General features: G+C 36.5%; 1 protein-coding gene and 1 pseudogene across 3 annotated transcripts; both read left to right on the forward strand.

Annotated features, from left to right (window-relative positions):
- Positions 1 to 13,403: 13,403 nt before the first annotated feature.
- LOC149576520 (replication protein A 70 kDa DNA-binding subunit A pseudogene) lies at positions 13,404 to 14,765 on the forward strand (annotated as a pseudogene).
- Positions 14,766 to 15,159: 394 nt separating this feature from the next.
- LOC149576521 (S-adenosyl-L-methionine-dependent methyltransferases superfamily protein) lies at positions 15,160 to 215,561 on the forward strand. 3 transcript variants are annotated; one of them, XR_016361708.1, is made up of 13 exons: positions 15,240 to 15,606; positions 15,709 to 15,770; positions 15,869 to 15,919; positions 64,617 to 64,691; positions 148,842 to 148,946; positions 149,221 to 149,328; positions 149,449 to 149,520; positions 149,675 to 149,725; positions 150,232 to 150,294; positions 150,526 to 150,650; positions 150,805 to 151,033; positions 151,279 to 151,355; positions 213,580 to 213,714. XR_016361708.1 is itself a non-coding variant. In XM_089817627.1 (12 exons), exons 1-12 carry the CDS (start codon positions 15,528 to 15,530, stop codon positions 214,279 to 214,281), a joined length of 1,722 nt encoding a protein of 573 aa, XP_089673753.1. In that variant the 5' UTR covers positions 15,160 to 15,527; the 3' UTR covers positions 214,282 to 214,551. The 3 variants fall into 3 exon arrangements, 2 of the variants coding, with proteins under 2 accessions (XP_089673753.1, XP_089673762.1); XM_089817627.1 differs by lacking the exon at positions 151,279 to 151,355 and having other exon boundaries at positions 15,160 to 15,606; positions 213,580 to 214,551; XM_089817636.1 differs by lacking the exons at positions 151,279 to 151,355; positions 213,580 to 213,714 and adding an exon at positions 215,238 to 215,561.
- The last annotated feature ends 72,797 nt before the right edge of the window (positions 215,562 to 288,358 follow it).

Raw genomic sequence — 288,358 nt, forward strand, 5'->3', positions numbered from 1 at the left:
TCTACAATCGAGAAACCCAAATTATTGTTGCCCCACCAATAGTAAATATTTAACCTATAGTACTCCACCTAGTATTAATATCTCCTACCAAATCTAAGTCAACATAGCCCTATACTTCAGTAGTAGAGCCCCCAAAGTGTAAAAACTTACTGGATGTACCTCTCAAATATTTGAGAATTCATTTAACTGCATTCCAATGCTCAATTCCTAGATAACTTGTATACCTGCTAACAACTCTCACTACATGTGCAATATCTGGCCTTGTACATACCATAACATACATCAAGCTTCCTACAACTAAAGCATAAGGTACCTTGGACATCTTATCCTCCTCTTCTTGTGTCTTTGGACACATCTCCTTAGTCAACTTCAAATGACTAGGTAAAGGTGTGCTAATAACTTTAGCGTTCTCCATAGAGAAATGTTGCAACACCTTCACAATATAATCAGCTTGATATAATGTCAATTTCTTGTTCTTCCTATCTCTGCAAATCTTCATACCAAGGATTTGTTTTGCTGCTTCCAAATCCTTCATAGCAAATGCATGTGCTAACTGACGTTTTAGCCCCTTAATGCGATCCATGTTCGACCCAGCCACACACATATCATCAACATATAAATATAAAATAATGTAGCTATCATCATCCAACCTCTTAAAATAAAAACAATGATTTGAATGACACCTACTAGATCCATGTTCATGCATAAAACTATCAAATTTCAAATACCATTGCCAAGGTGCTTGCTTCAAGCCATATAAACTTTTCTTCAATCTACACAATAAATTCTCCTTACCTTTGACCTCAAATCCCTGTGGTTGTGCCATATATATCTCATCATCCAAATCACCATGAAGAAAGGTTGTTTTAACATCAAGCTACTCCAAATTCAAATCTTTAGTAGCCACAATACTTAAAATAGTGCGAATAGAAGTCATTTTAACAACATGACATAATATCTCATCAAAATTAATGCCCTTTTTTTGTGCAAATCCTTTTACGACTAATCTGACTTTAAATCTTTTCTTACCTCCATCCTCTTCTTTTAACCTGTAAACCTATTTATTCTATAAAACCCTTTTACCTACAAGCAACTTGCATAAATCCCATGTCTTATTTTTCAGCAAAGAGTCCATTTCTTCTTTCATTGCAAACTCCCACTGAATCTTTGTATCCACTTGCACAACTTCATCGTAACATTTAGGTTCACCAGCATCGGTAAGTAAAATAGAATACAAAGAAGGATAAAATCTTTTTGGAGGTCTACTTAGCCTTGTTGATCATCTAGCATTCATTGATGTGTGTGGTATGAGCATCATCCAACATTACATAATCATCTTCTTTCTTCTCATGTTGCTGCAATAGATCTTTGTAGAACACTTTCTCATTGAATATGACATCCTTGCTTCTTAAAATTTTATGATTTTCAAAGTCCCAAAGCCTATAACCAAATTCATTAATGCCATACCCAAAAAATACATGTATTTGACTTAACTTCTAGCTTGGTTCTATTTTCAGAATCTATATAAGGAAATGCTTCACAACTGAAGGTTTTGAGAAAATAATAACTCACATTCTTACTAGTCCATGCTTCCTCTAGAATACCACAACCCAAAGGAGTAGAGGGACCTCTATTAATCAAATATGCAGCAATATTGACAACCTCAAGCCACATGTTTAAGGAAAACTCTACATGCATCCTCATGCTTCTTGCATGCTCTATTATAGTGTTATTCATGCATTCAACCACTCCATTTTCCTGTGAAGTCCTTGGAATAGTTTTTTGTCTATGAATACCATTAGTGGAGCAATAATCTTCAAATTCATGATTACAATACTCACCACCATTATCAGATCTAAGAAATTTTAATTTCGTACCAGTCTCATTTTCAACCAAGCATTTTCATTTCTTAAAAGCTTAAAATAGATTCGATTTTTGTCTAAGGAAATAAACCCACACTTTTCTAGTTGCATCATCAATAAATGTACATAATAATGAGAGCCACCAAGGGAAGATACTTGAGCTAGTCCCCATATATTTGTATGCAAGAGCTCTAATCTCTCACTTTTTTTTCCTTCCCCATCCACAAAGCTCACTCTCTTTTGTTTTCCATACACAACTTTCATAGAAATCCATATTAACACATTTCAAACTTGGTAAAACTTTCATTGAATGACATAATTTCATACCTTTCTCACTCATGTGCCCAAGTCTGTGGTACCATAGTGTTGTATCAGAATCTACAACAACTGTTTGTTCTCCTTGCTCAACTACAACAAGTGTTCCTAAACATTCATTTTTCTCTGAAACAATCAAAGTAGAAGGAACAATATGACTTGTAAAAAGATATAAGGTGCCTACTTTCACACCTTTTGCTACTACAAGGGAACCTTTTGAAACCTTCCAAATTTTATCATTAAAAGTAACTACACAACCCTCATCACCGAGTTGCCTTGCTAAAATTAAATTCCTACTCAGCCTTGGAACATGTCTTACCTCATGTAGTAGCCAATGATTCCCATTCTACAACTTAATCTTAACTTTTCCCTTTCCAACAACCTGATAAGGTTCATTATCCCCCAAATAAACAAGTCCAAAATCCCCTTGGACATAATCAATAAAATAACCTCTATGAGGTGTAGCATGAAATGAAGCACCAAAATCTAAAACCCATGAATCATCAATACTTTCTAAAGATAGAAGTAAAGCATCCTCTTTGGATTTGTTACTTACTAGGTTTGCCTCCTTGTTCCCTTCTGGTTTATCTCCTTCATTGTTCTTTCGAGTCCAACAATATTTCCTCTTATGCCCTGGTTTACCACAGTACCATCAATCTCTTGGTCCTTTGGATTGAGATCTCTTCCCCTTTGACTTTCCTCTTGATTTCCCACGATTTCCAAAATTATTTCCTTTCTCAGTTGTTTTGCCTTTGCTTTGTGCGTTCAAAGCACTTTTTAACGTAGATCCACCTAAGGTTTTCCTATGAGTTTCCTCACTTAGAATAACACCAATCACATCATCAAATTTTAGGGTATTAGATCCAACAACAGAATTACTCACAACCATTACCAAGCCATTCCAACTTTCAAGAAAAGAACACAAAATCAAGAGAGCCCTAATTTCTTCATCAAAATTAATAGCCACAAAAGATAATTGACTAGTAATAGTATTAAACTCATTTAAACAATCTATAATAGATCCACCTTCTATCATCTTCATATTAAATAAACGCTTCATGAGAAATACCTTGTTTCAAGCAAAGGGATTTTCATTTAGTTTCACTAGGTTTGCATCAACTCTTCCGTCATCTTCGCTTTTGTAATGTTAAATGTCACTAATGGTGCTAAGCATAATCAAATGCTTCCAAGTATCTTTGTGTTTAAAATCTCCCACTCCTCATTTGTCATAGTTCCCTGTTTCTTTGTTTTTCCTTCCAATGGCTTCCATAAATCCTTCTGATAAAGATAGTCCTCCATTTGCATCTTCCATAACTAAAATTTTTGCCCATTAAAATTCACCACCTTTAGTTTACCCCCATCTGCCATTGCTCCCACTCAATTATGAGACCTTCCTACAGAGGATCGCTAAAAAAAAATGACGATGGTCTAGCTAAAAAAAATGACAACAGTCTAGCCCTGTTACCACTTTTTAGGATTAACCTTAGACATAAATAATAGTTACATGTAAATATAACCAATATCAAAAAATAATAGATTGCATAAAAGAGAACACAAGACACCAAGATTTTACGTGGTTCACCCAATCCTTGGGCTACCTCCATCAACAACAAGTCCAATATTATTATTATCCAGTGATTACAATCTGCAATCCCTTATAGCTGAATATTGCCGCAAGAAGCTACAATATCACCATTACATTATAAAATCCCTAACCATAAGTCCTTTTTATACAAGCTTTTGCCACTTACAAAATTAGGGCTAGAATAAGTCATCCAATAGGAAAAATAGCAGTCGACGCCTTTTACAATACAAGAGCATTCAATACAATGATATTCCTCATTTTTCTGCTCCTCTTCCTTGTTGTGCCCTCTCCACTTATCTAAAGAATGCACCCTTCTTTAACTTCTATTTCAAACTCCTCTTTCTTCACTCCTACAAAAAATAAAATAAATTGGAATTCAATAACCTTTCAACTAAAGACAAATTTCGACAAGAAAACAAAACTAATGATGTGATTTTTTTAAATAAAAAATATCAAAAATGTCTATCTTGAAAATGTTAGCCTTGAGGGTTTTCATCCAATCTATATGTGTATTTTCTACAACCACTGCATCCCTTCCAAAATATTTTGAAGGTCTTACTATGTCTGTGAAAATTGAGGAATCCAAAACTTGAAAAAGATCCCACACACCCAATGATCCACTGAGACCTTTAAGGCTAAAACAAATAAAATAAGTTAGAGCACCAACTACACCAATAGAAGACATTATTGAGTTAGGAAATAGTGGTAGAGCTTAAATACCTTGCAAAAGCTCTCACTTCCATTTTGATTGCTAGGTTCTCATATAGAGTCAAAGATTTGGAATAAGTTATTATTAAATTAGTAGCTTTGACTCTAACCTTAAAGTTGGATGGGTCTTCATTAATTAGAAGAAGATTTGTCCACCACCATGTCAAAACATGCATTGAGTAGAAAATAACATTTTATTATGACAACAAAGAAGTGTAGATTTATGTCACATTACAAATTATGGTTGAAAAAAGATTATTTTATAAATTAAAAGTTATCTTTTGGTATTGACTATTTAGAATGCGAGCCAATACAAAAAGAGAAAACAAAAGTTTATCAAATTATGAAAAAGTGTGAAAAATGAAACTATAGACTTTTTATTTATTATATTAAATTCAATACTATGATTGGTTAAATAAGTAGCTTGAAAATAATCTATGAATGCATAAGTATCTTTAGTAGAAAAAGATTTGTCCAACACCATGTTGAAAATATGTATTGAATGAAAAATAACATTTAATTATGACAATTTAAAAAAAATTTATGTCACATTTCAAACTATGCTTAAAAAAAAATTATTTTATAAATTAAAATTCATCTTAAGGCTATTTTGTTTAGAATGTGAAGAAATAAGAGGGGAGAAAACAAAAGCTTGAAAAATTATAAAAAGATGTGAAAAAATTGAAATTATAGATTTTTATTAATTTTTAAGCCAATAGGCTTTTTTTGAACTTAAAAATAATAATTGACAACCGTATGACATTGACGTGGTAGTAACTATAAATCATATAATGTGGTTGTTTTAAATTATTTATTTCAAAAAAAATTGTATTCCTCTCGCATATGCATGCTGAATTTATATTGTTTTATACCTATTTAATATACTCGACTAATATGAGACTACAAGCAGTGAATAACGTGGACAAGATACACATGAGCACCAATCAATATCAGTTACAAATTATAAGGGGGAAATTAGTGAGATTTAAAAAAAAAATGAATGGAAGTTGTCACTAAATATATCTGTTAAAGCAAATGAATCGACCACAAAAGGTAATGAAACGTATCTAACTGAAATAGCTCGATCATATAAGAGTTTACGAATATATTGAAAATAACATATATCACTTTTATCTTTTATCATTGTTCTTCTACTGTAGTTTTAGTAGAGGTTTGATTTTTTGGGTCTATTATTGCATTTTAGTATGCATTTAAAATATTCAACAACTTGTGTTTGCAAGCAAACTTCAATTTATATTTACATATTTGTAGTTGGCATAGTGTGAATCAGGTATGATATTTGTGACAAAGATCCAATATTTATATTGACATTCTTTTGCACACTCTGATAAAATTTAATAAATTAATAATATGATGAGACAGATGATTTAAGTTTTAGCCATAGGTATATTTAGCTAGAAAAAAAAATTTCTACACTCCTTGGTGATTACTTTTACTTTTAGGTTCTTGGATATATCAAGAGAAATGACACCTAATATGCAGATATCGTTATCACCCTTCTTCCTCCACCAATTTCTGAAAAATGGGTTCCATGTTCTTAAATGGGAATTTAGTCAAACGGGAAAAGGTATAGTGAAATTCTTATGCCTGCACTTACAACTATTAGATGTGATATTGTGAAGCTAGAACACTAGATCCCTCATTCCCTTCTCAAATGATGTTTTTTTCTTTTTTGGATACCAATATAGTTCAAAATTTTTTCAACACTCAAGTATTTGAGCTCTCTTTCTATCAAGCATTTTCAGCTATGAAGATTAAATATGATGAAGAGCACCATCTACAAGGTTGCATCCACAAATTCACATCCTCCTTATTGCAGATTCATAGTTCACAACAAGAAGAAGATATGCCCAGACCCACCTGCTATGAGAAATTTGTAACTGCTCTAGATGACATGATTGCTACCGTTTTAGCTCTCTTATTTCCTTAGCCAGCTAGATGTCATAATGATTTCATTAATTACATGATCTCATGAAGGGGGTCTTATTTTTGTACTAATAAAAAATCCATTTACATCACAATACAAATTTTGGAGTTCGAAAAAGTTTCCTTCCCAAATTTAGGGATTTTGTTTCTAAACCTCTTGCTTTTTATTTCTAAGTTTGAAAATCTTTTAAATGAGTGAACATAATATAATAGAGATACAAAAAATTGAGTTATTTTTTTATTAAATTTGTGGATTCTTGCTTTCACAAATAACAACTTTTATAGTAGCATTTCTTTTTAGTTTTTAAAAAATTATTTATAAGTAGAAGAATTATCTATCTATCCTTTAGTCACATTGTGGATAATGTTAGGAATAAGGTGTCTCAACCTTGGATAATTCTTATTCTTATTATTTGTTTTGTAAATTTATTTTTTCCAAATAATGTAATTAAGTGTGAGTGTACATGTCTAGTTGGCATGTTGATGTGTCACTTCACTTGCATGTGTTGGAATCTTGAATACGATGGATTTCTATGACATGTAAGAGCTATCTTTGGAATATTTAATTGTGTGTAAGGAGATCATGACTAAAACGGTTATGACGGATTCCTATGACATGTAAGAACTATTTTTGGAAGATTTAATTGTAAGGAAATCTTAACTGAAACGGTTATGACAAATTCCTATGATGTGTAAGAGCTATCTTTGGAAGATGCCCTAAGCGCATTATATAAGCACTTTGAGGGCCATAGATAGTTGTGTGTGAGAGTGTGGGTAGTGTATTATTGATTGCTACTAGATAAGTCTTCCATAACCTGAAAGAGCTTGCACTTCAAGTGTGTTGTAACCTTTGAGTTGAAGATAATACATTGTGCAGGTTTTGGAGGGGTGGGGTTGTTTTACCGAAAGGTTTTTCCCCATTGGCATATATTTGTTTATGTGTTATTATTTCTCTATATGTTTTCTGTATTCATGGTTTGTTGCAATATTGTTGTTTACATAATATTGAATCTGAAATTGTAAGGATTTAAATAGAATTTGCACAATACTTTCCTTAAGAGATTAGTGTAGGAAGCTATTTCTGCACCTAAGTTTCCTTACAAGTGGTATCAGAGCTTGATCAACTTTTGATCCTAGTTGTTGGGTAGGGTTTTTTGATTTAATCTTAAGTTGAGTGGGAGTTTTGTACAGAGCATTCTAAATCTTATTTTCATATTGAGATGGCTAGTTCATCGTATAGAAAAATGGAGGTGGAGAAATTTAATGGCAGTAATTTTGAGTTGTGGAAACTCAATATGGAAGATTTGCTTGAAGATCGTGATCTATGAGAGGTGATATCACTTGATGTGAGACCTGCAACAATATCTCAACTAGATTGGGATCTCAAGGATCAGAAAGCTAAGGGTCTCATTAGACTTTGTCTAATTGATTCAATTCTCCTAAATGTTCTTGATGAGAAGACTACAAACAGTTTGTGGACATGGCTTGGGTCTGTGTATCAAGCCAAATCTTTTGTGAACAAGTTGTTCTTGAGGAAGAAGTTGTATTCTCTAAGAATGGAGCAAGGAGGATCTGTAACAGATCATCTAAATACTTTTAATTTATTGATTGCATAGTTGACATCATCTGGTGTCAAGATAGAGGAGGAGGATCAATGTATGACCTTGTTATGTTCCTTGCAAGATTCATGGGACCATCTTGTGGTGGCTCTTGAAAGTACTTTAGTCACTTTTAGAATGGATGATGGGGTGTCTTCATTGTTATCTAAGGAGATGAGGAGAAAGTCATCAAATTTGGCTAAGGAAGCTCTTGTTGTTCGCAATAGATCCAATGACAAAGGAAAGAAAAATAACAATGAGTCTGGAAAGGGTAGATCCAAATCCTATAGAAAATTAAAGACTCTTGTAATGTCCAAGGTGAAATGCTAGAACTATGATAAGATTGGGCACTTTTGTAAAGACTATAAAGAGCCAAAGAAGAAGAAGAAGGCCTCAGATTCAAGTTCAAAAAAATCTCAAGAAGATGGCAATGCTTTCATTGCAATCTTGGCAGTGCGTGCATCTGATAATGTGTGGTTGATAGACTCGGGTGCTTCTTTCCACATGATCTCTCATCGAAGCTGGTTATCAAAGTATGAAGTTTTCAATGGTGGAAAGGTGTACTTGGGCGATGATTCTCACCTAAAGATAGTTGGACAAGGATGGGTCACTATCAGATTCCCTGATGGACGAGTAAAGGGGATCAATGGGGTAATTCACATCCCTAGTTTGGCACGAAACCTATTATCTGTAAGTATGTTGAATGATGTAGGTGTGCAAGTTTTTTTTTCTAAAGATGGATGTAAGATGATGAGAGGAGCTATGGTGCTTGCTAAGGGTACTAGGAGAGGTACTCTATTTCAGCTTGATGCATGCATTTCTCAGTGCAATAGCTCTTTTATTTCAAAGAAGAGAGTAACTATCATTTCATCTCCACCATCTGAACAAGTAGTAAAGAAGACTGTGGTTATTGGTTCTAATGGTAGTGCAACATGTGTACGTAAGGGTGCAAACACATTGGATGAAAAGCTTCCTACAAAAAAGACAATGTTGTGGCATATGAGATTCGGCCACATTGGTGAGAAGGGTTTGAGAACCCTAAAGAACAAGAACCTTGTTGAGGGGTTAAATGATTGTAATCTTGAGTTCAACTTCTGTGAACATTATGTCTACGGTAAACAAAATCATGTTCAGTTTTACTCTAGTTCTCACAAATCTTCTGATGTTTTGGATCTTATTCATTCCGATGTATTTGGTCCTATAAAAGTTCCTTCAATCTCCAAGTTTGTATTTTTTGTATCTTTCATAGATGATTATAGTAGAAGGGCATGGATTTATTTCTTGAAAAGTAAGACACAAGTCTTTAGTCAATTCAAGGAATTTAAAGCCCTTGTAGAGAATTAGACTAGTAAGAAGATTAAGTGTGTGATAACTGACAATGGTGGTGAGTTTAGCTTGGTAAAGTTCAAATAGTTCTATAAAGAATAAGGTATCGAGAGGCATAAGATAACTCCTTATACCCCACAACAAAATGGAGTTGCAGAAAGAATGAATAGGACACTAATGGAGAAGGCTAGGAGTATGCTTAGCGGAGCTAGTCTTGAACAAAAGTTTTGGGCTGAAGCTATGGCCATTGCTTGCTATCTAGTTAACAGATCTCCTACATTAGCTCTTGTTGGTAAGACACCCATGGAGGTGTGGTCTGGTAAGAAGCCTTCAATTAGACACCTTTGTGTTTTTGGTTGTGAAACTTATGCACATGTTCCAAAGGAGAAAAGATCTAAATTGGAAAACAAAGTTGTCAAATGTATTTTCATCGGATATAGTGTTGGTATGAAAGGATACAAGCTTTGGGACCCTATGACTAGTAAGGTGTTGTATAACAAAAATGTCATTTTTAGAGAGCTAACATCTTCTCCTATTGCGATCCAACCAGATGAAAAAGAAAAGAAGGAAGATATTGTTCAGTTGCCTCCTACCCTTAGAAGACTAAACAGAAAGACCATGTTGGGTCTAATGATGAGGAGAGCTCTAGTAGCTTTGATAGTTCAAAAGAAGAGGAAGAACAACCTCAACCTCAACACTTGAGGAGATCCACAAGAGTAAGGAAGCAGCCATAAAGGTTTGGTTATTCTATGTTAGATTTCAATTGTGCCTTTGCTTTGATTACTAACACTGATGATCCTAGATTTGTGAAAGAGGCTTTGGATATGGAAGATGCAGGTTCCCGAATTGAGGCCATGGATGATGAGATGGCTTCATTGGATAAAAACAAAAATTGGGACCTTGTACCTTTGGCTAAAGGATGAAAACCTATTGGTAGCAAATGGGTGTTCAAGAAGAAATTCTGTGCAGATGGCAATGTTGAAAGGTACAAAGCTAGATTGGTTGCGAAGGGGTATTCACAGGTAGAGGGAATAGATTATGGTGAAATATTCTCTCCTATTGCAAAGTTGACATCCATTAGATTTTTGCTATCTCTCGCTGCATCATATGATTTAGAGATAGAATAGATGGATGTGAAGACAACTTTCCTTCATGGTGATTTGGAGGAAGAGATTTATATGTCACAACCTAAGCACTACATTGTTAAAGGTAAAGAATCTTTGATTTGCAGATTAAAGAAGTCTCTGTATGGTTTGAAACAATCTCCTAGGATGTGGTACCTTAAGTTTGATGCCTTTGTGTTGTCAATTGGATTTGTAAGATCAAAATCAGATCATTGTATTTACTTCAGAGTTGAAAATGATAACATTCTTATTGTTGCATTATATATTGATGATATGTTGTTGTTTGGGAAGGGTAAGGGTATGATTTCTAATTTTAAATCTCAGTTGTTAGCACAGTTTGAGATGAAAGATCTTGGGGTAGCAAGGTACATCTTGGGTATAGAAATTAGTAGAGATAGGTCTAACAGAAAACTTTGGTTGAGGCAGAGTAAGTATGTGAAGTTTGTATTGGAAAGGTTTAGCATGGAAAATTGTAGACCATTGTGTGTTCTTGTTTCTATAAGAACAAAGTTATCTATAGATGATTGTCCAAAATCTCCTAGTGAGGTGGAGGACATGAGTAGAGTACATTATGCTAGTGCAATTGGCAGTCTTATGTATGCTATGGTCTATACTAGACCAAACATTACCCAAGCAGTGGGAGTTCTAAGCCAGTTTATGGCTAATCCTGGACGGGTACATTGGGATGCAATTAAACGAGTATTCAGATATTTGAGGGGTACATCAGATTACTCTATTTGTTATCACGACAACTCCTCTGGAGCTCCACATTCAGTTTGTATTCGTGAGTTTGTGGATTCAGATTGTGCAGGTGATATTGAGAGCAGGAGATCCACCAGTGCTTATGTGTTCACTATGTTTGGTGGTGCCATCAGTTGGATGAGTAAGCGACAACCTATGGTTGCTTTTCCACTATGGAAGTTGAGTACATGGCTATTACTCATGCTTGTAAGGAAGCCATTTGGCTTAGGATATTGTGTTTTGATATTGGTGTTGATATAGGACAAATTACTATTTGTTGCGATAGTCAGAGTGTTATTTGCCTTGTAAAGAATCCAACTTTACATGCTAGAACAAAGCACATTGATGTGCAGTTTCACTTTGTGAGAGATATGGTGGAAGATGGAAAGGTAAATTTGGAGAAGGTAGATACTATAAAGAATGTTGCAGATGCATTGACAAAACTAGTAGGCACAGAAAAATTTAGATGGTGTTCAAAGTTTATGGGCCTTTTGGTCTATAGCAGTTAGTTTTTGTTATGTTCCTGTTGCTCTTACAAGGTGTTCAACAAGTGGGAGAATGTTAGGAATAAGGTGTCTCAACCTTGGATAATTCCTATTCTTATTATTTGTTTTGTAAATGTAATTTTTGCAAATAATGTACTTAAGTGTGAGTTTACATGTCTAGTTGGCATGTTGATGTGTCAGTCCACTTGCATGTGTCGACATCTTGAATTATGACGGATTCCTATGACACATAAGAGCTATCTTTGGAATATTTAATTGTGTCTAAGGAGATCATGACTAAAATAGTTATGGCAGATTCTTATGAGGCGTAAGAACATTTTTGGAAGATTTAATTATGTGTAAGGAAATCATAGCCGAAATGGTTATGATGGATTCCTATGACGCGTAAGAGTTATCTTTGGAAGATGCCCTATGCACATTATGTAAGAACTTTGAGGGCCATAGATAGTTGTGTGTGAGAGTGTGAGTAGTGTATTGTTGATTACTACTGGATAAGTCTTCCATGTCCTAAAAGAGCTTGCAGTGCAAGTGTGTTGTAACCTTTGAGTTGAAGATAATACATTGTGTAGGTTTTGGAGGGGTGGGGTTGTTTTATCAAAAGGTTTTTCCCCATCGACATATATTTGTTTATGTGTTATTATTTCTCTATTTGTTTTCTGTATTCATGGTTGGCTGCAATATTGTTGTTTGCATAATATCGAATCTGAAATTGTAAGGATTTAAATAGAATTTGCACAATACTTTCCTTAAGAGATTAGTGCAGGAAGCCGTTTTCGCACCTGAGTTTCCTTACAGATAAATAATGAAAGTCGATAAAGCACATGTTCTAATTAGTTTTTCGAAGAATATTTGCTTTATTTGTTTCATTAATAATAGTTCATGTTTCACAAATCTTTTTAAATATTTACAGTTTTAAAATTTCTATTTATACTTGTATCTTTTTAGTTTTATAAATTTCTAATTTTTTAAATGTTTGTTTTCTAAATTTTTATAATATATGAAAATACAAAATTTTAAAATATGTGAATTCAAGTTTAAGGGTCCATTTGGCTGCGAGAATATAACTATGGGAATATGAATACTTATTCTCGAATAGAAAATAGGGGCACATATTCCTATTCTTGTTTGGTTCACCTAGAATTTGATGGGAAATTCATGGACCCAAAAATTTATGTTTTCTAAAAATAAATAAAATTGGAATAGGAATACGTATTCCAATTCTACCTATTTAGGTGGAATAGAAAATGCTAATTTTTGGGCCAAAATTGGAATACATATTCTTATTTTATTCCTATTCCAATTCTGATTTGGGACATCCAAACAGAGTTCAAAATTTCAAGAATTTACATATGCCTATTCCACTTGTATTCTTGCTGCCAAACAAACCCTTATATATACGAAAGTTTAACATTTAATATTAGATTTTCATTTGAAAATATATGTTTGGATATTTAAAATTATTTGCTTTTTTGATCGGTAATATTTAAAATTATTTGTTAATAATGTGTATTTATTTTAATAAAAATTAGTTATTTATTATTATTATCTTTTGAGCTATTTTCTATGATTTTCAATCTAATAATTTTTAATTACTAAAAATATTTTTTTAAATATATAAATGTTATTGTATTTAATATTTCTTAATGTTACTACATTGATTATTATTTCATTTATGGTATGATAATGCACACATGGATTCTACCAACAATTCATATGATCAACTAAATGTTGCAAGAAATAAGGTTGTTGGAAAAATAATTCCTATTGCAGCATTGCATCCATATAGGAGTGTATGGACAATCAAAGCTAGAGCTACTATAAAGGCTCATCTTCGTCAGTTCAATAATGCAAGAGGAGATGGAATTTTTTAAAGTTTTGATTTGGTTGATTTTGATGGTGGAGAAATAAGAGTTACATGTTTCAATGAAGTTGTAGATAAATTTTATGATTGCATAGAGATTGAAAAAATGTTTACAATCTCAAAAGGGAGCCTTAAACCTGCACAAAAAATATATAATCATTTGAATAATGATTGGGAAATCTTATTGCAAAGTAATTCTATAGTTGAGTTGTGTTTGGAGAAAGACAATTTTATGCCAAAACAAAATTTCAATTTTATATCAATAAGTGATATTGATGTCATGGAAAGCAATTCTATAGTTGATATAATTGGTGTTGTTTTAGTAGTTGCTCCATCAAATTTTATATTAAAAAAGAACGTCACACAAATTCAAAAAAGAAATCTTTAATTGAAAGATAGACCAGGGTTCATAGTGGAGTTAACAATGTGGGGTGGCTTTTGCAATAAGGAAGATGAACAACTCCAAAACTTGTGTGAATTAGAAAGTTTTCCCATTCTTGCTATAAAGGCTGAACGCATAAGTGATTTTGGAGGAAAATCTATAGGGACAATTAACACAACACAACTTTTAATAAATCCAGATCTTCCAGAGGCACATCAATTGAGATCTTGGTTTGATACTGAATTGAAAGGTCTTGCTTCACCTTCTATTACAAAGGAAATCACATCTTTTGGACAAGCTAAAATGTTAAAAACTGTGACACAAGTTAATGATTGGGGACTTATATCTAATGCACCTTGTTGGGTTGTGATAAAAGCTACCCTATGTTTTGTACAGGTGGACAATTTTTATTATGCAGCTTGCCCCCTTAAAATTTGAAGATAGACAATGCAAAAAGAAGGTGAGCAATGATGGAAATGGTAATTGTCAAAGATGTGATAAAAGTTTTTCCTAATGTATAGTGCAAGATCACACAAGTTTCACTTGGGTTACTATTTTTGGAAAAGTAGGAGAAGAGATTATGGGTATTACAACAAAGGAATTTAAGATATTGAAGGATGAAGAACAAGATGATGTCAAACTAGGAGAAATCATACACAAGGTCATTTTCAATAAGTTCATATTTAAAGTTCACATGAAAGAAGAGACTTACAATGATGAACAAAGATTAAGTGTCATGTCATAGAAGTATAAAAGTTTGACTATGCATCTGAAAGCAAAGTATTATTAGATTCAATTAATGATTTTTAGGTTCTACTATGCTTATTTACTTCTATGTATTTGCTTCTTGCTAAAATTATTTTCAAATATTTCAAATAAACTACTTGGATATGTGTAAGTTAAGCACATCCAAATTTTGAGCAATGGAGCCTTTATATGAGAAACAAACTGTTGGATCTTATGAATTTGAAATATATTGTATATATAAAATTGTAGAATTGTTAATTTTAGTAATCTTATTATTTTTTGTTTATTTGCAACCTTCTTACTTTCTTAATATGTAGTTTGATAAATTATTTATATTTATAAATTTTAAAGGTCTTGAAATTAGATATCTCTCCCCTTAATTTAGAAAAAAAAAAAACAAAAAAACAAAAAATTATAAATTCAATACTATAAAAACAATGAGTTTCATGTATGATAGGAACTCCTCTCGTAATACATCGAAGAATCCAAGTCCCTCTCATAATAAATCCACTAAAAAATACATATATATACTCAATTTCACATATGCAAATCCCTCTTCGCGCACGCTCTCTGGTTGAGCGGTCACGGTAACACATAAGTGATATGAGCAGGTGTCCTCTTGACTAGAAAATTTGCAGTTCTGATATACTCAATTTGAACTTCTGAAACGGTTCCATACTGATTCAGAACTTCATCTTTGTTTAATTTTGAACTAGAAAAACTAAAAAAGCGAATAATAAACAAAGGAAAACTGTGATCTTGAATATTTGATTTGTTGAAGTCTAAATGCGACCGCATCAGGGTTTGTTTAAAATTTAGTCGACCATGGCCTCCACCGAGGGTGAGAAAAATAAAATACAGATTTATTCCACTCCCACGGATGTTATTTCCACCTTCTGGAAAGGTTCGTATTCATTTTCATCTTGGTGTTATTAATAATTAGACAGATGGTCTCGCGGATCCATTCATTTATTATTTTTTCAATTATTTATTTATTATTATGCAGAAAAATATGAGAAGGATGCGAAAAAATACTGGGATATATTCTATAAACGCCACGAAAATAAAGTAAGTTTTGCTTGCATTTTTTTCTAAGCTAATGATGCAACCTAGGCAGTAACATAAGCGCAGCTTTTAATGCAAGTGGAGTTCTGTGTTAATTGCAGTTCTTCAAGGATCGGCATTATTTAGACAAAGAATGGGGACACTACTTTTTTGTAAGTAGCGATTATTCTTATTTTAGGTTTTATATGATTATTTATTCATTTCCCAATATTTCATCCATATTTGAGTACTCTTCAATCTCACTCATCGTATACCATCACAACACCTCATTCATCCATAATAAAGCACTCTACAACTTCATCTATATCTGAACATTCCCCAACATAACTCGTTATACACACACACAGAGACACTTTTCCCATCCGCACTTACCCATATTTTTATATGCAAAATTTTTCTTCGCACATTTAAATGTTTCCAATCTCATTTATCATATTTCAATTTTCTGCAAGTTTGCTTAACTCAGCCTTATTAATCATATGTTAATGCTTCACATCTTGACGCATCCATATTCAATACTCTGCAATGTCGGTTACCTATGTATTAGCGTTCCATAGGGTCATCATATTTCAGTACCGTGCAACCTCATTCATCCATAACTCAGTACTCCACAACCTCATTCTTATTTACACAATCACCAACCTTGCTCCTCATATTTCAAAATGAATATTTTCTATACACAATTGTATTTCTCTATGCATAACCTTGCTTATCATATTTTAAATATGATCATCCCTTAACTTCACTTACCCATGTTTCATCTGCACAATCACACTCATCATATTTTAGTATTCCACAACCTCATTTATCACATTCAATTATGTTGTTGACTCTTGTATCAATATTGGTTCAAGTTCGTGGATCCGACTAAATTTTTTGGCCTTTTCATTTGTTTTGGGTTTGTCCATACAAAATCATGTTTGCAAGCATAATTTTTAAAATTACAATCAGAGTACCATATAGCATGAATTAAGATTAGAACAGTGCATAGTATTGTATAACCCATAGTTCAAAATCTCGCTCTTTGCTTGGCAAGGCAAATTTTTTTTCTCATCAAATATTGGAAAGAAATCGGCAACTTCTTAAGAAAATATGAGGAATTTTAAAAATGACTTAATTTAATAAAAAATGCAATAAGTAACAAGTTGATCTAGATATATATAAATGCAATAAGTAACAAAATCGCATCCTTATGTGGAATGTCGATGTAGTCAGAGACTCTGAACTTTGAAGCAAACTTCAAATGCTGAAATGTCTTTGTAAAAATATAAGCAAATACAAATGTCAAGTTAAATATGCAACTAGTCTACATCTTCCTCTTTCCCTTCCCGGTAGTTCTAGTAAAAACTATGGGAGAGGGAGGGGGTCTAGCGGCTCTAGCCATAGCACTCGTCTATTGTGGTGCTGGCCCTAGCCCTGGCAATGACTCCTCATCCTCCTCATCCTCCTCGTCCTCACTCTCATTGCCCTCCTCCTGAATGTCATCCAGTCCCGTTGCAAAACCTCCCTCCTTCGTAGCCTGCCTCTCCAACTCATATAGGTCATCCCCGGTGAACAATGAAGGCTGTAACACTGTGCTGTCCAATCACCAAAAAGATCTACGTCATCTAGATCAAGTGGCTTAGCTGCTGATGACATTACCTTTCTTATGCGCAACTTGAGGTTATAATGCACAAAGACAAGGTCATTTAGGCGTTTCTGTGCCAACTTGCTCCTCTTCTTTGTGTGAATGGATTCGAACAAGCTCCAGTTATGCTCACAATTAGATGAGCTACATGGCTGACATAAGATGCGAAGAGCAAGTTTTTTCAGATTTGGGACATTTCCACCCCAATTTCACCACCAAGCATCTGCAAGATAAATATTAAAGAGTTAGAAAGCAAGGTGAGGACAAGTTTTGTAGCTTAGTATTTATCTACTTATCATGTATGTGGAAGACTCCAAATTCCAAATATTGTACTTGGGGTTTGAGTGTGTCTGCTCCTCTTTGCCAAGGTTGAGGAGAATAGTTTGCCCGTTGCATTTTGATACACTTCCATCTCGACCACGATGAGGTCTCTCATTGTAATGTTAGGTACTGTCCTTTGCATGCATTCACTGAAGCCCTCCATGTCCTCTCCATTGGGATCCATGTATGATGAAGAGAAGTGGTAACAAGGGTTGAGGAAATATGCCACTACATGAATGGGTTGGTAGAGCTGATTGCTCCACCTCCTATCAATAATATCCCATATGGGTTGAAATTTTAGGCTCTCCCCTCTATACTTATTTCTTACAGCCTCTTTGGCCCCATCCATGGCCTCATAAGGGGACCCTATTGGGGTTTTTTCCCCATCTACCAAGTGGAGAACTCTAACCAAGGGCTTCACCACCTACAATTGAAATGTAGAAAACAATTATTCATTAGAGAGTAGGGTTATAAATTAATAATTAAAGACTTGATTAATAAGTACAAAAAAAAACACATATTCAACTTTGGAAGTTTCCAAGTTACCTCCACAATTTCTGTAGCTTGATTAAAAAACTGGATGTCAAATACAATGCGTGCAACACTCTGTCCATCAGCCTTCTTTGAATAACTTGACTGTAGCCATTTTGGACACACAAACATCTTCCTCAAAGGATTCATATGAAGAGCACTTTGCAATGTTAAAAAAATCACTGTAAATGTTGTGACTGTAGGTCTAACCAACTCCTTGTCTTTGGTGAAGTCTCTCATCAAGCAAAGGACCCAAGGGTGATTGTAGATGTATTTTGTTATCTTCCTTGCTTCCTCTACAACCAATTTCACCCAATCCAATTTCCCTATATCCTCCAAAAGAAGTTCAATAACATGTGCCACACAAGGAGACCAAAAGAGTGTGTTATTCTTTTTTTGTAAGACCCTACGAGCTGCCACATATGCCGTTGCATTGTCGGTAATGATTTGCACCACATTTTCAGCCCCAACCTCCATCACAACATTCTCTAGCATTAGAGCCAAAGTCTCAATCGCCTTTATCTTGTCCGAGGCATCCAATGTTTTAAGAAAGACTACTTGATCCTTGCAAGAAACCAAAAAGTTGATGATGGTATGGTTTTTTTCCATCCATGCATTCATCTAAAAGTATGGTGCAACCATACTATTTCCATTGTAACTTTTGCTCTTCAATGACATTTTCATCCTTACAAACAACATCTTTCAACAATCTACAAGCACAAAATAAAAAATGAGATTAAGTACACAACTTTGATTAAAAAAAATTAATTTAAACAAAAATAAGTAAATTGTAAAATTGTAAAAGTATTAAAGTTTGAAACAAGTAAACTAACTTTCCACTCAAGGCTATAGGAGTAGGTGGCTTGTAGCCCTTTCCCGCTACCCTACAACCAATTACAAAATTCAAAAAATATGGATTTGTTACAACATTGAAGGAGAGGTTGTTAAAAAACCAAAAATCAACACATTGAATGTCAAGTTGCTCATGCACATCATGGTTCCACCCAGTACCCTCCAATGATGGTTGTGCTCTAGGTGTGTTTCTACGCATAAAGTAACCATTAATAGAAGAGTTTTGTGGTCTACTAGAACTGACGGATGTGGAAGCGAAGCCTCAGGGCCTGCCACGGGTAGGTGTGGCCCGTGCGCAGATTTGTGGGCCACGAAAAGAGCTCACTATCCCCTCAAGTGCATCTTCTTCTTCATCAAGGGTGACTGGGATACTTGGTCGCAACTCACACCATCTCATTATGATTATGATAATTGTTTTAGCACAATCATTAGTCGTAATTAGAAAATAATAAATGATTCTTAAAAGGAAATATGCCTTGTGATTCGTAAATGGATGCCCTTATGGCCAATTTTGCCCTTTCCCTTTTCAACTTCTTTTCTTGGGCATTGAGCAAAGCATCATCTCTCTTTTTATTTCCTCCGTAGTCGCATCACAAATCCTTGTGTCACCCTTTTCTATACCAGCAAGGTGGTTCTTCCAATGAGATATGCCTCCCCAAATTTGTTTCTCACATTTCATGCATATGACACTACTATACTCCGTTCCTTCAAAGACATTTCCATGCAAAGTCTCTAACCCCTTTAGGGCATGTGCCTGTGAATCCAAATGGACATGCTATGGGACTGCTGGGAGATGTTGCAACTGACTCAATTGTAGAGGGAGCTAGATTTGCCATTTAATATAAAATCAACCTACGCATACAAAATAAGCCACAAATTTAGAAATTTAATAAACATATTTAGGAACAAACTATATTAGATTAAAACTTCAAATAAGTTTAAACACAAGCTGAAAAATCATAGAATAAATCAAAAAATGTATTAAGTTATGAAATTATTGAGAATTTTTTTTTTTTTGGAAATATTGCAAAAACATGGTGTTAGATCTTTGTCATTACACTCTAAAATATATTAGAGAACATTACAAGTGGTCTTCCGAGAGTCTTAATTAAGTTAGATGCAAGATATGCAAGAATGGGAAGTGTAGTCCTGCATTTTGTCACCACAAAATGTCGGTAACAACACAACTTTTTCAAGCTGGTTTTGCGTATCTCTAAGCTTGAATTTGGTATTCAATTGTTTAATGTTGATTGATCAATTGACTTCAATTCATATATCAAATTGTTTTACTGAAGGCTTTTGTCAAGTCTTTTTCGTTTTGCTTTTTGTTGAGTCTTTGCTTGATTTTTGAGGTCTTCATTGTCCTTTTCTTTGTTTTTGAGTTTGCATTTGTTGGTTTTTAATTTTTTGGTTTTGCTCATGTCATGGTTTTTAGTTTCCCTTTCGTTTTGGTCTAACTTAGAGCTCAATCGGAGTTGTCAGTCAAGAGTTATGGTCGTTTTAGTGCCTCAAAAGTGGACCTTTTTGATGCAACAACACGAATTAAAAATATCATGTTATATTTTCAATTTTACATTCACTTTTTGAAAAATAGAACTTAAATTCACTTTATGTTATGTTTTAAAGTTACTTTATCATTTTCATTTTCACTTAAAGTAACTATAGTGCACTTTATGTTATAATTTTAAGTTGAGTTACTTTTTGATTTTTCACTTAAAGTGACTATATAAACTGTATAGTTTCAGTTTAATTTTTGATTTTTAAATCAAATGCCTTTTTATATTTAATTACATGTAAAGTCTATCAAAAGTGGACATTTTACATGTCACTGCATATAAAGTTCAACTTGGAAACATAAGTGGACCTTTTTGATGTCATTACATCAAAAGGTAAGTTTTTGTGTCATTGCATCCAAAATGTGAGATATAACTTAAAATGTGCATTGCCCTCCAAAAGGTGCGATTTTGATCACTTGCATATTTTAAAACATTTCATTCACTCCAAAAGGTCCTATTTGCCTTGTTGCAAGTTTTTAAATGTGCTTGTGACCCCAAAAGTTGTGATTTTTACTAAAAGTATGTTTTAAAATGTGTTGTACCCTCCAAAGGGTTCGATTTTGAAGGAATGCATGCATTTGCTCTCCAAAAATCCGATTTTGCTCATTGTGAGAGCTCTTCTTGGTGCATTTGCATGAGATTAGTGCGATTTTAACTAAAAGTATGTTTTAAAATGTGTTGTGCCCTCCAAAAGGTCCGATTTTGAAGGAATGCATGCATTTGCTCTCCAAGAATCCGATTTTGCTCATTGTGAGAGATTTTCTTGGTGGATTTGCATGAGATCTTCTCCATTGAAGGCGTTCTTGCTTGGCAATGAGTTTTCTTGCATCAAGAATGGATTTATCATGTTGAAAATCGTTTTTGGAAGCTCTATCATAGGGCACGTTTTTGGAGATAACTCCAAATAAATCCATTTTTGATCAATGCTTTTGCACAAGGATGAATCGATTTGGTGTTTTATGGTGATTGCATTGCATTATGATACACATTTTGACTTTTAAACTCCAAATCGATTTGATCATGCTCCTTGGTGAAACACGTTTTTCGCCAAAATGTCCCATGAGCATGCATATGGAAAACGTTGGATCTTGGAGTATTAGTAGGGCACGTTTTGACATCTTTTAACAAATACTCCGTGATTGCTGCCTTCTCCTATTCAAATTGGCAAGAGCTTGAAAGATTCAAGCATTTTTGAAGACATTTTCAACATTAGAGCATCTTTTTCCTTCATTTTTGACATTTAATCTTCATGTAAGTGGACTTATTCTTTCTTGCTATTTAATTTGTGCTTATTTTGCTAATTTTATGCACATTATTGCTTAATGATTGCCACTTATTGAAATCAATGCCATGGAAAGTGCATTTTTTCTTTAAAAATGAAGAAATTGTTCATTTTTCTGTTTTTAGTTTTTTCCCTAATTTCCAAATTCGAATTTGTGCGTTGAAGTGCATTGCATCTTGACATGTTTGGGTCACTTTCCAAAGATACGTTTTTCTTTTTGAGTTTTTGTGCTTTGTGCTTACTTGCTAGTTTTCTCTACTTTGGATAAGTCACAAGTTCTTTCCCAAGAATTTGTTGTTGTGTCACTTCATGCGTAAGCATCATCACGTTTCACTTCCATCTTCCATGTCACAACACTTCGCATTTCGTCCGATAAATGCGATTACATGTTTTCCATCTCATTCACCATCTACACATGCATGTAATCTCATTTTCCGTTTCTATTTTCACTCATCTCACTTTTCGTATCCATTCGCATGACGCTATTACACGAAAAACTTTACGGGTAATTACATCCAAAATGTTCGATTTTGCTTAAAAGTCACTTTTTGAAAAGTAAAAAAGATTTCATTTTTATCTTCCATGTACTTTGACTTCACTTTTTCAACAAAGATGCTATAAAACTCATTATCCTTTTTCCATTTTCCATTTCCATCTCTCCATATACATTTGCGTCTTCATGAGCAAATATATGTTTCCGCATCTTTCCATGCTTTTCACCTCATCCTCCATTCACACTTGCATGTAAAGTGCATTTACCATCCGCATTCACATCTTATCTCACCTTTCATTTCCCATTACATGTTGCACTTACATGTTCATGTAATAATGCCTTGAAAACACTAAGTCATGTTCAAAATCAGCAATCTTCATTCGCACGCATTCCCACGCATTCCACCTTCACACATTCTCATTTCATTCCACCTTCCACTTTCCACCTCCATTTTCCATCTTAATAACATTTCATTCTGCTTTTCGTTCATTTCATCTTCATTTATTGCATATGCATGATGATTTATTTTTGATATCATTTCATCAGATCTACAAAGTGTTCAATTCGTTTCCGAACGTTTGTTGCTGATCGCAAATCAACTTGTATTGCGATTCCTTCTGATGACATGTTTATGTTTTGGGATTTTTGTGTTGTAGTGCAAACACAAGAGATGCCCTCATCATCAAAATCTAAAGAAAAGATGAAATACTAATATGATAAAGAGTTGTCTCATGCAACTCCATGATCAGTTGCATTTGTTCTTAACAATGTAATGGACATTATGATCGGTCATGTGGACATGACTGATTTTCTGCGTAGAGTGGAAAATCTTTTTGGTCATGAGATGAAGTGCATCAAAAGCAGTAATATTCATTTAGTGTCTACATTTCCTATGGCAGTCATGGAACTTGATTTTGTTCTTGGATGTGCACGATGTTTTACTCCAAAAACAAAGACTATCAAGGACGCTGACGACAAGGTTATCATTAACCTTGATCCAAAAGTCATTGAACAAATCTTCAAACTGCCACATAAAGTAGAGTGCGCAGATCTAACCAAGGATTCATCTTTGGCATGCTGGAATTGGCAGAAAGGTGATTATTAGAAGTATGTCAACCTATACTGGTTAGAGAATATAAGGAACAACTTCTCCAGATGGCCAAAGACCATTCATCAGTCTAACTTTAAACAAGAATATAAGGATCTCATCATCCTTCTCAGTGGAATTTCGGTCTCAAAGATTCTACTGATTTCGAGCCATGGATGTACAAGTTTATCTTTGAAATCATGGAAAACAAAGAACACATCTTTTGGGGAGAGTTGATCAACACTACACTTTATCAGTAGATACTCAATGTGGGAACTTCAATGCTCTTCTACATGAACTCTTACCTTGTTTACATTGCTGCTGCCATGGGATCTTTCTTTGGTCTCTCAACCAAGGGAGATTGTCTTTAGGTTCTTATTTGAGATTACTATGATCAAATCACTTTGGCAAATAGTAAATTTCATTACAGAAGAGTCCGAGATGCCTTCTTTGGGCATTTCTAGTGCTTATTCAATAAACATTTATCTGTCAAAAGAATATCTGATGCAGCATGGGAAAAGGTGAGTCAATACGGCTGTATTTTCATGTAGTTTCCAACTTTTACATACTTAAGAGTTGGGTATTTCAAAGGTGAGCCGTATACCTTAGCTAGGTATGCTGCAGATCGAATCATCTTATGGATCTAGCTAGATAGCTCATGGATGTGGAGAATGATCAGGATGCTATGCATAGGCCTGGTTTCGGCATTACCTCAGCTAAACCCTTGGCTATTGGCAACTATTCAATCAATTCTGTGCCCAAAGCAAAAAATATGGAAGTAGAGTTGCAGTTGATCACCTGGAAGAAGTTCAAGGCCAAATTCGACTTTGATTTTCGAGAGATGAATTCTCAAATGAAAAGAGCTTACACATATGTTCATCGCATCGAGGACATCTGGATTGAAATATCCCAAATGGATATTTGCTCTGCTGCTGCTATAATGTTTAATTATATAAATTATATTTTTTTGTAGATTTTTTTTTGATCTTATAAAGCTAGACAAAAGTTGTAGAAGAATGTTTCTTTTTTGTATTTTTTAGAATATAGGAATTACAATGAATAAATAACATAACTGATTAAATAGAAGTGATAAAAATCATATGTAGCAATACATACTAATCTGGAAATGATTCTAAAACCATACTAGCAAAATCTGATTTATTTCACAATAGTACCAATGCATATGTGCTTCAAACAAGTTGATGCCAGCTGGAAATCGGATCCAGGTGAGTTGCTATAAAGAAATGCTAGGCTGAACCAAAGTGGCCGCCTTCCCTAAAAATCCACTGCCTGCAAAGTATGACTGCAATACTAAAAATCGATCCCTTGCCTTGATCAAACTGTATGCATAAGAATTTTTGAATCCGATCTTGTTGAGGGCTACGTCCCAACAAATTTGCTCTCAGCACTAAGGTTTGCGTCTTAGGTGAGTAATGCTCTTCTAGAGCAATGGCGTCCAAAATAGGTCAACAAAATGATAAAAGATACTCTCTTTTAGGTTACCATCTCCTTATATTCCCTCTCCAAGGCAAATCGAACCCTAAAGTGGATTTTATTTGAACTTTATAATATAGCATTATTTCCTCGATAAAGGCATCCAAATAGAGGGAAATCATTACTTTATTAATGACAAATAGCTCCAAGCATCAAATAAGTCTTGGCAAGTGATAATCAAATAGTAGAGATTGAGCTCTTTCCAACGAGCTATCACACATAGGCAAATTGATCTAAATGGAGCCAGAAAACTCCTTATTACTCCAAAGTGGCTAAACACTTAGCCTTATTTAAATTATTAAAATGCTAACTTAGGAGAATATTTAAATATATTAAAATATTTCCTAAATAGCCAAGGAACAACTCAAACACCTCCAAAACATGAAACTAAGTTTGTCACTTGCCTGTGACTGATGCCGGACAACCTGGGCCAATTGGTAGTCTCACCCTCAAATCTAGGGATACTCCTAAAAAATAGGGAACACACCCAAATCTTCTGAAATTGAGATTAGGGGTGATCTCATAGAACCTCAACTTTGGAAAACGTCACAACTTCCTAAAAGGTAGGAATCTCCTAAAATCAAGGAACTGCCTCCTAAAATCAAGAAATTGCTCTCAATTGATCTACTATTGATTGAAATACCAAATCCAGACGTTGAAAACCCTGACTGAGTCCTTGATCACCATTGCCAGCGTACAAGACTCCATAATAGGCTAACTCTCATGTCACTACTAGACAGAGCTAAAGAGGGGACATGACATGGATTGATATGAGAACAGAGCTTGACGTCATGGAGATGGATTACTGTAGATTAACCCTACAGTAGATAATCGATCTCAACATGTTGGAGATCCCTTTAGATTTCCAAGTTGAAGATGATGACAACATCCTTGATCCAGAGTTTCATCAAGCCGACTTTGATAAGAAGTGCCCTTTCCCTTTTCAGTGGCAACAAAATGAAGGTACATCTATCATGGATAGATTTCAATCCATCTTGGTAAACACTAACAAATGGCTGAAAAATGAAGGCCTTAAAAGAGTTAATCCTAAGATGGGATTGGATTGTGGAAGTTTTGACCTCCTGGAAGGAAGTCACAGCTAGAGATTACAGGGAAAGATGGTGCCTCATCTTCTGATGCTAAGGGTTCCCTCAAATTCAAATTGAATGCTGGAATAGGTTCTAAGTCTTCTTAGATCTCTGAACCAGTTCAAGAGTCAGAGGAAGAATCAGAAGAGGAACTGGAGATAGAATCGGATAAGGAAGATACAAATGAAGAAGGGGAAGTTATGATCCCATCCCTCCCAAAGCTTGCACAAACTCGTGCACCTTCTATACATGAAACACCTTTTCTGGATGAGGTAGATGACGATGTGGATTCATTCTCCACGGTTTTCACTCCTATTCCAGTCTTATAAGTTAATACAATGGCCCTTCCTATTTCTTCTGCTACTCCTCTCATTCCTGCAAATCAACCATATGAGCATTTGGCAAATGTGTTTGAGGATTTTCCAACTCTCACAAGTGGTCAAGTTTCCCAACTTGATACATCTTTGACATGTTTTGAGCTTTTGATGACAGAATCTTCTCAGCATGTTCCTATGCCTTCAGCTGTGCAGACTAATTCTTGTTTTGTTACAACGGAAATACTTGTATTTGGATCAATGGTCTCCAGTGTATCTGCTTCTACGGATGAAGGTTTCAACTTGCTTGCATGGTTGAGCAAAATCACAACAAAGAGAAGAAAAGTGGTCATACCGCCAGATAATCTCCCTGTTAAAAAGACCAAATCCAAATCTTTGAAAGATAAAGATTGTTTCAAGGATTTTGGTTGATTCAGATAAGACCAAGTTTGTTGAAGTTGTTGAGCCCTTGGTGGACAAACCTGCGGAGGAGCTTACTCGTTCTGATTACAAGTTCACTAAGGTAGAAATCGGAAAACAGTCACGTTTGAGTTGTTTGCAAGAAGCTCAAGATGCATTGGCTAATGTATTAAAGAGTAATCATGAGCTATGGGAGAAGGAAAATCATTAAAACAGGAAGTTTTATGCCTGAATGAGGTCATTCGGCAACAATCTTCTCAAAGTGTTGTTGCTATGTCCCAGACATCCAAGGAGAGAGCTGATTGAAGCCGCCAAGTCTTGGATAGGAGAGATCATCTATTTAGGAGTCCGAGCCATCACAGAGACATTTGTAGTTCTTAGACGCGTCAAAGAAATGAATGGAATGGAGCGAAATTTGATATCTTCTTTGACTCAAGAAACGGATAATTAATCCTCAATGATTGGGATGAAATGACAAGTTTTGATCTAGATGCCTTGGTCTCATGTGACATTCTTCCGTCATGTGAAATGTTCTTCAGATTTCAAGGACTTATTAGTTACAAAGAGGAAACATTGAGGAAGCTGATCACAAAGTTGTAGGCGACACTTGGAGATTGTCAAGTAGTTGAAACAGGTGTTACTTGTGACTTGGAATGGATGGGATGCCATGTTATTAATGAATCTGGTAATCTCATTGTAGTTGAAAGGGTAAGCTCGAAATATACAATCAAGATCAATGCTGATGTAGATTGTGAAGATTTTGGTTCGCACACAATGAACAAGTTTGTCCTGTATAAATCCTCGAGAAAACACTAGTTAGATTCTATGGCAGCAAATTCCAAAGTTGTGCAACCAGCATATGCAGATGCAGTGAGGATCGAAGCCATATCGAAGACCATGGGAATTGCTGATCTTCCCATAGTGCGTGATATCATAGTCAAATTCAAGGCACTGAGAAACAATCTTTAAGATTTTTGTTTTTGTTTCTATTTCATGTTTGTAGATTTAAGAGGATACATTACATGAAAAGTGTAATTACATGTAATGCGAGTTACATGTATGTAAAAGGATGTAATGCGAGTTGCATTTGAAATTGCATGTAACCTTATAATTTCTCTTGTAGTTAGACTAGGTCAAAGTTGGTTGAGTTGCTCCCACTTTTTCCTCCACCTTTTTCTCAACTCTTGTGCCTATATAAAGGAGTGCCCCCTCATTGTAAAATCATCTTTATCTTTATGCAAGAGAGCTCTGGAGAAATTGTGCCAGTAGAACTTTGTTTGTGTAGCACTCTTTCAAGAGAAAGTGAATACAAAGGAGCATTTGAGACTTAACTTTGATTAAGTGAGATTGTTACTTATATGAGTTGTAAGCTTTGTCTATAATTCATCTAAGTTCTCTTTGATTCATGTTATCTTGTGTTCTTGGTAATTGTATCTTGTGAATTGAATATAAAAAGAGTTAAGAAGCAATTAGAGCCAAAGCTTTGACCAGGAGCAATTGTAGAAGTGTATAGCTATGAGACTGTGGTTGGCAGATTCCGGACTCTTGAGGGCTTCTCGATCCGATCCATAGCACCATTAGGTTTAAGCAGGGTTGTCCTCTCTCTCCTGCTTTATTTGGGTTATATATTGATGAGCTTGAGGACTTCCTCTTGAAGTCTTCACTTCTAGGGGATGGTTGTTATCTTCATCAGGTTCTGATCTCTATCCTTCTTTTTGCGGATGATGTGGTTCTCCTTGCTTCCTCTCCAGATAGGTTAGAGAGACTTCTTGATGGCTTGGCTTTATTTTGTGATCAGCGACAACTTGTGGTTAACTTGGGTAAGACTCCGGTCATGGTCTTTAATTGTTTAAAGACTTCTCATCTTCACTTCAATTTTTAGGGTGAGGAGATTGAGATCACTTCATCCTACACTTACTTGGGGGTTATGTTTTTCGGTCCGTGGTTCAGTATGAGAGCAGCTATTCAGCCTAGAGTTAATAAGGGTATGGGTTCTCTTGCTTTGCTTGAGAAACAATGTTTCAGACATCACTTCCAGGATACCTCGTTTAAGCTATCTCTCTTAGATGCTCTTGTGCGGCCGACTGTTCTTTATGGATCTGTGGTTTGAGGCCCTTCTCTTCTTAGCTTAGATTGGGTCTCGATAGAGCAGGTTCAGACTTTGTTCTTGAGGCGCATCATCAGATGTCATAGGTTCACTCCTCATAGTGTCATTTTTATTGAGTTTGGTGTTCATCCTTTTAGACTCGCATCCATTTTTGATTTGGTTTGGTTCCTTCATCGTCTTCGTGGTTTTGTGGATATTGTCGGGGATTGGGACCGCTACTCCTATATAGCTTATTCTTCTTCTATTTCTACTGCGGATGCTGAGTCTGGTTCTTGCGTGCGATGTTGGTATGCACAGGTTTCTTCTTTGCTAAGTTCGATTGCGATTGACATTGATCGTCTCCCCCCTTTTCGGTTCTCATTGGATTCCCCTGCTCATCTTCTCCCCTCTCGCTAGGAGTTGGATGAGTATGTTTGTCTTGATATCTATAGACGTTACATTACCACTACCTAGTTAACCCTCCTTGCAGGTTACGCTCGTGGATATCCTTTTATGCGAAACAATTTTTGGAGATTTTTGATGGGATTATTGTTCGTCCTAGCTACCTTTCACGGTGGTGGTCTCATGTTTTGCAGATCTCTTTAGGTTCTTTCAGAGTTGGTTCTCACCGTCTTTGGGCTCAGACTGATCATCATATTGCTAGTAGGGAGCGGATCTGTATGCTCTATACTTTAGGGGAGGTGGAGAATGAGACTCATTTCCTTTTTCGATGCCCTATTTACTATGAGATCAAAAGGAGATTCTTTTGTCTGTTCTGGGAGTGCTTCTCTCTTTATGACTTTTTCAGTTATTATGATCAGAGATGTCTTGCACTTTATCTTCGTGAGGCCACCACGCTCCGTAATAGCACGATCCAGGCATTGCTTCCACACCAACACTCGTCTACTTAGCTCATTACTGCCTTTTTTACACCATTATCCCCTTTGCGTGGTGTGAAAAGGCCTTTTAGCTCTATTCGATCTAACAGGCTTTCCAGATGTGTCAGATCCCATTCCGGTTATTTGCACCAGCAGCCACACTCCTCTGTGAGTGGCTAGAGACAGTGCAGTGCATCTACACATCGGCATGTGTATCATTCAGTGATTGATTTCTTTTTGCCCAAGAAAGACTCCTAGTGCTTTCTTTGCCTCTATTCTTTGTTGTTATTACTTTGGTTGTTTTCGTTTATTTTCGGACACCTTTCTGTGTTCCTGCTGGTGTTAGCCTCACTATTGTAATCTTTCAGTCCCATAGACCTCTCTTTGGTCTTTTGTTGGATATTAATATCATTATCTTATCTTATCTTCATCTACTTATTATAATAATTATTTTTATTTATTATTCTTTTATATATATTTTACAATTATTTATTATATTTTTATACTGCCTTTGAGTTATTCATTCGGAGAAGTCTCCTTTTCTCTCGAAACCTTTCTTTCATGGTAGATTTTTTATTTCAACCCATTTACTACATCTATCACCTCCTTTCTGTTGAGCGTTCATAGCTTTATTACACCTCTTCAAGCCTCTTCAGTGATTTTCTCCTTCCTGTGTAGTGTTCTCTTTCGTCCTGCTCTCTTCTTCATCTACTTGTTATAATTATTATTTTTATTTATTATTCTTATATATATATTTTACAATTATTTATTATATTTTTATACTGCTTTTGAGTTATTCATTTAGAGAAGTCTCCTTTTCTCCTGGAACCTTTCTTTCATGGTAGATTTTTAATTTTGACATATTTACTACATCTGTCACCTCCTTTCTGTCAAGCGTCCGTAGCTTTATTGTGCCGTTATCACCCACTTCATGAATTTTATATGGCCTGACCCACTTCACTTTAAATTTGCTTGGCCTGATCTCGTTGCCCCCATTATACTTTAAAACTAATTGACCTGGCTGGAATCTATTTAGCTTCAGATGCTTGTCGTGCCACACCTTGTGTCTGCATTGTGAAACTTTGGTGGCGCATTAGGCTTGTAATCGTCATTCGTCAAGTTTGTTCAGGTTGTGCAGTCTCTCCCTAAGACTTTCTATATCTCCCAACTTGTTTTTGATCGCTATTCACAAACTGCGACTTCTTGACCATACATCAGCTGGAACAGAGTGTGTCTTGTAGTGACATTGTACGAGGTACGATATGCCTATAATGCGGATGACAACTTTTCCTCCCAATCTTCACCTTCGATTGCACAGGACTTGTAGATTACTGCAACCAAGATTTTGTTTGTGGCTTCTGTTTGTCCGTTTTCTCTATGATAGTACGGGCTCGATAGAGAATGGTATATTTTGAATTCTGTGGTTAGTAGCTAGATGATGTGTTTGACGAAATGCCCCCTTATGGTCACTTATTAACTGTAGCGGGATTTCGTACCTTGTGATGATTTGCTGGTAGATGAATCTCGCCATGCTTACTGTAGAATTGTCTGGTAGGGCCCGCCCCTCTACCCACTTGGTAAGGCACTCTGTTGCTACCACAATATACCTGCATCTTCAGGTTTTACTCACCTTGAGGGGTCCAACAAAGTCCAACCCCCAACGTTCAAATAATTCCTGTGCATGTGAAGGGTTCAGAGGCATGAAATGCCTCTTTAGTGGTTTCCCGACCCTCTGACATGTATCACATGCAATGACCCACTCCTTGGCTTCATTGTGCACGTGTGGCCACCATAACCCTGCAAGGAGTATCTTCCGTGCAGTTGTGTCTGGCCCCAAATGTCCTCCCACTGGTCCTACATGTGCTTCCTACCTTAGGGATTTCTTCCTCTAGAACACATCGTTGTAGGATTTGGTCAGGTCCCATCTTATATAGTAACCCTTTAATCAATTGGAACGTTCGACTCCTCAGCACAAATTTCCTCCTCTCATTTGGCAACATTTCCCTCAGGAATTGCCCTGTTGAAAGATATTCTCGGATACTCGCATACCAGGATGGTAGTACGACGATCTGGAATAGTTGTGTGTCGGGAAAATCGTTGTTGACTCCCTCCAGTGGTTCTCCTGATTTGATCCTTGATAAATGATTTGCGATTACATGGCTTTTCCCAGGCCGTACTATGATTTTAAATGTAAACTTTTGCAACAATAGTAACCATCTGCTTATCCGTCCTTGGATCGGTTTGTTCACGAGATTTAACAATGCTTGATGATCTACGAAAAATATGGAGTCACCAAGTGATAATGTCTAGACTTCTGCACCGCGTTCACCATTCTGAGAGCCTCCTGCTCTATTGTACTATAATTCTTCTCTGGTTTAGACAATAGTCTACTTGCAAAGTATACCAGATGGTCCAATCCGTGATTGCCTGTTTGTGCCAATGTTGCTCCAATTGCATAGTTCGATACGTCGACATGTTCATGGAACTCCTTATCCCAGTTCAGATAAGCCAGAATCAGTGATGTGGCTAAGCGTGTTTTCAATCCTTCAAGGGCTTCGTTTTGATCAGTTTTCCATTTGTAGAGTTCTCCTTTGCATGTTAGTTCGTCAAGCGGGTAAGATATTCTCGCAAAGTTCTTAATGAACATTCAGTAGTATCCTATGTGTCCCAGGATGATTTTGCCTCAGTCACATCTGTTGAAGGTGGCATTTCCAGGATCACCCGGACTTTGTCAGGATCCCTCTTTAATTCTGCTTTGCATATGATATGCCTTAATAGTTTCCCCTGTGGTACCATGAATCTATATTTCTTTAGGTTTAATGCCAATCTTGCTCGTCTACATCTTTTCATGCATTCTCTGAGTGCGGTCAGATGCTTGTCCTCCGCACTGAAAATTGACCAATCGTCCAAAAACGCTTTGAAGTTTTTGACTGACATCTTATCGAAGATGTGCAAGATAATTCTTTGAAACGTTGCCAGAGCATTGTATAGGCTAAACGACATTCTGTTGTAGGCATATAACCATCTACTATGAAAGTTGTTTTGAGCCTATCTTCTTCTGCGATGGATATCTGGTTGTATCCTGAAAATCCATCCATGAATGAATAGATTTCATGCCTCGCAACTTCTAAAATATTGTCGGTGAATGGTATCGGGAACGGGTCCTTAATCGTTATTGCATTCAAGCATTGAAAGTCTACACATTGTTATCTGCGTGGTATCTTTTTTTAAAGATATCACAATTGGGAATACCCACTCGCTTATCTGTACCCTGAAAATAATGCTTGCTTCAATCCTCCGATTAATTTCATTTGTAACCCATGCAGCATAATTTTTGTTCATTCGGTACGGTCTCTTCCGTATGGGTATTGCTCCTTCCATCAGTGGGATATGGTGGACGCATAATTCTGGTGGTACCCTTTTCAGGTCTTTATATGTCCACGCGAAAACATCCTTATATTCCATAAATATTTTAAACACTGCAGCTTTCAGAACTAGATTCCAGTCATCTCCCACAAATATATTTTTTGGGTTAGCCTTGTCCCCTAAGTTCATCGTCTTGATTGTGGGTTCTTTGTATTTAATAGGCTTATCTTCACTAATGTATGTGTCAGTGTTTCTTCTATTTGCGCCTCTCCCTCCTTCACTTCTCTATATTCCTTTGGGAATTCATTTTCCTCTCCTTTATTTTCTTCCTCGAACCCTAACATGTGACAACTCGGGAAGAGCTCATAGTCCTCCATTTGCCAATGGAGTAAGCCGTTCATCGAATCAAGGTCATCATCGTTGGAACCTCCTTCCAATCTCAGGATTCCTTCTTCATTAGGCTCCATTTGTTTCTTCCCTTTGTCGTCTCCTTCACCTTCACCTTTGGAATTCAACGATGTTGCCTCCTCTCCTACCATCTGTGTATGTAGGTCAATTATAAATCTACGACCTCCTCCTTCCATAGACAAAGCGTTCTTTTTTCAGTCGTGTTTAACTTTTGCCTGTACTAACCAACCCCGTCCGAGGATGGTGTCGTACCCTTTTCTTTGCAACGGTATGACCACGAAGTTCAGTTAGAATGGTTGTGTCCCGATCATTATAGGTTGTGCAATTAGAGTCCCTAGGGGTTTGACCTCGTGTTGATCGGCGGTGAGTAGTTGGAATGTAGGTGGCCATAACTTAGGTTGCCCCAACTTCTTCCATGTTTCTTCCGACAGTACATTCACTCTTGACCCTCCATATACGATGGTGTCCTTGAGGATGGTTCCGAGAATACCCATCTCCACTACTGCAGGGTGTCTTCCTGTGGTGAGTGCAAGTAGCATTGGGTCCGTTGTGGTTGATCGGCTTCCACCTTGTGTGTCTTTTCTTGGCTCTTCCATCGCCTTTGGGGATGGTGTCATGTTTAGGATTACAGTCTGTAACTGAGGCATTGTAAGAAGGTCATTCAGCTTCATGGGAACCTCAACTTGTATTACCTGCCATATGATATTTTGTTTTGCCAGGTTCCTCCTTGAGGTGTCGGCAGTCCTTTATTTGCGATTTTTCAGCCTCCATTTCTTTTTGTAATTCTGCTCGTGCTTGCTGCAACCTTTCTTTTCCTCTTCCGGATCTGGATATGTTTTCGCTTGCGCGCAAGTGATGGCTAATGTCTCCTCATCATCACATGTTTCTATACTTAATAGGTTCACCCTGAGCTTAGGGTATTTTGAATCCTCATGGTCTCTAGGGCCACACCATCTGCACAACAGTTGCGGTGTTCCCTTTGTAGTATAGTCTCTGGCGAAGTGTCCCTAGAGGTTGCATGCACAACATTGTATCATTGGTCGTCCACTCAAATTGTATTGTATCTGGCTTCGGCCCCCATTATTGTTATTATTATTATTGTTGTTACCACCTTGTCCGCGTTGGTTGTTACGGTACCCTTTTGAGGTTGCCCCATCATTGTTCGTATTCGTTCCTGCTCCTGAGGTGGACACTTCTTGCGTTAGTAATACTTGTTCATGTCCTTTCATTTTCATATTGAATGGGCATTCCTTGGTGGAATGTCTCGCAATTTGGCAGATATCACAAAATTGTTTTTCTCGTGCAGGAGCCCTTTGTGTGGCCCTCCTCCTTACAATCTGTACACCACAATTCCCCTTCTCTTGCTTAGCTAGGATTCTTTTTCATGTTTTTGAACTCCATCATATGTAACATGTCCTTTTGTAGTGCCCGAACCTTCTTACTTAACTCTTCGTTGCTCCTGCTTTTGAAGGATGAATCTTTTGAGTCTGATGATTTGTTTTTCTTCTTTTTACCCATTTTCTGTTCACGGTCCAAGTCCATCGCGCGGTTATATGCATCCACGTATGATGCTAAAGGTACAATTTTCATCTTTTTTTGCAGTGGTGGTTGTAACCCTTCGACAAACTGCCTTTTCTTCAACCCATCTACTAGTTGGTTTTCCATCTTTCCTATGAGTTCCTTCAGCCTCCTAGCACACATGCAGACAGTTTCATTTTTGCCCTACTTGGTACTGTAGATTTCTGCTACTATCTCATTATCATCTCTCAGCAGTCAGAACTCTGCTATGAATTCTTTCTTGACGTCTGGCCATGTAGTTAACTTCTTCGGATTGGTGTCTGAAAACCAATCGATCGCTACACCCCATAGGGTAGCCAAAAACTGTGGAACCCAGTCATCCTAATTTGTTACATCGTTCGCAGTCTAGATTGTTTCACATGTTTTACAATGTTTGACTGGATCGACCATCCCATCGCCATTAAATTTCAGCAATTTTTCTTTTGGTCTTGCCATTGTTAATTTCTTTTGAATATGTGGTACTTGTTGCGCACTTGCGTTGCTTTGAGTACCTGCGTTGTTCTACACAACTGCACTACTTTGAACAACCGTCTTACTATTGACAATCGCGTTATTTGGTGTGAAGAGATCTTCAAGCGAAGTTGTTCGATTCTCTACTTGTATCCGTTTGTCAGGTGTGTCGGGAACGAAAGGTTCACCCCACGCTTGTGCTCCTTCGACAGTTCGAGCCATGCGGATTCCTTCCCTTTCGTTCGAATTCTCTACCCTTGGCTTATACAAGTTTAGGAACTCCTCCCTTGTCTCTTCTACCAAATTCAATCTCTGGCGCGTTTCTTAAAGCAAGTCCTTGGCACTCCTCGGTCTGCTAGGTGAATGCACTCCCTCTGTTCATACTCCTTCACCACTTCGGTGCCTGTCAGTGAGCTGCTGAAACTTCTGTCTGCGCTCCGCTTGTTGTGTGAGTATTAATGCTTCCCATGCTGTGCGTATCTCATCCTTGTCTTTTATTTTATTCCTATCCTTATTGAGCAAATTCAACATTAATCTTCATAACACCTCTTTTGTACCAAGTTTGACTGCCAATGACACCAAATGTCTACAATACAGGGTAAACAAATACTTATGACATTAATAGATTAGAATGCAACACATAATAGATACTTTATTCATATAAGCACATATGTAACTCCAATTACAATGATGATCCATAAACCCATTTAGACAATGTACATATACTTTTCAAAGGGGTGACTCAACCGTCACACGATCTTTCAGATACCAACTCAACCCATCGACTACAATATGTTTTTTACCGACAACATATCCTACTGAAGCTACAAAAACATAACCATTAAAGATGATTGCTCTAGGAAGACTTGAATTTATTTCTTAATTTCTAAAGAGTTAGATGAAGTCCTAGGAATATTTAAAGAGTTAGCACAAGTAGAGAATTTGTATGGAAAGAGAATTAATGTTCTAAGGTTTGATAATGGTGGTGAATACACTTCTGGTAACTTTTGTGATTTCTGTGTTGAGGCAGGAATTAAGAGGGAGTTCTGTGTTCCCTACAACCCACAACAAAATGGGGTTGTAGAAAGAAAGAACAGATTCATTATTGAAGCTGCAAAAGCCATGATCCATAATCGAGACCTTTGCAGAAGCCTCCAAACTTCATTCTATGTCCACAATATATGTCCTCGTCTAATACTGTAGAATAATTCTCTTGAAGAAGCCTTTTTAGGTGTTAAGCTTGGTGTGAGTCATTTGAGAATCTTTGGTTGTCTAGTTTATGTCCATGTACCTAAAGGCAAAAGAGCCAAATTGGAACCTTCTAGCAACAAAGGGATATTTGTGGGTTACAGTGAAAATTTTAAAGCATACAAGGTTTGTATTTCTAGTTAGAAATAGATAGAAGTAAGAAGAGATGTCACTTTTGAGGAAGATATTGCCTTCAGAAAATCTAAAGGTTCATGCATGGAAATAAATGAAGATCAAGAGTCTTCCCAAGACATCAATGTTGATCACTCTTGAGATTCAGAGCGGGTCCACTAAACCAGAAAATACAGATGATCCAGTTGAGCCTTTGGATCCTATTGATGGGCCTAGAGATATCATTATGAATAAAAAGAGACCTCTTTCGGCAAGGAAAACCATGTAGGAGGTAGAATAGTTTGCATCTCCTAGAGGCTCTTTCTTTTAGAGAAAGTAGAAGACCACAAATTCTCTAGCTATGTTGCATTAATGTGTAATATCATTGAGACTAAACCTTCTAGTATTGAGGAATCCTCAAAAGAACAAGTCCGAAAAGATCTTATGGATGAATAATGTCAATCCATCATTAAGAATGATGTTTGGGATATTGTACCTAGACTTAAGGGAAATCAATTGTATCTTCCAAATGGCTATTCAAGGTTAAGCATGTAGCTAATGGAAGCATTGAGAAATACAAAGCTAGATTTATTGCACCTGGTTTCTCTCAGAAAGGAGTAGGCTATGAAGAAACTTTTTCTCCAGTTGCTTGATACACTTCCGTTAGGACCATCATTGCCATTGCAACAGCTAAGGGATGGAAGCTACATCAAATGAATGCGAAGACAACTTTCTTCAATGGTGTTATTGACAAAGAAGTCTATAGTGAGCAACTTGAAGACTTCTTGATTCACAAAAAGGAGTCTCATGTGTGTACATTAAAGAAAGGTTTATATGGTCTTAGACAAGCTTCTCAAGCATGGTATGAAAGAATAGACAGGTGCTTGATAAGTTTGGGATTTTGTAAGAGTGATGTGGATCCAAACATTTACTTTAAGGTAGTCAATGGTGAAGCCTTGTTATTGGTTTTGTTTGTTGATGGCTTATTTCTTACAGGGAAGAACATCTCATCTCGAGATGCAAGGAGTTGACTTCAAAATTTTAGATCGATCTAGAACCCATGCACTTCTTTCTAGGATTGGAAGTATGGAAGATGCATGATGATATCATCCTAAGTCAAGGAAAATACACCAATGACATCTTAACGAGATTTGGGATGTTAGATTGCAAATCCATGCCTACACTGATGGAAACCAACTTGAAGTTCAGTAATTTAGCAACTAGTTCAGACCTTGCAGATCGTACTATGTACAAATAGTTGATTGGGTCCTAGATGTATCTAGTTAATACTAGACCATATATTTTCTATGTAGTGAGTGCACTTAGCTAGTTCATGTGTGAACCCAAACAAATACATCTAGTCGTAGCCAAACATATCTTGAGATACTTACATGTCACAGTTGGATATGGTTTGAAGTATTCTTCCACTGCAGACTTACACTTGCAAGACCATATTGATTCTAACTGGGGAGGAAGTGTTATTGATCGGAAGGGCAACTTTGGTTGTTTAAGTTTTGGATCTGCCATGATTTCCTAGTACAACACAAAATAGTCATGTATTCCCCGAAGTACAATAGAAGCTGAATAAATTGCAGCCAGTCTAGTAACATGAGAAGCAGCGTGGTTTCAGAAACTTCTTGTAGGATTGTTGGACAATCGTTGGATCCTACAATTATTCATAGTGATAACCAAAGCTATGTGAATTTTTCTGTCAATTTCATGTGTCATGATAGAACAAAGCATGTAGAGATCAAATGTCACTATATTAGAGATATGGTGCAAAGGAATGTTGTCTAGTTGAAGTACATTAGCACCAATGATCAAATGATTGATATACTCACCAATCCACTTGCCAGAGTGGACTTTGAGCATTTTTGAGATGGGCTTGGAATTGTGGAGAACAAAGTTAGTGAGATAGATTAAAGATCCACTCCGTGTAAACTGCAGAACCTCTGCATGCAGGATAGACACAGGATCTCGAAGATGCATAAAAAAGTGGTTTGCCTGAGTTGGCACTTGCCCTTGGATTCCTGCTTTCTCTGTCCTGGAATAATGCTTGTTTGAGCAGTGAATGAGAGCAGGAGCGATGGCTCGAACCAATGACTGAAAGGATCCATTCCAGCAATAGGGTAGGGTCCCTCAATCCAATTTTGGGCACTGAGTGAGAGGGAGTCAACATAGTGATTCTTTTGAGATGTAGTATAATGCATTCTTCTTTGTGATAGAGAAGTTTGAGGTGCGAGCCCTTAATGCATTCTTCTCAGTGAGGGAGGAGTTTGAGATGAAAGCCCTTGTTTTTGCCATTGGGAGTAGCTTGTTAAAAATAGGAAATACTGAGAGGTGGGGGGTGCGGGGAGAATTAGTATTTCACAAACTTTAGCCCAAAATTGGATATTATTAACAATCTTATAACATGCATAAGAAAGTAAACTAACTATGCTGAACACTAAACATAACCATGCAATAAGAGAACTCATAACACCATATTTTGTTAACTAGGGAAAGCTTGGCCAAGGGAAAACCCCAATGGGGATGGTACCCACAAAATGATCCACTAATCAAAAGTATCTTGTGAAAGATATTGACTTTGTTAGGAGTCTATTTCATCTATAGAGTGTCTCAGTCCTTGTTAGAGGACTAGGCCTTGTAGAAGCCTCAACCTTGTTAGGAGTTGTTATATACAAATACAAAATGTATGCAAGATGAGCCCACTGCCCAAACATGTAATACACAATATGGTTCCTTCAATACAAAGAGATAGATACAAAAACCTCTTTACTGCTGCTGATATCTTGTATATCTGATATTGTCTTTGTTGCTCATCACAAAATTTGCATTCCTTTGATCATTCATCAGAATTCGCATCATAGATCATTACATCAATATCGCATTATGTCACATTCACTTCCACTTAACTTTGTAAAGTTTCTGCAAATTCTATAGGTTCAGATCTGAGATAATACTTTTATATTTGTTGATGCTCTGATCTTCTTCTTCTTTAAGAATGTAGAATGTAATATTCAGAATATTAAATGTTATTCTGAAACTTGTTTGTCTCTGCAGTAATTCGTATAGGGCAGTATAGTTTTGAGGAGCAGAGTTCAATGTGTTGTGTGTCCTTAAACTACAATAACATCCACCCCTTATACCAAGACCAAAGGGCATGTCTCTTAAAGGGACATGACCCTCTCTAGGTTGACACATACATCACTTGTAGAAATTAGTGCCCATGAAGGAGATAACACAAATGTTAACATAACAATTAGTTATAGTTAGTACATAACATGGTTATTGCCAAGGATCGCCGCCCATCCTATTTGCCAAGTGTAGTGTATATAATGCTTTCGAGTGGTACAAGGGGAGAAGTGTAAGGTGCGGTCTGCACTTCTCAGATCAGTATGAATATCACTGTTAATATTTAACACTCCCTCTTAACTTGATAATTATACTGAGAGACAACATATCTAGTGTCATCAATTACGATGAAAAAGCATAGATTGATACTCTATATCTATCTAAATCTTTTGAGCAAATGGTATCATGGAACACATGATACTGAGTCATATAACCATCTTGTGATATGACTTATCACTTATACTAGTGATGTCAGTATTGCATGTAATGCAATACACACAGGATAAAATCCAAAGAACGATTAAATTCTTCATTTATCCAGGTTGTGACTCATTGGAACTGGCAATCCTATATCATAACTTGATCTTGAGTTAAGATCTACTAGAACACAAGATAAAGTTTGAAGAATAAATTCTTCCTTTATCCAAGTTGTGATTCATAGGCATAGAAATGCTTATGTCACAAATGATCTTGAACTCACCTAGATCTAACAGTAGTTCTATACTATTCAAGACATTATTTGAGAAATCGTCATCTCTCAAAAAGTCTTTTGTACAAGAATTCATTACCTCAGAGATCGTCACCTCTTAAATAATGAATACAAATGGTGGAGCCCATAACAGTCAATAGCCTAGCAATAAAATTATTTTATTAATAATTTAAAGAATACAAATAAATTACAATTCAACCATACCAAGTGTTTTCCTGAAGTGATCTATCTTCACTCTAGAGAGAGGTTTGGTGAGAATATTTGCTGTTTGATCTGTAGTGCAAATGTATTCTAATTTTATAGTATTCTTGTCTACCATATCTCTTACATAATGGTAAGGAATTTCGATATGCTTGGACCTGTCATTAAAAAATTGGATTCACCGAAAGCTTGACGAAACTTTGATTATCACAATGAATAATCGTAGGATTCATGGCTTGGCCAAATAATCCCATAAGTAATTTTTTAAGCCAAACTGCTTCCTGAGAGGCCATCACTGCTGCAATGTATTTGGCTTTTGTGGAACTTTGTACTACTAAAGACTGTTTTCTGCATATCCAAGATATCATTGCTGATCCTAAACTGAAACAACATCCTGAAGTATTTTTTCTGTCTGTAACACTTCCACCTCGATCTGAGTAAGTGGATCCATGTAAATCTAAGTCAACTTTCTCATATTTGAGCCCAAGATTAAGAGTGCCTTGTAAGTATCTCATAATGTGTTTGACTGCAACTAGGTGAATCTCCTTTGGCTCACACATAAACTGACTTAAGGCATTATCATCATAGCAAATATCAGGTCTTGTATTTACCAAGTACATAAGGGACCCAATCATCTTTCTGTAGAGAGTAGAATCTATAGAAGGTGATTCTGTTGCTACTTTTTTAAGTTTATGTAGATTAGTCTCCATTGGAGAAGACATAGACTTGCAATTCCACATTCCAAATCTCTTCAAAATATCTAATGTATACTTCTCTTGATTAAGTATAATGCTGTTAGAATTCTGCCGTACTTCCAGTCCTAGGAAGTAATGAAGGAGTCCCAAGTCTTTCATCTCGAATTCTCTAATTAGATCTTTCTTGCATTGATTTATGAGATGATCATCACCGGTTATTAGTAAATCATCAACATATAGTATTAGAATTACCATATCATCTTTATCCTTTTTATAATATAGATTTGGATTGGCTTCATTTTTGGAGAATCTTAAGCCAGTGAGATACTTATCAATTCTTTCATACCAAGCCCTTAGAGCCTGTTTAAGCCCATAGAGAGCTTTTTTGAACCTGCAAACAAAACTGTTAGGATCATGAGTTTCAAATCCTTCAGCTTGCTTCAAATATACTTCTTTTGTAAGCTTTCCATTCAGGGATGTTGCTTTACATCCATCTGATGTACTTTCCATCCCTTCGATGCTGCAATGGCTAGGACTGCTCTTACAAAGGTGTATCTAGTAACCGGGGCAAAGATTTCTTCATAAACAATCATTTCTTTCTGAGAGAATCCCCTGGCTACAAATCTAGCTTTATATTTTTCAATGCTACTGTTAGCAACATGCTTTATTTAAAATATCCATTTGGAAGAAACAACAGATTTTCTTTTAGGTCTTGGAACAATTTTTCAAACATCATTTTTTATAATAGATTGATATTCTTCTGTCATAGCATCTTTCCAAGCTGTGTGTTTAATAGCATTTGAAACATTGGTTGATTTTGATTTAGACAAATCATTCATGTTTGCTGTATAACTAGAAAATCTTTTGCATTTTTTGCTTTCTTTGATTGTTCTGGATGGTGTAGTGAAGTCTTGTGCTTCCTCTACTGTCTTAATGGCCCAAAGTGGTCTTTTTTTACAATTTTGAGTTTCTTCAAGATTAAGATTTTGAATTTCATCTTCAATTTCTTCAATGTTCTCCCTTTGAGACTCAGTTTCAGTATTTCTTTTAGAACTGGGTAAAAGAGAGGGTTCTTCAAAACTTAGGGCTCTTTTGAATGCTAAATCTTCTTCAAAAGTTACATGCCTACTAAGTTCAGTATTTTTCTGTCTAGGTATGAAAATTCTAAATGCTTTAGATGTTTCATTATACCCTACAAAAGGCCCGTGTCTATACAGCCACGAAAATGCACTTGCTTTACGTTGCTTTTTTTAACTTTTTGAAAAATTGACTAAGTGCTCTCCTTCGTAAGGAAGTGCATTTTCGTGGCTGTATAGACATTGCCCTACAAAAGTACCTTTCCTCCCAGAGGGTTCTAACTTAGTTATCTTTTTTTTGGAACATGGATATATACAGGGCACCCAAAAATTCTAAGATATTATATTGGGTTTAACTTTAGTAAAAACTTCTTCAGGAGTTTTATCTCAAAGGTAGGAGTGAGGGCTTTTGTTTTGAATATAGACAATAGTACAAGAGGCTTCTACCCAAAGATAATATTCTAGATTTTGATCAAATATCATAGCCCTAGTAACTTCAATAATTGTTCTATTCTTCCTTTCTGCTACCTTGTTTTGTAGTGGGTTATAAGGAACGGTATACTCCCACTTAATTCCTGTTTCTTTACAAAACCTTTTAAACAAATTTGAGATGTATTCCCCTCCATTATCGGTTCTAAGAGTTTTAATTTAATGTCCTGATAAGTTTTCAGTTAAAGTTTTAAATTCTTTAAATCTCTTTAGGGTTTCTTTTGATTCTTTGCATTTTAAGAGGTAAATCCAAGTTTTCCTAGAGAATTCATCTATGAACAGAATATAGTACCAGAATCCTAAGAGAAGGAATAGACGTAGATCTACATAAATATGAGTGGATTAATTCCAAAACATTGTTAGTTTTTCTAGTGCTATCATGAAATGGAATTTTGGTGTTCTTACCCAGAGCGCATCCTTTGCATATGCTCGAGTGATCTTTAGTCAGTTTAGGTAAACCAGTAACCATCTTCTCCATGGTTGATAGGATTTTGAAATTTAGATGGCCTAACCTTTTGTACCATATTTCATTTATGTCCGTAGCTTCATGAATTAAGGCTTGAATAGGTCAACTAGGTTTTGAATTTAATTCATACAAATATCCTTTTCTCTGATCAATCAATTTTGCTTTCTTAATTGAGGAGTTTTTAGCCCAGGTTATGACTTTACTGCCCATGAATACAAGATTATGTCCATCATCTTCAAGTGCCGTAACCGAGATTAGATTCTTTTTTATTCCTGATACATAGAATACTCTTTTGAGAAGTAGAGAACTACCTGATTTTAGTTTCAAGGTGCAATTTCCAATTCCTTTGACGGAATGTGTTGAATTATCACCGATGGTGACTTCGCCATTAACTTTTTTTGACATAGAGTCTAGTGCTTCTTTGTATCTTGTCCTATGTCGAGAAGATCCACTATTAATCACTCATGCTTTACTTGAGACTTCATTTGATAATGCCAAATATAATATGCAATTCTCAAGATCATAGTTAACTTATTCCCTAGTGATGTTTGTACAACTCACTTGTTTAGAATTCTCAGGGCAATTAGATCTGTAGTGTCCAAACTTTTCACATCTGAAGCATTTCATTTTGGATAGATCTTTCTTAGGTTTGTCATTCTTTTGATTACCCCTTTTCTTCTTGAAATGCTTCTTCTTGCCTTTATAGGAATTTTTATTAAGAACATGAAGTTTTTCATCTTCCACTTTCAATTTTCCTCCTTTCTTTAGTTTTCTGGATTCTTCTTGAAGACAATTTCCCTTAAGTCTATTGAAGTTAGGAAGATTATCTCTGACATTTACTCCTTGTGCGAATGTTTCCCATGAATATGGTAATCCATCTATAGCCATCTGTGTTAGTTTCGTGTCATTAATGATGGTTCTTATACTTGCAAGTTCATCTCTTATGCTGGCAACCCTTAGGAAGTAAGAATTCATTGATTCTCTCTTATTTATTTGTATGTGATTTAGTTGCCTTTTTAGTGCGAGAACTCTAGTTGCATTGTTAACCTCATATGCATTTAGTAGTGTGCATTCATCATAGCAAATGCTGTTTGATGTTTTGTTAGCATAGGTACTATATCATTTTTTACTCCATTTAATATGATCTAAATGACTTTCCTATTTCCTTTACTCTAGATAGATTTATGAAGTGCAACAATAGGTTGTCTGGATATTGAATCAACAAATTGTTTTACATCATTTTCTTCAAGAATCATCATGATTCTGAATTTCTAGGCATCAAAGTGTTCTTTCCCATCAAACCTGTCCTCAGGTCTGATTGTGTATGCCATTGAAGATAAGAGAATGATGCTAGATATATATCAAGTCTGATTATTTAATTTGCAGAGCCGAGGTTCGACTACCAAAGCTCTGATACCATGTAAAGTCTCTACAAATTCTATAGGTTTAGATTTGCGATAATACCTTTATATTTGTTGATGTTCTAATTTTCTTCTTTTTTAAGAATGTAGAACGTAATTTTCAGAATATTAAATGATATTCTGAAACTTGTTTGTCTCTGAAGTAATTTGTATAGGGCAGTATAGTTTTAAGGAGCAAATTTTAATGTGTTGTGTGTCCTTAAACTACAATAACACCCACCCCTTATACCAAGACCAAAGGGACATGACCCTCTCTAGGTTGGCCCATACATCACTTGTAGAAATCGGCACCCACGAAAGAGATAACACAAATGTTAACTAACATAACAATTAGTTATAGTTAATACGTATCATGGTTATTGCCAAGGATCTCTGCCCATCCTATTTGCCAAGTGTAGTGTATATAATGCTTTCAAATGGTATGAGGGGAGAAGATAAAGGTGCGGTCTGCATTTCTTAGACCAGTATGAATATCACTGTTAATATTTAACAAACTTCGCATGTACAATCTTTCTTTATACCTTGCTAATTACAAATTATTTGCCAAGTTGGCCTTCATGTCTTTATACACCTTACAAAATATAAAATTAACTTTCATTGATTTAGGGTAAACATCTAGGATGTCGTCCCAAATTAGTTATGTAATCATTTCATAAACAAAATAATTTTTTACCCAAAATGCCCATTAGTCTGTTTTGCCTATATACTGCTATGATTGGTAATTTGTCCATAACTTTATCCGTACTGTCTATACTGACCTGCACACTTGCATACGTCATCATGATGATGTCAGTTATCCATACCTAAATTCACACGTGTCAATGTTGCCTCTATAAACCGTGTTGATCAAAACTCTATTTGTTCTCTCTAGATATATTGAGTGATACTTAAATAATTTTCTAAGTACAACTTCTTGTCCTACATTATGCCACCACAAAATGTAGGTAATAGTACGAAACTTTTTCAAATTAGTTTCACATTTCTCTAAGCCTAGTCTATTATTTAATTGGTTAGTATTGATCAACCAATCGGTACCAATTGATATGATGGATTCTTTTATTGAAGGATTTTGTCAAGTCTTTTTCGTTTTTCTGTTTGTTAGGCCTATGCTTGATTTTTGAAGCTTTCAACTTCCTTTTTTCTATTTTTGAGTGTGTGTTTGTTGGTTTTGCTGAAGTCATTGCTTTCGGTTTTCCCTTCGATTCGGTATATCTTAGGTCTTAATCGGAGTTGGCAATTAAAAGATATGACCATTTTAGTGTCCAAAACGTGGACTCTCCAGGAATTAAAAATATCATGTTATGTTTTTAAGTTGACGTTAACTTTTTGAAAAATATACCATAAATTCACTTTATGTTATGTTTTTAAGTTACTTCATCATTTTAATTTTTCACTTAAAGTAACTATAGTGAACTTTATGTTTTAATTTTTAAGTTGAGTTGCTTTTTGATTTTTCACTTAAGTGACTATATTAACTATATAGTTTGATTTAATTTTTGATTTTTAAATCAAATGCTCTAGCAAATATTACTTTTAAAGTGATATTTGTACATTATATTTTTAATATGGTAGTGTAAATATTATTTATGATCCATTTAAGTAATATTTCATTAAAAATTAAATTGACATGTGCTTATTTAAATCACTTAAGTTGTGCAACTCATCCTTTAGACTCATTTGCATATTTTCAAAATATGCAATATGCAAATGCATCTACAGAGTGAGTTTTGAACTTAAAGCATGTAAATGCTTTTTATTCAAAATATGCAATGGCCTCCCAAGAATGAGCTAAGCATATTGCATATTTTCAAAACATGCATATGCACTCTAAAAGTGCATTCAACAAAGGAAAGCACATAAAGCATATTTTAAAATATGCACATGCCTCTTGAGAACCCATTTTTGCTCAAGATGCATGTTTTAAAACATTTTAATGCAATCTAAGAGTGCGTTTGGGCTTGGAGAAGCCAAAGACATGTTTTTAAAACATGTAATAGCACTCCAATAGTGCATTTGGACTTTGAATGCATGTAATGCCCTCTTGAGAACCTGTTTTTGCTTCTAAGGGCAAAAATGCCCATGTCTATGGCCTCCAAGAACACTTTTTTGATGATTTTGCTTGGATTCTTCCATGAAAATGTCTTGAAATCTCTTGCTCAAGAGGCGTTTTTGCATCCTTATGCATTTCCATGCATTTGGCATCCCTATTTATGTGAAAAATGATTCATTTCAACCTCCTTCGGATCCAAGTTTTGGACAAAAACGCCCAAATTTGCGCTATTAGAATCCACGCTTTTGCCTAAGGGTGGGTCATTTTGGAGTTTTGATAATTGTTTATGACATTGAAAGCCACGTTTTTGCATTCTAAGATGAAAAATGTTGCATGTAATGCCCTCATGAGACCACGTTTTTGCCAAAAACGGGCTCTTTTCATGCATTTTGCCAAAAACAATTTGTGCTTTGGTGTTTGTTGACCATGTTTTTGGGCATATACATGAAAAATGCCTCATCTCCTACTCATTAATGAGTCATCATTGCAAGGTTGAAGAAGTCCAAGTTTGTTTGAAGATTTTCAAAGTTGGAGTTTTTTTCTCCTTCATTTTTGGCACATAATCATCAAGTAAGTGGACATTTTTCTTCTTGCTAATTAATTCATGCTTATCTTGCTGATTTTATGCATGTTTTAACTTGATGCTTCACACTCGTTGATATGTATGCCATAAAAAGTGCATTGTCCCTTTAAAAATGATGAAGAGTCTCATTTCCATGTTTTTGGTTTTTTTCCAAATTCCAAATTCGAGTTTGCATATTGAAGTAGCTTGCTTGTTGACATGTTTGAGTCTTATGCCAAAGGTATGTTTTTCTTTTGTGTTTGTCTTTATGTTTTGTTTGTTTGCGTTTTTCATTTTTCTTCATTTTGAAGAAGTTTCAAGTTCTTTCCCAAGAACTTGAGCATGTTTCACTTCATTTCACCTTTTACTTCTTCATGCAAGCGCATAATTTCATTCCATATCCACCATTTCATGCTAATGAGCATTGCATCCTTTTCTTCATATGCAATTACACTTCATGAACAAATTACATGTAGTTCCGCTTTTCATGTCATAACGCATTTCATCTCATCTTTCACATGCAAGTACATATAAGCTCATCTTCCATTCACACTCACATGTCATCTCACTTTCCATTCCTCATTGCATGTCACATATACATGTAATTCACTATTCGTGCATTGACATCTCGAAAACCCGTTTTTGACTTAGTCATTTTTTTAAAGTCAAGAGTTTTCATTTATATGCATTCCCATGTATTCCACTTTCATGTCTCAAAGCATATCCATCACTTCTCATTCCCACTTCATGGTTTCTCTCTCTTCACTAACTATTTTACATCTTCTGCATACGCGTGATGTCTCTTATTGAGATCATCTCATTGGATCCTCAAAGTGTCCAATCCATACTCTGAACCTTTGTTGCTAATCAAGAATCAACCTTTGATGGCAATATCCTCTGATGATGTGTTCACATATTGGAATTTTTATGTTGTAGCACAAGCACAAGAGATGCCCTCATTGTCAAAATCTAAAGGCAAAATGAAATACCAATATGATAAAGAATTGGTTCATACAATTCCATCTCAAGTCACGTCCATTCTTGACAATGTGTTAGATACATAGATCAGACATGTGGACATGACAGATTTCCAGCGAAGGATAGAAGGTCTAGTTAGTCATGAAATGAAACACATCAAAAGGAGTAATGTTCACTTGATATCCACATTTCCCATGGCTGCCCTGGAACAAAAGTTTTTTCTTGGATGTATGAAACATTTCAGTCCAAAGTCAAAGACGATCAAGGATGTTGATGGTAATATTATTATTAGCCTTGAGCCTGAAGTCATTGAGCAGATATTCAAAGTACCCCAGAATGCAAAATGTGTGGATCGAATGAAAGAAGCCTCTCTGGAACTCTAGAAAGAAAACAAAGGAAACTGTCAAAAATATGTTAATTCATATTGGTTGGATTCTAAGAGAAGCAACTTCTCAAGATGGCCCAAGACTATTCATAGATCCAATTTTAAGCCAAAGTACAAAGACTTAATTACTCTTCTTAGCAGAGTATGTGGTCTTAAAGTATCTAGTGATTTTGAACCATGGATGTATAAATTCATTTTTCAAATCATGAATAACAAAGAATACATCTTTTAGGGAGAACTAATCAACACTGCAATCTGTGAGCAATTACTTAATGTGGGAACTTCAACATCTTTCTACAGGAATTCTTACCTTGTTCATATTGCTGCTACTATGGGATCTTTTTTTGGACTCTCCACCAAAGGATATCGTCTTCAAATTCTATTATGGGAATACTATGATCAGATTACTCTGACTAATAGTGAGTACCATTATAGAAGAGTTCAGGATGCATTCTTTGGACATTTTCAATGTCTGTTTGATAGACAGTTGTCTGTTAAAAGGGTATGTGATGAAGCTTGGGAGAAAGTAAATCAATATGGTTGTATCTTTATTCTGTTTCTAACCTTTACCTATTTGAGGGTTGGATACTTTAGAGGAGAGCCATATACCTTCTCTAGGTATGCCACTGACAAGATCATTCTTATGGGATTGACCAGACAACTCATGGAAGTTCAATCCAATCAGCATGCTCTGCATAGACCAGGTTTTCGTATTTCTTTTGCCAAACCCCTAATAATTGGTAATTATATGATCAATTTTGTATACAAAGCAAAAGCCATAGAAGCAGAACTTCAATTGATCACATTGAAGAGATTCAAAGCCAAATTTGACTTTGATTATAGAGAAAATGAATTCTCAAATTAAAAGGGCCTTTACTTATGTTCATCGTATAGAAGATGTTTGGATTGATATGTAGTTAGAGTTGGATATAATGAAAATGGATTACTGTAGATTGACTTTGTAGTAGATCATTAATCTTAACATGCTCGAGATCCCATCTGATTTTCAAATTGAAGATGATGGCAATATTCTTGATCCAGAATATCATCAGGCTAGTTTTGATAGACGATGCCCTTTTTTACTTCAATGGCAATAGAAAAAAAGTACTTCTATCATGGATTGTTTTCAATCTATCTTGGCAAATACAAACAAGCGGTTGAAAATTAAAGATCTAAAAAGGGTTAATCTGAAATTGGGATTGGATTGTGGAAGTTTTGGACCTCCTAGAAGGAAGTCACAATTGGAAATCACAGGTAAAGATGGTGCTTCTTCCGATGTTAAGAAATCTCTCAAATTCAAGTTGAAAGGTGGAAAGGGATTTAAATCATCTCAAACCCCTGAACCAGTTCAAGAGTCAGAGGAAGAATCTGAGGAGGAAATAGACAAAGAAGATGAAGAAGAGGAGGGCGAAGTCATGATTATCTCTCCTCCACAACCTTCGTAGTCTCAGAGACCATCCATGCAAGAAACACCTTTCTTAGGTGTGATAAAAGATGACGTGGATTCCTTCTGTACTGTTTTCACACCTTCCATCCCAGTCTCAGAAGTAAACACATCGACTCTTCCTATATCTTCAACAACTCCTCCCATCTTAACAACTGAGCAATATGAACATTTGGGGAATGTGTTCGAGGATTTTCTACTCTCATAGAAGGTTAAGTTTCTCAACTTGATACATCCCTAATAGGTTTTGAGGTGTTCATGAAAAAATCCTCTCATCATGCACCTATGAATTCAGCTGTGCAAATTGAATCAAAGAAAACCAAGTTTGTAAAAGTTGTTGAAACATTGGTGGATAACCTTGTTGAAGAACTTACCCATTTTGATTGCAAGTTCACCAAGGTAGAGATCAGAAAGCAATCATGACTAAGTTGCTTATAGGATGCTCAAGATGCACTTGCCAATGTATCTAAGAGCAATCTTGAATTTTTGGAATAGAAAAATCAGCTCAAACAGGAGGTTGCTTGCTTAAATGAAGTTATTCGGCAACAATCTTCGCAAAATACTATTGTTGTGTTTGAGACATCCAGGGAGAAAGGAATAGTTGAAGTTGCGAAGTCTTGCGTAGGAGAAGTCATTTCTGAAGGAGTCCAAGCTATTATAGATACGGTTAAAGTCCTTAGGCGTATCAAAAATATGGATGAAATGGAACAAGACTTGATTTCCTCTTTGACTGAAGAAGCTGATACTTTGAAAGGAATTCTTAATGATTGGGATGAAATTGTTAAGTTTGATCTGGATGTTATGGTTACATGTGACATTCTCCCATCTTGTGAAATGTTTTACAAATGTCATGGGCTCATAGGTTACACGGAGGAGACGCTAAGAAAACTTGTGACAAATTTGCAAGCAAATCTAGAAGATTGCAAGGTAATAGAAACAGGAATCACGTGTGACTTAGAGAAAATGGAATGTCAGATTCTTGATGAACATGGTAGTCTTGTTACAGTTGAAAGGATGACATCAGAATATACAATCAGGGTCAATGCTTATTAGATTCTGACAATTTCAGTTCTAATACAATGAATAAATTTGTTTTATACAAGTCTTTGGCAAAGCATCTACGGGATTCTTGGTCATCAAATTCCAAAATCGTGCAATCAGCATATGCATATGCAGTAAGAATAGAGGCAATATCAAAGACAATGGAGATTTCAGATCTTCCTACAGTGCATGATGTTATCATCAAATTCAAGGCACTAAAGAACAATCTTTAAGATTGTTATTTTGTTTTTATTTTTCTGTTTGTAGATCAAGGAGGATGCGTTGCATGGAATTATGTAATTACATGTAATGCAAATTGCATGTAATCCAATAATTTCTCTTTTAGTTAGACTAGGTCAAAATTGGTTGAGTTGTTCCCACTTTTTCCTCCATTTTTTTCTCAACTCCTGTGCCTATATAAAGGATTGTTTTCTTATTTTAAAATCATCTTTTTTTTGTATGCAAGAGAGCTTTGGAGAAATTGTGTTAGCACAACTTTGATTGTGTAGCACTGTTTTGATAAAAAAGTGAATACAAAGGAGCAATTGAAACTGAAGTTTGATTGAGTGCAATTGTTACTCGTGCGAATTGGAAGCTTTGTTTGTGATTTGCATATGTTGTTTTTGATTCATGTGATTTGTGTTCTTGATAATTGAGTGTAAAACGAGTTAAGAAGCAACTGGAGCCGGAGCTTTGACTGGGAGCAATTGTAGAAATATTAAGACTAGAAGCTTTGTCTGTAGCTAATTTCTTTCTCGATTCACAAAATAGTTAGAATACTTTACTTCTGGAAGTCTTTGAGCCCCAATAGTAAAGATTGCTTTTATAAATTAAGATAGGACTTAGAGCCAAATCGATACAATTTTGACTATCCTTTGAGTTAGTATTAGTTTATCGATATCACCATTTTTTAGCTTTTAGATAGAAGTGTAGTTAGAGATTTCATTGTGCCCATTACTTGCTTCACGGGTAAGTGGATTATTTCTTGAAGTTAAGAGGAAAGAATATTAGTAATATCTTTTACAAAATCTCTCAACTTCTTTCTTATTTTGAGTTGATCCAAGGAACGGTGAGAAGGGGGAGCTTTCCCTTTAAGGTAGGAGAGACTCTGTCTCACACGTTGTGGCTGGTCATCTTATTTTGTGACTGAATTTTACCAAAAATGTCGGTTGTAAAATATCCACCCAACACAACTGTCATGCCTTCATCTTCATGACCTGCCCTCTTCACACAGTTGATATGTTGCCATAAATGACAACATCAAATAATCTGACCTAGCCAAATTGTCAACATGGATATGGTGGATGTCATGTGAGAAAATCCAGGATTTAGCACTTGCCTTTATTCACCCTTTGGGAGTAACGATGGTGAACATTGTGTGACAACATCACATTGAGTAATTCTTTGATGGGCACTTTTATTTATATTGTCATTCATGCGAGTAGCCATGATGGACCCACACTCTGGGAGTAGCCATGGTGGAGTTTATGTGAGTGACTCCATTACTAAATACTTAGATTGAGACACACCCTAGGAGTAGCTATATTGATCATCATCATGAGATGACGACATTGTGTGAGTGATTCCATGATGAACACACTTGTTTATTTGCATTTCCATTCATGGTAGTAGCCATGATGGAGCCACCTTTTGGGAGTAGTGTAACAACCCTTTTTTCTGGGTCTTAACTAACAACTAACCTATCAAAGAAATACAATTATTACTTCATTTTCATAGGAAGATAGTTATATCAGTTATGTTCATGGGAATGAGATTAACGATTACAATCAGTTAAACGAAAATGTCATAACTAATAATTGAAAACACCATCAGTGAATTTACTATGGAAATTAAAATCTACATACCATGAGATTCAAACCGAAATCAATCTAGGGATGCTTCTGCAAATACCCAGGTTAGTCCACAATTGCTACTTAGGATCAAATGACGATTACCATCCAATACCACTATTTCAAAATCAAATGACAATTACCATTAAATACTACTTATATCAATTAGGGCATCGATTACCATTGTATCAATTAGGGCATCTATTATCCTTGGATCATTTAGGGCATCACATACCACTATGTTAATTAGGGCATCAATTACCATTGGATCATTTAGGGCATCAGATATCACTGTACCGTTAAGGACATCATATACCACTGTATCATTTGGGGCGTCAGATACCTCTGTATCATTCATTTTCTTCCTATTGCTAACTGTGGCAATAACGTAAGATGAGAAGATATATTCATAATCATTATTCTTATAAATGAAAGATTAAAATAACAATCTTATAGATATATTCCATATTCAGTTGGAAAGTCAACCGATCTAAATGTTTACCAATTACATTGACGAGAAAGGTTGCTTTCATCAAAGGAAAATGACTGAATTCAATGATATAAATTAATCCATCATATCTTCTACTTGTATAAATATCATAAGAGAAAAAATACTTGTTACCAATAAATGTTTGAATGCTCAACTTATCTTTATCTGATGCATGTCCTGACATCTCGTGGAGAGGAGAAACATTGTCAAGGGCATAACCTCCCAACCTCGGACCATAATGTATCCCCACGCAATCTCTAACAAGAAAGGTCCTCCCTACCTAGAAATAGACATGGAGCAACTTAACCAGCTACTGAGCATCCTGGTACTTGTTTCCACCACTTGATTAGACAACAAGATCTAAACAATGGATTATCATGAGCTGTCTCAAATATTTATATGTGATTATTTGTTTCTGATTTATGTTCACGTTATCATGCAAGAGTATTTTCATTTTCACCTTTCATCTTGACCATGCTGGTCCTTACGGATGAATTCCTGGGTGATTCCATAAAGAAATTTGATTATTGTTTATAAGGTACTGATATCTCATTAATGCTCAAATCTGCTCTACGACATTATAGATGAAAGGTTATAATCCTTTCCAATATTAAACATTTCAAGAGGGATCATGAAGATCATACACAACAAATAGATGATATGCAAATACCACAAGGATACGTAACTCACGGTATCAATACCAATCTAAATGCATATGAATGTTGCATGTAAAGTAACCACCAACAAAAGTGAAAAGTATTCAGGACAGCCATTCATGTCCACAAATGATCGTATAGATAGCAATCCAGCACATGATCGATGACAATAAATATGGAGAAGTGGTAGATATTGAGGCCCGATAAAATCATGAACAAATAAGTAAATGGTTATACCATGGAAGCCATAAAAGAAGTCGTCAGGGGTTGAACTAGTATCGTGGATCAAGCTTGGCCGAAAGATAGGTGCTTGGGCAGTTGTCCAAACTTGGTACAAAATGTATATGCATTGATACTATCCAATCGTGAGAGAGGATTAAAACTCCGTTCAAAGAGAAATACCAAATAACTATCACAGGACTGCGATTGGGTTTCACGCATAACAAACGCAAGGATCTTTTTTTTAATGATTCGCAATAGGGAGCAGGTTGAGGTATACCTCTCCCTGTTGGCGGTAGGAGTCTCAATGTATATATGGAAATCCATGCTCGGTTAGAAGAAAGAAAAGGTGGCGGTGGAGGAGTTACAATACCAACAAGAAGTCACCGGCCCCAAATATTTAAATGGCCATCTCAAAAATATAAGGCCCGATGGAGAATAAAATAAAATAAGAAAGGTGGCCACACATGAAACAATAATAATAGACCACTGCCAAGGTGAAATACGTAATAATGTCTTAGTATATAGCATCATGGTATCTATAGATACCTATATATGTATGTATGCATATATATGTACATGTGTAAACCCCAACCATATATTTCTTACGTATACGCCAAATATCAAGTATGTGTATACATCCTTATATATATAAAGTTGGCTTACTTATGTACACATATACATGTATAACTATGTAGGTATCATGATGTCGACATGATAAGACATAATTATACATTAGAAGGCTCCTATCAACAACACAATTACAAAGGTACATACTTATTCAATTTCCAATTCATGCTTAGAAATCTCTTTTACTATTAAATGATATGTAATTTAACAAGGTAGCTCATGGTTGTCCAACGTACACTCTTGCCTACCTAGTTGTTATCCTTAGCCCTGGTGGTTCAAGGCTTGTACCTATTTGCTCAGTGATGGTGGTGCCTCTCCATTCCTAATTCCTTTCTGGTAATGCTCCCCCCTTTGACGTGCTCTTGCAAGGGAATTCTCCACAATTATATTATATTCCTCAATATAATAACAATTTACCATAGCAAATTATTATTCATAAACCACCATAATGGCAAACCACCATCCCACTTCCCATGATGAATAATCAATTTTCTAAGATTTCAAGATAACAATATAATAGCATCATAATGATTCACTAGCATGTGATCTTCATATGAAGTTATAACTATTAACCATTTTACCATTTCGCAAGATTATAACAAATCTAGCTGTCAACTGACTTCATGTGAACTTCAACAGCTATATGAACATTTTAAATTGGGTCGAAAATTGGGATGTAACATACCATTCCCCTTGTGTTTCATCGTCCTCGATGAACTTGAAATTGTAACGAACATTACAAAGGAGCATTTAAAATTGGAATGTAACATGCCATTCCCCTTTGCATTTCATCGTCCTCGATGATCTCTGCAATTTTAGACACTAAAATAATATTCTAAATACAAGGTGTATATATAGTATCATGATATCATTTCTTTTCAAAATTGGATCAAAATCTAAATCATGATCAAAACTCAAGGTCTATTAATCCTTTTTCTCAATGCTTCCAAAAAAATGCCTGCATGATATCATAAAATCTAAAATGGAACACACTCACTTGAGTTTACCGTACTTGTAGTCATATCAGTATTACTTGAGTTGATCATGTTTTAGGATATTCTCTCTCATATTCTTGTCTTACTCATGTAGACTCTCACCATATCGTTAGTTCAATTCTCATAGTGATATCTTCATATAAAGGATTTTTCAGTGTTCAATAACTAAGAGTAAGATAAGTATTCAAAATTTGCAATTCTTCAACTAACATGTTCTAGATCATAACTTGATCATATAATTTAAATCACTCATACATACCATCTGGCATATGGTACTCATTAATGAATAAATCATCCTTCACAGATCACCTGAAAAAGGTTAAGGGATCTATGTGTTTCCATTTCTATAACCTTGGCCTTCATGCCCATCTTATCACAATAACATTTCATTAGAATAATCATCTCATGATAGAACCTACACTTCATCTCTAAACAATATAAACGACTCAATATGTCTTGTTATTTCATTATTATATAAAGTCAATATCGCATGTGTATTATACATGTATAGCAGTGCGTCAAAGGGTAAAAACATGGTATACTATGAAAGATCATCATACATCTAATCAAGATCATAGAGGTTATGTTTAACACGGTACCATACTATATGTATCCCAATCGTTTGGCACTTGGACTATATGCCCACATGCAATTCCTAAGATGGGGTGCAGCTTGAATGTTTGTATGTTTTGTCTACCATCTTCTGATTGTGGCTTAGACTCTGAGTCCACAAAACTCTTACATTTCTATGGAACTCTACCTTTCATGCTGAAAAATATATATATTTTGTTCTTGCTCAACCCATCTTTGGGTCATGGATTGATCATAAGCATCAAAAACAAATTTATATAGGGTTCTTATTGAGTAGCTCATTTGAGCATGCTCATCATTCGCCTGTAAATATTTGGAAGTTTATCTTTTCCATTTGTGTGACTTAGGCTTTCATGCCCATCTTGTTAGTGTAATGTTGCAAGGAAAAATTTAAGCTAAACAAAAATTACATCTATAAATAGGCATTGATAGTTTCAGTTATGCAAGTGTGTTTACTCCATACTGGAGCACAAAATGGCTTTCTTGTCATTTAATACATCAGAAAGGATTAACATTGTTAAAAAAAAGTTCTCATATTCATTGTTCACAATTTTTATTTTTATTTTTCCTTCAGTTCAAGTACAAAATAGATAGCAAAATATTACTATCATTTCATATGAATAGGAATATAATTGCATAAAGTATATTGCTGGAAACATGCAACTGAAAAGAAACATCTAGCCATCATTAGGGTTTAGATAACATCGCATCCGGGTTATAGCAGCTGGTTTGTATTGTGCAAGCCTCGACATTTGGACCTGGTTTAATCATCTCATTCTCTACTGAGAATGGCCCTCCCTCTTGGGATAAGGCACATGTACCATTCTGGACCTGCCACTTGAGCATACTGGTGTTTAGAATGTCCGCTTAGTAATAGGCGGGCATGCTTGATTAATTGGCACTACCAATATCTTGTGATCAAATTAGGCAAGCATGTCTCTAAACGAACTTGGCCAAGGATTTAGATGGGCAAATGAACAACCCTGATCACCATCGCTTGACTTGCCAATCATGTCATTTTCTTTAGTTCTGTTTCATCTTTATGATTTTGCAGTTTATACATTTTTCCATTTCATATGGACCACACCATCATCTCAGCCCTTCCCCGGCTATTCTGGATGATTTCTTGAGGTATTGAATTTTCACTTTTTCATATTATAAACTTCATCCTTGGTTCACATGTTTAGACAAGAATTTTCTTTGTCAATTTCATTCTTCGACTCACTCCTAAACTTGACCAATGAAATCCTCCCTATATTAAACCTAGAGATTGCAAAATTATTGCCAAAACTACAAAGTCTAAACCAAACTAAACCTAGCTAGTGGCAAAAAAAATGAGGGTCTTTGTCTCGTGTGTTCACAACATAATTCAAATATGTATTTAGATTGATAAAGATTCTGTATATAGGATATGCTATTAGTGCTTAGGGGCTGGAAGAAGATCAACAAAAGATATAAGCTATTTTAGATTGGTCTCCATCGACCTATTTAATATGGTTGAGAGGATTCTTGAGCTATGTAGCTGCTATAGAAGATTTATTAAAGCATTCTATTAATTATCTATTCCATTGACATATTCGTTTAAGAAAGGACCATTTTCTTGGACAAAGACAACTCAACAGGTTTTTGATAAACTCAAGAGAGTAGTTCGTCCATGTCTTATAGTAGTTATTCTAGACTTTGCACTATAGTCGTTCTAAAATTTGACACCTCGGGTGGGGAGTTTGAGTATTGTTAGTGCAGAAGAACATCCAATAGCTTTTGGAAGCAAAAAGGTAGAAACCATTTAACTATTCTAGACTTCTAACTTCCTTGTGTTCTAAAATGTGATTCCTCAGCTGAGGGAATTGTAGCAGTGTTAATGCAAGACATCCAAAGCTTTTGAATGTAGAAGAAATCTCAAAGACATTTAAAATAGCCATGAAATCTATAATAAAGGGATGCTATCCATAATGTGTTCTCTCAACCAAAGAGATTTGAATAAAAAATAAAAAAAATGGGTAAGGTTTAAGTGTAAGACTTTGACATTGAATATGTTGAAAGGCAAGACTAATGTAGTAGTATTAGTTGGTTCTTTATCAAAGAAGATTTACTTATTCATTATTGGCGATTTCTTTTGATTGGAAGGCTTATATAATAGTAGAATATGAGGAGGCCTTTTCTATCAATATTGTTTAAGGAAAAATCTAAGATGATAGGTATAATGCCATAGTTGTTCCTATTATATGGAAAGACATAATCTTACACTAGAATTGAAGGTGAAGGATAAAGTTTTGAAGAATGCACATGAGACACCATTAATAGGGCATCAAGGTCGATTTCAGACATCAACAAATTAGGGAGAGATTTTCATGGAAGGATCTCAAGGAAAACGTTCTTAGGTACATATAGGAATGACTTACTTGCCAATAGAACAAACATGTTTTTCTTGTAGGGTTATTGCAGCCTTTACTAGTTTTGAATAAAAAATGGGAAAGTATCTCAATAGATAATTAGATTCTTGCTTTTGGGTAAGATTGTGTGAGAATTTTTGCATCAACGTTTCGAATCATACTCAATGATCCATCATCAGGATGAGAGTGCTAAGAATGTGGATCATTGAGTATGATCCAAAACGTTGATGTAAAAATTCTCACACAATCTTACCTAGAAGCATAAATCTAATTATCATGGATTGTGGAAATCTGTTATCTTTAATCTCAATAGATTTTGTTAATTGACTCCCCGAGGCACTAGGTCAAAATTGTATATATGTTGTGGTTGATAAACACTAAATATGGTCAATTCTTTTCCATATTTAGCACCTCCAATGACTGATTTATATTTTAGAGAGGTTTTCTGATTGCATGGGTTGCCTAAAAACATGGCAAGTATTAGAAGTAGGTTCTTGGATTTTTTTTATAACAAAGACTAAATCATCTCCAATTCCTAGTTTATCACATCCACAAATTGATTAACAAGGAAAAAAAAATTAAAATGAATGGAGGGCTTTTTAAGAAATTATGTTCTGGGGTATCAAAAAGCTTGTATAAAATGGCTTTGTTTGGAGGAGCATCATTGCAGCACATATATCGTATGCCCATTGGAATGACACTGTTCAAGGCCTTATATGGTTATGATGCTTTAAATTTTGCGGATTCCGTCATGTTAGCTAGTCTAGTACTAGGGGCAAAAGATCTCGTCAAGCAAAGTGACGAAATTTCAGAGTCACTTAAGGAGAAGCTACAAAAAACACAAATCAAGAAAGTTACATGTTGATCAACATGGAACTTAGAGAATTTTTAATGTAGGATATATGGTCTTCCAAGACTGCAACCTTATATATAATCTTCCTTCAAAAAGAGTGGAGAAAATAAGTTAAAAGTAAAGGTTCTATGACCCTTATAGAATTAAGAAAATAATTTAGGAGGTTTCTTATGAATTATAATTGCTTGAGAATAGTAAGATCCATAATATATTTCATGTCTCTTGTCTAAAAAGAGCATTAGGAAGTCAAATTATTCTTATAGTAGAGCTATCCCACTAGATCATCTAGGGGAACTAATTTTGATTCCTAAGACTATTATAAATTTCAGAGAAAGAAACCTATGGAACAAAACAATGATAAAATATTTGATCAGATGGAAAAATCCTTTTGAAGAGGATGCTACATGGGAGGATGCGGAAATTCTTTAACATCCCAATTTGTGATTGCTTGAGAACAAACAATCTTGGTTACGATAGATTGTAATGTCCCCTCTTTAAATTTAAACTATGTCTAAACAAGATATATGGCAGGGCGCTACTCATAACATAAGATCGACTACCTTTGAGCTTAATGAAATTTGTAAAATATGCTTTAAACCTAACATAGTATATCATTATCTTGGAAAATGTGATTTCTAGCATTAAGTAAAGACAAAGAAAGAATTAAGAATCAAGTTTAATTATAGGAGTATGTCCAATACTTTGAAGAAAATGATTTAAAGTAACAATTATATGAGGGTCTTGGCTATATAATCAGTGGATCCTCTATAGAAAGAGAGAGTTTCATTTCAAAAAGGACGAAATACCACTAGTTACAATTAAAGAAAAGGTTAATTTATTAGTGTCCAACAAAAGAGCACAAAGGTTCAAAGGGACTGTCAAGTACAACAAAAGGGGCCGACCCACAACAAGGACAACAAACAATGTCCAAAGAAGAAAGCAACAACAAAAACAAAAGAAGAGAGAGGGAATCGAAGGAAAAAAAATAATCATCCCAAACCCACTTAAGGGTTTTGAACTACGGTGAATAACTTTTGAACAAAAAGATAATAAACAAAACTAGTCAGAGCCCTAGGTTGTGTTAGGGTGATCCTAGAAGAGGAAGATTGTTGTTAAGAGGAGCCTATCTTGGACCTCACAGATCTGGAAAAGGGGGTGGTGCCAAGGGGACACTTGTTGTTGTGTGTTGAATGAAGCCTTGTGAAGAGGTGTCATGGGATGCCGGTGTTAGAGTGTGTGGTCTTGAAGCCTATTGAAAATAAAGGGCAAGACATCTTTGGTCCATTTATTTGAAGGTGGAGAGTGACCATGTCTCACCAAAGAGGCAATACCTCCCTTTGATCTCACAACATAGAGGACAATGAAATATGAAGTGCTCCTTAGACTCAACCTCCCTAATGCTGCAAAGTTGTCAAGCCTTGTGCACTTTTCCTATATGGTGTTTAGTCTTGCAGCAAAGCCAATGTGAACCCACCCTAAAGGAGCTTGGGGGATCTTGAGAGAATGAGATTAGTGGAAGAGTTCATCCTTCGTCTCTTGAAAATGTTCTATTTAGAAGGTCATCTTAGGGCAAAGGCCCCCATGGGGGTTAAGCCAAATAATGTGAATGAATTGCTTGTAAATGTCATATTTGATACATCTATGTAGCTCTGGATAAGGAGGAAGAAGATGGTTTGGGCAGGGATGGGGGGGTGGGGGTGGTGCGTCAAGAGAGTATTTGGAAGGGAAGGATGTGATCCATCTCAATTCCGATAGACTCGAGAAGGGCCAAAGTCTCAGCAAATCAGCTGTGAGCCTGAGCAAAGGAGAAAGCAAAAGCAACAATAACTTTGAAGAACAATAGGCCAGGTAGGGATATTTGTGATGCCCCTCACACAAATCAACAAAGCCTAGAGGTGGGTGAAGGTACCAAACAAGATCAAAGATGGCCTCAAGCTTGGTGGGATGTGCTCCAAACTTTGTGAGAAAAATGTCGTGCAAGTTGGATTGCTTGCACCAAATAATGCGTTGAAGGAGGAGAATTTGAAAATGCTTGACAAAGGCCCAGTTAGAATCCAACAAAGGACCCCCCATGACTGAACCATAGAGAACAATAGGTCTGATAAGTGTATCCATAAGAGTCATCTTGGGCAAAGCGTCTTAAAAATGGTGCCAAAACACTGTCGCTTGAGGAGAGCCAATGAATCATAACCTAACCATAATCCTTACTGATCCATGGCTGAAGGGCAAGCCTCCTAGTAAAGCAGGGGCTTGAGAACATAACACCCAAATATGTGTAAGAGGATGAGATCTCCTCCTCCACACACTTGAAGAAGAAATGTAGGTGAGATGTCTTAAGAGCACTTAAGACCATCACCTTGGTCTACCCAAATTAATTGTAGGTGTCCCTCTAAACTCTCCGAAGAGGAAGCTAAAAGAACGACACCATCTGCAAAGAGCAGAATAGAGATCAGAACTTGGTGAAGAAGACAACCATCCTCGGGAAGAGTATGGTCTTGAAGACACTTCTCCAACTCATCAATGTAGATACCAAAAAGGGTTGGCGACAAGGGGCCTTGGTTAACCTTGATAGTGCTTCTAACGAAGTCTGAAATCCTAGAAGGGGTATTGAGATGCCCAAAACCATCTCATAGAGTCTCATGATAGCTGCCATAAGAGTCTCCAAAGTGCTGATACCCCAAACCATTTGAAAGAGGTCTCAGGGGCAGAGTCAAAGGTTTTGCAGAAGTCCACAAAGCAACAATACACCTTCAAAGAGTGATGATGTGCATCCTCAATAATGCCCTGAAGAGTCTAGATGTGGCCCATAGCCTAAAAATCCAGTTTGAAACCGACCTGCCCCTTGGCATTAATGTGACAATGATCCAATTCCCTCAACAAAGGAATATGAAGAGTTGTGGCGTACAACTTGGAGTAGGTGTGCCGAACCATGGCGATCCTGAAATTATTGGGGTCCTAGAGTGCAAACGACATGGTTGAAAAGATCGTCTAGATAGGATCCCAAAGGTTAATTTAATAATTTCAAGGGGCACATAAAGAGTTCTGGCCATTGGAGGAAAAAGGTATCTAAGAGAGACCAAGCAAGAAGGAGCATATTGAGATGACATTTTATTATTTGATGTCTACTCCTTGTGGAGCATAAAACTATGGTTTAATTAATCTGATGATGAAATCCCTCCAGGTATAGAATTGGAGGATGAAAACTTATAATTCCTTTAGAGTGTTTTCACATTGAAATTGCTATTCTGTGAATTAGATAAATTTCAATCCAAATTAAAATATCTTTTTAACCAGCAGCAGGCCATGGTATCTTAATGGCAAATTTCAGACATAGTTTGGTGCAGTCCAAGGACAGAAAAAGACATTTTCACCACGTAATAGCTCACTGCAAAATATTAACTCTGATGAGCTTAAGGTCTTTCAAAGTTATATTCAAAGCATCACATCTGATGGGAGAATAAACTGTTGACTAATAATTTTCAGTTGATTTTGTATTTATTTTAATTCCTCAAAGCTTGCTCATTGTGAACTAGAGCTTGTTATATTTATATATTGAAATCACTATTCTGTGAATTAGATAAATTTCAATCCAAATTAAAATATCTTTTTAACCAGCAGCCGGCCATGGTATCTTAATGGCAAATTTCAGACATAGTTTGGTGCAGTCCAAGGACAGAAAAAGACATTTTCACCACGTAATAGCTCACTGCAAAATATTAACTCTGATGAGCTTAAGGTCTTTCAAAGTTATATTCAAAGCATCACATCTGATGGGAGAATAAACTGTTGACTAATAATTTTCAGTTGATTTTGTATTTATTTTAATTCCTCAAAGCTTGCTCATTGTGAACTAGAGCTTGTTATATTTATATACCTTTTTAGCGAGATAATAGTAAATACAGTCCTCCTGAGCTATAGATGCTTCACTGTGAGTTGCATTCAACCATTTTTCGGAGTTACTAGGTGTCATAACTCCAAAATCTCTATGACATTTTGTCTAAGTTATAGGTGCTTTATTGTCACATGGGGATTTGAATCTGGGTCACTCTTGTTTTAATTCTGCAACCCTTTGAATGGTTGTTTCTGTTTTTCACAGCAAATTTCAAAAGATTGGGATTTTGAACCCTTGACTGTATCTTGATTACTATATTGTTTGAAGTAGTTGGAGTAGGTTGCTTCAGTCCTCCATTTTTTCGTTTTTTACTCTAAATGAGTACAAATTGGGATTGGTTATGTCACTGTGAGCTAATCAGGTATCCCAATAAAATAGTTATTAGTACATTTTAATGATTTATGATGTTGTAAAAATTATGAATTGTCTTTCTTCCAGGAACTTTGTAGGTCACCAAATCCCACTGAATCTGTGGCTGTGGAGGCCACATGTAGGAACAAGATTGTATTGGAGGTAAGATTCGTCTTGTGCTATTCTAATGCTCAATATTTAGTTGGCGTTTTCAACACATAATTTAAGTGCTTCCATATTTATGTCAATGAAAATTTAAGTGCCTAGCTTGTAAATAAATGCCTGTTTAAGTAATCCTTTAATGAGGTATAAGGTTATTCCTGCAAACATTAAATTGAGGTAATTTTTTTTGTGATACAGAAATATCTTCGCGATGTCATGTTAAGAGAAACAAAACCAAAAATGAGTTAATTTTGTACATTAAAAATATATTAATCTTAAACGACTTGACAATATAATTAAAAAAATCAGGTAAATTCTCCTATTTGAGCAATGCAAAACTTCATTGAAAAAGCTATTAGAGATATTTCGTGTACACGTGTTTTTCCCTTCAGAATTGTAAGGCAAAATGCTTTAACTTATGATTAAGAAATATGTAAAGGAAAAAGATCCAAAGCACAAAACAAAGGAAAGATAAACCAAGAAATATACCAAAAGTTTGTCCTCTATCTAGCCACCCACCAAATTTGTGAAAACATGATTCTTTGGTTGTATAAATAAAACATTTTCTCTTTCAGAGGCTAGGTCAGTGATCTGAAATTGGATCAGTTAAGTTACAGCTGACTTGGTAACCTAAATGCTCTTATTGGAGCTAACACCCTATGATAAACCATATTTGAAGGTTCATTCCTGCAAATGGACACCTAAAATGAGTGGTCGAAGATGACCACCAAAGAAAAATAGAGGAAGAGATGTATTGAAACACGACTGTTCAAAGTGATTAGACCTGATTAAGAAAGAGGCCAACAGTGCTGGGTTTGACCAGGGTTGAACATGTGTCACTTATTTGGCTATGTTCAAACCCATCTTTGATAAATTTGGGTATCCAAGATGGTTCTATCTTCAGCCAAATGTGTTGCAGAAAACAACAAAGACAGACTTGTTTGAGTCTTAAGGACTTGGGGACATGTCTAATTTTTTAAAGATTTTTTTCGGGGACAAGGGTATTTGTGTTTATGCTCAACCCATCTTGTAACTCTTTTTGGTAAAACCTCCAAGAATGGGTGAGGTTTTCACACCACTGACCCATCGCAAATGTGGATGCCCTTTTTTGCTGATATGTTTAGATGGTAGAGCAGATCAGTCTGAGATTTAGAAGGCCTTTTTGAATAATTTTTTTTTGAGCTAGGGATGTTTAAGCTCTCCCAAGTATGAGTGAGAGGTAGCACCTCTTTGTCTCAAGTTGTGGGTAGAGGAAGCACTTCTTCGTCTCAAGTGGATTGTAGGGAAGCACCCCTTCCTCTCAAATAGGTGGTAGAGGAAGCATCAGTCTTAAATGGAGAGTAGAGAAAGCACCTCTTCGTCTCAGTTGGATAAGGGAGAGAAGAGATAATCCATTGACTTAGATCTTAATAAGATAGGCCTAAAAATGAAACTTGAAGGCTCAAAACTGTAGAGGATAAGGTCGTATAGCTGAAATGTATGGACTTGAGTCCATGAGCTACGCTCTAAAGCAATAAATGCAGCCCCTAGATAAAACATGCCAGCCTGGTCTAAGTAGGCCAGGCCATAATTTGATAAGATGCACTTGAATTGGGCCCTTGTAGCTGTAATGTCGAGGTCTAAAAGGTGTTAAATCAAGTCTATAGGCCACGAAACTTCTAGCTGGGCTGTGAACTCCAGGTCTAGGCCCTTAAAATTGGTGAAAGGCATCTATTAGCATGTAGCACATGGCTTTAAGATCAGCACCCAGGCCAAAGATATATTCATTGGGGCCTATTAAGTAATGTGTGACATTAATGCCTTAACATAAAGCTCAAGCATGTAGTGTGTGGGAGATCTAAGCACAAAATTGAGGTAAATAGGACCTAAATCAGACTTAAATACATCAAATCAGGCCAATAAGCTGGCATGTAGCCTCAAATAACAAATGCGTGGCCCTAAATGTAGTTATAGAAGCCTTAAAATGGATAAAGAAGCCCCTATCATGCAATGTGTAGGCTTTCGGATTCAATTAGCTTAAGGTGTGATCCTAAAATCTTAAATCTAGGAAAATGTGTGAGCTAATAAAATTGATAGGCCAGGCTTTATATGTGGCGTGTAGGTCCATGTCAGACTTTAATCGAAATTCAACATGCCGGAACTGATAATGAAACGACGCGTGTATGCCTAATGTGTAAGGATAGGACTTAAATGCAAAGCATCTTTAATTAACGTGTGAGCCAAAATTGTAAAGGTGTGGCCTTAAATTGGCGATGTGTGGGCCTGTGGCCTTAAATCTGGGCAGCTTGATTCCAACCTTGAAGTATGTGGGCATGATTGGACCTAAATCTGAGAAGACCAAAGAAGCGTGTTGAGGTTAGCCCCAAATCTGGGCTTAAATTCAAATACATGAGGCTCAGATCTGAAACATGCAGGCCTATAATTAATAGTTTAGGTAACTAAAATAATGTGGGCATGATTGGACTTAAATCTGAGAAGACCAAAGAAGCGTGTTGAGGTGAGCCCCAAATCTGGGCTTAAATTCAAATACATGAGGCTCAGATCTGAAACACGCAGGCCTATAATTAATAGTTTAGGTAACTAAATTAATGCAAGGCCTTATAAAATTGAATGAGAAGCCTCAACTTGATCCAACCAACCTCGAAGTAAGCTTCAGGAGGTTCAATTGTAATTTGAAACTGCCTTCATACTTGTATAAAAAGGGAAATTCAACTCACTAAAGGGGACTCATTTTGAAAATCTAATTAGCAAAGCGTTGAATTTAATAGGGAAGCCAGGTCAGCCAGGCAGATTAGTGGATCGGGTCCTATAAATGAGAGGGTGAAATCGCTTAATTCATATCATTTCTTGTTCATCCATATTCAAGCCATGTCGAGCCTGATTAGAGATGCCATTTCAAGCAAAAAAAATCAGAAAGTGATTATTTGCAGCATTTTATTTATAATGCTGATTTAATGCATTTTCTCTTTCATATGACAGACAGTGACTACATGGAATTGTCTGGTAGAGTGAAGGATGCAAGAGGCTAATGAAGGACAAGGAGCGGCCAAGAAATGGATGGTTCAAGTGCAAGTGAAATGTTTCCAAGACGACTTCCAGCAGCAGGTACAAGGCCGAGATCAAAGGACATCAAAACAAGGAGATCATAAATGGTTCCCAAATGCCGAAAAGAGGGTAATATGAAGTCAAGGACAAGATGATGTTCAAAATCAAGGAAGACCATAAGGGCATCTTTAAGATAACAAGACATAGGAGAAAGACAAAACAAGTTCAAAAAAGAAGACAAGGCTTCCAGCTAGGAAGGAATGATATCTTGGATATCCCTTGGAAATCCAAGATCAACATGAAAAACCTAGTTATTGCTAAAAGGAAAGACTCTTAAGACATCCAAGGGGAAGAGCAAGAAACTCAAAGGAAGAGAAGTCATGAAGATGAAGCAATTGAAAATATGAGCCATCTGACTTGAATGCTTAACAATGATTCACATCAGCAAATAAGTGGTGTTTATCAAGTTTCTAGATGAGCATGCTGAGGTGGCAGCCATGTCTTCAACCAAGTGTCCTAATGGAAAAACTTCATCATATAGTGTTTGGATTGATTCAGTCTACAAAGGAGGGGAAAATGACAAAGAAAAAGAATATTCTCAAGGGTGGCTTGGTATAAATACAAGTGGCGTCATCATATTAGTTCATTAAATGATGGCTTTGTCTACAAGTTTTCTTCTTCTACAAGCTTCTACGTAACCTCTCTTCTCAGGCCCACAAAATATTGTAATTTTTGTAGCGATTAAGCCGAATCTATTTTCTTATTGGCCAATGAAGGCGATGTAATTTTCTAATTGATCCACATGGTGGTGCTTAATTGTAATTGGGTGGGTTTTTTAATATTTTTATTTATAACTATGGAAACCCTAATTAGGGCTTATGCAGTTTCATCTTGGCCCTTGATTTCAAATTTATCTTGGTCATTCCTTATAATTGAGCCCCTATATAAGGGCTTGCTCACATTATTTGTAAGAGAGTAATGTTGAACCGTTGTTGCCAAAGTACCACCAAAATTGTTCTCTATTCATTGTTGTTCTTGGATGCTGGATATATATGATCATTTTGGAGTATTGCATGGTTCTTTGCATCTCTCACTTAGATCAGGATTTCATTTCATGTTAAGTAGAACTACAAGTAGATGAATGGAAGATATTGTTTAATGGTGATTAATGGTAGAGCTAGTGCCCAGAGCTTTTGTACTTGCTGATTTTAAGAAACAGTATAATGTTAGTTTGGGCATCAATTGCAAATGTTTAACCTCTATTGAAGATGTTCATTTAGATTGCACCTTCATAGGGTATTTGGATGAACATTGATAGTATTCCCACATCTGTAGAAGATAGCACCCTATGCCTAGTTGACATTGCGATGCAAGGATTGGGTAGAGGCTCACCCCATCGTCAACATTGTCTTACATTATGATAGTAGAATAACTTTTGAAACCCTTATATTCTTTGTAAGTCATTTTGTTTGAAGAAGCTAAAGTCAAGTTGATATCCATTGAATGAATAACACAAGTCCCTTTGTGATAACCATTATATAATATCATTAAAATTTGGTGAAAGTCCACAACTAAGAAGAAATGTTGAGGTTGTTTCATGTGATCCCGCAATCCATATATATTGTTTAGCACATGAGGCTCCTTATTCAAGAGAGAGTTGAAATTGTGGTATTTCATCTTGGAATATTGAGTCCTCAATTCTGCATCTAGTAGTGGGACAAATTCACATCAACAGAAATTGGCACCAGAAGAAGGGTATAAACAAAGTTTGTTCATGAGGATGTCAACAAGAATGAGCTTTCAAAGTTATATTTCAGATATAAGATCTCTCTAAAAGTGAAAAATCCAAATAAAAATAGTGATAAACTTGAAAAATCCGAAAAAGAGTGAAAAACTTTAAAAATCCAAGAGTGAAAAATTAGAAAATTTAGAAAGTAACAGCAGGTTGATGTTCTTTCTATTTGGTCTGATTTGAACAAGCAGTTACATCCATATGGATTATCTCAACTTGCAGCTTCAGGGCATTGTAGAATACGTGGCACCACTGAGCATGAGGAGATGCATTATTTGGTATTCCTTTTGAGGGTGGAGAAGCATTGCAAAAAAGAATTCGAGATGTTCATAAACTGGTGGCATCTGCGAGATCAGAATGATAGTTTCATGAATTTAAAGAGAAAATTCAGGGGAAATTAAGAAATAAATATGGAAGAAATACTTGGCACCATTGTTGGTGTAGTATACATAACCTATTCCATTCGGACTCTGCTTGTCCATCATGCCAAGATACCATCAACCTAGTCAGGTTTCAAATGGGAACAAGGATGGCATTCATCACTCAAATCGGAAACCAAATGATGAAGAAGAAAATAAGTTAAGACAATGGCATGTCTAAGCTTAATGACCAAGATAATTTAGTGGAAGATGAGCTTTCATGCATTACATTACAGGGGGGAAGTGTTGAAAAGACAATCAAGGAATCTATATATCTCATTCGAGGAAGAGAAAAGATAGCAAACAAAGATCAACATTTAGAAACAAAAAATGAACTACAAGAAGATAATTACAAATTTGAAGAAGAAAAGATCCTTGGCATCTATAAGTCAAGAAGAGGTTTTCCAAAATGAGTTGCATGAAGTTTCAAGTATTTTTGGATAAGAAAGTAACCAATGGAACAAGTTGAACAAGTAATCAAAAAATATCTCTAATGATTCAAAATACAAAGAAGAATTTGACAAGGCTCTATGAAAAGTTACCACCACCATATTCTTTGGGGGTGCTTAGAGATCTCATAAAGGAAGAAATACAAATGGAATTCTTGCCAAAAACATCTTAGGATAAACAAGTAATTGCAAGTGTGTAAGAACCCCAATGGTTCTATCTCCGATTCAACTATCATTGGAATGTATTGTATTTGCAATGTTTTAAGTTTTTATTGAGTTTTTTTCAGAATTTATGCCTTTTTTGGATTTTTCTAACAATATTGGAAATAACAAGCATGAGTTGGAAAATAATTTCTCAAGCTATGCACAAGGAATTTTTTTTTGCAGATGCTTACAATATCCAAGACATGCATCAGTGAATTTATTGAATGTAAACAAAGAACTCGGCTTCCAAACAGAAGATGCTGAATATATTAATCTGAAACAGAGCCCTCTACACGTCATGCAAATCTGGACACCTAAGCTTGCAAATACAAATTAGAGGAAAACTCTACTCAAAATGTGCATCCCTAAACTCCAATTCACCTTCCTAATGAATGTTGTAGCCTCAAAGTACTCAGTCGCTGCCATTAATCCCAAATGCAGGTTTCATTGCTTGCGTCGATCTGCATTAATTCAGTCCCAAAGTCTTCTGCAAACAATTTTGAAAAATAATATAGCTTCCTCTCTAGATAATATAGCATCCGCAATATTTATTTGCAGACGCTTACAATATCCAAGACATGCATCAGTGAATTTATTGAATGTAAACAAAGAACTGGGCTTCCATACAGAAGATTCTGAATATATCAATCTGAAACACAGGCCTCTACACTTCATACAATTCTGGATGCCTAAGCTCGCAAATTCAAGTTAGAGGCAAACTCTACTCAAAATGCGCCTCCTTAAACTCCAATGTCACCTTCCTAATGAATGTCGTAGCCCCAAAGAACTCAGTCACTGCCATTAATCCCAAATGCAGCTTTCATTGCTTGCATCGACCTGCATTAATTCAGTCCCAAAGTCTTCTGCAAACAATTTTGAAAAATAATATAGCTTCCTCTTTAAATTCTACAACCATCTATATAAATCTTGGCCTCTGGATGAAACCAATGCCTGACACAATTTAATGGACGTTTAACCTCCTCAAAGTGCTTAAACTCAGAAGAATTTGTCTCCAAGCTTGAATTTTCAAACCCTCGTCCAGCTCTCAACCAAATCAACAAAAGAAAATGCACAAGTATGAATGAATCCCATTTCTCTCCTCTACTGGCTTTTTATAATCCTCCAAGAGAATTGACAAATACACTTCTCATAACTTACTTAGCTTTCAAACATTTGCCTTTTTTTATCGATAAAGGGCTGAGGCCAGAATTTTATTATTAATAAAATTAAAAATAATTACAACTCCATTCATGTGGGCACTGGTAGGAAAAAATAGAGTTAAGAAAACCTCCAGCCTTGCTCGAGGCTAGTAACTCCTGTACATTAATAATTTTACAAAGTTTGTGTTACTAATGCGAGATAAATCAATTTAAGGACATCCCTCATAAGTTCAATCACAATATTCAGACTACCCTGATCTGTAATGTTCCGTTCGTCATGGTTGGTAGATGACTAGTTACACACCCTGAATGACCATACGACAAGGCTGTAGGAAAGCCATACAAAGCCTAGGAAGATGGTACGGTGAGTAGGAGTAGACAACAGGTCCGTACAGTAGAGTATGTGGCAGCCGTACGGTGGAGGTGTAGCAACTAAGCACTGAAGGCCATATGGTGACTGCAAGACATCCGTATGGTAGGAATATGAAGGGCCGTATGAAATATTTGTGCAGGTCATACGGTAGGCTATGTAGGCCGTACGGTAGGCTATGGATGCAGTACGGTGAACAATGAATGCAATACGATCACTACAAAGGGAGTATAGTGAACAAGGAGGCCGTACGGTAGGCTATGGATGCAGTACGACAAATAATGAATGCAATACAGTCACTATGAAGGTAGTATGGTGAACAAGGAGGCCGTACGGTGGTAGAGTTGCAGTATAGAATTACAATGAAGGTTGCCAGATGAGGATGAAGTATGGATGGAAGATAGTTATGCACCCTAAACTACTAATCCCAAATTTATTATACAAAAAATAAACAAGAATGAAGATTTGAACATGAATATCCTTCAATAAATATTTGTCGAAAGATCGTGCTCCAATTTGCCAGATCTGAGGGAAGTGTTACAGGTGACAGAATAGGGTGAGGGTTGAATCCCACTGAATTCGGACAAACCAAATAGGTAAGGTATTTTACTTCCGAAATGGCAAACAACAGAGAATTTCAACAGGAATTCACAGTATAGAGAAAATAATCCAGATTGCATACTTGCAACTATTTACAAGCCGTGCTTAAATACCTGTCGGGAAATTTTTCCAAGGGTGTACAAAGATAGCCGATGGCTACACTCACCTACAGAAACAAAACTAAAATGGGTCCGAGATATTTTACATCAATTGGCCCATTAACAAAGTTTACATTAATAATCTATTTTATGACGGGGATATTATAGTCCTTCTGTCCCAAAATTTGCTTGTCCTCAAGCAAACGCAATGCCAGATGCTATAAAATGTGTTCGCCTTCCCAAGTTGCATTGTCCTCCACATGTGGCCGCATGGTGTTTGCTTTTCAATGCCTTCCCTATTTATGTCCTCCGTACGGACCGTACACTGCTTTTCTATATTGTCAACCTACTGTACGGTGTCTAATTTCCCCCTCCTTATTGTCGTATGATCGTACAGTCAAGCATTCTCTTTACACATGTCCGTATGGAGGCTTTGTTCCCTCGTACATGCCATACGCCTGCTTTCTTATGCTCCTTGGGCCGTACGGTTCTCACTCTGTTCCTTTTTTATGCTAATGTAAAGATCTCCAAGGCCGTATGATCCTTTTATACTCCTTTATTTTATTAATCCAGTTCTTTATTACTTTATTATTTCCACTCCCGTACTCAGAAATTAAACTCAACTTTATATTTCATCTACATTTACTTAGCTTACATATATACATTATTTATTTGTTATTTTTATATTTTTCCCAAATTGTTCAGATGCGGAGGCGCGTTATTTCTTTCATAGTAAATTTTCAACTTCGACTTGTTCATTGCATCCGCTACTTCCTTCCCATTTAGCATCCATAGTTTGATTGCCCTAGTATTGCCAACTTCGCATATCTTGTATGGCCCGACTCATTTAACTTCGAACTTTCCTAGCTTGATCTCATTCTACCCCTTATACTTCAAAACTAACTTGCTCGGTTGAAATTTATTTAATTTTAAATGCTTATTATGCCATGCCTTCCGCCTGTTTTGTGTAACTTTTGCGGACCATTGTGCTTGCAATCATCACTCATCAAGTTTATTTAAGTTACACAATCTCTCCCTTAGGTTTTCCATATCACCCATTTTGTTCTTGAAACTTGGTACCATGAATTCCGTCCGCTGCCACTCTTTGTCGTCAATATCTATATTCTTGATTTTAGAACCTTCACTTCGTATTGCTGAAGTTTTTATTAAGCCCTTCCTCTTTGTTTCTTGTGTAGACCGTACGATGTGTTTTCCCTTCTGCCGGCACCTTTTTACTAAATTCGTGGTGCATTGTAACCTTTTCTTTTTGCGTGGTCCATTCACTGTGTACCGTATGGTGGAATCTTTCCTTTTGTTGCCTTCAGCTTTAGCCGGAATCGCCTTTCCTTCTTCCACTTCTCTGTATTCCTTCGGACATTTATTTCCCTCCCTTCTCACTTTCATCGACCCTTAACATATTATAGCTCGGAAAGAGCTCATAATCCTCCATCTGCCAGTGGAAAAGGCCATTCACCATGTCTAGGTTGTCATCATTCGACCCTCCTAATCTCAATACTCTTTCGTCCGGTTCCATTCTCTTCTTTCCTTCATCGTCACTCTCGCCTCCACCTTCTGAGTCTGACGACGTTGCCTCCTCACCTACCATCTGTGTGCAGGTCAATTATATATCTTCAGCCTCCGCATTCCATGGATAGTGTATTTCGTTTTGTAAAGTGCCTTGACAATTTTTGAAGTTTTATCCCTATTTTTCTGCCTTAGGAATTTTGTCAAACACTTCCCTTGCAGCCTTAGTTTGCTGATGTTTGTTGTTTTGCTATGATTTTTGAATGGCAATGATATTGATGAATACAAATGATTGCAAAATAACTTATTGGAAATCAAAGTGATATGCAACTTCTTTTTATTATTTTCCAAATGGAAGTACATGAAATTCCGATGTAAAATGCACACCTACAGCCAAGAGGTATTTTCATAAACACTTGGCATGCATCCTATGAATGACTATGCAATGAGACGTTTTTACAAACATTTGGCATACAAACTGAACAGCTGAATTAAGTTGATTTCCCTTCAATACTTCAATGTTTACAATGACTGAATAGTTTGGTAACAAAAAGACATATATTACTTGTCAAATGTATCCATCTACAATTGCCAAATGTAAATATCGAAAGAACCTGGAATAAGTAGCTGAGATGACATGCTTTTTGGCTTTTCTTTTTTCGGATTTGCTTTTTTGGACTGCTTTTTCGGATTTGCTTTTTCGGACTGCTTTTTCGGCTCTGCTTTTTCGCTTTGCTTTTTCAGATCCGCTACGAAAACTGAAACCTTTCTCCTTGCCAACTGATGTCAAAAATTAGATGCACGGGTTGAACAAAAATCACTGAATATTATCTCCCAATTAATCACAAATGAATTGGTTGAATACCAATTCCTCCACTCCCAACTAGGGTTGATATCTCACAACCGAAATTGGCACCTTAGAGTCTTCAAACCCTCAGGCAAGTATGCAAGCACTAAGGCTCTTAGCACAATAGATGAATATGCAACTCAAGATGTGTAAAATGACCCCCCAAAGGCTCCTTATAAAGGTTTCACAAGCAACTCCAAGAAGCTTCTAGAGGAATCCAACACTTTATTCTTTTAAGTGACTTTTTGATATTTTATTATGTGAGTCACTTTAATATTAAATCAATTAAATATAAAGTTACTTTTTAATATTTCATTGTTTAGTAACCTTATAAGTAATTAATTTAATATATCTTTTCCCTCTTATTTCTTCCTTTTTAGCCTTCGAGGAAAATAAAGGCTAAAATAAAATAAGTAGCTGGTGCCTGTCAAAAAGGGGACATTACATGTTTCTAGTCATGTTTCACTTTTTCTTGCACCAACCCACCTCGTCCAAGGATAGTGTCATACCCTCTTCTTTTCAGTGGAATGACCACAAAATCCAATAAAAATGGTTGCATTCCAATAGTTACTGGCTGTGCCATCAAGGTTCCCAATGGTTTGATTTCGTGCTGATCCGCTGTGAGCAACTGGAATGTAGGTGGCCACAGCGTGGGTTGTCCCAACTTTTCCCATATATCTTCTAGTAACACATTCACGCTTGACCCTGTGTCCACAATTGTGTCTGTCAGTACCGTTCCTAGAATGCCCATCTCGACTACTGCCGGATGCCTGCCTGTCATAAGTGCGAGTAGCATTGGGTCTGTTGTTGTCGTTCCACTACCGTCCCTTCCTATTTCCTCTGTTTCTTTCGAAAGCAGTGTCATTCAGAATGGCCCTCCGTAATTGAGGCATTGTGAGGAGGAGGTCATTTAATTTAATAGGGACTTCCATTTGCATCACCCGCCTTATCATGTTTTGTTCAGCTAAGGTCCTTTTTGAGGTATCGATAGTGTCTCTTACTTGCAACTTTCCTATTTTCATCTGTCTTTCCAACTCTGTTCGTGTTTGCTGTAACCTCTTCTTTTCTTCTTCTGCATCAGGGTATTTCGCCTTCTTAGCTTGGTCACATGTAATGGCTACTACCTACTCATCACATGCTTCGATACTTAGCAAATTTATACCCTGCTTTGAGCATTTTGAATCATCGTGATCTCCCGACCACACCATCTGCATAAGAGCTGCGATGTCTCCTTCCTGGTACAATCTCTGGCGAACTGCCCCGAGAGGTTGCATGCACGACACTGTATCATTGGCCGTCCACTTGCGTTGTACTGTATCCAACTCTGGCCTCCATTGCTATTATTGTTATTATTGTCACCCCTCCGCATCGATTATTGATGCGATATCCTCCTGAAGTTGCATCGTTGTTCGTGTTTGTTCCAGTGGACACTTCTTGCATCAGCAATACTTGCTGGTGTCCTTTTGACTTCATATCAAACGAGCACTTTTATGAAATGTCCCGCAACATGGCAGATATCATAGAATTGTTTCTTCGGGCATGAACCCTTTGTGTGGCCTTCCTCTTTACAATTCGTACACCACAATTCTCCCTTCACCAAGTCCGGATTCTTTTTCAAAATTTTAAATTCTTTCATCATTGGTAGCATATCTTTCTGTAACGTTCAAACTTTCTTGCTTGATTCTTCATCGCTGCTACTACTTTCGGACGATGAATCGTTTGAGTCCAACAATATTTGTGCTTCTTTTTCTTGCTTGCTTTTTGTTCACTCTCTAGGTCCATTGCCCGATTATATGCATCTGTGTATGATGCTGGAGGTACAAACTTCATTTTCTTCTTTAGAGCCGGTCGTAGCCCCTCAACAAACCATCATTTTTTCAATCCGTTAGCCAGTTGGCTCTCCATCTTCCCCACCAGCTCTTTCAGCCATCTTGCATAGGCATAGATTGTTTCGTTCTTTCCTTGCTTTGTGTTGTATATCTTTGCTACAATTTCATTATTGTCCTGTACTAGTCGAAACTGTGCTATGAACTCTTTTTTGACATCTGCCCATGTAGTCAATTTCTGAGGAATTGCATTTGCAAACCAATCAATTGCCACACCTCGCAGGGTCGCTGGAAACTGCCGGACCCAATCATCTTCATCTGTTACACCGTTTGCCGTCCATATTGTTTCACACGTCTTGTTGTGTGGATCTGCTGTCCTGTCCCCATTAAACTTTGGCAATTTTTCCTTTGGTCCTGCCATTGTTACTTTCCTCTGATTCTGAGGTACCTGCGCTGTTCTGCACATCCGCACTGCTTCAGACAGCCATCCTACTTCCAACAATTGCGTTACTTGGTGAAAGAAAATCTTTGTCAAGCGAAGTTGTTCGATTCTCCGCCTATATCTGTTCGTTGGGTGTATCAGGAACGAAGAGTTCACTCCACGCTCGTGCTCCCTTGGCACTTCGAGCCATGCGAGTTGCTTCCCTTTCATTTGGATGCTCTACCCTCGGCGTATACAGGTTAAGGAACTCCTCCCTTGTTTCTTCCACCAAATTCAATTGCTGTCGAGTCTCTTCCAGCAATTCCTTGACACTCCTCGACTTGCTAGGTGAATGCACTCTCTCTATCTGTGCCCCTTCACCCCCTCAATGTTCGTCGGCAATCTGTTGAAGTTTTTGTCTACGCTTCGCCTGTTGTGCGAGAATTAAAACTTTTTGTGCTGTGCATATTTCATTCTTATCTTTTATCTTATTTCTATCCTTGTTAAGCAAATTAGGCATTAATCTTTATAACATTTCCTTCGTTCCAAGTTTGTCTGACAATGACACCAAATGTTTACCATATAGGGTAAAAGAATACTTAACACATGTAGTATAATAAGATATAATGCAGAACAAATACTTTATTCATATACGCAATATGCTTATTACAATAATTCCAATGATGATGATTACAAAGTCCATTCTAGACAGTGTACATATACCTTCCCAAAGGGGTGACTCAACCATCACGTGCCCGTTTGGATATTATTCTACTTGTCGGCTACAATATAGATTTTACTGACAACAGTGTGTGTCGGCGTACATATTTTGTTGATTCTATGCTTGTTGTAAGTTTTCCTTCAGGTATCTTAGGATGTCCTGTCCTTCCCGAAGCGAGTCCCTCGCCTTTGGTGCACAACTGCCTCCTAGAATTGTGTCGATGAAGGAAAGGGGTTTGTATCTGTATAGAGCTTTGAATGGTGCCATCCCGATGACCATGTGGTATGTGGTATTGTAACAATAATCCCCTAGGTATATCCATTTGACCCACGCCTATTGTTGTGCCGAAATGTAGTTTTGAAGGTAACATTTGAGCCACTTGTACACAATTTCTGTTGGTCCGTCTGTTTGAGGTTGGTAACTAGTACTTGGTGACAATTCTGTCCCTGCCAACTCAAATAGTTTTGTCCAAAAGATATCGATAAATCGCCCATCCCGATCATTGATAATGTTTCGAGGTAACCCGTGTAGACGAATGACTTCTCTAAAAAATAGATCGACAACTTGTGCGGCTTGAAAATCTGAGGGGATGGCAAAGAAATGAGCGTACTTTGTCAGTTTGTCGACCACTACGAAGATACAATCCTTTCTGTTCACCTTGGGAAGTCCAGTTATGAAATCCATTGAGATACTTTCCTACTTCTGTTCTGGAATTGGCAGAGGTTGCAGTAACCCGACACGTAGAGTATGTTCGGATTTGTTCTACTAGCAAACCGCACACTCTTACATACTGCAATACGTGTCTTTTAAGGCCTTTCCATGAAAACTTCTCCCTGAGATGTCGGTAGGTTTTAAGGAAGCCCGAGTGTTTGACCAAGGGTGAGTCGTGTACCTCCTTCAAGATTTTTTGCTTCAATTTGGATCTGCCACTAAATATATTCAATTCTTATAGTAAATGATATCATCCACCATTTTGTACCGATCATCCTGGGTGTTGCCATTCATTAACTCAGAGGCAAATGTGTTTTTGGAGTATTCTACCAATAAATGTGTTTTCCAGTCAGTTGAAATCTGGGTCAGTAAGCAGATGCGGGTTTTCTAGATAAAGCATTTGCAACCACATTGTTTTTTCTTTTCACATATTCAATGTCAAAGTCAAAAGCCTAAACCTTGCTTACCCATTTTTGTTGTCTCTCGTTCAAGTCGTGTTGCTCTAGAAAATATCTCAAACTATTGTGATCCGTACAAATGATAAACTTGGCACCCACCAGATATTGCTCTAACTTGGTTAGTGCATGTTCAATGGCCAACATCTCATTGTCGTAGATGGAATATAAGTGTTTTGTTTGCATAAGCTTCCCGCTCTCATAGGCTATGGGGTTTCTATCTTACATCAGTACTACGCTAATGCCTTCTCCGGATGCGTCGCACTCCATAATGAACGGTCGAGTGAAATGAGGTAAAACAAGCACAAGACAAGTGCTCATTGCTTCCTTAAGCTTATCAAAAGTGAGTTGCGCCTTTTCATTCCACTAAAAGGACCCTTTTTTTGTCAGATCTATTAATGGTGCACTGAGTTGAGAAAACCCTTTTACAAATCTCCAGTAATAACTGCACAGTCTAAAAAAATCCTTGCAACTCCATGAGTGATTTTGGGGGAGGCCAATCAAGGATAGCCTGAATCTTCACTTGATGAACTTGAACTCCATATTTACTGACATGTACCTGGTACAATATTTCTGTCATACCAAATTCACACTTGGATTGCTTGGCAAACAACGACTGATCCTTCATGATCCTTGGGACCTCATCCAAATGCTTTAGGTGCTCTTCCCATGTCCTGCTATAAATAAGAATATTATCAAGTAATACCAGTAAGTACTTGTGCAATTGTTTCTTGAAGATGCGATTCATGCATGATTGGAATGTCACAGGTGCATTTGTTAATCCAAATGACATGACCAGAAACTCATAATGCTCGTAGTGACAACGAAAACTCGTCTTTTCCACGTTTTCCTTCCTCATGCGGATTTGATGGTATCTAGAATAGAGATCTATTTTCGACAAATAGACTGCGCGATGTAATTCATCCAGCAACTCATCTATCCTTGAAATGGGATATTTATTCTTTATTGTTTTTTTGTTCAATGCACGGTAGTCGACACACGTGCATCGTCCTATCCTTTTTGACCAATACCATAGATGACGCGAAGGGGCTAGAATTGGGACGGATCCATCCTTTCTCTAGTAGTTCCTGAATCGTCTTTTTGATCTCATCTTTGAATTTCTTGGGATGGCGGTAGGGTGTGGTTATGATCGACTTGGTTCTTGCTTCCAATTTGATAGTATGTTCAAACCCTCGATGAGGCGGTATGCGAGGAGGAATGTCTATAAAAACTTTATCGTGTTCACTCAAAATATTTTGGAGATCATCATCCTGGGGAGGTGTTCGTTGCCCTTATATAGGTTCTGCCAAGACAAAACAATGTGTAGCTCAAGCAACATCATCACGCTGAAAACTTGCCTCCATCTGATGTGCAGGAACTTCCTTCGAACCATCATTTGCCGTTCCGTGGAGAACAACCTTCTTCCCATCGACAACAAAAGTGAAGTCCATCTGTTTGAAGCTCTGAGTGTATTCATCAAGTGTCTCCATCCACTGTATGCCTAGAATAACCTCCATATCATCAAAGTCCACTATGAAGAAATCCTTGGTCACTGTGTGATTCGCCATTGTGATACTTAGAGGAGGAACAAGGTGTGTGCAGGGCAGAAGAGTTCCTCCGGCAACCTTGACTTGGAATCCTGTGTGCGTCTCCGTAGGTAGACCTCTTTGCCTTACCAGAGATGAGTTTATGAAGTTTAGAGTGGCTCCGCTATTGAGCATCACCATAACCCTTTGTCCTTGAAGGGTTCCCTGTACATGAAAAATCGTGCACCTCGGGCTACCGGCTAGGGCAATAGTTCCTCTACACCACACCAATGTTGCAATTCTTTCTATACAGTTCAAACTAACCATTTTCGTGTGTTCGTGGGGTTGGTTGTCTTCGGAGGTTATATCTTCCTGTTCGTCCTCATCATTGGAGACGACCTCAATGTAGTGGATTTTTCCTTTCCTGAGGCATTTGTGCCCAAGTTTCCATGGTCCTTTGCAGTTTAAACATAGTTTCTTCCTTTGGAACTTCTGTTTGGTAGTTTTGTCCAACGACGACTTTCTTGGTGGAGGTTTGTCCCTTGGAAACACTGGCAGTTTAGAATGTGAGTAACTTGGTGAGGATAATGCCATACTCCTTGCCTTCTTAATGGCTTGTAACAGGTTGGCAAGATTGAACCCTTATATCCAACCCTTTAGTGGTTCTGTCAGTCCGTCCATGAAGAGCACTATTCGTCTTCTTTCAGAAATGTTTGTGACCAAAACAAAGAGTTTCTGAAATTTTGCAATGTACTGGTCAACCGATCCAGTTTGCCTCAGTTGTGCCGAATCTTTGAAATTGAGTTCCGGATCTTTATCGTCAAATTGATTTATCAATCTCTCAGTGAATTCTGCACATTTATTTATTTGATAATGCCTCAGTGTGATGGTGTCGTGATGCCACCATTCATGTGCAACCCCCTCCAAGTGTAAGGCTGCAAATTTAATTGCTGCTTCTTTTGGCATGGGATTAAGCTAGAAGTAAGTATCTGCCTTCATTACCCACACTTGCGCAGATATGGATCCAGATCCGTCAAATGGTGACAGATTTACTTTACTCAACTTTATTCAAAAATCGTCATTAAAATATCCTCTGTTTCCGCCTCCCGAATATCTCATTCTTAGATCTGCGTAATCTTTGTAGGATATATCTTCCTCCAAATTTGCATTTTTTCAGTCTTCTCTCAGCTATTCTTGCATTTCTTCAAAGGTTGGTTGCTTCCCTCCAAGTGGTCCTTTCGTCCGTGGGGGAAAAGACGACATGGAAGGTTGAGAGCGTGTTGGATGAGGGTTTTCTTTACCCAATACCAAGTCCGCATCGTGACCATTTTGTTCTCCGGATATTTTATTGTCTCCCAACTTCTTGAGAGTCTCTTCCATGAGTCGTTGAGTATAATTGATCTGTGCCTGATTCCTCGCAAGTTCGCTCAGTAGTGCCACAAGTTCGACAACTGTAGGTTCCGATTCGGTAGCCATTCTATCAACGGAATGGGTTCTTCTCTTAGGGCTATAAACTCTCATTCACTGTCCACAGGCTGGCAGGATCAAAGCTCTGATACAACTGTAATGTTTCGTTTGTCGTAGTTGCTAGATGACCAGTTACACACCCTGAATGACCATATGACAAGGTTGTAGGAAAGCCGTACAAAGCTTGGGAAGATGGTACAGTGAGCAGGAGTAGACAACAGGTTTGTACGGTAGGGTATGTGGTAGCCGTATGGTAGGCCAAGATGGCTATACGGTGGAGGTGTAGCAACTAAGCATTGAAGGTCGTACGATGACTGTAGGACACCCGTACAGTAGAAATATGAAGGGCTGTATTGAATATTTGTGCAGGCCATACGGTAGGCATAGAAGCGGTACGGTGAACAATGAATGCAATACAGTCTCTACGAAGGCAATATGGTGAACAAGGAAGCCGTATGGTAGGCTAAGGATCCAGTACGATGAACAATGAATGCATTACGGTCACTACGAAGGCAGTACAGTGAACAAGGAAGTTGTACGGTGGTAGAGTTGCAGTATGGAGTTACAATGAAGGTTGCTAGATGCAGATAAAGTATGGATGGAAGATAGTTATGCACCCTAAACTACTAATCCTGAATTTATCATACGAAAACCAAACAAGAATGAAGATTTGAACATGAATATTCGTGAATAAATATTTGTCGAAAGATGGTGCTCTAATTTGCCAGATCCGAGCGAAGTGTTACAGGTGATGGAATAGGGTGAGGGTTGAATCCCACTGAAACTGGACAAACCAAATAGGGAAGGTCTTTCACTTCCAAAATGGCGAACAACAGAGAACTCCAACTGGAATTTGTAGTACATAGAAAATAATCCAAATTGCATACCTATGACTACCTACAAGCCGTGCTAAAATACCTTTCGGAAAATTTCTCCGAGGGTGTACAAAGATAGCTGACGGCTACACTTACCTACGGAAACAAAACTAAAACGGGTCTGAGATATTTTACACCAATTGGCCCATTAACAAAGATTTAATTAATAATCTAATTTATGATGGGGATATTACATGATCTACTTTTGAGCCTTACTTTTTCATGGCTTTGTATAAATTTAGTGGTCCAACATTATTGTGGATCTTTACAACTGATTTTATTATCATTTGCTTTTGTTTTTAATTCATTAAAAGCATTTCCTTTTTTTCCACTTGCTCATATTGATTTAGGAAAACATTTAAATAATAGACCGCCTCTAAAAATGTTATTTTAAAAGCCTAGAGTCATTTGACCCCTTTCATTAAATTAACTCTATAAATAACCTTTATAAATGCTCAACCATAGGTTATAATGTTTTAAAGGGGTGACTTTTAATAATATATAATAGACCACACTTAAAAATCACTTTATAAATGTTACTTAATTTTAACTCATGTTAAAATTCAGTTCTGAAAATTCAAATTTTGTATTTAAATTTGTTGAAAAACACTTTTCATTTGATATTTACAAAGGAATATAAATGTCCTTGTATTATTCATTTTTAGAATATACAACTGATATTTAGAAAAGAATGAACTGAATTGAAATGCTGAAAGTGAAACATCTCACATACGACGTGAGTTTAACTACTACTTTTCATACATATTCAAAATATGAAAAAATAAGACATATGAAGGTAGGGTTAGAGGTAACCAGTCATTGCCTTTTCAGCTTTTGACTGGTTAGGTGATCCATGATGCTGCTCCTGGTCCAGCTCCTGATCCGCCAAGCTCTGGTTTTCTTCTTCCTGCATGAAGGAAAAAAGTGGGGTTAGATCTCGAAAGATCTAAGCAATGACTGAATACCTATAACTAGTCATCCACACATGTACTATCTCTCTCGATTTTGAATACATATCAAAAATAGTGAAGCGTATTCTTAGTGCTCAAGTGAGGAAAAAGTAGAAAATATAATGTTAAAGGGACATTATTTTTGATATGAAACTTTTCATTGTAATCAAATATAAGCGTTTCACAAGAAACAGGTACTAAAGAATTATAAACACAAAGTCACAAAAAGTGGTTTATGAGTGTCATGAGCCCATGCTCGAACCTCATAAAATACCATTTATTTGCTGGGGTTGCATCTATGCCATCAAAATAAAGTTTGTGCATATGCTGATTAAGTGAATAAGAAACAACTCAATGACAGTTCATCACAGAAAGAGGAAAGATATACTTCAATTTTCAGTAAAGTCAGAAATAACTAGCAGTAGGTTGAGGGTTGGAACATTTCTGGTCGTGAAGAAGTAGAGAAAATAGGTTGGGATGCTGGTTCAAATATTGAACATATTAAGAAAAATAATGATAGCTTCTCACAAGCTTTTGCAAAATCTGGTGGGAAACACTTTAAAGAAGCAGAAACAGATGGTTGATGAAATGGTATGAAAGAAGTTTCTAGGTGATATAAAATTAATCTACCTGTAAATGATTTGGAACTAAAAGGATACAACTTGGAACCCTATAAAGATTCTCAATTTGCAATAAACTGTGGTGGCTCACAAAAGATTTCCCAGCTTGGAATTAATTATGAATGTAAGAACGAAATGCTTGATGTTGTTTCCTTTTATGTGAGTGATACACGAAAGTGGGGAGTCAGCAATATTGGGAATTTTCTGGACAATTCCGCAAGTAATTTTACACAATCCAGTCAATCTCAATTTAGAAATTCATTAGATACAGAATTCTACTAAACAGTGCGCTTATCTCCTAGTTCATTGAGGTACTACAGTTTAGGGCTTGAAAAATGGACCATACACAGTAAAACTACAATTTGCAGAAATAGATATTCTAGACGTAGGAAGTTGGAAGAGTCTTGGAAAACAAATTTTGATATTTTTGTTCAGGGGAATAAAGTATGAAAAAAAAGAGGAAGCAGGAAGTTCATTTATAGCAATTAATCGATCTTTCAAGACAAGTTAGAAACAAAAAATTTCCTTGAAATTGATTTTTTCTGAACTGGAAGTAACCGGTTTGGGATTTTATCCAAGAACAGAGTCATGAAGGAAGTGTTAGACATTTCTCAGAGCTACCAAGCATAGAGAAATTTCATGTGTAAAAACTAGATTCATGAAATTTAAAGGCAAACCCAAAAAATGCTGTGAACAAAATGTTGAATCGTGCCTATAGTTATAGATTAAGACCCTCAACGTGTCCAGATTTGCTATATAGCAGCCAGATAGCAGGTTAATCCAAATGAAGTTTGCAGCTACAGCATACCTGTAGAAATCAGGAAGAAGAAGAAATAAATATACTTCAGATGCTTAGATTTCTCCATATTTGGCTACCAACATTAAGCAACAAGAAAAATAAAATTAGAAAGATTTTTAAATATGCCCAGTAGATCATAAAATCATGGCGGCTAAGAAGAAATGTAGCAAAATGGACTCCAGTCACGATGATAGCAAAATAACCAGAGATAAAACTTACCCCAGCAACAGATGAAAACGTGGAACTCTTCTAAAAACACCAACAACAGGTGAGTAAAGATGGAAAAAAAAAAAAAAAAAAAAAACAGTGATACCTTTCAAATATGGCGATTTCCAATCAATGCAGCTTCCAAACCCTAGCCACGGTTTTTCGCAAGCTCTCCAGAACAAATTCAATACGCAAAATGAATAAATTTTAGGGTTGCAGTGTCGAATTATATTGTCCCAAATTAGGATTCATAAATTTTGAAGTCCGGGAGATTTAGGATAGGGTTTTTATTTGCCAAGTTCAAATTAAAAGTGTGCTGTCGGGTTTTTGAAGTAATGAACTTAAGTGTTGTCACTTTATTTATAGAGTAATAAACTATGTTCCCCCAAGTTTTCGGTATGGGGACGGTGGGGGACGGTGAGATAGGTTTTCAGGACAGCAAATTTTTTTGGCGATTATATATATATATATATATACAGGGAAATTTTAAAATATACATTGAAATTTGTAAATATACATGTCATTCATATGAAACTAAGCACAAAGCATGTCATTTAAACATTATAGAACCATAACATACAACATTTGAATGCCATCTACGAAATAATATCCGATTTTACTATTTTAGTACCCAATTGTCAAAATGCATATCAATACAATATCAGAGAACATTGAACAATGAACATTAAGTTATTAACAATTGTCACTATCATAAGACTTATAATGATAAGCATGATAAATTTGAAAATCAAAATCAAAATATGCCCAAAGCTATAGGCCCAAAGGGTAGAGGGCTGCCATAAAGTAATAAGTATCATATTATCAATGTATCATAATCATGTTTATGTTCAACATAAAAAGTAAAACATAGAAAATGAAGCAGACTGCTGCTCCTATTTTGCCTCTACTGCCACGGCATCAAAATCAGAGTCCTCCTCACTGTCATCCTCCACAGGAAGCGTAGTCTCATCTAATGGAACCCCAATCAGTCTTGGTGCTATGTCATCCTCATCTATCTGGGCCACACCCTCAGGCTCAACATCCCATCGCAAAGCTGGTGTCTGCCTATACTCTAGAGTCTGACAATTGGCAAGTTGAAGAGCATGATGCACTTTCACTAGCTTCTCCGCTCTTTTAGAGGTAAGTCTATATCTCTTGATAGAATGGATATATGAATATGTGGACCAATTCCTCTCTGCAGCTGAGGAACTAGCAACCTGTGAAAGGAGGTGACTGACAAGTATCTTTAACTCAGGTGTATCTCTCCCATGCCAGGTCCACCATCCAATAGGATCCCTCTGTGCCAAAACAACTCTATCCAACCTTGCTTGTGGCTTACCCAAGTTTGGGCCACGAAGGTTGGTGAAGTCAAAGAACTGTGCACGAAGAGTAGAGGCGTCTTGAGCTGAATACATCTTATCAATTGCTCTTGTGAAGCCATCCAAAACCTCGGGATCATCACATGGGAGGCCCCTTCCACCCAACTGTGCATACCATTTGGGATTTAGAGCAAAGGCTGCCATATGAAGCAGGGTATTCATCATGTTCCACCTCCGCGTCACAATAGGATATGCTCTTCATAAAAGCCCAATGTAGGATACTTTGCCGCAACAATTCTCTTCATCTTACCCAACATGCTATCAATAGTCTCATAGATCTCTCCCAAACTAAGAGCATCAGTATCAGCATATCTAATGACATTAACAATGGGTGCTATGACAGAGCAAATATATATGCAAGATCAAGATGCCAACAAAAATAAAAATCAGAATTAGAATTTTAAGAATTTTAAGATTATTAGTAGGAAAATCAGTAAGCAAAAGACTAACAGTAAATTTAAAAATCAACAACTTACTTCATTGTGGACCACCAACTCTCATCAAGGATCTTTTGCCTCACCCCTTTTCCTTCAGAGGACTTAGAATGAGACCATCGTCCCCACTCTGGATTCACCACTATCAATTGAAGAGCCTCATACACTTCAATCATCCTCTCCATCAAGATGAAATATGTGCAATACCTATGGCAACAATTAAAAATTAAAAGTTTAAACTTAAACATTAATGTTTAAAATTTAAAGCTAAAAGCATCACATCTGATGTAAGTAAACTTATAAATAATTTTTTTAAATAACTTAAAGTTAAAACAAACTAAAAGTAAACTATAATTATAATTGACATACCTTGTCTCGGCTGGTTTGAGGAACTCCTTCTTAGAGAAGGACCTGAATAGAGCAAGTGAAGTGTGGTGGTTGCAAATAAACATTTGCACTTCTCTAGCTTCTAGCATCGCTTGTTTCACCCATTCAATCTTCCTTATGTCCTTCAATGCATTGTTCAAGGAATGAACACAACAAGGGGTCCAAAATATGTGCCTATAAGCACCCTCTATCATCAAACTAGCTGATTTGCACACAGGTGCAGAATCTGCGATAACTTGTACAACATTAGAGGGCCCAATCTCCTCTATGGCATCTTGCAAAATGGTGAACTGGAATTCTGCATCCTTCTTCTTTCCTGAGCAATCTATGGCTCTCAAAAAATAAGAACCAGTAGGGGATGTGACAATGATATTGATAAGTGGCCGATGTCTATGTCTAACATCGGTCCACCCATCCATCACAATAGAGTAGCCTATCCTAACCCAAGTGTGTCTCATATCCTCAAATAACAAAGCAACCTTTGAGTACTCTTCATCTAGGATAGTGGTTCGTAGCTTATGCTCACCAGGGGGTACAAATGAGGAATTCATGCTCAAAATATCTTTCACCATTTGTTTATAATAAGTGGAACGGGCTGCATTATATGGGATACCATTAGCAACAAAGAATCTACCAATGGATGCCTCGCACTTCTCCTTTGCCTGTGCATTAAACATACTTTCCATCGAGCCCTTCTCACCACTACTCATCTTTCTCTTCCCTCTAGACCCAATAGGGCTGCCACTAGTACCAATGGCGGATGAAATATGCCTAGATGATTGTGAAGGAATGGATGGTGATGTTACTGTCAAATTTTGCCCCTCCATTTCAGCATCTAAGTGCAATCTTTGGCATTCTAATTTTTGTTCATCAGTTAGGTTAGGACAAGCTTTGACTCCTTGGCATGAAACACCTAAAAAATGTGACTTCACTTTTGTATAGCTGCTCCTAAAATCATCAAGACAAATTTGACAATCCCACACCCTAGTCCCTCCCGAATTCTTTTTATCTTTTGGCTGCGGTGTGATATATTGGAGAAGAGGTTTTTTCTTATTGAAAGGACCCTTTGCAAAATTCTTCATAATGGCGGAAGGGCATATAAACAAATCAGCTTTAGGATTGGGTTTTTGCCTAGTGTTACTACTAGCAACATCAACCTCTACATTTTCTTCTTCACTACTACTATTTGTACTCCTATTGCTGCTCATTATGTTTAAATATGCAATTGAATAGATATATGAGCTGAAACAATGAAAAATAAAAATAAAAATCAGACTTTGCAAGCTGCAAATTTATTAAAAAAATGATAAGATGGAAGCACAAAGAGTTTTATACTTACTTGGTGGACAAAATAGATGATCAAACCCTTGTTCAAGCTCTTGGAAGCAAAAAGATTACCTCCTCTACTTGCAAATTGAAAACTCCAGCCGGTTGCAACATAAAATGAAAATGAAACAATTGTTAAAACAACTTAAATGTGTGGAGTTATATACATTTTAGGGTTTTTGGAGGAGTGGGGCCCACTAGCCGACCAAGGAGGAGGCTTTAAAAGTTTTTTAAAAAAAGTAATGTGCATACAAAAAAGGGGGACGGCCGGCCGTACTCGGTACGACGGGCCGTCCCCTTTTTGTCCCCCTTGTGTCCCCGAGTTTCCGAAACGTCCCCTGAAAAAAAGGTCATTTGGGGACGGCTGGGGGACGTCCCATACTCGTCCCCCCGTCCCTGGGACGTCCCCATCCTTGAAATGTCAGGTTTTAGGCCGGGTACGCGTCCCCGGGGAACATAGGTAATAAACCATGTTGATATATCTTTTTATTATCTTGTATAAGTCTTCTTTGTAAAAGCAAATATTAATGGTACCATTATAAACAATTTAATATTTTGCTATTTTTCATGCCAAACAGAGTGATGGACTTATTCATAGATATGAGTGACGTGTTTAAAATACTAACTCTTAGGAGTTATTATTTTCAAAGACTTGGTACTATAATTTAAAGTCATGGAGAGAATATCTAGGAGATTTTTGAGTCATTTTAGGACTGTGGGTCAAATTTTGACCTTATCCTAGTAGTTTGAGTGTCTTTATGACCTTTTTGAGTGTTTTTAGGGCAGGTAAGCATGAGTCATTGGTTTCATTATGACTTAGTGGAGTTCATGGGGCAGTGAATCATCATTTTCAGTGATTATGACTCCTATTTTAGAGGCACTTTTCATGGATTTGACCCTAAGTAGTTTGTATTTAGTATTTTGAACTCTGATTTTGGAGGGAGTTCTGATTGTGCAAAGGAGGCTTATGTGACCTTTGTTTTGTCCTTAGCATTTTTGTGTAGAAATTTGTAACTCATTTTGGAAAGATCAAATACAAGTGACAGTGGCTGAGTTTATGTTATTTGAACCTATTTTGGAGCCTTCTCTTCTTTTTGTAATTCTGTGTGTATTTTCAGGTGATTTGATAAAGACAACTATTGAATCATCATTTTTCCATGTTTTGTCTTACCTAAACACCTAGTTGCAGAAAAGTATGTTTGTTTGCAGGTTGTAGTTCATGTTTTAAAAGGTGAAGCTCATAAGAGAGGCATCTGTTGTAGTCAGAATAAATAAATGTTATGTTAGTACTTGTTATTGTTAGTCAGGTTGGGTAGTTAGGCAGTAAGGAAATATGTCGGTTGGTTTCCAACTAACTGACTATTTATAAATATGTGGAACATTGGTATTGTACATGTATGATTTTGGGTATCAATAAAATAAACTATTTCCTTGCCTCTTGGTACGCCTTCTGGTGGCATAGTATGAATGGTATGTTCAATATTTCAATTCTGTATATCATTCAGAGTAAACTGTATAATTATAAGAACGGTTGATATTCCTGTTTACATTTTTGGCGCCGTTGCCTAGGTTCGGATCTGGAGGTACCATAGTGGTAGAATGGACTAATGGGAAGACCGTTTACACTTGGTATCCAAATTGTTAATAGCGACAGAGAGGAGGAAGAAATAACTAGGGAGGATTAGTTGACACACGACCTGGTGACAGTGTGGGAAGTTGCGGTTGGGCAGTACGTGCAAAAGGAAGCTCGTGAGAGGACGGTTCTTGAGAACACGGTACGCGACAAACTCTCCGTGCCACCAGCGGTGTACAATCTCCCAGGACAGATTCCTCGGCTGTTGGCAAGGAACCTCCTAAATATTGAGGAGGAAAGCGCACAAATTGAGTGGGAAAGGAGGCAACAAGTACTGCAACGGTTTAGAGAGGAGGCGCGGTATTCTGGAACTAAGGAACCCAACAAGAAGCCAAGAGAGGGAGATAGGCCCTGAATTACTTCATGCCCTTAATTCCAAATATATATTGGAGGACAGTACCAGAGGACTAAATTGAGGAGGAAGTTGCTCTAAGAACCCTACGTCTCTGGCAACAACAAGAAAGGCGTCGTAACTGTAGAACGCAAGAAGATTCCCATCAAAATCAGGAAGGGTGTATTGAGCATACTATTGAGGAACTAGCCAATTTGGTTATTTCAGATACACTGGAAAGGTAGTTCACGTGCGGGAAACCCGAAACTCCTGAACGACAAGAAGGCATAAGGAGTCAGGAGTCTAGTCCATCGGGAAGTAGTATTCCATCTGGCAGGGGTGTTCCTATTCCATCTGGCGGGGGTGTTCCATCTAGCATGGGTATTCTATCTGGAGGGGGAGTTCCATTAGGAAGTAGTGTTCCATCTGGGGCTTCACCTAGTGGTGGTGGTTCCTCGGGAAGAAGGGTTCTCTTGGGAAGGTGGCAACAAGCAAAGAAAATGGCTGTTGATAAACAAAAGTTGCCCAAATTTATAGGAGATGGGTCAGAGGATCTGGCTCGCCATTGTAAAACTTGTATAACTATATGGCAAGCCAACGGGGAGAATGACAGAAACGAATGGCTAAAGGCTTTCCCTGCTACATTAAGATGGATCGCCATAGATTGGTATGCAGACTTGGAGACTGGTAAGAAAAACACGTGGGATAACTTGCGTACAGCATTTGAAGAAGAATTCAAACTATTAAGAGATGATGATGAAATCGTCACCGAAATCTATAATACTAGGCAAGACAAGAAAGAATCAGTAAAGGCCTATACCAGGCGATTGAAGGAACTCATTAGCAAATTGGACAATAAGCCTGCGGATGGGCTAAAGAAAAGATGGTTTATCGAAGGACTCACCCCATCCTTAAGAAAAAAAATGAAGATAGTGCCACCATCCACATTTGGGGATGCCTGTATGCGGGCTATGGATATTGAAAGTGAAACCAAAACATCGAAGAGGAGACGGCATGGAAGCTCTAGTGAGAGCTCCGAGGAAAGTGAGGAAGAGTCCAAAACAATCCAAGCCTTGAGGAAGGACCTCAAACAGCTAATCAAGGAGGTAGCCGACAATAAGGATGAAAGGAAGGAAGGTAAAGACCTTTGGTGTACAGACTGTCAAAAGGAAGGCTATACTAAAGGAAAATGTCCTAGGAAGATGTTTTGTGAGATTTTCCAGGTAGGGGGTCATGCTATCAAGGATTGCCTGTATAACCTAAAAACCAAGAATGCCCAGGTATTGTTTGCAGGAGAATAATCCACACCACCAGCAACTCCCCCGAAGAACAACAATACAGAAGCATCCCTAGGAGGGTACAGGGGTAACCAGAGGGGAAGTGCCAATAACAGTAATAACAATAGTAACACCAACACACCCCGAAGGGCAATCCAATACGATTCTAGAGGATGACCTATGATCCAATGTTGGAGATGTAATGAATGGGGCCATTTTGCCCGAGAATGTCAAAATGGAGGGGGGCAGAATGGAGGGATGCTCTGCAAATGGTGTGGATCGGGTAACCGTGAAGATATAAATTGCCCAAGGCAAAAAGGTGTAAACATGTTGGATATTGAAGGATTAGAAGGGGAGATACTTGCAATAACAAGGATGTAAGCCAAGAAAGCCATATACTCGGAGGCCATGGTGGAAAAAGTAAGGTTTGAGGAGGCAAAACAAAACATCCAAAATGAGTTGAGGGGAGAAACAACAGCTAAGCCAGCTAACAGCCCCAATGAAAAAGGGGTATTGAACATTATAAAGAAAGTGTTAGAAACTACCATTCCGGTCTCCATTGGGGAATTACTGGATACACTACCCTAGTTGCAAGTTGCCTTGACACAAGGAATGCGGCCAACAGAGCAAGAGGATTCAGAGAAGGAACCAGAAACAATAGAGCGGGTGGAACCAGGAGAAGTAAAGCGGGTAAAGGAAGAAGAAACTTTAGTAGGAAAGGAAGAAAATACCTTATTTACAACAGGCTTGGGGAGAACGCCAGCAGTGGTGGAGATGGAAATAATGGGGTACAAACTTTCAAACACAATAATTGACGGAGGATCCAGGGTAAATGTTTTACCCGAAGATACTTGGAAAGCAATTAGAAAACCTACCCTGTGGCCGCCCAAATTCCAACTTGTGGGAGCAGATCAGTAGTGCATCAAACGGATCAGCACCTTGATAGGACAAAAGGTAATAATAGGAACCCAACAGTTTATTTTGGATTTTGTGGTTATTACCTTGGTAAAGAAGGGATATGATGCTTTATTGGGGAGGGGATGGTTGGTGGCAGCAAAAGCTAATCACAACTGGAAGAGAAACACTCTCTCTATTGAATCAGAAGGAAGGAAATACATTATTGATCTCAAAAACCAGTCGGCGAGTCAGGACTTGGTATCTGACTCTGAAGAAGAAGAATATGAAGGAATGGAACCCGACGAGGAAGGAGTACTTAGGTTGGGGGAATACTGGGAGGATGACACAGACTCCTTGAAAGGCTTGTTTCACTGGCAAATGGGCGATTATGAAGTCTTCCAAGCAGACTGCAACATTTTAGAAGAGGCAGAGGAACAATATCCAGAGGCGTACACGGAGTACAAAGAAGGTGGAACCATGTTGGATACCACGCCGGCCCACATTTTTGACCTAAAAGTGGAATACAAAGAGGCTAATCTTCAGGCCTTGAACCTAGGAGAAGAAGGGCAAACCAAAGAAATCTTCATAGGTGAGGATTGGGATCCTGTGCTCAAAACCGCAGCCCTTAGAATCTTTATGGAATATAGAGACATTTTTGCATGGACATACAAAGATTTGAAAGGGGTACCACCGGAAGTGTGTGTCCACCGAATCCCACTCATACCTGGAGCAAGGCCAGTATGGAAATGACCCTATAGGATGAACAAAAATTATGCCGAGCAGGTGAGAGAAGAAATCACAAAGATGCTCGAGGCAGGGATAATATTTAAAGTTCAGAATAGCGAATGGGTTTCTCCTATTGTGATGTCACTCAAGAAGGATGGTATGCAGATTCGAATATGTGTAGATTTCGGAAGCCTAAATGCTGTAACCATAAAAGACCCATTTCCCATTCCCTTCATAGATAGCATTTTAGAAGTAGTCGGCCATGAGATGTACTCTTTTATGGATGGATTCTTCGGGTATAACCAAATTAGCATTGCAGAAGAGGATAAGTTAAAAACTACATTTGTTGTGGAAGATGGTGTGTACGCTTACAATAGGATGCCCTTCGGACTATGCAATGCACCAGCTACCTTTCAGTGAATTATACTACACATTTTTCATGGTATGTCAGTAGGAAACTTTAAAGCATTTCTTGATGATTGGTTAGTTTTTAGCGGTAAAGAACACCACCTTAGAATTATTGGAGAATGTCTGGAGAAATGTCGGAGAGTGAGACTTGCACTCAATCCTAAGAAATGCCGGTTCATGGTCCCACACGGCAGACTCTTAGGACATATAGTATGTAAAGAAGGCTTAAAGACAGATCCAGACAAAATAAAGGTAATTTTGGAACTAGAAGCTCCTAAGAGTTTGACGGGTATTAAATCCTTTCTAGGCCATGGTGGGTATTATCGGCGGTTCATCAAAGGATTCGCTGAAGTATCACTTCCATTAGAGAAGTTAACTAGGAAGGGGGAATGGTTTGAATGGAAGGAAGAGGAGGAAGACGCCTTTCAAGAACTCAAAAGAAGACTTGTGGAAGCACCTATCCTCATCTATCCCGCTTGGGACAAAGAGTTCCGGGTCCATGTAGATGCTTCCAATTATGCTATAGGAACCACCTTGGCTCAAACAGGGAAGGAAGGGTTGGACCACCCTATCTACTTCGCTAGCAAACTTCAATCAAAGGCGGAACGGAACAATAGCACCACAGAGAGAGAAGCACTGGGTATGGTCTATGCGGTACAAAAATTCAGACACTATCTCCTTGCTACACCCTTTAAATTTTTTGTTGATTATCAAGCATTAATGTATTTGGTGAATAAACCAGTAATTCAAGGAAGAGTAAGTCGGTGGTTGATTTTGTTACAAGAATTTACATTCAAAATTGTAGTGAAACCTGGCAAGAATCATGTGATTGCTGATCAATTGTCTCGCATCAAGTCGGGTGAAACAGCTGGAAATGGGATAAATGAGGATTTTTCAGATACTCACCTTTTCCAGATCGTGGTATTACTTGGATGGTACTAACAGATTGGCCAGTACCTATCCACAACTACATTTCCTCACGACATGCCTCAAGCAGAATGGAGAAAAATTGCCTGAAAAGGTCGTACATTTCAATTAATTGAAGGGTTGTTATACAAATTGGGAGCTGATGGAATCCTTCGACGATGTGTGATGGAGGAAGAAATCCCTGGCATTTTGAGAGAGTCCCACTAAGAAGTGGCAGGAGGCCATATGAGACCAGATACCACTGCACGAGAAGTGCTCTTGGCAGGATTATGGTGGCCCACATTGTATGTGGATACCAAGGAATGGGTAGCAAGTTGTGATACATGCCAGCGAGTAGGAAAGCCGCTCAAAAGGGATTTTATATCGTTGTTTCCATCTCAACCATAGGAGTTATTTGAAAGGTGGGGACTAGACTTTGTGGGTCCTTTACCGGCTAGCAAAAATCATAGGTACAAATATATAGTGGTGGCCACAGAATACCTTACAAAATGGATAGAGGTACGGGCCTTGCCAGATAATACAGCTAGCAGTACCGCCAGATTCCTCTATGAACAGATAGTTACCCGGTTCGGGATCCCACTACGACTCACTAGTGACCGAGGGGTACATTTTGTGAATCACATTATTTGAATGATGACCATTGAATATAAAATATTTCATTCTTTCTCCAGTCCCTATTATCCAAGGGTGAATGGTCAGGTAGAAGCCACAAATAAAGTATTGGTTCCTATCCTCTACAAGACTTGTGGTGTTGAAGGTCAGGATTGGGAAAAGCGAATTCCAGCAATAGTATGGGCATATAGAACAACCTACAAAGGTACTACGGGACATACCCCCTTCCAGCTTATGTATGGGCAAGAAGAGGTAATGCCACTAGAATATGTGGTTCCGAGCTTAAGAATAGCCATTCAGAACAGACTAAGTGATGAGGAGAGTCTCAAGGAGTGCCTACACCAGTTGCTTCAGCTGGAAGAAAGAAGAATAATGGCCCAATGGTGTACAGAGGTAGCTTAGAAGCGACGCAAATTTTGGCATGACAAACATCTCAAAATGATGAATTTTCACCCCGGACAACTTGTATTGCAGTACAATGGAAAGAATGAAATAAAGCTTGGTAAGTTTCAAATTTGTTGTCTTGGGCCTTTCAAAATAATAGAAATAAAAGGAAATGGAGCTATAAAATTAGCCACCCTTGATAACCAATCAATTAAAGAATTAGTGAATGGGTCCAAATTAAAAATATATAAGGAACGAAAAGTTCATGCCTACTTTATAAGCAGAGAGGACTTTAGCCAAAATCATTCTTTCACGAGGCAAATAGAGGAAGGCGAATCCAGCTTGAAGAATTCCACAACGTGTCTAGACGAAGGTGCCAATTATACCATACGACAGAGAAAAGATTGCAGCCGTACCTATCCACCGTACGAAGGGCAGAGTACAGCAGTACCATCCCAATCTGTACCATCCTCCCAATCATCCTCGTATGGTCAGATTTTTTCAAGAATAGTTCAGTGTACAGCTTGGACTCCTAACGTACGGACAGGTTTGCAGGCTATTGACATACAGAAGCAAGGACTAGATCCCGTACGGTAGACTGTCCACGTACGGTTGGGGCAAGGACTAGGTCATGTATGGACAGGAGGAAGGGAAGCTGCTGATGTACGACAAAGTCATGTACGGAGGCAGAGGAAAGAAGGACAGGTATAGCTTGCAACGTACGGAGGGAAGGAAGACAGAACGTACAGACAGGCACAATGGAATGACCGTACGGAGCAGCAATAGGAGCATCCGTACAGAAGTTTGACTATACAGAGCAATAACAGTACAGATGCTGTACACACAAGCCGCATAAAGTACTTACAAATTGGGATGCTAAGAGTGATTTTAAAAAGTCATTGGGGGTATTGTTGCACATGTTGGCAGTTGGTAAATTGGTTTGACATGGTGAAGTTAAGCATGGGGAATCCCAGTCGAGGCCACATTGTGGAGTCCAAAGGTACTAAAGTGACAGCTGGTCAGGCAAAGACAAAAACTCAGAAGTCAGTCATGGCACAGGGCAAGACTAAACCGGCATAGAAGATCAATGCTTCCACTATTTGTTTTGAAGGTGTGCTCGGCAGTGAGTGCAGGGCATGGTGGGAAAAATCAGACAAAGATCATCTTCTCCGGAAGGCTTTGGTCATAGCTGAGGTGGACAAGATTATCTTTATGCCAATCTTTGATTTACATGAATTTGAACCTATTCTTTGAGACGTGATTATAGGGTATGATGGAGCAGGTCATTAGTCAGTCATATAGTATGCTCAACACCGGGTAGTGGTTTCTTATTCTTCTGAAGTACTTAGTAGGGTTTTTGGAATCCCTAATTGGGGTCAGGAGTTGAGCAAAGGCCCTCTGACAGGAGAGGATAAGCGGAAATGGCTCAAACTCCTCTGCCGCCTAGATGTTACAAATAAAGAATGGGAAGGTATTTTGAAAAATAGCCGGGGATTGAGGAAAGTTTTCATTACAAATGAGGAATGGCGTTGCGTGGTGGATTTGGTAAAAAGTAAACTTATGGTGAGCAGTTGTACCTCGGATATTGCTCTTTGGCTATTGCCAGTGGTGGAGGGCCTATCCCAAGGACAAGTTTATAACTGGGCCCAACTAGTTTTAGATAGACTCCGAGAATTTCTAGAATTGCGGCATAAGGCTTTCTAAATGCTCGATCATGCAGTGGCTTTATTTTTGGAGGCAGTTCGGTTGCAAATTAGTGATGAACACCATGGGACATTGGTACCAGCAAGTAGAGTGGAGCCGTACCGCCCAGCAATGACTTATTGGCTACATCTTGACACTTTGGGTTGTGGTGAACCTACCAAAAAGAAAGTACACCAGGCCATAGTAGTGGAAGAAGATGAGGATCAAGACAATTCTCAGGACACCGCAGGTAATACAGATTCCTCATCTTCTGATTCCCAAGAAGTAGAAATTCGCCTCAGTCACTTACAGGGCACACCAAGTGAAGTAGTGTTTCAACCACCTGCAATTGGACCCCTTCTGACTGGTGTCGCAAAGGTCTCTCAACTGGATTCTTCAACCAATGATGTTGTGGTACCGCCAGTTCCTTCCACCAAGGATTCCAACTTGAGACACCTTCCGACATGGGGGGCTTCTAAACTATCTATTCTAGGAATCAAGCCTTTTCTCTCGCCGGACTAGCCTAGTTGCACTAAGGTGCTTGATTTGAGAAGACAACTTCATTGTGGACACACGGTATGACTAGGCCAGAAGTGATTGAGCCTATGGCTCTTGTTGTTAAGTCCACTACAAGGGAGCAATCTAACGATCCTTCCTCTCCAGGTACTCAGGTGACAATGGCAGGAGTAGATACAGTTTTAGACGAGGCTGACAAGCTATTGGAAGAAGAGGGGTTGGTGTCATCCTCTGTACTCTCGAGGCCAGAGGAGCTAGTGGAAATACCGAAGTATCATGAAGAACCTATGGTTCCAGCTTCTTTTACAGCTCACAGAGAAGGATTCCTTACAGAGTTATAGGCTATGGAGCATTCTACTCGTAAATTCCTGGAGCATGCGCAGACAAATAACTTAGAAGGTATACTCACAGTAGCTGCAGCATTAGCCTAGTTCATGCGAATTGATTGCTACACAGATTGGGGTCTCCTAGAACAGAGTAATTATAGCCAGGAAGAAATTACCTCTGCTTGGACTAGTCGTGCTATCATCCCCCAGACCCAGGTTGCTTCTTCACCTCTCATGGCATCTCTGGCGGCTATAGAGGCAACCTTTCAGAGTATTTTTATAGAAGCCCAACAGGATAAACGTCTTCATCAGCAAGCCTAGGCAAAAAATAGTACTTTGTTAGCAGGTTGGCAGTTGGAACGAGATGAGTTGGAAGGAAAGTTGGCAGCAGCTGAAGCCAAAAAGATGGATGCTTTGCGGGTGCTTCAAGGCGTTCGTACCAAGTAGAAGACAATAGAGCGGGAGCTGCAATGATTGCAAGGCCCAAGGATGTCCTCTAATCCTTCCTCTTGAAATTGATGTTGTTTTCTTCCATGTTGTAAAGTCGTCTAGAAGACGATTGTTTTTTAGGGGGAGATAGATGTAGTTAGAATAAATAAATGTTATGTTAGTACTTGTTATTGTTAGTCAGTTTGGGTAGTTAGGCGGTAAGGAAATATGACGGTTGGTTTCCAACTAATTGACTCTTTATAAATATGTGGAACATTGGTATTGTATATGTATGATTTTGGGTATCAATAAAATAAACTATTTCCTTGCCTCTTGGTACGCCTTCTGGTGTCATAGTATGAATGGTATGTTCAATATTTCAATTCTGTATATCATTCGGAGTAAATTGTATAATTATAAGAACGAGTGATATTCCTGTTTACATTTGTTTTCCTCCTTATTCTGGTTCATTTTCAGACTTTATTACAAAATATTTATGCAAGCCTATATAGAAAGGAAGTGTTTTGTATTCATTCAGATAGTTTACTAATCCCTCTTAGTTACCAGTATTTGAACTTTCATACCATACTTTGGTGTATCACCTAGTTCTCTAGTTTAGAGTTTAAGATCTTAGGTTCAGTTCAGTAACTTTTATCCCTTTCCCCACAAGTTCATGTTAATTTTTTTGTAGTTATCAATGATTATCCAATAGGAACTGGCTTAGAATCTGGAGGTTTCATTTCTATGTAAGCATTTCCCACATGTAGAAATGAATCCTATGTTAAGCAAGATTGTTAAACTTGTTTAGTTTAACAGGCTGCAAAATTTTAGCCTTAACAATAAAGTTAAATAATAACTTCATGATATAATCATCAACCGTTAATGGCATTATAAACTATAATGTCTCCTTATCACCTCATTATCTCTCCAACCCATTTGAACCTAGAGGTCAACCGTGGTTACCACTACACATGCAACAGCTTTACTAAAAAGAGGAAGGGTCCATTTCTATCAACCTCTAACTTGATATAACTAGTAAATCCCTAAAAAGCCGATCAACAAAGATGCCAGGGGTCAATACTACAACTGAAGCCAATCCAAGTGTCCTATGACTCCTATCAAATACGTAAATGTTGGATAGATGAGTTATTATAAATAGTAAGTGTACCAAACTGAGCCAATTGACAAATTAGTCAATCACTGTGCATACCATGAGTCTGGGTGCCTCTACCAAAAATAGCTCTAACCATAATTTGACGTCTTATAAATAGTGAGTACCCAACTAGAAGCTCTGTCATTGTCACCATAACTCCATACCACTACGAAACTGTCCACATACCCTTCTAAAGTTAGCAACTCTAACTTACCCAAAATAGACATTTACTATAAATAATAAATGTGCCAATTTGACTCAAACAAAAATAGCTCTAACCATACATTGACGTCTTATAAATAGTAAGTCCCCAACTGGAAGCTCTGTCATTGTCACCATAACTCCATATCACTACCAAACTGTCCAAGTACCCTTCTAAAGTTAGTACCCAAAATAGACATTTACTATAAATAGTAAATGTGCCAATTTGACTCAAACAAAAAGCAATCTTGGGCATCCCATACCTCTAGAGTGGAAATTGGCCTTTGGCTCTGCTAATAGGACCCTTTGAACAACTCCAACTCCACTAGCCTATGACAGTTTGGAAATAGGTAAATCCTCTAAAAGATGACTCAAATAAAATGGGACATTACAAAGTGACATGATTCACCATCAGCTTAGACCTCCAGAGAAGCTGCCACTTGAGATTGTATTTGATGAATAACTCATGGAGGTGTTTGATGATGCTCCTATCAGTTTTGAGGATATCATGTTTGATGACTATATACATGAAGAATTGCAACATATTTCTAAAGAATAATTAGTTGGTGATCACATGATAGATGCTGGTTCTTCAAGTGTATTTAGTAAGAATGTGCAAGATATCTTAAACAAAGAACAACTTGCTTCCATTGAACAAGAGGAAGACGAACATTTCACGGGGGCACTCCAATTGGACTTTGCATTTCTAAAGCGACTCAAAGAACTATTTGAAGATCATTTCATCAAGGAATCCTTGATTTTGAAGGACATGGTAACTGAGACTTACAAGGATGCACGGTTCATGTTGTGCAAGGATGAGCCTCCAAAATCAATATTCCAAAGCCTTCACTTCAAGCATGATCTTACCTTGATCACTCACGAATTTGATGCTGATACCAGTGGGATGATTCATCACCAACTTCGGCCTCTTGAAGCTGTGGAGAATTGGCAGATTCCATTTAATACATAGTACGCTAGGTTGTATCTTTCCTTGCTTTTAATATTGAAAGTCATGAAAGTCCCTATTTTGATTATGAAAATTTAGGAAGGACAACTTGTTTTTGGATCAATCTAGTTGTTGATTGTACACGATAATTTTCTTGAATTTGAAAATGAAGTGATAATTTTTTTTCCCATACTACAACGATAGATTTGCAAAATTGAGAACCATTACCAAGCCTTGTTGTTGTTGAACATTCTGAGAAACCATACTCAATCGAGGATGAATATAGCTCTTTTGAGTGTTGCCAACTTAAGTCTCCTGTGCATAGTTAGAGTAGGTTTTTCTCAAACCATTTGGCTCAAGAGGGCTAGTGTATGTTTCCTTTTTCGTTGTTTTAGTGTTTTAGGAGTCAAATGGTCAGTTTGCCTTGAGTCAGTTGACTTAAGCTTTTTAAGTGATTCCTACAATAGTTTTAGAGTTCATTGTTTTGTTTGCTTTAGAGAGTTTTGCTTTGTAGGTTTGCCTTGATTCATTTGACCCAAGCAAGTGATTGTTGCTTAGTTTGCTTTAGTTTAGGTGCTTTCTTTGGTTAGTTTAGAGGGATCTCGATTTTTTAGGAAGGCTATTTGTCATACAACACACTTTGGTATTCTCCCAAAAGATCTATCTAGTTGATTTCTTGGTTACCTCTTGCCAGGTACCTCAAACTAGAAATTTTTCCTAAAAGATAGTCATTCTAAAAGTTTTTATACTAAAGTTGAATTGAATTCATTCGTTTTGTATGGGATACCTTAATCTTTCAGCTACAACATTTTCTCACCCGTAATTGCTTTGAGTTCTTTGGGGGTTCTCAAAGTAAAGTTGGAACTAGTGAAGATTATACACCTGCTTGAGCACCACCGTGGTTTCTCCACACTTCCACAAGCTTCACTTCTTATAAGCCAAAATAGAAGATTGGGAAGAGAAAAAAAATATCAAAAGAAAAAGGAGAGAAAAGCTTGAAAAAAGTAAAGCAACTTTGCTTTGTTTGTGCGGATATCTCTTCTAGTGCTACTCCATAAAAATCAATAAAACTAGAGCAATGTATGTGCTGGACCACAATGATAACCTCATTGGGGCTATGCACACATAAGTGGCAACAAGGTTCTATCCATGATTCTTTTGGAGTAAGGATATCAAAATAGCTAAGTCCACTTGATCTAAGAAGCTTGCCAAGTTCTTTTTGAGTGGGGAATGAATACACTTGCACACATGTGACTAACTGAGAATTAAGGTTCGTAACTGAATTTGCAGTTCCTTCCATTTTGAGTACAATTCGTAGTCATTGGATAGGTGAAAGAGGGATTAACAAAGGGTTCTGGATTCTAATTAAGTTGTATTCTTGAAATATTCAGGAACATTTCATTGCGTGGGTGCTAGATGTTGAGAGGTTTTCACATTATTGCCCCATTGCAATTGGGGAACTCCTCTAAGCTCTTTTGTTAATAGGTTTAGATGGTAGAGCATATTTGGCAACAATGTGATATTTAGAAGGTCTTCTTTGAATAAAACTTGAAAATTTGTCTAAGTTTGGAAGCGAAATTAAAAGACAATTTTGAGCCATGGATGTGTAAATTTTCCCAAGTATCAGTGAGAGGAAGCACCTCTTCGTCTCAAGTAGATGGTAGAGGAAGCACCTGTTCATATCAAACAGGTGGTAGAGGATAAGGGAGGGAAGAGATAATGCATTGGCTTAGATCTTAATAAGTCAGGCCTAAAATGAAACATGAAGGCTCAAAACTCCAGAGAATATGGCCCTATAGCTGAAATATATCACCGTAGGCCCATGATCTATGCTCTAAATCAATAAATGCAGCCCTTAGATAAACCATGTGGTCCTGGTCTGAGAAGAGAAGGCCATATATTCGATAAGGATGGACTGGAATTGGGCCCTTGTAGCTGTAATGTGGGGGCCTAAAAGGGCTTAAATCAAGCATGGCCTAAAAGGGCTTAAATCAGGTATATAGGCCACAGAACTTGTAGCTGGGCTCTAAACTCCAGGTTGGGGCCCTTAAAATCAGTGAAAGGTGGCCATTAGCATGTAGTGTGTGGCTTTAAGATCTTTGCCCAGGCCAAAAATATATTCATTGGGGCCTATAAAGTAACATGTGGCATTAATGCCTTACATAAGGCTCAAGCATGTAGTGTGTGGGAGATCTAGGCACAAAATCAGACCCTATAAACTGACATGTGGCCTCAAATAACAAAGTTGTGGCCCTAAATGGAGTTAAAGCGGCCTTAAAATGGATAAGCAAGCCCCTATCATGCAACATGTGGGCCTGATCAAAATAGACCAGGCCTTCTTTCTAATTTAATTGGCTTAAGATCAGCCCTCTCAAATAGCGTGTGACCCTGAAATCTTAAATCTAGGCAAATGTGTGAGCTGAAAAATTGATAGGTCAGGCCTAATATGTGGTGTGTAGATCTATATCAGACTTTACTCCATTAAAACTCAAAATGCCAGATCCTATAATGAAACATGTATGTCCAAAGCCTAAGGATAGGACTTAATTAATGTGTGGGCCAACATTGGGAAGGTGTGGCTGTAAATTGGCTATGCGTGGGTCTGTGGCCTTAAATATGGGAAGCATGGGCCCAACCTTGAAATATGTGGCCATATTTGGACCTAAATCTAAGTTAACTAAAGAAGTGTGTGGAGGTGAGCCCCAAATCTGGGCTTACATTGGAATTCACGAGGCCCAGAACTGAAACTTGCAGGCCCATAATGAATAGTTTAGGTGCCAACATTGATGCAAGGCCTCATACAATTGAATTAGAAGCCTCAACTTGATTGTATCAACCTTGAGCTTAGCCTGAGGAGGCTTGATTTTATTAGAAGCCTCAACTTGATCGTATCAACCTCGAGCTTAGCTTGAGGAGGCTTGATTTTAATTTGAAATTTCCTTCATCCATGTATAAGAAGGGAAATTTGACCCAGTAAAGGGGACTGGTTTTGAAAATTTAAATTGCGAAGCATTGAATTTACTAGGAAAGCCAGGTCGGCCAGGCAGATTAGTGGATCGGATCCAATAAATGAGAGGGAGAAACCCCTTAATTCATATAATTTCTTATTCATCCATATGCAAGCCAGGCCAAGCCTGATTAGATGCTACTTTAAGGGAAAAAAATGAGAAGTAAAAATAGGGAAAGGTCATTGTTCCAAATTCCCAATGAAGGCAAGATCATCAAAGTAAAACGAGGTGATCTATACCTTATTTACTAATGTAAATGCAAATAACAGATTTGCAAGGGGCAATTTTTATTAGTGAAATATCAGTACTAGGGTACAACGGGATGTTGGGACGAGTTTTCGGGACGGGGGGAAAATTGGCCTCATTTTTGGGACGACGAGGGGATGATGGCAAGGGGAGGACAAGGCAAGGAGGGGTGTTGTGTAGTATACATATAGAACTTGAAATGCTAGTTATGAAATGATGTTTCAGTTTAAAATACTTGAATATATCAAAATTGCAACATAAACTAGAACCATTGAACATTCAACATAGTAACATATTACATACCCAATAGTAACATTCAAAAATTTAAATTCAAATAGAAATTCAAGTATCCACCCGAGTGGCAGCTTGGTTGCGGAATGGCGGAGGTAGGGGTACTTGGGTACTCAAGTACTCGGTGCGGGGATGTCTAGGAGACAGGTAATTCGACGTTTAGGAGGGGGGTGCGCGAGTCCTCATGTTACACTACAATGTTCTTGATTTATGCATTCATCCTATAGTCCATGGTTGAACTCTGTCTTGCCCTTTCTTTTGCTAAGCACCAGTAGTATCCCTTGCTCTCCCTTAATCTTTGCCACCTAGTCACATATTCATCAATGTCATATTCATTACCAGTAGCAACCATGCTCAAGAATGGGCAAAGTAAAAGTGGAGGCGGAAACTTTAGAGGAAGCCAATACTCTTTCCTTACTCGACCTAGTTCAATATACCACAATGCCCTTTTTCATACAACTACATAGTTTTGTGGGGATTGTGGCTCAGACCTTTTTGAACTCCCAGGCAAAGTAAAAGTGGAGGCAGAAACTTTAGAGGAAGCCAATACTCTTTCCTTACACGACCTAGTTCAATATACCACAATGCCCTTTTTCATACAACTACATAGTTTTGTGGGGATTGTGGCTCAGACCTTTTTGAACTCCCAGACAAATAGTTCCACTATTGAATAATAAATCCAAGGACTAATTGCCCTTCATGTCTGACTATTCTCTTGTACTCCTGGAATGGATCTTCTCTTAAACTGTAGATTCTTGGCCTATGCTTACCATTTGTGAATTACCACATCCAATCATAATAGTGTACGAGTATCCTTACGCTTAGCTCTTATATTCAATGGAACAACTCCCTTGTCTTTTCTGTAAGGTCTAGCTTGAAGTTCTCTGCTAGTTTCATTTTGTATCCGTGACATAAATGCTTGTAAGTGGATGTCTCCTATGTGAGCATGTGTGTTCTAATTGGGAAGAACAAAATTGTGCAAATGCAATTCACAGTAACAGATTCTTTGTTGGGTGGATATTTTGCAACCAACAGTTTGTTCAAATTCATTCACAAAATATGATGACCAGCCACAACGTGTGAGACAAAGTCTCTCCTACCTTTAAGGGAAGGCTCCCCCTTCTCACTATTCCTTGGATCAACTCAAGGTTGGCAAGGAGTTAGAGGTATTTTGAAGGATGTTACTAATATTCTTTCCTCTTATATTAGGAAAGAATCCACTTACTCGCAGAGTGGGTAATGGGCAAGGACCTCTAAACTAGCCTTCTATCTAGGAATTGGAAACCGTGATATCGATAAACCAACACCAACTCAAAGGCTGATTGAAAGCATACCGGCTTGGATCTAAGTCCAGTTGCTTTACATTATAAAAGTAAATCACTACTATTGGGGTGCAAAGTCTTCCAGAAGTAGATGATTTCAATACTATAATCCTATAAGTTATTTCAGCTCAAAGACATGAAAGTAACTTAAATTTAACAAGGTGCGTGAATATCAGATAGCAAAATAACCTACAATCAAAGGTTCTAATTCTATCTTACCATAATTGCTCTTACCATAATTGCTCCGAATCAAAGTTTCGACTCCAATCGTTTCTTTTACTCGCTCTAATAAGCATACAATAGTAACATGAATCAAAGACAATAGACACAAATCACAGCCAAAACTTCTAATTTGCTCTATCACGATTGCTTCCATTTATAGGTTCGAGTTCAGTTGTGTCTTTGTATTCACTTTTCTTCCAAATTGGTATTACGCAAACAAAGTTATGCTTGCACAAGTTTGGCAGAGCTCTCTTGCATAAAATAAAAGACGAAATTTACAATGAGGGGGTACTCTTTATATAGGAAAAGAAGTGAGAGAAAGGAGGAAAAAGTGGGAGCAACTCAACTACCTTGACCTGGTAAAACTAGGAAAGAAGATCTATTGGATTACATGTACTAAAGGTTCGTGTAAACGAATTATATGCAATTGTGATTACATGTAATCCATCTTCTACATCTACAAAGCTGGAAATGCTGAAAAGTAAAAGAAAAAAAGTTGAATCAATCATATAGATTGTCAACAAAAGCCTTATACTTGGCAATACAATCATGAAGCATGGGAAGATCTAGAATCTTTATTGTCTGTGAAATGACGTGAACCCTGACTGCATTGGCATGTCCCATTTTTACAACCTGGTAGTTTTTTGCAATGGAATTCCACAAGTGCTTTGCCTCAAACTTATATTGTTCATTATATGCACTCCAAAATCCCTCGAGTAAAATTCAACATTCTCTCTAATAGTGAACTCTGAAGTCATTTCTTCCTCATTGATCAAGTTGTCATCCTCTGTGAGGATCTTGCATGCCATCTGTCTTAGATTGCTCATGATCTCTATTTCCACATCCTAGCAACTTTCTAGGACTCCATGTGTCTTTGTGAAAAGTTTTTCCATCACCTGCGTTGTGTGACGCATGAGTCCCTTGTATTCATAGAACATATCCAGGGATAGAATGATGTCATATGTGATCAAGACATCCAAATCACCCTTTTCCATTTGATCCCTGGTGCCCAAATCTTCTTTCAAGGTATTGGTCTCTTGATTAAATGAAGCAATCATATCATGGAGCCTTTCTTCAACACCTCTGATACCTTCAAGGACTTTGAGAACATCTTTAATTGACCGAACCTCCCTCTTAGATAACCTCCTCGTACCAAAGTCTTTGCTGCTTCAGATCTCCAATTCCCCTGAGTTGTTTGTGATGTGATGACCACACGCTATGAAGATTGTTGGCGAATGACCTCATGAAGACACGCATTCTCTTTCTTCAACTGATTTTTCTTCTCCCAAATTAGAGAGCACATCACGTGCATCCTATAGACAATCTAACCGTGATTGTTTCCCAAGTTCAATTTTGGCAAACTTGTAATCAGAGTTAAGCTCTTCGGCTAGTTTGCCCACCTGAGGTTTTGTAATCTCAGCGTACTTGGTCTTCTCAGAATTAACAAGGATTCTTGAGAAAACCTTTATTTTTAGAAGTTTGGACTTGTTTTTCATTGTAGGGAGATCATTTGGGGGTAACTTGATCTTTCTCCTCTTCATGGTGATGTTTCCTAACCATGCAAGTAGGCTGAAACCTTCATTTACTGAGACTGGAATAGTGGCTATGACAGACATTGATCTTGATTGTGTTTCTGTTGTCATAGTGCATGTTTCAGTTTGCATAGTTGGAACAATGGGTGTCCTTTGGGATTACTTCGTCATGAACATCTCAAACCCTATAGTAGAGGTATCAAGTTGGGAAACTTGTCCTTTTGTAAGAGTTGGAAAATTGTCAAACACATTTCCCAAGTTCTCACATTGTTCTACTGTGAGGATAGTAGGAACTATAGAAGAGATAGGGAGTGTCGACATATTCACTTTCGAAATGGAAATTGTAGGTGGGAATACGGTGGACAACGAATCCACATCATTGTCTACAGCATCCAAGAATGGTTCCTCTTGGGTAGATGGTTCTTGGTTGCTTGGCGGTTGTGGGGGAGATCTGATCATTATGCGCTTGTAGGGTTGCTTGAGAAGAACTTGAGGGTGGAATCACAACTTTTCCACCTTTGAGCTTAAATTTGAGAGTTTAAGTTGGCTTTGAGGAGGATGAACTATTTTTCCTCTTGATCTCCAGTTGAGACTTTCTTGGAACGGGTCTGAAATTACTGCAATCTACTCCAACCTTCAGCTGAAATCTCTTAAAACCTTTTCTTTTTAGCCATTTGTTGATATTCAACAAAATAGATTGGAATCTATCAAAGAAGTTCCTTCTTTTTGTTTCCATTGAACAAGAATGGGAAAAAGCTTTTCAAGTTGGGTATTGTGATATTCTGGATCCAAGAGCACGCCATCATCTTCAATCTCAACCCCTTCTTCAATCTGAATCATGATTTGATGCAAAGTAAGCCTGCAGTAGTCCATCTTGATAATAACTACTTCGCTGTGTAGGTCAATCCATACGTCCTTCATGCGATTATTATGGGTGAATGCCTTTTTTATCTTTGAATGCATGCCTCATATTCAAAGTTGGATCTAGTCTTGAACTTCATCAGGGTAACGAGTTGAAGTTTGGACTCAATAGCCAAAAAAATGCATCCTTCACCATCCTGTAGTGATGCTTTCTCTATGTTATCATGAGCTGATCATTATAGTTCTAGTATGGAACCAAAGACCGACCTCCCTTGGTAGAGAGTCCTGAGAATGTCTCCATAGCTGCAGCAATATAAACCAAGTATGAATTCATGTGAAATGAGGATGATGTCCCCACATAGATAAACTAGATAGCACAATGCCATGCTTATAATCTCTCCCCAATAGATGGGCTCTCTGTGTTCAAGAATCTGATAGATGAACTTAAACATCATGATCTCAAATTGATTGGATTCTTTGAGACAACAAATCCTGATTAGAAGAGTTATCTAATCATTGAACTTTGGAGAGAAGTCTGATTTGTGTATTGTCCTTGGCTATCTAGAGAAATTTAATCTCATATTGACCAACCATTTGTCATTTGTATGCCTTTAATAATCTGTCTTGCTTTGATTCCACAACTGCATGGATGTTTCCTTAAACAGATCTACACATTCTGGATTTGCAGGAACCTTGAAGATTTGTTCAATTACATTTGGATCTAGGCTGAATAGTACTTTACCATCTACATCCTTAACTGTCTTTGTCTTGAGGCTAAAATGATTTGTGCATTCCCAAACGAATTAAGTTTCAAGTGATTCCATAGGAAAGGTAGACACTAAATGGATATGACCTGTCTTGATATGCTACATATCTTTGTTGGAAGAAGTTTCAAGCCTTTGCGAGAAATTGGCTATGTCAACATGACCAATCTTTGTATCTGAGATTTGATCAAGGGTAGATGAAACATGTGATGGAGTTGCGTGGGCTAGCTCCTTATCATATTGATATTTCATTTTTCCTTGGGACTTTGAAGGTTTGGACATATCTCGTGCTACAACATGGAAATTACAAAGAGTAAATACACCGTCTCACGAAATTGGATCAATGAAGGCTTTGGATTTTGAGTTGCAATAACGGATCTATGAAGAATGACAGTTCAAAGTATGGGTTAGATACTTATTGAACACATTTGATTGCTGGAAATGAACAGGCCAACATGTTTTGGACAAATAGGGCCAAAATCGGGCTTAGAATGATGGATTGCATGTATGCAAAGTGGGGCTTTTGTTTGAATGACCAAGAATGCAAGTTGGATGCATACAAATATGTGAAAAATGATAATTTTCGTATTTAAAAGTGTGACCTTTCATCAAAATCAAGTTTATGAAAGATGATTACATGTGGTAAAAATGCATCATTTTTACTTGATGTAAATATGAAATCGGGTTATGCAATTGCACATGTAGGAAGGTGGAGTTGGAATGTATTTGGAATATGGATTATGCAAAATGAAAGCATGGATATGCAATTGCATTGTTGGGCAAAAATCTTCAACTTTTCTCCAAAAATAAACCAAAACAAGCAACAAGATATATACAAAAACTAAAAGCAAAAAAGAAAGACATACCTCTTGCTTTGACTCAAATTTTGACAACTCCAAAACTTCTCTTTGTGTGCAATTTCATTTGTGAGATGGAAGAGCTTTGGATTTGCAACGAAGATAAAGATTTTAAGCTTATTTGATAACTTAATGCAAATTACTAGGGCTGCATTTGAACAAACAGATAGCAACGAGCCAAAGATTACAACAAATTAGACAAACAAGCAAGAAATACAGGAGAGCAATGATCAAATTTGCGAAGAAAGAGAAGTTAGGGTGAACTTATCTTCTCCAAAATTGGGTTTTCTTTAATGTTCCAATGCCATTCTAACCCCTAGTAACAGATCTGTACGTGTCTTGTTTGAAGATTGTCCAAATACCTCAGGTGACAGGAAGGCGTTGACAGGTCGTACTATTTGCTGATGAGGCCGTACGTTGCACAATAGGGGAGAATTGATTGGCCGTACATTGGGCCGTATAGTAGACAGGGACGGGTGGTACGGTGACAGAGTTTGATGGTCATATGGGGTGGTGAGGGCTTGATGGCCGTGCAGGAAGGGATATCTAATAGCCGTACGGGAAGGATTGTTGTCTGTACGATGAACTAGGGGTGATGGTTGTACGGCTGGGTGACCGTACGTAGGAAGTGTGCCAATGGTAAGAGGGCCGTACGGAAATATTCGTGGATGGTATTTGGAGCGAATGATGGCGAGATAAGATGCTAGAGATGTGAAGGGAAAGTAGTTCGGATTGAGGTAGAAGGGAGTATGACAATGGAGTACGAAGATGGTCATGGTATCCAAGGGAGACGAAACCAACATACACAAAACTCATATACAGACAATGCCAGATTGAAAGCAACTAGAGCACAGAGAATATGTCAGATAATATGCAGCTTGCAAACAATAATGAGCTCCGACTTGTTAGATCTGAGGGAAGAATCACACTAACGGAATAGGGTGAGGGATGAATCTACTGAAATTGGCTAACCAAATAGGGAAGGTCTTTCACTTCTGAAATGGCGAACAATAGAGAACTCCAATAGGAATTCACACTACAGAGAAGATAATCCAAATTGCATACCTAATGACTACCTATAAGCTGTGCTTAAATACCCATCAGGAAAACTTTTCGAGGGTGTACAAAGATAGCCGTAGGTGACACAAACTACGGAAACAAAAATAAAATGGGTCCGAGATATATTAAATCAATCGGTTCGTTATAATAGTTTGATAAAAATGATTTCTTTTATAACGGGAACATTACAGTCCTCCCGTCCCAAATTTTGCTTGACCTCAAGCAAATGCAATGTTGGGTGTTGGAGAATGTGCTCGCCCTCCCACGTTGCGTCGTCCAATGGCAAATGTTTCCCATGCACCAGATATGCCTTCACCGTGTGGTTTTCCAAAGTCTTCTCATGTACTTTGATGATCTCGGTTGGTTCCAATATGAGCTTTCCTTCTTTATTGAGTGGTGGAAGGTCTGTGGTTATTGTGACGTTCTGCCCTATGACCTTCTTCAGGCATGAAAAAATGGAAGACGTTATGAATACGGCTTCCCTCCGGAAGTTCTAGCTTGTACACAAATTCATCAACGCGGCGAACTACACAATAGGGGCCATAAAATCGTGGCTTCAAATTTTCTTTTCTCTTTTCCTTCAATGAGGATTGTTGATATGGCTGGAGCCGGAGATAGACCAAATCCCCTACTTCGAAACTCCTTTCCATTCTGTGCCTGTCGGTGTACATCTTCTGTTGATTTTGTGCCCACTGTAGGTTTTCCTTCAAGCATCTTAGTATGTCCTGTCCCTCTTGAAGCTAGTCCATCACCCTTGGTGCGCAGCTGTCACCCAAAACTGTGTCGATGAAGGAAAGGGGTTCGTACCTGTACAGAGCTTTGAAGGGTGCCATTCCAATGGCCATGTGGTACGTGGTATTATAGTAATATTCCTTTAGATGTATCCATTTGACCCATGCTCGTTGTTGTGCCGAAACGTAGTTTCGAAGGTAACCTTCGACGATTTATTCACAATCTTCGTTTGTTCATCTGTCTGTGGGTGGTAACTAGTACTTGATGACAATTCTATCGCTACCATCCGAAATAGTTATGTCCAGAAGATACTGATGAATCGCCCATCTCGATCACAGACAATGTTTCGGGGTAACCTATGCAGATGAAAAACTTATTTAAAAAACAGATCAGCAACTTGTGCGGCCTGAAGATCTGAGGGAGTGGCAAAGAAATGTGCGCACTTTGTTAATCTGTCAATCACCACAAAAATACAATCCTTTCCGTTCACCTTGGGAAGCCCCATTATGAAATCCATCAATATACTTTCCTACTTATGTTCTGGAATTAGCAAAGGTTGCAGTAACCTGGCAGGTAAAGTATGTTTGGACTTGTTCTACTGGGAGATTGCACACTCTCTTACATACTGTAACACGTCCCCTTTTAGTCCTTTCCATGAAAACCTCTCCCAGAGACTTCTGTAAGTTTTGAGGAAACTCGGGTGTCCCACCAAGGGTGAGTTGTGTACTTCAAGATTCTCTACTTCAATTTGGATTCCGACACTAAAAATATCCGATTCTTATAGTAGATAATGTCATCCACCACTCTGTACCTATCATTTTGGGTGTTTCCATCCATTAGCTCATATGCAAATGTGTTTTTAGAGTATTCTACTAACAGAGGTGCCTTCCAGTTGGCTGAAATCTTGTTTAGTGAGCAGATGGTGGGTTTCCTGGACAAGGCATCTGCAACCACATTGTTCTTCCCTTTCACATATTCAATGTCAAAATCAAAAGCTTGAACCTTGCTTACCCATTTTTGCTACCTCTCGTTTAAGTCCCGTTGCTCCAGAAAATATCTCAAACTGTTGTGATCCATACGGATGACAAACTTGGCACCTACTAGATACTGCTGGAACTTGGTTAGTGCATGTACGATGGCCAACATCTCTTTGTCCTAGATGGAATATAGGCGGTCTGTCTGCGTAAGCTTCTTGCTCTCAAAAGCTATGGAGTGCCTATCTTGCATCAGTACCGCGCCAATGCCTTCTCCGGACGTGTCGCACTCCAAAATGAACAATTGAGTGAAATTAGGTAATGCCGGCACGAGACAAGTGCTCATTGCCTCTTTCAGCTTATCAAAAGTGAGTTGTGCCTTTTAATTCCATTGGAAAGACCCCTTCCTTGTTAGATCTGTTAAGGGTGCGCTGAGTTGAGAGAATCCTTTAGCGAATCTCCGATAATAATTGCACAGTCCGAAAAATCGTCACAAATCCGTGAGTGATTTTGGGGGAGGCCAATCATGGATGGCCTGAATCTTCTCCCAATGAACTTGAACTCCATATTTACTAACAACATGCCCCAGGTACAATATTTCTGTCATACCGAATTCACACTTGGATTGCTTGGTGAACAAAGACTGTTCCTCCATGATCCTTAGGACATCCTCCAGATGCTTCAGGTGCTCCTCCCATGTCCTGCTATAAATAAGATCATAAAAAAATACCAATAAGTACTTACACAATTGTTTGTTGAAGATGCGATTCATGCATGATTGAAATGTAGCAGGTGCATTTGTGAATTTGAACGGTATGACCAAAAACTCATAATGCTCGTAGTGACAATGAAAGGCCGTCTTTTCTATGTCTTCCTCATGCGGATCTAATGGTATCTGGTACGGAGATCTATTTTCGAAAAATAGACTGTGCCATGTAATTCATCCAGGAACTCATCTATCCTTGGAATGGGATATCTATTCTTTGTTGTTTTTTTGTTCAAGGCACAGTAGTTCACACACATGCGCATCGACCCGTTCTTTTTGACCAATACCACCGATGACGCGAAAGGGCTAGAACTGGGACGGATCCATCCTTTCTCTAGCAGTTCCTGAATCGTCTTTTCAATCTCATCTTTGAACTTCTTTGGATGGCAGTACGATGTGGTTATGACCGGTTTGGCTCCTACTTCCAACTCGATTGTATGATTAAACCCTCGATGTGGTGGTATGCCGGCATGAATGTCTATAAAAACTTTATCGTGGTTGCGCAAAATCTTCTGGAGAGCGTCATCTTGGAGAGGTGTCCGTTGCCCTTTTATAGGTTCTATCGAAACAAAACAATATGCGGCCCAAGCAACGTCATCACGCTGAAAAATTGCCTCCATCCGATGTGTAGAGACTTCCTTCGAACCCTCATTTGCCATTCTGTAGAGAACAACCTTGTTTCCATTGACAACGAAAGTGAAATCCATCCATTTGAAACTCTGAGTTTATTCATCAAGTGTCTCCATCCATTGTATGCCTAGAATAACCTCCATATCATCAAGGTCCACTATGAAGAAATCCTCGGTCACCGTGTGATTCGCCATTGTGATACTTAGCTGAGGAACAAGGTGCGTGCATGGTAGAAGAGTCCCTTTGGCAACCTTGACTTGAATTCCTATGTGTGTCTCTGTAGGTAGACCTCTTTGCTTCACCATAGATGAGTTTATGAAATTTAGAGTGGCTCTGCTATGCAGTATCACTGTAACCCTTTGTCCTTGAAGGGTACCTTGTACACGAAAAACTGTGCACCTCGGGCTACCAGCTAGGGCAATAGTTCCTCCGCGTCGTACCAAAGCTGCAATTCTTTCCCGGTGTTGTCGTGATGTTGGTTGTCTTTGGTGAGTGTTCTTGTTCATCCTCATCATTAGACACTACCTCAATGTAGTGTGTTTTTCCTTTTCCGAGGCATCTGTGGCCAGACTCCCACGGTCCCTTGTAGTTGAAACATAATTTCTTCTTTCGGAGTTCCTGTTTGGTAGCTTCGTCCAATGTCGGCTTCCTGGGTGGAGGTTTATCATCATTGTCCCTCGGAAACGCCGACGGTTTGTGGTGAGTAATTTCGAGAGGATGACGTTGATGATGATGCCATGCTCCGTGCCTTCTTAATAGGCTCCGACAGGGTGGCAAGATTGAACCCTTTCACCCAACCTTTCAATGGTTCTGTCAGTCTGTCCATGAAGAGCACTATCCGTCCTCTTTCAGAAATGTCCGTGACCAACACAGAGAGTTTTTGAAATTCCGCAATGTATTGGTCAACCAATCTAGTTTGCCTCAACTGTGCCAAATCTTTGAAATTGAGTTCCGGATCTTTAACATCAAATCGATCTATCAATCTCTCAGTGAATTCTGCGTAAGTAGTTATTTGATCGTGCCCTAGTGTGATGGTGCAGTGATGCCACCATTCATGCGCAACTCCCTCCAAGTGCAGTGCCGCAAATTTGATTGCTTCTTCTTTTGGCATAGGATTTAGTTGGAAGTAAGTATCGACCTTCATTACCCACGCTTGTGTAGATATGGATCCGGATCTGTCAAATGGAGACAAATTTACTTTACTCAACTTTTTTTAGAGATCATCATTAAAATATCCTCGGTTTTTGCCTCCCAAATATCTCATTCTCAGATCCACGTAATCTTTGTAGGATATATCCTCCTCAAAATTCGCATTCTTCCAGTCTTCTCAGTTGTTCTTGATCTCTTCAAATGTTGGTTGTTCCCTCTGTGTGGTGCCTGAAAAGACGGCATAGCAGGTCGAGAGCGTGTTGGATGAGGGTTTGTTTTACCCGACACCGAGTCCGCGTTGTGACCATTTTGTTCTTCAGATATTTTATTGTTTGCCAACTTCTTGAGAGTCTCTTCCATGAGTTGCTGAGTATTGGGGACCTGTGCCTAATTCTTTGCAAGTTCTCTCAATAGGGCCACGAGTTCGACAGTTGTTGGTTCCGGTTTGGCAGTCATTCTATCAATGAAATGCGTCCTTCTTCTCTTTCGGCTATAAACTCTCATTCACTATTCATAGGTTGGTAGGATCGAAGCTCTGATACCACTATAATGTTCCAATGCCGTTCTAACCCCTAGTAACAGATCTGTACGTGTGGTGTTTGAAGACTGTCCGAATACCTTAGGCGACAGGAAGGCTTGGACAGGCCGTATGGTACTTGTTTGCTGAGGAGGTTGTACAATGCACAGAACAGATTGGCTGTACGGTGGGCTGTACAGTAGACATGGAGGGTTGGTACAGTGACTGAGTTTGATGGCCGTATGGGGTGGTGAGGGCCTCATGGCCGTACAGGAAGGGATATCTAATAGCTGTACGGGAAGGATTGTTGTCCATACGATGAACTAGGGGTGATGGCTGTACGGCTGGGTGTCTGTACGTAGGAAGTGTGCCAATGGTAAGAGGGCCGTATGGAAATATGTGTGGATGGTATATGGAGCTAATGATGGCGAGATAAGATGCTAGAGATGTGAAGGGAAAGCAGTGCGGATTGAGGCTGAAGGGAGTACGATAATGAAGTACGGAGATGGTTGTGGTATCCAAGGGAGACGAAACCAACACGCACACAAAACTCAGATACAGACAATGCCAGATTGAAAGTAACTAGAGCACAGAGAATATATCAGATAATATGCAGCTTGCAAACAATAATGAGCTCCGACTTTTTAGATCCGAGCGAAGAATCACAGTAATGAAATAGGGTGAAGGATGAATCCCATCAAAACTGGCTAACCAAATAGGGAAGTTCATTCACTTCCGAAATGGCGAACAACAGAGAATTCCAACAAAAATTCATAGTACAGAGAAAATAGTCCAAATTGAAAAGCTAATGACTACCTATAAGCCATGCTTAAATACCCGTTAGGAAAACTTTCCGAGGGTGTATAAAGATAGCCGACGGTGACACAAACTACGGAAACAAAAATAAAAATGGGTCCGAGATACATTAAATCAATTGGCCCATCACAATAGTTTGATAAAAATGATTTATTTTATAACGAGAACGTTACATTTTCCAAGTGTGTTTGCATATGGTAGCCAAAAATATTTGAAAAATTCAAAGTTTAGCTTCAAATCGTGGTCTCCAAGGTTTTAAGCATGTGCAAGTAGTTGAGCAAATGTGGTTGCAAATCCTTTTCCCTCAAACGTTTTATGTGAAATCGGGTTTAGAAGGCCCTAAAACATGAACGCTTTTGCCTTTAAGCAACAAATCATGGTCTAGGAGGCCAAACACATGAAAGATAAATGCCTATACTTGCTTCCCAAGTCCAAATTGGGGTCTTGAAGTACTAATATGTGTCACTTTTTTGGTGAGGATACATGTTTTCAAGGTAAAACGTGGTGTTGAGATGCATTTGCATGAAACGCCTCCTTGGATGAAGCAAATTGGGGTCTCCAATTGCGAATGCATGAGGAGAAAAATGAAGGCAAATGCATATCAACCTAAATCACACTGTCCAAGGGGCATTGCATGTGACATTTTTAGTTTCCATGTAAATCGTGGTCTTGAGATGCAATAGCATGTTATAAATATGTAGCAAGTCCAAAAGTTCTCACTTGGAGAGCAAAAACACTATCGAGATGAAATTACATGTCACGTTTTTGGGTGCAAGAGCAAAATCACATTCTCCTAGGGCGTTTGCATGTTTCAAATATGCAAGGAGAACACATGCATTTAGGTGTTTTTGGAGTCAAAGAAAAAACATGCTCTTGGAGGGCATTTATATTTGCATGAAGGCAAAATTGCACTCTCTAGATGCAAATGCAAGTTTTAAATGGTCAACAAACATACATTTAGTGCAAAATTGGGGGTTTGAGAGGTAATTACATGTCATGTATTTGCATATAGAAGGAAATTGCACTTTTTAGACGTCATCACATGTTTGAAACATGCAATGCATTTGCATGCATTTACATATCTAATGCGAAATTGGGTTCTTTAGATGCATTTACATGTATTCTATTTTCAAAAATAACATGTAATGGAGTTGCATCACTTAAGTTTTCTATTTAGCATATGCCTAATTGATTATTGAGCAAATATCACTTAAAAGGGTCAAATGCAATATTTACACTAAATAGTTTACATATTATGTATAAATATATATTCAAAAAGTAACATTTTACTTAAATGTTTTAAAACAAGAGAGGCAAAGTGTCAAAGTTCCTGCCATAGGGTAATGCAATTAAAATTAAGATTAGATAAATTTTGTATATTGATGCATTTAATGTTTCCGATAAATATCTTGATATCCTTAATTTCTATGGGGATAATAGTGATACTTTGAAAAAGGAAAAAAAAACTATTTTCAAGAAGCTTAAAGACGAAATGGAATGTGAAGCAAATATGCATATATTTTAGGATCAATTTATTAGTTGCTAGATACTAATCATTCCTATTTTAAACTACATTAACAAATCATATTAAAGAATTAAAAAAATTAAATGCAAATTCTAAAATCTATAGCTATTTTTTTATTTTACATCATAATATAAATCTTATTTTTCTTTGAATTACACTATTATGAATGTCAAATGGTGTCAAACCATTGCAAAATCCCCCCAAAAAATATTACCCATGTAATACTATTGTTTTAATAATTTTAATTAAAGTTCAAAAAAAATTATATGATATAAATATTTTATAATTATTATTTAAATCCATATAGTAGAATTTAACATTTTTTACAAAATTGTGTTAGGTTTCTTTCCATACTTGTATAATCATATTAATTATAAACTAGGGTACAAATACTCCTTATATATAAATTTTAATAAAGTTAAATATTAATTATTCTTTTTATTTAAATTTTAACAAACTTCATATTTTTGCATATCATAAAATAAATTTTATACAATGAAATAAAAACTTAACTTTATTATAAATACTTATTTTCTAAATATTTTAATAATAATTAATTTATAACAAGTAATATGCAAACTAATTATTTTCAATACATAATAAATTCTTAATAAATATATGCATGAACTAATAATATATTTAAATTTAGGCAAAGAGCCTACAACGCATTGGTAAATTGTGAGCCTCTCATCGAAGAGGTCTTGGGTTCAAATCTACTTGAGATTAACAAATAATAATAATTATTCTAACAATTATAATAAAATAAATAATAATTAATCTAGGCTTTGGTCGATTACCTATCCTTTTTTTTTTTGAATGAAAGAAATTAATTATTTAACGACATATTATTTTATCTTTCACAAAGCTAAACCTAATCAAGTCCTTAAAATAATAAGTGCACCAACTTAGATATAGCGGATTTAACTCTCGAAAGCATTTCTCAAAGTTTTAATAACCATGTTGAGCAGTTATTAAAAAAAAATATAAATATCAACCCCTACTTTGATAGTGTAAAAATGAAGGAACCAAAAAAATCTACAATGCAGGACCCTGTCACATTAGTGTAGGATAATGTTTAGTGCTTTTCTAGGATTAAAACATTCAAACAATAAAAGCATTTAATGGGCATTTAATTTTGTACTGTTTCCACTTTAAATATATGTCCTTTGAGATTCGACAATTTTTTTAGAATTTTGGTTCAAGAAATTGCTTTTCTCCTTGCCTATTTTCTTAAGAGCCAATAGTGTTTTAAATAAATAGGTTTTTTTTATCAGGTAAATATGCAAAAAAAAAATTAAACTATATAAAGTTATAAGAACCTCAAAAATTCTTAACTCTTATTGGCTCAAAAGATATTTTTAATATTATTTTATTGCATCTAATGGTTGCAATAGTTATTCTACCTATGGCAAGAACTAATAAAATATTAAAGTAAATCTCAACATAAATTAGACTATATAGTGCATAAAGTCACTTTAATGAAAAATCAAAAAGCAACTCAACATCAAATTATAACATAAAGTGCACTATAGTCACTTAAATCAGTCAAGGGACAAATCAAAAGTGTTAAAGTAACTTAAAAACATAACATAGTCATTTTAAGTTATATTTTTCAAAAAGTACAACTCAACATTAGAATATAACATCAATGTTCTACATATGCAATTGGACTTGGAGAACCCACTTTTTAGACACTTAAACCTTGATATCTTTTGACTGATAACTCCAATAAAGTTCTAAGAGATATCAAATTGAAGGGAAAACCTAAATAAGAGATTGAAGGAAACTAAAAGATTAAAACAATCTAAATAAACACTCGAAAATGCAAAAAGGGACTTTGAAGGCTACACAAATCAAGTGTAGGGTAACAAATTGAAAAAACGAAAAAGGCTTGATGATAGCCTTCATTGAAAGGATTTCATTATATCAATTGGGAACTTTTTGGTTGAGCAATCTTGTCCAATTAAATAATGAATTATCTCAGAGAAATGTGAAACTCTATTGGAAAAATTTCGCACTGTTACCTACATGTTTTAGTGACAAAATGTATGATAACATTCTTAATGGCTGCAAGAGAGCTTGTATGTATGTCATAGAATTCTTGAGCTGTTTCTATAGATGGATTTAACCCCTTTACCACTCTCATTAATCTCAGATTCAAATATTGTTCCTTGAGATAGAGGGTGTAAACCCTAGCTGATGACCTACATTGCATTAGTTTGGGAACCAGGGTTGTAATAGTGGTAATCCTTTCTTTTAGTTCGGTAATTTCCCCGTCTTTGTGTTGCAGCTCAATTTTCTGACTATCAATTATTCTTTGTAGTCTCTCTTCTAATTCCCATAGAGCCTGCTGTGTCAACATGTCTTTGTGCAGGCTAATTCTTGCGATAATTGTAGTAGAAATATCAAGGGGTGTATTAGGTCCTTGGTCCTCTACAGATGGATATGCCCATGGTGGTTCAAATACATGTCCCTTGTCTATACTACTATGACAACTTTTGTCATTTGTTCTATTACTACAACCAATTCATCAAGACCATCCATCTGAACCCTAATTTGGTGGAACACATTCTTCTCCAACAACTTTTCTTGGACAAATTCCTCTTCAAAAACTTTTTTCTCAACAACTTTTTCTTCTAAAGCTTCTTTTTCAACAACTCCTTTGACAACATCGTTTAGTTCCATGAAAACTTCCAACTTAGTTTTTGGAGCATCTTCCTCCATGAAAACATTCTCAGCTATAACATCCTCCCTTTGCTTAACATTTAACTCCTCACCAATGGATTGAGAGGAATCAATTATTATAGAGCTCGAGTCTTGTTTCTAAGTCTTCTTTGGAGGTTTTCCCCTTAATCTACAACTTTTCCTAGTGGGTGTTTCTCTTTTATTCTTAGAAGTATTTCCTTTTCCATTTTTCCTTTGAGGGCTCTTGTTTTTAGTAGTTGCTACAAGAGTGTCTCTTTGATTTGTTTTCCATTTTCTCGGTGGAAGAGAGACTTTAACAGTTTCCCGTTTTTCTATTTCATCTTCTTTTGGCCCAATTTCCTCCTCCTTTTCCTTTCATCTTGCTGACCTAGTTTTCACAAAGCTCTGGGGTGTATTCTCAACATTAGTTTTTGATGGAACAACTTATGTGTCATCAATAGAGGTCTTTGAGGCTTGAGCCTCGACAATATGCTCAATTGCATGAGCCTCTATTGCAGGTGTTTTCTTAGATTGGACATGTGAGGATGAAGGATCTTCTCTAATTTTAAAATTTTCCTTAGGTGTGCTAACCATATGGAATAATAAAGTCCCCCTAGGACCTATATCTTCTTGTTTAAACTTTTTAATAGCCGCAAGCTCATCCCATGAGATGGTGGAAACTTCCCTTAATGCTCTTTGAGCTAGAAGCTTAATTAAGTGATTGTGTGACATAGAATTAGGTGTAACTTTTAAACCTCAGAATTGCTGCCGGGAAGAAAATTCTAATGAACTTTTGGAATGTTTATTCTTTGGTTGTGGTGTTGGACATGGCCAAGTAGCTTGAAATGGATAGAATGCAGATATGATAGCTGACACTCGCAGGTGAGGAATCTCATCACAATGAAGCTTTTGGAATGTCTTTTGGTGGCAGTGAGTAGTGACAACCTCCTCGTGCCTTGTTTGTCTACTGCAAGAGGAAGGTCATCATGCAAAGTAAACTGGGCACAAGCCATTCTGCAATCCTTGGTTTCAAGGAACCCTTCACCTTCTGTAGTTAAACTAGTCATTTCAGCTATTATTTCCTGTGAAACCTCTACTCTCAGACCTTTCACGATTGCCACATTATTCCTTAGAGATCTTCCAAATTTTAGAGCAATGTCATCAGCAAAACATGTGAGCCTCAGGAAGTAATCCAACCATTCATAAACTTGAAATGCTTGCTAACACTTTTGGTTTTGAAGCAGGTCATTGTGAATGATTGGCTCACGACAGATGGGTGGACCTCCCATGACGAATTGTAAATGAAATTCTTCCTCAAAGATATGAAACTTCCCTGCAAACCTTTTTGGACAACTTTGTAACTAGCCATATAACATATAATTTAGCTCTAATTTTGGAACAATGTCTGAAACCAAAAATCTTTCAAAACCCTTATTTCTCCACTATGTTTTGGACTGCTGGTTTATATATTGCAATTTGATTGACAAACTCTTTGGTAAATTTGGAAAGGCCCAAGAAGAATTACGAGGTATTCATGAGTAATGAGTACTTCGCAAAGATCTCATTTGCTTAAAATGTCACATCAATCAATTACAAAATGAATGGAACATGCCACTTTTCAAATAATCATAACACACTGCATAACACAATTGATGACTAGACATGACATGCTAGCATCGCCCCCGCCCCCCACCAACTCGAAGTAAACAATAGGTCCTCCAATTGTGGATGGTGCTACGTAGGAATCAAGCCATGTGAAAAAAGCATATAAAGAAAACTGAAATAAAATAAATAAAGTGTTAATAAATGATTGCATACCTAATGTGTAGTTGCCACTGACGTAATCATTAGTTGAACTGCATGATCTCAATAGCATTAATTGGAAGTGATTGCAAAAAAATGGCGATAAAGTGATGACGTGGAAGCCAAAAGAATGGTATAGAGGAATGGACATTATTACAGAGAAAAAGTATTTTCACATGATGTGATATTTATCATGGATGCATGAAAGTCTTTTAAGAAGAAGAAAGTGTGACACTAGGTCCGACTCCATTAGCTGTAGGATCCTCAGTTGAACGGTCCTGCGAGAATCATTTCATGAATTTTGATTTGCTTGTCAGTTTGTGATACAATTTCAACCAATGACCATTAACAAGCAGTTTAAATCTAATTGGATCAATTGTTGTGCTGAATTGTTCCATTGTCATACACCTTGTTGATTTCATATGGTCCCTGCCGATGAGTTTGGAGCTTGCCTAGATTATCCTGATATCCAGTGATATAGAAGAGCCCAATCTCTAGGTTGAAATTTCTTTTCTTTGTTATACCTTCATGCCAATGCTTCATGTGGTTTTGAATGATTTTTGTGTGATGCAGGGCAGGTTTTCTGAATTCATCCAAAGGGTTAAGCTACAAGGTCCTCTCTCTTTGTGCAGTGGTAAGATCAATGTGCAAATCTGTTGTCGGTAAAATGTATAATGTAGCCGACGGGTAGAGTAGTATCCGAACGGGCACGTGACGCTTTAGTCACCCCTTCGGAAAGGTATATGTACCCGTCCGAGATGGACTTTGGAATCATCATTGTATTCAGAGATCATTGTAGTCATTGTAATCTGCAAGTGCATACATGAATAAAGTACCTGTTTGGAATTGAATCGTGTTATACTTGTGTTGAACTTCTTACCCTATGCGGTAAACATTTGGCGCCGTTGCCAGATGTACCTGGAACGAAGGAATGATATGAAGATTGATGCCGAATTTGCCAAACAAAGATCGGAATAAGGTGAAAGATAAGAATGAACTAAGTACAACAAAAGAAATTTTAATTTTAACATAGTAAGCAGAATGCAGACAGAGACTTCAGCAGATTGGCGAGGGGCACCGAAGGGGTGAAGAGGCACAGACGGAGGGAGTGCACTCACCTAGTAGGCTGAGGAGTGCCGACGAATTGTTGGAAGAAACTCGACAATGCTTAAATTTGGTGGAGGAAACAAGGGAAGAATTCCTTAACCTGTATACGCCGAGGGGAGAGTGTCCGAACGGAAGGGAAGGAACTCGCACGGCTCGGAGTGCTGAGGGAGCACGAGCGTGGAGGGATCTCTTCGTTCCTGATACACCGGACGAACGGATACAGGCGGAGAATAGAACATCACTTGAAGACTTGTCACCAGACTTTTCATATCAAAATTTCATGTATTTGCATTGAAAAAAAGAAATAAAAAGAAGTTGCATATCATTAGCATTTCAAGTAGTTACTTTGCAATCATTTGTATTCACCAAAACATCATTGGCATCAAAAACCAAAACAAAACAAGCAAACTTCAGCAAACCCAGGTTGCAGGGAAAGTGTTTGACAAAATTACCAAGGTAGAAAACAGGGATAAAATTTCAAATTTGTCAAGGCACTTTACATTGTTTTTGGGGAGAAATCTTCCGAGATCATATCTTTTTCTTCTTCTATACATGCAGATTTACTGGTAACTAACTTATGCTGAAAAGAGTTTGCCAAAAATACTGACTACAATAACCTGAAGGGACATGGAATAAACTGAAAACATTGACTATGAAGACAGTAAAAATGCAAAGGATCACTCACCAAGTGGGCTCCCTTAGTTGAGTGAATGCAAATACTTAAACCTCTATATGCTTGGAGTAACCATTGCTTTATTCATATAACTGAACTTGATTATGCACAGTATCTTTAAATTGAAAACTATACTGGTGAGAACAATTATATCAATATCAATCTAGTACAAATTGATTTCTTCTCAACTTCCTAGGTTACCTCCAGAGAGTGTCTCAACAACTTATTTGTACTAAAACTTATTACTTCTAATCTTGGTGATCATTTCTAACAGAACAAGTGGATGAAGTTATTACATTAAAGCAGAAATGGGAAACTTTTTCAACTAGAAAGAAATAGTCTTCATCTTATCCATAGGAGAGAATATAGGATAACTACTTCTTAGACTTACTGTACATTAAAACATCACTAATTGATCCAACCAATAGGTAGGTGAATCAGTTGGGACTTCAATGTTGTCCTTATTTGTCTCTTCATGCTGATTAGCTTGGTCCAAGAACTTGATGTGATAACTAAATTTCTGCTTGGCCATTCCTCTTTGTTGACTTGTTCCTGTAGCAAGTGCTTAGGAGCACAAAACATGTAGATACATTCATTTCCACATTGTATTCATTCATTATGTTGTCCTGCATTTTGTCAGCACAAACTGTAGGTAACAATACGAAACTTTTCAACTTAGTTTCGCATTTTTCTGAGTTTAGTTCATTATTTAATTGGTTAGTATTGATCAACCAATCGATTCCAATTGATATAATGAATCCTTTTATTGAAGGCTTTTGTCAATTCTTTTTAGTTTTTCTGTTTGTTGAGCCTATGCTTGATTTTTTAAACCTTCAACAACATTTTTCTCGTTTTTGCGTGTGTGATTGTTGGCTTTTGGTTTTTTGGTTTTGCTCAAGTCATTGCTTTCGGTTTTCTCTTTGACTCAATCTATCTTAGGGCTTAATTGGAGTTGGCAATCAAAAGATATGGCCGTTTTAGTGCTAAAAATGTGGACCTTTTAGGTGCAATTGCACGAATTAAAATTTCTTGTTATATTTTGAAGTTGACATTCACTTTTTGAAAAATGTAACATTAATTCACTTTATGTTATGTTTTTAAGTTACTTTATCATTTCAATTTTTCACTTAAAGTAACTATAGAGCACTTTATGTTATATTTTAAAGTTGAGTTGCTTTTTAATTTTTCACTAAGTGATAATATTAATTATATAGTTTAATTTAATTTCTGAGTTTTAAATAGAAATATTTTAGTAAATATTACTTTTAAAATGATATTTGCACATTATATATTTATTTATATAGTGTAAATATTATTTATGATCCATTTGAGTAATATTTGTTCAAAAATTAAATTGACATGTGCTTAATTGATCACTTAAGTTGTGTACAACATGTTTACAAGCACATTTTCATCAAAATATGCAATTGCATCCAAAAGGTGCGATTTTGAATGAAAATATCATTTGAAAATACATAAAATATGTCATTACACGTGTTTTAAATATGCAATGACTCCCAAAATGTGAGACATGCATATTTGAGTGTTTTCAAAACATGCAATGACCCCCAAAAGGTGCGATTTTGCACTAAGGGTCATTTGTGAGCAAATTTTAAAATATGCATATGCATCCAAAAGGTGCGGTTTTTCTTATGGACTCTATTATATGTTTTTAAAATATGTAATGCACTCCAAAAGGTGTGATTTTCCTTTAATAAATGCATATGCGCTCATAGAACTCAAAATTGAAGATTCAAGGGCAAAAAGCTTGATGTTTTCCTCCTCCAAGAACACGTTTTTCATCAAAAATGGTTAGATCTCCCTATATAATGGTTTGAAATCCATCACAAGAGGGGCGGTTTTGAGTTTTAATGCATATACATGCATTTGGGGGTCATGATTTTGCATATCCAAGACAAAAATGACTTAGATATTTGCATTTTTGAGCCACGTTTTTGTAAAAAACGTCCAGATTTGGGGCAATTTTTATCACTTTTTGGCTCAAATAGAAGTTGTTTTGAGGTTTTGATCCATATATTTGCTACTGAAGAACATATTTTTGCCTTTAGAGGTCAAAAACTATAATAACCCTCTTCAAATCTGCTCTCAAAGATGCTGATTGAAGGTTCAAAAAATTTTGTCAAACAATTCACATGCAAGAGACATATGACTGATATAGTATTTCAGCTTGCTTTAAATGATTTTTTTCCAATTTGCATCAATGAGAATCTAGTGATAGAAGATTACAATGAACTACACAATGACCTAACATGAGTGTGCTCCTAATTTTGACAATATTCAGTGCATATATTGTGATCTAAGCATGAGAAAAGAACACCTACAGCCAATTGGCATTTTTGCAAACAGTTGGTATGCAAACTATCTAGCTAATAAATAATGAGATTGAATTGCTTAAATGACACCAGCAACTATTATCTTTTTGATTGCAATCAAATTTCTAATACAATGCTCATGAAATATGGCCAAGACTTTGGCATTTACATGGATTACCAAAATGACAATGCTGGTATAATGCACACTTACAGCTGAAACTTATAATACCCTAAAAAAAGCAATACTAACAAGGGAACCTAGTTGTAGATGGCTGTAATAATTTTCCTTCAATGCTGCCCCTTTTGCTTTACTTTTTCGAACTGCTTTTTCGGCCTGCTTTTTCGGTTCCGCTTTTTCTGCTTGCTTTTTCGATTCCGCTTTTTCCGCCTGCTTTTTCAGTTCCGCTTGCTTTTTCGATTCCGCTTTTTCGTTTCTGCTTTTTCAGTTCCGCTTTTTCGGACTGCTTTTTCGTTTCTGCTTTTTCGGATTGCTACCCTGTTGAATCTCAAGACCATATCTTTCAATGGCGTCAAGATTTTCAGCTTGAAGGGATTTCGTCCTTCAAACTATTGAGACATAACCTCTAGAAAATTCTCCAATTTCTTTGATATTTCCAACCATGCATAAAAAAAGCTCTTCCATTTCTTTTATAGTGTTCTCACAAAAGCTCCATCCTTTGTTTTCTCAATGTGGGATAAAACATAACTCACTTTATGTAACTTATGTCTCCAATGTGTTATAAAATAAAGGGGACTTTTAATTTAAATATTTTCCACAAACTATAGTCTATGCATTAATAAAGTTAAATATTTAGATTTAACTTTATAAAATAGCTTTATCAATGCATAACAAATCTTGTCAATGATAAACAAGTCTTCTTGTCGATTTTAAACAATTACCATCGACATACCATTGCCACTGGATGTCCACCCATGCGCAAGATGACTTACTATAAATAGTAAGTATGCTCAAAGTTGCCTCAAAACCCCTCAGAAAGACCTGCAACTGAAACTATCTAGGCCAAATGGCCTCTAAGCCCCTTTAATGTCCTGGTTAGCCTACGGGATCGTGGGGAAATAGGCTAACAACAACATCATGCTATGAATGCTAAAAAGGGGACATTACAGTCCGCCCTTCCCAAAATTGCTTGTCCCCAAGCAATGGCCGAGCAACAACCCAATCAATCCACCTGGATCCCAAATGTAGTCATGAACTATACTGTTGTCAGTCAACATAGGCTCTTGCAACAACCTCTGAAAATTAACCAAGAGGAATCCATAATCAAATTGGCGAATACAACTCACCAAAACTCCAAAGTCAGGAACCCATGAGAAACAAGCTCTCGAAATATCAGAACCCAAGTAGAGTACATAACCCAAACTGCCAACATAGTAAATACCATCAACGCATCCCACTGGTCTATATGGAATGTACAATTCAACTCTGCAACAATGGTGACCACTCCCACATGAAACTGCACCAAATACAAAGAATCCACACACTTTACATCTACTGTAGTTAACACAACTCTGTAGATTACGGGCCACTGTCTCATAACCATAACTCCCATGCACCGTTGATGGTGAAAAGACATCGCAAGATAAACAGCAAGAAATGGAACCCAAACCAAATTTGCCTGCCACCAACTCCTCAACACAAGGATCAAATGCTAACTGATGTACATACCCTGCAGTATAATGCTGATAAAAAGAACCAACCCCAGTCAACAACTCACCATGAACAAGTGATACAACCCACTATGACAGATCACCAGCTAAGTCAGGAGATGTCATAGCCAAAGGAGTAGAATCAATAACAACAACCGCTGAAGCATCACTCCCAAACTCCTGCTCTAAGTCATGTATTATCAAGCTATCAACCGCAGAACCTATTGCCATGTCATGCCCATCACAACTCTCATCCTGTGGCGTCAAACCATCCCATAACTGATGACAAGCACTAGGAATCAAAGTATATCTCCATATCATCATCTCATCAACATGGTCATCAAAGGTAAATTGATGAGCATACCTCACAGTGTAATGCCGATAGAATGCGACAATCTTAGTCAGTGGCTCAGACTGCAACCCAGATGAAACTAACTGCAATCGATCACTAACCAAGCTGGAACTGACTACTACCTCCGAAGACATCGCCAAGGGAGTAGTATCACTAGCAGGAACCATGCCAACTGCCGGCTCACCAACATCACACATGATCTTTGATACAACATCTCTAGTCTCCGAGCCATCATTACTAGAGGCCACCACCATGTCAGGCATACCACAACAATCTGCTATAGCACCCATCTCAACTGAACCTGACTCTAGTAGGAATGGAACCGATATGCCAATGTTAGTATCAAGGGTGGATGCATCCCCATCTCCACTGTCTCTGACAATCTCGACCATGGACATCCTTGGATCACTAGACACCACAGCTTGTGACTGTACAGAATCTGGTAAAGACTGCAGTCGCTCTAACTCCATGGTCACCTTAGCCAAATGAAACTGTGACTCCTCGAAAGCCAATTGTGTACTCTCAAGAATCTCGGACAACTGGAGTGTGCATAAAGATAAAATCACCAGCTAGCAAATACATAGCTGCCATCTCGTGAAGACTGAGTGATGCCTCTAGATAATCGGCAGACATTAAGGGTAATTTGGGATTTTTAGCATCATCATAAGTACCAATACTCAAATCAATGACTCCATTAATGAACTAATCACCATCTAGTGAAATTTGTGAGTCATTTCCACTTGTTTCGTCTCTATCCACATGCCATTGTGTAGATACATAACTGCTGTCATAAAAATCAGAATCCTCATGGTTGTCTTCATGCTGGTCAATCCACTCACTATCATCATTGTCAGTCTCCTCAACTTCTACATCTGAATGGTGTGTTGAATTAGAGCATGCCAAATCTAAATTCTGATTTTCTGCTTCATGAAATGCCACTAAAGTAGCCTCAAGGGTGTCCTTGGCATTCATGAACTCATATGTACATACATCAACTTCAACTTCCTTCTTCCTCAACGCTTCGAAGTAAACTTGTGCAAGGTCAAAGAGGTGATCACGATCTGAAAGAAGGTGTAGGTGATCTGATTTCATAGTTTTAAGAGCTTCCTTTATTATTAATAGCTGTGGAAATTCCTCTTTAACCCCCTTTTGTTTCCCTTGCATTTGTTCCTTCCAAAGGTGTTTTTCAAACATCCCATAAATGTCATCAGAGTGTGATAAAGCTGCAATAGTATTATGTTCAATTACTTTCATTTGACTCTCCGAATAGGTGTAAGAGATCATTCGAATGCATATGAGGATGGAGAAAGTGTTTCATCATACATATCCATATCATATGTAGAGACCTGTAAGTCTGAATCAAAATCAGTATCAATGCTCACAAAAGAAGTTGAGTTCTTATCATTGAGTGATTGGACAATCATTTTCAAAGTGTTATCAACCTGCCCATCAAGAATACTAGTGTAGGAAGCCCTGCCAGAAGACTCTATCTCCATACTACCAATCAAGAGACTTGTGTTGTAATTAATATCTTCATGATGATGAGAAGGTTGTGAATCAACGGTAGTTGATGGCCCTTCTTTTTCAAGATTTCCTATCAGCTGATTTTGGTCTGCTGAAAACTCCTCATACAAAATTTTGTCCCTATTGTTGTCGGTAAAATGTATAGTGTAGCCGAAGGGTAGAATAGTATCCGAATGGGTGCGTGACGCTTGAGTCACCCCTTCGGAAAGGTATATGTACACGTTTGAAATGGAATTGGAATCATTGTGATCATTGTAGTCATTGTATTCGGATTGTAATCATTAAGTGCATATATGAATAAAGTATCTGTTCTGTGTTGAATCGTGCTATGCTACATGTGTTAAGTTTCTTACCATGTACGGTAAACACCTATCTTTTTCAAGGAGAACCTGGGCCAATTCAAAAAACATTTTTTTTTTTGCCATATCAGTCTTGTTTTGAAGTTTTCGATAGAATTCCATGTAATCGATGAAAGGTAATTCTTTTTGAACCTATGGAGGAAGTATGTTGTACTCATCATATATGCTGAGTACTTTAGTTCTAATAGGTGGGAAATTCTGTGCTAATAGCTGCTGTAACTTAATAAGATCTTTCCTAATATCTCGCAGACCATGTAATCTTCCCATAGCTAGGTACCCCTCTCTTTTCCCCTATTTATCAAGATCAATGCTCTTTGAAAATGTAGAAAACTGGTGTGCAGAGACTTTTAACAATGCTGCTCAAGGCTGAGTAGACTTTTCACTGTTTTTCCCTGTTGATGCATTTTGTCAAACACTTTGTTATGAAGGGGTAATTGTGGTTTTTTAGATTTATTCCTGCTAGCTTGTATGCTTCGACTCTTTGCCCGGAAGCAATTGGGTCTCAAAATTCAAAATATCTATCCTCTGTCTTTAATTGAATTGCAATATACTACACAATTTCACAATTTTTTCTAAGCAAGACAATTGATTTTGTTAAAACTGGCTTCTCAATTCTAACCTTTTTGGCTACAATATTCAATCTAAAACTTGAAAACATCATACTGTGATGAAATAAAATCTGATACCTGACCATAACCGCAGTTCCAAGCAATAGCTCACACTCTGAGTGCACCTCTTCAATTGTTTCCACATTACAATGTCCTGCTAAATCTGATGTGGTACACCACGCACAAGGCTACATAGATGCTCCAGCAAGGAAACTCTTACTGGTTTGATGATGACATTCGAATGTGCTAGGCAACCCGGACACCCTTCTTCAAACCCGTTGCTGCAAGGGAACTCCAAATAGTTGCAAAAGATATGCTTTGTCAATTTTGTAATATCTCTATTAGCTCAGCGACAATGAGTTCAAACTTCCCTAATTTCCATACAAAACTGCAACATAGATCAACATTCTTTCTCAGTTCCCTACCTTCTCAACAAAAGTTTGTCATCCCCACTCTCCCATAGGACAATCTCTATTAGTGAAGATACAAAACTACTGTACCTTCTTTGGTAGCAAGTCGCATGATCCCAAGTTTCCATCTTATCAGCAATCACTTCCCAATTGATGTTATCTCAACATCGTCTGTTGGTACGATCTTGTTCCCTTTCTGATAACTTAAGTTGCAAATTATAGTGCACCAAATTTGATAGCCTTTGATACTCATCTTGAGACATAGACCCTTGCTTCATCACTTCTCTTCTTATGGCACGCCATTTATCTTTCACATGGTATCTGGACTATTTAATGTCTCTTTTTCCCATGCTCATTTTTGAAACTCACTACAATCTTTTTAGAAAGCCATAATTACCAAACGGTGCCAGATTATTACTTTCCTCCAAATTCCTTGAAATTTTTATCCTCAAACTCGTCTTCAACTAAAGACAGTTACTAATGCAGGGAATTGACCAATCAGGATGTCGATTAAATGAAAATGACCTCGAATCTTTGCCAAATATAGAGTTAACCTCAAATATTTGCTCGTAACGTGTAGGAGAAACTGGCGACAAAATTTCCAGGTGGCTGATGTAACGCTCAAGAAGTTTTTGTTTTAATGATACCTCTGCAAATATTGGCCCGATTTTTGTGTTCCGCTAAAGTCCAAAATGTTTGTTTCACATAGTTATCACTTGGCGTTGTTTGTAATGCTCCAACAATTCACCAAATTCTTTCCTTCAACTACTATCGATACCTTTTTAATAGACAACTCAACCAATGATTTTGTTTCGTATTTGTACTCGAAATGTAATTGATATCCTCCAATCCAAAATGACGTTATTATAGTAAGTGCTACTCTAATGAACTGTCACAGCTGGTATAAGGAATCTTTATTAAATGAATATGTTCTTCTGAGGAAGCCTCTAGAATTTCAACGATTTCTCTTGTAACATCAAGCTCAAGAGAAATATTTTATAATGCTTCCTTTCTGTGTGACTTCGGATGTGGCTATCAGCGCTCTTGACTAGTTCACCTTCCTTGCCTACTATCAACTTGTATTACTACAACCTAATAGGCAACCTGTGAGTTCCTGACAATCTATGGTGATCCCAGAACAAGAGTTTCCATGCTCGGCAAATAAGCTCAGAATATTGTTTTTGCACGTTCGCGCATCATTGCCTAGAAAATCTCCACTTCAATTATTTTGCCGCCACTGGAAAATTTCGAATCTAAGTCAATGAGGGAGAAGAACCACTATCGACAATATATATTCCGACTTCTCACTATATAAATTAAATAGAAAATTGAATGTGAGAAAAAATCATGGCAAACTGGAAAGATGATATTTATTCTCCACTCTTGTTGATTTCTCAATTTTCTGTTCCTTTGCTTGGACTCTTGATTCCCGTTGCAGCAGCTTTTCTTGGAGGAGACTATTGTTCACTTTCATCCACCTCTTTTAGAGCAGCATCTCGAAATAGATGTAAATGTTGATTGGTTTGAGTCGTGCACTCTTTTGATAGGTGTTTGGTATGCTTTCTCCCCTCCTAAGCTTGACTTTTCAACTTCTTATCTCTTTCTTTTATATATCGTTCCCAATTTTGCAGATCATTCAAGAACTCACAAAGTTCCTGATGTCTTTATTATGGAAGTAATTGGTAAAATACTTGCTTGTTATTAATAGAGATTGAAAGGTCATTATATACAAAAGAATAAAACGATGTTTCCTTAGGAAACAATCGTAAAGAATATAACCATTCTATTCTAACAAAGAAAGATTAAAGAACGAAAGCAAACTAAAGCAAACTAGATATTTACAATAGATTACCATTAACTAATAATAGACGACTATCTATTATAGTAATACCCTCCCTTAATGGTTAGTCTATCTAGAACACCAAGCCGTCCTCTGAATTTGACAAACTTATCAGGACTAGGAGGCTTGGTGAGGATGTCTGCAGTCTGATTTGTGGTAGGAACATACTGCAAATCTATAGTCCCGTCTTCAACTTGCTGTAGAATGTAATGACAATGAACATTCACATGCTTGGTGCGTTCATGGAAGATTGAATTTCGTGCTAACTTGATAACGCCTTTGTTATCAACAAATTGAGTAGTCGGTCCTATTGGTGACATTTGCATATCCCCAAGCATCTGACGAAGCCAAAAAGCTTCACATCCTGCCTTGACAGTTCCTCTGTATTCGGCCTTTGTAGAGGATAGAGAAACTGCTTGCTGCTTCTTATTTGTCAATGTGACTGCACCGGATCCCAAATTGAACACATCCATAAGTTGACTTTTTATCGTCAACAAAGCCTCCCCAATCTGAATCTGTGAACCCATTGAGTTTAGGATTAGAACTTCGAGAGTACATAAGTTCATAATCGGAAGTGCCCTTCACATAACGAAGCACACGCTTTGCTGCCATCCAATGATCAGCCTTAGGAGCTGTCATAAAGCGTGAAATATAGTGGACTGCAAAGCTGATATCAGGCCTAGTAGCAGAGGCAAATGAGGCTGCCTACTAGTTGCTTGTATGTAGTATCATCAACGGAAGGAGAATTAGACTTTGCGGATAACTTGAGACCTTTCTCCATAGGTGTAGATGCAGGCTTGCAACTTTGCATACGTAATTTGTCTAGCAGGGCCCTGACATATTTGGACTAAGAGATGAATATACTAGAAGACTTTTGCCAAACTTCAACACCTAGGCAATAATGCATGAGCCCAAGGTTAGTCATATCAAAAGACTGACATAAATTCTGCTAGTGATGATCAGATCATCCACATAAATAACCAGAAGGATGATGTCATTGTCAATAGTCTTGACGTACAGATTTCACTGTCAGTAGTCTTGATGTATAGGTTTATGTCTGAAGAACTCCTGTTGAAGCCTTGATCACTGAGGTACTTGTCAATTTTTATGTACCATGCCTGAGGGGCCTGCTTCAAGCCATAAAGAGCTTTTACTAATCGGAGAACCTGATGGTCTTTACCAACAACCTTGAAACCAGGAGGCTACGTCATGTAGACCTCATCATGGAGATCACCATTCAAGAAAGCACTCTTGATGTCCATCTGATGGACCTTCCAGCCAAACTTTGCTGTCATGGCTAGGACTAATTTGAGGGTGCTTATCTTTGCAGTAGGAGCAAAGGTCTCCTCATAATAACCCTTCGCCACTAAATGAGCTTTGTACTTATCCAAAATACCATCTGATTTGTATTTGATTTTATAAACCCATTTTAAGCCAATGAGTTTCTTCCTTGGTGGAAGATTAGAAAGGACCCAGGTGTTGTTCTTCAGCAGGCTTTGGTGTTCAAATGTCATGGCTTGTTCCCACTCTGGAATTCCTTTAGCCTTAGAATATGTTTGAGGTTCAAACACACTGTGAATGTTGGCCATGAAAACAAAGTTAATAGACTCTGTAGTTTTGCTCTTTTTCAGAGTAGTTCTCCCATCAATGAGCTCATCATCACAAAGATTAGCAAGTGTCTTAGCCCACCACTTAGGCCGGATAGGAGAATGACCAACATTTGTATCAGGAGATGCGTGATGATCAGGTTCCTCATCAGAAGAATTTGGATCAAACTCAGGTGAAGCATCTTCAAAGCGAGGTGATCTTGTAGGAGAAGCTGGAGGTGTTTGTACAGGCATCATTGGTATAATTGGAGTTGTAGGAGCTACTGGAGCCCTCCCATTAGGTGAACCTAATGGAAGCCAAACTCCCAAATCATGAGTCTTTATAGGCTGGTCTGTTGGATTAGGAGCAAGAGAAACTGGCATGAAAGGTCCTCGCTGCTAATCAAAGACTACGTCACGACTGTAGATGAGATGAGATGTCTCAATATTGATCAGGCAGTAGGCTTTGTGAAGACTGTTATACCCAGCAAGCATGAGTTTCTAACTCTTGGCATCCAACTTGGTGCGTGATGCATTAGGGATCCAAACAAAAGCAAGGGAGCCAAAAACCTTCAGGTGATTGATTTTGGGCTTGTAACCTGACCAGGCCACTTTTGGAGTTTTACCTTTGACTGTGACTGTGGGTGACCAATTCAATAGATAAACTGTAGTCTTAACTACTTCTGCCCAAAACTGCTTCGGAACATTTTTGTGTTCGAGCATGGATCAAGCCATCTTGGTGATTGTCCTATTTTGACGTTCAACTACATTGTTTTGTTGTGGTGTGTGGGGTGTGGTTAATTGGCATTTGATGCCATTTGTATCCAAGAAGTTGGAGAAAACATTAGAACAAAATTCCTCTCGTTGTCTGATATAAGAGTAATAATAGATTTCCTAGACTCTTTTTCAAGTAAAGGTTTAAACTTCTAAAATATAGGAAATGCATTTGATTTCTTTTTAAGGAAATACACCCACATTTTTCTACTGAAATCATGAACAAACAACAAAAAATACTTAGACCCAAGAACAGAAGGAGTGACCATAGGGCCGCACATATCAGCATGAACAAGTTGAAGTACTTGAGAAGCTCGCCATGAATCGCCACTATTTGAAGGTGTGCGATGTTGCTTCCCAGCTTGATATGCATCACAAACTCCAACCTGTTGAGTTTGAATCTCTAGCAATCTAAGAACAAGCTCATTCTGAGCAAGCTATGAGAGATAATGCCCATTTAAGTGCCCATATCGCTGATGCCAAAGTGTGTTGATAGAAGACCACTGAGTAACCATAGCTAAGTCCCGAGAATCACCAGAATCAGTAAGTCTGAAAAGACCGTGATCCTCAAGACTCACTGCAATAGTAGACTGAGTCACTCGATTAGTGATGGTGCACTGATGTGGACTGAAGGTGACATCCAAGTGTGGAGAATGTCACAACAATTGATTGACTAAGAGTAGATTTAGTTCCATCCTTGGAACGCAGTACACATCAAAGAATATGAGACTCCTCCCAGCAGATTGAATTTGAATGTTGCCTTTGCCAACAACCACGTACTCTTCTCTGCCACCAAAAATAACAGTGTGAATAAGGCTGGTAGTCAGTAAACCAGTCTCTCTGGTGAGTGAAATGGCGAGAGGCACTTGAATCAATGTACTAGGCAGACAACTTCACATGATCTATAGGTCTTTTAGCCATGAAGGCTTAAAATGCAGATTTTGCCTGCTTAGTGTGCTCTGCACTATTTGCTTTGGGCTGTAAACATGATTGCTTAGATTTGCAGCTAAGCGTTTCTGACATTCAACCTTCATGTGTCCAAACTTGTCGCAGTAGTTGCATTGAATGTTCTTTCAGGAACCATCTGATGCTGGAGCATAAAACTTCTGCTGAAACTTTCCTTTATCCTTTTGAAAGGATTTTGCAGCAAAAGCTTGGTCTATGGAGGTGGAATTGGAGCTACTACCGAATTGTTGTTTCCACCGATCTTGCTGAAGCAGGAGGGTGTAGAGATCAGTGAACTTCAAATCAACACCGGAAGATGTGATGTTGAGAGTCTCGATAAAATGCTCATAGGATTTTGGTAAACTTCGAAGAGTGATAACCACAATATCCTCTTCCTTCATCTTGTGACCGATGACAGGTAATTGATCATGAATTTCCTGAATCTGAATCAAGTGTGCCTGGAGCGAGGTGCACTGATCCATGACAATAGAAAATAAAATGTTTTTCAAAAAGAAAGCTTTGCTTTTGTCATAAGTCTTATGAAAACTTTTGAGATGTGCCTAGATCTCAACAGCTGTCTTGTTGGATGGAATTTGAGAAAGCTGATCATCAGCCACGAATAATTTGAGAAGCATCACTGCCTTTCGATTATTCAGAACCCATGTATCTTGATCAGGACCAGGAGAAGTCGGACGCTTCGTAACACCCAAAACAAGTTGATCGGTGTTCCAATATTCAAAAATTGCGAGGATCTGCTGCTTCTAAGTGCCATAATTTCAACCATTGAATTTGGAGTTGTGCTCGAGCAGAATGTTTGTCAGAGATGCCATGGCACATTTTTCAATGAAAAGACATAAAAAGTTGTGAAGGCACGTTCTTCGAGGCAAAAAATTGAATACCTAGAAAAATCAGAGTGACCCAAAAGAGAGCTCGAAAAACACAGAAGGAATATGGTGTCATTTTTTGGATCCGCTGGCTCAAAAATCGAGGCACCTAGAAAAATTTGACAACCCAGTTGAGCTATCGAAAAACCCATCTAGAATTTGTAAAAAAAATTGGATCTGGTACGGGAAATTAGGGTTTCAAGCAAAACCCTAGCCGATTGCAAAAAAACCTCCAAATAATGGCGGTTTTGAGCAAAAATATTACTGAAACTAGGTCGAAAAGAGGTAGTTTGAACCCATAAGCCCGACGCCTAAAGGTCACGAAAAAACAAGCAGTTATCAGACACAAATTTGTCCAGTTTTGGTTATGTAAAACAAGGAGTTTATCAGGTGCTAAAAAACGACTGTGAAAAACCAAAAATCGTGAGCTCCTTAAGGTTTTCAAACACAATTTGTAGGTCACAATTTGCAAACCAATGAAATCATGGTTTGCAGAAAAAAATGACCTCCAGATTTGCAATTTTCCAGATTCTTAAACCCTACCGAAGAACAATTAGAAAAATTTCTCAAGGTAGAAAACCCTTATCGGTTTGTGGAGAAAAGAAAAAACTCGAAATTTTTTTCAAAAATTTAGAGCAGAAAATTTTGAATTTTTTTTAAAGTATTGGTTTTGATACCATATTACAAAAGTAATTGGTAAAATACTTGCTTGTTATTAACAGAGACCGAAAGGTCATTGTATACAAAAGAATAAAACGATGTTTCCTTAGGAAACACGATCGTAAAGAATATCTAACAGAGAAAGTTTAAAAAACGAAAGCGAACTAAAACTAACTAGATATTTACAATAGATTACCATTAACTAATAATAGACGACTATCTATTATCATAATAGTCTTCTCTGATGAAAATCTAGGGGCAAATTGTATCAAAACTGGTTGAACTTGGATAACATAGACCCTGTTTGGAGGCTGTGTTGGGTGGATATTTTGCAACCGACAGTTTTGGGTAAAAATTCAGTCGCAAAATAGGATGACTAGCCTCAGCGTGTGAGACAGAGTGTCTCCTACCTTAAAGGGAAGGCTCCCCCTTCTCACCGTTCTTTGGATCAACTCAAGGTAAGCAAGAAGTCGAGAGATCTTAAATAGGGTGTTACTAATATCTTTTCTTCTTAACTTTCAAGAAATGATCCACTTACTTGTAGAACGAATAATGAGCAAGGTAAATCTCTAACTACACTTCTATCAAGAGCTGGAAACAGTGATACCGATAAATCTTCATTAACTCAAAGGCTAGCTAAAACATACAGGTTTGGCTCTAAGTTCGATCGTACTTCTATATGGTAAAAGTTTTACAATTAGGGCACAAAGAGTCCTAAAAGTAAGAACAATCTAACTATTTTGCGAATTAAGATGAAAATACAAGCCACAGACAAAGCTTCTAGCTATGGATTTTCACAATTGTTCTTGGTCAAAGCTCGGGCTTCAATTGTATCTTAACTCTATGCTCTTTTATTGAACATACAATAATAACATGAATCAAGACAATAGGCACCAATTATTGTCAAAGCTTTTAATTTGTTCTATCACAATTGCTTCCAGTCAAAGCTTCAAATCCAATTGCTTCTTTTATTCACTTTTCTCCCAAATTCGTACTACACAATCAAAGTTATGCTTGCACAAATGTGACAGAGCTTTCTTGCATACAACAAAAGATAATTTTTACAATGAGGGGGCACTCCTTTAGATAGGCACAGGAGTTGAGAAAAAGGTAGAGGAAAAAGTGGGAGCAACTCAACCAACTTTGACCTAGTCTAAGTAGAAGAGAAAATATAGGGTTACATGCAATTGCACGTGCAACTCACATTACATCTTTTACATACACATGTAACTCGCATTACATGTAATTACACTTTTTCATGTAATGCATCTTCTCCAACTACAAACATGAAAGAAGAAGAAAGAAGACGGAAGAGAAAAGAACAATTTTGAAAGGCCTTGTACTTGACGATGCAATCCTAGATGATAACAGGATTGAGAGTTCCTGTTCCTTGTACTGCTGCATTCACGTTGATAACCATAGTGTTGCATCTTTTGATAACCTCTAGCTCTCTTTGATGAATTGTCCATTATCATGTGGAAACTTGATGTGATCCATCTTTTTTCGCTCAAGTTGTCGTGGATTCTCCTTTGTAGATTAGCACAAACTGGATTCTTTGACACTTTGAAAACCTTCTTGACAATGTTCGGATGTACACTCGAAAAAACTTTCCATCAGCACCTTTAACTCCTTTTTTTTTTTTTTTTGAAGTAAAGTGCTTGGCGCATGGGAATGCGTGTAAATGGAGATTGACAATTTTCAAAAAGTGACTTAGGCTTTCAAGATGTCACTGCACGAAAAATGGATTACATGTAAATGCAACATGTAACGAAAAGTGGAGGGTGAAATGAGATGCAAGTGTGAGTGAAAGATATGCTTTACATGCATATGCGGATGAAGGCTAAGATGGAAAGCATGGAAAAATATGGAAACATGTATTTGCTCATGGAGGTGTGAATGCATATGGAGAGGAGAAAATGACATCTATTTGACTTTTCAAAAAGTGACTTTTAGTCAAAATTGGACCTTTTAGATGGAATTACACGTAAGACATTTCGTGTAATCGTGTCGTGCGAATGAAAGCGAAAAATGAGATGGATGAAAACGGAAGTGGAAAATGGGATTACATGCATGTGTGAATGGCAAATGAGGTGAAAAACATGTAATCACATTTGTTGGATGAGATATGAGATGTAATGACATGGAAATGGAATGTGAAAAATGATAACGCTTTCGCATGTAATGAAGGAAAAACAAGTTTTTGGGAAAAAACTTGCAACTTCTCCAAATGGAGAAAAATCGGCAACAAACACACAAAACCAAAACAAAAGAAAAACAACATACCTTTGAAAACAACTCAAAACATGCCAAGATGCAATGTAGTCCAAAGATGAAATTCGAATTTGGAACTTGGGGAAGAACCAAAAACATCAAAATGAAGGAGAAATTCATATTTAAAGAGAAAATGCACATTCTAAGGCAAAGATCCTTACAAATGACATCCATTCAACGATTTCATGCATAAAATCAGCAAAGATAAGCATGAATTAAAATGCATGAAAGAAGAGGTCCACTTACATGAAGATTAAGTGCCAAAAATGAAGGAGAAAGAGCTAAAATAACAATTTTTATAGTCTTAAGACCAATTCTCTCTTAAATCCGGATTTTCAAACAACCTTTTGACTTTTTTCGCACTTGCATGTAATGGACATTCAATGGTCGGATTTGACATGAAAGTGCCAAATAAATGGTCTCCAAAAACAATATCATGCGTTTAAAACTAAAAAACAATCCCTTTTGATCAAATGTATGGGTTGAAAATGCAATTTTTTGAGTTTTATGAACAAAAACATGATTTTTTTATTCAAAAATCTGGGCTGGTTTTGCAAAAACGCGACTAAAAAATGCATGTTTTTGAGTCATTTTTGACTTATGAATGCAAAAACGACTTTCCCAAATGGATATACATGGATTCAAATGGAAAAAAGTTGCTTTAAAACACATAAAAGTGGATTAAAACTCCAATTTTTCGGGCATTCTAAGCAAAAACGTGTTTCTCCAAGCAAAAACGATTTGGTGTTTTAACACCAAAATAATGATCACAATGTAATGGAATCATCAAATAAGGTCAAAATGATTTGATTCCAAACAAAAACATGTTCCAAATTGTAAGATTTATGGAGTTTTTCGCAAAATCGTGCCCTAGCTTGGGAGTTTTGAACACATTTTTGGGTGCAATAAACTGATTTTTGATGAGGGCAAAATGATCACCACTCCAAAATGCCTTGAATGCAAGTGATTTCATCCAAATCCATGGAGAAAATCAAAAGTTATGATCAAAATAGGAGATTTTTGGAACAAGAACATGTTTTTTTCACATAATAGGACATTTTTACGTTCATTACATATTTTAAAACATGTTGGAAGGCAAAAGAGGACCTTTTAGAGTCCATTACATGTTTTAAAATATGTCATGAGACATAATCTCACTTTTTGAGACTCATTGCATATTTTAAAATGTGTAAGACTCTAAAATCTCACTTTTTGGAGTCACTTATTTTAAAATGTCTCACCTTTTTGATGCACAAGCATAAAAACTCAAATTTTCATGTCATTGCATCAAAAAGGTCCACTTTTACAAGCTTTTGATGTAATGGCATGAAAAGTATCCTTAAAATGAGTTTTCATATGCACTAGCATGAAAAGTTTCCACTTTTCATGGTTTTTTCAATGCATATGCACATAAAATGTCCATTTTTAGGCTTTTAAGTTATGCATTTCACTTATTTTTATAAAAATGTCAACAATATGGGTCTAAAATAACATTTGTGCATTATATTAATCAATATAAGTCATAAATATTAAGTTAAAGTGACATTTATATAAGTATTTGATTTAAAAAACAAAAATTTAAAAAGTAAGTATATAGTTCTATAGTCACTTTAAGTGAAAAATTAAAAAGTAACTCAACTTAAAATTATAACATAAAGTGCACTATAGTCACTTTAAGTTATAAATTTAAATGAAAAGTAACTTCAAAACATAACTAAAAGTGAGTAAAATGTTATATTTTCAAAAAGTGAATGGCAAAATGAAAATATAACATCATATTTTTAATTCGTGCTATTGCACTTAAAATGTCCACTTTTGAGCCACTAAAATGACCATATCTCTTGACTGACAACTCCGATTGACCTCTAGGTTAGACCGAATCGAAGAGGAAAACGAAAGGCATGACATGAGCAAAACCAAAGGACTAAAAACAAACAAACGCAAACTCAAAAACAAAAAACAGACTTTGAAGGCTTCAAAAATCAAGAAAAGGCTTGACAAAAAACAAAACAAAAAAGACTTGACGAAGGCCTTCAATAAAAAGATTCATTGTATCAATTGGTACCGATTGGTTGATCAATACTAACCAATTAAATAATGAAATAAACTCAGAGAAATGCAAAACTAATTTGAAAAAGTTTCGTACTATTACCTACATTTTGTGGTGACAAAATGCAGGACAACAAGTTGAACAAATATTCTTGTTGCAGTAAGCTAGTTTACTTTCAACTTTTGATCACCAGACTTCGATTTTGTTCTTTTGTCATCCAACCTTAGTCTTGCATCTATATATGCTATCTCACGATACTGAAAATAGTTTCCGAACTTTATACTGAAACTCCACAAATAAAACCGTCACCCTTATTGCAAAGCGGTATTCCAAGAGCATTGTACTTGTACTTTAAATATTTCCACTCGAACTAATCAAAATCTTTATTGTAGATTTGTCTTTAACAACCCTTTCTGAACATACATCTCATATAAAAAGAATCTCTCATACATATTTTGGGTTCTCAAAATGATAAATCCCTTTCTAAAATTGTGATTCACAATAAACTCCACAAGTTTAGGAATTTAATAAAAACTTTTCTGTTACTTCAAAATCTCATAGGACAACAAGATACACCGGTAATGATAAAACCCTTGTGAATCTCAGTTTTTTGCAAATTCCACAGGATGGTAGGACCTTTGGCTCTAATACCACTGTAATATCTCGATCTGGATATTATCTTTAGACTCTCAAGTGAAATCACAAAAAATATTGAACAACAATGCATGGAATTGAATCTAACAATTTTCAACTAAATAATCAACAATTCATCCAATATAACAGTTTCTATAACCTCAAGTTCGTTATTGCATTATACATCAACAACACAATAATTATTTATCACCATAATTCAACCTTAAAAATAGTATTATAGTCAGATTGGAAATAGTAGACCAAATACAATGTAAGTGTGAGTGAGACACTTGAAATGATGCCTCCACCATAATGAGTTTTCGTCCACCGTCTTTCGGCTTGTGGGGTTTCATCCTCCAAGCGGGTTGAAGCCAAAGCTTCCTATTGACTCTCCTAGAGAGATCAACAATGAGATAAAAAACCAAGTAAAATCCAAGTGCCCCCGAATGAATGAGGCTCTTTCCTTTTAATCCTTAAAGCTGTGACTCTTCGACTCCCTTCCCGTCTTTTCGTCTTATCCCTCCTTATCACTTTTAGTGCACTTTATAATATTAAATTGACCTTTTATAAATTTAATTTATGCTCTCATAGTCAATTTTAATATTATATGAATGTCTTTACATTTCCTAATGCCCCAAAAAGGGGACATTACACATTTTTTGCATTTGGATCCATATATTAGCATTTCGGGAAGTCGTTTTTGCATTCACAAGTAAAAAATGATCAATTTACATACATTTTTTGGCTACGTTTTTGCAAAAACGACCCAGATTTTTGCATGAAAAGGACACATTTTTGTTATAAACACTCAAAAAATGGCATTTACAGCCCATAGGTTTGGATCAATAAAGGTCGTTTTTGAGTTTTAATGCATGGTATTGCCTTTGGAGATCACGTTTTTGGCATTCTCATGTCAAATTCGACCCTTCATTGCTCATTAATATTCGTTGAATGCAAATGTGGAAGAAGTCAAATTATTGTTTGAGTATCCAGATTTGGAAGAGTATTGATCTTCAAAGTCTAAATCTTTCTATTTTGGCTCATTAACCTCCAAGTAAGTGGACATTTTCAAACTCGCTCGTCAATCCATTCTTATCTTGCTATTTCCATATATATTTTAGCTTGAAGTTGCACACTTGTCCATATACATGCCATGAAAAGTGTATTTTTCTTTAAAAATGATGAAAACTCTCATTTTCACACTTTTGGTATTTTTCCAAATTCCAAATTCGAATTTGCACTTGAAAGCAACTTGCTTGTTGACATGTTTAAGTTTAATACCAAAGGCATGTGTTTGTTTTCATTGTTTGTTTGCTTGCTTTGTTGTTTTTACTCCACCTTTGACCTATTCATTGAAGTGCATCGGTTAATTCCACCTCCATCATTACATGCCATAGCACACTGCATCTCATTCTTAATCTGCAGTTACATGTAATCTCATCTTCCATCCACGATTACATGTACTCTCATCTTCCATCTGCAATTACATGTGATTCCATCCTTCATATGCATATTTACATATAAACCTATTTTTCAAATCCATTTACATGCATTTCCATCTTCTGAACCTAAATGCATGTTCGTTTTACATGTAATCCACTTTACATGTAATTACATCCAAAGAACCCATTTTTTCACACTTTTAAAGTCAAAAGTTATCATTTGCATGCATTCCCATGCAACTAAACTTCATTCCTCAAGGCATCTTTATAAGAACTCGTCCTTTTCTCATACGCATTTACATGTTATCCATCTTCCTAAGTCCCATTTTAGCTTCTGCATGTACTTTCCATATCACATCCAATTCATTACATATGTTCAATGAGTATCTAATCAATACTCCATGTATACTGTTCCTTAGAGATCCATTTTGCCAATATTGTCATGGATTTAGAATCCATATTCTTAATGATGGATTCAATCTCACTGAAGATTTCATGTTGCATCAAGTCAAGATATGCTAGAATTTCTATAAAAATTGAAGACATCTAGTAAAGAAGGCATGCTTTGAATCAAAGAAGCAATAATTCATTTGGTGTCCATTTTCCTAATGGGTGTCTCAGAACTTGAGTTCATAATGGAATATGCCAAACACTTTGCTTCAAAAAGAAAAAGAAAAGAAAAGTTAAAGGTGCTGATGGAAAGTTATTTCGAGTTTTCTTCCGAACACCATTGAGAAGGTTTTCAAAGTGTCAAACTCTATAATGTGCCAATCTACAAAGGAGAATTCATGATAACTCGAATGAGAAAAAATTTGATCACATCAAGTTCTCAAATGACAATGGATAATTCATTAAAGAGAATCAGAGGCTATCAAAAGACGTAACACCATGATTATCAAGGTGAATGCAGTGACACAAATTACAGGAACTCTTGATCCTATGATCATCCGAGATATCATTGCCAAGTTCAAGGCCCTTCAGAACAATCCCTAGGATTGTTTCTTTTGTCTTCTGCTTTTCTTCTTCTTCTTTCATGTTTGTAATTGAAGAGGATGTATTACATGAAAATGTGTAATTACATGTAATACGATTTACATGTGTGATGACATGTAATCCAATAATTTCTCTTATTAGTTAGACTAGGTCAAAGTTGGTTGAGTTACTCCCACTTTTTCCATCTTTTTCTCAACTTCTTTGCCTATATCAAGGAGTGCCCTCTCATTGTAAAAATCATCTTTGTTGTATGCAAGAACGCTTTAATAGACTTGTGCAAGCATAACTTTGATTGTGTAGTATGAATTTGGGAGAAAAGTGAATAAAAGAAGCAATTGGATTCGAAGCTTTGACTGGAAGCAATTATCATAGAGCAAATTAGAAGCTTTGACTGTAATTTGTGCCTACTGTCTTTGATTCATGTTGTTATTGTGTGTTCAATAATAGAGCATAGTGAGTTAAGAAGCAATCAGAGATGAAGCTTTGATTGGGAGCGATTGTGGTGATACATAGACTAGAAGCTTTGACTGTAGCTTGTATTGTCGTCTCAAATTCACGAAAAATAACTAGAATTTCCCTAATTCTAGAAGTCTTTGCACTTCAATGGTAGAGGTCTTTTTTATAGAATAGAATAGAAATCATCTACTTCTAGAAGTCTTTGCACCCCAATGGTAGTGATTTTAAACAAACAAGACTTAGAGCCAAACCGATATGCTTTCAATTAAACTTTGAGTTGTTATTGGTTTATCGGTATCACCATTTCTAGCTACTAGATAGAAGTGTAGTTAGAGATTTTATCTTGCCCATTACTCGCTCTGCAAATAAGTGGATTCTTTTCTGAAAGATAAGAGGAAAGAATATTAGTAACACCCCTCACAAAATCTCTCAACTTCTTGCTTACCTTGAGTTGATCCAAGGAATGGTGATAAGGGGGAGCCTTCCCTTTAATGTAGGAGAGACTTTGTCTCACACATTGTGGTTGGTCTACCTATTTTGTGAGTAGATTGACCCAAAACTGTTGGTTGCAAAATATCCACCCAACACATTAAATCTCAGATCTCAGGAATATACATACATCACATGGCTGCAAGAATCCATTATGCTTCAATTATCCACATAGGTAAAATATAAAGTTAACTATGATTCAAAACATCAAGTATTCTTCTAAAAGTAGATACAAATCCATAACTATATGACCATCAAATACTGTTAATACTGTTCAAAGTGTTAGACCTATAATAGTAAAAGAATCTTAAAACATCATAAACCTTATTACATTTTTTAAAACAAAGCAGCAGAAATATAGAGAAGCTTGGCCATATTTTGGCCCATTATACATCAGCTTCAATAATAGAAAATCTACCTTGGTTAAGCTAGAGGCAACATCATTGAAACTGGATTCATTGGCATTTGGAAGAAAACGAATCTCCTGTTAATCAAATTGTGCTTCAGAATTTCCCTATTAGAGTGCAGGGTTCATATAAAAGGAAGGGCATATTCTAAAGTGTTCTAACCCATAACAGCTTAGATGATGCCAATGAAATGTTGCACAACTTTATTCTGGCATATCTAATAGTAATCTATCCCATAAGTTAAATGACTTAATTGGATATAAACTTTATACAGTTTATGAAGTGTTTTCTCATTAAATGGTACCATCTCTCACTCAAACTTAAGTTTATCTCTGATTGTGCTATAAATTATTTAATCTTCCCTGTTTAGAACTCATACCTGTTCAGCACAAATTTTATCTGGATATATTGGGACAAAATATTAAACTTTAAGAAACTAGATGCGACTGGATGAGTGCTATGGAAATGATCCATCTCATTAAAATAAATGCCTTAATATGTTGGAATTCTCTTTCTTGAATATTTGAAAATTTGATTTTCAACTCAGTGATTAAAATGGGTATTTTTCATTTTCGTTTCCATTTTTGCCTGTCTCCTGGTATGAGTTTCCATTTTTGCATTTATATACTGAATAATTTGTCACAATCATTGTGATATTGCTATCAAGATTTAACTGTGTTGTTTTCCAGTTAAACTCGATGACCCAAGTATCATGAGTAGCGATTCACACATGAATCCATCTCTCATGAGAATAAATGGAACACTTAGCACTCATTGTCACAATCAGTTAGCAGGCTAGACATGAGTCTCCATTTCAAACTTGTGTTTTGTCTAGCTTGAGTGAATTTCAATTGTTTCCATGGCAGGTTGGATGCGGAGCTGGAAACACTGTCTTCCCTCTTCTATCAACCTTTCCTGATCTGTTTGTGTATGCATGTGATTTCTCTCCACGTGCCATCAACTTGGTGAAGGTTAGACTCTTCAGAACTTTTCTTGTTATCAAAGTTGGATATATGTGGTGGAGCAGTAAATATAATTTACCGAGTTTGTTTTGTTTCTCTGTTTCAAATCTACCAATGAATTAGTTAGTTTTTTCTCTTTGGTAAGTGTTATTCTTTCTTATGTGCAAAGCTTCATGTTGAATATTTAGGCTTTAGAATATGTACAGTGATTATTGATGCCTCCCATTGTATGCAGGCATTGGAATGGATTGTGTGAAAATTATAAATTTGCTCATTATTGCAGGCACACAAATATTACAAAGAAGACCGGGTGCACACATTTGTCTGTGATGTCACCGAAGATGAACTCACTGCTGAAATTCCTCCAGCTTCAGTTGACATTGTTACAATGGTATTGTGATCATTATTTTATTAAATATGCCAGAATCAACGGTATTGTGATCATTCATTGCATTGGTATTTGTTTTGAGTTTTTTGATCTGGTGCATCAAGTTTAACTTCCTTTTTACAGATTTTTGTTCTATCTGCAGTATCACCAGAGAAAATGTCTCAGGCAGTGCAAAATATTAGGCGTGTTTTAAAGGTACACAGTTCTGCTTCAAAATTTCACCTAAGGATAATCATATGCTTTATTCTCATCCATCCAAATCCACTTCTGTAAAGATTTTACTGTGGCTTGTTTCTTTTTAAAGAACGTTTCTTTTATACATGCTATATTATTATTTTTTGATTACCAGCCAAATGGACATGTACTTCTACGAGACTATGCAGTTGGAGACCTTGCTCAGGTTAGCAGGCTACATATATTAACCCTTTAAGCACTTTGTTCATGCTTAATGCTGACTGGTTCATTTTAGAGATTGCAATTCTATAAGTGTGCTTCCTCAATAGATCTCCTGAAATTCATACCACAATGAATTTGAACCTGGTTCCTTTTCCTGGATCAATGTCACAATTTTTTTAAATATTCTGAGCTCAGAATTACAATGGTTGACCTTTTTGATATTGATTATATTGCTGTGTGATTTGTTATTGCATATCTCATTGAGCTTTGTTATTTAATTTCTATATGAGTAGATAATTTATAATTTTATATATTACAATTAACATCATATTCTTTCTTTCATAGATTCCATTCACTAAAGGGTATTTCTACTCTCTATGAAAAACATTTTACACCCTGAATTTCGGGATCACTCTAGCTTTCATCAAACCCCCCTGCCACCGAAAAATGATTAATGTTGGTTGTAATCTTTTTTTTGGTCTAATACCATTTTGGCTATTTTGTGTACAGGAAAGGCTGACAAGCAAGGAACAGAAGATCAGTGAGAATTTCTATGTTAGAGGGGATGGGACCGTAAGTAGCATATATTTAATATTATACACTAGTTTATTCAATTTACTAACTAATATTTTATCTTTAGTTTTCTTTTTGAAGAAATACTTCTTATATCATACCAGTGAACATTTTAGTCATTATGATGGATTTTTGTTCATCTTTTAAGTATTTGATTATTTCTTCACTTCAGTGGAAATACATTTTTATGACTGTATGCTCAGATCTTTAATGTTTTTTCCATCTCAACAGCGTGTTTTTTACTTTTCTGAAGAAGCATTGGCAAGCATTTTTAGAAATAATGGGTTTGTATCTGAGAAAATTGAAGTTCACTGCAAAAGAATAGAGAACCATTCACGAGAATTGGTGATGGATCGGTAGTCTCATATTAACCTTTCTTGCGTTCTCCTTCAAGTCTTTAATGGTGTAAATGAAGAGTTCACATTTTGTGATTTGGAAAAGAAAATAGTGGATGCTGTTCTCTGATATTATATTGAGATCTTGATTAAAACTGATTCTACCAATGCTTAGGCGCTGGATTCAAGGAGCATTTTGTGCCTCCAATGTCGAGCTTTCTCCTCTTCTGTCAGATGTTCAAAAGAAGAAAGAAAAAGACAGCAAATATAAGTCTGTCGCCTGGGATGAACATGACAAAACAAGTGTTTGCAGCTCATTGGAAAAGACCGATGATGTAGTTGAGGTTGATCTTTCTGAGACCATTGGCATAGAAATGCTTGGAGGTGTTCCTAGTGCTGATGAGGTATGATTTAAAAAATATTAATATATACTTGTTTTCTTTAGAGTTTTTTCACACTTAATTGTTTGGATCTTGCAAATAGCAGAGAACAAGAAAGTTTTTTTGTTCATTAGAACAAAACTGAAAGCTTCTAACTGATAAATCTTATTAAGTTGTGGGAAGTTAATAATGCTACTTCTGTTCTCATCTCTTGTGTTCCTAATTTTTCATTTTCTGGTTTAATGATAATCCTCTGGGAATGTCCACAGTTGTACATCACTCCTGTGTCCTGACTGATGAGTTGAAAACTGAACTGTGCCTTGGGCTGAGAATTGAACTATGTTGGGTGAGATTGTTTTAGGCCAAAAGACAACTAATTTGTTTTGTTAAAATTTAAAACTGAATGATGGCTTGTCTGAATGAAAATTCATTCAAAAAATTTCTTACACTTGTCCAGAAGTTTGCATTCATGTCAATCCAGTGTTTGAAACTGAAATGAAATGATGCGAACCGGTAGTTGAAACTGAAATGATGCTAACCATGTCAAATAGATTACATTCTTGACCTTAAGTTGAACTATTTTCTAATATCTGATTATGGTTCTCGGTCAAGATTTCTCAGAAATTTATCTCATTTCATTGTAAAAAGATTTCTATATCACACTCCCACAATATGATAAATGCATTCTACAATATCATGTTTCAGCATCAGTAATCTATTATTTATATCTTTACACATTCTTCTCTTTAAGAGAGAAGGTTGAGGTGAAAACCCTTGTTCCACCCTCTGGGAATATCCATGGTGGATCCACTCTCTGATATGGTTCATGGTGGATGTCATGTGAGTTACTACATGATTTTGTAGAAACATCATGAAATGTGGCGATCTTTTAATGATGTTTGATCGTGGTTACTATTGTAAGGTGACGATCTTAACAAAATTTCAACCTGCTATCGTGATGGATGTCATTTGGTTGGTGTCTATGGAGATCATGATAGTACATATCTCTTATGTAACTAACCAGGTTTCATTACTGAGATATGGCATGGTGGATCCTATGAGATGTAGTATCATTGGAGCAGTGTTACTAGACTCGGACTCGCCTCGGACTCGGTTAGGCCCAAAATGTACTCGGACTCGGTCTTGGCAGTTAGACTCGACATATTAAAAAAACCCATGATATTCAAAGATTTTTAAGGATTTTAAGTTTTTTTCATGCATCATTTAGCCACTTAATATCAAATACACAATAATTGAGATAAATAGAAACTGCTTTGCACACATATACAACTTTTCATAGATCACCTAAGTATAAATGCGAATTTTCGAAAGAAATTACATAAAGTTAAACTGAATAATATAATAGAAATCTGAAGTATAGTATAATAGTTAATTGTCAAATCTCTACAATATGTCAATATCCATGGATTCAAAAGTTCAAAACATATATCAAAAGAAAGGCTCATAGTAGCCATGTCTTCCTACGAGTATGCCTAAGAGAGGTCATGGAAGCCAATTCTTGAAAATTGGCAAAGTCTGAAATCCTGAACCCCTGAAATCTAGCTAAGTTTGAATTCCTGAAGCCCTAAGACTTTTCAGATTCTTTATCTTAACTCCTAGAGGGCTGGAACCTATCTCAAATGAATCGTCACAATTCTTCTTTCTTATTCTTCCTTATACTTAAGATATATTTTATATATAGGAGTTAAAAGTAAAACATTCTCAGAACTATGCCAAAATGACAACAAAGAACATTAAAAAACAATTTTTATTTATATAAAAGAAAAGAAATAAGAAAAAATGAGTCAGCCTGACAGGACTTGCCAAGTCTGACCGAGTCTTGGTTGACTCGGCGAGTCAGCAAGGACTCGGCCAAGTCCAAGGCTAGAGGCAGTTTGCCTCATTTTGATCGGCTTGCCTCGGGACTCGCTGAGTCCTGTAACGCTGCATTGGAGACACCATGTGTAGATATTTTCTTTGGTAGGCATCATGAGACTTGATGCCAGTGCACATACCAAAGGAAATACAAGTATGGTTAATATCTTATGGATGATATTTTGGATGTATCATACTTGATGATACCATAAGGTAACAACTAAATAATGGATCTATGTTGTTATCCTTAATCACACCTTTTTATACAATATCATAGTGAGATGATATTCCTTCTCTCATAACTCAAGAGTTTAGTGTGTTGAGTTTGCAAACCACCCTCCCTATCTAAAAGGGAGTGTTAATGTTGTAGCTTCGGTTAGACTGTTTTGATCAATGAGATAAACTGTTCTAATCAGTCATCATGTTAATCAGTTAAACTTTATTATCTTTGATTAATAATCATTAGATAATTAATATATACATATATCTACAATTGAATATATATATTCACACATTTGCATTATGTTTAATCATCATCTAATGATTTTAAAATCAGAGATTAGTTATTGATCAATATCACAAATCTGACTGAACTGATAATAATAAAATGTGTGTGTTCATTGTCATACAAATCAGCTTTTTCAATTATCGTTTGTCATGAGAAGTATATTGTACCCGACGGGTAGAATTGTATCTAAAAGGGTGCGTGATGGTTGAGTCGCCCCTTCGGGAAAGTATATGTACACCATTCGGAAGGGACTATTGAATCATCATAATCATTATTGTAAGCATTGTACTTGGAGTGCATATTGCTTATATGAATAAAGTATTTTTCCTTGTGATATCTTATGAGATGACCCTAGCTATAAAGGTCACTAAATCCCAACATTGTAATGTGGCAATTCGTCAAATAGTTGGCAAACAGGCTCTGATACCACTGAAATGACCCTAACAGGTTATTGCTTACTCCAGCACCAAAATAAACTTATTACTTCAGGATTCTGACATTTTGTCAAGCAGTTTGCAGTCAAACTTAGATACCATTGAGTGAACCTCACTAATAAGACACTAAAGTAACAATACTAGAGAGTAGTTACTCATCAAATACATGAGACAAGGCTAACCCTTATGAAATGACGGATTTGCAAGAGATATAGCACCCTTGTTTTTTAACAATCAAATTGAAGAATAACAAAGTCTAAAAGAATTACAACTGAGCAATGAAGAACCTGGTAATCGGATAACAGGATTTGATTCAGAGTCATCACCCAATGGACAGGATGTGGTGCCGTCTCTCCTCTATATAATCTGCCAAAGAATGATCAGAATACGTGGTCATGTCCCGCTAGTTAATGGACCATTTCTTCCTCTGCCGCGGCTACCTTATTTCTTGTATTGTGCTTGTAACCTGACGATGATCATTAAATCACTTCTTGCCCACACTATCGGAAGATGGGACCGTCAGTTGCAAGGTGAAGCCGATAGGAAAACAAGTGCACCAATTACGATTTGTCCATTAAATCCTTCTGCCGGCCCTTTGCAAGATTAATCGCATTCCGCGTCCTCGATACTCCTAGTGATTCGACAGCGATTTGATGCCAAACCTGCGGATTGGTGTGAAGGACCAAATGCACCTCCGCCCAATGCGATCGCGTGACCCAAACAGATTCACAATTAATCTGCTCTTTGACTGCTGCTGTTGGCGGAATGAGTTCAAGATTGTTTTCTAACTCCCAATGAATTGGCGCTGATGCTTCTGCCGGTCGCGCTGACTATCCACCTTCAGCGATCTTGAACAAATGCATGTGATATGCACTCCTCAGAACTGACGCCTGTGCGATCCTACTGCGGAATGTGACGAATGTCTGGACTTATCAGATGCCAACCTTATGGGAGATCAGCTTCCATATCTCAATCCCACCGTCACTCCAGGTGTTGGATTTGTCTATAAATGAATTGAATGGCCCTTTATTGGTAGATGCTCCTGTGCCTGCACAAACGAGCTTGGAGGTGCTCTCATGAATGATGACAGTAATCACCATATGCATGAAACCCGTAATCAAAGGTACTGGATTTCCTGGCTAGGTAGCAAAGGAGTATTCAAGACAGCAGTCGGGAAATTCAATGACGCATTCAGCCTTGCGTAGCAAACCCTCCACTTGGTGCGTAAATACCAGGCTGGGAAAATGATCTTTGATAATCTTCAAACTCTTCTTACAAATCTAAATTGATATCAGTTTCTAGAAGCATTAAATTTGAACCACAGAAATCGGCCTTAAGCCACAGATAATTGCCCTGATGAAATGACTGCAGCGTCACCTCCAATCTGCAATAATTCGGATGATATTTCACACCCTCAAAATCGCGTACCAATTGAGAGTTAACGTTCTCAATGGCCAACTGTGACAATTGCGAAAACCCTAGGTTCCACAATGCACCCGTGATTGAATCACAATCTGAAAATCAAAGAGAGATAATCAACTGCCTGATTCGAATGGAGCCCCGGGGTGCCTATTTATTCTTTTCCCTCCATCCTCTCCAAAGACTTCTAGAACCTTTTCGATCTTATCCCTCAAGTGACTTTATTAAATATTTTCCAAGTCACTTTATTAAATACAAGGTTATCTTTTAATATTATTTATTTAATTAAAATAATTAATTAGTCGTCCTTGGACAACCATTAATTAAATTAATTAAATCGAACTGTCACCAGAAAAATTGGGGACATGACATCTTACTGTACTACGTGCGATAAGTATTTGTTTACCTTGTACGGTAAATATTTGGCACCATTGCTAGTCGAACTTGGAACAAAGGAAGTGTTATGAAGATTAATGCTGAATTTGCTCAATAATGATAGAAATAAGATAAAAGATAAGGATGAGATACGCACAGCATAGGAAGTATTAATTTTAGCACAATAGGTGGAGCGTAGACAAAAGTTTCAGCAGCTTACCGACGGACATCGAGGGGGTGAAGGAGTGTGATGTCCCTGCTGCTACACCAGTTAAGGGACTGAAACAATGTTTGATTTTGTTTTTAATTTACCAAAGTTAGTGTAGAAATGTTGATCATATATGTATATATTTTAATGCTTGGAATCAAGTAAGTGTATTCTCTACGAGGATTATATACTGCAGTCTGATATTACAGTCTAATGTATAGACAGCAATTCAATATTCCTGGCAACTTTACATATATTGCATGTGATTTGTATTAACTGTAGTTATACTCAGGGATAGACAGAATATTCTAGACAATATGGGTACGTGTTCTTCTTATAATTATATTCTGGCAGATTTCTACTGGTTCTAATTTGCAGGTGGAAAAAAAACGTGCCTCAGCAGATTTGATACTCAATGTTTTAAATAGAAATATTCAGAGAATTTCCAGAAATGGATCTGCGCTATTATATATGATTTCCTTCCTTCAAAGATGCTAGACCAAGGTATGACTCAGGGGAAAATTTATATCTATGTTATTAAATATCCTTCTCCTCCCTCGTCAGTGATAGGAACCAATTATTGCTGTTGGAGTGTCTGCAACTTATAGGATCACGGTTCTTATCTTGTATAATGCAGACCTCATTTAATATATAGATGAATTTATACTATATGATATGCGTTTGTAAAAATGCAATCTCTCCTCTGTATCTAATTGCAATATTTAGATTGTATGCCAATAGTTACGTTACTGGGCTCTTCTTTCCAAGAGCAGGTCTGAGATCCAAAGAAAAGAAAAGTTTTTTTTTTTCTCTGCTATCGTTGTTTTTACTTCTCCTGTCCCATCCGCAGGTGCCTTGCTTTATCCGTGGGATAATACAGATATATTACTTCTTCAATCTTGCTCGACGTCTTCCCTCTCTCCTGTGATGGCCGTGGTTGTCTGCAACAAATGCCTTTGTTTGATCCGGTTCCTTTGTGATAGAGTTTTTGGGATTTTTCCCCCTATTTCCTCTAATGTTGTCGACCTCCTTATATCTTATGCTTGAGACGAAGAGTCACAGAGGAAAGACATGACTCATGCCTCCTCTTGATCACATCAGTCTGTAACTCTAATCACACCTCTTCTCAATAATTGCATCGTTAAACCTGCTAAGTTCTGCATAGTGTAAAGCATCGTCAATGCTCATAATTATGGTATTGTTTGTGCTTAGTTAGGATAGATGATAGCTTACTTCTCCATACTCCTGTTATGCAGTCTCTTTACGATTATTTCCTCATACGAACTTAGTCATGGTTAATGTTCCAAATGTAATGACTGATAAATATTACAACCCGATTAATATTATCGTTGATAGATGTTATACTTGATGAATATTATGGTTTTTAGGATTGGTTCGATCCCTTTGATTATTAAAAACCCCATCTTGCTTATGGGTACTTTCGATGCTCATACCCTCAAATTTGTATTATATTACGATTATGATATTTATTATTTTATATTGTAATATATAATATAACTTTAAATTATATCAAAATATTACATTCATGCAATATATTATATTTAGTAATAATGATTATATTGTAGGGTATTATTATCATGATCATTTTAATCAAACAAATATAGAATAAATATTTTTATTATTATTATTTTTTAATTATTACTATTTGTTCATTTATTTACTATTATCTTTAATATTATTTATTAAATTCAATCTTAGGACTAGGGTCATTACAAGGAGCACAGACGAAGGGAGTGCATTCACCTAGCAGACCGAGGAGTGCCAAGGAATTGCTAGAAGAAACTCGACAGCAATTGAATTTGGTTGAAGAGACAAGGGAGGACTACCTTAACTTGTATACACCAAGGGTAGAGAATCCAAATGGAAGGGAAGTAACTCGCACGGCTTGAAGTGCCGAAGGAGCACGAGTGTGGAGTGAACTCTTCGTTCCCGATACACTCGATGAATTGATACAGGTAGAGAATTGAACAACTTCGCTTGAAGATCTTTTCACACCGGGTAATGCAGTTGTCCAAAGCAATGCGGTTGTGCAGAACAATGCAAGTACTCAAATAACGCGGGTGCTAAGAACAACACGGGTACACAACAAGTACCACAGATTCAAAAGAAAGTAGCAGTGGCAGGACTAAAGGAAAAATTGGCGAAGTTCAATGGTGATGGGATGACCAATCCAATCAGACATTGTAAAACATGTGAAATGATCTGGATGGTGAACGATGTAACAGACCAAGATGACTGGATCCAACAGTTTCCAGCGACCCTATGGGGTGTAGCGATTGATTGATTTTTGGATGCCGATCCTCAAAAATTAACTACATGGCTGAACGTTAAGAAAGAATTCATAGCAGAATTCCAAATATTGAGGGATGATAAAGAAATAGTAGCAAAAATATAAAGTACAAAATAGGGGAAGAACGAAACAATCCGGGTAATGCAAGAAGGTTGAAGGAGTTGGTGGGGAAAATGGAGAGCCAGCCAATAGACGGATTAAAGAAAAGATGGTTTGTTGAAGGGCTACGATTGACACTAAAGAAAAAGATGAAAAGTGTACCTCCAACGTCCTACATAGATGCGTATAATTAGGCGTGGATCTGGAGAGTGAGCAAAACAAGCAAAAAGAAGAAACACAAATCGTTGGACTCGGACGATTCATTTTCCGAAAGTAGTAGCAGCAACGAAGAATCGAGTAAGAAAGTTCGAGCGTTGCAGAAGGATATGTTACAGATGATGGAGTTCAAAAATCTGAAAAAGAATCCTGACTTGGTGTAAGGGGAATTGTGGTGTACGGACTGCAAGGAGGGCCACACAAAGGGCTCTTGCTCGAAGAAACAACTTTGTGATATCTGTCAAATTGTGGGACATTCCACTAAGGAATGCCCGTTCAATATGAAGATGAAGGGACATCAGCAAGTGGAAGTGTCCACCGTGGGAGCAAGAATGAAAATGAACAATGGTGCAACCTCAGGAGGGTACCATAACAATAACCTGCGCGGACGGGGTAGTAATAATAATAATAACAATGGAGGCCAAAGTCGGATACAGTACGACTCGAGTGGACGACCGATGATACAATGCCATGCGTACAACCTCTGAGGGCACTTGGCCAGAGATTGTACTACGAAGGAAACGCCACAGCTGTTATGCAAATGGTGTGGTCCGGGAGACCACGAGGATTCAAAATGCCGTAAGCAAGGGGTGAAGTTGTTAAGCATTGAAACATGTGATGAGGAGATACTAGCCATCACTTGTGAATAAGAAAAGAAGGCAATGTACCCAGATGTAGAGGAAGAAAAGAAGAGGTTGCAACAAGCATGAACGGAGTTGGAAAAACAAATGGAAACGGAAAAATTACAAACAAAAGACACTGCTGCCACCTCGAAGAGGAACTTGGCAGAACAAAATATTATAAGGAAGGTAATGCAAATAGAAGTTACTATGAAACTAAATAACCTTCTTACAACGCCTCAGTTATGAACGACGATACTGAACATGACACCACTCTCGAAAGCAATGAAAGAGATAGGAAAGGATGGCAGCAGAATGACTGCAATAGACCTAATGCTACTGGCGCTCACTACGGGAAGACATCTGACAATAGTAGAGATGGGTATCCTGGGAACTGTACTCACAGACAATCATAGACAGAGGGTCAGGAGTAAACGTACTACTAGAGGATATATGGAAAAAGTTGGGACAACCTACGTTGTGGCCACTTACATTTCAACTTCTGATTGTTGATCACTACTGGATCAAGCCTTTAGGGACCCACATGGCCCAGCTTGTAACCATCGGAACACAACCATTCTTATTGGATTTCGTGGTCAAAACAAATGGGTATGATGCCATCCTCAGACGAGGTTGGCTGGTATAGGCGAAGATGAAACATGATTGGAACAAAATACCTTGTCCATGGAAGGCGGAGGCCGGAGATTTGTAATCGACTTACACACAGATGGTAGGTGAGGAGGCAATGTTGTCAGACTCCGAAGGTGAAGGCAGTGGTAACGACGAGGGGAAGAAAAAGATGGAACCTGATGAAGAAGGAATATTGAGATTAGGAGGATTGAACGATGACGACCTGGATTGAATGAACAACTTACTCCATTGGCAAATGGAGGACTACGAACTTTTTCCGAGCTGTAACATGCTAGGGGTCGGAGATGGAAAAGAAGAGAATGAATTTTCGAAGGAGTATAGCAAAGTGGAGGAGGGAGAAGTACATGTCGATGAAACGCTTGCGCATACATTTAGTGAAGACAAACCTATAAGGTACGAAGAGCAAAGACGATGAACTTAGGAGATGAAGCCAATCCGAAAAATATCTTTGTGGGAGATGATTGGAACCTAGTTTTGAAAGCCGCAACATTCAAAATATTTATGGAGTATAAGGACGTGTTCGCATGGACGTATTAGGATTTGAAAGGAGTACTGCTGGAGTTGTGTCCATTGGATACCGCTGATATGAGCAGTACCCGTTCTGAAGCAGCCGTACCAGATGAACATAAATTATGCCGCATGGGTCACTAATGAGATCGATCGAATGCTGGAAGCAAGAATTATTTTTAGGGTGCAAACAAGTGAGTGGGTATCATTGATTGTGATATCTCTGAAGAAGGACGACTTAGATGAGAATATGTATGGACTTTCGATGCCTAAATACTGTAACGATCAAAGATCCATTCCCAATACCATTCACTGATAGCAATCTGGAAGAAGTTGCAGGGCACAAAATGTAATGTCCTTGTTTTGGCGGTAATTTGATTTAATTAATTTAATTAATTAAGTTGTCCAAAATAATGAATATTTTATGAGGATGACTAATTAATTATTTTAATTAAATAAATAAGTGGTATTAAGTTAATTATTTATAAAGTTATCAAATAAATAAATATTAAAAGGTAACTTTATATTTAATTAATTTAATAAAGTGACTTGAACTATAAAATATTTTATAAAGTCACTTAATAAATAAAATAATGTTCTAGAAGATTTTGGAGAAAGTGGAGAAAAAAAGAATAAATAGGCATCCTGGGCTTCATTCTCACCATGCAGATTTGTTGTTGTTGATGTTGATGTTTGTTGATGTGTATTGTGGAGGCTAGGGTTTCTGCAGTAGTCACAATTGGCCATTGAGAACGAAAACTCTCAATTTGTACGCAATTTTGAGGGTGTGAAATATCACTTGAATTATTGCAGCTGGGAGAAAGTTACTTCAGACTTTCTATTTGAGCTTCATTCTAAAAACTTTGTGGCCATTGGCCATGTTTTTGTATGACTCAATTTGATGAATTGTTGGAGACATTTTGGCGATCAAAGTCTTCATCTTTTGGCCATATTAGGATTTGATTTGTAGCATTCTTCCTTTCCAGATTTCTGATATATTTGTTTCAGTTATCTTTAAGTCTGCATAAAGCCACGATTTTGTTTATTGAAGCTACGATATTCATCAATTATGATCTTGAGTTAGAGCGCTAGAATTCCAAAGAGCTGGAGACTATCGTTGGAGCTTCATGAGATATTTAGAGGCTGATCAATAATTAATTTTCTGAGGTCTACAATACAGGGGCGATTTGGGCATGAGAGCACAAATAAATTCATAGAAATTCATTCACACATCTTTGGCACATGGGTATTTGGGCGAATTCCTTCTTGAAGCTTGGCAATGAAGATTGGTGATAGTAATTGAAGGTTGCAGCTGTGATATATTTATTTTTGAAGGTCTGAAAGTTACAACAAGGGCGACTTAGCTTTGGGTCATTATTCGTCACATACAAGGTGTTCATTTATTGATATATGCTGGCTACTTCATCTCCGAAACAAGGCGACTCAACCAGGTTCTTAATGTTGTCTTGTATTCTATTTTATGTATATATGAACATGTGTAAGAGGCTGCAATTTGTACTCAGAAATTGTTAAGTTGCATGCCAAGAGTCTTGGCCAATTTGTAATCAGCTTTGTATTGAATAAACATTGGCAATCAAGGAGTGATAAGTAGTTTCTCAAATTCATGTTGCAATTGTGTAATCAAATATCATCAGCTTATGCATGCCAACTGTTTGACATAATGTTAGTGGCTGTAGATGTTCTTATCAGCATATAGGTTGCATGCCAACTGTTTGTTAAATTTACCAGTTGGCTGTAGGTGATCATTTTTCATGATTAGAACTCATATATGCATTCAATATTATCAAAATCAGTTGCACATTCATGTTAGAACATTGTTTAGTCAATTTAGAGTCATTTGTAAGCATCCTCATTGATGCTAATTGAAGAAAAGAGTCATTAAAGCAAACTGAAATGTTATATCAGTCATATGACCCTTGCATGTGAGTTGTTTGATGAAATTCCTTGAGCCTCCAATCAACATTTTGAGTTCAGATTTGAGCAGGGTCATTACACAATTTATTCATTTATGGATGTATTCTTTGCATACAACCAGATATCCATCGTTGAAGAAGATAGGCTTAAAACAACATTCATCGTTGAAGATGGAGTATATGCCTACAACAGGATGTCATTTGGATTGTGTAATGCCTCGACAACATTCCAAAGAATTATATTGCACATATTTGATAAAATATCAATAGGGAATTTTAGGCATTTTTGGACAATTGGTCAATTTTTAGCGTGGAGGACAAGCATATAACTACACTTGACAAATGCATGAATAGATGTAGGCGGGCAAGAGTGGCATTGAATTCGAAGAAGCGCATATTCATGGTACTGCAGGGAAAGCTATTAGAGCACATAGTATGCAAAGCAGGGCTGAAGAGGGATCGTAACAAAGTTTGGGTAATTTTGGAAATGCCACCATTGATGGATGTGACAGGTAAAATCGTTCCTCAGACATATTGGATAGTATTAGAGGTTCATCAAGAACTTCGCGAAAATATCCTACCCAATAGGCAAACTCACCTACAAAGGCGAACCTTACAAATGGGAAGCAGACTAGAATGAAGCTTTTGATGGGCTGAAAAAGAGATTAGCTACAACACCTATCTTGGCTTATTCGAACTAAGATAAGGAGTTTCATGTTCATGTTGATGCATCGAATTATGCGATTGGAGCAACATTGGTGCAGATAGGTGATCACGGACTAGATCATCCAGTATACTTTGTGAGTAGATTGTTATCCAAAGCAAAGAAAAATTACAGTACAACGAAGCAAGAGGCACTTAGAATGGTGTACGTAGTACAAAAATTTAGATATTATTTACTGGCGATGCCATTCATATTTTATGTAAATCATCAGGCACTGCTATATCTCGTAAACAAGTTGATCATTGAGGGAAGGATAAGTAGATGCCTATTATTGTTGCCGGAGTTTACATTCAAGATTGTGGTACGACCGGGGAAGAGTCATGTAAGCATGGATCACTTATCCAGGATAAAATTGGGAGAGCCACTAGAGGGGGTCAATGATGATTTTCTAGATGCGCAGCTATTTTAGATTGTGGTATTGCCATCTTGGTATAGCGTATTGGGGGGTATCTCTCGACGGGACAGTTTCCTAGCGAAATGTCATCGAATGAGAGGAGGAAACCGGTGCTGAGGAGTTAGAAGTTTAAATTGATCAATGGGTTACTATATAAAATGGGACTCGACTAGATTCCGCGGCGGTGTGTTCTAGAGGAGGAAATACCAAAGGTGTTGAAAGAAGCGCATGAAGGACTAGCGGGAGGACACATGGGGTTGGATACAACTATGTGAAAGATACTCCTGGCAAGGTTATGGTGGCCAATTGTGCACAACGACACTAATGAGTGGGTCTTTGCCTGTGATACATGTCAGAGAGATGGAAAACCATTGAAAAGAGACTTTATACCTTTGAATCCTTCACATGCACAGGAGTTATTTGAAAGATGGGGTTTGGATTTTGTCAGACCCCTCAAGGTAAGTAAAACTAGAAGATGCAGGTACATCGTGGTGGCGACGGAATACCTAACCAAGTGGGTGGAAGCACGGGCCCTACTAGACAACTTTGCGGTAAGCATGGCAAAATTTATTTATGAACAAATTATCACAAGGTACGGGATCTTGCTGCAGTTGACAAGCGACTATGGGGGACACTTCGTCAATCATGTCATCCAATTGCTTACCACAAAGTTCAAGATTTACTATTCCCTATCGAGCTCGTACTATTCGAGAGCCAATGGACAAGCGGAAGCTATGAATAAGATCCTAGTCAGAGTAATTTATAAATCTTGTGTAGTCGAAGGAGAGGATTGGGAAGAAAAGTTACCATCAACATTATGGGCGTTTCGTACTTAATATAAGGTAACCACAGGACACATTGCGTTTTAGTTGATGTATGGATAGGAGGCGGTGGTACTGATGGAATTCGTGGTACCAAGTTTAAGGATTACGATCGAAAATAAACTTGGAGATATGGAAAGCTTGAGGGAAAGACTATGTAACTTTAATAAACTTGATGAGCAATGATTGCAGGCACAATGGGCCACAAAGGTTACACAAAATAGGCAAAAGGTATGGCATGATGACATTTAAAATTGAATAAATTTCAACTAGGCCAATTAGTTTTGAAGTACAATGGGTGCAACGAGATCAAGCCAAGAAAATTTAAGGTAAAATGGGTAGGACCATATAAGATCCGCGAAGTTGGCGATAATGGAGCAATCAAATAATGGATGCTCGACGGGAAGTGCGTGCTCAATGCAGTGAATGGGTCGAAACTAAAAATCTACCATGAAAGAAATAATGCACCTCTGCAGACGAACAACTCAAAGAGAATATAAATAATAGATAATGAATATATATATTTAAAATAAGTAAATGTAAATAAAGTATAATAAAGATCTAGAAAATAAGAAGCTAAAAGAGAAAATTATAATATGTATTGGAGCAATGACAAAATATATTAAATAAGCTGAAGGCTATATAGAATGAACCGTGCAGTATGGTGAATGATTATGAGGAGATGACTGTACCGTACGACCTTGATAAATCATGTGGACAAAGTCATTGTACGGCCATAAAATAAGAGAAATTGATAGTAAGCATTGGATACCGTATGGTATAAGGGATAGTAAACATTGGATACTATACAGTATAAGGGATAGCCAAACAGATAACAAGAAAAGTCACCGTACAGACATTTGTGGAAGGAAAGAGCCAGCTGTACGACCGTACGGTATAAAAGAAACACTATAAGAAATACAAACATTGTACAACCTTCATGCAAATAGAGAGCCAGAAGAAAGCCACCGTACGACCAGCACAAAACAAGGAGATAGCTGTACACCGTATGGTCAGCACAGAAATTAGGGGTCATTACCCTATGATAAGCACAAAAGATAAAGTTTTTATCGCCATCGTGTTGTACAACCTTGACAGAAGGACAACCACCACACTGTATGGGCATAGGGAGAGGACAAAGCATTGTACGGAGGAGTAGGGGCAGGTAATCACTGTACAGAAGAAGGATAACAAACCATCGTACGACCAAACAGAGGAAGGCAAGAACAGTTGGAAGACTGTACAACTGAAAAGAAGGAAAGCGGTGCAAAAAGGCCGTACAACCTAGAAGAAAGAAGAGTGGTTTTTTAATTTGGGAAACGACAGAAACCACTTGTGCACCGTACAAAATTAATGGAAACATAAGGGGGAAGCAGAGCATTTGTTAAACTGTGTTAGTATAAGGGAAGTAGCCCTACATTAGAGTTAGAACCGTACCATTTAGAAAGAAAAGGTGTATAGTAGAGTTGTGATGAGGTGTGAGAAACCGATCTAACGGTTTTGTCTTCTTTAAACAAAATGACAAAAAGGTGGCAGTTATGCATTCAGCCAGTAAGAGGGCTTGGAAAAAGAAATTGGAAGAAGATTCAGCAACAACTGTAGCCATGAACAGGAACGTAAAGACTTTGCCATCCAGAGTATGTGTAGCAAGATGCACAAGTACATGACCAAGCAAAAAGAAAGGGAAGCAACCAACACAGTCGGCTGCAACGGATAATCCCATAGCATAGAATGTTTCATTTGCAGGGTTGAATGGAGCAGAATGTAGGAAGTGGTGGCAAGAGACACCTGATAACCATCCGATGAAGGCCAGTGTTCAGAAGGCACAGGTTGAATGGGTAATGCAAATGCTTGTATTTTGCATTTGAGACTATGAAGGGTTTTTGTGCACAATGATAGAAACGTATGATAGGTTCTCTCGAACTAGTACGGAACCTATCATACATTTGCCTATCTTGAATGCAACTTGGTAATATCATTTAGACAGGAAGACTTCACATGGGTATTTAAAATACCTTGGCACGCACAAGGTGGAAAGAAGATCGACAACAAACCAAAAAAATGTAGTTTAGAGGTAAAGGCACAATTGATACAGTTGGTATGTGTGGAACTGACACAGACAGAGCACGAAGCTCTCACAGACACGTTGAAGGGTAGAGGATTAAAGAAGTACAACGTGTAGGAAGGGCACTGGCATTGTCTTATGGATGTAGTAAAAAGTTGCCTCACAGGATCCAGCCATGCTTCACACATTTCATTCCCATAGGTGGTGATGATGAACGGGATTCTGCATGGAAGAGTATACGACTGGGCTACATGGTTGGTGGAATAGATGTACGAATTTATGACACTTCAACACAAGATGTTCTACATGCCACATTATGCCATTGGGCTATTCTTGGAGGCAATGGTGCGGATGATCCCCAACAACGTGCTGGAGGCCAAACCAGGACCACTCGTGCTAGGCGAACCCTCGATCATGTAGTTGAGGCATCTCGATACACTAGGCAGCAAGACTATGGTCGGACAAAAACGACTAAGACCGGATGGAGGAAACACTGATAGTGGTTGTGAGGAGACTTCTTCTGAGGAGAGTGAGACTGACGAGGAGGATGAAGAGGATGAGGAAGTAGAAGTAATTACAGCCACACTATTGAGATTTCCACGGTCTGCACTCTTAGTGACGACACACTTGGTTCCAGTAGGTACACACGACATTTCGGGGTTTGGTCAGTTCATAGAGCTAGTTGTGATGACTTTGGCTACAATTGCGATTCAGCCTATTGCAGAGACACTATTCATTCCAGAGGCGTTAGCAGAGGCACATCCATCATCGACGGAGACAGTCGTTTCAGAGGTAACAATGGAGCCTGCTCGAGAGTTGCTAGCTATACCAAAGGCTGGGGTTGAGTTACTTGTACTTGATGAGGAGATGGACACTTAGGAGGGAGTGATGGAGGTACCGGTAGGTGATGGTGTGAGGACATCGGGTGTCCACTTGGATGTGGTAGGCTTGGATGCAGTGGTTACGGGAGCTAGATAGACAGTAGGATTCAGAGGCTGAGCACGTACTTGAGTACGACGTTTCACTGTGTACCAGCACCGCGAGCAGCATGCATTCTCACACCTACGAGAGAAGTAGCTCTAGAAGAAGAGCCTCTATAGACATAGGTGGAGGAGTCATTCGATGGCATAGATTGATGGGATATCACTTAGTGCTATTGAGTTGATGGTGGAGGCGGTAGAGACGACGATGGGTTTCCAGCAACAGCTGCCAGGATCAGTGACGAGAGAGGCTAGAGAGGCATTCTTCGCTGACGTAGTGACTCTAGCGACTTGCGCTCACCAAGTGGTGGCCTTTGCAGAGGTAGAGGCCTTGGATTTAGTAGTAAAGGAGTGGAGTGTGGTATCCTTCATGAGATTAGGATGTCCGAGGACCTTTATAGTTTGTTTTGACTGTGGATGGCCGAGTGTAGAGACTGCGGAGATGCGCCAGGATTGGGCCACCACGAGAGAGCTAGGTATGGAGAGCCACATAGAGGCTCTAACGCAAGAGATAGTCAAGATACACAGGGATGCGTATTATACCCTTTGGAGGAGCTAGGAAGACTAGGTATGTTTACCAGGTTTGTGGCGAACCTAGTAGCTGACTTCTCCCAAGCCCTCTCAGCTGCTACCTGATCTGCCTGGCTCCTCCAAAGGGTATAATATGCCTCCTTGTATATCTCCACTATCTTCTGGGTCAAAGCCTCTACTTGACTCTCCATATCAGGACCTCCCATTGTGGCCCAATCCTGTTGCATCTTTGCAGTCTCTGCACTCGAGCATCCTCGTTCCTCAAAACAGACTGTAAAGGCAGTCGGGCATCCTAATTTCATGAAGGATACAACTCTCTCCAACTCCTTTACTACTGAGTCCAAAGCCTGAATCTCTGTAGAGGCCACTACTTGGCGAGCCCGAGTTGCTAAAGTTGCTACATCAGTGAAGAATGCCTCTCTCATCTCTGATTCTAGTGCTACTGGATGCTGTTGTACACCCATAGCCCTCTCTACTGCTTCTGACATCCGCTCAACAACGCTATGCGGTAGTCCCTCATCCTGTGTCAGCTCCTCCACCTATGCCTACAAAGGGTTTTCCTCCAGAATCACTTCTCGCGTAGGTGTATGCAGGTATGCCACTCGAGGTGCTAGGGTATGGTGGAACCGCGTACTCAGTTACGTGCTCAACTTTTGGGTTATGCTCTCTCTGTCTTGCTCAGGTGATGCTAACAATGCCGTATCCACTGTAACCATTGCATCTGAACCCACTATGTCCAATGGGACACCCGATGCCCTCAAACCCTCGCCTGTCGATATCTCCATTACTCCTACCTTAGTGTCCATCTCTATATCAAGTACAAGTACCTTAGCCCTAGCCTCTGGTAAAGCCTCATGAGCAGGCTCCATCATTACCTCTGGAGCAGTTGTCTCCATTGGTGACAGATGTAACCCTGTTGGTGTCTCAGGAAGAGCTCGTGTCTCCGCAGGAGGCTGAATCGCAACTAAAGCCGGCGTCATCACTACTAGCTGCCTAATCTGACCAAAACCCAGAATGCCTTGTATACCAACAGGAGCCAAGTGTGTCGTCGCTAAAAGTGTAGGCCATGAGAATCTCAACGGTGTAGCTATGATTACTTCTACTTCCTCGTCCTCTTCCTCTTCCCCATCTGTCCCACTTTCCTCAGAAGAAGTGTCTTCCTGACCATTGTCAGTATTTCCATCATTTGGTCTCAGTCGTTTCTATTCGACTGTGGTCTTGGTGCCCAATGTATCCATATGTCTCCATTGCATAATTGGGGGTTTGCCTGGCATGAGTGGTCTCGGTTTGGCCTTCAGTGCATCGTTGGGGATCATTCGCGTTGTTGCTTCCAAGAATAGGCCGATGGCATAATGCGGCATGTAGAATGTCTTGTGCTGTAATGTCATGAATTCATACATCTGTTTAGCCAACAATGTAGCCTAGTCATACACCCTACCATGCAGAATCCCGTTCATCATCACCACATGTGGAAATGAAATATCGGAAGCACGGCTAGAGCTTGTGAGGCGACTCTTCACAACGTCCATTAGACAACGCCAGTGACCTTCCTGCACATTGGATTTCTTCAATCCTCTACCCCTTGATGTGTCCGTGAGAACTTCCTGTTCCGCTTGTGTCAGATCCACACATATGAGTTGTATCAACTATGTTTTTACTTCCCGATTCAACTTTTTAGGTTTGCTATCTATCTTTTTTCCCCCTTGTGCATGGTCAGGTATCGCGAATACTCGCGTGAAGTCGGTTGGTTTGAATGATACCACCGAGTTGCAACCAAGGTAAGCAAACTTACTGGTTTGAGAGAACCTATCATATGTTTCTATCATGATGCGTAGAAACCCTTCATAATCTCTGATACCAAATATAGGCATTTGTATTACCCATTCAACCTATGCCTTTTGAATGTTGGCCTTTACCGAATGGTTATCAGGTGCCTCCTGCCACCACTTCTGGCATTCTACTTCGTGCAATCCTTCAAATGCAACATTTTGTGCTATGGGAATGTCTGTCATAGTCGACTGTGTTGGTTGATTCACTTTCTTTTTGCTTGGTCTTGTACTTGTTCCTCTTGTTACACGGACTCTGGATGGCAAAGTTTTTACATTCTTGTTCATGGCTGTAGTTGTCGTTGAATCCTCTTCTAATTTCTTTTTCTAGGCTCTCTTGCCGACTGAATGCATAACTGTCACCTTTTTGTTGTTTTGCTTGAATAAAACAAAATCCGTTAGGTCAGTTACTTCCTTCTATACAATTTTATTTTAAAGTTCCCTCTCTTGTCTTTGGCATCCGTACGGATCGATACGACCCTCACTTGAATGCTTTGTGTATGGCTTCTTCCTTGCCAGCTCTATTTGCTGTACGACTATAATATTCCTTCCTTCTGAGATTGTATGGCTCCTGCTTCCTAAAGAGTACGACTCCCTCCTGAATGCTTTGGTATGACCTCCGAAGGGTGACTTTTATTATTGTACCTTGTCAGTGCAACTTCTATGAATTAGCGACTGGCCTTCATATGTACTGTACGTCCTGTTTATATCACAAACTTCCTTCGTACATCGTACAGCTACATGATGCAATGCCTTTGTAGTGATTTCTTTGTCTGTACTATACAATGTTTAGTTGATATTCTGTCTTTATAATTGCTTGTCGTACGACCGTACGGTATCCCAGGTGGGCTGCACAGTGTTCTCTAAGGTTGTTTTACGGTGCTTGTGCTCCCCTCCTTATGCCATACTGCAATTGTTTTGCTTTTCTGGATGGCCCAGACCGTACTTGATCTCATGCTAACTTTTGAGGGTCATATGGTTAAATTGTCGTACGACTTCAATGTCCTCTCTTCTTAGTCTCCTGTATGGACCGTATGCCACACTTATGTGCCCCCAAATTGCTGTGTAGTGTTTGAGTATCTTTGTTGATGTCCTCAGTCGCCTTTGTACGGTGTTTTCCCAGTCATCCACTTTGCTTTGAATACTGTACGATATGTTTGAATGGCCAACTATATTCCTTAAATTTGTACGGTGCACGTACCTGTGTTTCACCTATTTGTACGGTTGTACAATTCGATTATCCTGTATGGTGATTGCGTTTCTTGATTGTTATCCTTCTCATTCTTTGTTCAATGACACTTTTTTTGGTTTTTTAAAAACCTCCTCCCTTATGGCCGTACGGTATCTACCATATGGTGATGGCCTTTTCTTTCGTTACCGTACCATATGGTAATGCTTCCCCTACTGCCATATTTATTATTACATTAGTATTTACCTCTTTTCTTTAGCTTTCTCTAATTTTTTTTTTTTTTTAATATTCTATTTTACACTTATTTTTACATATATACATTAATATTTATTATTTATACTGTCTTCAGTTGCTTGTCCTCGGAGGTGCGTTATTTCTTTCATGGTAGATTTTCAATTTCGATCCATTCACTGCATCGGGTACTTCCTTCCTGTCTAGTGTCTATTATTTGATTGCCCCATTATCGTCAATTTCTTGTATCTTGTATGGTCCGACCCACTTCACTTTGAACTTTCCTGTTCTAATCTCGTTTCGCCCATTATACTTAAGAACTAGCTATCCTAGTTGAAATTTATTCAATTTTAAATGCTTATCATGCCATACTTCACGCCTATTTTGAGTAACCTCCGTGGTCCATTGTGCCTGCAGTCTTCACTCATCTAATTTATTCAAGTTATACAAGCTCTCCCTTAGGCTTTCCATGTTGCCCAGTTTGTTCTCGATGGCAATCCTTAAACTTGGTACCATGAATTCCGTTGGTACCACGACTTCCTGTCCGTACATTAGCTAAAACGGAATGTGTCCAGTTGTTACCTTATATGAAGTGCGGTATGCCCACAATGCTGATGGTAGCTTTTCTTCCCAATCTTCTCCCTCAATTGCACAAGATTTATAAATCACTACAACTAGGATCTTATTTGTGGCTTTGGCTTGTCCATTGGCTCTCGGGTAGTACGGGCTCAACAATGAATGATAAATTTTGAATTCAGTAGTGAGCAATTGGATGACATGATTGACAAAGTGTCCTCCTTGATTGATTGTCAACTGCAGTGGAATCTCGTACCTGGTGATGATTTGCTGGTAGATAAATCTTGCTATGCTCACTGCAGAGTTGTTCGGTAGTGTGCGTGCCTCCACCCACTTGGTCAGGTACTCTATCGCCACCATGATGTACCTGCACCTTTTAGTTTTGCGTACCTTCAGGGGTCCGACAAAGTCCAATCCTCATCTTCAAAAAGCTACTGCGCGTGCGAAGGGTTCAGAGGCATGAAGTCCCTCTTCAGTGGTTTTCCAGCTCATTGACATGTGTCACATGCAACAACTCACTCTTTGGCGTCGTTGTGTACGGTTGGCCACCATAACCCTGCCGAAGTATCTTTCATGCAGTTGTGTTTGGCCCCATGTGTCCTTCTGGTCCTTGATGTGCTTCCTTCAATACCTTCGGAATTTCCTCTTCCAGAATGCATCGCCTTAAAATTTGATCGGGCCCCATTTTGTACAGTAGCCCGTTGATCAACTGAAATGTCCGGCTCCTTAGCACCAGTTTCCTTCTCTCATTTGACAGCAGCTCGCTAGGAAACTGTCCTGTTGATAGATATGCCCCGATACGTGCGTACTAGGATGACAATACTGCAACGTGAAATAGTTGCGCGTTAGGAAAATCATCATTCACTCCCTCTAGTGGCTCTCCTGATTTTATCCTCGACAAGTGATCTGCACTTACATGACTTTTCCCTGGCCGCACCACAATCTTGAATTTGAACTCTTGCAATAATAATAACCATTGACTTATCCTTCCCTGAATAATCAGCTTATTCACAAAATATAATAGTGCCTGATTATGTACATAGAATACAAATAGCGTCGCCAACAAATAATGTCTGAATTTTTGTACTGCATACACCATCCCTAGTGCCTCTTCGCTCTGTCGTATTGTAGTTTTTCTCCGCCTTAGATAATAATCTACTTGCACAATACACCGGATGGTCCAATTTGTGGTCACCTGTCTGCGCCAATGTTGCTCCAATTGCATAATTTGATGCATCAACATGAACATAAAATTCCTTATCCCAGTTTGGATAGGCTAGAATCGGTGTTGTGGCCAACCTCGTTTTTAATCCCTCGAAGGCTTCATTCTATTCCACTTCCCATTTATAAGGTTCGCCCTTGCAGGTGAGTTTGTCCAGCGGGTAGGAAATCTTTGCAAAGCTTTTGATAAACCTCCGGTAATATCCAACGTGTCCCAGAAATGATGCTTTGCAGACTATGTGTCCTAGCAGCTTCCCTTGTGGTACCATGAACCTGCACTTTTTTGGAATTAGTGCCAATCGCACCTGTTTGCACCTCTCCATGCATTCTTCGAGTGCTGTTATATGTTCATCCTTTGTGCTAAAAATTGACCAATCATCCATAAATGCTTTAAAATTTCTGACAGACATTTTATCAAATATGTGTAGGATAATTCTCTGCAACGTTGCAAGAGCATTGCATAGTCCGAACGACATCCTGTTGTAGGCATATACTCCATCTTCCATGAATGTTGTTTTTAATCTGTCCTCTTCGGCGATGGATATCTGGTTGTACCCTGAGCACCCATCCATGAATGAATAAATCTCATGCCCCGCAACTTCCTCCAAAATGCTATCCGTGAATGGTATCGGAAACGGATCTTTGATTGTTATCGCATTGAGGCATCAAAAGTCTACACATATTGTTATCTGCGTGGTGTCCTTTTTTAGAGATATCACAATCAATGCTACCCACTCACTCGTCTGTACTTTGAAAATAATCCCTGCTTCCAACATTTGATCGATCTGCTCTGTGACTTGTGCAACATAATTCTTGTTCATCCGGTACGACCGCTTCTGTACGGGTATTACACCTTCTATCAGTGGTATTCGGTGGACACATAACTTTGGTGGCACTCCTTTTAAATCTTTATATGTCCAGGTGAAGACGTCCTTGTACTCCATAAATATTTTGAATGCTATTGCCTTCAGAACTGGATTCTAGTCATCTCCTACAAGAATATTTTTCGAATTAGCCTCATCTCACAAGTTCATTGTTTTCATAGTAGGCTCTTCATATTTTATAGGTTTGTCCTCACTAAACTTATAGGCAGACGTCTCATCCACATGTGCTTCTCCCTCTTTTATTTCGCTATACTCCTTTGGAAACTCGTTCCTTTCTTTTTCCTCCTCAACACCCAACATGTTACAGCTCGGGAAGAGCTTGTAATCCTCCATCTACCAGTGGAGTAGGTCGTTCACTGAGTCTAGGTCATCATCATTCAACCCTCCTAATTTAAATACTCTTTCATTCGATTCCATTCTCTTCTTTCTTTCATCATCACTTTCACTGTCACCTTCAGAATCTAACAACGTTGCCTCCTCACCTACCATCTGTGTGTGCAGGTCAATTATGAATCTTCTGCCTCTGTGTTCCATGGATAGGATATTTCGTTTCCAGTCATGTTTCACTTTTTCTTGCACCAACCAACCCTGTCCAAGGATAGCGTCATACCCTTTTCTTTTCAGTGGAATGACCACAAAATCTAACAAAAATGGTTGCATTCCAATAGTTATCGGCTGTGCCATCAGGGTTCCCCACGGTTTGATTCCGTGCTGATCTGCTATGAGTAATTGTAATGTAGGTGGCCACAATGTAGGTTGTCCCAACTTTTTCCATATATCCTTTGGTAACACATTTACGCCTCACCCTTTGTCCACGATTGTGTTTGCAAGTACGGTTCCCAGGATACCCATCTCTACTACTACTGGATGTCTTCCTGTCGTGAGCGCCAGTAGCATTGGGTCTGTTGCAGTCGTTCCACTGCCATCCTTTCCTATTTCCTCCATTGCTTTCAGGAGTGGTGTCATGTTCAGTATCGCCATCCGCAATTGAGGCATTGTAAGAAGGTTGTTTAATTTTATAGGAACTTCTATCTACATTACCTGCCTTATCATGTTTTGTTTAGCCAGGTTCCTCTTCGAGGTATCGATAGTGTCTTTTACTTGCAACTTTCCTGTTTTTATCTGTCTTTCCAACTCTGTTCACGCTTGCTGCAACCTCTCTTTTTCTTCCTCTGCATCAGGGTACTTTGCTTTCTTAGCTTGGTCACGTGTAATGGCTAGTATCTTCTTATCACATGTTTTGATGCTTAACAAATTTACTCCCTGCTTCGGGCATTTTGAATCTTTGTGGTCTCCTGGACCACACCATTTGCATAACTGTTGCGACGTCTCCTTTGTGGTACAATCTCTGGCGAAGTGCCCCTAGAGGTTGCACACACGACACTGTATCATCGGCCGTCCACTCGCGTCGTACTGTATCCGACTTTGGCCTCCATTGTTATTATGATTATTACCACCCCTTCTGCACTGGTTATTGTTACGATATACTCTTGAGGTTGCATCGTTGTTAGTGTTTGTTTCGGTGGACACTTCCTATGTCAGTAAAACTTGCTGATGTCCTTTTGACTTCATATTAAATGGGCATTCCTTTATGGAATGACCCGCAACCTGATAGATATCACAAAATTGTTTTTTCGGGCAAGAGCCCTTTGTGTGGCCTTCCTCACAGTCCGTATACCACAATTCCCCCTTCATTGAGTTAGGATTCTTTTCAGATTTTTAAATTCCTTCATCATCTGTACCATATCCTTCTGCAACGCTCGAACTTTCTTACTTGATTCTTCATCACTGCTACTACTTTCGGATGATGAATCGTCCGAGTCAGACGATTTGTGCTTCTTTTTGTCTTTTGCTTACTCTCGAGATCCATCGCCCGATTATACGCATCTGCGTACGATGCTGGAGGTACAATCTTCATTTTCTTCTTCAGAGCTGGCCGTAGCCCTTTAGTCGGTGGGCTCTGCATCTTCCCAAACCAACTCTTTCAACCTTCTTGCATATACATGGATCGTTTCATTCTTTCCCTGCTTTGTACTGTATATTTTCTGTTGCAGTTTCGTTATCGTCCCTTAGCAGTTAGAACTCTGCCATGAACTCCTTCCTAATGTCTGTCCATGTAGTTAATTTTTGAGGATTGACATCCACAAACCAATTAATTGCTACACCCCGTAGGGTCACTGGAAACTATCGGACCCAATCATCCTCGTCCGTCGGACCCAATCATCCTCGTCCGTTACACCATTTGCCGTCCATATGGTTTCACATGTCTTGCAGTGTCTGATCAAATCTGCTGTCCCATCACCATTAAATTTTGGCAATTTCTCCTTTGGTCCTACCATTGCTACTTCTGATTATGTGGTACCTGCTGTGTACTTGTGTTGTTCTGAGCACCCGCATTGGTTTGCACAACCATGCTGCTTTGGACAACTGTCCTACTTCCAACAACTGTGTTACCTGGTGAGAAAAGATCTTCCTCAAGCGAAGTAGTTCGATTCTCTGCCCTGTATCTGTTTGTCCATGCTCGTGCTCCTTTGACACTTCGAGCCGTGCGAGTTACTTTCCTTCCGTTCAGATTCTCTACCCTTGGTGTATACAAGTTAAGGAACTCCTCCCTCGTCTCTTCCACCAAATTCAATTGCTGTCGAGTCTCTTCTAGCAATTCCTCGACACTCCTCGGTTTGCTAGGTGAGTACACTCCCTCCGTCTGTGCTCCTTCACCCCTATGGTGTTCGTCAATAGTCTGTTGAAGCTTCTGCCTGCGCTCTGCCTGTTGTGCTAAAATTAAAACTTCTTGTGATATGCATATTTCATCCTTATCTTTTATCTTATTCCTATCCTTATTGAGCAAATTAGGTATTAATCTTCATAACACTTCTTTTGTTCCAAGTTTGATTGGCAACAGTGCCAAATGTTTACCGTACAGGGTAAACGGATACTTATTGCATGTAGTATAGTAAGATATAACACAGAATAAATACTTTATTCATATATGCAATATGCACTCCAATGCTTACAATATGATTCAGATGATTACAATGATTATGGTCATTACCATGATGATTCTAAAATCCCCTTCGGACGGTGTACATATACTTTCCCGAAGGGGTGACTCAACCATTAGGCACCTGTTTGGATACTATTCCACCCGTCAGCTATAATATAGAATTTATCGATAACAACGTAGTGGCAGAGGGCTCAGGAGAAGTCATTTACTAGGCTGGCCATAGAGAAGGCAGCCTGGGAATCCGAGAGGGCAGTGTTGTTAGCCTACTAGAGTTAGTTGGAGAAAGTGGCAGAAAAAAAAGAACAGTTGGCAGCAGAGAAGGCACAGTTAGTAGCGGAGAAAGAGCGAGTAGCAGAGGAGAAAGAGAGAGAGCTTGGAGAGATTGTTGAAATGATGCAATATGCTCTGGAGATTCAGATGGAAACTGAAGCAGAATTGAAAGTACGGACAACACAAGTGCATAAGCTACGAGCAAAGCTGAACGAGCTTAGGGCACAGACGACTACTACTCCGGGGACGCATCCCTCTTCCTCGTGTCAAAAAAAAATTAAAAAAATTGATGTAAGTAGTGGTTTGATTTGAGTTTTGTTGTTTGGTCGTCCAAAGACTACCTTACTTTTTGGGGGGGATGATGTTGTTGGTAATTTTATATTGTAGTCGACGGGTAGAATTATATCCAAAAGGGCATGTGGTAGTTGAGTCACCCCTTCGGGAATGTATATGTACATTGACCAGAAGAGACTATTGAACCATCATTATCATTATTATAAGCATTGTACTTGGAGTGCATATTGTGTATATGAATAAAGTATTTGCTTTGTGTGATATCTTACTATTCTACATGCGATAAATATCCGTTTACCCTGTACGGTAAACAAGAAGATCATACAACGATTACCATATTGTGGATTGACACATAACTAGTAGTTATTATGATGAAACAATGGTAGTGAGTCATTGGATAGGCCCCATGTAGGGACATGTCCCTACATGGCTTGGGCTACGTAGTGAAATGTCCCTACATGGGACATGCCTCATTATAAATAAAAACAGATCATTGCCAATTGAAACATATAGAATATCACAGTACTAATACAATTGTAGTGATCTATAACCAATAGCATTTTATATTGAAAGCAATTTCAAGAATATACTTACAAGTTGACTGCAAAATTATAAATACAAAACCAGCAAGAAGAATTTGGTAAAAATATCAAGGAGATTCAAGTTAGTGAATTCATCATATTAAGTGATATATATATATATATATATATATATATATATATATATATATATATATATATATACATATGTATGTATGTATGTATGTATGTATATATTAAAAGCAATTTCAAAAATACACTTACAAGTTGACTGCAAAATTATAAATACAAAACCAGCAAGAAGAATTTGGTAAAAATATCAACAAGGAGATTCAAGTTAGCGAATTCATCATATTAAGTGATATATATATATGTATATATTAAAAGCAATTTCAAGAATACACTTACAAGTTGACTGCAAAATTATAAATACAAAACCAGCAAGAAGAATTTGGTAAATATATCAACAAGGAGATTCAAGTTGGCAATTTCTCCTTTGGTCCTGCCATTACTACTTTCTTTTGATTGTGTGGTACCTGCTGTGTACTTGCGTTGTTCTGAACACCTGCATTGTTATGAGTACCCGCGTTGTTCTGAGAGCCGGTGTTGTTCTGAGCACCTGCATTGGTTTGCACAACCGCGCTGCTCTGGACAACCGTCCTACTTCCAACAACTGTGTTACCTGGTGAGAAAAGATCTTCCTCAAGCGAAGTTGTTCGATTCTCTGCTTGTATCCGTTCGTCCATGTTCGTGCTCTTTCGGCACTTCGAGCTGTGCAAGTTACTTCCCTTCCGTTCGGATTCTCTACCCTCGGTGTATACAAGTTAAGGAACTCCTCCCTTGTCTCTTCCACCAAATTCAATCATTGTCAAATCTCTTCTAGCAATTCCTCGGCACTCCTCGGTTTGCTAGGTGAATGCACTCCCTTCGTTTGTGCTCTTTCACCCCATTGGTGTCCATCGACAGTCTGCTAAAGCTTCTGTTTGCGCTCTACCTGTTGTGCTAAAATTAAAACTTTTTGTGCTATGCATATTTCATCCTTATCTTTTATTTTATTCCTATCCTTATTGAGCAAATTAGGCATTAATCTTCATAACACTTCTTTCGTTCTAGGTTTGATTGGCAGTGGTGCCAAATGTTTACCGTACAAGGTAAACGGATACTTATTGCATGTAGTACAGTAAGATATAATACAAAACAAATACTTTATTCATATACACAATATGCACTCCAATTCTTACAATATGATTCAGATGATTACAATGATTATGGTCATTACCATGATGATTTTAAAATCCCTTTCGGATAGTGTACATATACTTTCCTGAAGGGGTGACTCAACCATTAGGCACCCGTTCGGATACTATTTTACCTGTCGGCTACAATATAGAATTTATCGACAACAAGGTAGTGGTAGAGAGGGCTCGGGAGGAGTTAGCTACTAGGCTGGCCACAGAGAAGGCAGCCTGGGAATCCGAGAGGGCAGCATTGTTAGCTTGACAGAGTCAACTAGAGAAGGTGGCAGCAAAAAAAGAACAGTTGGTAGCAGAGAAGGCACATTTAGCAGTGGAGGAGTGAGTAGTGGCAGAGGAGAAAGAGAGAGAGCTTCGAGAGATTGCTGAAATGATGCAATATGCCTTGGAGATTCAGATGGAAACTAAAGCAGAATTGAAAGTACGGACAACGCAAGTGCATAAGCTATGAGCAGAGCTGAATGAGCTTAGGGCATAGACGACTACTACTCCAAGGATGCATCCCTCTTCCTACTGTCAAAAAATAAAATAAAAATTGATGTAATTAGTGGTTTGATTTGAGTTTTGTTGTTTGGTCGTCCGGAGACAACCTTACTTTTTGGGGGGGATGATGTTGTCAGTAATTCTATATTGTAGCCGATGGGTAGAATTGTATCCGAAAGGGCGCGTGATGGTTGAGTCACCCCTTCGGTAAAGTATATGTACATCGTCCAGAAGGGACTATTGAACCATCATAATCATTATTATAAGCATTGTACTTGGAGTGCATATTGTGTATATGAATAAAGTATCTGTTCTGTGTGATATCATACTATACTACATGTGATAAGTATTCGTTTACCCTGTACGGTAAACAAGAAGATCATACAACAATTATCATATTGTGGATTGGCACATAATTAGTAGTTATTATGATGAAATAGTGGTAGTGAGTCATTGGACATGGCTTGGGTTACGTAGTGAAATGTCCCTGTCTCCTTACTTATTATAAATAAAAACAGATCGCTGCCAATTGAAACATACAGAATATCACTGTACTAATACAATTGCAGTGATCTATAACCAATACTTCTGCATTTTATATTGAAGCAATTTCAAGAATATACTTACAAGTTGACTGCAAAATTATAAATACAAAACCAGCAAGAAGAATTTGGTAAAAATATCAACAATGAGATTCAAGTTAGTGAGTTCATCATATTAAGTGACACACACACACCCACACACACACACACACACATATATATATATAAAACAATTTCAAGAATACACTTACAAGTTGACTGCAAAATCATAAATACAAAACCAGCAAGAAGAATTTGGTAAATATATCAACAAGGAGATTCAAGTTAGTGAATTCATCATATTAAGTGATATATATATATAGCAATGGTATTAAATCTGTTCCCATTTCCTTAATACTATGGGCAAGAAAAATGATTCAAGAGGCTGAAAATTATGCAAGTCCAAATGGAACCTTGAGGGAAAGCAAAGGACCTCTTAGGTACTCCAGCTGTGTTGCCTTTACGAGTGAAATTATTAAATCAGAACCTTCTAATGTGGAGGAGTCTTAACAATGTAATTTGTTCTACTAATATTCCAAACATGTTTACATGTTAAACACTTTTATTATCATGTGTATGACTCCATGACTTCATATGCCCCTATGATCATCACCAAGAGATGATGATCTCTCAATGATGAAAACTTGTAATACTGATTTTTATTTTTAGCTGACAACTCTACAATATCTAACCACTATCATGATGGATTTCATAACCATGGATGTTCCATGATGGTTAACATCTCTTAAGTAATATCAAATTATGGTGGATATCCTGAGTCTTGATATCTATGGATAACCATAATATTATTGAGATACACTTGCTGAATATTATGTGTCATAATATTCATGGATATGCCATGAATAAATATCCTTATGGTACGCATCATCTAACTTGATGCCCGTGCACACACCATAATGAATATTGTGAGTATGGTGAATATCACATAACTTGATATTTGTGGACATGCCATAACTCTTGATATCATGATGAGTCGATATCCTTATCTCACACAAATGAATTTATTGTGTTTACAATATGGGTAGAATTTCTTCTGTAGCTTCGGTCAGATTACTCTAACCGATGAAATCAAATTCATAAGTGGCCTATTGGCCTTGAGCATTTAATCTCTATCCTTCTTTATATTGATCTGATTATTTTCTATAATGCATGATCAATAATTAGTTACTTGATAATTATGCATCTATATATCTAATATCTATACATACATACATACATACATACATACATATATTTGATTGAGGAGCATCCTTGGGTAGTTTGAGATCTTGCATTATTTTGTTGTTTTGTGCACTTGTTTAGTTCTGGTTGACATATTTTGGCTGAGAATGGAGCTTGCGATCAAGATATGAATGGCTTTCTTGATGGGCCACCTGATTTTTGATTTGCTTTACAGGTTGATGGTTGGTTTTTGCGTACCAATAGTTGTGAGTCCTTGTTGATGGCCGATGTTACATATCGGTGGCTTGAGGTTCTTGTTGGTGGCTTGTTGTGGTGCTTCACTGATTAGCTTGTTGGTGATTGCGGTCATTGACTTTGATCGTTTGTGTGTTCTTGTTGGATCCTCGAGGAGGATCTTCATATGGACGATGTTGTGATCAGACGTTGTGATCAGTTGATTTCGAGAAGTTTTTGGACTTTGGGATCTTAATTGTAATTGCCACCTGACAGGCTTAATATGTTTGTATCGAGGTATGTAATAATTTGAATGCCGATTAAGAGGCATTAGGGTATAATTTTAGGGTGCAGCTATAGGATTAGGGAGAGGAGTGGGAAGCATAGTTTGAACCAAGCTAGGGGCAACCTAAGGGTTGATAGCTTGTGGTGGAAGGATCATGTTTGATTTGAGTGTTGTTTGTGTCCGTAACCAGAAAGGCTTGACAACTCGACACATTATAAGAAAATTTGATGATTTTAGAATAAAGAGTTGATGTTTTCAATCCTATGTGTTGTTTCTGCTATGGGAATTCTAACTAGGGGCTTGGACATCTCTTTTGGGGATACTTTGCAACTTGCATTGCGTCAAAATTAATAAATATACATATGCATAATCGAGTTCAATATAATAATTATAAATTATGCTATCAATGAAAATTAAAGCATACATATCAATCTCATTAAGATCGTTGTAGAATCAATATAGGGCAAATTAGTGAGAACATGTTGTTGGGAGGTTGGTGCCTCCATCCCCTCTAGGTGAAGGTATCGTTCAGCATAGACCGATGGATTTGTCACATGTGCTTAACCACCTCTCGTGGATCCTTGGTTTTGGTTTTTGTGATGTTCATTGATAGCTCGAGCTTTTGGTGTAACGACAACGGTGATTCTAACAAGTGGTATCAGAGCACTAGGTTATGTGTTCAAATCCCTCGAGTCATGCTAGGGGGGAATTGTTGAGAGGTTGGTGCCTCCATCCCCTCTAGGTGAAGGTATCGTTCAACATAGACCGATGGATTTGTGACATGTGCTTAACTACCTCCTGTGGATCCTTGTTTTTGGCTATTGTGATGTTCATTAGTAGCTTGAGCTTTTGGTGTAACGACAACGGTGATTCCAATACATACTTCACATAGAGACACGTCTGTACATGAACCATGTTCGTGTAAGGACATCTCTACAGGAGACATGTCTCCTAATATTTCATAAATATCAAAACCAATATCGGTATCTGAGATGTATGGAAATCAATTAGTACACGATCTATATACAACGACTCAGTCATGTCTCAACAACATTGTAATATTGATTCATAAGGAATTAACATTGCTATTTCATGTCTCAGATTGATATCGGTATTAAGATAGTAACAGAATGATATCAACTTGATATTTATATATCTCTAATTGTTATAATTGTGATATTGTGATCAACAAAGAATATCAAACAAGCATTGTTCTATCTGCATATACATGTGCAAAATAGTGATTAAAAGTTAAAATTCCATTGCATATAAATCTGATCAAACTTTAATAAGGATATCATCAAATTAGATTGTGGGAGCAAGATGTTCATAAAACAATTTTTAGTTTTCATCATGCGCATTATGAATTCTTAGTCATGCCTTTTGGTTTTACTAATGCTCCAGCCATATTTCAGTCTTGTATGAACCATTGTTTTAATAAACAATTGAGGAAGTATGTAATAACCCTCCTCAAATCTGCCCTAAAAAATGCTGATGAAAGCTCAAGGAATTTCATCAAACAATTCACATGGAAGGGACGTATGACTGATATAGTATTTCAGCTAGCTTCAAATGACTTTTTTACAATTTGCATCAATGAAAATCTTGTGCTAGAAGACTACAATGGACTACACAATGACCTAACATGAGTGTGCTACTAATTTTGACAATATTCAGTGCATATATATGATTTAAGCATGAGAAATGAACACCTACAGCCAACTGGCATTTTTACAAACAGTTGGTATGCAAACTAACTAGCTGATAAATAACGATATTAAATTGCTTAAATGACACCAGCAACTGTTATCTTCTTAATTGCAATGAAAATTACAATGCTCATGAAATATGGCCAAGACTTTGGCATTTACATGGATTACAAAATGATAATGCTGGTATAATGCACACTTACAGCTGAAACTTATAACACCCCTAAAAAAACAATACTAATAAAGGAACCTGGTCGTAGATGGCTGTAATAATTTTCTTCAATGCTGCCCCTTCTGTTTTGCTTTTCCGATTTGCTTTTTCGAACTGCTTTTTCGGACTGCTTTTTCGGCCTGCTTTCTCAGTTCCGCTTTTTTGGACTGCTTTTTTGGCCTGCTTTTTCGGTTCCGCTTTTTCGTATCTGCTTTTTTCAGACTGCTACCCTGTTGAATCTCAAAACCATATCTTTCAATGGCGTCAAGATTTTCAGCTTGAAGGGATTTCGTCCTTCAAACTATTGAGACATGATCTCCAGGAAATTTTCCAATTTCTTTGATTTTCCCAAGCATGACTAAAAAAAGCTCTTCCATTTCTTTTATAGTATTTTCACAAGGGCTCAATCCTTCATTTTCTTAATGTGGGATAAAACATCACTCCCTTTTATGTAACTTATGTCTCCAATGTGTTATAAAATAAAGAGGACTCTTTTAATTTAAATATTTCCCACAAACTATAGTCTATGCATTAATAAAGTTAAATATTTAAATTTAACTTTATAAAATAGCTTTATCAATGCATAACAAATCTTATCGATGATAAACAAGTCTTCTTGCCGATTTTAAACAATTACCATCGACATACCGTTGCCACTGGATGTCCGACCATATCCAAGATGACTTACTATAAATAGTAAGTATGCCCAAAGTTGCCTCAAAACCCCTCAGAAAGACCTGCAACTAAAACTATCTAGGCCAAATGGCCTCTAAGTCCATTTAATGTCCTGGTTAGCCTACGAGACAGTGGGGAAATAGGCTAACGACAACATCATGCTATGAATGCTAAAAAGGGGACATTACAAAGTATCTTTTAATTTTCTTTGATGATATTCTTATTTACAGTGAAAATTGGGAAGATCATTTGAAGCATCTTGATGAAGTTCTGGGAATAATGGAATCACAATCTCTCTATGCAAAAGCTTCCAAATGTGAATTTGTAATGACAAATTCTTTGTATTGAGGGCATATTATCAATGCTAAGGTTGTACAAGTTCATCAAGAAAAGTTACAAGCCATTCAAGACTAGCCACCTTCACGAAACCATTCAGAGCTAAGAGGAGTCTTTGGTTAAGCAGCTATTACAAGAGATTTGTCAAACGATTTTCATGGCTTGGAGCTTTGTTAGTCAATCTTACTAAAAAGGAGGCTTTTAGATGACTCTAGAGGCACATGTATTTGATAAATTAAACAAAGTTATGAACTCTTGTCCTGTACTTGCCCTTCCAGACTTGGGTGAACCGTTTGTTTTGGAATGTGATGCTTCGGGTGAGGGAATATGGGCTGTCTTAATGCAGAACATACATCCCATTACATGTAAATGCAGAAAACTTAGGGCTAATGATAAATTTTATTCTATTCAGGATAAGGAGATGGTAATTATGTACTTATTGGCTAAATTCAAGGACATTTGGTTGGGGGAAAGATTGTAGTCTGAACAGATCACAATAACTTGAGGTTCTTGGATAGAAGGGTTTAAATGATTGTCAACAGATATGGATCAGAAAGATCCAAGCATATGACTTAAAAATTATGTAAAATATAAAAAGAGTGTAGTAGTTGATGCTTTCTCTGATGACCGACAATCAATTCTTTATCAACAGTAATAACTGATTGAAAGTCTCTCTTATTAGATTAATAATCGAAAACCTCATTTGCTTGTGAGTTAATGAATCAAGGCATACAAGATTACAAATATAATGTAGTAAATGACATTATTTACTATAAAGGTAAAATTCACCTAGTGTTAGGTTCTAAGCTTAAGGAGAAATTTTGCAATCAGTCCATGATATTCTGTTTGTCGAAGGCTTGGGCTACTTCAAAACTTATTGACAAATAAGGGAAAGATTTACTTGGAAAGGTTTGGAGGACAATGTTCTGTGATGTGTCAAAGAATGCATTGCTAGCCAACAAAATAAGGTATAGTACTCTTATCGAACATGTTTATTACAACCCTTACTGATCCTTAAATGAAAATGGGAAAGCATATCGATGGATTTTGCTATAGTCTTACCTGAATCTCAATGTAAGGATTGCATTTTTTGTAGTGGATAGATTAATGACATTTGCACATTTTTATGCTATCATTGTAGAATATAAAGCACCACAGATTGTAGAACTATTTTTCAAAGAGGTTTCATCTTTATGGTTTACCAAAGAATATAATCAGTGATAGCGACATTAGGTTTCTTAGAATTTTGGGGAAGAGATGTTCAAGTTAACAGGGACAGCAAAATCCTACCACTAGTTACCATCCTTAGGCAGATGGTCAGACAAATCTAGTTAATAAATGGGTTGCAGGACATCTCTGCGACCCTTAGTTGGACATCAAAAAGAAGTCAAATGTCTTCATTCGGGTGAATATTGTTATAATACTACTTATCACATGTTCATCAAAATCTCACCTTTTTGAGCATTGTATGACAATGAGGCTTTATCTTTGTTGACTTGGCTTTGGGAAATAGTAAGGCACCAAAATCCAGAGATTGCCTACAGGAATGTGAGGCCATTTGGAAGCTCTTCACCTATAGCCATATTGACAATTTTCACTCAAAAGAAGTGGTGTAGAGAAATTAAACCCTTGTTTTTATGGCCCTTACCAGATAATCAGGAAAATTGGTGGATTAGCATATGAGTTGGATTTACTAGAAGGAAGTAGAATACTCAATGTGTTTCATGTGTCATGTGATTAAAAGACATTGGGATAGCAGGTTACAACATCAGTTGATCTACCCCCATTTCATGAGGAAGGAAAGTTGGAGTTAATTCTAGGGGAGGTATTGGACACCCATGAGTGGAAATTGAGGAACATGTCTAACAAAGAATATGTGATTTAATGAAAAAAATCAACTTGTAGAAGATACCAAATGGGAAAATAACAAATCCTTCAACATCCCGATTTAAGGTTACTTGTTCGATGGAAAAATCTACTTGTAGAAGATGCCACATGGGAAAATGAACATTTCCTTCAACATCCCAATTTAAGGTTGCTCGTGGGAACAGGGGAAGGGGAAACTAAAATGTCTTCCAAAATTCAATAAAGAATGTTCATATCTGATTTATTTAATACTAGTTTTTAAAGTCTATCTTAAATTAATATTAAATAAATAATAAAAATAAAACAGTTTCCTAAGTCAATTAACAATGATATAATAAAATCATTCTTATTTCCAATAAGTTATGGGAAGTTATGATATGGGAAAAAAATAAGCTTTTTTATGGAGGACGTTGATAGAGGAATGGATCATTGACATTTCATATTGGTTTTGTAAATTCTATCTTGGATTTGCAATCGAGGAGCACTTTCATCAGGAAAATCATTGGTCCAAGTGTCAATTGGAACTAAGATGATTGTCGTGTCTTAATTAAGAGAGAATGATTTGAATCCGGCTATCTCATGAGGGTGTGCACAAATTCTTACCTTTGATTGTCTTCAACATCGGGTTTTCTCACAGGGTTATACAAGTATTCTGGAGGTGATACACCTGTCGCATACATACTTACCATAGAAGGGAATCCTTATGGGTGACAAGGACTTGATTGCGCATCAAGGGTGGAGTGAACAAGCAACTTTGTTTAGACACTGGACATGGAAAAATGGACTCGAACATTTATTCCTCAGTTGAAACACTTAGTGCAGGCCCTAGTGATGCTGCCAGACATCCATGTGAAAGGTGGCTAGACACACACATATATGATGCATATGAGGACAGTAACAACAAAAGACAAGCCAAGTAGGTCAAGTAGCAAAACTGTGACTAACAGAGTCTCAATTGTAAAAAGCTAGAGGGACTAGAAGTCAGAGGATTGGACGAATTAAATGTCTATATTTTAGTTAGGTTTTTAGTCAAATTCCCTTAGCATATATAAAAGGACATTTCAAACATGAATAGATGTGTCTCCACGAGGAGTCATTGAACGGCTGTCAACTTCTAGAAAGGAGGAATCTACATTCACAGTTGGAAGGGAATTCTGAACGTGCTGCCAAAGACAAGTTTGGTGTTCAACAACATTAAAGGCGCACTAAATCTCATTTTCGTTTAAACTTCTAGAAGTTCATGTACATACCAGTTCAAAAATAGTTGATTGTATGATTATTGAAATATTGCTAAGCAAGTATAGTGTCTTTTGTGATGAATAAACCTAAGAATTTACATTTGAATTTATTTTTATTCTGAAGCTTTTATACATTCCTTTGAAATAAATAATCTCGGGAATTTACACTACAGGTGAACAAAGTTTCAAACCAGCTAATGAAGAGATATGTGTTGAAGACATCATGAAAAGGCATGATTTGAAGGATTAATCTAACATTGAGGTATGTGATTGGGAGCACATATTGAACCAACGCTTGATAGAGAACACGCACCAAGGAAGAGGAGTTTGAGGATGTTGAGTACACAACACAGAGATATGATAAGATAAGATAAGATAATGATATTAATGTCCAACAAAAGACCAAAAAGAGGTCTACGGGACTGAAAGATTACAACAGTTAGGCTAACACCAACAGGGACACACAAAGGTGTCTGAAAATAAACAAATACAACCAAAGCAATAACAACCAACAAAGAACAGAGAGAGCGCTAAGAGTCATTCTTGGGCGAGTCATTATGAAGCAAAACCTGATTTTCTGATTTGTAATAGCAGTTCCTTGTCTTTGCAGAATAATGAATTGGTTATGCATACTCATGCAGATGACTATGTTATGAAGTCATCTAATGTTGGCCCTCAAGATGAAGGTGTTAAATATGAAGTATAAAGTGGACTCAAGACACCAAGGTTCTACTTTTGTACCTAATACCACAGAAGAGTTAAAAGGACACGAGATATGTGTGGTGGGTCGCTACAAAGAGCTAAGAAGGCAAAGAAGCTTGCTGCCAAAGCAAGACAACACCTACAGGAGGTAGAGGAATGATGTAATTAGCTAGATAATGCAAGGAAACAAAGGGAATTATGCATTAGATGTTTATTTCTTCCAATAGAAGAATGCATACAAGTAGAGCATGGAAAGGAAGATCTTGAGGTAAAGGAAGTAGTGTGTGAGCAAGAGAAATGGTACGATTCTGAACATTCAGTTTGGGCATTTAGTTTGCACCATGAGGTTTATGAGTTCCCTCTTTTGGAGAGTCCTTTGAAGGTTTAAAACTATGATGATATTGGACACTCACTTGGTGGACCAGCCACTAGTATTCTAGCTATATGTCGAAGGAAGCTTTATTGATTACTTTTTGGTTGAATATGCATTATCCACAATGAAAAAACATTTGCTAAGATAATAGGAGTCATTTTGTCTTAGGAAGTTGACTATAGAGACTAAGAAAATGCCTATTAGGAAGATCTTACAATTTGATAACATTTGGCCTATTTTGCACAGTAGACCATGGATTTGGTTAGTAATGAAAGACAGATCGGCTTTAGTAGCTAGGGATTTTGATACTCGCAGTAGGACACACCTCATAGGCCAACACTTTTAGAGGAACAATCTAACCTCAAAAAAGATATAAGAAAGAACAATGAAGGCACCTCGGAAAGTTATGTGAATAATTCTGGTTTTTTGAGTTGGGACAGCAATTCTGTGACACAACATGGGCACAAATCCTGTAATATACCCAACTGGCTCACACCAATGTAATCCTGGATAATATTGTGTTTTATTTGAATTGCCTTGCGATCTTGTGGATTTTTGGGATATATCATGTTAATTGGATAAATATATCAATGACTGAAATGCAATGCCAGAATAATGATAATTTCCCCCAACTCATTCATTTATAGACTAATTAAATTTCAATGCCAAAATAATGATAAGTAGCCAGATGAGCAATTTCTACTTTTCAATTATTCCATTATTGCCTTTGCACGAATAACATTCATTGAATACAATTTAGTTATTTTTCAATAGTAGCAATGAATCTGATTTGCAACAAAGAGTCCAATGATCATCAATGTTGATCTCCAAACTCGTCTCACACTAGTCAAATGCAGATCACAGCTGTAGAATTGAATGCCGCCTTACTAAATAGAGTCCAACACCTTGTGCAGGCCCATGTGGCTATCCAGATATAATGTCACACTCAAACAGAAAACTCACGTTTTAACGTGAAGAAGAATATAGCAGATCGTACACCAGTAATGGTGCCTATAGCAGGCTTAAACCGCCATCGAGTAGCATGAAACAACCATAGAAGATTGGCGCCAAGTATGCAAGAAGAATGGCATCTAAACTCATATCAATGTGCGCCCAAAAATGTAGACAATATCAATGCGCAACAGCAGGGATTTTAGGTGTTTAACAGTAGAGACAAAAAATGCATATAGTGCAGATATTAATCGCAATCTACAGCAGGGATTTTAACACCAACTTACAACTCTAATTAGTCCTCCAAAGATACAATAGACAAAGTAGAAGAAGATCAAAGATGTAATTCACCAACTTGCAGCCCTTCAAGCCACAGAGAAAAAACAGTATTGAAAGACACCCAAATCAGATTGCATAAATAATCCAAATCAGTGTACTTCAGTACTGAATTGATTATGCACTCTGACTAAGCAAAAGTATTCCAATTTGCTATTCCACAGCAACAAATCGGATCTCAGATCAAGTGGAATCAGTCTGTGTGAAGGAAACCACAACTCAAAACCCTCATAAGAAATTTTTAAAAGTAATAGACAATTGGATGATCAATTTGCTTCATGAAGCCTTTATTTTATAATGCAACGTGGCTTGACCAATACACCTTTCATTAAAGTTGTTTCAACAACACACCATTCAATTAGAAGCTTCCAACTAATTCTTTATAAATTACTTTTAAGCACATAGATTCATGTAGACACTTATCACTAAAGTGGCTTCTCATTTACACCATCAAATTATAACATGAAATAAGATAAAGTTCCCTTCATAATTAAAAGCATCATTAATCACTTATTAAAAAAGAACTCCATGAATATTGTAGAATGGTTATCAAAGCACAATGCATAGAACAATATAACATAGATTCAAACAATATAACAGAGATAGTACTAATAGAGCATTCATTATTTGTACCAAAATACCATAATGGCGAGGAAATGTTATTTCTTTATTGATACCAAAAACATGAGTACATCATCCATAGTGCAAAGTTCTTATATAATGGTCGGTTGGTTGGGAGAACCAATGGACACATCCCCATGCTTCCTAACTACCCAACCTAACAAAGATTAATTAGTTCTAATTACAACATTACTTTACTCCGTACTACATTGATTCCCCCCTAGGAAAAGGAGTCTTTTGCTAGACGACTACCAAACACTACAAAAGGAAAAAACGTATTTCAAGAATAAGGATGTGAAGACATCCCTGGACGTGGGGCTCCACGAAGGTGTAGAAGATCTCGTTTGACCGCCTTCTGTTTGGCACAAACTCCTTGCAGAACACGTAATGCATCCATCTTTTTTGCCTCAACTCTTGTGAATCTTTCCTATAGGGCAGCTCTCTATCCTCCAATATTCCTCCAAGGCAACATTTTCTACCTTCCACTTTTCTTCTAGAGCATCTTTTTTGACCTCCCAATCCTTTGCCAACCGTCCTACCAATTCCTTTTCTTGCTGATGTTCCAAGTATGTTCTTCTAAATGCAACTTCCATCTTTACAAGCGCCTGTATGAGAGGTGACTGCTCTTTAGCTAGGGGTATGGTCTATCGAGTTGTCCATTTTGTAGCTATTTCCTCCTACTTGTACCCACCCTACTTAAGTAACTTCCAATCTGTGTGACAGTCCTTCCTCATGAATGCTACCAAGGATTTGGCTGCTCTAACTATGGCTCCCATATTCTGCATTTTAGCTTGCTTTATAATTTCCTTGGTGGTGTGCTCCATATCTTGTAATTCTTTGAGGAATCTTTCTACTTTATCTGCTAACGGGGATATCTCAGAAGGTCCCAGGCTCTCGCTTTGTATCTCTGTATTGTCTTCCCCCTTCTACCTCCAAGGTGGTTGGTGAGGGTGGGGGTACCATTCCCTCTTCTTCAAGTAATTTTTCTGCCTCCTCTAATATTGTATCCTCAACTCGTATGTCTTCATTTGCCATTTTGGTTTCTTCTGCCTGTTTCTCATTCTATGCACCCATGTTTCCCCTGGGCTGTAAGACCAAAGCAATAGGATGTGCTACTTCTATACCTTGCAGGGTGTGCAGTCTTACCTTATGCCCACACTTTTCCTGACACTTGAGATCTATCAACTTAGTACGAGCCTGCTACTTTGTAGGGACCAAGTTTGCCACTCCTGGCAATGAAAGTCTTTTTGCCCCCCATTGAGGAATCTGTTGTTGTTGTCCACTGCCTTCGCCCTGTGTACTCTAGTTCTCCTCCACGGTACAAACATCCATGCCTTCCTCCGTACTAGGGCTAGTACATACCCCTTCCTTGATACCTTCCAACGTACTAAGTATAGTACGGGTGTCTTCGACGGTATTCCTATCTTCAACATGCGTGCTCTCTTTCATACTCTTACCATGAGATTGGTGAACCTAGGCGTACTCAGGCACCCCCTTGGCAACGGTCCTCTTGTTGGTGGTAGGAAAGTGATATTTAGGCAAGCCCTTCAAATGATTCGTACGGATTTCCATCTCCTGGGAGTCTGAGGATGTGTCTGTGCTAGTCCCATCTTCTTTTGAACTCTCCTCTCCCATCTCCTCTTGACTTGAATTCTCAACAGATACTACAGATGCTATGTGTTTTACTTGTGCGGCTGCCTATTTTGGCCTCTTTTTTCCATGGTTCTCCAACTGATCTTGCTCTAAAGGTATCCGCGTGATCCCAATATGCCATTGCTGGTTTGTAGGGTTCCACTCTGTTTGCTAGAGCTAATGCCCCTCTATGTTCAACAACCACCTAAGTATGAATTGCTTCTAAAAATAAGGCTATGGTATGGTGTGGCATGTAGAATGCTTTGTTCTTTAACTCCATGAATTCTTGTAACCTCTCTGAGAGAAACTGCGCTTAGTTGTACAATTGTCCCATATTTAGTCCATCCACGACTGGTAACATCCATAGCGCAATATCTAATGTGCGGCTTTCGGTTGTAAGCTTGCATTTAACCAAGTCTACAATACATCACCATTGTTCATTGGCTATGAAGATTTTCTTTAGCCCCCGACTATTCTTCTTGTTGAGAATGCTCTCCCACTCCTATGTCTTGAGATCTTTTCTACGCATTAACCCTAACCACTTCTTTTCCTCCATGGTCATATGGATTTTTGTCAGTTCCTTTCCTCGATTGGAAATGTCAAAGACATTGTTTATCTCTTTGGCCGAATAAGAGATTGTCAGAGTTTGTTGGGAATACTAGATTATGGATTTATGAGCTTTTCTATCATAGGCTGCCACCATGGTTCTTAATATAGATTCAAAATCCTTCAAATAAAAAATGGGCATAAAAACAATTTTCTCTACCTCTGCTCTGTGTAGGGCCTCTTTCAGGGAGTGATTATCTACTGTATTCTCCCACTAGATGTGACATTCGCTTCCCATTACACTTTTGAAAGTGACATTAGCATCAATAACTTTTTTTGCAACCTTCCCTTTGTTCTTTTTACTCTTCATCTTCTTTACTACCTTTTGTGCCTAAAGGACTGAATTTCTCTTCTTGGAATCAATGATTTTCCCTCTGTTGGGATTCCCAACACTTATCTTTACCATTTTTTGATGTTGTGCACGTATGTAGCTGATTTTGATCTTCCAATTGTCTTCTTTCTCTAGGTGGTTGTGTTTTATTAGTTCTTGAAACAGTCTTTGAATGTACTGTGTGCTTGTTATGACCTCTTCTCCCTGCTTGATGAGTGAAATTCTTGACTTTGAACCAACCAATGTTAATGAAGCCCTCAAACAAGAAGCCTAGAAAGATGCTATGATAGAAGAATATCACTCCATTTTAAAGAATGATGTTTGGGACATAATTCCTAGACCAGATGGAAAATTAGTTGTTTCCTCCAAGTGGTTGTTCAAAGTTAAACATGCTGCAGATGATAGCATAGAAAAACACAAGGCACATTTCATTGCTAGAGGATTCTCTCAGAAGGAAGGCATTGACTAGGAGGAAACCTTTGCACCTATAACTTGATATACCTGTGTTCGAGCTTTGTTAGCCATTGCAGTAGCCAAAGATTGGAAGGTTCACCAAATGGATGTTAAGACTGCATTCCTAAATGGAACTATAGAAGAAGTCTATCTGGAACAACCTGAAGGATTTATAGTTCATAATGTAGAATCTTATGGATGAGGAAATTAGTTGTTTCCTCCAAGTGGTTGTTCAAAGTTAAACATGCTGCAGATGGTAGCATAGAAAAACACAAGGCACATTTCATTGCTAGAGGATTCTCTCAGAAGGAAGGCATTGACTAGGAGGAAACCTTTGCACGTATAACTTGATATACCTGTGTTCGAGCTTTGTTAGCCATTGCAGTAGCCAAAGATTGGAAGGTTCACCAAATGGATGTTAAGACTGCATTCCTAAATGGAACTATAGAAGAAGTCTATCTGGAACAACCTGAAGGATTTATAGTTCATAATGTAGAATCTTATGGATGCAGATTAAAGAAGGCTCTATATGGACTAAAACAGGCTCCCTGAGCCTGGCATGAAAGAATTGACAAATACCTCATGAGATTAAAATTCTCAAAGAATGTTGCTTATCCAAACCTCTATTTTAAAAATTATTAATGGTGATATGCTAATTCTAATTCTTTATGTTGATGACTTATCACTCATAAGAGAAGATCATCTTATTGCTAAATGCAAAAGAGATTTAACTTCAAATTTTGAAATGAAAGATTTGGGTATTCTACACCATTTTTGAGGAATGGGAGTATGGCAGAAACCTAATGGTATCTTTCTAAACCAGGGAAAATACACCATTGATATGCTTACGAGATTTGGAATGTTAAATTGTAGACCAATGTCTACTCCCATGGAGACAAACTTGCACAAGCTAAAAGAAGCTACAATGAAATCCAAATTTGCAGATCCTACACTTTATAGACAAAGTATTGGGTCACTTATGCATTTGGTTAACATTAGACTTGACATATGCTACGCAGTGAATGCGTTAAGCTAGTTCATATGTGAGCCTCGTGAAATTCATCTTGTAGCTGCTAAACATATTTTGAGATACCTGTAGGGTACTATTGGATATGGCCTAAAATACAATAAGATTGATGTTGATGTACATGGATTCACAAATTCAGATTGGGCTAATAGTGTGACAGACCGGAAGAGCACATTTGGGTATTGTTTTAGTCTAGGATCTGCTATGATCTCTTGGACAAGCAGAAAACAATTCTCTGTAGCACAAAGCTCTACAGAAGAGAATATATTGCAGCTGCTATGGGAGCCCGAGAAGTTATTGTTTACCGCATAGGTTAATTAAGAATTGCACACAGATAATGAACACAAACACAAACAGCAGAACTCTTCTTATTATATTCGCATATGGTAGACATTACATTATGCTTTTATGATCTCATCCCTGCAATGCTTCCTGAAGGGGTTATAAATACTTTTCGAAGAACTTTCCCGAAGGAGTCTGTCGGCCACATACAACATGTCGCTACAAACTATTTACCTGTCGGCTACATAACAAGAACTTTCCCGAAGGTACCCGTCGGCTGATACAAAAACTTTTCCGAAGGGTCCTGTCGGTTGATACACAATTTCTACCGACAACATCATCCCCCCCAAAAAGAAAAGTCGTCTCCTGACGACTAGCAAAATTAGGAGACAACCTACAAACAATAAAAGAAATACTATAGAGAAGGAGGTGTCCCAGAAGAACGCTGTTGACGATGCAACTCATACACCTGGTCAGTCCGGATGCGCAGATCTGTCTGAATCTGTGAATTAACCTCTACGGCCTCCTTCAGTAGAAGCGCAACATCCATAGCCTGTCTCTTGGCCAACTGCAACTCATGCTCTGCCGCATCTTTATCCCGGATAGCCGCATTGTTCTCCTGTACCATTGCTGCCATATCTTTCAATAGTGCTGCCCGCTCGGTTGCCCATGCTGCCTGCTGGTTGGCCACGTCAGCGGCTAACCTTTCTCTTGCCTCTTTCTCAACCGCTAGAGATCTCTGAGCTGCAACACTGTCTGCTGCCCTATCTGCCTCTATGCGCTGCCGAGCATAGTAAACCTCTTTGTACAATCCCACAATCTCATGTGCCAGCTTCATCATCAGAGTGTCACTCGGTCCTAACTCTGGCTCAGTGGCCTAATTTGCCAACATCTCTGGTGTCTCAACTGCTGACCAACCTCTATCTACAAAAAAAGTCTGGAATCGCTTAGGACAAACCCCACGAATATACGCTCGGATCAAATGCCACTCCCTTCGCCGAGTGAGAGCCTGAATCGCCACATCATGCCCCTTCTTCAATGCAGATTTCATAGTCCTGAGGTAGTCCTTGCACCTGTCCTCATCCGACCCGTAATCCTCCTTGGCGAAGTCCTCCAATGACCATTCTACATCACTATTGTCCTTCTCATTAGCGGGAGCCATGCCCACATCCGGTGCTGCCTCCTCTGCTGTTGACGCAATCACGGCATGTGGCATTCCCTCCTCCTGAGACTGATGCTCTGGTACAGGTGCTACTCCGGAATAGCTGGGAGATTGAATGGACGGGCCACGCCTGTCAGGAACGAGTCGGAACTGTTGCCTCAGAAAAACACTAGCTCTATCCATGACCTCTGGTTGTTCGGATTGTGCTGGGTCCGTACACTCCTGCATTCCTCCGTCTAGTATGTTCTCTACTGTAAGTTCCTGAACTTCTGTTGACTGTGCTACGGTAACAACTGCTGCTGGCTGACTTGTGGCAGGCGCCACGGGTGCTGCTACCGGAAGTGCTTTAGCAGGGGCTGAAGAAGTCTCTCGGGTGACGGGTGTTGTCAGGTGGGCAAAGCCTACCGCAAATCCAACTCCCGGCCGGACAGGAGAAGGCCGTACCCCGTGTTGCCACGGTGCGGCTAGTGTGACTGCCTGGTGGGATCCTCCAGTCATCAATATCGGTCACCGAGTCTATCCAAACCCAGGAATCTGAGCCATGTGTAGACCTTCTGGCACCAAGTCGGAAGTCATAGGAACTGTAGCACGCGGAAATAGCAAGGGGGTAGCCGCGACAATCTGAACCTCCTCATCATCCTCGCCTTCCCCTTCTATTTCCTCCACACTGCCCTGCTCAGAAGATGTCTCCTGTCGGCCGCTGTCAGTATCACCTGCCATGTCCATCCGGGGCCTCTTTTGGCCTGTTGCACCCTTCTGCCCAGTGGTTGTGTCCAAGTGCTTCCACCGCATGATAGGAGGTTCTCCCGGAGCCAGTGGTCCAGGCTTTGCCTCTAACTCCTCCGTTGGGATCATCTGTGCTGCTGCATCAAGGAAGAGACCAATCGCGTAATGGGGCATATAGAAGGTCTTGTGTTGGAGAGTCATAAACTCATGCATTCGTTCAGCCAGCATAGACGCCCAATCGTACACTTTTCCAGTCATTATTCCGTTCATCATAGACACCTGCGGGAATGAGATATTCGATGCCCTAAAGGATCCCGTGAGCCTGCTCTTGACCAAGTCCATCAGACATCGCCATGGCCCCTCCTGAATGTCGGTTTTCTCTAAACCCCTTCCCTTCGATGTCTCAGTTAATGCCGCCTGCTCTGCTTCAGTCAAATCTCCACATACTAATCTGATTAAAAATAGCTTCCCATCCTTTGGAATTTTCTTCGGCTGAACCTTTTTGCCCTGCTGCCCTGGAATGCCAAAAACACGTGTGAAATCGGCTACCTTGAATGATACCACCAATTTCCTTCCCAGATACTGAAATGTGCTCCTCTGAGAAGCTCTGCCATATGTCTCAATCATGGTACGCAGATACCCTTCATAATCTCGAATGCAAAAAACGGGCATCCGAATGGCCTATTCAACCTGTGCTCTTCTGATGCTTGCTTTTATTAGATGATCATTAGGGGTTTCTTGCCACCATTTCCGGCAATCCGTTCCATTCAACCCTTCAAATTGTATAGTCTGTGGTGTGACTTCAGCTGGTGCAGGTGCTGTAGTCTTACGCTTCTCCTTGCTGTTGCTCGAGCCTTCATTCAGGTTACCTGTACCTGCCATGCTCCTGCCTTCCACAACTTTAGACTATGCTAATTGTTTTTTCCACTGTCATTTACCTGCAGACTCCATCAGTTATATCTTTGTCTTTTCCTAACGGTCTTCCAAACTTGTATAGTGGAGAATTCTTTCAACATGTATGGTGAATTGCAACCTTTGGAATGAAAATCCGTACTCTGAAAAAGTTAGAAGGAAAATCAATTAACAAAGCCGTACCACCAGAAGACCCCAAATCCGTACAACAGTTTCCCTCCCTAAATCTGTACAGTGGTATTTTCAATGCCTTTCACTGATCAGCCGTACAGGGACCATAGTATGCTGAACCCGACTAGAACTGATATACTGCAAAAACTGCCTTGCTTACTGCTGAATTTCATACTTTACCCTTCAGAACCTGTGATTTCATAATCCCATTGATATGGATGGAATCCGTACAATTACTTGGCTCCAAAATTCCGTACTATAGAAGAGACCATATATTGCTTCCATAAAAATCCGTACCTTGCATTCAATAATCCGTACAGTGAAATCCGTACACCGCTCTTCACAAGGGATCCGTATGCTTGAAATGATGGAAATCTTCTGTATGGGTAATGATTTAACAAGCCGTACAGTGCCCTACAGAGTTGCATATGGTAACTTGACCCTTCCTTTTGTTATGAAATCTGTACGGCTTCAAACTTGACATTGCCTGTTGATTGCATATGGATGCCTCCTTCCACTTTTTAGCAGACCAATTGTACTGTTGCAAGGCAAGGCCTGGGATTTTACTCTGATTTTTCTTGGAGCTGCCCCGCACACGGGTTTTGATGAAACAATTCTGAAGGTGTCTTCACTATTTCAATCTTCTGGAAAAGCCGTACTGCAATATCCCACCAAGTCTTCAAATTCCATACGGCAAAATCCGTACGATGGAAATTAACAAAATTTGGCTCCAAATTCCGTACGTTAACCTTCTCAGGCTATTGAAATCTATACGGTGGTTCCAATGTTACAATATGCAGCTCTTAAAAAATCGTACACTGCTTAAAACTGTACTACACAAACCATACACCAAACTTCAGTGAAAATCCGTACATTGTCTTCAAATATAAAAAACCGTAGTACATTAAAACCGTACAGCAACCTTCAAATATGAAAATCGTACATTGTCTAAAAACCGTGCACCAACCTTCAAATATGAAAACCATACATCATCTTAAAAACTGCACTAAAACCGTACACCAATCCTTCAAATATGAAAATCGTACGGTGCTTCTTTTTCCTTCAAATATAGAAACTGTACGACACTTTTTCCTTGAGTATGAAAACCGTTCTCTCTTTTTTTTTATTTTGTTTTTTCTGTGATAATAATGAATAGCAAAGTCAGTTTTCCCTTCGACCGTCGTCACCGTTGGTCTGCAATGACGAAGGGGTCTCTCGAAGGCCATTCTGTGATGCAGAAGTCTTCCGGTCGTGGTATACCTTCAGCTTCGAGCCATTCACAGCCTGGGGGACTTCCTGTCCATCCAAAGTCCATAATTTTATTGCTCCATTGTCCCCTACTTCCTGGATCTGATACGGCCCGACCCACTTAACTTTGAACTTGCCCGGTTTGATCTCATTCCGGCCGTCGTACTTCAATACCCACTGTCCGAGCTGAAACCTATTTAGCTTCAGGTGCTTATCGTGCCATGCCTTTCGCCTATTCTGCGTTACTTTAGTCGCCCACTGTGCTAATAATCGCTTCTCCTCCAACCTGTTCAGTTTATACAGCCGCTCCCTTAAGCTCTCCATGTCGCCCAACTTGTTTTCTAGTGCTATTTGCAGGCTTGGTATCATAAATTCCGCTGGTACTACGGCCTCCTGTTCGAACATCAGTTGAAACGGCGTGTGTCCTGTTGTAACTTTATACGCCGTGTGGTAAGCCCACAGAGCAGAAGGTAATTTTTCCTCCCAATCCTCCCCTTCGATTGCGCAGGATTTGTATATAATTGATATCAGGTTTTGTTGGTAGCTTCGGCCTGTCCGTTTGCCCTTGGGTAGTATGGACTTGATAGCGAATGATAAATTTTGAACTCCGTGGTAAGCAATCGAATCACATGATTTACAAAATGTCCACCTCTATCACTCGTTAATTGTAACGGAATGCCGTACTGGGTAATTATTTGTTCATAAATAAACTTTGCTGTACTTACCGCTGAGTTGTCCGGTAGTGCACGCGCCTTCACCCATTTAGTCAAGTATTCCGTCACGACGACAATGTATGGCACCTTCTGGTTCTGCTTGTCTTCAGAGGTCCTATGAAGTCCAAACCCCACCATTCAAAGAGCTCCTGAGCATGAGAAGGATTCAGAGGCATGAAGTCTCTCTTCAAAGGTTTCCCAGCTCGCTGACATGTGTCGCATGCAACAACCCATTCCCTGGCATCATTGTATACTGTTGGCCACCATAATCTTGCTAGAAGTATCTTTCGTGCAGTTGTGTCCGGCCCCATGTGTCCTCTTGGCGGTCCTTTATGCGCTTCCTTCAGTACTCGTGGAATTTCTTCCTCCAGGACACAACGCCTTAGGATCTGATCGGGTCCCATTTTATACAAGAATCCATTAATCAGCTGAAATGTTCCGCTCCGTATCACCAACTTCCGTCTTTTATTCGGTGGCATGGTATATGGAAACTATCCCGTTGACAAGTATTCGCCGATGCTTGTATACCACTCTGGTAGTGCAGCAATCTGAAACAACTGTGCATCAGGAAAGTCATCATTTACACCGTCTGCCGGTTCTCCTGTTCTGATACGTGACAGATGATCCGCGCTTACATGTTTCTTTCCTGGCCGTACAATGATCTTGAAGGTAAACTCCTGCAACAGGAGTAACCATCGACTGATTCTTCCTTGAATGACTGGTTTGTTGATCATATACAACAGGGCCTGATGATCGACATAGAACACAAACGGAGTAGCCAGCAAGTAATGTCAGAATTTCTGCACAACATATACCATCCCCAATGCTTCCCGTTCGGTTGTATTGTAATTTTGTTCAGCTTTTGATAGCAACCGACTGGCGAAGTAGATCGGGTGATCCAACCCGTGGTTTCCCGTTTGCGCGAGAGTTGCTCCGATCGCATAGTTCGATGCATCAACATGCACATGAAATTCCTTATTCCAATCCGGGTATGCCAAAATAGGTGCTGTAGCCAGTCGTACCTTGAGTCCTTCAAATGCTTCATCCTGTTCCTTCTCCCATTGGAACGATTCTGTCTTGCAAGTTAACCTATCCAATAGATATGCTATCTTGGCAAAATTTTTGATGAAACGCCTGTAATACCCTATATGCCCGAGGAAAGATTTTACCTCTGTCACATTGGTGGACGGTTGCATCTCCATATGACTCGCACTTTGGCCGGATCTGTCTTCAGTGCCTCCTTACAGACTATGTGTCCGAGTAACCTTCCGTGTGGAACCATAAAGTAGCACTTTTTCGGGTTCAGGGCCAGGCGCGCATGGTGGCACCTTTCCATACACTCGCCTAATGCTGCCAAATGTTTGTCCTCTGCACTGAACACTGACCAATCATCTAAAAATGCCTTGAAGTTTTCGACGGACATCTTATAAAAAATGTGTAGTATGATCCGCTGAAATGTCGCAGGCGCATTGCACAGACCGAAGGGCATCTGATTATAGGCATACACCCCATCTTCTACGACAAATGTCGTCTTTAGTTTATCCTCCTCTGCGATTGAAATCTGATTGTAGCCGAAAAAACCATCCATAAATGAGTAGATCTCGTGTCCCGCTACCTCCAGGATGCTATTCGTGAATGGAATTGGGAACGGATCCTTGAGGGTGACTGCATTCAGGCATCGAAATCGACACATTCGGATTTGAATGGAGTCCTTAAGTGAAATCACTATCGGGGATACCCATTCACTGGTCTGCACCTTGAAAATAATGCCGACCTCTAACATCCGATTGATTTCCTCCGTAACCCATGCCGCATAATTTTTGTTCATTCTGTAGGGCATCTTCTGTACAGGTATCGCTCCTTCAATCAACTGAATGCGGTGCACACACAACTCCGATGGTACCCCCTTCAGGTCCTTGTATGTCCATGCAAACACATCCTTATACTCTAAAAATATCTTGAATGCTGCTGCCTTTAGTACTGGGTCCAGTTGTCTCCCACCAATATGTTCCGTGGTTCCGCTTCGTCTCCCAAATTCATGGTCTGCAACGCGACTTCATTGTATTTGATGGGTTCCCCCTTAGTGAACTTATGTGCCGGGGTCGCATCGAGTGACGTCTCTCCTTCCTTCATTTCAGTAAACTCCTTTGGAAATTCATCAGTACTGTGTTCTTCTATTGTCAGTACGTTGCAGGTTTGAAACAATTCATAATCCTCTATCTGCCAATGGTAGAGACCATTTACTGAATCCAAATCGTCATCTCCTTCCAGTCGTAGAACTCCCTCTTGATCTGGTTCCATACTTTGCCCCTTGTCATCCCCTTCTCCTTCGGAATCTGACGATAGGGCTTCTTCCCTTGAAATGTCCCTTACTATAATGCCACTAAAAACCCCAATACTGAACTATGGCATTCGTCAAATACTTGGCATGCAACCGTTAATTGGGTAAGGATGTGATGTCTCAAACAAGTTCACCAAATAAGATAGCTATAACATATGCAATGAATAATAGTAGCACCAACAATATTCAGAAAAAAAAACTTATAGTAATTTGCATTTAAGGACTGATCTGTTACAAGCTCCAATGATAATAACAAATTCTTACAATATTTGTAACAATTCAATTGAAGGTAAATGAATAACAGCGTCTGAACATATACAGTTCTGTACTGAGTTTTTTAAACAATGAAAGCAATATCAAGAACCTGGGATTTACGCCTCCATGAGTTGTTATATGTATGAATTCTCAAAATAGCACCTCTCCCTGCCTGACTGCAACCCTGCCGATGAAGTTCATTGAATGGTAGCTGAAGGGAAAGCTCAAGTCTATTCCTGTCTGGACATCACAGCCTGCCAACACTGTCGTACCTGTACGGCCCTGGTGCGATTTTTTATAAAATTCCCAGCCTTCAAAACAGTGCCGAAACTTATTATGTACTGAATCGCCTAGGGTGATTAGATAGCCCCCTAAAAGCATAAAAAGAAACTCTGAACAGTTTGTGAAGTATGAACAATTTTATGACCCAAGCCTTGGTACGGCTCTGACATGTACGACCCTGCTAAAAAATAATCTGCTGTGTATTGGTTGCCGTATTTGGTAAAATATGAGTCCAGTCCCGTTCACAATCTCATCAGAATATGCACTGATTGTCTCCCGAATTTTGCCAACTGATCCTGTAAGAAGATGATGAACTCCAAACACTTGCAAATAGCTTAAGTCCTCAAAATCAATTCTCAGAATGATCCTCCATGAAATGGCTGAATACCATCTCCAATGAGCAACCCTTCAGAAGATATCTCACTTCCTTAGTTATGCAGATCCAAGGGAGTTTTCGTTCCCAAAGACCTAATGAAAATTTGCAGACCAAAGACCACAAATTGCTCCAATATAATTAGAAGTAGAATCCACAAAATCGCTTGTTCAAATGGGTGCCTCCCGCCCTCTATTTATTCACCTTTTTAAGAAGTCACTAGGAGCTTCTAGAAACATCTTTTATAAAAATCTTATTATAATGCACTTTATTAATAAATAATTTTATAAAATTAAATAAATATCTTTATAAAATTAAAAGTGCAATCTCAATTAAAAATTAGAACATGTAGGCCCCACTTACTGGATGTAGGCTCAATTATAACTCTCCGAGAGCAATATGCAATCATCTGGCAACAGGATGACTCTCTCTCCAAAATCATTTGCCTACGAGAGTCAATGATAGGCAAATCTACTATAGGAATCATGTCACTAGAAAGGGGACATGACATCCTCGACCATCTGAGTGTGCAGATCAATGACATACTTGCGGCTTTTGCTTTCGAGTGATAAAGTATTTTTCTTCCAATCGTGCTTTACTTTTGCTTGTATCAGTCATCCCCGACCTAGAATAGCATCGTACCCTTTCCGCCTTAGAGGAATCAACACGAAGTCCAACAGGAATGGTTGTGTTCCAATCGTCACGGGTTGCGCTATGAGTATTCCCAATGGCTTGATTCCATGTTGATCGGCTGTTAACAGCTGGAAGGTAGGTGGCCATAATGTCGGCTGTCCCAATTTTTTTCAAGTATTCTTTGGTAGCACATTGACACCGGATCCTTCGTCGACTATTGTGTCCATTAGCACAGTCCCGAGAATGCCCATTTCAACAACTGCCGGATAGCGTCCAGATGAAAGAGCTAACAGCATCGGGTCTTCTGCACTTGCGCCCCCCTGTTTCTCCTTTTCCTACTCTACTGGTTGCTTAGCAATTGGGACTATATTTGTGAGGGCCGTACGGAGTTGAGGCATAGTGAGCAACAGATCATTTATCCTGACGGGTATCTCAGCTTGCAATATTTTCCGTACAATGTTCTGTTCTGTGTAGTTCTGTACGGAGGTACTCGCAATGTCCTTCAAGTGTGTCGTTTCTATCTGCGTTACTTTCTAGATCTCTGCCCGTGCTTCCTCTAGTCTCTTCTTTTCCTCCGTCGGATCGAGGTATAGCCTTGCTTTCTTCCGAGTGATTGCCAAAACTTCTTCCTCGTCTGTCCCGACGGTAATCAAGTTTACTCCGGACTTTGGGCACTTAGTATCGTCATGATCGCCGGGTCCACACCATTGGCATAGCAACTTCGGAGTGTTTGCCGCTGTGCACTCTCGGGCGAAGTGACCCCACAAATTGCATGCGCGGCATTGAACTATTGGTCGACCATTGGCATCATATTGAATTCGACTCCTTCCACCATTATTGTTGTTGCCGGTATTGTTATTGTTGTTGTTGTTGTTGTGCCAGTTGTTTCTGTATCCGCCCGATGTGTCACCTTCCATACTGGTGTTCTCGTTCCCTCCTGACGGGGATGCCTCCTGCGCGAGGAACACTTGCTGTGGTGTTCTTGATTTCAGGTTGAAAGGACATTCCTTTACCGAGTGTCCCAGAATCTGGCAAATCTCACAAAATTGCTCTTTCAGGCAGGATCCCTTCGTATGGCCTTCTTTCTTACACTCCGTGCACCATAGGTCATTGCCCTTAGTCTCCTTGTTCATGTTCTTGAACTCCTTCATCATTTGAATCATGTCCTTCTGGAGGGCACGGACCTTCTTGTTGCTTCCCTTGTCATCGCTGCTGTCTTCTCCTGAGGATGCATCGTCATCTGAATCGGACGAGCTGTTCTTCTTCTTCTTCTTTGTCTTCTGATCACTTTCGAGGTTCATTGCCCGATTGTACGCTTCAATGTATGTTGATGGTGGCACGATCTTCATCTTCTTTTGCAGCTTTAGGTGAAGGCCTTCCATGAACCATCTTTTCTGGAGCCCATCTGCCGGCTTATTCTCCATTTTACTAATTAAGTCCTTCAACCTCCTGGCGAAGACCCATACTGTTTCATTCTTCTTTTGTTTGGTATTGAATATCTCCACTACAATTTCATTATCGTCGCGCAGGAGTTGAAATTCTGCGATGAACTCCTTAATGTTATCCCAAGTGTTTGACTTTTGTGGATCAGTATCAGTAAACCAATCAATCGCAACACCCCGTAGGGTAGCGGGAAATTGTCAGATCCATTCGTTTGTATCTGTTATGCCATTTGCCCTCCAGATTGTTTCACATGTTTTACAATGTCAAATGGGATCAGCTGCTTCATCACCATCAAATTTAGACAACTTTTCTTTCGGACTTGCCATTATCACTGTATGTTGAGGGTTTTGTTGTGTACCTGCATTGTTTTACATGCCTGCGCTGTTTTGAGCACCCGCGCTGTTCTGAGCTCCCGCGCTGTTTTGAACACCCGCGTTGTTCTGCACACCCGTGCTATTTTTGGCGTCCGCGTTGTTTTCAACACCCGCGCTGTTTGGTGAAGAAGAGGGTTCGTCAACCAAAGCTGTTCATTCCGAAAGTATATCTCGGACGAAGAGGTCACTCCACGCTCGTGCTCCCTCGGCACTCCGAGCCGTGCGAGTCGATCTCCTTCCGTTAGGATTCTCTTCCCATAGCATATGCAGGTTCAAAAACTCCTCCCTCGCTTCTTCCACCAAATCAAGCCGTTGTCGAGTCTCCTTCAACAATCCTTCCGCGCTCTTGTTTCCGTCGGTAATCTTCTGAAATCTCCTTCGACGCTCTATCTGCTGAGCCAGAATTAAATTTTCCTGCGCAACACGTATGTCATCTTTTTCCTTCAGCTTACTCTTATCTTTGTTCAACTGATTCGGCATTTAATTCATATCCGCCTGCCTGCGTACCAGGTCCATCGGGCAACGGCGCCAAATGTTTACTGCATAGGTTAATTAAGAATTGCACACAGATAATGAACACGAACACGAACAGCAGAACTCTTCTTATTATATTCGCATATGGCAGACATTACATTATGCTTTTATGATCTCATCCCTACAATGCTTCCCGAAGGGGTTATAAATACTTTCCGAAGAACTTTCCCGAAGGAGTCTGTCAGCCACATACAACATGTCGCTACAAACTATTTACCCGTCGGCTACATAACAAGAACTTTCTCGAAAGTACCCGTCGACTGATACAAAAACTTTTCCGAAGGGTCCTGTCGGCTGATACACAATTTCTACCGACAACAGTTATATGACTTAGGAAGTTGATTTTGGGACTATTTGGAAAACCTCTAAAGTCTACTACTATTTAATGCGATAATCAAAGTTTTATCAAGCTGTTAAACAATCCAGTGTTCCATGATCGATTCAAGCATATTGAAATTCCTTTTCACTAAGTCAGAGATATGGTAGAGAGGGAAGCCATCCAGTTAGAGTATATTAACTCCAGTGTTCAAACTACAGACATTCCCACCAAGCCTCTTTCCAAAGTTAAAGTGGAACACTTCAGAAAGAAACTTGGTATGATTGAAATGTAATCGAGACTCAGTCTCTAATTTATTTCATTTGTAAAATTATATATAAAAGATGTTTAATGTGTAAACTCTTTTGTCATATGTGTGACTATGATTTATGGGCCCTCTTCCTGTGTACATTACATAAAGGTGTTGATCTTTCTAATAATGTACACTTGTATCAAACATTGTGAGGTGACGACTTTATAATGTTTCTTATCATAATGGATACCATGTGATATGATATCTTTATGTAGATCATGACAGTAGTATCTCTAGAACATTTTGATGGATATCATGAGACGTGATATCTTTTCAGATCATCTTGTTCTTTATGAGATAATCATGATAAGACACCATGATGTGTTATGGTAGACATCATGTGATGTGATGTCAGTGCACATACCATAACAAGGATATATGAATATCATGAGACTTGATGTTCAATATAGTCCTTGATATCATGAGTAAGGTGATTTCTAAAATTCATACTTAGTTATCTTCCCTAGCTAAGAGGGAGTGTTACTGAATAGCATCGGTCAGATCTCCTGAGACTGTAAATTGTCTATGTATATACATATTATAATCAAACTGATAATGTCTTAACACTGACCAAGCACATTCATATCAAACTGGGATGAAATATTGTGCATATATATATACATTCAATAGCAAACCTGATGGTCTTGTAGATCGATCAAATATGCCTCCTAATGTGAATATATAACAGTCACAATTAGTTAGTATTAAATAACTAATCAGATCTTATAGGAGATCAGAATAGTTAGTTAATACTAACTAAACACATAAGCAAATTGTGACTTTTGGTATTGAAAGATCGTGACCTTCTTAAGAGCCATCTAGTGAATACAATAGATATGTGCATCAATGATAGTAGTATTGACATCAAAATCAATAAATGATCAATACTTACAGCAGATCAATATCCTTCCATATTGCTCTACATTTCATCCTTGCATTCTAATTTGTATTACACTTGCAGATCAACGTGCCTGTGTAGTCTGACAGACTGACACTCATACTTGGAGATTGACATTACTTGCAGATCGTATTCATTAGCACAGTGCAATTCATATATTGCAGAATAAAGAATATTGTACAATATTAATAGGGGTGAATCTACACGTACAAGAGTAGAACTGTCATCAATAACCAGTGGTAAAATTAAAGAAACTACAGTCTGATATAAGTTTAATCATTTACACTCTTCCTCTCACCATGTAAAAGATTTCCTGCAGCATCATATATCTTCATATGCCCTTAAACAGACATACCTTTGCCAATCATACTTCATCATTGAGAAAAATAATAAATTAAACTTATCGGTTCTTTTCAACACATTATAATAATTCATACCCTTTTGAAAGCTTCAATGTTTATAATTACTAACTAGCATATTGGTCTTCAACATACGTATCTTTATTTATGTCTCTTAATTTGGATCTCTAATCGCTAAGTAATTATGACAAATGTAGATGTTTGATGATACATCTTTAAAATTCCACTAACTAACTATTTATATAGTGATAGTGGAGTTAGAACTTTCACAGGTTCTATCATCTGAAGGTTAATATTGCACACAAATGAATATTCTCAAATTAACATTGATGCCATGGGTGAAGGATTTCCCATGCTGGAAGTGTTCAGCAGGTCTGAGTTCATCACATGATAAGTGGCAATATTGATAGCTTTATTTGTGGCGAATCCAGCCTTCCCATGGATTATTACATAATTGTTTGACTATAGATATTTTTGGAATCGTCTTCATAATTAATATTTGTAGATTGTGAAACGTTAATTAGATTATATTCTGCTGACTATGCTTCTCCGTTGGAGTCTAAATTATTGTCCTGTCTGATATATGCATTAAATGATTGATCCACAATGCCCTCATTATTCCATGTTCTGATGATGAAGGATATATTTCTGTGTCTTTTTCTGATTGATGTTCTTATTTTATTTGTCTGTTTTAATCTTTGATCAATCCTAAGCCAGCTGCAATTCCTTGATGATGTTATAACTTTTGTCTCATCCTGACCATAATGGGAGTCTGGTCTGTCACATTCCTCTTTTCATCTTCCTTAATCAATGAAATCCAGTCTACTTTTCAATGTTACAAATTATTGCACGTCCTCATTGGATCCCATCTAGTCACTCTTTGTTTTCCTTGCCGCTGCCTTCCTCTAGTTTGATTGCTTTTATTTCCTGTATACGACATCTTCTTCTTTTTAATTAATATTTTCCTTTCTGCATTCTCTGTTCCATATGTCCTCTTATTCGGATTTCAGAACTACCCCCTCTTAGATCTTTCATTGTGTTTTTAACTACATGGAACGATGCTTTCCCAGTCTGGAGCTTCCAATGCTGAATCTAAATTAAGGGTACATTTTTTCTACTTTATATGTCCACTGTACTTGATATAGTTTTCTGATTATTATAAGATACGGAATATTCCATTTTTCCATGTTTCTTCCTTACATATATAGTCCACTTGATGTGAGGTTGTGACTATTCAAATTAGGCTGTAACCTTTAGTTTTTTAATAAATTAATTATAATTCTTTGATTTATAATATATTTGATTAAGATTATAGTTTATATATTTTAATAATTATATTGATTACACTATATTCATATGATATGTTATATTGATCAATATATGTATTATATGTTATTAATTTCTTATTATATTAATAATATATAATAATAAATTTTATTATTATTTAATCTATTTTTAAGTTATTTATTATACAATCTTATAATTATGGGGACATGACACAAGGTCATTGAGGCATTTCTGTGCTAACTTTTTCCTCTTCTTCATGTGAGTGGCCTTGAATAAACTCCAATTATACTTGCAATTGGATGAGCTACATGGCTGACATAAGATGCGAAGGACAAGTTTTCGCAAATTTTGGACATTTCCACCCTAATTTTGGCACCAAGCATTTGCAAGATATATATTAAAGAGTTGAAAAGTGAGATGGAAACATATTTTTATCTACTTATCATGCATATGAAAGACACTAAAAATCCAAATATTGTAGTTGGGGTTTGAGTGTTTCGTCCTCTTCTTAACAAGTTTGAGGAGAATAGCTTTCTCATTGCATTTTGATACACTAGCATCTCAGACACAATGAGGTCTCTCACCTCAACCTCAAGTGCCATCCTTTGCATGCATTCAATGAAGCCCTCCATGACATCTCCATTGGAATCCCCATAGGATGGAAAGAAGTGAAAACAAGGGTTGAGGAAGTACCCTGCCGCATGAATTGGTTGGTAAAGCTGATTGTTCCACCTCGTATCAATAATTACCCACATGGGGTCTTTTAGGTTGTCCCCCTTGTTTTATTTTTTACAGTCTTTGGTCCTTTCCATGGCCTCATAAAGATGCCTCATTGGGGTTTGATCCCCATCTACCAAGTGGAGAACTTTAACCAAGGGCTCCATCACCTACAATTGAAAAGTAGAAAAAGATTATCATTAATCAAAGACAAGAGTTACAAATTAATAATGAAAGCCTTGATTATTGAATACAAAAAAAAATTAAATATTCAACTTTTGAAGTTTCCAAGATACCTTCACAATTTCTGTAGTAGGCCAAAAAAAAAATGGTTGTCAAAATCGATGTATGCAACACGCTATCCATCATGCTTCTTTAGTAACTGTAGTCTACCCGTTGTTGAGCCACAGACATTTTCTTTAAAGAAGTTAAAGAACTAATAACATTTTGCAACGTTAAGAAAATCATTGCAAACCTTGTGACCAAATGTCTAACCAATTCCTTCCCATGGATGTATTCTCATCAAGATATATATTGTAACCTTTTTTGCATCCTCTACAACTAGTCTCATGCAATCCAATTTTCTTATGTTCACCAAAAGAAGGTCAAGGATATGTGTTGCACAAGGAGACCAAAAAAGTGTGCTATACTTATCTTGGAGGATCTTATTTGTTGTCACATATGATGCTACATTTTTAGTTATTATTTGCACCACATTAGCAACCCCCACTACTTGTTCTAACCTTAGAGCCAAATATTCAACTGTCTTTATCTTGTCTTGAGGCATCCAAGGATTTCAAAAAAACCACTTGATCTTTGCAAGAATCCAAAAAAATGATGATGGTACGGTTTCTTCCATCCGTCCATCCATCTAAAAGTATAGTGCAGTCAAATTGTTGTCATTTTAATTTTTTCTCTTCTACCACATCTCTAGCCCTCGAAATAACATCTTTGAATAATCTACAAACACAAACTAAAAGTGACATTAAGTACACAACTTTGATTAGAAAAGCTTGCATTAAACAAAAATAAGTAAGTTGTAAAATTATAAAAGTATTAAAAATTGAAATAAGTAAACTAACCTTCTACTCAAGTCTGTAGGACTAAATGCCTTGTAGCTTTTTCTCGCCATTGTACGACTTGTCACAAAATTCAGAAAATAGAGACTTGCTGCAACATTTAAGGGGATGTTAAAATAACAAAAAACAACACGTTGAATGTTAATGTGTCGATGCACATCGTTGTTCCATCTAGTACCCTATAGTGATGGTTGTGCTCCAGGTGTGTTTTTGTGCAGGAAAAACAATCTATAGCAGATGGTTGTGGTCTACTAGAACCGACAAAAGTGGAAGTCGAGGGGATGGTAAGTTTGTGGATCCGTGGGCTGCGAATAGAGCCCACTATGCCCTCAACAGTTTTTTATCAAGAGTGGCTGGGATACCTGATCACAACCTACATCATTTCATTATGATCAATGTTTTAACAAAATCCAAACTAATAATGGTGATTAGAAAATAATAAATGATTTTTAAAAAGGAGACATGCCTTGCAATTCAGAAATGACTGCCTTTATGGCCAATTTTGCCCCTTCCCTTCGCAACTTTTTCTCTTCTTGGAAAGAGAGCAAGACATTCATCTCTCTCATTATTTCCTCGATGGTGAAGGCACAAACCTTTGTATCATGCCTTTTTGATCCGTGCAAGGTGGTATTTCAAGCGAGATGTGCTTCCACTAATTAGTTTTTTGCATTTTATGCATATCACAGTATTATATTTGTGTCCTTCAAAGGCATATATCAATGTCTTGTCTCTAAACCCTTTAGGATGCATGCCTACATATCTAGATGGATGTCTACTTGGCCACTGATAGACCCTACCTGCAGCTGACCCAGCTGTAGAGGAATCCATATTTACCATTTAATAAAGAATCAACCTACACATATAAAATACAAATTGAAGCCACAAATTTAGAAATTTAATAAACATATTTAGAAACAAATTAATTTAGATTAAAAATTAAGAATAAGCTGAACCTTGAAACTTAAAAGAAGAAAAACAGAAAATGTGTTGGGTTATGAAATTATTGAGAAAACTATGATTTTGTTTTTGGAAAAATTGCTAAAAAATGGTGCTAGATCTTATTCATTACACTCCAAAATGTGTACACTGCAAATGGTATTATAGAGCTTGTATAAACGTAGATGCAACCGAGGCAAGACAAAATGATTTAAAAAAGAAAAAAGAAATAGAATTTAGAATATTTTACTTGTGAGTCTGGATTTGCTTGAAAAATCTCCTCGAGACTGCTTCAAATCTACCATAAAACAATCTACAAGGCTGGAAATGACCACCTTTCTTCTCCAAAACCTGTTTCTCCCCTCCACAATTTCTCTTGCAAAAACATTTGTAGTTTTGATGTCTTGCTGGGCATCCCAATTTTACTGACGCCACCCTCAATAAGTAATCAAGTTATCAGCGATAAGGTGCAGATATATTGGCAAGCTCTCTGCAGAATATTCACAACTTCTCTGCAAGTTCTGGGCATGTGAACTTGACACAATTTCTTGGCTTGTGAAACTTTTGAGAAACCGATATATGGGTGATGTCTGCACAAATGTGAACTATGTTACAAAGCGATCTCTTAATCTTTGCATTTATCAATAGGAGATGTAAACTTGCTGCTTCTAGATTCTTTTTTTTTCAAACTAACTGAATAAGCTGGGTTCCTGAGCACTTTCCTCCAAAAATGGTCTGTAAACTTCTAGAATGTCTGTCATCAATAATAGATGGGCTGGATAATTTTGATGAACATTTTTAGGATTATACTAAACATCCCAGAAACAGACAGTAACCTTCATACATCAAAACATCGTTCATGTTTCCAAGCAGGTTTTGAACTCAGAGCACTTCAAAATAAATGCCTCATGAATTGCAAATGGATGTCACTAAAATAGAGTTAACTGGAGAATTTGGCTTAACAGCTGTAGAATAAGTAATAGTTCAGAGAAATATAGGTGGTCACTAGGTTGAGAAACATAAATGTTGAAGAGTATTATTGTATATGGAAGAGTATGAGGTAACGGAGGTTTATTATTTTCAGAAAAATGAAAATTGTTATATATTGCATAGAGAAGGTAGTTTTACATATGATGTTGACCACAGATGTTTCAGACCGTTAAGGATGATAGCTTTCACTTCATTAAAATATTGCATTGAAAGCAATTTATTAGCTAGTCTGATTGAAATTATGCTGTTGACGTTAGACACCCTATGCATACATCTAAGTTAGAATTTACTGCACATTTTGCTTTATTCAATTGATTGGTTAGGGATTAACATGCTTGAATAAATGGAACAATAGTGATAAGATGAACGTCAAACTTATCTTGACATTATCATAAATTCCTAATTGACTTTTTCTATTATTTAATATTATTTAGGTTTTTGATATTTTGATTGGCGGTCAAACATTCAATTTGAGATGTCTGTCAAAAGAGTATCAACATACATGCAAGTCCACAGGCTTTATGCTCTGGGAATCAGCTCGTATGTTGTCACCACTGCTAGCCGCAAATCCAGATATTTTTGCAGGGAAAAATGTTCTGGAGTTAGGTTGTGGTTCTGTTGGAATCTGCTCCATGATTGCAGCTAAATCTTCCAAACTTGTGGTTGCTACTGATGGTGATCTAGCAGTGATGGATTTATTAACTGAAAACATAAAGGCAAATACCCAGCACTGGAGTCCCAGCAAACTGCTTTGTGAGAGATTAGAATGGGGAAACAAGGCACATGTAGATGCAGCAAGAAGTCTGTGTCCGCAAGGTTTTGATTTGATCATAGGAACGGATGTGGTGTATGTAGAGGATGCTATTATACCATTATTTGAAACTGCTAGAGCGCTGATTTCTACAGGGGGAATTGGTATGGTAAGACCTGCTGTCATTCTTTGCCATGTTATTCGACGAGTGCATGAAGTATACATTGTTTCAGCTGCAAGTCAATATGGTTTCCATCTTGAAGATAAGTGGCCTTCAGATAATGATGAATGTGTGAAAAATAGTCTCATTGCATCATGGTTCCCTGATGATAGCTACATGGGTCTCTTTTTGCGAAGCGCATTGAGGATTATGTATTTTAATTAAATGTGGTCATTTTTCTAGCTGTGTTTAATATATGGAGTTGCTTTTATCATTTCTTCTCCTGTCAGAAAAAATGTATTATTGCACCAAGAATGATTGGAAGATTGTTGTATTTTATTTACTCCCCAAAGGGAGCATAGTAGTTTGACTACCATTTTGTCTTGGTCATAAAAGTTGTAAATAGTCTTGAGGATTGCAATGATGAATTCTGTAACGGAAGTAGCTTGGAGCGCTTATTATGTTTTTAAATAACAATGCTATGCTTTTTCTGAATGGTGCTTCACTGAGGTTTAATATTATGTGCAAGACGTCCTAGAATATGCATAAACATCAAATCTAGCAAAATTCTGTTATTGCAACACATACGTTTAATATATTGCTTAGGATTGAAATGTGTTAATGAGTGTCATCATTGTAAGAATAATTATTGTGGTACACCATACAAGATTACTTTTATTATTTTCTTTTCTCCAATTCTAAGCAACTCTATATTTTGTGTGTACTTGTTCATGACACTGAAAATTTTACTGTACATGACAGTCAAATGAAGTACACGACCAATGGTTTTTCTAATTTTATGTTTTGAACTCTTGCACAACTTAGCAAGGATTTCGCTAGTAACCGACTCGCCTGAAAATTCTTGCATTTCAGATTTAGCTAGAGCTTCAACATATAGAGACTACAGACTAGTTGCATACAAACTCAAACAATGCATTCTTTAACAAAATTAATATTGTACAACGCCATATGCCATTTACAAAATGTAGGAGGTTGAGATAGTAAAGTTCTCCCTCAAGTTTAAACTTAAGAATGTGTAAAATAATGCATGAAGATCAATAGGGGTAACTAAAAATCTTCCTATTTCAAATAGCATCGATTTTATATAAAACTAATGCCATTGTAAAGTTTCTTACCAGATTTCAAATCTGTAGCTCACTGAGGCACAACTCTTATTGCAGGTATGAACACTGTTGACAAAGGATATATTTGCTCCAGAATCTGTGTAAGTTAGTACAAAAATAACAGAGATAATATAATGTTCTTGAACTTGAAATGTCCTTCGGTCCTTTGATGTGCTTGCATTAATTGATTTCGATGCCTTGTTTATTCGGGTGGATCAAGTATACATATCATGTGGAAGTGTGTGAGGGTGAATGGTCATGTCTCCATTTGGAGACATGAACTTTCATCATCACATCGGTTTGGTGTTAACTAATCTTGCCTGATTTTTTATAGACTTAACACAAGTTTAATAATGTATTACCAATCATTATGAACAACAACCCGATATAAAGAATAGATCGATAGTAATCTAAAATCAAAGGAATCAGAATAAGTTTTGATCATGCCTCAAAAGATCTTTGTGTGTGTGTGTGTGTGTGTGTGTGTGTGTGTAAATGATCATCGGTTTCAACTGTGCATTGATTCACACACACACACACACACACACACACACACAGAGTATGTGCATCATACTGTTGTACAGATATACATATGTATATATTGTTGATCACAGTTATTGTCAGATCAAAGCTACATGCTTTAACACTCCCTCTTAGCTAGGGAAGACAAAGGCTGTATATATATGTTCTTATTTGAAAATGATACCATCTAGATATATTAAAGAAAATCAAGTCTCATGATATCTACCATAAAAGATCATGGTATATCCATAGATATTATGTTACATAATATCCACTATGAGTTTGAACATATTGATCTTCAACATATATCAAGTCACGTGATATCTATCAACATGCTCTTTTAACTATCATGATTTTTCCATGAATTTCAAGTCACATGATATTCATCATGATAGTAATCTAATAATTATAAAGCATCATCTTATATTATTAGAATGAACATTTTATTATAAAAGATTGTCACCTTTTAATATTGTACACAGGTAGGTCCATAAGCCATAGATTCACACATGACAAAAGAGTTTACACTTTAAATATCTTTATTAAAATAATACAAATTTACAAAGTTAAGACTTAATTTAATAAACTTACATTTCAACCATACCAAGTTTCTTTCTAAAATGATCAATCTTCACTTTAAGAAGAGCCTTGGTGAGAATGGTAGTTGTTTGATGACTTGTATTAATGTATTCCAACTGAATAACTCTTCTTTCCACCATGTTTCTTACATAGTGGTAAGAAATTTTTATATGCTTGGATCTATCATGAAATACCAGAGTCACATATAACTTGATACAACTTTGGTTATCATAGTGAATGGTGGTAGGTTTCATAAGCTCACATAATAAGTTAGAAAACAAACTTTTGAAGTCACATTACTTCTCTAGCTCCCATTGCTGATGCAATATACTTTGCCTCAATAGAACTCTGAGTAATTGAAGCTTGCTTTTTGCAAATCCAAGAGATCATGGCTGAACCTAAGCTGAAACAACATCTTGATGTGCTTTTCCGGTCTTTTACACTTTCGGCCCAATCAGAATCAATATATCCTTATAACTCCAAGCTGATATTCTCATATTTAAGTTCATACCCAATAGTGCCTTGGAGATATCTTACTATATGCTTCAAAGCAACAAGATGAATTTCACGAGGTTCACACATCAACTAACTTAATGTACTCACATCATAGTAGATATTAGGTTGATTATTCACAAGATACATCAAAGACCTAATTATCTGTCTGTATAAAGTGGGATCAACTAGTCTGGATTCAACACTTGCTTCCTTTAACTTGTATAAGTTGGTTTCCATAGGTGTTGACATAGGTTGACAATTCCACCTTCCAAATCTTTTCAGAATATCAACAATATACTTTTTTTGATGTAGGAAGATATTCCTAGACTTCTAATGAACTTCCAAACCAAGGAAGTAATGAAGAATTCCTAAGTCCTTCATTTCAAATTCAAAAGCCAAATCTTTCTTACACTTATTAATGAGATGTTCTTCTCTTGTAATCAGGTCATCAACATAAAGAATTAGAATCAACATATCACCTTTAGTAACCTTAAAGTAAAGATTTGGATTAACAACATTTTTGGTGAATCCAAGACTTGGAAGGTATTTATCAATCCTTTCATACCAGGCTTGGGGAGCCTATTTGAGTCCATATAGAGCCCTCTTCAATTTACATACATAGAGGCAACATCATGAGTCACAAATCCTTTTAGTTGTTCCAAGTATACTTCTTCCTCAATTGTTTTATTTAGAAAAACAATTTTTATATCCATATGATGGATTTTCCAACCTTTAGTTGTTGTAATAGCTATTACAACTTTGACTGGGGTATACTTGGCAATGGTGCAAAAGTTTCTTCATAGTTGATTCCTTCCTTTTGAGAAAACCCTCTAGCCACAAGACGAGCTTTATGTTTTTCAATGCTCCCATCTACAACATACTTAACTTTAAAGAGCCATTTGGAAGAAACAACCGATTTTCCTTTAGGTCTAGGAACTATATCCCAAACATCATTTTTTAGTATCGACTGATATTCTTCCACCATTGCATCTTTCCAAGCTTGATGTTTTAAGTGCTTTTGAAGCATTTGAAGGTTCAGGGTTTGGACTCTCACACATGAATGCATTGTATGTTAATTTTCGATGTCTTTTTCTTTTTTTGAAAGTCCCTAAAGGTGTTGCAAATCATCTCCTTCCTATATAACCTTCCTTGCCCAAAGTGGTCTTTTAGAATTATGAAGACTCTTCTTGAGTCTTAGGAAGGATCTCAGTTTCATTTGAAGTCTATTCAGGGTACTCCCTCTAAATCTCAGGAGCAGGAGCCGCTTCTCGGGAATAAGATAAGTTCTATTTGTTTTTGTCCAAGTATGTAGATCATATATCCTTTTATTGTTTCATTAAAACCAATAAGGATTCATTTTCTTCTAGTATGTTCTAACTTTGTCCTTTTCTCTTTAGGTACATGAACATACACAAGACATCCAAATATCCTTAAATGACTAATGTCAGGTTTCATTCCTGAAAATGCTTCTTTAGGAGTTTTTTTGTCCAAATATGAGTGAGGACATCTATTCTGAATATAGATTGTTGTATTAGATGCTTCAGCCCAAAGTGACATGCTTAAGTTTTGATGAAAAGCCATAGCCCTAGCAGCTTCTACAATAGTTATGTTTTTCCTTTCAGCAACTCTGTTTTGTTGAGGATTGCAGGGAACTATGAACTCCCTCTTAACCCTAAAAGTTTGCAGAATTCTTTAAATATTTCATAAGTGTATTCTTTTCCATTATTTGTTCTCAGAACTTTAATTTTCTTTTCTGAGGAGTTTTTAGTGATAGTTTTGAATTCTTTAAATTTAGAAAGAAGTATATCTATGTCTTCCTTGCAAAATCATCAACAAATATCATATAGTACAAGAACCATCCTATGGATGGTGTAGACATGGGTCAACATAGATCAGAGTGCACTAGTTCTAACGCATCTTTAGATTTGCTCAAACTATGAGGAAATGACTTTTTAGTGTTTTTTCCGAAGGCACAACTTTTGTAGGATTCATTGTGAATATGACTTAATTTGGGCATTCTAATTACCAACTTCTCCATAGATGTTAGAGCATGAAAGTTGATATGACCTAATCTTCCATGTCATATTTCATTTGAATTTGAAGTCTCATGAACAAGTGCAAGATTTTTCTTAGTGCAAAGCTTGTATAGTAATCCTTGTCATACTCCTATTGTTAGAGTCTTTTTTATAGTTGAATTCTTAGGCCATGCTACTACCTTATCTTCCATGAATGCAATTCTACAACCATCATCTTCAAGTACAGATATAGATATTAAATTCTTCTTAAAACCTAGTACATAAGGAACTCCAGAAAGCTTAATAGAATTTCTAGATTTCAATTTGATGATGCAAGTCCCAAATCCTTTTACGGAATGTGCAGAATCATCACAAATTGTAACTTGTTCTATTTGCATGTTTTCTAGGTTATTTTGATATCCAGTGATGTGTCTTGAAGATCCACTGTCAATTATCCAAGTGTTGGATTTGGTTGATATTTGACTAGACAATACTAAATAGAAGGCATACTTCTCATATTCATGATCTTCATTTGATTTATCAGTTTTGGCAAATGACGCTTTAAGTTTAGATCAATTGGGACAATTTAGTGCATAATGCCCATATTGATCACATCTAAAACATTGAATTTTGGACAAGTCTTTCTTCTATTTTGACTGTCCTTTTCCATGAAAGTTTCTTTTCCTTTGTTGTTCTTCTTTCCCTTCTTATGAGAGTTGGTGCTAAGAACTTGAATGTTTTCATCTAAGGTTTTATGTTTTCCTTTAATCATTACTCTTGATTCTTCTTGAAGACGATCATATCTCAATCGATCTAGTCTTGGGATTTTAGATCTTGCACTTGTACAAAAGACTTCCAAGAATTTGGTAGTCCTCCTAATGCTATTAGTGATAACTCTTGGTTGTCAATCTCATAATTAACAGAAGATAATTGATCTCTCAATTCTACAATTCTCATGAAGAAGGCATTTACCGTTTCTCCTTTATTCATGCTGATATTATTCATTTGTCTTTTAAGAGCAAGTTTTTTGCTTGTGTTATTTACAATGAATGCATTTTCAAGAGCTTTAAACATGCGATATGTTGTAGCATGTTTTGCCACAATAGGCACTATGTGATCTTGAACTTCCTCCATGATTATCTTCATGGCTTTCTCATTATTTTCTATCCATTCAGTTTTCTCTGGATCATCTTTAGGTTCTTTTTTTTCTCTTACAAAATATTCCAATTTATTTTATTTTAATAATATCATTATATGAAGTTTCCAGGATTTGAAGTTATCAACACTTGTAAGGGGGTGTTCAAATCTTAACATGTTTGTCATCTTGCAAAGAAATGAGAGATTGCAATTTAATGTGAAATTTGATCTCTTAAACTTAATGAGATCTCTGCTTAACAAGGATTTGATACCATGTAAAGTTTCATACCGGATTTCAAATTCATGGCTGACTAATGCACAACTTTAATTGCAGGTATGAACACTATTGACAAAGGATAGATTTGCTCCATAATCTGTATAAGTTAGTACATAAATAACATAGATAATATAATGTTCTTGAACTTGAAATGTCCTTTGATCCTTTGATGTGCTTGCATTAATTGATTTTGATGCCTTGTTTATTCGGGCAGATCAAGTATACATATCATGTGGAAGGGTGTGAGGGTGAATGGTCATGTCTCCAAATGGAGACATGGATATTCATCATCACACTGGTCTGGTGTTAACTAATCATGCTTGATTTGTTATAGACTTAACACAAGTCTAATAATGTATTACCAATTATTATGAACTACAACCCGATGTAAAGAATAGATCGATAGTGATCTAAAATCAAAGGAATCAAAATAAGTTCCGATCATTCCTTGAATGATCTCAGAAAAAATAATATTTATAATCATCGGTTTCAACTGTGCACACACACACACACACACACACACACACACACACACACACACACACCCACACATGTGCATCATATTGTTGTACATATATATAGATGTATATATTGTTGATCACAGTTATTGTCAGACCAAAGCTAGATGCTTTAACACCCAACATTGTCCTTTAATAAGACTCAAGAAATCAAAGTAGGTAGAGCAAACTATTTGCCTTCAATGGCAACCTCATCTCTAGAAATTAGATGAAGGATAATGTAGTCAAAAGCCAAAGCTAATGCCAGAAGAAATGAGTGCAATTATTAGAAGTGATTTCACTAAGATGCATGGTTTGACATACAATCAATTCAATTAAAAAAATGCTTATACATGCCCAATTTACACATTTTGCATAGTCAACATAAATAAGCTTTTAAGAGCTACCTCTTGCCATTGAGATACTTTTAGGATATAATTGGCATTACCTATTGGAGATAGTAGTAAAGAATTGGAGTATTATGTAGTTGTCATTGATGGCAATTCATAGTGACAATCCATAGTATAGCATTGATAGGTGAGAACTAAGTGTGTACATCCCAATAGGTTAAATGGTAAAGACACATGATAATTGACAAAGGAAGGACACATGCAATGATCGATGATCACTCAGTGACAATTTGTGAACACAGGATAGTGTGTAAGGGATTTGCAATTGGTCAAGGAAGAAGTTGAATGTGATAAGGAGATTACATTGGATAGTGTGAAATCATTGGAAAAGATGTAACCTTTACATTGAAAGTGGTAACACGTTTGAATCAGTCTGATTAGTGGATAGGTAAATCAAGATGAAAGTCGACCTAGTCAACTCATTGAGATATGTGAAGTACATGAGAAGTCAGAGAAGGAAGCTTGTAATTCAAATGAAGGGTCGAGATAAAAAGGCAAAAAGAATACATGTAAACATAAAAGTTATGTATTAGAATGAGAGGAGGGTATGGAGAGACTAGAGAAAGAGAATGAGCAATGCAAGAAAGCGAAGTAGAAAGAAAGGAAAGCCAACAGAGAAGTAGAGTGATCGAGTAGTAGTGATCAAGATACATAACAAAGAAGTGCAAGAAATAGTGAAATTAGATCAGAGAGCATATTGGATTTGATAGGAAAGGAGTGCCATATTCGGATTAGAGATTTAGTTGTTCTCTAATAGTTGCAACTAGTAAGTCCCTAGATCAAGTGGACCTTAACAGGTTCTAATTGTAAATCCCCTAGTAGGGTAGACCAAGAATTTTGAGAATCCTTTGCGAGGTAGATCCTCTGAGATCTATGTGTACTTCTAACAAGGTACAAAGACACTCTTAATAGGGTGAACCACCAAAAAGAGAAGTTGCAAGCTCGTAATAGGGTAACTCACTGCAACAACAAGCTTTGTGGGTACCATCTGCACCGCAGTTTTTGCCTATTAAGAAGGGTTTTCGCATGACCAAAGTACTATGTCATGTGTTATGTGTGTGCAACGATTTGATCTTGTTATGCTTTATTTGTTGATACCGGTTATATGTTCTACAGTTTGGAAGTTAACAAGTAAGTTTGATATATTGGTGGTTAAAGTTTGTAGACATTTGATTGTATTGATTCAGACCCCACACTTCCCCTCAGTACCTATAAATCCTAACACTATCTACTAACTTTGTTTGATTTTTAAAGACTTTATTACTAATTAGCACCATTTTAAAGACATTTTTGTCTTATGTGATAAAAAAGGAGTTTTTTTTGCTAATTTTTCTTGTTCTAAACCATATTGGAAAGTTATTTCAGAGACCTTGAGAATGCTTATAAGGTGTGGTTTGTGGACTTGGAAAATATTTGGCAAACTCAAAATGGAAAACTCAAAAGATTCGAATTGGCAATCTCATTGTAACTGAAAAACTTAAAAAAATACTTCAATTTCTTTAAAAAAAATCTTATTGTTGTAAAATATAAATACAAGTTTTTATAATTTCTTCTTTTTCAATCTAATAATATTGGACAACAAAGGACAATTGTGGCTCCCTTCTTGTTGTAGAATGGTTTGTGGATCCACCTTCTACTGGATGCCAATCATTATTCAGGCATATCAATGTCATTTAATGACAATCTAATCTCTCATGCTTTATCTACAAGCACATCCTCCATAGCTTGTCTCTTGAAATTAATAACTTTCTTCTCTGTAAATAAGGAGGGCTCATTGTCCCACATGACCCATTCATTGTTGACATTAATATCATCTATATCAATTAGCTGCATTGATTTTTTCCATCTTTCTCATGTGATGTTGAAGGTTGTATTGCACAAAATTAAATCATTGAGGTGTTAAGTCAATTTATGATGCTTCACAATGAACTTTAGTCGCACTCACAACCAAAAGCACTACAATATTGAAACATAATTTGGAAGGATAACTTTAATGCATTTACAATGTTTCCACCAAGAACTTGTTAATTTAGATACTCAATAATTTGTAAATAAATAATTGTCTATTTGTAATTGTAATTAGTAAAGTTGCAAGATATTTTTAGTACAAAAGTGGGTCTACCTAAAAAAAACTTCTCTTAATTTTCTTACAAATCTACAACTAAAAAACGATAAGGTGGCAGCCTCTCAATGCATGTGAGTAGCTCATCCATAGCATTCTTGTCAACATCTATGAAGCTATCAAAAAAGAAAGACTTGGGCTGAGACATTACTTTGTTACATGAACGAGTCAACATAGTTGATTGTTCCACCTTTTGTTCGACAATCCTTGAGATAGGGACTAATCTGTTTGCATCCCCTTATAATAGTTTCAATATATCTCATTGGGTTTTGTTCGCTATCTAGCAATCACAAAACATTTCTTAGTCACTTTGATAACTACAAAGAAAACACAAATTTAAGTTACAACTTAGTATTTAAAATGAATCTATGTATTTTTGTAGTGTTGAGAATAAAATATTCAGTTTGAAATTTAAATTGAAGCTCGAAATTACAATAGTAATCACTAAAGTTTTCCTAAAAACATGGCCAAAAATTATTTTTGTGATCCACTCCATTAACCCTATTTGAATAAGTTGAGTCTAACAATGCTTGACTAACAAACATTTGGCTCAAGTAATTAAAACATACTAAGCAACATTAGAAAGTTAGTTGCAAATATTTCTCATCTAGGTAAGAACCCACATGTTTATAAATATATTTTGTTAAATGTCTTACATTTTTAACAATTTATCTCACCAAATCTTGTATGTGTCCTCCAAAAGAAGGTCAAAGCAATGAGATGCACAAGGGGTTAAAAAAAGTGTTGGATGTCTCTCTTAAATAAATCCTTTAGTTGTCATAAGCCACTACAATTGTCTATAACAATGTGGACAATAAAGTTCACGTCCACCATCAAAAGAAACTCCTCCAACATCAAGCTCAAAATTACCACATTCTTATTTTGTTAGAGGCATCAATTAGCTTAAAAATAATCAATTTTCTATTTGAAGCTAATACAAATTTGATGAAACTGTTATTCCTAATATCTATCTATCTATTTGAATGAATTGTGCATCCTTTTGGCATTGTTTCTTTTAATCTTATATAATGTGTATTCCATCTACAATATCATTTTAGAGAAATCTATTACTTAACGCTTGTCATGTACCCTTTCCATATAGATGCCAATGCTACCACCAAATGCTCTTATGTGACCACAAAGTCTTTGCAACCTTCCTATTATAGTAGTAATAATATCTCACATAGGAATACCAATACATTTTTTGGCAATTGACTTATTTTACCCATTATAACTCAAACATGATTTTTCTAGAAGGAAGAATTTTTGTTGGTAATATCATGATCTTCCTACACAAAGTTATAGTGTCTTACTGGCTTGCATGTAGTTGTACCATAATTTTTTTGATTGTTGATTTTGAAATTCATTTTGAAATTAATTTGTTTGGAATCCTCGAGGGGCTCTTGGACCCAAATATTGGATTACGAAGGTATCCCTTTTCGATGTAGAAAATATCATAAGAAAAGTCACATTGCTGCTCACTGCGCTGCTATGAAGACTAAATCAAGGCGACCACCTTCCTGGTGGTTAGGGGCATCTTTTGAGCACTACATGATGGTTAAGTCCATGGATGCACATTTGGATCTTATGGATGATCCCCTTGCAGTTGGTCAATTGGTGTCGGTGTTAGCGGAGGATGCCTGGACTCTTGGTCAGGTCCCTGCTCCTTCTTCTGTCCTCGCCCTTGTATTGAATGCTCCTCTTGGTCCTATCGGGGGCCAGGACCTTGTTCCCTCTTCTGCCCCTGTATCTGTATCAGATGTTACTCCTGGTCTTGGTAGGGGCCAGTTGGCTTCGGGCTCTCCTAGGGAGATTGTTGTTACTTCTGATTCCACTGGGTTCCATTGTTCAGTTTCTTCTAGGTATTGGATTGCTGAGGCAACTAAGGTGGATGATGGTTGAACTGTGGTAAAAGGAAAGAAAACAAATCCATATGCTCCTCCTTTAGAAATTAACCTCTGATCGTGCTAGGGCGGATCTAAATAAAAAATTGTGAGCTCCATTGTAGTATCTGGTTCACAGTTCAATCTCTTGCCCTCTAGCTGGGTCTTTGTTTTTGGTTGGTGATAGGGCTTTTCTGTCACCTTGGTTACCCTTTTTTTGGGGGGTGACTAATTTCTCATTTGTCTGTTGTTCTTTTGCTTCTGTACTTATTGAAAATCTTTAGACTTGTACAGGGTTTTAGGCACCCTTCAAAACCTATTTTACTTAATAAAAAACATGTCACTAAAATGGAGATTATTTATTCCTTTCTCCATGAACATAACTCAATATTGATTCAAATAAAAGTAGACTCAGATACTTTTCATTTCAGTAGGGTCTCATTCATTGATGTGTCCATACAAACTCACACCATGCCAAAAAAAAATGAGAAAACATAAAATTGTCAAATAACAGTGCTTTGTATTCTTATTGATTTCTCTTCAAAATTACCTTCCATCCCTCATTTGAATTAAAATCCTCATTTGAAGTAAGATGGGGCATTTTAGTACATTTCCAAGCTGAAACACAAGTCATACAAAATTGGAATTCCATGGCCTTTCACCTTCTAAGAAGTTACAAAATTGACAATCAACTTTTACACTTTGTTGACAACATTTGGCACTTACTCTAACATGACATTACAAACATGAAATATGAAAATGAAACTTATAAATGACCTTATTACACCAAATGTTTGACACTAGACTCATGTTTACATTACTAAAACCAAAATTTTGAACTAGGTTCTCATGCACCATATACCCCCCTAAGAAGATTCTCATCACAAGAGAAGGTGTTGAAGACTCGATTTCCTTAGCTCCCAATTGTCTTCTTTGGCATCCTCCTACTCTGACCTTTCCATGAAGTGTTCAAACTTCATTCATCAACTTCATTCTTGAGATTGTCTTGGGCTTGCTGACACTTAGTGCTTTTGCTCGATGGTTGTCCTCTCATCTCTTACCCCTATCACTTCTCTTAAATATGCATTTATATTTGTCCTAGTAAATTCTTTGATTTCCTTCAACAAATTGATTGATAATGTGCATTTGTTAGCCTTCTTATTTGTTATGGTTGCTCACTATCTCATGGATACAATTTGCACCCTTTCCTATCATCATTCTTGATTTTTGTATCTTTGTTGACCCACCTTGTCCATGATTGATAGTCCCTTCAATCTTCTCATTGATTATTGGACAATGATTCCCAACAACAATGACATCCTCCTTATCCACTAATGAAAAATATTTAGTGCCCATCATGATGACTTTGTTTTCCCTAGCCTGATCTTCTACCGACGTCTATCAATGGAAGTAAAGTAAAGTAGTTTTTTTTATGTTCAATTTGATAGGCATTAACCCTTTAATCTTACACAATGTGTTTATCAAATTTGCATGACCTTCCAAGCAACAAGTGATAACATTGCATTGGTACAACATCACACAATACCTTGTCCTTATACTTTCTAATTTGAAACCCAAATAGGGCATTCTCATTAAATAGAAGTGGTTGATCATCATTCAACTATGACACCTTATAGAATGTCTCATGTGATACTTTTAACGATCCTAGCTTATCAACCATTTCCTTTGATTGTATATTATCAATGGATCCTTAATCTATAATGAGCTTACACACATTACCTTTTCTCTTACACATAGTCTTGAATAGACTTCTCCTTTGCATTGGAATTTGTGTTTGCAACCTCAAAGATTGACCAACTTTTGGGACATATCCTTCACTTAGGAATTCAACTCTTCCTTTTTCCTCCTATTGCACAATTTGTACTCTCTTTCCATTTCTTCTCCCATTACTACTAGAAGTAGCACCAAACTTATGAGAACACTTAAAAGATGGGTGTCCAAACTCACCATAAGTGCAAATCTTCTTATAAAAGGCATATGAACTTCTATCTCCACCAAATATGCCCCTAGAACCCCTAAATTCTCCTATTGAGTTTGCACTTTGGTATTTTTCCTTTCTTGTGTTTCCTTGGTTTTAACTGATTTGCCTTGAGCATTTTCCCTTGTTAGCATCTCCTCTACCTCTACCTTGTCTTTCTTGCTCCCTCTTGAGCTTTTCTTGAGCCTTGATTACAAGTTGGAAACTGTCTCCCATTTTCTTGGGTATATTCATTTCTAGATGTTGTACCTTAACCCATTTAGGTGCCTAGCCACCTTTTTTTCCCTCATCTTTAGTATGTCCAACCCTTATGATAAGTTTGTGGAATTCCTTAGTATATGTCATGACATCTTAGTCCCTTTGCCTCAAATTTTTCCTTTGGCTACAAGTTTAGATTACATAATCAACAGGTAGAAATTAGTTCTTTATCATGGTCAACAACCTACTCTAGGAATTAATCTTTACATTCTCCTTTGCTTTCTTATCCTCGCCCATTTCTCCATGTTCAAAGTAATTCTCTAGGGCATATATCCACCCCAATACTTGCTTACGAACTACTCTTCACCCATACATGAGTAGTTCTACATTAGCATTTGATACACCTCCTTGGATAGCCCTAACCTCATCCTCACCATCCTTCTCTCATCACGATCCATCTCTTCTTCACTTTCTTCATGAGAGTTCTTACTCTCCCCTTCATCATCTTCTCGATCATTTTGCTCATGTTTTCTTGGATTCTTCTCCAAGGCTTAAATTGGTGTTGTTTCTTCCCTTGTCTACCTATTTTCTTTACTCACTTGTCTCAACTCCCTCTCCCTTTGTATCTAAGTCCTCTTAGAACTCTTAAAATTGTCTCACCACTTTATTTTTCTTTAGAGGAAACCTTACAACTTTAAAGCTTCAAGGGATATACTAACTATGCTTGGATACTAGTTTAATACAACCACAAGTTTTCTACAATCTTCCTTTCACATTAGCAACAAGATCTCACATAGGAATAACAAGACAACTTTCAAGAATAAAGTTACTTGACTAAGTAGTAGCAACAAGATCTCACACTTTTTCTGCATTCCAAAGATACCTTGGTGATATACAAGGAAAAATTCCTCAAGGATTGTATGAAGCCTTAAAGATTAGATGGACCTCTGCCCACACGCATGAAGAAATAGAGATGAAGATTTTGAAAATACTAAGGTCATCCATGTCTATTAATGATGTGGAAATTTCTATGGAAGAACATCAAAGTAAATTAAGAAGAAAGAGCATGACTGGTGGATTGTTAGCGAATAATGAAGCCAAAGTAGAAGAAGAAATTATTGAAATATGGAAGAAAATATTTTCTATTGATCGAACACATGTATATGAAGCATGACCATCCAATGTAGATGACACATTCACAGTTAATGAACTTGTTGGGAACATGATGAACCTAATTTTACAATTTATCAAGTTGAAGAGGTTATAGAAATGGTCACTACTAATTCTAAGGAGACTAGTTGTGAAAATACAAATATCCAAGCACCATTGCAAGAAAACCTTGTTGAACAAAAATAAGATAAAGTTGACACTGAGGTCAATAAGGCCACTAAAAAACAGGAACATCAAGAAGAAGAATAGGTTGAAGCACCTAATGTGCAACCCACATAATTACTAGAGCCTCAATTACAATCCATGGAAGAAACTTTACAAGAAATGAATAACAATCGATAGGAACTCTAGAAGAAGTGAAGTAGAAAAATGAGTGGAATGACACACATGTTGAATAGAATCACTCATCTTGAGATGAAAAAAAGAATATTTTGCAATAGGAAGACAAGGAAAAAGAACAATTTATTGGTGAATAAAGACAAGATGGAAAGGACAAAGTCCAATATTCATAGGCCCTCGATGACTCCATCGATGCTATGAATATAGACTAAAAGAAAGAAAAAGATAGTGGAAAAGAAGAAACGTTAGAGGAGAAGAAAGGAGACAATACAACACAAGAGAGGAACAAAGAGAAAACAAAAGGAGAACAATAAGCTACCAAAGAGTCTACACGTACTAGCTCCCAAGTCATTGAAGAGAAGAAGATGATACATCTTTTACAAATTAGATTGCGACTTAATTTGACTCTATTGGTAAAATTTGATGAGGCATTCATCATTACATAGTGTGTAAAGAAAGGTATTAAAAGAAAAAAGAATTTATATCGTCTTATTTTATATCTATGAGCTTGAAAATGGTCATTTACTTTGCTTGTGAATAAATGTGAATATGTGATTGGTTATGTTATGAGCCCTAATAATGATAAGATAATAGATAATGACTATCTAGGATATAAACTAATATTATCTATCCTTATAATGCATGACTAATAAAAATTTATTAAGAATATATAAATATAAAATTACAATACAAAACAATAAATAAAAATAAAAATAATATGTACATATATATCATAAACTTATATACAAATATTCTTATACATGTGTGCATAATATAAGAAAAATATTATTGGTGATTATATTAATCAATATAATAAAATGAGATATAAGAAATATATTAATACACAAGTTGATCAAATGTACAAATTAATATTAGAAATTGATAAGTATAGTTAATTAAAAATATTAATCAATAATACATAAGACACCATCAATATTAATAATAATAGTATTGTCACCTATTATGCAATAATTAATCAATAATCAAATATATAATTAATATCAATAATAACCTTTTCAATAAATATTCAATTAATCAAAATAAAATACCTATACAATATTATTATCAAAATGACAATTGGTCATGGTGTTAATATATAAAGTCATGACTCACGTGGAAAAGGACACGAACATGATATTAATATGGGAGGGGAAAAATATTAGAGGGGCATAAATTAAAATATAGATACCAATGTTAATGGGAGAAAAAATATTTAAGAATTAAAAACTAAGACATCATATATAGAAACTTAAAAGAAAAGTGTTCTAATGTGGAGTTAGAGAATTAAATTTCAGATAATAATCTCTATTGAAGACATGAAAATAGAAAAGAAATAAAGATAAGTAACTTCATTTTATATACTTATATATTTATAGAGAATTCTAAAATTTTTATGAAAAAGAATGAAATAATTTCTCTTATTATGTAATGAATATGAAATTTTATAATTTAATGTTTCTTTTTACTATTAATTATTTCTATTGAGGAGATATTATATATATTTGTATAATATGTATGACAATAAATATACGAGGAATATTATAATTAACAATTCTTATAAATTGAAATAATTTTATAGATTTGATAAATGGATCATAAGAATTGTAGATTATTTATATTTGCAATTCAAAGATTAAAAAATATTTGTAGTCTATGTACTTATCTCTTGTTATAGCTAGGGGTGTTAAATCCACACTCTCCATAGAGATTAATTTAGGAGAGAAGTAAATAGTAGAAAATTAAACATGTTACTTGCTAAATACATTACATACTCAGTTACTTATCTAAGAAATACTAAATTTAACATAAAATTATGTTTTATAAAGATAACAATATGTACTAAGTCAAGTCTTTACTCACTCATAAACACAACCAAGCAGATAGGGAGCTTGGACAAGGGAAGGAGTAATTCGGTCATGTTGAGGCAAAGATTCCCAAAACAGGTTGTGTTCATGAGGGAGCCTTAAGTAGATTATTTCCATACTTGAGTAGCAATAATTCTACCATTCAATTTAGGGTTGTTGGTTAGGAGATGAAGGAATAATTAAGACTTAAGTATACATTATAAGTCAATTATTATTTCTATATATGATGATAATAAAGAGATGGAATTCTATTTGAATGAAATAAACATGATCTAAACCCTAATTGGGAATTTGAGATAACATCAAATAGGATCATGTTAGGGGTCATTATAGGTTCTTACATTTCATCTTATTGAGAAAGAATTTGTTATCCCCAACTGATAATGTTGAAGATAAGGGAGATAATGTGTGTCAAATGTTCATACTAGTTGTTATGTTGTCATTGATGTCAAGCCTGAATAGGTAAGACATTATTCTAATTCAATATAGTATCAAATCATTTGAAGGATATGTATTTGGTTGATGAAGAGGATTTGAAGAAAGTATGAAGGAAGAGAGTATTGATAATGTGGGTTTCAATGGGTACTTGATGAGTTAGTTGATGATATACTATTGGTTTGTTTATTTTACATGATTTGGTTGATAAAGAATAAAAGAAGTTATGAAGTAAGTTGCACTGAGCTAGTTAGTGAGGTCGGTAAATGAAGGAGTAGTGGTCATCGAGATAACACAGAGGTCACCAAGTGTATGTAAAATGAATAAAGGATGAACATTATTAACCAAGAAAGAAAGAGTTAACTAAGCTTAGTATTGAACAAGCGAGTGTAGTGTTAACTAAGAAAGGGAAAGAAAAACATTTTCGAGAAGATTCAATTAAAGGCCAACATTTGATGAAAATATGGATTGATCGAGAAGTTTATAAGACAAGGATGAATTTTGTTATAAGATATCCAATTGGATAAACTCAAAGAAGGTATGATGATGGAGGTTTAATGATTTGAAATGAAGCTCAAATTTCAAAGAGGAAGCATGATATCCAAGTGAAGAAAAAGAAGAAGTATTAACAACTCTGAACATGAAATTTTGAAGAATTTTTTGGTATCAATGTCCAAGGGTGGGATCATTTTTTTTTCAAAACACACAATGGTTATTGATGATGGTTTTGACTCTATGTTTTTTATTTTTGAAAAACAACTATACAAATAAAATTGTTGTTGATAAGATAGATAAATGGGTGAAGAGCTAAAGGTAACGAGTAAACAATATACACTATCTAGAAGAGTTATCAAAGAACTAGGTACAAGTAGGGTTATCCGAGAACTACATCATTATTGACACAAATGATACATGAATAAACATAAAAAAAGGGAATTCAGAAACTATCAAAGAAATAAAATCTATCAGTAACTAAAAGAAATGATGAACCACTAACTAGCCGACAACATAACATAGTAGTTTTTGAAGAATTATCAAACCAATCATATTACACTCATATTCATCAAACCTAGACAAAATATAAAGTGATCTACATAGAGAATAAAGTAGAGTAAAATGGTTTATAGAGGTTGATGATAAGATCTAAAGTGTAGATCTCAAGGAAAGTTGGATGAACACAATAAAAGTTTATTTTATCTTAGAAATGATAGAAGATCATGATGTAGTCGATAAGATCAAAATGTATTATGGAAAGGTCTATATTTATTTGAGAAGTTAAGAGAAACCCTAATTAGATCATGTAAGGTTTTGTAAGAGGATAAGGATAGAAAGATGAACATGTTGAATAGTTAAGGTTGTTGAGAGAGTTGATGAAATAATGCAAAATTAGATTGCGGTCATAGACATAGTACAAAGAGATTATAAAGAGGAATTAAAGACAATGCATAAGGGATTTGACAAGATTTGATAGGAAAGTATTACATTCTATTTACTTTCTTGTTAGAATATCTAACAATTTCTACAAGTTATTGTAAAATTCCTTAATTAGGTCTTTAATAGAATTGGATGTTCTAGATTGAACTTATTGTAAATCCTTTAACAATGTGAACATTGCATTAGTGAGATTAAATATCTTAACAAAGTAGTTCCTAACATGGCTATTAGACACATCTAACAGTGTCTTCATTGCTCCTATTAGGGCAACTCACTTGAAAGATGACATATGTAGCTCTTAATTGGGCTTTTTTTTACTGCAATGAAGAGTTGTGGGTACTCTCCCCACCGTAGTTTTTCCTTCTAACCAAGGGTTTCTACGAAACCAAAAATCATGGTGTTATTTGTGGCTAAATGATTGTGTTTTTGTTTATATGTTTATTATTTTTACATTTCATCATATCGGTAGACATGTTTACACTACAATAATTAATAAGTAAATGAGTGTTATTGATTAGTAGATTATAGATTTGAGTTTATGGTTAAAATTTATAAATTGTTTTTGAATAATGATTCACCTCCATTAGTACATAACTTTCCAACACAAAAAGTAGCGGCCAAACAAAAAAGAGAGGAAACAATTCTGGGAATCATAGGAAATCAAGAGGAACATCAAAGGGAAAGAGGTCTCAATCTAGAGGACTAAGAGATTGTTGTATTGTGGCAAGCTAGATCATAAGACAAAAGACTTATGTCTCAAAAGAATACGTAAGGAGAGAAAAAAGAAGGAAATAAGGAGGAAAATGTGGTAAGTGGGTGAGTGCACCAAGTTGGTGTACAAAAAAGTGGACACCCCAAAAAAAAAAAAAAATCTCAATAACTGATCGGGTTATTTAAAAGTGAAATGCAGGCCAAGCTTGGTATCCAAGCCTGACCATTATGATTTGAAAAACTCGATTAGGTTTTTATGGGTTTTTTAATTTATCTTATTTAATAACCCAATTGGGTTTTTCAAATTATGGTTCTTAAAACCCCATTAGGTTTTAAGAAGTATATATATTTTTTCCTACTACCCACGTTTGAGGGCATTTTTATACCCTCAAATGGCAGCAACAACATGGAGTGCGAAGGAGAAGGTCAAAACCCGAACGGGTTTGGGAGCAAAATAGATTTTTTTATTAAATTTTCATCCATGGCACCCCACAAATGAGGCAGGTCTTCATTCTATTCATCGTTTATGTATTTTTCCATCAAATTTTGTAATGTGATTTCGTAATTTATAAGTTTTGTAATTGTTTTTAATTTTTTTAATATAGATGCATCAAGGAATCCAAGAAAATAAGGGAGAGGTGAAAGACCACCTCCTACACAATCAAACTCTCCACCCATCATGACACAACCACAAAATACTCCATCCATTGCGATACAACCACAAAACCCTCCACCCGTAGTGACACAACCACAAAACCCTCCACTCAATGTTCTCATTCAACAACCACCGCCTCCTATAAACCCTCCACACATACAATCAATTCTTTTAACTACTACACAAGAGGACCTCATAAATTGCCTTACACTAAATAGTGCTAACATTACTCAAATGGTCAATAGGTTGGGGTCATCTACACTTTCTCATCACTCAACCCTAGCAAATACACTTGAACAAATGGCCCAAAATGTGAATGAGGTGTCTAGGGAGGTTACAAAATAGGGTACATGGAGGGATAGGTGTCATGAATTTTATGCCGATGGGTTATCATATCAGCAAGTGAAAGATAAAGACATAAAGGAAGGTACTATATGTTCTCTTTTCATCGATCTTATATCTGGCAACTCCCTATTACACATAACCAAAAATTTTCCTATTCATTGGTCCACTCATACTAGGATGAGATCATGTTTTTGGGATAGGTGGTATATGGTATTCGACCTACCACCATGTAATAATTATGAGGTGTCTTTATATTTTTTGAGAAAGCTTGTGAGTTCATCCTTGGCAAGAAGCCAAATTACTTTGGCATTCATGAGTTCCAGGGTAAAGGGAGAGGCTTTGCATAGGATAAACCAGAGGCTAGTAAGGTGGTTCCACACCATGAAAGGAGATGTACAACACAAAAAACCATGCCTCATGTTGTGCTCCCATCAATTGTAAAGGAATATATTGATTTATAGACTCTTGATGCGGTTGCATCATTGATAGATGTTATCATTCAGCATGGCTCACAATTAGGTAGTTTTCCTTCATATATGGCACCTTGACCATCATCAGATGCACCTTTAGGGTCATCATAGCATGCGAAAACTCCATCATCATCACCTATGGCACCTCAGTCATCATAGCCTACCATGACTCCATCAGCATCACTTGCACCACCAGTGTCATCTCCGCTTGTGTCACCTACACCATTAGTGTCATCTCTGCTTGTGTTACATGTACCACTAGTTTCATCCTTGCTTGTGCCACCTGCATCTTTATCATGTGCATCATTACAGTCTTTAGGGCCCAATCAACATTTTTATTTTAGCTATCAGCACATGTGTGATGGGATGGATATTGTAGTGTCTTAGGATGGAGTGTCATCTCATCCATGTGTGCATTGTGGGCATACTTGTTATTCATATAGAGTTGTGGATTTCACACTCACAAATGATTTGATGGCGATGGTCTTCGATGGACAGGAGACAGGTTTTCTTTTTGAGTTTTGAGAGGATATTATTTAATCACCTAAATATCGTAAAAGTAAAAAAAACAAAAAATATTGTATAGATCACTCTAGATTGATATGTGAACAATATGAAATGTAGGGTGCATCAAGTGGTATGAGAACACCACAAAGTACTCATTCTGCTAGAGGTGCAAGGCTAGGATCAAGAACACCCAAGGTAAAAAATTTTAAATATTCTTAAAAGTACAATAATACATTGGCTTTAAAATATTGTTTCTTAATTAGTATGACACTAACAATACGGAGTTCCCTAAATGTTATTTCTTAATTATTTTATAAAGAACACCTAGTCTCTAAGAAGTCTTACAAGGAAGCCAGTAGAATATCCATGTCCAAGTTAAGTTGATGAGGACATCTCATCTAATTACATCATGTGAAGTTGCTAGCACACTAAAACCTTTCCATCTCCTGCACTCATCATTCCTCTTCCATGTCCCATAACTATCATCCCTCTTTCATCCAACCCACTCATAGGTTCTCTTCCATCTCCTACCATCATTGAAAGTCTCACATTCATCAAATCCATCCAATTCCCATCCACATCTCTTGCTCCTAGCATTACCCAAAACCCATCTAATGAACCTCATGAGTTTTTACATGATATTATTTAATCACCTAAATATCATAACAGTAAATATTTTTTAATTTTATAGAGCACTTATATTGATATGTTCAAACAATATGCAATGCATGGTGCAACAAGCAGTACGAGAACACCACATAGTACTCATTCTACTAGAGGTGCAAGGCTAGGAGAAAGAACACCCAAGGTTAAAAAAATGTAAATATTCTTAAAATTACAATAATACATTGGCTTTGAAATATTGTTTCTTAATTGGTATTCTTAAAAGTACAATAATACCTTTCCATCTCCTGCACTCATCGTTCCTCTTCCATGTCCCATAACTATCATCCCTCTTTCATCCAACCTTCTTATAAATCCTCTTCCATCTCCTACCATCATTGAAACCATCCCAAATTCATCAAATTCATCCAATTCCCATCTACATATCATGCTCCTAGTATGCCCAAACTCCATCTAATGAACCTCATGAATTCATCCTCCATATACTAATCCTCTTCAAAGAACCTCCATATCACATGGGGTGTCTTGCAGGAGTGTGGAGATCATGAATCTCCATTTTTTATTTCTTGAAAAGGTGCTAAAAGTTCATTCACATATCTCTTTTCCTTCTCGGTCTCTTTGTTTTCAATTTAGGCCTTGTAGCCTTTTTGAGCCCTAAATTTTCCTATCTTTCAGCTATCCTTCCAATATTGTCCTTCTTATGTCTTCTTTCCCTCCTATGATCTTCTTGTTGTTATTGTGCCTTCTTTCCATTGATAACATTATCTCATATTTATAACAATATTGATCTTTACTATTTTATAGGGCTTGTCAGGGGCTGAAATTTCTCAAGTTGATGATGCCATGCTTTCTGCCATTAATTTTGGCCTTGAGAGCTATGTGGTGTCATAGCTCACACACCTATCAAGTTTAATATTTGATTCGAACTCATGATGTGTCTTATTGATTCATCTTATGTTATATTTGTTTCTTCTTTAGGGTACTCCACATAGCTTGAGGTTTGGAGGAAAGGGAAGGAAAATAACAAGAACACCAAAACAAAAAAAGGTATTAAAATAAAAGTCAAGTTTATATTTTTAAAAATTATTATGAATTAATGTATATACATTTACTCAATATTGATGAATATATGTTGACTTGTTTGTTGAATATATGTAGAAACAATTGAGTTTTGTAGAGTTGATGAATGCACCTAAGATTGTTGATGTTGAGGCAATGGAAGAGGTAAAATTTCATATTTTCCTTCTCATAAATTTTAGATTATAGTATGAATTTGTTCTATATACATATTAAATAATTATATTTACAAATGAGTACATGTTTTTTTTCAGTTTTATAGTAATTATCAATAAATTGTCTTATTAACATGTGTTATTTATCTTTTACCTATTATAACACTCTTTGAGACTTTGTACAAATCCTTTCCCATTTCATTTTGATAGGAGCCTTGAGTGTCAAAGATGGGGTCAAACACAATAGAGGCCAAAGGTATGTATGTAGATTCTTAGTTGAAGCCCTCTCGTGATCTCAATTTGAATAACTTATGTGTGTGATAGAAATCCCTAATGCCTACTCTACAATTCTAACATTTTATCGCTTACCATATAGGTTGTGCCTCATACTAGCATTGATTCATCATTGGTTGTACCTCTTGCTAGCACAGGAGATCCACCTTAGGTTGTAGTATGTTTTTTATTTTTATACTCTATTTGGAGTCCCTAATGCCATTCTATAATGCTAACATTTTATTGCTTACCATATAGGTTGTTCCTCATACCAACATTGATTCATCAATGATTGTACCTCCTACTAGCATAGGAGATCTAGCTTAGGCTGCAATATGTTTTTATTTATTTTATAACTCTATTTGGAATCCCTAATGTCACTCTATAATGCTTACATTTTATCACTTACCATAGAGATTGTGCCTCATATTAGCATTGATTCATCAGTGGTTATACCTCCTGCTAGCATGAGAGATCCAGCTTAGGTTGTAGTACATTTTTTTATTTTTTTTACTCTATTTGGAATCCCTAATACCACTCTATAATGTTAACAATTTATCTCTTACCATACAGGTTGTGCCTCATACCCACACTGATTCATTAGTGGTTGTATCTCCTACTAGCATAGGAGGTCTAGTTCAAACTGCAGTACGCTTTTTAAAAAAAAACTCTATTTGGAATCTCTAATGCCACTCTATAATGATAACATTTTATCGCTTACCATATAGGTTGTGCTTTGTACTAGCACCGATTCATTAGTGGTTGTACCTCTTATTAGCACAAAAGATCTAGCTCAGGTTGTAGTACATTTTTTATTTTTTTACTCTATTTGGAATCCCTAATGCCACTCTATAATGGTAACATTTTATCTCTTATCATATAGGTTGTGCCTCATACCAACATTGATTCATCAGTTGTTGTACCTCTTGCTAGCATGAGAGGTCTAGCTCAAGCTGTAGTGCATTTTTTGTTTTTTACTCTATTTGGAATCCCTAATGCCACCCTGTAATTCTAATATTTTATCGCTTACCATATAGGGTGTGCCTCATACCAACACCGATTCATCAGTGGTTGTGCCTCCCGTGAGCATTGATTCATCAATAGTTGTGTCTCCCATTGTCACTCTACCTCATTATTTTGTTAGGAGTCCCACCCATCAACGAAGGATCCCATTACTGTTATCATTCAGTCCAACTGTGGGAAAAAGGGATGAGGTAATGAAAAACTCAACTATCCACAATTTAGAACCCAATTTCTATTTATTTTCATATTACTTATAGATAAGATATTTGATGGTGTATTTTAACTTTTCTTCTGCAGATACTTGGCGAACCACAAATTGCATTAAAGAGGCTCAATTTTGATGGTCTTGCACAATCATAGATATTGATAGTGATATACATATGTAGTTGTTGTCATCACATGACATTGACATATATTTGACTTTTGTATTGTATATATTCGAGATTTTTATTGTGCACATTTGAGATTTCTATTGTACACATTTGACATTCGTTGGGTATTCCACTTTTGTAATGTATATATTCAAGATTTGTATTATGCACATTCGACATTTCTATTGTACACATTCGACATTTGTAGGGTATTCGACTTTTTTATTGTACCAATGGGACATAACATATTTTTGTAACTATATGATTGATATGGCAGAATATATTATTCATTTTGATATACATTAAACTTGGAATTCCATCCAACTTGTTTAGTGTGTGCATACAAACTTGTATTTCATCTTACTTTCTTGCAATTAATCAAACACATGAACTTTCATTATTTTATAAAGAAAATGTAACATGTTTATCAAATTCATTATAACATGTAATCAAACTCATATTTCACTTATTTTGATGTAATAAGTCATGAAAAGTACAAATATGTTATGATTTTTGTATTTGTGTCAAAGATTGTAGCCCGATAGTGCTTAGAGGATGCTTCCATTCAGTGTGGTTGATACCATTGGAGGGATGTTCTGGTTGAAACAAGGTTGGTCATATCCTAAACTCAACCAACTAGAGCTAATGGAGTAGATGATTCAATCATAGGACCAATGGTTTGAAATATACACAACCTTGCTCATTTAAAATGAGCAACATTACAACTTTTGGCAATAGGCGAGATACAGATGCCAAATTCAAAAAAAATCAAATTCCTAAAAAATTAAGATAGGTTATTGTAGGCCTAAGCATCATGATCCTATAGCACCTAACAGTTTGTCAATACCTCGCACGAGCTTCAAAGAAATGCCCAATCAAAGATCACAGCTTGATGGTGCTTAGAAACCCTTAGGGATGCTTACATGTCTTCTCCTTTTTATATACAAAATCTGGCATCTAAATATGCACATGTGACATCTTTTATCAGAATTTTATACAAAATATGGCATATAAATATGTACATGTTACATTTCTTCTCTTTTTTATATACAAAATTTGGTATCTAAATATGCACATGTGACATCTCTTATCAAGTATTTATACAAAATATGGCATATAAATATGCATGTGTTGCATGTTTTCTCTTTTTTATATACAAAATTTGGCATCTACATATGCACATCACTGCGAAGTTGCACCATTTCACATAACATATATAAAAAATTTTCAAAATTATTCTACCATATGTAGAATGATTCAGCTATATAGAACATAATCAATCAAAGGAACCTTCTAGATCAGATCTAACCCTTACTGTATCAAGTATTGCCTCATGATTAGATTCACGTACTTTCTACAACTTCTTGTTAAGAGGCCTACCACAATATTGTATTAATGGAATATTTTTTGCAATAATAAGGTTAGATTAATGAAGAATATGTATGTGTGTCTCGAAATCCTCAAATAATCACGTGGTAGAATTCTTGATAGGGTACCTACATTTAATTGTAAAGACAATTTAAAGTCAAAATTGATACATTATACATGACAATTTGACTTAAAGAGATCTTCATGGTAGGGGAAAAAAATATACTACCTTATAAGCCATGTGCCTATCACAATGACAGATCCTATTGGGTACTCAATATCCTCACCATCAATGACTGTAGCTATCAGTTTCTTTTTGGGCTCAATATACTAACATAGAAAGTAATATGTTCCTTCATCATTATTGTCATATGCAATAACTACATATATATGACCTGCATTAAATAGAAGGATAAGTTAATGGAAAAAGTGAAAGTAATCTATTTTAACCAAGTATTAAATTGATAACTTAGTGCTTGGTACAACTAGGTCAAATATATGCTCAAAATCAGTTGATGCTTCAACCTAGTTGAGATGTTGTACTATAGGAAGTTGATATGAATCAATTGTATGCAAAGGTCTACAAGACCATTGGTCAACCCACTCTTTTGATTCACATTCATCCCATAAATGATGTGTACACGGAGAGAAAAAGCATGCAATATTTCTAGTATGAATAGCTAGTGACATTGCATTTGAACTTTGAAATGAATGCATCTCACTTAATCCTGTAAGTGTACAAAAATCGTGCAAATTTTCAATGTTATGTTCACATATCAACAAAAAAATCTAGAAACCATAGACTTACCTGTATTACCTAGTCCCATCGCAGAATTGCACCATTGGATAATCGTTTCAACATTTTCTAATATTGCACCACCTTCGTACTTTAATTCCTCTCTACTAAGGGCTCTTTCACACATGCTCCAATGCCATCACACTCTCCCTTTCCATGTCCCACCTCAATGTAATTTTATGAAATATTGCTCTCCACTTGTCACATGCATCCTACTCAACCAATAGAACATCCTTGCATTCTTGAATTGTACAGTGCAATTGTCTAACCATATAATGTGTTGATTGCATCTTACATCTTTTTCCCTCAAATTGTCATAGAAAACTCTAAAAAATCCTTGCACAAAATCTAATGAATGAGTTCGATCACTTCTAATATAGAAGTGATACTCTTATAATACCTTTATGTCCTCCTCTGTTCTATCATGTGCATGAATAAATGCTATGTGTACAAAAATTGACACTTGTATAGAGTTGTAATACATTGGTTAATCTTCATTTTGAGATTTTAGTGTATAGTTCTCAGTGAGGTCAACAACTAACATAATCGTACCCAAGGGAAAGTGTCCTTACACAAATTGAATTTCTCATCTAACCATCTAGCTCTATGTGTATGACCTATGTAGTCATAAACTATTTTCTCTTGAAACAATTTCATAAAATCAACTACACATACATCACTTTTGACTAATTCAAACCTCTTTAATTATTTTCCATCTTTAACACCATATATGACTGACTTTTACTTTCCAAGAGAAACTAGTGTCTTATCAATTTCATGTGTGCTATCTAGATGTAGGCATCTATGCAACTTTTGCAAACCACCACATTAAGGGAAAAAACATTTCAAACACATGGTATTACAATAAATGCACCCATCATCTCATTTACATAGTACATTTTCTATAAATTCTCTCAATGACTTAGGAGGTAATTTTAGACCACATTCCTACAATATCTCAGTAGTATGCAAAGTACAACATATATAACAATAAACATCATAATGCATAGAAAACTCAATATGAACCCTACAACAACATGTAGTGAATGTATGATTTGTCTTAACATAGAATGGTTTTGTCATCTCAAAAAACCTTTTGCTGATTTTTATTTGAGGAAATCTTTGAAGAAACATTTCATAAAATTGTGTTTGAGTCATATCCAAAAAAATGTTTTGCATGCGGCTCACAGTTTGTTTTTCCAATTAATCTTTTGACAACATTGTTTTGGTTTGGTGAATCCCTTGTGTTGTCACACCAAAAGTTTTCTATTAATGTTCTTAGTGCATCAACAATAACTTTATCCTTACGTGGGAGTCTACCTTGGAATGACCAAAAAGAAGTCTCATTAGAATTCTCAATATTCTCTCACCTCACTAAGGCTTTGACTAGCGTTTTTCTACTTATCCTTAATGATTTAATTGTTTTGCTTACCATATGAATTTTTGTCATTTCCTTTCCTATTATGGTTGATGTGGGGACCCGTCAACTTGTATTAGCATCTTTAGTATGTGATTTTGAGCCAATGGATTGGTATGCATCAAAGATATTTCTAACAATGCTTCTTTCACTACTATTTTTAGATGTTCTTAACCCCAAAATTCTCATTGTCTCTCTAAATTTCAGATTTTTAACCATTTCAAAAAGTTGGCATCTTCCACAGCTTTGATTTAAATTTTCAAAATAGTTATTCTAAATCTTTTGAACAATTCTCCTACAATTTATTTCTAACATTTTATCATGCATTAACTTCAAAATATTTTCATAAATGTCAATTAGAAACTTTGGTTTTCTACAAATTATTCTAGGAGATGTTGGTGTACGTGCATTATCTATATTTTCATTACTTACACCATGTGCATTCATCATTTCAACTTGAGATGTTGCAGTAGGGGCATCAGGTGATGTAAGTGTATTTCTCATAATCATTTCAATTGGGGTATGTTGAACATTTTTGTTTATCAAATTAGGCGTGTTTGCAACATCAATATCAATAGTTAGATTTTTATCACTTACATTGGAGGCATTTGATGATGTACCTTCACGTAATCTCCTCATACACTCGCTTGCTTTTGTCTTTGTTGCCTCTCATTTTTTAATCATTCCTCTCCCGTTCTTTCCCATGATTGTAGATGCAAATTACCCTACAAACAAGAACATGAATAAAATATAGAATAAAATAAAAAACTAAACAAATTTTCATGATTATTTTATGCTCAACCACAAGATAATAACATATTTTAAGATGTTGACACATTAAAAATAACATTTAGCATTTCCAAGCACAAAATACCTTACACTTGCATACCTGGTATAGAAATACATGTGAAACATTAGTAGAATCTAGTGGACCGCACTAAAACAACATAATAACCATTGACATCCTATTTTATTTATAATTTTAAATAACCCGATTGGGTTATTGAGTAATGACTGCATTATCCATATGGACTAATAACCTGATCAATTTTTTTATAACCCGATCGCATTTTGTATAACCCAATTAGGTTATGTATTACTACTACACAAAGGTAGATTGAAGGAGGGATGGAGTGATGGAGAGAATGAGTGAGAGAGGGTGGGGATAGAATAAAGAGAGAGAAGGGGATACAAAGAGGGAGAGGGAATAAGAGAGAGAGGAAGAGGGAGTGGGGGTGAGAGAAAGAGAGAGGATGTGATGGAGAGATAGATTAGGAGAGAGAGAGAGGATAGGATGGAGAGAAGGATTGGAGGATATTATAGAAAGAGTGTGAGAGAGAAGGGGATAGGAGAAAGAGAGAGGGAGATAGGAGAAAGAGGGGGGGAGGGGGAGGGAGAGAGAGAGAGAGAGAGAGAGAGAGAGAGATGATGGGATGGAGAGAAGGATTAGGGTATATGAGAGAGAGAGAGACAAATATTAGGGGATATGATAGAAAGAGTGAGATCTAGATTGAGAGAATGAGTTAGAGAGAAGGGGATAGGAGAAAGAGAGAGAGGGGGTGATAGGAGAAAGAGAGGGGGATATGATATAATAGGAAGAGAGAGGGAGATATGATAGAGAGAGAGAGAGAGAGAGAGAGAGAGAGAGAGAGAGAGAGAGAGAGAGAGAGAGAGAGAGAGAGAGAGGGCAATGGGAGAGATTAGGGGATATAATAGAAAGAGTGAGAGAGATAAGGGGATAGGATAAAGAGAGAAAATAATAGAGAGGGAGTGATGGAGAGAGAGAGAGAGGATGGGGGATATGATAGACACTTGTTTAGTATAATACATAACCCAACCTCTCTCTCACTCTGCGCCCCCCCCACTTTCTATCCCTCCCTCAATCTAACCTTGTGTAGTAGAAATACAAAACTCAATCAGGTTCTAAATGCATTTTTAATTTTCATCTCCCGATCAAGTTATTTGAATCCAAGAAACCTGATTAGGTTATGGCTTGGTGATAGCCTAGGTAAATGAACCAAAGGCTTGGAAGACTATTTCCCTCCACTTTTTTCTTTTAGACATTTTTTCATCTTCTAAGATGAATTCTCATCTTTGTCTAAGTCATCAGGTATGATAATGGTGAATTGGGTATCTCTAAAATCACCACCATAATCTTATGTGTCTTCTTAGGTTTCTAACCATATAATTTTTTCTTTTTTTGGAAAACATTAACATTGCAAACTTTAATCACTTTTACCAATGCCTTGACATTCCTCACAAACATATGTCTACCATTGTTTTAATAAATTTTGATATACTTAACCAAATTAAAAATAAATTACATATTATTTATCCACACTTGATTATATACACATTTAAAAAAAAAAATATTTTCAATTATTTTGATACAAGTTATGCTTAGCGCACAAATATGTATCAAAATTTTAGGATGTAGTCTATTCAATAATTCATAACAAAATAAATACTCATCATAAAATTACAAAAAAATACACAACTTCTAGATATGACTCTTAGCTATCATCCTACCAAAAAGATATGCAAAATACTAATAAAAATACTAAATAAAAATAACTATGTTATGTTTTGTAAAAATATTAAGAACTAATTTTCGTGTGCACGAGGTTTGACCCACCTAATCTTATCCATTTTGTAAAAAATCTAGTAGTTTATAAAGTAGATTTAAAGTACTAAAATTTATATGTTTTACACATCTTGTTATTTTTAGTGGATGACCCTCAAATGTCTCGTCCAAGTTTAGGTTTACCTAGTTTTAGAAAAAAAAGGTGTTCATTTATAGCCCCCCTTTTGTACACCATCTTGGTGCACTCACTCAAGTAATAAATATGAAGAGGATGTTTTTCTTTTTTTCCAAGAATAAATATGATTCATGGGCTTCATTTCATGCTACACCTCTTAGAAGTTATTTTGTTGATTAAATCCAATGGGATTTTGAGCTAGTTTATTTGAGAGATAACGAACCTTGTTAGATTGTTGGAAAGGGAAGAATTTAGATTAAGTTGTAGAATGAGAATTATTGGCTACTACAAAAGATAATAAATGTTCCAAGGTTGAGTAGGAATTTAATCTAAGAAGGAAAACTAGGTGATGAAGGTTGCATAAATACTTTTACTGATAAAAATTGGAAGGGCTCAAAAGGTTTCTTAGTAGTACCAAAGGGTGTGAAAATAGGCACGTAATATCTTTGTACACATCATATTGTTCCTTCTTTAATTGTTCCAGAGAAAAATCAATGTTTTCGACTTGTTATTGCAATTGAGTAGGAAGAACATCTAAAAATTATTGTAGATTTGCAAACAACACTATGACACAATAGACTTGGGCACATGAGTAAAAAATGTATAAAATTATTTCATTCAAAAATAGTTTTACCTTGTCTAAAATGTGTCAATATGAATTTATGTGAAAGTTGTGTGTATGGAAGTAAAAAGAGAGTGAGTTTAATGAAGAGTGGGAAGGAAAATAAAAATTAGAAATTAGAGCTTTTGTACACAAGTGTATGGGGACCAGCTTAAGTATCTTCCATTGGTGGCTTTCTGTATTATGTAACATTCATTGATGATGCAACTAGAAAAATATGGATTTATTTTCTTAGACAAAAAATTGATGTATTTTAAACTCTTAAAAAATGGAAAGCTTAGTTGAGAATGTGGCTGGTAAAAGACTAAAATGTCTAAGATCTAATAATGGTGGTAAGTATTGTAGTAAACACTTTGAAGATTATTGTTTCACCATTGGTATTCATAGGTAGAAAATTGTTCCAAGGACTCTACAAGGAAATTGAGTGACTAAACACATTAACATGACAATAATGGAGCATGCAAGGAGTATACAGTTGCATGATGCAATACCCTTAAATGTGTATGAAGAGAGTTTAAACACTATTGCTTATTTAATTAATAAAAATCTCTTTACTCTTTTGGGTTGTGGTATTGTAGAGAAAGCATGGACATATAAGCAGGTGAGTTATTCTTTTCTTTGAACCATTAATTGTGAAGATTTTGCACAAGTGGATTGTAAAAATAGGACGAAGATAGGAACTAAGTCAAATAAATGTATTTTTTTGAATATGACATTGATGAATTTGGGTATATAGCTTAGATTTTTGAAAATCATAAATTTGTAAGAAGAAAGGATGACATATTCAATAAGAAAATGTTGTACAAATATCTATGAAACAACATAAGAAGAAAGAAAATAGTTATGTAGCGTTGGATGATATCTAAAAAGATAAAATTACAGTAGCCTCTCATGCTCCATAACCAAAAAAAAAAACAAATACCACAAACTCTAGTGAGCATTAGATGGTCAAAAAAGCTACGTAGACCTCCTAGAGGATTCTCTCCTTCTTTGTAATCTATTTTATTAACAAATGTTGGTAAACTAGAAGGATGCGATGAAGCTATGCATGTGGATACAAAGACTCAATGAGAGTCCACAATGATAGAAGAAATAGATTCCTTCTTGAAAAATTAGACTTGGGTATTATGTAAGTTACATATAAATAAAATGGTTTATAGAATAAATGGGTTTATAGGCTGAACAAGGAGGATGCGAGTAAGAAAAGGTTTAAATCCAAGTTATTTGTAAAAGGATTTATGTAGAAAAAGGGCATTGATTTTGATGAGATTATTTCTCTAGTTGTCAAATGATTTCTATTCATATTGTTTTAAGTATTGTGGCTATTGAAGATTTGCATTTGAAACAACTTGATGTTAAAACAATTTTTATCTATGGTCATTTAGAAGAAGAAATATATACGAAACAACTACATGGATTTGAAGTCAAAGGTTAGTAGAATTTAGTGTGTAGATTGCAAAAAGGTTTACATGGACTGAAGCAAGCACCTTGGCAATAGTTAGTTGATAGGCTATTTTGTATTGGATTTTCACCAATATTTGTCTCACGCTTAAAACCATACCGAGAAAGCTACATAGTGGCAAGTATGTGGTATTTTTAAAAATGATATATGTTATGTGATTGGACTATTATGTAATATACATGACTCTTGTTACATCTTTGACGGTAGAGACTTTCTTATGAACATTCAAAGTTCTTTCAAGTTATAATATTTAATTAATTTTCTTATAGTAAAGAAAATTAAGTTATTTTTGTTATTGTTGATACCTATATCAACCAATTAAAAAATTAGTAATATTATTAATTAAATATACATAAAAAATCAAAATTTCTCAAAAATGATTTGTAAATTGGAAAGATGAAATACAATTTAGATTAGTTAACTAGATTAGTGACCTAAACAAGGTTTTAACTAATATATGGATTACATTAGTTTTGGTCAAATCACATTACATTCTAATATTTTATTTTTTGATATCTTATTTATTTAATAAATTTGCACCAACTTAAAAAATATGTTTGCATTATAAATTCTTTAAAAGTAGACTTTTTAAATAGATTTGTATATTAGTAATCATCTACAAGTGAATATTTATATGATAAATATATATTTTAGTTATAAATTAGAAAAAAATAACTTCAAAACTTAATATTTCTTAAAAATGTATTTAATTTTAAAAAAAATTAACATATCTTCAGTAAAATTGAAGATAAAAACATGAAAACACATATATTATGTTGCCATTGTACACAACCTTCTCATGTTAATAAATCAATAATCTCAGAGATGGTAATCACTCTTATTGTACTACACTCATGGAGACTCCATAATCCCATCTTTATATTTAAAAGCCATGAGAAAATAAAAATAGACAAGTGTGGAATAATAGACTAGAAAATCAAAGATCTCAATAATGTTGTGGCAATAACAATTGCATTTTATGGTTTAGATATGGTTCAAATAACCTTCTACCTTGGTCTTTGTATGCTTATCTACATCAGGATCATGGAGTAATCATATCACTATGAGATAAGTAGATATGAAATCATATATCTATGTGGTCAAGATGCAATTTTCTAGTAAATGGATGTGCAAATTGTGGATGAAAACATAGAAGGTTGCTTGAATTTCACATAGTTTGTTAACAAGTACATGATTTTTCAATGAGTTGGAGGGGATTTAATTTAACTATGTGATTTGTAAATTAAATTTGTAAATCTAATATTTGTGGAAGATCAAACCAAATCTAAATCCAACTCTAAATGATCTACATTTATGATATAGGTATGTTATTTTGGATGTGGCTATCCTCCCTACAAACTGTACAGTTGACCAATTTTCAAAATATTGAAAACATCATAGATTTTTCTGCATAGTTTGTAGTAAAAAACAATAAAAAAATTGGGAAAAAAATCACTATGTTTTTGTGAATCTGGAAAAAAAAAATTTGACTTTGTTTTGGCATTAGTATATTTTCCCTTTTATTTTTAGAATGCCAATTGTTTCATGCTACCTTTCCTATAAGTATGTTGCACCTGTAGTTGGAAATCCTGTTGACTTTTTTCTCACTCTATTGCATTTATTTTTATCTCAAGAAGTTTTTAAAAAGTTTTGGAAGTTGCAAATTAGAAACAGAGTACATCAAATATCTAATTGGCTAATACAAAAAAATAACAAAAATGTCTGCATCAACTATCTTGTCTGTTAATAGAAAAAATCCAAAATAATAGATATTATATTTATTTGTAGATGAACAAAAGTAGTGAGATTTATCAATGAAATGAGATTTTCCCAAAAAAAAAAAAGAAAACGATCCAAAAGGATGGTTGGAAAAATAGAAAAATAAAAATAAGATAACGACAAAATGATCTATCAGTTTCTTATTCACCAAGTAAAAATATTGTTACATATTCATAACATAATGTAGTTCAATAGTTGTTCCAACAACCTTCCTACAAATCTAGATAGACTTTCAGCTCAAACTAGTGGAACTTAACAACCAACTGGAACTGATCAACAACTCTCCAATTCTTTATTTCTTCCTACACAATATCTTTCACTTTTTTCTACTACACATTATCTTTCACTTTTTGCTACAACCTGAACTTTGATTTCCATATATAGTGAACTTATGTCTCATGTGGTGCTTCCAATAAACTTTTCAAAAGATAAAAGATGGCATTATGATTCAAAAGTATAAATTTTATAATGAAAAATTATTAATTTTGTTCAAATTTTTTTTGGAGTTAACCAAAATGAATCAAATGCTAACTACAAAATTGTAAAAAAATGAACCCATCTAACAATTTAAGGTCTTGATGGTGATGCCTCTCTAAAACCCAAAGTGGCCTTATCTTAACCAAAATAATGAAAGGGAGAGGGGAAAATTTTGTTCCTCTTATAATTATCACATATTTTAGACAAAGATGTGTTGTTGATCCCTTGGACTATAAAGATTGTAAGGTGTAAATGGTATGGGGACTTCGAGCTTGGGCTTTTGAGCCTGCAATATGTAAGACTGCATTTGCATCTACATCCTTTGTAGGTAATGTCCATTAGAGGAGTGAACAGAAGCTTCATTTTCAAAAGGGAGGTCTCAATTGTCTTTGTGTTTGGTTTGTAGTATTGTTACGTCTTTGAAATGAAACCCATGTTCAGAAAACATGCATGTCAAGGCACTTGATTATTTTCCCATCTCATATAATTATTTTTGTTCTAACCATTGGTTTTAATTTTCTTGTTGTCTTTTGTGCTTCCTACATAGTCTCCATCATGTTCTTAGTGTGTTGCTTCCTATCTCAGTCCCACTTAATGTCTCACACTTTAAGCAATGGTTTTACTTTTATTACTATTTGGGGGAATTTAGAAGTAGGAGATAATTATCAAATTATATGGGAATCAAAATTATTATGCTCCATTTACATAATTATGCTTATTTTGATACATAGTTATCTTTGATGAAACTTTTTTTATCAAGCTCCAATTCCAGAAAGATGCTATTGAGAGAAAAGTATATACAAATTAATATTTTTGTTGAATATTTTTATTCAGGAATGGAAAAGTTTCCAAATACTATAGACATCATTGAGATACATAGAGCCAATACCCCCCCTCCTCTACCAACTCAGTCAATTCCATTACTCAAAATAACTAGTTTTACTACATTGCCTACCAACATTTACAACTGACATTTCACTTAGTACTATTAATATTGTACAAGAAGATAAGATGAATTGAACAACTATATGTGGTGTGCAAGACACTGATGTTTAGATGATGGGAGCCACATTGGAAGAATTTCATGCAACTTTCTTGAAACTGACATCCTTTTGTGTATTCCTTTAAGAGATGCATGAAAATGAGTACCATGGCCAAGGAAATGCTCCTACTATTAAAGTATCATTTTGAAATTATACAAATAATATGTAGTGGGTTTCATATCTATGTATATATTCCAAATTGTGATGCAAGAGCATCCTGGGTGTAAGGGAAATCTTACATTACCCCAAATATATTTCTATTTTGTCATTTTTCAATAAGGGCTATTTCAGTACTGAGTTACTATTTGTTGAAACTTACTATTTATAGTAAGTGGGTCATAGGATCTCAAAATGTTCTAATTTCACAAGTGGTGGTTCATCTTGGTCATATAAATCTACGAGTGGAGTTGCATTGTCATACAATATGTATTGCGCAGAGGGATGAATCTTGTTGTAAGAGATGAAAGTGAGGATGAAAGAGAACTAGAAGAAGGAAACAATGATCATGAAGTATATTTTTTGGGCCATTTTTAAATATTGGAAAAATACCTAAGTTTAATGTTGCCACATTTTTTTATAAATATTAACCTGAAGGAGTTGATCGATTGGATAATAAATTAGAGGAAAACTTTGAATATGAAGATATTGAAGATCCAGACATGATCAAATTTGTGAATGCCAAACTAAAGGGTCATGCGAAGATCTAGTGACTGATGAATTGATTGCAATGAAATATAAGAGGGAAGCATATAATTATAAGATGGGATTGGATGATAGCTTAGTTGAAGTGATAATTCATTCTTGTTGATTATGAACTTGATTTGTTGAAGAAAATGCAAGGGTTGAAGCAAGCAGGAAGATTTGTTCATGAGTATATAGAAGAGTTCTACGGAGTTCTCATTAGAATGAGCTAGGTAGAAGATGATAAGGAGAAATTTTATGGTTACCTTAATGGGTTGAGGCCAACAATTTAGAAGGAGCTAAGTCTAGTTTGAATGAATAGTATTGAGGAGGTATACCAATTCTTCTTAAGAGTTGAGTGGAAGTTTTAAAAAAATTTGATAATAAGAAGAGAGGAAGATGTAATGGTGGAAGATTTGGTGAACGGTCTTATAGAGATAGAAATTATGATCAAAAGAAAAAGGATGAGGCTCACAATAGGAGTTTTAACTAGAGAGGAAACAATTCTAATTGTTAATTGTTTCCATGATCAAAATAATAGAGATTAGAGACAAAGAGGAAGAGTAATAGGATTTGGAAGGGTAATTTTTGGGGAACCTATTTTCACTATGGAGAAGAAGGTCATAGGGACTTTGAATGACCCCAATTCCAAGGAAGGACAAGTAGGAGCATTGAAAGCTAGGCCAGAGTTGTGCATGTTGATGAAGATGCCAAATCATCACATTTTGAAGATGCTAAAAGAGGAGAAGTCCTAGTAAACATAAGAGTCCTGTTGAGTGGTGAGAAAGAACCTAATCAAAGAAGGATATTTTTTCGTACAAGGTGAAAATGAAAAGAAAATTGTTGTGATGTTACCATTGATGGTGGAAGTACTAACAATACTATGTCATAAAAGATGGTCACAAAGTTAAAATTGATGAGGCAAAAACACCTGCATCCATATTGTATTGCTTAGGTGCAGGATGACCACAAGGTTATGGTCAATCATAAATGCTTAGTGAAGTTCAAGATTGGAAATTACTAGGATGAGGTATTTTTTGATATCACACCTATAGACATATGTCATATGTTGTTGGGTAGGTCATGACAATTTGAGATGCTTGCTATAAATCATGGTCGTGCAAATGCCAACACTCTAACAAAGGATGGAGTGAAACATAAGGTGAAGTGATCGAAGGATATAGATGAAAATTTATGTAATGCTTCTTGAGTATGTTTTTTTTATGGAAAAAAGTTCCTAGAGGGTATGAGGCATGAGCATATGTGTTTTGTTGTAATTTTGAAGAATGGAAAAGAAGTAGGAGAGGTACTTGCAAAAGTTGTATATTTGTTGGAAGAGTTTCCATATATTGTATATGATAATGTACATGATGGATCAGTACCAATAAGGAGGATCAGTCACTAGAAAGACTTGATTTTAGCAGTCAATTTTCCAAACACTGCAAGGCACAAAATGATACCGGTAGAAAGTGAGGAGTTGAATAGACAAGTGCAAGATTTGTCGCAAAAGGGGTTGATTTGAGAGAGTTTGAGTCCATGTGTTTTACCAAAAATATTAGCACCAAAGAAGAGTGGAGAATGGAGGATGTATATAGACTCTTAGGCTATCAACAAGATCACAGTCAAGTATAGATTTCCATTGGCACAGAATATTATGGACTATTGAGTGGAGCTGTGTATTTCAAAAAGTTAGATCTAAAGAGTGGGTACCATCAACTTTGCATTAGAAAAGGAGATGAGGGAAACATTTCCTTTAAGAAAACGAAAGGATTGTATGAATGGTTAGTCATGCCTTTTGGGATAACCAATGCACCAAACACGTTCATGCAGCTCATGAACGAGGTATTGAAGGAATTTATGGGTAAGTTTTTCATTGTTTACATTGATGATATTTTGATCTCTATAAAGATAATAGAGGAGCATATGATGCATATTCCATAAGGTATTTGAGAAATTGAGGGAAGAAAAGTTGCTCATAAATTTTAAGAAGTGTAGTTTTGTGAAGATGGAGTTGGTGTACCTAGGATTTCTAGTTTCACTAGAAGGCCTAAAAATAGACCCTATGAAAGTGAAGGCTATCCTTGAATGGCCTACTCCAAGGAGTGGGACCGAGGTAAGATATTTTCCTAGACTGGCTATTTTTTACATAAATTTCATCAAAGGTTTTAGAAGTGTTTATTGACCCTTGACTGAAACAATGAGAGGGGATAAGAAAGAGATTAAGTTGAAAACATGAGAAAATAGGAGTTTCAATTTGTTGAAACAAAAAGTTATAGAATAACCTATTTTAGCACTTCTATATTTTAACAAGGTGTTTCAAGTAGACTATGATGCTAGTGATACTGCAATAGGAGTTGTTTTGGGTTAAGAAGGTAGAGTTGTTTCTTATTTCCATGAGAAGTTGAATGATGCTAAAAAAGTCTTATGTTTATGATCAAGAATTATGCTATAGTCTAGGAATTAAAGAAGTGGAGACACTATCTTCTTCCTAAATAGTTTGTCTTGTACACTAATCATCAAGTTTTACAATATTTGAATAAGTTGAATAAAAAAAATCTAGAATGGGTTGAGTTTTTGCAGAGTTATACATTGTTTTGAAACATAGGAGTGGGAGGTCTAATAGAGTTGGAAATCCTCTTAATAGGAGATTTCTTTTGTTGAAAAAGACGCAATGGGGTGGTTGTGTTGAAGGAACTCAAGAGTTTGTATCTAGAGGATCCCAATTTCAATGAAGCCTAGAAAGCTTGTACATTACTTGTTAGACTTGATAGGAAAAAGTGGTTGTTTTGTCATAATTAAAGATGGTATTTTATTCAAAGGAATCTAGTTGTGCAATCAAAGAAGTTATGTTAGAAATAATCTCATCAAGGAGAAGCATAGTGGAGGATTGGTTGGACATTTTGGTAGAGATAAAATTATTGCTTCAGTTGTTGAGAATTATTTATTGGCCATAGTTGTAGCAAGATGTTAATAATTTTGTATAGAGTTGCAGATTATGTCAAATGGAAAAAGGAGTGAACTAGAATATGAGGTTGTATTGGCCATTACCTATATCAAAGAAGTCAAAAGTGGGTGTCAGTATAGATTTCATTCTTAGGTTACCAATGAGACATCGAGGCCATGATTCTATTTTGTAGTGGTTGACAAAGTTTCAAAGATGACACATTACATTCCCTACAAGAAGACTTGTGATGTTGTACATGTCACGATGTTATTTTTCAAAGAAGTGATGAGACTACACAGTCTCCCAAAGAGTCTAGTTTTAGATCAAGATATCAAGTTTGTTTGGTATTTCTAGCATACATTGTGGAAGAAGTTGAAGATATATTTGAAGTTTAGTTCATCCCATCATCCATAGACCAATGGCCAGATAGAGGTGGTTAATCAGATTTTGGAGAATTTTCTTAGATGTTTGTTTGGAGATAAGCCAAAAGGTTGGCATTTGATTTTACCACAACAAAAAATTTCATACAAGAATTCTATCAAAAAGAGCACTCGTAAATCACCATTCTAGATTGTAAATGGGAGTAGTCCCAAAAATTCTTTTGAATTGAGGAAGTTGGATGAAGAGATAAGTACTACTAAAGCCTAAGGAAGATGTGAAAAGGAGGTATAAGAAATTTCAAGCTGGATATGAATTCATGGTTCATTTGAGGAATGAAAGATTTCCAAAAGGTACATATAATAAGCTGAAAATAAAGAAGTTTGAACCATGCAAGAAACTGAAAAATGCATGATTATGGAAATTCCTATGAAATAGAGTTGCATGCTAAATTAAATATTTCACCAGTATTTAACATTTCAAATTTGAAAGGATATTATGAAGGAGGTGATGGAGATGTAGTTACAGAAACATAGTGGAGTATTTCAACATCTACTTTAGCTACAAAGGTGATTGATGAGATATTGGACATTTGTGTTAGCAGAAGCACAAGGAACATAACATATAAAGACTATCTAGTCAAATGGAAAGATGTGACAGGGTTAATTTTGAAATTACCCTGAGTGTTTGATGCAGAAGTATCCGAGGTGTAAGGACAATCTTGCATCACCCAAAAATATTTTTGTTTTATCATTTTTCAATAAGGGTTATTTTAGTATAGAGATGTGATTTGTGGAAATTCAATTTTTTTAGTAAGCTAGCCATATGATCTCAGAATGTTTTGATTTCATAGGTTGAGTGTAATGTCCCCATTTTTTTGGAAGCATCAAAGTTTTAGATATTAGCTTATTATTGTGACACTTGTAGACTAATATGGTGGCTAAAGGGTTTTATTGGGCATTGGAACTTTATGATGGGGCATAATTTTATATTATAATATTATAATAAAGTGCAAATATAAGAATATCTTTTATCCAACATTGGGCAGAAAATTAAGTGAGCTCCCACAAGGAAAGAATAAATTAACATTAGAGGTTCTTTTCTTATCATCCAATTATTGTCATTTTCATTTGATGAGTTTTGTGGAGCCAATGTTTTCTACATATTATCTACTTGGTCTTTGGGAATGAAAAATCTCATAGATTAGTATAACTAAGGTGGTAAAATATCATCCAAAGGGTTGCAAATTGGAAGGTATTCTTCAATCCTTTCATTTGTGCTTATTTCGGAGAATACATTTATTGTTGGTTGCTACAATGCCATGTACAGTATTGTAAACAATACACATGCTATAGTAACCCACGCTACAATACTTGACTTGATTATGATTGCAATTTCATCTCCTTTATTGGGAAATTTGTATATCAGGTTCTACATTCACTTTGCATCATTTAAATTGGTCACTTGGAATTGCAAAGTTGGTTGTCATAAGGTAGTTGTAGATGCACATTTTATATCAGATTTACAATGTCATTTGTACTCAAAACTTTGGGGTTGCAAAACCAAGAGCCTTGGAATATTATGTTAAGCATTGAATTAGAACATATCTCACTAAAGGAGTGATAAGTTGTAGGTCCATATATATTTGATGTAATGTGAATATTTATATCTTTCATGATTGACATAATATTATGCATTCTAAGTGTTTGTCAAAATACCAATTAGCTGTAAGCATACATTTTATCATTTAGAACTCATATATATATGCATTTAGAAAGGAAAAAGAGAATTGTATATGCATTCAGTTCTTTTCTTAGATATAGCAGTAATCAATTACAATCTTTTAGAATCCCTTTGATATCATTTCAAGCAAGCATAATCAGTCTGAAACTGAGAATAACAAGCATAGACATTGGAGTGGAAGTGTTTGACAATATTCCTTGAGCTATAATTCAACAAGATGAGGTCTAAATTGTCAAGGGATATTATAGTGGTATCAGAGATTGATTGGAAAGTATTTGATGAAATGTCAAACAACTGAATTGGTAAAGAATGTGGTATTTGTTGAAATTATAACCAATTGGGGTTATTACAATGGTATCAAAGCCAAGTTTCTTGCCATCTTGTGGGGTAGGAAAGTTATTTTATTTTCAAATTTGATATTGCATTTAGAGTGACCAACACTCAAGCATTTTTTTAGCCATGGAGGGAGATAGGAGTATTGGCAGTTCTAGAATGGAGTAATGAGGAAGTTAGCACAAAAATGAATGCTTTGCAAGAGAGTGTGGAGAAACTTAAGCTTAATCAATAGAGGTTGGCAAAGATCTTGTTGGATCTAAAGATAGTTGAGAAGATAGTGAGGTATATGGTTTCTACCTTTACAAGGCCGACATCGAGGTTGTAGGGAAGGAAGCTTGAGTTTTCCCTGATGGGTGTCTATGATGCATATGTACCTATATTTAGTATGATACCTGATAGTCCTATCTGCAATGTTGATGATGAACTTATTTCACAGGGACATGTGGTTGTGCCAGTGGCACTGAGCTTCAATGAGTTAGCAAGTTGGGGCTCCAAGAGTTATTGTTGTAGTTAGTGCAGAGATAGTGGATGTTGTTGTTGCCATTGATACTTTTGGCTCTCTTAAGGAGAGGATTATTATTGGAGATTTTTATGTGAGTTTTCATAGTGTTACTCTAGTACATGAGAAAATTTCTTCCTTAGGTGGGATTGATACATGTATGGAGTCACCTAGCTATGATGTTGGTGATTTGGGTGTTACAATAAAGTCAGTAAAGGTGGGTTAATGCTCTAGTGTTATTGATTCACTGCTAGGCATAGAGTCACGTGTGTAGAGTTAGGGGATGACAATTGAGGCTCTATCAAGTGGTGGGGATGCAGATAGCATGGAAATCTTTGCTAATTTGTTAGATGATGCTATGAGTTGCACCGGGTATGATACCCATTGTTAGATATTTGGTAATGACTTTGAGGAGATTTTGGATGAGTCCTAGGATCATTATTTATGGGATCTTACTATTGAGGTGGAAGTTGAGACATGTGAGGAGATTGATACTATGAGGGCTTCCATTTCTTTGGATGAGGAGTTGATTGAGGACATAGTAGTTGTATCTTGGATGTAGAGATGTGTGAGGATGATAGCACATGTATGAGCAATCTTGTGGTGGGTAGTTTTGATTTAGTTTCCTATAATAGTACAGTTAATGAGACAGGGATCTTGCATTGTAGTCAGGGGTTACAGAGGCATCATGTGACTTGTCAGCTAAAGGTGATTAATAGTGACATGGTTTTATTATGTATTTCTATTATTACTTTTAAAAATCCCCTCAATAAAGTTGAAATTGACATTTAGTTAATGCAAAATAATTTCCTCTACTCACCAAGATAATTAGCAACAACATCTTCATGTACAAATTTTCTTTTAAAGGAATGGAGAGATTTTGTGTCATTGTGTTGCAGCCTAGACAGGACTTTATACGACTAGTGTCATAATTTAGTCAAGATTTTATGTAATCACTTCTACTTTTTAATGGTTCTTATCAAGTTTTCTTTTCTTTTTGTTGATGTTTTTCTTACTCTATTGCATTTGTTTTTATTTCAAGAAGTTGTAAAAGGTTTGGAAGTTGCAAATCAGAAATAGAGTGCATCAAATATCTTACTAGTTAATAGAGAAAAACAAGAAAATTATCTGGATCAACTATATTGTTTGTTAATAGAAAAAAATCCAAAATAATAGATATTTTTAAATTTATTTGTAGATGAACAAAAGTAGTGAGATTTATCAATGAAAGGAGCTTTTTCCAAACAAAGAAAAAGGTCCAAAAGGATAATTGGAAAAACAGAAAAATAAAAATAGCAAAGAGAGATATAATGATAAAATGATCTATTGGTTTTTTATTTATTAAGTAAAAACATTGTTACATATTTATAACATAATGTAGTTCAATAGTTGTTCCAACAACCTTCCTATAAATCTAGATAGAGTTTCAACTCAAACTAGTGGAACTTAACATCCAACTAGAACTAATCAACAACTCTCCAATTCTTTGTTTCTTCCTACACAATATCTTTCACTTTTTTCTACAACCAGAACTTTGATTTCCATACATAGTAAATTTATGTCTCACGTGGTGCTTCTAGTATATACTTGTAGATGAACAAAAGTAGTGAGATTTATCAATGAAAGGAGATTTTCCCAAAAAATAAAAAGGTCCAAAAGTATGATTGGAAAAATAGAAAAACAAAAACAACAAAGAGAGATATAACATGATAAAATGATCTATTGGTTTTTTATTCATCAAGTAAAAATATTGTTACATATTTATAACATAATGTAGTTGAATAGTTGTTCCAAAAACCTTCCTACAAATCTAGATAGAGTTTCAACTCAAACTAGTGGAACTTAACAACCAACTGGAACTGATAAACAACTCTCCAGTTATTTATTTCTTCCTACACAATATCTTTCACTTTTTGCTACTACACAATATCTTTTATGTTTTGCTACAACTTGAACTTTGATTTCCATACATAGTGAATTATGTCTCACATGGTGCTTCCAGTGAACTTTTCAAAAGATAAAAGATGACATTATGATTCAAAAGTATAAATTTTATAATGAAAAAATATTAATTTTGTTCAACAAAAATTTGAAGGAGTTAACCAAAATGAATCAAATGTTAACTACAAAAATGCGAACAATGAACCCATCCAACAATTTTTGGTCTTGTTGGTGATTCCTGAAGGATTTGAGCAAATATGCAAATCAAATCCATGAAGCCCTTGAATATTTGCATGTAGAAAACCTATTACAAAGAAGAAAAAGATGAGAAGAGGCAAGGGTTTTCTTGGAAAACATGCAAATCGTATACTTCAATAAAAAAAGATAAAGAATTACAAAGACATCAATCCTTATAAAAGGATATCGAAACCCAAAAAGGGTAACCTAAAAGGTAAAAGCTATTTAATAATTACTAATTAATTATTAAATAGAGAATGCAAAAAGTGCATAAAGTGAAATCTTAAGAAGGGAGAAAAGGTAATTTAATTAATTAAATTAAATTAATCTTTTTCTCTAACAACCCCCCTTAAGATGAACAACAATGCAACTACAAACAATGTAGAAAGAGCAAGGAAACTATAATGCAATGCTAAAAGCAAACTTGGGTCCCAACAACAAGGCCTGATGAGGTACCCAATCACAACAAAAACTCTACTCCAAAAAGAGATAGTTGAAAACCTAGTGAAGGACTGCAGAAGCCTCCATCTAGAGGAAAGTTCCAGAAAAAAGAACAAAGAGCGATCATGAAGAAAAACCACTGAAGCATGAAGAAGCTACAAACTCCATAAAAAAGAAACTGCTAATCTATAGAACCTCCTCTGAAATAGAACCTAACTAGGTAGAGAAGACTTTAATCTACATTGTATTAGGAGGTAAATAAAGGCAAACAAATGAACTCAAAAATACAGATGGCATAAAACACCAAAGCCTAAAGAGCTGATCAATCAAACTAAGGAATCATGAGAAACAACAAAAAACCCCCACAATACAGACAAGGGTGAGGTGATAGGCAACTAAGGAATTAGGCCAATATCTCCTGCAAAACAAAAAGAACCAAGACCATCGAGAGCGAGGAAGAGGTATAGACACCTATAAAGGCACGTATCATCGACACATCATGAGGCTAATGTTGTGGAAGAGACACTCACTTGAAAAAGGAAGAGGGCACTATAAGGAAAACAACTATTCACCCATGGTACTTTATAATGTAATGCAAGTACAATAAGTCACAATGGTGAAAAAGATATTTAAAATGCAAGGAGAGGCACTTTATCTTAGTGTGTTTGTATAAATATGCTTACAAATGATATCAATAATGATCATAAAATGAAAAGAGTTGATACAAAAAATAGTATAGTCCAAAAGAAGAGGTCTCATGCTACAAAAATGATCCCTAGACTAGAAACACCCAAGGTATCCACCATATTGCAATAAAGCAAAAATCATAATAGAAAGAGCTTGGAGTAGAATCTGGAAGAAAAACTAGCATTTTAGGAAAGAGAATTGAACCATCTTTCAAAAAATATAACATTTTCAAAAAATGGAGATGGGACGCTCAAGATATGCCCTCCGAAGTGAAAAATTGAACATATGGCTTTGACTACCCAAATAGGAAACCAAACTACATCAAAACTAGAAAAGTTATACACCACTATCTCCTTCTCCAAACCAAATTTTTGGTGCTTCTTTCACATCAAAAAAATACATTGGTATGCTCAAGTTACGGTGAAAAAATTGATAGGGCCACTAGAAATGCATAAATTTTTTATTATTTTTAATAAATAATAATAATAATAAACTCTTAAAAAAGGTGCCATCGGCTGATTGGTGGCCTAGCAAAACTTTGGGTAGTGGAGCCATGGTGGCGGTGGAGAGAGGGAGGTACACTATGGAGCAGGGCTCTGGTGGTGGGTAGGAGGCTCTGCTGGTGGCTGTGGTTTGCTAAGTGATGACGGTTGCTGGGAGCTATTGCAGTCAGTGGGATCATGTGGTGGTTTTACCATTGGTGGTTGTTGCCAACCTCTAGTGGTCTCAGTGATGGCTAGTAGTTTTTAAAACTGTAGTGGCAAAAAATGGATTTTTTTTTTTGCAATTTTAACCCAAAAAAATTGCATTGGAGTGCGTGCAAGAGGTTGTACAACCTTCTAGGCAAAAATATTTTGTCTCTTAGGTCAAGTTGTCCAAAACAAATGAACTTTATATGGAAACAGGGGTTTTAACACCTTTTGAATCCATTCATGAGGTCTGTTTGGCCTCAAGATACTCTGAAAATTAGTGACCCCCTATTTTCTCAAGAAATACCTAAAAAAATCTAGATCTAATCCATCAAACCCTTGCTCTCTCTTTTTCTCCAAATACCGAACAAGCTACAACAAATCTAGCTCTAATACCATGAAGGATTTGAGCAAATATGCAAATTAAATCCACAAAGCCCTCAAATACCTGCATGTAGAAAACCTATCACAAAGAAGAAAAAGACAAGAAGAGGCAAGGGTTTGCTCTAAAAATATGCAAATTGTATTCTCTGATGAAAAAATAAAATAAAGAATTACAAAGAGATCAATCCTTATAAAAGGAGATAAAAACTAATGGGTGTGCAAATGTGCTTTGTTTTTTTACATTCTTTTTACATTCTTGCCTTGCTTTAAGCTTGTCCTAATCCCTATTATGCCATTAATCATTAAAGAATATAATGCATTTAATAAAGTTTTAAGGTATGAAATATTTCCTGAAGAGTGGATGGTTAATGTAGAAATAATGATACATCTTGGTTTATTCTACTATAAGAACTACAGATAATGGATGAACATGGACCAATCACGTGAAGCAATGAATAGTTGGGAGCTATTGTTTTGTTATTTCATTTTGAGAAAATCATTTTGAAAATGTTGAACAGAATGGTTAGAGACTTCATGATTGGTTATATTTTGTTAAAGAGTTGACGCCAGTGGCCAAACTAAATTGTTGTTTATGCATATTTAGGGTAAAGGCCATCGGTCATTAAAAGTTTGGTTATTATTAGTTAAACAAGTGGGAATCTATATAAACAAATGATAAGCTTATAAGATGATATATGCATATAATATATGAAAAACTCTATTTAAACTATCTCTGAAATTCTTGGCATTAACAAAAGTGAAGTCTCTATAGTAGCTGACATTAGAATATTTCTCACCATGTGGACTAGAGGAAGGGCCCCCTCTCGGGAAGCTTGGTGAGATCATTTCAAGTTGTGTTACATTGTGTGCTTTTACATATTGATTGACTATCCGTCTTTGAAGTTTATTTCAGATTGAATCGAATGTGTGCATTTATATATTGATTAATTGTTTGTACCTATTATGAAGCTTATTGCATATATGTCTGTACAATCAAATCTACATCACCCCAGAATATCAGGACAAGACTACCTTTACTTGTCCATGGGGAACCTTTGCATACAACGTTCTCCCTTTTGAGTTATGGAATGCCCCTAAAACATTCCAACACACAATATTAAGCATATTTGTTGATCTTGTTAATGATTGTGTAGAAGTTTATATGGATGATTTTACTATTCATGGAAATACCTTTGATGAAGCTAAAGATAACTTAGAGAAAGTGCTTAAGCGATGTATCGACACTAATTTGTCTCTAAGCCATGAGAAATATCATATGTTCATGATAGAGGGAATTGTTTTAGGTCACTAAATCTCCTCAAAAGGTATACAAGTTGATCCCAAAAAGGTCCAAATAATTCATGACCTCCCCATACCTTCAACCCAAAAAGATGTACGAAATTTCCTTAGTCATGTTGGGTACTATAAGAGATTTATTCAAAACTTTAGTAAGATTGCTTCTCCTTTGTTTTCTTTGTTAGTTAAAGATATTATTTTCACTTTGACCCCTGAGTGTCAAGAAACCTTTGAAATTATTAAGACCAAGTTGGTAACTACTCCTATTCTTAGAGGTCCTAATTGGGAATTACCATTCCATATTCACACCGATGTTTCTAATTTTTCAATGGGAGCAGTACTTAAACAAAAGGAAGACAACCTCTTCTATTCAATTTACTATGTTAGCAAGAACTTCACTAGAGCTGAGGTAAATTATACAGTAACTGAAAAAGAATTTCTAGCTATTGTTTATGCTATTAATAAATTTCAGCACTACATGATTGGTTGTAAAGTGTTTGTTCATACTGGTCACTCAACAATTCAATTTTTAATGAATAAACTTGTAGTAACTGGTAGGGTTATTATGTGGTTGCTTTTGTTACAAGAATTTGATGTCACTATACTTGATAAGCCTAGTCGAGAAAATGTGGTTGCAAATCTCTTGTCCTAATTACAACTTGATAATGAAGTTGTTCCTATTGATGACTCATTCCTTGATGAACACCTTTTTGCAATTTCTGCCAAAAGTCCATGGTATGCTGACATTGCTAACTATTTGGTTACATGCAAGTTTCCACCACACCTCTCTCCTCATGAGCACTGTAAGTTGGTGGGCCTCAGTGGATAGTATACTTGGATAAATGTTCTTCTATTTTGTACTAGCATTGATAACATCATGCGTCAATGTATTCTTGAGGAAGATGTCTTTGATATTCTTCATGCCTGTCACACTGAACCTTGTGGTGGACACTTTTCTACTCAACAAATTGCTCAAAAGATTCTTACTATAGATTATTACTAGCTTACGCTCCATAAAGATTACAAGCGTTATGTTCAACATTGTGACCAGTGCTAGGGCATGGGTTATCCTACATGATATGATGAAATGCCACTTCACCCTCAGCTCTCTATTGAACCTTTTTAAAAATAGGGTCTCAATTTTGTTGGATCTATCAACCCACCTTCTAAAAACAAGGCATATATTCTTATTTGTACAGATTATGTCACAAAATGTGTTGAGGTGGTTGTGATTAAGCATGCTTGAGATACCAAAGTTTCTAAATTCCTATATTCCAAAATTTTTACTCGCTTTGGTGTTCCCCATGAGATTACTATTGATCAAGGACCCTAGTTCACTTTAGACCTCATTACTACATTGATCAAAGAATATGAAATTTTCCATAGAAAATTGTCATCTTATCATCCTCAAGCCAATGGCCAAGTCAAAATAACTAATTGAGAACTAGAGAATATTTGCTAAATGGCTTCCTGAAGCTGTGTGGGCCTATTGCACCACATGGAAGACTACCACTAGTCTGAACCCTTATGAAATGGTTTATGGTAAGAAGGTTGTACTTCCTATTGAGTTCGAGATTAAGACTCTTCTTACTACCCTTTAACTCGAATTGAGTCTCTCTAATGCTCAAAAGGAATGTATAACGTGACTCCACTCCCTTGATGAGTTACATCAGGAAGCACTTCTTCATACTAAACTTGTTCAAAATCAATGAGCACTATGGCATGACAAACACATTCACCAGTGTTCTTTCTAGCCTAGGGATTGGGCACTTCTATATGAATCTCAATTCCAAGATTTTAAAGGCAAGTTTCATACAAGATGGCTCAGACCTTATGAAATCGAGCATGTATATGACAATGGTGTAGTTCAGATTTGCACTGTGGACTCTATAGGTGTAATGCCCTACCTAGAGATCCTTGGAAACAAGGATGAAAAACAAGTAAGATAATTTTTTTTTAGAAAAAAAAGTGTAAGTGCACATGATAAAAACCTAGCTACACAGAACAAAAAGATTGCAACGGAAGACTAACAATCAACCAAACACCAACAGATCTCCAAATGCCACTACTAACTAAAACATAAATAAGAAAACATATGAGATCAACTAAGTTGACCGACAAATATTGACTCCTGAAAATTGGCTAAGTCTGAAATCCCGAAACCTTGAAATTTGGCTAAGTTTGGATTTTTGAAGCCCTAAAATTTCCTAGAATCTTTATCTTAGCTCATAGAGGTCTGGAACCTATCTCAAATGAATCGTCACATATGTTAAAATATATCTTAAGTATAACTTATACTTAAACGATATATTTTAAAACCCAAGAGACTGACTATGAAAACATACACAACAGGAATCAAAATGCAACACCATAGGGTTGAAGAAAACCAAAGAGGGTGTCCCAATCAACTCTCAAAAAGTTCAGACCAAACCAAAAAGTGCTTGCTGCCTGCTGGCATAGGTTTTTACAAAACCTAGGCGATACTTTAATACAGCACAAAAAAGTATCGCACAACATTTCTAAAGAAGGAGGGCGACATTTTCAGGGACTGGGCAATACTTCTCCCAAAGGTGTGTGATACTTTAAGGGTATCCTACGATATTTCTTACAAGGAGGTGTGATACTTTCTAGTATCGTGCGATATTTCTCCAAGAGGCATGTGATAGAATCAGGGGACACAATATAGTTTCAATAGGTGTCTGATAAATTTTTGTGTCACACCAAGTTGATAAAAGGTTACCCATAGAAACACAAGAAAACTTAAGGAAAACACAAAAGGAAAAAAATAGAGAAAAATTGAGTTTAGAACTTCCACACTGGGGAGTACTAGATCCACATATCCAGGTAAGAACACTCAAACCGAATAAGAAAATATGGAAAGAACAACAGCTAACCATCTAATAGATAAGAGTAAAAGTATAGAACAAACATTGCAGTGAACTAAAGCAACATCACAATAACTGAAATAACATCGCAATGTACAAAAGAACCATACCAAGTACGTGGTTCCTCCCAACCATCAATGGCATCATAAGGCCATCGTGGGACCTAGCTATCCCCTGTGCATAAAATCCCAAGCCATTGAACAAATTTTTGGTACTATCATGATAGGGAGGTCACTACTAAACATGCTAATAACCAAAAGCATAAGAAAATCTAACATGCTAGTAGTACAATAGAAGATAAACCTACAAGTAGATAACATCACCTATCACATGCTAATCATCATAATAAGGAATGCGTCAAAACTAAGATCATCTAAACATGATAAACAACATCCCAATGAAAGCATAAATCACAAGAAGCATACTCTATAAACCAAAGTACCAAGAGAACACATCCAACAATGGTCACACTAGGATATAAGACTATTTCTATACATCGGTCCCTAGCAGTGGTGAAGGTAGCTATGCCCCCCAACCATGTGGCACCCGTAGGTTCACACCTGCCATGCTGATGGAGATAATGATCCAACCACAAACACACACAAAATAAACAACCATGGCTAACACACACGCGAAGTAGTATGATGATTGAAACCAAGACATAGGAAATGCATAAACTATAGGTCTTGGCCAAACATCTCAAAGGCTAATAAGTAAGGGTTGACATCATGGAGAGTCACTTGGCGTCAAAAATCCCAAGCTCAGATCATGCGGATTCAACATCCCTCAACGAAATGGCTCAATACAAACATTTTTTTATCTTTAGTTTTATTACCACCCAATATTTTCTTTAGTTGTCACTTAATTAAGAACTTCTTTAGTCAAAGAGGAAATGGACACCAGAATGCACAACAGAAGCCCCCTCCATATGCTACCCTACCCTACCCATGCTCATCCAACCATGAGTGCCCAGAGGCATGCAAATTCCCAACCCAACCCCAAAGATCATAACTTCTATAAGTACCATAGAAGATTGAGCCTTGTAGGTCACTCAACAGATGTACACATGTCTATCTCACCACCATCACGAACATCATACACAAGGACAAGATGAGAAAATAAATAGAAGTCAATCAACCGAAAACATAATTGAGATGACGGATGCTACATGAATCCCAATGCAACATAAAGTGCAAAAGTGGTCTAACGGATATCCAAATGGATTATGCAAGTCCACGACCCACATTGTGCCAAGAAAACTTGAGAAAATAGGCTGGCATGCAAAATGAGGCAAAAACACCAAATTTTGGAAAAATTGCAAAATTAAAACCCATTTGGCCTTTGGGTGCAAAAACTTTCAAAATCCAAAAATAAATGAAATCAAGCACTGTATGCAAAAATGGCTAGCATAATGGCTGAAAAACCCAAACCCCCATTTCAAAAATAGGGAAAACGTTCATACCCGACCAACCAGGTAGAACTAACAAATAGAAATGGAGGGAAACACTAGTTCTTAGCTTCCTAACAAATTACTGCAAGAATCAAAAGCTAAAACATAGCAAAACCAATAAAACGAGAAAACCCTACCTGACAGAAAAAAGGGCAAAAACTAAAACTTGCATAATAAAATAAATCACTTGCCAAATTTGCTGAAAGTAACAGCAAAGCATAAAATCCCTGAGCCGAATCCAACTAGACCAACCTTGCAAAGATCCCACACTCACAGCTCCCAGAATGAACAAAACAAGAATCCTTAAGAAGAGCATTTCCAAAATGGCTCTCAAATTTCAAATTCTAAAAGGTGAGAAGTGAATAATGAATTCACTTTTCCAATACTTATTCACTTTTCGAGTGAATAGTCGATTCTTGAAATTAGCCAGCTGGAGTAGCTAAACTCTGAATTGAACCAAACGAAAATAGTTTATTATCTATAACAGAACTTCACCTAAGGAAAAGTTGCCAGAAAATAAATTCGAAAAGATTTAAAATCCAAAAAATGAAAATCATAGAAAATAACTTAACACTTTTGTGACAAATGCAAACTTCTAAATGCACAGACACGCTTACTGGTCTAATCACATAATGCAGATGAGTTTAGATTTACTAATCATCGAAAGGTTTTAATTTAAAACAACTAAATAAGGATACATCAACCATACAGGAGTGACATTGGTAAAATATGAACAATTGAATCACTATCCCCATGTGCCACTACCAGGGATATAATTCCCGCACACTAAAACCCATGATCAAGTGCAATTGCATATAATATCATAGCCAAAGCAATATGTATTAAAATACTTATTTAATCCATTTACATCACTCACGTTCGTAGAAAGCGTAAAGATACCAGAATGAAGTAAATCACCATAGCATAAAATCCATCACATAACATAACCAACAATGTGTCCAAATAAACCATATAACCAGATATCATCATAGATCTACTGTCATCTCAAAATAGCATCAAAATGCAAAAATGATAAACTGAATAGCATAGCAGTAAAACATCTATGGTATTGAATCAAAGTATATCATTCAACCCTTGGGTCATCACAAGGTACAAAATAAGAGTATCAAGTATCTCTCGAATCAAAATAGACAAGGTAAAAACTACAAACATGAGAGACACTATAGCACATTGCAAGCTCCTTGTTAATGGTCACCGACTGAATCTATACAAGAAGCCTCTCTCTAAGGAAGCTTTCTTTCTAGAACTTGCAAAGGAACTCACCATGGTTCCCTTTGGTCTCCTTTAATATTGCTAGAATATATCTATATAACTATATATATAATTTTTTTTAAAAAGATCCAACAATGAAAACTTGTTTCTGGCATTGTTGGCCAACTACTTGTTGAAAACTAGTTGCTCTAGTGACTTGTAGTTTTTAGACTCTCTGGCAGTGAAAGCTAGTTTGCCAATGCTTCTAGGCAGCACTTGATTGAAAACTGACTTCTCGACGGTCTAGTGTCGTATATAAATAATTAAAAAAAAAAAAAAAACTCCAACAAAAAACTTTGATGAATGTGACAGGAAGGTCTCTTTGTTCCTATCATCCATCTCTCGATGTTCCTTACTCATGGCCCTCCTATCACTCTAGGTTTTGAAGTGGACTCCACTACTATGCCTGCCACATGTTTTTGATCAATATCTTCAACTTTGATGACCCGTTCCTTCTCAAATATTTTTTCTATAGGTCATTATTTACTCCTTTCATGTGCCTGTTGTCTCTTTCCTTGGGGTTGGCGACTACCTCTTTTCCTTGATGGGTGATCTTATTGGATTTGTTGATGTCTCTGGTTCTTCTTTCCTTGTTGTAGCCACATCAAGGAGTATCTTCTTACCTTATGATTTTTTTAAAACATTTTTTTTTCATGATTGTTTGGCATGACTGGGATAGATCAGCTACTTAAGTCAAGGGGGGTTTGTGCTAGGTCATTCCTTCCATGTATATTATTTATGATCCCCTTTCCATTATTATTGTTTATGGGTTCTGTGCCAGATCATTTCTTACACAAGTCCTTTGTCCTAATATTAATTGAGATCACCTTGTCATTATTACCACTTTTGATGGTACCATTCCCATTTATTTTATTCTCTATTGCCAAAACTATTTGCATCCCCCATCATTTTCATCGTTGCTTTCCTTCCTATTTCCCATTGTGTTAAATTTTCTTTAAACTCTGTCGCTTGTCACCATGGGGGGTAAACACCTTCATTTTGAACCAAACTCATTGGATAAGTTGAATGTTGATGAAGAAGCATTAAAAATCTTTGCTCATTCTGGATGGACAAAGTTCTTTGAATGTTTGTGTGGGTTTGATGCTACCATAGCTGTGAAGTTTGCTACGAGATTTCAGGGAACTAATTCTATGGTTTGAGGACTATAATTTCCTATGAATTTTCAAACTATTGCAAAGGTTACTAGCCTACCCCAAATTGGTGACCATTTCTTTCCCAATTCGTCATCAAGGGTTACATATTTAAACCCTCATAAGAAGTAGTTTCTTCAATGAGGTGAGTCAATTGAGAATGTCCATCACTTGTGAAGGATGCTATAAGTATGTATTTTCCCACTATTTATGTCTTATGTTACACTTATGATATGGTGTTTGTGTTAATCTTCTGTATTGTCTATTCTGCTCCCTAAAGTGGTCCTGTGACTAGTATAATTAGGGTCATGTTGATTCTCTAGCTCACCATGGTTTAGTTAAGCTGATTATAGACCATAACCTCTGTTTGGCTCAACCTATTCTAGAGCGGAATGCCTTTATCAACCAAACTCATATAGGAAACCCTAAACTCCTTGCTGTTAACAATACCCTCGAAGCCAGTTCTTCTAAGAAGTGGCATGTGAAATATCTACCTTCTCTAGGCACAAAGAAATGTAAAGCCATAGGACCCAAAATTTCTATAAAAAAAATGAGAAGAGAAAACCAAAACCCTAGTCCACATCCTATGGTTACTTGCCTGAAACAACATACCCCTGATAGGTTATAAGGATTAACTGGAACAATTGGATCCATATGTGATATGGAAATTTTGGGAACAAAGAAACCTCCGAGAAAGAATGATCAGTTTTTAAGAAAATTGAGAAGTCAATAGCATAGGAACAAAAAGCAACACCAGCAAAATGAGGACCTTACAAGTAAGGGTTTAATTTCTGAAGAAGAGGAGGCACCTGAATACTCAAAAATACTTCAAGAACAAAGAGTCAAAGATGAAATTGAAGACAATGAGGATGCTACTCAATGTGGTGAAGGAATTGGAAAAGAGATTAAGAAAGAGGCTCGACAATGTAATATGAATATTCCATTCATTGATGATGAGGGTAGTCTAGAAAATCAGCAAGAGAATCCTTAGTTTGAAAAATTATAGGAAGTTTCTCGGCAAATAACCAAAGAGGTATGCCCTACTTCTCATGAGAAAAATACTCAACAAGATGAGTCTATAATGAAGGAAAATCCAATCACCAATAATAATATGGTTCTTTACCAAGATACAAAAATTGAGCATCCTCTTCATGAATCCACTCTTGCAATGGTTAATCCTAGTGGTAATACACCCCCTATCACTTTTATAGTTTAGAATGATTTCAATCTAGTTGTTGTAGGAATGGGTAGAAATCATGGAGTTCCTGAAGAAAAACATGGCATGCCACTTCTCTCTAATACACAGTTATGGAATATTGTTACTCAACTCCAACAATCCAATCAACAGCTACAGTTGCAATTGCAAGCACTTGTTTCTTAGGATAGGGAAGCCACTGATATGACTAGAATTGAAGAGAATATAGAGATACTAAATGTCAAGCCTATTGGATCCAACCAATCACCTCATTTGCATAAGGATATGCAAAATCTTTAAGCTGGGGGTGCAAATGTGCTTTATTTTTGTACATTCTTTTTACATTTTTGCCTTGCTTTAAGCCTGTCCTAATCCCTATTGTGCCATTAATAAATTTATAAGGTATGGAATATTTCCTGAAGAGTGGATGGTTAATGCACCAAATAATGATACATCTTGGTTTATTTTGCTACAGGAACTACAAATAATGGATGAACATGGACCAATCACATGAAGCAATGACTAACTAGGAGCCATTATTTTGTTATTTCATTTTGAGAAAATCATTTTGTAAATATTGAACAAACTGGTTAGAGATTTCATGATTGGTTATATTTTGTTAAAGAGTTGAGGCCAACAACCAAACCAAATTGTTTCTTATGCATATTTAGGGTAAAGGCCATAGGCCATTAAAAGTTTGGTTATTAGTTATTTAAACAAATGGGAATCTATATAAACAAATAATAAGCTTGTAAGACAATATGTGCATATGATATATGAAAAACTTTGTTTAAACTATATGAAAAACTCTATTTAAACTATCTCTGAAATTCTTGGCATTAACAAAAGTGAAGTCTTTGTAGTAGCCGGCATTAGAATATTGCTCACCACATGGACTGGAGGAAGGGCCCCCTCTTAGGAAGCTTGGTGAGATCATTTGAAGTTGTGTTATGATTGGTTATCTCTATTTGACATTTATTTTAGATTGAATCGAATGTGTGCATTTATATATTGATTAATTGTTTGTACCTATTAGGAAGCTTTTTGCATATATGTTTGTCAATTAAGTAAGATATATGCAATGTTTGATGTTTTTAATCAAGGATTTAATTCTCTGATGAAGTAATTGGTTGTGGTATTCTTATCTGTTCAACTTGCTCTACTGTTGCATAAGATACCAAACCCTCATCTATTATAGAATACTTTTCAATCATTCTTCCTACCACATCCATCCATTTATAATAATTCCTATCACTCTTTATAATACTTCCTGACGCCATTTATAATACTTCTTGTCACACTCTATACCTAGGACCACTTTGTTGTAAACAACCTCCTACTGCTACTAAATCTCCTACCGCAATCAAAGTAGATTTCAACTCTTAATTAGATCAGCCTTAATTGGACAAAGCTTTGCAATATCATTCATAAAAACATTGTACTTGATGGTTAATTGTTTAGAAGTGTGTTAATGAGAACCTAAACTTTAGATTAGAATTCATTTGTGGTAGTAATCTTAGATGTGTGATAATTTGGATAGTTTAATTTATTAGCAAGTAGTAATTTGCATTCATAAATCTCTTGATTTATTATTTTCATCCCTTGAGAAAATAGCCATTATATCTCTCATGAGTTTACGAATCCTAGATTGACATTCTTAGGGTATTTTTGATTAAATCATATCTATAAATATAGCATCAAATTGAACCATAGGGAAGGGTAACCTAATAAGTTACAAGGGGTAACCTAAAAGGTAAAAGCTATTTAATAATTACTAATTAATTATTAAATAGAGAATAAAAAAAGCACACAAAGTGAAATCTTATGAAGGGAGAAAAGGTAATTTAATTGATGAAATTAAATTAACCTTTTTCTCTAACAATGCCTCTCTAAAACCCAAAGTTTCCTTATCTTGAACAAAATAATGAAAGGGAGGGGGGGGAAATGTTGTTCCTCTTATAAATATCAGATATTGTAGACAAGATGTGTTGTTGATCCCTTTGAATATAAACATTGTGAGGCGTAAATGGTATGGGGACTTTCAACTTAGGCATTTGAACCTAAAATATGTAAGACTACATCTGCATCTATGTCCTTTGTAGATAATGCCCATTGGAGGAGTGAATGGAAGATTCATTTTCAAAAGGGAGGTCTCAATTGTCTTTGTGTTTGGTTTGTAGTATTGTTATGTCTTTGAAACGAAACATTCAGAAAACATGCATGTCAAGGCACTTGATTATTTTCCCATATCACAAAATTATTTTTCTTTCTGGCCATTGGTTTTAATTATCTTGTTTTCTTTTGTGTTTTCGACATAGTCTCCATCATGTTCTTAGTGTGTTGCTTCCCATCTCAGTCCCACTTAATGTGTCCCCCTTTAGTCAATGGTTTTACTTTTATTACTATTTGGGGGAATTTAGAAGCAAAATATAATTATCAAATTTTATGGGAATCAAAACTATTATGCTCCATTTACATATGATATCATTGATGAAACTTGTTTATCAAGATCCAATTCCATAAAGATGCAATTGAGAGAAAAATATATACAAATTAATATTTTCATTTAGGAATGGAAAAGTCACCAAATACCACAAAAATTATTGAGATACATAAAGGCAATACTCCCCATCCTCTACCAACTCAATCAATTCCATCACTCAATTGAACTAGTTTTCCTACATAGCCTAGCAACATTTACAACCAACATTTCACTTAGTAGTCTTGACATTGTACAACAAGCCAAGATGACTTGTACAACTATACGTGGTGTTCAAGACACTGATGTTCAGATGATTTGAAGTCACACTGAAATAATTTTGTGCAACTTTCTTGAAACTGACATCCTTTTGTGTATTCCTTTGAGAGATGCATGCAAATGAGTACCATGGCCAAAGAGATGCTCCTAATATTAAAGTATCATTTTGGAACTACATAAATAATATGTAGTGGACTTCATATCTATGTATATCATCCAAATTGTGATCCAAGAGCATCCTAGATATAAGGGAAATCTTGCATCACTAAAAACTATTTCTATTTTGTCATTTTCTAGTTAGGGCTATTTCAGTATTGAGTTACTAATTGTTGAAAATTACTATTTATAGTAACTGGGTCATAAGATCTTGAAATGTTCTGATTTTACAAGTGAAGGTTCATCTTAGTTATATCAATCTACCGGTGGAGCCACATTCTCATACCATATGTATTGAAAAGAGGGATGAATCTTGTTGTAACATATGAAAGTGGGGGTGAAAGAGAAGAAGGAAACATTGATCATGAAGTATATGTTTAGGGTCATTTTCAATATTGGAAAAATACCTAAGTTCAATGTTGCTACATTTTTCGATAAATATTAACTTGGAGGAGTTGATCGATTGGATCAATAAATTAGAGGCATATTTTGAATATGAAGATATTGAAGATCCAAATAGGGTCAAATTTGTGAATGCCAAACTAAAGGGTCATGTAAAGATTTGGTGACAGGAGAATTGATTACAATAAAATAGAAGAGGGAAGGATATAATTACGAGATGGGATCAAATGATAGCTAAGTTGAAGTTAAAATTTATTCTTGTTGATTATGAACTTGATTTTTTGAAGAAAATGCAAGGGTTGAAGCAAGCATGAAGATCTTTTCATGATTTTACAAAAGAGTTCTATCGAGTTCTCATCAAAATAGGCCTGGTAGAAGCTGATAAGGATAGAGTTTCTTGTTACCTTAATGGGTTGAGGCTGACCATTCATAAGGAGCTATGTCTAGTTTGAATGAACAATATTGAGAAGGTATACAAGTTCTCCTTAAGAGTTGAGGGGAAGTCAAATAAAATTTTTGATAACAAGAATAAAGGAAGAGCTAATAGTGGAAGATTTGGTGAATGGTCTTATAAAGACCAAAATGATGATCAAAAGAAGAAGGATGAGGCTCAAAACAGGAGTTAGAACTAGACAGGAAACAATTCTAATTGCGTCCATGATCAAAATAATAGAGATTAGAAAGTAAGAGGAAGAGTGAAAGAATTTAGAAGAGAAGTTTTCAAGGAAAGGTGAAAATGTAAAGATAAGTGTTGTGTTGTGATCATTGATACTATATTACTTGGGTGTAGGATGACCACAAGGTTATGGTCAATGCAAAATTCTTAGTGAAGTTCAAGATTGGAAATTACTAGGATGAGGTGTTGTTTTATATCAAACCTATGAACATATGTCATATGTTGTTTAGTAGGTCATGACAGTTTGAAGGGCATGTTGTACATGATGGTCATACAAATACCTACACTCTAACAAAGGATGGAGTGAAACATAAGGTGAAGTCATTGAAGAATATACACGAAAAGGTAGTAGTGCTTCTAGAGTATGTTTTGTTGATGGAAAGAAGTTCCTAGAGGGTATGAGGCATGAGCATATGCATTTTGTTGTAATTCCAAAGAATGGAAAAGAAGAACTAGGAGAGGTACTTGCAAAAGTTGTAGATTTGTTGGAAGAGTTTCCATATATTTAATATGTAAATATACCCAATGGATTACCACCAATAACAAGGACCAGTCACTAGATGGACTTGATTTCAGTAGCTAAATTTTAAAACAAGGCAAGACACAAAATGACACCGGTAGAAAGTGAGGAGTTGAATAGACTAGTGCAAGATTTATTGCAAAAGGGGTTGATTTAAGAGAGTTTGAGTCCATGTGTTTTACCAATAGTATTAGCACCAAAGAAGAGTGGAGAATGGAGGATGTGTATATATTCTTAGCCTATCAACAATATTACAATCAAGTATAGATTTCCATTGGCATGGATTGATAATATTATGGACTATTGAGTTGACCTGTGTATTTCACAAAGTTAGATCTAAAGAGTGGGTACCATCAGATTCACATTAGAAAAGGAGATGAGTGGAAGATTTCCTTTAAGAAAAGGGAAGGATTGTATGAATGGTTAGTCATGCGTTTTGGGCTAACCAATGCACCAAACACTTTTATGTAGCTCATGAATGAGGTACTGAAGGAATTTTTGGGTAAGTTTTTCATTGTTTACATTGATGATATTTTGATCTTTATAAAAATAATCAAGGAGAATATGATTCATATTCATAAGGTATTTGATAAGTTGAGGAAAGAAAAGATTCTCATAAATTTGAAGTGTAGTTTTGTGAAGAGGGAGTTGGTGTACTTGGGATTTGTAGTTTCACTAGAAGGCCTAAAAATGGACCCTAATAAAGTGAAGGCTATCCTTGAATGGTCTACTCCAAGGAGTGGGACTAAGGTAAGATATTTACCTAGACTGGCCATATTTTAAATAAATTTCCTCAAAGGTTTTAGAAGTATTTATTGACCCTTGACTAAAACAATGAGAGGGGATAAGAAAGAGTTTAAGTTGACAATAGGAGAAAGTAGGAATTTCAATTTGTTGAAACAAAAAGTTATAGAATAGTCTATTTTAGCACTTCCATATTTTAACAAGGTGTTTCAAGTAGACTACGATTCTAGTGGTGTTGGATACAATTGATAAATTGTGTGTTGTCTTTGATGTTACACAAATGTCATATCAGTTGATAGTCAGTACATGCTGAGCTCACTTGGTCAATGAAGATAGTTTTCCTAGTCTACTGAGTGTTGCTAAGTTTACTCTGTGCGGAAGGCAGTTTCTATTGAGCTCACTCAGACATTAAAGGAAGTTAAGCAGAAAAGAGTGTTAGCTAAGCTCACTTAGTTAACAAAGGAAAAGTTGAATAGAGTTAGTGTTAACTGAGTTCACTTAGTTACCAAATGAATTTTGTAAGTTCACAGTATTAACTAAGCTTCTATTGGTTAACATAGGAAATCGCTTCAAAATTAGTTTCTACTAAGTTGGGTTGGCTACCAAAGGATTTTCTTATTTTGGCATGTAAATCTTTATTAACTTACCTATTGATTCTAGTTGACTGAGGTGATGAACATTGGTTATTCTAATTTGTATTTTAGTTGACTTGAAAATATGAAAGGTATAAGTAAAAGGTCAAGTTGTGATTTCAAAGTGTGTGTCAGATGCAAGTTGAATAAGTTGCAAGAGATAAGAAGAGGAAGTGAACATGAAGGATAAGCAGATATCCTTGTCGAGAAGAAAAGTATTATTTGATCAAGAAGGACCAAGTATGAACCCAAGTAGAGATCTGTAATCAGCAATTTAGTTGCATCACAATCAAGTTATTTCATTGTTACTCTCTAACGATTGTAGCAGTGAACTAAAATATTTTAATAGAGTTGGTTTAATAGCCATTTGTAAATCGTCTAACAAGGTGGCAATTCCATTGAATTGTTTCAAGACCTTTTGCAAGGCCACTCCTAAAAGGGTGATTAAATCCTTTTATAGGGTCACACCTAATTGTGTGTTTTTTAACCTTTAATAGGGTTGACTCCTAACAGGGTTGACTTCAGAAGAGTGAAAAATAGTAACTAGTTACATTGGTGGTTTTTCCCAAATTGGGTTTCCATGTTAAATCCTAGTGTCTCATGCGTTCATGTTATTTATTTCATGCTTGCAAGTAATTACTAATAACATATTAAGGTTTAACACTCTGCATTTACTAAGCTACAACAATTTTCTGTGTGTTTACCAAGTATCAGTGATAATTAGTTGTATCAGTTTGAATTTCATAGTTGACATCTAAGGGATCTGGGATTTATTTTAGTGGTAACTGATTCAACCCCCCTCTTAGTTATTCCTCTTATATTTCCAACAATTGGTATCAAAGCTTTTGGTGCTTGTAGAGAAGGTTTCAAGGACCTAAGCTAAAGATCAAGATGTCTTACAAGAGAGAGATTCCAAAGTTGAATAGAGACAACTTTGTAGCATGGCAAGGACTTATGAGGCTTCACCTAGCTGCCATCAATGATTTAGGATGTAGGTATCTTGATGAAGAATATAAAACTCTTACTGGAACATTATCAGTTAATGATATTGTTGAGAACAAGAACCATAACATTATAATGATTTACATTGCATCTTCTCTCAGTTATACTAAATTTGATGAGGTCAAAGACTATAAAACTACGTTTGATATGTGGAACAAGTTGAAAGAAATATATGGAGGAGATGACAATGTAAGAAGAGCCAAAGAAAAAAGCCTTAGAGGATAATTTGATCAAGTGAGGATGAGAGAAGATGAAAATGTTGTAAAATATGTGGAAAGAATCAAGGCTAGTGTTAGTGAAATTAGAGCATCTAGAGGAGAAATAAAAGAAGAAACTATTGTAAGTAAAGTTCTTAGAACTTTGCTTCCCATTTATGCAATCAGAGTGTTTGCTATTCAAGAAAAGAGATGTGATCCAAATAACAAGATAGGCTTGGATGTTCTAGTAGGAAGATTGATAGCTTTTGAACTAGACAACTTTGACAACTATGCTCTTGCTTCAAAGAATATTGAGTCTTCATTTGAAGCTAAACTCTCACTCAAAGAAAAAGGCAAGAAAATAAAAGATAATCAATTAGAAAGTGAGGGATAAATTGAAGAAAGTTCTGATAGTGATCTTGAAATTGTTGAAGCTCTACTTGCAAAGAAATATTCCAGGAGCAAAGGAAAGTACAAAGGTAAAATCCCTCTAATCTATTTTTCTTGTGAAGAAATTAGTCATATTGCAGCTAGGTGTCCAAACAAAAAAGCCAGGGAAGAGAAGAAAAGCCACAAGTACAAAGGAAAGAAGGAATTCAAGGTCACATATCCTACAAAGACAAAGGTAAGAAAACTTGTTTTATGGCTAAAGATTTTGATAATAGTGAAGATGAAATAGTGTATATTGTTGTAAAAGATGAATCTAATGATGAAGGAGATTAGATGACACTTGTCTCTCATGTTAGCAAAAATAACACATGGATCATAAATAGTGGATGTTCTCACCATATGACTAGAGATAAAACTAAGTTTGAACATTTTGAACACTATGATGGAGGCAGTGTAAGGTTTGGAAACAATGAACCTTGTTCCATAAAAGGAAAAGGCTGAATCTCATTAACCAATGAACTTGTATGTGATAATGCCTATTGGGTTGAAGGACTAAAACATAATTTACTAAGTGTGGCATAGTTGGACAACATGGGATTCAAGGTAAAAGTCATGAATGATAATGCAAAACTACTAGATAGCCAAGGAAATCTGATTGGATTAAGTAGGCAAACAAATGGTAACCTATTTTATCTTGATCTTGGTGATTGTTCATTTTTTATTGCTCAATTAGAAGAAAGTTGGCTATGGCACAAAAGACTATGTCATGTAAACTTTGATAATATGGTCAAGATTAGTAAACTCAGAAGAGTAAGAGGTCTTCCTAGTTTGAAGAAACCTAATGTTGGATTATGCAAGAATTGCCAAATTGGTAAAATGGGAAAGACTAGTTTTAAGAGCAAAAACTATTAGTCAGAAGATGTCTTGGAAATTGTGCATATTGATTTATGTGGACCCATTGGAATAGAAACTTATAGTGGAGAAAAGATTTTAATTCTTTTTTGTTGATGATTATTCTAGAATGATGATTGTTATGTATTTGAAAGAAAAATTATAAGCTTTTGACAAATTCAAATGGTATCTGGCTAGAGTAGAAAAGAAAATTGGAAAAATATTGAAATGCTTAAGATCAGATAGAGATGGTGAATTCATCTCAAGTGAATTCAACAATGTCTACATTGAAAAAGGAATCAAAAGACAAGTATCAGCCCCTGGTACTCCTAAGCAGAATAAAATAGCTGAAAGAAGAAATAGATCCATCATGGATTGTGCAAGGACACTAATGATTGAGAAAAATGTTGCTATCAAATACTAGAATAAAGCTATCAACACTACAACTCATACTTTGAACCGAGTTCAATTGAAGAAGGACTCAAAAAAAAACTCCACATGAACTATGGTATGGCTACAAACCTAATGTAAATTACTTAAAAGTATTCAACAATGAATGTTATATCTTGAAAGAATCTAGAAATGGAAAATTTGATGTAAAAGATGATGAAGGTATATTTCTAAGATATTCTTGTAGAAGTAAAGCATACAAATGTCTGAATTTGTACACTCACAAAATCATAGAAAGTGCACATATGAGAATTGATGAATTTGCAGAAAAGATTGAAGAAGAAAGCAAAAAGGAACCACTAGAAGATTACAGAAGATTTTTCTACTATAAACCTGATACATTGCTAAACACATTTGAAAAAATGGAGACTTCATCTCCTGAGCTCTCCAAACCATCAACTATCAAGTTGCAGGAAGTTCAAACCGAGTCATAGGGACCTAAGTCACATTCAGAGGCTATCAAGTTAGTGCAAACCAAGTCTGAAGAACCCAAGAAATAGAGAGAAGGACCCAAGCTAGAAGTTGAAATTCAAAATGAAGACAGTATAGTTCATTCAAAAGTCAAAGAACCTATATTGGCTAAATATGTTAGAAGGCATCATGCACCTGATCAGATTATTCAAGACAAATCTGATGGAACAATGACAAGAAGCAAACTAAAAGTACATGTTTACTTGCTGAATTTGAACCTAGAAGTGTCAAGGCTGCATTGGAAAATTAGAGTTGGATTGAGGCTATGAATGAAGAAATAGAATAGATAGAAATGAATAAAACTTAGACTCTTGTACCTAGGCCCAAAGATAAAAATATGATTGGTACAAAATGGGCATTTAGAAACAAGTTGAATGAAGATGGAAACATGTCAAGAAATAAAGCAAGGTTGGATGTAAAAGCTATTCTCAAGAAGAAGGTATTGATTATAGTGAAACTTTTGCCCCTATTACAAGATTAGAAGGTGTTAGGACTTTACTTGCTTATGTAGCTCACAAAGGATTCAAAGTATATCATATGGATGTTAAATCTACATTCTTGAATGAAATTCTTGATGAGGAAGTCTACATTGAGCAGCCAAAATGTTTTGTTGATCCAAACAAAAGGGACATGGTCTACAAATTATAGAAAGCCCTATATGGTCTTAACCAAGCTCCTAGAGCCTGATATGAAAGACCACATAAGTATCTGATATATATTAGTTTTCAAAGAAAAATGATAACAATAGCCTATACATCAAGGAAGGTTTAGACAAGAAGATTTTATTGGCAAAAATATTTGTGGATGATACTCTATTCATAGGAAATGATGACTGATGCAAAGCTTTTTCAAAAAAAATGAATAAATAATTTGAAATGTCCATGTTTGGTGAAATAAAATTCTTTTTTTGGTTGTAGATACAACAGAACAAAAATAGTATCTATATCACTCAATCTAAGTACATCAAAGAGATACTCAAGAAATTTGGAATGGAACATTCAAAACTAGTTGTAACCCCCATGTATATTGGACTCAAGCTTACAAAAGATGATGACTCCAAAGAAGTATATTATACCTTATACAAATCAATGATTGGGAAATTATAGTATGTGGTACATACAAGGCTTGATATTGCCTTAGTAGTTGGGATAGTGGCAAGATTCTCAGCTAAACCCATAGAAAAACACATGATGGCAATAAAATGAATCTTGAGATATCTAAAATGTACTAAATACTATGGCTTATGGTACTAACAGGGAGGAAACCTTGATCTAAAAGTATTTATTGATGTTGATTGGGAAGGAAATCTTGATGAAAAAAAGAGCATCAGTGTTGAAGCATTCTTTCTTGGTAAAAGGCTGGTATCTTGGACAAGCAAGAAGCAAAACTGCACATCTCAATCCACAACAGAAGTAGAATATGTAGCCATAGCAGTGAATTGTTCTAACATTGTTTGGTTCAAATAGTTTTTGGAAGGAATGAAGGTTGAAATCAAAGAGACAATAGTGATGTATTGTGATAACACTAGTGCAATCAACATATCAAAGAATCCAATGATGCATTCCAAAACAAAGCACACTCCTATAAAATATCACTTTGTAAGAGAATTAGTACATGATAAACAAATTATATTGGAATATGTGCACACAAAAGAAAAAATTGTAGATATATTCACCAAGCCATTACCTAAGGATGCATTTTTGTATCTAAAAGGTAAGCTAGGGGTCATTCCCCTATCTGAAGCTCACTAAATAAAGTTTAGTGATGCATCAACAAGAACCAAGTTGAAGATCAATTAGTTGATGTAGTATTGACAAGGATGTATTGCAAATGAATCTTTACTCAAGGTACATTGATACTAATTAAAATTGTTTTTGGCATGTGTTGTCAAAGAGGGAGAAGTTTACTATCATATCTTTTTGAAATTTTATAGAGGGAGAAGTTAATAAAATTCATTCATAAAGGGAGAACACTAAAAGAGACATTTTACTCATAAAATCAAAGAGGGAGAAACTTTCTAAAAAAGGGAGTCTTGTTCTTAAAATTTCATTGTGCTATGACATGTTGTGTTGCCATCAATGCCAAGGAGAGAGATTGTTGGATATAATTGATTAATTGTGTGTTATCTTTGATGTTACACAAATGTCATATCAATTGATAGTCAATGCATGCCAAGCTCACTTGGTCAATGAAGATAGTTTTCCTAGTCTATCCAGCGTTCCTGAGTTTACTTTGTGTAGAAGGTAGTTTCTACCGAGCTCACTCGGGTGTTGAAGGAAGTTAAGTAGAAAAGAGTGTTAACTGAGCTCACTCGGTTAATAAAGGAAAAGTTGAACAAAGTCAGTTTAAACCAAGTTCACTCGATTACCAAAGGAATTTTGTAAGTTCACAGTGTTAACTAAGCTTCTATTGGTTAATGAAAGAAATTGCTTTAGAATCAGTTCCTATCGAGTTGAGTTGGCTACCAAAAGATTTTCTTACTTTGGCATGTAAAGCTTAATTAACTTACCTATTGATTCTAGCCAAATGAGGTGATGAATATTGGTTATTCTAATTTTTATTTGAGCTAACTTGATAATCTAAAAGGTATAAGTAAACATTCAAGTTGTGATTTCAAAGTGTGTGTGAGATGCAAGTTGAATAAGTTGCAAGAGATAAGAAGAGGAAGCAAACTTGAAGGACAAGCAGATATCCTTGTGGAGCAAAAAAATATTATTCGATCAGGAAGGATCAAGTACATGAACTAGAGCAAGGATCTATAACCAACAATTTAGTTGCATCATAATTAGGTTATTTCATTGTTACTCTCTAACCATTGTTGCAGTGAACTAAAATCTCTTAATAGAGTTGGTTTAATAGCCATTTGTAAATCCTCTAGAACAAGGTGGAAATTCCATTGAATTGTTTCAAGACCTTTTGCAAGGCCACTCCTAACAGGGTGATTAACTCCTATAACGGGGTCACACCAAACAATGTGTTTTGTAACCTTTAACAAGGTTGGCTCCTAACAGGGCTCACTTCAGAAGAGTGAAAAATAGTAACTAGTTACATTGGTGGTTTTTTCCAAATTGGATTTCACGTTAAATCATGGTGTCTTATGTGTCCATGTTATTTATTTCATTCTTTCAAGTAACTACTAATAACATCTTAAGCTTTAACACTTTGCATTTATCAAGCTACAACAATTTTTTGTGTGTTTACTAAGTATCAACAGTAATCAGTTTTATCAATCTAAATTTCATAGTTGACATCTAAGGGATCTAGGATTTATTTTAGTTGTAATTGATTCACCCCACCTCTCAGTTACTCCTCTTATATTTCCAACAGGTGGTACAACAATATGAGTTGTCTTGGGTTAAGAAGGTAGAGTTGTTGCTTATTTCAATGAGAAGTTGAATGATGCTAAACAAAGTATTATGTTTAAGATCAATAATTTTTTCTATAGTATAGGAATTGAAGAAGTGGAGACACAATCTTCTTTCGAAAGAGTTTGTCTTGTACACTAATCATTGAGTTTTGCAATATTTGAATAGCCAAGGAAAGTTGAATCAAACACATTTGAAATGGGTTGAGTTTTTGCAGAGTTATACATTATTTTGGAACATAGGAGTGGGAGGTCTAATAGAGTTGCAAATCCTCTTAATAGGAGATTATTTTTGTCAACAAAGATGCAAATTGGGGTGGTTGTGTTGAAGGAACTCACGAATTTGTATCTAGAGGATCCTGATTTTGGTGAAGCCTAGAAAGCTTGTACATAACTTATTAGACTTGATAGGAAAAAGTGGTTGTTTTGTAATAATTAAAGATGGTATGTTATTCAAAGGAATCCAATTGTGCATTCAAAGAAGTTATGTGAGAGACAATCTTATCAAGGAGAAGCATAGCAAAGGATTGGCTGGACATTTTGGTAGAGATAAAACTATTTCTTCAGTTGCTAAGAATTATTATTGGTCATAGTTGTAGCAAGATGTTAAGAACTTGGTATAGAGTTGCAGATTATGTTAAATAGTGAAAGGAGTGAACTAGAATACGAGGTTGTATTAACCATTAACTATATTAGAGAAGTCAAAGGAGGATGTTAGTATGGATTTCATTCTTAGGTTACCAAGGACACATCAAGGCCATGATTCTATTTTGTAGTAGTTGATAGAGTTTCAAAGATGACACATTTCATTCCTTGCAAGAAGACTTGTGATGTTGTACATGTCGCGGAGTTATTTTTCAAAGAAGTGGTGAGACTACATTGTCTCCCAAAGAGTCTAGTTTCAGATCAAGATACCAAGTTTTTTGGTATTTCTAGTGTACATTGTGGAAGAAGTTGAAGATATATTTCAAGTTCATTTCATCCCATCATCCATAGATTGATGGATAGATTTAGATTTGGAGAAATTGCTGAGATATTTTGGTGGAGATAAGCCAAAAGGTTGGGATTTAATTTTATTTCAAGAAAAAATTTCATACAATAATTCTATCAAAAGGAGCATTGGTAAATCACCATTCTAGATTGTATATGGGAGCTATCCTAGAAATGCTTTTGAATTGAGGAAGTTGGATGACAGAAAGATAAGCAGTGCTAAAGCCTAAGGAAGATTTGAAAAGGAGGTATAAGTAATTTAAATTTGGAGACAAATTCATGGTTTATTTGAGGGATTAAAGATTTCCAAAAGGTACATATAATAAGATGAAAATAAAGAAGTTTGGGCCATGCATGATTATGGAAATTCCTATGAAATAGAGTTGCATGCCAAACTAAATATTTCACCAGTATTTAGCATTTCAAATTTGATAGAATATTATGAAGGAGATAAAGTTACAAAAATATAGTGGAGTATTCCAACATCTACTTTAGCTAGAAAGGCGATTGGTGCAATATTGGATAGTAGTGTTGGTAGAAGCATAAGGAACATAACATATAAAGACTATCTAGTCAAATGGAAAGATGTGAAAGGGTTACTTCTTAAATTACCCTAAGTGTTTGATGTAGGAGTATCCTAGGTGTAAGGGATATCTTGCATCACCCAAATTTTTTAATTTTTTTTGTCATTTTTCAATAAGGGTTATTTCAGTATAGAGATACAATTTTTGGAAACTTACTTTTTTTAGTAGGTGGGCCATATGATCTTGAAATGTTTTGATTTCATAGGTTGAGTGTAACATCCCAATTTTTTTGGAAGCATTAGAGTTTTAGACATTAGCTTATTATTGTGACCCTCGTAGACTAATATGGTGGTTAGAGGGTTTTATTGGGGATTGACACTTTATGATGGGGTATAATTTCATATTATAATATTATAATAAAGTGAAAATATAAAAATATCTTTTATCCCACATTGGGCAAAAAAGTAAGTGAGCTCCCACAAGGAAAGAATAAATTAACATCAGAGGTTCTTTTCTTAACATCCAATTATTTTCATTTTTATTTGATGAGTTTTGTGGAGCTAAGGTTTTCTACATATTATCTACTTTTTCTTTGGGAATGAAAAATTTCACAGACTAGCATAATTGAGTTGGTTAAATATCCTCTGAAGGGTTGTAAATTGGAAGGGATTCTCCAATCCTTTCATTTGTGCTTAAATTGGAGAATACATTTATTGTTGGCTTCTACAGTGTCATGTATAGTGTTGTGAATAGTACCCATGCTACAGTACCCATGCTATAGTACTTGGCTTGATTATGATTACAATTTCATCAGATTTATAATGTCATTTGTACTCAAAATTTTGGGGTTGCAAAGCCAGGAGCCTTGGAATATTATGTTAAGCATTGAATTAGAAAATATCTCACTAAAGGAGTGATAAGTTGCAAGTCCATATATATTTGATGTAATGTGCATATTTATATATTTCATGATTGACATAATAGTATGCATGTCAAGCGTTTGATAAAATACCAATATTTTCTAAGTGCACATTTTTTCATTTAGAACTCATATATATGCATTTGAAAATCCAAATGAAAATTGTATATGCATTTAGCTCTTTTCTTAGTTATAGTAATAATCAATTACAAGATTTTAGATTCCCTTTGATATCATTTCAGGCAAGCATAATCAGTCTAAAACTTAGAACTAACAAGCAGAGAGATTGGAGTGGAAGTGTTTGACAATATTTCTTGAGCTATAATTCAGCAAGTTGAGGTTTGAATTGTCAAGGGATATTACAATGGTATCAGAGCTTGATTGCAAAGTGTTTGACAAAATGTCAAATGACTGAATTAGTAAAGAAATTGGTAGTTGTTGAAGTTATAACCAATTAGGGTTACTACAATGGTATCAGAGCCAAGTTTCTTGTCATCCTATAGGGTAGGAAAGTTAATTTATTTTCAGATTTCTTGTTGCATTTAGAGTGATCAACAGTTTAGCATTTTTGTAGCCATGGACAGATATAGGAGAATTGGTAGTTCTAGAATTTGATGGAGTAATGAGGAAGTTAACATGAAAATGAATGCTTTGTAGGAGAGTATGGAGAAACTTAAGGTTCATCAATAAAAATTGGCAAAGAGCTTGTCAGATATGGAGACAATTAAGAGGGTAGCAAGATATGTGGTTTCTACCTTTAGAAGGTGAACATCAAGGTTGTAGAAAAGGAAGCTTGAATTTTCCCTGATGGATATCTATGATGTAGATGTACTTATATTTAATATGACACCTAATAGTCCTATCTGGAGTGTTGATGATTGACTTGTTTCATAGGGACACATTGTTTTGTTAGTGGTAGCAAAGGATAGTGGCATTGAGCCTTAATAGGTTGAGGATCCCAGAGCTATTGTTGTAGTTAGTGCAGAGATAGTGGATGTAGTAGTTACCACTGTGCAGAGATAGTGGATGTAGTCGTTACCACTGATACTTTTGGCTCTCTCAAGGAGGGGATTATTATTAGAGATTTGTATGTGAGTTGTCATAGTGCTGCTCCAATACATGAGGCAATTGCTTCCTCAGGTGGGACCGATACATGTATGGAGTCACCCAGTTGTGATTTTGGTGATTTGAGTGTTACAGTGGAGTCAATAGATATGGGTCCATGCTCTAATGTTATTGATTCATAGCTAGACATAGAGTCATGTGTGCAGAGTTAGGGGATGACAGTTGGGGCTCTGTCAAGTAGTGAAGATGTAGAAAGTATGGACACCTTTGATTATTTGTTGGATGATGCTATGAGTTGCACCAGGTATGATACCCCTTGTTATATATTGGGTGATGACTCCGAGGAGGTTTTGGATGAGTCCCAGAATCAATATTTACATGATCTTACTATTGAGGTGGAAGCTGAGACATGTGAGGAGATTGATATTGCAAAGGCTTCCATTTCTTTGGATGAGGAGTTGATTGAGGTACATAGTAGTTGTATCTCAAATGCAAAGATGTGTGAGGATGATAGCATATGTATGAGCAATCTTGTGGTGGGAAGTTCTAATTTAGTTTCCTATCATAGTGTAGTTAGTGAGATAGGGATCTTGCATAGTAGTTAGGGGTTATAGAGGCATCATGTGACCTGTCATCTGAAGGTGAGTAATAGTGACATTTCTTCAGCTCTTGAGAATTATGATGCTATCTGTTAGATGCTAGTTACATCTAGTTGGGGTGCTCCAATGTTAGATGTAGACAATAATAGTAGTTTTTCCCTAGCAGAGGTTCATGTGCTTTGAGAGACTATTAGGATCTTGAAGTATAGTAACTCTCAGATAGTTGTTTACAAATATTACCTTCTAGATTGGGGTTTCTCCTATTATAATATGTTGACAAGGAAAGAGGAGAAGATAGTTGAGCTCACCCAGGAGCTTGAGGTGACTATAAACTATCTTCAATATACTTAGTTGGCTCTTCAAGAGTCATAATCATAGTTGGATGAGGTTACTGTTGAGCTAAAGCAAGTATAATTGACTCCAACCCCAGACCCTATTCAGTTACATATTGTGGTTGGTTGTGAGTTTGCTTCCATGGTTGAGGATAAGGTAAATGATGATGTGGTAGATGCATTTGTCAAGGATATGGATGTAGTTGGTACTAATGAGGCAAGAGTATCAATGGAATTGAGTTCTCATGTTTATTTTCTTCCTTCTGGTGGAAGAAAATCTATTGAACTTCATCTCATACAACTAATAGCATGGGATAATTAGTAGTGCCACATTTTTAGAGGGATCAATTGTGTGTGGGTCACAAGGGACCAAGTTGATGCTTCCACATATAATTTCTATTATACACAATCCTTCATGGAGTATCTATTGGAGAGTTCATATGTGGGGGAGGATTTGTATATAGTGTCTAAGGGTACTTTCATTCAAGGCTATCATGTTATTCAGAGGTTGGTGGGAAAGGTTGTAAAGACTTTGTTAAAGATTGTAGAGAATTTGTCTACTATGATTCCCCATAG

The sequence above is a fragment of the Cupressus sempervirens genome, chromosome 1, assembly GCF_028749045.1.
Source record: "Cupressus sempervirens isolate cs-2001-9-10 chromosome 1, ASM2874904v1, whole genome shotgun sequence".
Classification (NCBI taxonomy): Eukaryota; Viridiplantae; Streptophyta; class Pinopsida; order Cupressales; family Cupressaceae; genus Cupressus; species Cupressus sempervirens.

What these genes read in the sequence shown, in the direction of transcription:
- LOC149576521 (XM_089817627.1), top strand. Translation starts at nt 15,528, where the DNA reads ATGGCCTCCACCGAGGGTGAGAAAAATAAAATACAGATTTATTCCACT. An exon ending in AATGGGGACACTACTTTTTT is followed by an intron (nt 15,920 to 64,616) that starts GTAAGTAGCGAT and finishes TCTTTCTTCCAG; the next exon opens with GAACTTTGTAGGTCACCAAA. An exon ending in CAGTTGACATTGTTACAATG is followed by an intron (nt 149,329 to 149,448) that starts GTATTGTGATCA and finishes TCCTTTTTACAG; the next exon opens with ATTTTTGTTCTATCTGCAGT.